We start from the raw sequence: 288358 nt of genomic DNA on the forward strand, positions 1-288358 counted from the left end.
TATATATTTTTGCTCCAAAAGACACATTAGAGCTAATTGTCTGGGTAGGTCTTATTTTCCGGGAAACACAGTCGTTTGCAATTCCCCCCAACCTCCCTTCTTTCAGTCAGAACGTCTGGGTGTTGAAGGCACAGAGTCTCTGCTGGCAGCTTTAAGTGACAGATGTCCTTAAGCTATTTTGGTTCTTAAATATTTGGAACTTCCGGGCCTCTTCTAACAGGATCATTGATTAAAAAGCCAAAAGTTTCGGTTTACTTCTAAGCTAATTATATCCTCCCCCTCACAGCTTAGCCAGCACCCTTGTTTGGGCCTCTCCTTTGCTAATTCTCTCAAAGCCCTGCTTATGTGAGGTTTCTAGTGTTTGCCAACCATTTAATCTTTTTTTCTTCCAACCCCAAGCAAAAAGTAGAGAGAGAACAAGGTGTTCTTTCCCAAAGTCTTTGCGAAACTATTTAAATCCTCTGGCCTTTTCCTCCAAAGGAAACAGTTTCCTTCAGACCACCTGCTCCCCAGCTGCTAGTGTGGTATGTTCTTTCTTAGCAAAACCAGTTCAACCTTCTTTGGAGATTGATGTTTTATAATTTCTTTATGATCTCAACCTGACGATTTAAGGGCAGTCTTGGGTTTGCATACCAAGTGTGCTTTCTCTTTGCAGGGAAGATAAATATCTCCTGAACAAATTTAAATTGTATACAATGTGGCCACACATTTTAAAGCAAATACACCAAGGGTCCACCATTGTTTCACTCTCTTGAACACAGCTTTTGGCTTTCTTTATTGCCTTGTTTCCTATTTCTTCATTTTTTCTCATCCCTTCTCAGGCTTCTGTAAGTTTTGCATGATAGATTTCGTTGTAGAACTTGGAGGTAAGTATCAGAATGGAAATTAGGAACAATTTGTACTGAGAAAGATGAGAAAACTTACCTGAAAGCTATTTATGTACTCCAGTAGTAGGTTTTTTGTTTTGTTAATGCTGGTAGCACCTCTAGATTTTTGGTAGCAACTATTACCTACAAGTATTGTGTGTGGGTGTGTGTGTGTGTGTGTGTGTGTGAGTGTTTTGGAGAATCCTAATTTTGTATTCCTGGGAGCAATCTCTAGGTCAGTGCTTCCTGCCCAGCAGCCAGCACAGTACCCCTACATACAGAGCCCCTTAGAGCACGGGGCTTGTGGCTTCTGCCTGGGGAGTCCTCATCTGTTTTACCACCTACACTCCATTATGCAGAACAAACATGATCGCTTGCTATCTGTACCATAATGTAAAGAGGTTGGGGAGCTCTGCTTTTAGGTACAACAAATGGGAAGATGACCAACATTGGGTTGGAAGTGGGGCCCTCAGCAGCTGAGGGAAGAGAAGAAAGCAGTGAGGAACTGTTAGTTAAAATGCCTGGATCCCTTTGAAACACTCTGTACTCCTCCCCATTCCCACCAGGATGCTGATTGTCCAGTGTATCACCTCCCTGCAAAATAAGTAGTGACTGATGGTCATACTCAAGACTCCATTTACTGGCTTTGATGTTCCTTAGCCAGAATTCACCTGCAAAAGAAAAGGCCCTCCAAATTTGATTTTTCCTCTGTGTTATCATCATACAAACTGTTCCTGACTTACAATACTTGTCTTTCTTTGCTGTCCTTCTGTTTGTTTTAAATTATCCATCTTTGATAGCAAGTCTTTGGGCATACTTGTATTGTTCAACTTAGAAATTAAGTCTTTTGCACTTGATAGAATCAGTCTCATTATGATTGAGACAGATTCTCTAGCAGGTCATCATTCTGATATGTTCTTTATAAAACCAAGAATGTTGCTATTAAACATTACAGATCTATGTTTAGACCACTTCCCAGAAAAAGCCAACAAAACTTGGCGCGTTCTCTCTCTCTCTCTCTCTCTCTCTCTCTCTCTCTCTCTCTCTCTCTCTCTCTCTCTCTCACACACACACACACACACACACACACACACAATCAGGCACTTTTTAGGTTCTCACATATTTCCCCAAAATGATAGTTGCTATTCCTGATTCCTGTGACCTAGGGACCTAGGTCAGTAAAAGCTACTCAAAGGTAAGGGACCATGTCTCCTTTTTTTTTTTTTTTACTTTCCATATTTCCAACATGTTCACCTACCCCCACAACAATATGTACTAGTATTATATTCATCCGGGTCCATAGGTAGGTTTGAATAAATCTAGCTTAGAAAGGTGTGTAAGTGATTCTCTCCGGAGTCTTCCTCTGGACCATCCTAAGACTTGTCTTCTAGCCAATCCATGTGTTTATCATATATATACGTATACATATATATATATATATCCATGTATATGTATATATACATGGATATATATATACATATCCGTATATATATATATATGTATACGTATATATATGTTGAAACAGTTCATTTTTTTCTTGCTGTACATTCAATTTAATCAACAAGTGTGAATAAACAAATGATTTTGAGAATCGTATGAAACATAAATAAGCGGTGGTCCCTCCCATCAAGAAACACAGTCTAGTGGGAGAGAGACACATAAACGTCTAAAAAATGCTACTGTATAGGTACAAAATATGAGAGAAGAATAGAGAACAGCCTATTATCACTTTCTCTCCCATTCTAATAAAATGGCAAATGCTTCCTTTCAGCTTTATTGTTTTTATAATGTGGATGAGGAATCTTTTTCTCTTTCCTTAGGATGGCAGGCTCCTATCTCATTTATATGTTCTTTTCCAAAAAGGGCAAAGTCTCAGGTGGCAATGGGTATGTAAATAACTCAGTAGCATCTTGAATGAACCACATCACGGAGGGATAGTCACGAGGTTAGCTAAGTTCTCACTTTCCACTTTCACTTGACTTTGTCCTTTCAAGAGGTTGCACCTTACAGGTCAAAGTCAGAGGGGCTGCAGGGATCCAGGGCAGCTCTTCCTGTAGGGAGGGCACTGAAGCTTGATAACAAAGGTCTACTCTTCCACTTGAAAAGATGAATCTGAGGAAAGCAGAAAGTACAATGGTTAACCTTTAGTATCTTTTGAAATTTTGCTTTAAAATAATTCATATTTGTTTTAAACACCTAAGAAAAATGTACATCGTTCTGGTGGATTTGCGTATTTTAAATACGTATCATGTACCTACCTACAAACAAAAGATAACACTCTTTCCTGTTAGCAAACACTCCATTATTAGGGGCATGCTTTGTTTAAGAACAGCATAGGACCCATTAGAATTCAGTAAGAAATGCAACTTGACCAGCACCTATGATAAAACACTCTAGGAAGTGAAAAACAAACAAGCAAACAAAAAACTAAAGACTGGCTGGGATTCTGCAGGTACAGACCAGTCTCAGTCAGGCCATTTAGATGGACGTCTGAAATAGCCACGTGGCGTATCTCCCAGACCCTCCTCTAAGGGTCCCCCAATGTTGACAATTTGAGCTGCCCTGACAACATTTCTAAGCACTAAGAAATGGCAGCTGTCTAATCCGTGCAAGTTATTCTGAGGGAAGAATCTCTTCAGAGATTACATCGGCAAGAGAAACGGCCGATAGGGTTTTATATCCAACATAATCACAGAGGTTTTTGTTTGCTCTTTGAGGTTAAAACCAAGGATTTTTTAAAACTCAGGTTGGGATTAGCCTAGAAGTGAGACAGGCACTGCATAAAAATAGTGGATTCAAAACAAGTAAAGCCATGGTCTGGAAAATTTGCTGCTACTTGTTAATAAAGTGGTGAGTTTTACCTTGGAGCAATTTAGTGTCTTTGTAAATCAACTTAGAAAATGTGAGTTTATTAAAACTATTTGTAATGGATAGTGTAGCATGCCTACATTTGAAAATGAGACACTTAATTATAGGTGTCCTGACCTTCAAGTACTACTTTGGTCAAACTGTTGGAGATCACGTTTGAAAGGTATTGAAAAGACCCCAGTACCTACGTATATTTAGTGGCCAACATGAGGAAACCATCTTTTTATTTTTTCACCATTAAATTGAACTATTTATTTAACACCGCACCTTCATCCAGAAAGAACAGCCACGGAGTATGACGTCCTTGTTTTTTGTTTTGTTTTGGTTTGCTTTATGTTGTTGTTTAGTTATTTGTTCTTAAGACAAGAGTATATGTATTTAAGGTACACATAGTGAAACGATTACTACACTGAAGCTAATTAGCATTTCATCTCACATATTACCTTTTCTTGTTTGTTTTTGGTGGTGACAGCACCTGAAATCTACTCTTTTGGCAAATTTTCAGTATTCAATAAAATATTTAGTACATTCATCATGCGATACATTCAACCTCCAGCCTTATTCGTCATATGCCTACGAGGCAGGCATCATTCCACTCAGAAGTCAGCTTTTCTGATACCTGAATCCTTGTGGTTGAAAGCAGTAAATGTCCTAATATTGGCAAGATTGGTTCTTTTGTGAACTATATTCTTGATTGTATGATAAACTAGAGGAAAGTAGGTAACAGTTATGTCTGTAATTCTTTAAGGAACATGATATAGCAGGGAATCACTTATACAACCTCAAAGAAAATTGAGAGAAATCAAATTGTTTAAAAAATTTGAAGGAGTCAAATTTAAATCTGCAATACATTATGAGATTTGTTACAATTTTAAATTCTTGTCTGAAGAATGAACAGATGTGGTAAAACTATTAAATACAGTAGTGTCACGTGGCCTTTCAGCCTGGAGGAGCTCTGTTTTGCCCAAGGAATGATCTACCAGTGAGAGAATCTGTACAAAGTCACAGAAGTAGCTAATCATTCTCTAGTTTAATCCAGAGCAGTTAGTGTTCCTCTAGGCATCTGCTGCCTGTTTTTAGAGACCATGTCAGACATGAAAAGAAGCAGGCTCTTATTTATCATATGCCACATTCAAAGGCATCGCTGCTTGTGAAGACTCTATTACGTTCTGTTTGCCTGTTTCAGAAACAGATCTGCTTACCTGTTCTTAGTATAAAGCAGTGCTTCACGTAGCTTTCAAGATTAGTCCTGCATCACATTATTCTAATGTTTCCCACCTGCAAAGACCAAGCAAAGAAGCCTCAAATTCTGAAATTCACTGGAATATTGATAGATGAAATTATTTTAGCATATGCAAGATCACTGTATTCAAATCTCTGTTTATTATCAAGTTTGCCTCCAAACTCTACAAGCTGTAAGCACTCTTGGGAAAACAGAAATTAATGGGCTTTTGGCATTTCAAGAACTCATTGTTGAGATTGTCAAGGATTCAGTAAGGAACTCTAACAAATAGAACTGTAACAAACAGTATGCAATTAGTGAGAAAGAAATAAGCATTTCTAGTGAAATCTGTGTGCAGTGCAGGAACACTGCACAAAGAGCGTATTTTATTTAGACTATTTATAGTTAGACGTACCCTAAAGACAACTATCCAGTAATGGCTTGTCTCCTACTTTCTAGGTGATGTCTCTAGTTTTTAATTTGTGTGTGTCTGGAGGGTGAGTCAGGTGAAAGGTGTTACTACTACTTGAAAATCAGCTCCCCAGGAAGGGTCAAATCTGGTCGTATAGTGAATTTCCCTCATTTCCTCAGGGCAATTACATTTAAATATGGGCCAAAGGCTGATGTCACAGGAATGATCTCAGAAAATAGCTTTTTGGGAAGCTTAGGGGACAGGACAGGTGCAGTCTCCCTGGAGCCTCTGAAAGTAAAATGTGTAGGTCTGCTTTTTTCAGACTTTTCTCAGACTAGGCTGAAACTTCCAATTCCTTGTTTCAGATTGTCCTGGAATCCTAAAGTCTGGTTTGATCGGTATATTATCAACTCCAGAATAACAGAGGAGTGTACACAGGGAGGACTTGTATCAGGTGACAGGAAATAATCATTTCCTTAATGAAAAACTAAATTCTAGGTTATTTACACTAGCTGCCTTGATGGGGGAGGGCGGTCACAAATTTAACAGTTGTAGTGGTTTTTGTTTTAACATTTGGGAAGATGTTTCAAGCAATAATATGTTAGATGTGCAATACTTTTATCAGGTAGCGTGTGCTGGCCTTGTAAGGGTAAGACAAGACTTGTTACAGCAGGCTGCTTTTATTTATCAAGCTAAGATGGATGTGCCTTTCGAAGGGCACCTTTTGATTATATGTTTAATTTACCATTTGGGCTGAAGAGTTCAAGCTCCCCAGGATTTTAGTTCTCCTTACGCAAACTACAACACACTTACTGCTTTCTCCCTGCATTTCCCACCTCTCAGCCTACAGGACCAGTTACCAGCAGGCCATTTTGTCCATCTTCATAGGTCTGCCACACGAGAAGCATCCTGTTTCTTTAAATCCCAAATGTTCAAATTACCATGTAGGAACCAACTCCCTATCAATTTTCTCCACATTTAATCCTTGGCTTCTTGTCATATTTTCATTTTTCTGCATTGGTTCCCATGGTAACAAGTCTGTTGGCAGAGAAAGTGTGACTCCGCTTTTAGCCTTCTGCACCAATATAAAATCGGTCTCGTGATCCTTCAAGGGTCATGTACAATCTTTATTAAGTACAAGGGCAGGAAGACTACAGTTCGCTAGGCTAATGCCTCTAATCCCTCATCCCACCGCATGCATCTCCCAGCCTATCCCCAAAACCAGGTCCCCTGACCCAAGAGGAAAGCGTTCAAGGACACCACCAAGAATCCCTTCACTGATTGATACAACCATTCAAAGGGCCCTCCTATCCAACTAGATGCAAGCAGTGAACCTTTTGGTCCAGGAGGTTTCCTCTTCTAAATATCAGTGACTTAATGACAGGAATGCAGAATCAATGCAATGCCCCAGCTAACAATGGCTGCCTGAAGCTACTTGCACTCATTTTTCTATAAAATATTCTCAGTATGCGTCTGAGATGTACACAGCCCGGAGAATAAGTGTGTCCTGAATTAAGCCTTAAATCAGTGTCTAATGGTAAGACGGGGCAGGGTAGGGGGGCATTTAAACAGATTATCTCCTAGTAAGTAGTTTAAGTGGCACAGGAGGGCAGGTCCAGGAGTCTTCCCGAAAAACTGAGCTCCTGAAGATGAGGAAGAGGTAACAAAGATGTGAAGAGGGCATTGTAACTGGTGGCTGGATGTGAGCGAGGGCCAATCAGGGTTCAAGCATGGAGAAAGTAAGAAACCTACTGACAGCTGAGGAACTGGAGCTTAGAGAAAGGAGTTTTTAAGAGTTAACTGTCTGCAGAAAGGGAGCCTGCAGATGAGAGAATAGCTTCATGCAGACTTCGGCCCAACTCTACCTACAACACGTTTTTCATAGTACTATTTCCCTTAATAATAGATTCTATATTTTGCTTTGAATTTTAGAGTTCTGCTACGGCTTGGCATTAAACTATATGCCTAACAACCCCAAATCTCCTAGGTCCTCAATATTTAGAAAAAGGTAGGAATTATTCATAAGAAATTAAATAGTCCTCACACTTGAATGTTTTTGTTTTTGGTTTTTTTTTGGCGGGTGGGGAGAAGTTAACGAATTCAGGAGAATGAAAATAGATGTTAGAAATAAAAATGTGGCTGTCTCAGCTATAGTTAAGAAAATTATCAAATGTAAATTATACCTGTTTTCTGTTGGGTCTTATAAAATATGGGATACTTAAGCACGTTGAAGTTTTAGTTAGCTAATTATATTGTACAAAGATATTTTTGGCCCTTTAAAGGTTATTTTCCTACATTAAGAAAAGTTTTCTTATATTAAAAACTTTTTATTGTGACTCAGGTTTTGTCTCTGTAGAGACTCCTACATAGGTGTTTTTCTTTGTGTACTTGTTTTGCACAGGTAGTGAGGTTAAATAATACCCAGGTATGCAGGTCCACTGACCTTTATAGGATTAAGAAAATCATTTGATGGACAGAAGAAATCACATTGTATTTCTTTGTATCTTTCCATTCCTCTTCCCTTTCCCCAGCACTCTACTAAAGAACATCTCATGTATAGTCAGGAAATCTTACGTTGTAATTTTTTTGGAAAGTCCGTAACAATACCAAGATGAAACTCTCAGGCAGATAGAACATAAAAGCAGTTCACATATTTGCTAGAATGGTCATTTATTCAGAATGTAGTGCTGAAATAAATTTTATTTTCAATACTTGTAGTCTTTCCATTCAGAGGACCCTTACTGGTCTTGAATGTGGAAAAGGCATTTGTTCAGGGCAGTAAGGAATGTTGTATGTTAAGTTTTACTCTCAGAAATTTGGTTTTAGCTTTGATGACACCTAGTGTCAGTGGGATGCAATAAATGTTTTAATACTGCTTTATGTGTAGGCATTTCCCTTTAACATCCTTCACTACATTTTCCTCCTTGAAAATGCAAGCCTTATTATTTTCTGTTTGGAATGAAGAGAAAGATAATTGATAGATAAACCGGATATTTTTGTCTCAAGAGCCAAACAAATTTCTCTTTGTACTCAGTATACAGAAGGGATTTAAGGAAGCTTGTGGATGTGGCATTGTCCTCATATGAAGGAGAAATTTTTTCTATTTGAAAATCATAAGTGACTCTACTGAATTCTATCTGTAAATTTCAAAGACATCTCAAATAACCTTGCAAAAGTAAGGTTTGCAAGTACTGTAGTTTCATTTTTTTCCCATTTTATAGTCACCCAAGGACACCCCCAAGGCACCCAGCTGTATATAAGTAAACCATAATGTGAACTATGGTCTCTTTCTAGTCAGAGAAGAAACATTAAGAGCAGCAATTCTAAACAAAGACAGTGATAGGTTTTTAATTGGTTTGTAAAGAATTATGAGTAAAAGAATACTATGGTTTTTGGTATTTTTTTTAAGTATCCATGAAAATTATTTTCATTCCTAAAGTTTTTGATAATTGATGATTTTGGGGGCATAATCCTTTTATTACTATATAAAGAAGTTCTAATTCCACCCATTTACAGTAATATTTTCATATGCTAACCACACACACACACACACACACACATTTTTCATTTGAAATCATATTAATTTGGTTAGCGAAGTATTTCCCTCTTCTGGAAGTTTTAAGAAAAATTCCTACACAGTGATGCAACATTAGGCCACTATTTTAGTAGAGTCTCAAGACTCATTCTTTTCTTGACATCTGACTTCACTACCATATGTGCAGCACACAGTGACATCTTAAGGCCAAGTAATTAGAGCTCCTTTACCAGAGAAAGAACTTGAGTTGGGATGTTTTCAAAGAAATTCCACTATATTATCAAGTAGTTTTCAAGTTTACAATTTGCAATTGGTAGATCTCTATAAGCGCTTCTTTACTTATGACTTCTTTGCAGTCTCCGTGGACACTTTAATGTGCATTAGCAAATGCTAACATTTTACATAGACATATTGTATATTAATGCATGCATTTCACTGCATAGCGTGTTGACACTCCCCTTGTAAAGCTTTTATGGAAGAAACAACAAGCCACAGCAGTATAGCAAAAGAGGCTTAATCTTTATAAATTGGGGCCTTTTCTGTCTCTTTGCTAGCCTAGGTGGCTATATACAAATTCGAATGGGAGGGGGCAAGAAACACCTTTTAACATTTAAGGTTTTCTACATGGGTGAACTCTAGCCAATTGAAAACTAATTGCTTACTTTAATAAAAAATTTTACCATTTTATAAAAAAATTAAATCACATGTTAACTGAAATGGCTGTATTGTAATTAATATTTTGAGATAATTGTGATTTTGAGCTTAAATTATATATAAAAATTGTCATTTTTGTATGTGTTAAAAAACTACTGTATCACAATTAATAGTACTTTTTAGTTGAACTACATATTGATGTAAATAAAAACTGAATGAAGACATATTTACTACTTTATTAACATAGATTGTGAATGTACTTAATGGTTTTTTTGCAGTATGAGACCATTACCACCTTGAAAGCTGCTTCATTTTATGTGCAAATAAGTCCTATGAATCTATATTTTAAATTTACTGAATCAGTGAAATTCCTTACTTTGTCAGTTAATTTGCAAATGCAGGCTATATTCTCCAGTTTTACTTTATGTATGGACACTAATCAGTAAAGGTGTACAATGTGATTAGAATGCATTTCGAAGATGCTTTCTGTACAGATACAAAATACAGGGACTAAAATAATGCTGTGCAGTGTATAGCAGAGCCATTTTTCGGCTTTGGTGTACTCAACTTTTTCAGTATTTAAAAAAGTGTTTTGAATAACATAAAAGTCTCTTTATTGTATAAATAAAATGTCACCTTATTGTAAACTGTCTTTTGTTTAATATCAAAGCAGATTTCTTAGCCACAGGCCTGTAGTATGAAAAGAACATGTTTCTTTTAAACAAAAACACAAACGTAATTCATATTTGAAAAAATGTAACTTTTATTATGAACATGTACATTTATCTTTATAAGCAATGATTTTTTTCATAATATGAGCATGCCTCAATTATCCAAAAACTATCTATCTACCTACCTACCTACCTACCCATTTATTTATCTATATAAATTAATATACATTCTACTGTTTGCCTTCTTAATAGAATCACATGGTTAGTTTTATCATGACTGATTAACCTACTTCTGATATTTTTGGTATAAATAAAAATGTTTATATATGATTTTTATTAAATGAAGTTCATCTATAACATCTTCCCTTTCAGAAAATTACCACATGACTACAAGTTTAGTATTATGAAGATTACAAGCAAATTTCAAAATTAAGGTCCTGGAAAAAAAAAATGGACAAAGTTGGATTAGAATTCACTCACAGAGTAGATTATGTATACAAATACCTGTTTAGTAAATATTTAAACAAAGCACATTTCAAGATTTCTATGCAGTATATGTTATGTGTTATTTTCAGTTGCTGATATCTATAGAATTAATAAACTAAGGTTTTAGGTACGTCTTTAAAAAGAAACAAAAGGTATTTTTAACTGCTCATACTCTGAGGGAAAAATATGCAGGTCTAATCTCTTTAGATTTCTTGAATCCAGAAGTACTAGATTACTGTTTGGAAACTTAATACTAAGACATCATTGAAAAAACTTGTCAAGTTTTAAAATGAAAATTGTGAGAGTAATTGTAATAACATTTTTACTATTTTCTCTACCAATAACTATATCTTGTGTAGCATTTCTGTGACATTAGAAACCCTGACACAACGACTTCATAAAACATGGGAAAAGGCTAGAAACATTTCAACTAGATTAAAAACAATACAGCAAATATTAATGTAAAACTTATACTGATACCAATATACCACAAAAGTCCTATTACGAGTAATGAAAACTCTTATTTTTTTAAATGTCAAAGTACAATACTGAATAAAATTCAATTTTATGTCGAATAAAAAGAGAAATTGGATGGTCATACTCAAGTAATTTGATCAGATTATATGTCACACAAACAGAAATGGGGAAAAAAATCCACTTCTACAAAAATGCTTTGTCTTTATAAAAATATTAAACTACATTAAATAAGAATTCACTTTTGAAGAAAGCGTTTACTATATTATATGGGAATGAAAATGAGTAGGATAAATCTTGTACAAAACATTCAGAACATATGTATGCATACTATACATGGTCATCACCATCACAAATGTACACAACACCTTAGGAAAATGTTAGTTATCAATGTAAGAATTCAAAGACTTATATTACCAAGATTATAAAACAGCTCCAATTTAAGTAGGAATTCGGTCTCTCAAATATTCAAGAATAGCAGCTGTTCCTTTCATTAATATGGCTGCTCGAGGAACACGGAATGGATTTCCATCTAGTAGTAATGTTCTAAACAAAAGAGAGAAATTAAGAATTTTAACATTTTCCATTCAGGAGGCTTCTAATTTCATTTGCAAGTTTCGGTTTTTTTAAAGATTTTACTGGGGAAGGGGAACAGGACTTTATTGGGGAACAGTGTGTACTTCCAGGACTTTTTTCCAAGTCAAGTTGTTGTCCTTTCAATCTTAGTTTTGGAGGGCGCAGCTCAGCTCCAGGTCCAGTTGTCATTGTTAGATGCAGGGGTCGCAACCCACCTTCAGCTCAAGGTGCCGTCCCTTGCGGGAGTCAAGGACTTGAACCAGCAACCTTGTGGTTGAGAGCCCATTGGCCCATGTGGGAATCGAACCGACAGCCTTCAGAGTTAGGAGCACGGAGCTCCAACCGCCTGAGCCACTGGGCCGGCCCTCATTTGCAAGTTTACAAACAAAAATTTGTGTGGTTTTTCCCTAAGCATTTAAAAAGTTGGAATTATAACTACAATAATAACCAAAACAACATGAATTGAATACTTATTATGTGAAAGGTACTGTGCTAAGTAGTTTAAATTCACTGACTCTCTTAGTTATTTTAACAACCCTAGGATGTACACACCATTAATATTCCTATTTTAGAGGTAAAGGAAATGCAAATTTAGGGAAGACAGACTTACCTAAGATCACACACAGCTATTAAAGGGAGGAGCACTGAACTACCATTTAACCCATCCTCTTCTCAATCTTATGATGACCACATACTAAATGGTTGAATTCTATACCTCACAAGTATACAACGAGCATACCAACAAGTACTCGGTCCACAGACTATAATGTAATCAATATATACCCCACCTGGGGAAACAGTAACACGTCTGCCTTCTCACACCCTTGACCAGGTACACATATAAAAATCTATTTACATGTTCTGAAAGAAAGTTCAATTTAAGATTTAAGAGCTTGTTGGTTTATTTCTTTGTATAATTAATGAAATACCTTAAATTATAAGATAGAATTTTATTAATGTTCAAGTGCTTGTGAAAACGAAAGTCAAAGAATTCACACCATATCATACAATAGATCTAAATTTTATATCTTCAAATACTTGTATGTATCTTGGGAATTCTATTAAAGATTGATTTTCGTAATTTATAAAAAAATGAGTTAAGTACAGTCAATCCTCGTTACTCACAGGCTTCATATTTGCTAATTGGCCTACTCATTAAATTTATTTGTAACCCGAAAACCAACAGATATGGCATAGCACTTTCAAAGTCATTTTTGGACGTGCACAGAGCAACGAAAAATTTGAGTTGCTTGATAGGCACACTCGCAGCTGAAGTTGAACAAGGTGACGCTTTGCCTTCTTGTTTCAGCCCTCATACTGTAAACAAGTGGCCTTGTTGTGGTCTGTTCTGTGCAACATTTTTTTTTATTTTTGTACTTGTCGGTGATTTAACTGTTTAAAATAGCCTGCAAGTGTAGTGCTGAAGTGTCGTCTAGTTTTCTTAAACAAGGCTGTCATGTGCCTTACAGAGAAAATACATGTTAGATAAGCTTCATTCAGGCATGAGTTACAGTGCTCTTCGGCCATAGTTCAATGTTAATGAAGCAATACTATTAAATAAGGTATTTCTTAATACAGAAGCACACAAAAAATAAGGTTATGCATTGATTAGTTGATGAAAATGTGACCCAGAGGCTCCAAAGAACCTAACTCGTGTACTTCCCCTAAGAGTAATGGTTCAGTATTCACTAATTTGGTGTTTACAGAGACTTTATAGAATACAACTGCTGCAAATAATGAGAAGCAACTGCATTTGCCTCCTATAATTCACTACAAAGACGTACCAGAGCAGATGCCAATGCTGTCCTAGTAAAATGTGTCAAACCATCACATGCCGTTTTCAGTAATGAAATTACTTCTGACACATTCTGCTTAACTACTTGGCTTTCTGTTGACATCTCAGGCTCCCTTTATAGTCACTTAACAAGCTCTTATTGGGAGCTTACTATATTCCAGGCACTGGGACAACTCTATCTAAAGGAGGACAAAGAGATGGTACGAGTCTAAACAAAGCAGGATGGAAAAGCAGGAGCGACTAACTGTGTCTGGAGAATAGGGAAGGTTTGCAAAGGTGATATTTAAGTTGATTACTGATAAAAGCAGGATAAAGGCATTTGAGGCTGAGGTAACAACATACACAAAGAGTGAGGAAGACCATGCCCCAGAATGAAGCCGACTTGAAATAAATGGTAGTGTTCTGTCATTAGATTTTAAAAACCCTATACGCACAGCTAAGGAGTTTATATTTCCCTGACATTTTTACACAATAAAAATGAGAAAAGGATCACTAGAAACAATCATTTACTATATTTAAATATACTTTTACTTCAATTTTCCTGCAATACCTCAACAGAGATAAACAAAATGACACTTCAATAAATCAATCAAATAAATGGAAAAACTTAGTAAAATGGTGTAGTTACCTTAAGTTCACACAATTACCGAGCTCTGGTGGAATTTGTAGGAGGTCATTATTTTGAAGGTCCAATGTGATCAGATTTTCCATTTTCTTCAATTTTTCAGGGTCCACAGATCCAACCTGATTGTTACTAATCAAAATTGTTTCAAGTGTAGGGATGTGATATAGAACTTCAGGTAGTATTTTGAGCCTATGAATATATGAACAGAATAAGTATATTGGAATCAGAGGAAAAATCATTCCTTCAAATACATGATCTGAAGTTTGATATCATGAGATAAAGTTTTGTGTAGTGTAAGTTATTTTATATAAGTCCTCTATTTTCAAATTTCCCAGAAAATAAAGAAAATGGACTACTTTTGGAAATTTGGAAATATGTTAAGTGGACAGACTTGTGGCGGTTTCTATTTATTGTATAAAGTCAAACAAAAGTTGGAGTCCATTCTCCCATGTTTTCCTTTTCATAGCCAGGAGATAAGGAAATTTCTCAGATTCTCTATAAAATGTTTCCATGTAGATATTCTTCCTTACTTCACTTTTATTTCTTATAAAACAGAATCACTGCCATTAAGTGAAAATTCAAGATTTATATTTTGCTTTTACTGAAGTTTCAAAAATAAGTGCATTTTGGCTCCTGAGAAGATGACTAACGTTGGCTACAAGCTTCCTCATCCAAAGTAACCCTTAAGATGCCACAAGATTGATGAGAAGTCTAATGGCTCTCAGAACAATGAACACAAAGTTGCTGAGGATCTCTTGGGGTACAGAGGCTGGCACGGTTTCAGTGTGAGGCAAACTGCGGGCCTGGACTAGAAAAGACGAAGATGGGCTGAAGGAGAACTTTCTAGCTGTGACCTTTTCACTTCCCACACTGCCCTTCCTTGGCTGCGTCGATACAAAAAAAATGCAAGAGCGAAGGGTCAACTCCAGGGAGCACTGACATTCCAGAGGGACTGGGGAGCCAACAAGCAGGAGTGCAGACGCCGCTCAATGCTCCCTCCTCCTCTGCTTCCCCACCAACCCGAGAACAAGGTAATTAAAAAGCATGCGGCTCATCTGCCAACACGGAAGTTAGGGTTAGCTTTTGCCACCTCCCCACACATTACCTGACAATGCAATTGACAGCTGAATAAACAACTCATGAATTGATAATTCAATTCACAAATAAAAATTAGGAGAGATCTGAGAAGTACATACATATATTTTTAAAGAATGACAACAATAGTATAACCTACAAATGAGAAAGCAAAAATAGTATAACCTACACATGAGAAAGCAAAAATAATGGAGCAGACAGAACAAAAATTTAAATAGGGAGCATTTTCACATCACTGTGCCTTGGCTTCCTCACTTCCCAATGAGGAATAACAGTACAAAATGTATACACTGTTATAAGGATTGAGTGAATATATTTGAAAACCTTAAGGTAGTAGCTGGAATACAGTAAATGTTAGCTATTAATATTTAAACTAAATTGTTACCAAAATCAACTTTCATCATAGAAAACAATATAACGTTGTTAAGAGCCCAACTTTGGAAGTCAAACCACCTGGGCTCCAATCTCAACTCTATAATTAACTATCTCTGTGAACCCTAGGAGAGTTCCTTAACTCCTAATCCTTCATTTTTAACTGGCCATAACAACAGAACCTACTATGTAGGGCTTTTGTGAGGATTAAATGAGAAAGTACGTGTACTTAGTCCAGTACTTTGGGAGCAGATAAAAAGCTCCCAATAAATATTAGCTATCCTTAATTATTGGCAGTATCTTTACAGTGATTGCAGAATAAACTCTGTTTCATTTGGCATAAAAAGCTCTTAAAGGGCTGGCTACTGCTTACATGCTCAATTTCATTTGTTCTTTCTATTCTTCCCACTCCTCACCTCATGGTCTGAGCCATACTGAACTTCTTGAAGGGTCCCAAAGATATGCTCTCACATCCCTGAGCTTAGTACCATACATGCTATCTGCTCTGCCTGAGATGCCCTATCCCTGGGTATCTGGTGAATCTCTATCTACTTTTCAAGTCTCTGTTTCAATGCTACTTCCTCTACTTACACTTTTGGAAAAGGAAACACTTTTGTCTATGCACTAAGCTTCCATTATAGCAATTATAATTATTTGAATATTTGTTTTCCTACTAGGCCACAAGTTGCTTAAAATGGTTAAAAGGAACAAAAAAATCTACTGGACATCAGTTGTGAAAATTCTAAGATAGCAATATCACTTTCAATTCTAAGTAAAACTAAGTGAAAATAAACCTGGATAGTGACATAAAGTAAAAACATAGGGCCCTTTTGTGTTTTTGGCTCTTTTTTGTTGTATTCTCTAGTAAGACTTACAAATTTTCCACAGAATAATTGTTAGTCACAGATTTATCTGTTCTGTCTCTTACCTGTTAAAGGAAAGATTGATTGTTTGTAGTCTTATCAATGATTCCATTTCTTCAGGCAAAGAACTTAAAAAATTGTTTCTAAATTGGAAAAAAAAAGATAATTTACAAAAAAAGTTTGTACAACTTTAATAATGAAATTTTGAAAAATTATTTAAAAATTACGTCGCTCAGTTTGTCAATCTTTGACCTGATCTCCTTAAGGCTGAGTCCTAACAATGCTAAATCAGTCGGCTGCCTCAGGTATTTGATTAGTGTACCAAATCCTAATACCAATATGTCACCAATTCATAATGCAATCAACTCTTTAATAATAGATTTAGCAACACAAAGACTGTAAACTAATCCCTTATCTCCTTCAAACTGAGCTCAGCAATACTTCTCACGGTCAGCACGCTTTAGATCACACCTGTATGTACCACATTATTTCATACCACAGATATTTGATTGGTGTTAATTCATAGGTCTTGCATACAGACATGAAATTCTATTCCAAAAAGAACTGAAATATTATACAGAAAAAATGAAAACAGGAAAGCAACGAGATTCTACATATTTAGAAACTTGGAGCTGTCTACTACGTAAGTATTAAGCAAGTCCATTTCCACTCTAAGTTTAGAATTTCAATTTGCACAATGCATTTTGGGGGGGATCTTATGATGAAACAAGGCAGTAAACAGAATCTCATTTACTACTGGAAGAATCTGGGAACAATGTTAGAAGAAAGGTTAACAAGGTAGAAGAATTCTAGAGGCTGTATAACTAATAATAACAGAAAATATCTATGAGAAAATTACATCCAAGTACATGGCTACCTATTACAACTAAATAATGTTCTCTAACCTATTTCTTTGTGTTCAAAAGTCAAGCCTAATCTGTAAGTGTATATATATAAATACACACACACACGCTGAAGAATGGGACAAAAAGAAAGACAGCAGCAATGGGACATGAATTCATTCTCCCTGCTGTTAATACTGAACTAAAATATGGTTTTACACTGTTTTGCCAGTGTAATTGCCACCTGAAAATAGAAGCAAGTCTACGTTTAGTAGGAGCAGAGTATTAGTAGATTTGCTCTCAACCCGCAAGCAAAATATTTTTATCTCTACAGGAAGAATAAATCCTCAAACAGATATAATTTACCTTATTGTTATTTGACTACTGCTTGAGTAGAACAAGAGGAGCTATACTTTAAATAAACTAAAAACACACTTAGTAACAATACCTGAGCAGTAAAAAGCCCAGTAGTAGAGATATACTTTATAAATAGTTTTAAAGTCCAAATAAATAAATGACTATCTAACCCTGAGACATACATTATTACCCTCAAAGAGCTGTGATACTTCTGATCCTGTCACTTCAACTTAGAATATACTTAAATTTAACTTTACAGAGCCATAAGTAGTTTTTCTTTTTGTTGCCACTCATAGTGTTCTTTTTTTTTTTGTCTTTCTGGCCTTGCATGTTTCATATAATTTTTTGAAACCAAATAGGTTCTTTTTAAGAGAAGCCATGCTAGCTGCTGTGCCAGCATGGGGCTTTGAAAGTTTTATGCTGTTATTTTCAGGAAAGGAACAATGTGAAGCAAACACTTTCCATGTATCATTTCTAATTTTGCATAAGCATGGATCTAAAGAATGTGTTCAGATTTTCTAGTATTTTAAATAGTTCTCTCATTACTTGTACAAATGATAGCTATCTGATTAAAATATTTCCCAAATGCTTGATTTTAGGTTTCTCCTAATATATTAATAAACTAATAACAATTTCCATACTTAGGAAAATATGAGGGAAAGGGTAAAAGTTAGGCAAAACTCAAAGACAAATTATAAAAAAGTGAAGAAATAATTCAATAAATACCTGAGATCTAAAAAAGTCAATTTCTGAAGCATACATAATTCCAAAGATACAAAAGAAAGCTTATTAAAACTGAGATTGACATCAGAAACCATTTCCTTTAGTTCTACAATCCTGAAACAAAAATAATTTCAAAATGTTAGCACTTGAGTTCACTGTCAGAACTTCAAAACTATAAGCAGATCATAGAAGGGAAAATCCTGTAATTATTTCTGCTAATTCAGATTTTTTTGTAACTTCTACTTTTCTCACAAAAATTTCAATCAGTTTGGATGTGTAACTGATAAAAATATATTTTTTAAAAACAGCCTTAACCTTATCTGTCCCAAAAATTCTATTGTCCTTAAATGTATATTGAAATTTAAGAACCTCTTTATTTTATATTTGAACCAGTTACAAAGAAGAAAAATCAAATCTAGGCAATTTTTTATACTATATTCTGTCAATGACTTGAATCCACAAAATAAACTGTTACACATATATTCTGGAACACAGTACTTTTCTTTATAGACTGTATAAAATAATACCATCTGGGTAATTCAAAGTGCTTTTTTTTTAAATATGATATCTCAACATTTTAGAAGTATAGCGTAGTATTTGTTATCTACTAAATTATCATTACATTTAATCATGATGGGAAGAAAACATTAAGTTAATTCCTAGGTTTGGAAAGTGTCACTACTAAGTAACTTAAGTCAAAGACTTACAGAGGAAGAATTAAACATTTCTAAGTAAGCCTAGTCAAGTTGAGTAGTTTTAAAGTATGTTATTAATGTAACTACATAAGAACAAGAAATGTTATATGTGATTTGCCAAAAAATTAATTAAACTATAAGTCATTTTTATCTATATTAGCAAAGAAAAAAACAAAGAATATCAGATGCTGTGCTAAAGAAGATATAGTGAGAGATACATGAGTTTGGATATGTATGTAACTGATAAAACTTTTTTGGCAAATTTTTGGATATATGTATCGAGAGTCATTGTCTTTCATTTCATAATTCTTCTGGAAATCTGGCCTAAAGGAACAATATGTTTTGGTTTTACTTATTGCCATAATCAACTTACAACATATAAATTAGATTTCAAAAGTATTGTTTACAACATAGGGAACTACTTATGACAAATTAACCACGCAAGATACAAATTGTAATATAATTATAAATGGGGAATAGCTTGATATAAAATATACCACGAGTTAATAGAATAAATCAGTGATGGGACTAAAAACAATTTGTCCTTTCATTTAGTCCAAGATTTTATTAATAAAAATTACTTTTACAGTTAGAAAATAATATGGTGAAAACTGATTTGTGAAATAAAAATTTAAGAAAGAGAGAAAGTGGTTCAGAAATTCTCTACAGCAAGGTCTTCTCTGGCCTTCTAAACTGCTAAAAATATGATGAAATAACTGTGGTAATAGAGTAACATATTGTTTTGCATAATAACCAGACCATGGGATAAAATGAGAAAGTAAATAATAAGGTAAAATCTTTTAACTCCTTCCATCTTCGTTCTCAATTAGCTTGCTCGATCCAGGATCCCCAAGGTAAACTTACCCTATCTGATAGCAAATCTAAATGCTCAACTCTTCTTTCAAATATCCTCTAAGACCTTAAATAGGAGAGAATGAGATGGACTAGATCCCCATTTGCAATGGAATTTCTTAGTTATCGTCTTTTATCACCTACATTCCCTAAACTATGCTCTGTAAAATAGAAAGCAAATTATAGTTTGTCTGACTTGGTAAAAATTTTGAACATCTGAAAAATTCTTTTTGTAGTCAGATGAAAGCCATTCTATTTTCCCAAATCATCTTTTTAAGTACTTAAGTGCTTACTACGGGCTAGGCACTCATTGAGTGCTTTATGTGGATTATGCCATTTAATTTAACTCTTATAAATAGGTACCATTATTATCTCTACTTCACAGGTGAGAAAACCAAGAGCAGCTAGTTGCCCAGACCAAAGCCTCCAGCTTGTAGATCTGGGATACAGATACAAGCAATTGACTCTATTGCCCCAAGTTCTTTAACATTGTCCTATTTTTTTGCCCTTACTGTTGTTTTAATTGCAAGGTTATTTGTCAACTTTTTTTGGATATATAGTTTACTGCGAGAGAACAATCGTTTTTAAAAGTTCAACATATACCAATTTTTTCTTATGACCTAAAGATTTTGCTATGATTAACATAAATAAAGATGTATTAAACGGTACAAAATACAATGCAAACAACTTCTAATATGTGGAAGTGAAGAATCCTTTTCTGGAAGGAAAACATTAACAGGACTCAGTCAATTTTGTTCTTACTGTTAGTGGAAAAATTCAGTAGCTTGGCAATTCATTAATATAAAGCCCCAGATAAAAATTCCTATTAATCTACATGGACCAGCTCTGTATGGTCTCTTAACACTTTCCTCTAATATTTAATTACATGGAAAAAAGTAATTCAATACTTTTAATAATTCTAATATCTATTTTCCAAATTTAAAATATAAAAAAGAAACAAAGTTTTAAAAAACTTACATACATTTCATAACAAATATTAAAAGTATCTCAGGGAATACTTCAGTAAATTTTGCTAAAATTCTTAACTGTTATTAATGCAAGAAATTTCACACGTACTTTCAAACTAAAAAACTATGAAAAATAATTACTTTCGAAACTAAGATGCAAACACAACTGAGAATGAGTCACAACTTAATTCAAATGGCATCATGAACAGTTCTTACCTTTTTGGAATTTCACATAGCAGGTTCTTACTAAAGTTAATAGAAGTGATAATGTTGCTTTTGACTGCATCAAACACTTCATCAGGAACCAAAATTGTTTGTTTATCACTAAATGAAAAATGGTTTAAGAAATGCATCATTTTTAGCAGTCCAGATAAATATGATTATTACTTTTCACCTTTACAGAACTTTAAAGATTTATAAGAAAAATTTTGAAGGCAATTGATTATTTAGTTCTGTAAAGAGTGCCACAAAAACCTGCCAACCCACAAAATGTTAACCATCAGGAATTCAGACAACATACTGTGTCACAACACAACACGTTGTGCCATACCTTCTGAGCATTCATATACTCAATGTGAATAAAAAGCAGAGATACATCTTCATAGTCTAAGATGTCTACAAGTCATATAGTAAATGGACAGTAATATAGTAAATGGATTCCTTTACCTCAGTATAGAATGAAATCTGTAATTGGAAAAACCGCTTTTGCTCCTTTTTTTAAAATCTCTAATGGGTTATCTGTCAACTTTCTTTGGGTATACAGTTAACTGCAAGATAAGGATCATTTTTAAAAGTCCAACATTATACTAAATTAGTCTTCTCGTGAGCTAAACCAATTTCTCTCTCCTTTAGCATGTGACAAGGCAGACAGGATAGTGGCTTTAGAATAAACTATCCCTGGAACTACCATTAACGAGCTTTGTAATTTACCATCCCTGAACCTCAGTTCTGTGAAATTAGAATGTAAAGGATTATTCACTGTTATTTATGCCAGATCTTCTGCAAATGTAATAAACTTCCTTTTCAGTAAGATTAAAACTTTCAGGAGGATTTTCAATAAAATACAATCTTGAAAGTGTAGAATTCTGACATTTGTAGATTTAACAATTTGTTGATGTTGTATAATTAGCTGTTATCCTTATGTTCTTCATACAATTTTTAATGCCTAACACATTATCCACTTAAAAGACTTCAATGGAATGCCAAATGACTGACAGTATGTACAAGAAAACAATATTATATGGGAGAACTGTGTTTAAGAAAGGCATTGTAATAGATAGGTAAAAAGATAGCCTAAATTTCATAATTATTATGCCTTCTACTTCTGCTTTAGGACTCCTTGTTCTGCTGTGCAGATGCAACATTTTTATCTCTTCAATCAGATATGCTCAAGTCATGGGGAACTGATTTATTCTAATCAAACTTGGAAGATTCATGCTATTTTAAAAAATTTAGTTGAAGGCATGCCCTGAGATTAGGAATTTATTTGTATTTTCCAATTAAAGTATATGTGGAAAACAAATTACAATAAATTTAGAATCTAAATAACCTAAGATGTATGGTCTTAAGTGCTATCTTTATTATGCTTTTGTGGTATCTGTGCCTTTAAAAAGTGGAAATGGCTTACTAACAATTGTCACCCCAATAAACTTTAAAGGAAAGGAAAAAAAAGCGGAAATGGCTATCGCAAACAAAATTGTATCAATGCAAGTTTATAGACTGTTTGGAGAATGAAAAGCAACAGCATATGTATTTAGCACAGTGCCCAGCACAGAATAGTGACTGAAGAATGGTATCCATTCAGAATGGAGGTAAGGGAAGCCAGAGATAAAAGATATTCTAAACTAAGAAATTCTAAGGCAGGAAATGAGACTGTCTCATCATTCAGTGTGTATGACACCTAGCTTACAGTCTGATACCTAAGTAGGCTTCAAAAATATCTATTGAATAAATGAGGAAGATAAGACAGGCTGTTACCATGCTATGCTATGAGAGAAGAGAGACACAAGCATAAGTATGGAAGAGAACTACCTTGTGTTAGTGTCAAAGAAGGAAGTTGGTCTAGAGTAATAATTTCTACATACATCAGAGTGGCAAATGAGAGGTGAGAATAATACCAAGTTTCCCTGAAAATAAGACCTAGACAGTCAATCAGCTCTAATACGTCTTTTGGAGCAAAAATTAATATAAGACCCGGTCTTATTTTACTTATAATATTTACTTATAATAAAATATATGACCGGGTCTTACATTAATTTTTGCTTCAAAAGACGTATTACAGCTGATTGTCCAGCTAGGTCTTACTTTCGGGGAAACACGGTATGAAAGAAACACAACAAATCTGAAAAGGGACTATCCTGACTGCTGAGAAGGTGGTTCCTACTGACACATTAAGGAAAAGAAGCCAGACACTGATGCTGGCTGCATGGATAATTGGATAAATGTAGTCACCTGTCTGATTTAAGTGTGTATTCTTTTGTATTTTTATTACAATGCCCACATATGTACAATCACTGCAAGAGCTTTGACAGTATTGGTTATTTTTGTCTTTGTTGCCTTAGATAGTACTGAAAGAACACTTGACAACCACTCCCAATCTTTGCACAGGTATCTTCTTTCCCCAATCGAATACACTTCCACAATATATTAACATTTTTAGGCTTTTGTCTCAATTTATATAACAACAATGTTCATATTTAATATATGTGCTACCAGAGCATATTATTATTATTTTTTTAACTTTTATTTATTTTAAGTGTGTTTTTCTAGGATCCATCAGCTCCAAGTCAAGCAGTTCTTTCAATCTAGTTGTGGAGGGAGCAGCTTACAGTGGCCCATGTGGGGACTGAACCGGCAACTTTGTTGTTAAGAGCACCGCACTCTAACCAACTGAGCTAACCGGCCGACCCAGAGCATATTATTATTATGACATATTATTTGACGTGCATTCAGATATATTAATGGATACAACCTCTCAAGCTTTCCCTACTTGAGGTGTTCATTAACTAAATTATACTTATTTACTAATATATACCCCTCCCACCTCCACAATATAAAATCTTCTCTGGGTGCTAGAGGCAGAAAATTTTATTACCAACTGATAAAAGTGAACTGACATCTTGGGATGCTTAACCATGGAGCTGGGCTCCCGTTGACTCTCTAGCCCTAACTTCCTGTTAAACTTTGTGGTAACTTCAGGGGTAGGGATGCTAATAAATAGAATAGCCATCTTGAAACCTGGCCATTATTTTCCTTCTTCACGGGGAACTAGTTGGAGCCCCGGTTGGAGGTGTGCGTTCCCGCACTGCGGTGGTGGTTTTTGTTTCTTTTTCCTTTTTTCCCCCAATAAACCTTTTTTTTTCCTTGTGGATTTATCTGGAGAGTTATTTTTGTCAGTCTATACCAACCAATACTGCCACTCTTTTATTTTTTATAACAACAAAATATTTATTACAAAAATTTTACTATTAATAACCACTGGTCTATCTCTTAAGCATAACAAACACAAATTACCTGAGGAATGGGCATTTAAGTTCATTGTACTTTCAAGCTTTTATCTCATCATTGTTTTTGCAACTGCTATTATTCTAGGTTAAGCACTAATGCATTCTGATGAATTCTTCCTTACCAATTGTCCTTTTTCAGAAGGAATATTTCTGAAATTTTCCTATGTGTTTTGCAATGTCCACATAAACGAATTACATACCTATAGTCTAATATTTTTAATGTGGTGATGGCATGCATGTTGACTCTGGATTCACTTGGTAGTGTCATGGCAGTCTCAATAACAGAGTCTCTTTGGTTAGCTTCATCCTCTGGGAAAAAAAGTTATATAAAACCAGTCAGTATTGATACTACAAAGCCATTTTTAAAATTTTAAAATTACATAAAAACAGTACATATAATTTCCAGAAATTATTGGGGAGAATGCCTTTAGTTATACGCTTCATTTCCAATAACTCAAGTCTGAGTGTGCATTTAATATTTAATACAAAATAAAGTTACTATATATGGCTTCAAAATCTATTAATAAATCCTACCATAAGGAAATTTAGAAGTAGGAAAGAATACTATAATGTCTCAGAAGAAATAACAACAAGCAATCCTTCTTCTTAAGCAAAATATTAGTCCATTAGAAGAAATCTGTTAACAAAACAAAAAGATTATTTCCCACAAAAGTCTACCAGACAAGCATAGACCTATCCTTTCTTTCAGTTTAGGATACAATGAAGCTGATTATCCCCAATCACTTGAAATCTGGTAATTTGCATAATCAAGTAAGCTTTTAATACATTTATTTATGTTAAGACTTTTTTCTGAGCAAGTGCAAGACTTTATTTTCAACAGACATTTCCTAGCATGCCTGTATACTCACACATTCACAATCAACCCTGTCACTAATCTCCAAGGACTGCTTAACACTGCCTTGTATGGTATTAAATAAAAAGCAAACAGAAATCACACACATTTAAAAGAAATGGCTTTGTGATGTTTTGGCAAAAGAGACTTCAGCTATCTAGACAGAAGTAAAATAAAATTATAAATTTTCAGCAATGTGAAAAAGATGAAACAGTTCTAGTATTCAAACACAAGGAGCAGAAGGCACGCCCAAAGAACGTAAAAAAATGAGCAGTATCCCTGATCTTGCTTCAGCCCAGTGGGCATTTAATGAACATTTGTTAAATATTACTAAGTGTATCTCTCTTGCATTGAGCTCATCAGTTGTTCATCAGTCAATAATTTTTAAAACTATTATTTCCCCTGCAAATATCATATATTTTATTTATAGAAGTAGCACAGAATAAATGACAAAATATCAAGTAGAAATAAAATACATCAAGGAAAAATTAATATCAAGTGAATGATTCGATATGTAGAAGTTCCTTAGCAGTTTGGATATGTCAAATTAAAGAATATGTAATATATATTGCCAAATTACATCAGCAGAGACAATATTAAACCAGCAAAAAACCCCAGCATTATTTTTTAAACATACATCTATGCTACCATGATTATATATTGAGAGAGAGTATTTGCAACACTTTCCAAACAGCTGTATCAATCAGCATTAATGAAAATGAAAAAAGGGATACTATTGTCTCTTGGGAGAGGACTAGTGTGAGAGATAGATTTACTTTTCGTTATACCATGTTTCCCTGAAAATAAGACCTAGCCGGACCATCAACTCTAATGCATCTTTTGGAGCAAAAATTAATATAAGACCTGGTATTATATTATATTATATTATATTATATTATATTACATTACATTGTACCATATTATATATTATATAAGACCCGGAATTATATTAAGTATTACATTATGATATATTATATTAAAATAAGACCGGGTCTTATATTAATTTTTGCTCCAAAAGACGCATTAGCGCTGATGGTACGGCTAGGTCTTATTTTCGGGGAAACACGGTATATCCTGTATTTGTTGAAAAAAGATTTTTTTTTTACCATGAGCGTTCACTGAATTTTTCACTTAAAAACCTAAAACGGCAGTATCTTCTAAATGATCTATAGATTCAATGCAATCCCTATCAGAATCCCAGCTGACATCTTTGAAGAAATTAAGCTGATTCTAAACCTCAGGATTGCAAAAAACCCAGAATAGCCAAAACAAGCCTGAGAAAGAAGAATAAAGTAGGAAGACTTACATTTCCTGATTTCAAAACTGTTTCCAAGCCATGGTAATCAAGACAGTGTGGTAATTGCATAGGACAGACATACAGATCGATGGAATAAAACTGAGAGTCCAGAATGAACTTTACGTGTATGATCAACTTATTTTCAACAAGGATGCCAAAAATAGTCTTTTCAACAAATAGAGAAGAGAAACTGGACAGCCGCATACAAAAGAATTAAACTGGACCCTTATCTCACATTATATATAAAAATTAACTCAAAATGGATCAAAGACTTAAATGTAAGAGCAAAAATATAAAACTCTTAGAAGAAAACACAGGGGCAAATCTTCATAAAAGATGATTTTGCAATGAATTTTTAGATATGAAACCAAAAGCATAAGCAAGGAAACAAAAAACAGATAAATGGACTTCATCAAAATTCAGAAAGATTTTTGAGTTTCAAATAACACCATCAAGAAAATTAAAAGATAATCCACAAAGGGCTAGAAAATATTTGCAAATTATATATATATGACAAGAGACATATTTAGAATATGTGAAGAACTACTACAACTCATTAATAAAAAGGTAAATGATTCAATTAAAAACTGGGCAAATGATCTCTGAACAGACATTTTTCCAAAGATGTACAAATGGCCAATAAGCATATGAAAAGATGCTCAACAGCATTACTCATCAGGAAATGCAAATCAAATGTATAGTTAGAGATGTCACTTCACACCCACCAGGATGTCTAAAATCTGAAAGTCAGAAAACAGCAAGTGTTAGTGAGGATGTGAATCAAAACTCTCATACAATGCTGATGAGAATGTACACGGGCGCAGCTGCTTTGTAAAACAGTCTGGCAATTCCTCAAATGACTAAACAAAGTTAGCATATGACCCTGCGATTAATTCCACTCCTAGATACATATGAAAGAGAAATGAAAACTAAAACTTGTAAATAAATGTTTATCAATAACATTCATTATCTGTAATTGCCAAAAGGTATGGAAAATTTTTGAGGTGATAAACATGTTCTAAAATTAACTATGGTGATATTTGCAAATATCTGTTAACATAGCAAAAATCATTTAATTGTATGGTTTAATGGGAGAATTTGAATCTTATGGTATGTGAATTATATCACAATAAAGTTGTTTTTTGTTTAAAAGAGAAAAAAAAGATTGTATTCCCCAGCTTCTCTTACATATGTGGCCATATGACTAAGTTCTGACCAATGGCATATGAGAAAAAGCGATGTATGACACAACAGCTTAGATATATCCTAATATATTTAATCATTTTTGTACCTTAAAATGCAATAAAACACACCTAACAAATTTAAAAGAATAGAAATTATACAATGTCTGCTTTCGGATCACAATGTAATTAAACTAGAAATCAGTAACAGAAAGACAACTGGAAAATCCCCAAATATGTGGAGATTAAACAACACATTTCTAATTAACACATGGCTCAAAGAAGAAATCTAAAGAGAAATCTTAAGTATTTTGAACTAAATGAAAATGAAAACACACAACTTATAAACATTTGTTGGTTGGAGCAAAAGCAGTGTTTAGAGGGACATTTATAGCACTGAAGGCATATAGTAGAAAAGAAGAAAGACTTAAAATCAACAATCTAAGTTTCCAGCTTATGAAATTAGAAAAAGAAGAGCAAATTAAATCCAAGTAAAAAGAAAATAAATTATAAGAATTAGAGCAGAAATTGATGAAAGTGAAAACAAGAACTCAATAGAGAAAATTCAATGAAACCAAAAAGCTAGTTCAACTAATCTTTGACAAATGAGAAAAGCCAATACTATGGAGCAAGAATAGTCTTTTCCACAAATGGTGCTGAAACAAGACCTCTACATGCAAAAAAAGAGCAGCTTTATTCATAATTGCCAAAACTTGGAAGAAACTAAGGTGTCCTTTAGTAGATGGATGGATATATACCATATTCTGCAGTGTATAATGTGTACTTCTTTGCCCAAATTTGTGAGGGGGAAAAAAGGATGCGTATTATACATGGGTAGTACTAATTCCATATCTATATAAATGTTTTTAATTCTTTTATTTAGGCTTATAAGTTAAAAATGTAACTCTAGAAATCAGTAACGATATCTGTATGCAAAATAATCCCCAGGAATTCTTCCAATAATGGGTTTTATTGAACTTATGACAAACTTGCAACTATGAAGAGTTCTTGGCCTTCTATGATGCATAAATATTGTAAATTTGTTACTGGTACATAAAATTTCTTGTATCTTGTATCTGTTCTTGTATTTTGTAATTATTTGTTACATGAAATTTCTTGTACCTTAATATGTTAAAAAATAAATACTAAAATCCCTTTATAATTAAAAAAAAAAAAGTACTAAATATAAACAAATAAAAACTGAATTAAAACGAGTTTTTTTCCCTGAAAGTTTGGGCCCAAAATGTGGGTGTGCATTATACCCGGCAAAATACGGTAAATTGTAGTACATCCATACAATGGAATATTTTTCAGCATTAAGAAGAAATGAGCTGTCAAGCCATTAAAAGACATGCAGAATGCTTAAAGGCACACTACTAAGTGAAAGCAGCCAATGTGAAAAGGTTACAAACTTTATGATTCCAATTACATGACATTCTAGAAAGGGCAAAATTATGGAGACAAGAAAAAGATTAGTAGTTGCCAGGCAAGAAGAAGCAGATCACAGAAGGTTTTTAGGGCAGTGGAAATACTTTATATGATAGCACAATGATGGATATATGTCATTATACAGAGGATGCCAAAAAATGTATACACAGTTTAAGAAAGGAAAAAACTGTATTAAAATTGTAATACTCAATATATGCCGATAACAAGAGATGAATACAAGTCATGTGCATATATTTTTTTGGCACCCCCGGTATACTGGTCCAAACCCACAGAATGTAAAACAACAAGAGTAACTCTAAGGTAACAATGAATTGGGGTGGTTATGATGTTTCAGTGTAGGTTCTTGCTTGGTAAAAACAAATGTTCCTTCAGGTAAGCGATGCTGATAATGGGGAGGCTATGCAGGTGGGGGCGGAGGATGTTTGGGAAACATCACTGCCTTCCTCTCAATTTGTTGTAAACCTAAAACTACACTAAAAAAGTTAAATCTTAGAAAAAAAATTGATGATTCTGATATGACTTCTAACTGATTCACATCAGAAGAAACAAATTTTTCTGGAGCAGAAAGCATAACTAGAGAAGAGAGGAAACTCTGGCAGGAAATAAGAGTCTTAGAAAATTATTTTAATAATTTATTTAAAGGGCAAGGCGGAAAATGGAAAATTGCTGAAATATACAATAACCTAACATAATGACTGGCAATATGGTGCTAGGGTACGTTGTACATAACAGAGTATGTGAGCCAAATTAACAACTGCTGTATTTAGCTATTAATACAAAGTTTTGGAGTGGTTTGATGGTATGTACAGCAATACACTCATACAACTAATTTTTTTCTTAATGCTCTAGTGTCTGCTACAATGATATACATTAAATAAAAATTGGGATATATAACAATTTTAATGAAGCTTTAAAAATTAAATTTATAGTATTTTATTTAGTGCATATTCATGCTAAATGAACATAACTTGAAAAATGTGTTTTGTCTTTTATTTCTGTTAGAACTTAGCAAAACTACGCATGAAGCAGATATTCAAATATCTGTTAATATACTTTCCAGTCAATAGAATACATACATTATACCATAAAAGTCAAGTTTTGCTATTTTCAAAGTTATGTATTTTCTGATTGGTATACTATAACAAAATTAAAGACATTAAGAAAAGAACATTATTGTAAATTTAAGGATGTTTTTATAACTTCTTTTATGACTTTTATACTTATGATCTACATGGATTCAGAATTTGAAGTACGTCTACCAGGAACCATTTCCTCTAACTATTTATATCCAACATACATGTAAATGTATGTACTATTAACACTTCACCACTTTCATATAATCATTCAAAATATGTAAGAAAATATAAAGTACCTTTAATCTTGCTTCGTAGATACTTTAAGACTTCTTGGGTTCCCTTCTGAAAAGGTGAAGAAAAGGACACATATTCACCAAAACATACCTTGCAATTTCATAGATCAACATGCATGTTTGAATTTCAAATTTAACAATAGGAGCTGATTTCTAAATATGCTTACATTTATAATGTCTCTTCGAATGGTTCTCATAGGATTTCCTTCTAATGCCAGGAACTTCAAATGAAGTTTTCCCAATGAATAGGGCAGACTACAAAAGATTATTTCAAAGATAATTTCAAAGATTATTATCAAAGATTGATTTCAGGGAAAACATTAAGGATAAGTATAATTCAACCAAATAATGGATTAAAACTAATAATATACTCATATGACAAACTAGGTATCATATAACAGTGTCAATGAAAACTCAAGTAACGTAAGCCTACAATATTTCCCTTCAAGAGAAATACTCAATATGTAAAACCCAGATTTGTTTCCAAATTGTCATACTGTGATTGCTGAGTATGAATGCGAGCTATAACACATTTACTAAATTTATCTAGTTCTAAAAACTGAATGTTCAAAATATAAATTTGAATCAATCAGTGACTCAAGATAGCCATCCTCACTGATACTAATGTTTTGATTTTATCCTTCAAGCAAGTAAATAAAATTCTTCCTAAATGGAAAAAAAAAAAAAAGACAAAGAAAAAAATTTTAAGCACCCAATTCATATTTTCATTCAATAAGGAAAGTCATTATCTTTGGTACACAAAAAGCAAACCCACTTACATATATAAATATTCAATCTCAAAATTTATTATTCATTTATACTATACTAGGCATTGGTGTAGGGACTTCAAGATCCTTGCCCTTAAGGAGTTCTTAGTTGAACAAAGGAAAAAGACACATACTGTGTTTCCCCAAAAATAAGACCTAGCTGGACCATCAGCTCTAATGCGTCTTTTGGAGCAAAAATTAATATAAAACCTGGTATTACATTATACCCGGTATTATATTATATTATATTGTATTATTATATTATGTAAGACCTGGTATTATATTAAAATAGGCCAGGTTTTATATTATTTTTTTGCTCCAAAAGACACATTAGAGCTGATGGTCCGGCTAGGTCTTATTTTTAGGGATACATCTTACTTATGGTATACATCTAACCAAAATATAATAAATATGAATTATCTTACATTGCTCGTGAGCATATAAAATAGTACAGCCTCTTTGGAAAGTGGAGTTTTTTTAAAGTTAAACATACACTTACCAAACAACTAAGTAATCCCATGTCTATGTATTTACGCAGGAGAAATGAAAACAATGACCACATGGAGATTTTTTCCATGAATGTTCACAATAGCCAGAAAACTGAAAACAATACATCTTTCAACTAACTAGTGAAGAAATGAATTAATTGTGGTATATCTATATAATGGATTAACACTCAGCAATAAAAATGAACTGCTGATACTCATTATCACATGAATGAATCGCAAAGCTTTATGCTACGTGAAAGCAGACAGACAGAAAAACTATGTACTGTGTGAGTCCATGTACATGATATTCTAAAAAAGGCAAAACTGCAATGACAAAGCACATCAGTGATTGCTAGAGGTTGGGGATATGAAAAGGGAATTGACTACATAGGGTATGAGGCCACTTTAGGGCAACAGAAATGTTCTACATGAGTGTGACAATGGTTACACAAACACATACATTTGTTAAAAACCATCAAATTGTATGCTTGAATTGGTCAATTTTACTGTATGTAAAATACACATCAACAAATCAATATAATATAAAATATATATGTAATAAGACTGCTACACAAGTATAGGTGCTATGAAAGTAGAGATGTAGAAGTAAGCAAGAGGGTATAGGGGAGAAGGGAGAGGCATTCCATCAGGCAATGAGGCAGGAAAAGGGCATTCTATGATAAAGGAACAAAATAAAGAAAAAGTCAGGACATTTATCGTTCAGTGTAGTAAGTGAACAGAATACATGTAGGAGTAAAAGATGATAGAATAAAGTCTGACTGTGAAATGCCCTTGAATTTTATGCTAAAAGGACTGGACTTTATTTTGCAAAACTGGTTCCCAATTGGAAAACCAGAGGCATCAAAGTCTCCAAGATTTCTTTACAACAAACAAAAAAACAAAACAATTCTACAATCCTATCAATTAGAGATTCTGATTCATTGGTACCTCAGAATGAGTACAGTACACCCCCCCTTATCCTCTCAGTGGTTCAGGAATCCACTGGGGGTTTTGTAATGTATCCCCCAAAGATAAAGGAGAACTACTATAATTTTTTCCTCAAAGCATCTGAGAGATTCTGACGCATAGCCGTATTTGGGAAACAGTGCTGTAACAATGGAGAACCATCAAAGCTTTTTCGCAGAAGAACGACCTGATAATTTGTATTTGATAAAAAATATTCTGGTAGCAGTTTGAGGAATCAGTATTTTGGTTAGAGGAGATTCTGGAGAGGTACAAAATGGATAGAACTGTCTAATAGTAGGAAGTATGAGGTTAGAGGAAAGGAAAGAAACCAATACTTATTAAGTGCCGTTATGTTCCAGGCCCTGTGACATATATACATTTTATATCCAGAGCTTTGGAGAAATAGGAACATATATATCAGAAATATTTGTACTAATTACTTTATTTAATATTATTCATCATAGTTTCTATTTTAAATATTTGCTTTCTACTGCTTTCATGCAGTAGCTACTAAAATAAAACTGCCATGGGGAAAAAATTGCATGTCAATATTTATAAGAGGCAAGAGATTATTTGTAAGATATTTGTAAGATAATCCAGGTCACTTACTAATTCTATCATAAATAGAAGTGAAGAGTGTCACATCCAAGCATCCAAATTATGGTGAAGACGTACCCTATGCCATATGTACATTGAGAAAACAATTCTGATTTTTAAAAATACTTATTAAAATATACACATAGAAAATCTGCCTTGCCTAGCCTTTTGCCATCTATGAGTAGCAAACCATGTTTCTGACATCGAAATGCAAAACCTCAGACATCTAACTAGTGTATAATCCTAGAGTCTATGTCTTATTTTTTTGTGTCTGTTAAAATTCCATCTCTAAATATTATGTTCTATAACATTTATGATTCTTTGCTCACTACCCTCCTCCTCTCCATCTCTAACACAGGCAATCAATTTCTAAATATTAATTATTCTAACTCATCACAACTCTCATATCTTTCCTCTTCTTTCCATTTCCATCTTCACCACAGTTCAGGTACTTATTACATGAGAAAGCTACAAAGTTGTTGATTGTGAAATGGATATATAGCAAGTGCTCCTTAGTGCTAAATATTATTAATCTAATAGAGTTTATTTAGATTTCCCACCTACAAAACCACTCCAAACCAAAGTCTCCAACCCTTTATCACCAATTTATTTTTTAATGAGATTACGATTAAATTAGTTCTGTTTTTAATCTTTCACTAGCTCCCACCTCTTAACTAATGAAAATTGACTCTTTACAGGTATTTCAAGGACACCTTCCACATGGCCTCAACTTACCTTTCAAACCCTAAATTCTCACAATCCCCCTACTTGCATCCTATTTAGCAGTTCACTTGATTCCTTGCAGTTCTCTGAATATATCCCTACAACTTTCTGAGCTTTCAAAGCTTTGTTTGTATAGTTTTCTCCTGCCAAGTGAATCACTGTGACCATCTTACATGTGTACATGAAAATCGTGGTCAACTTTTAAAGATCAGATGGCGGGACTACAGTGAGGCATGACCCTGAAAGTGAGTGTGTGCTTAAATTTTGTGCTATAGGTAATTAACTTGTCTCAATCTAGTCCCGGTCCTAAAGATCATCTAAAATGGTTTCTTCCACAAAGTCTGCCCTGAATCCTCTCAATAAATTGACTCCTGTATCTCCCTTAAGAACCCCACAGCATTTTATATCTCTCCCATGGCTTTAGATTCATTTAATAAATTCAACAAATATTTACCAGGCACCTTCTGTGTATCCAGGCACTATCTAGGAGTTAGAGATAGAGCAGTGAATGAAACAAATAAAAATGCACCCTTCTGAGAATTTATGTTCTAGTAGGTTAGAGTAACTTGCAAATGCATCTGACTGTAAGAGTATGTCAAGCTTGCTGCCAAGGACAAAATCTAATTACTCTGTGTATGTCTGTACATGATATCTGCTCAATAAATATTTACTGAATTTAATTTAGGAAAAAAGATCTCTACATGCTTTTTACAAATATTTCAACTTGTAAATTATAACCAAATACAGACATGATTCCTTATTCATTTGATCTTTACACTTACCTACTAATATCATTATTGCTTAGGTCAAGCCTTTCCAATGACTGTAGTAGTGTAATTTCATCTGGAACAGATTTTAACTTGTTATCCCGCAGGTCTAGCACAAGGATAGAATTCAGATGCTTAAGATGTTCTGCCCCTAACATTTCAATCTGGTTTTCACCTACATGTAATTCCTACAAAATCAAACATCAATCATGTATATTTCCATATCAATTTTACACTAGGTAACGAAAATGAAATAGAAATTTTAATTTCAAATCACTGAAGAACACATGGACAACATAACATTCTAATTAATAAGGTGCTTAAATTTTCAATTATATTTAAGCTATCCTGCAGTTAAAGAAAAATTGCAATGAGAAAATTTTCAAGAATGTTCTGAGAATTTAAAAATAAAGGTTTAACCTAGCAGAATGTTCAAAGTTTATAAAACCAAAACAGAGAATTGATTTAGTTACATTTATAGAATTAGTAAAAATACAAATCCAAGAACTATACTGATGAAAAATTAAAGTTTTAAAATAAATCAACACAAGTTAAAAAATTATTTATATTGTCAGTTTGTTATTCAACACTTCCACTGGGAATTATTACATATACTTATACACTTATATGATTTCCCATTAACAGAATCTATAGCTACCAGATAATTCATCTTCTAAATGATAACTTCTTCAGTTTTTTTTCAGCACTGTCACCATTCTGCTTAAAAGAAACTCTCTTTAACACTAATGCATAAAAGTATATGCATAAAGTATAAAAGTATATATAAAGGAAAGCAAAGCATGGCGAATTTAAAAGACAATGTTAATGCTAAATACTTAAAACCAAAAGAAAGTAATTAATTTTAAACTAACCTGGTTATGACCAGGTAAACAAGAGAGATAGCAATTTATAGAATTGGATACACATTCTTTTCTGGTATTCTCATATTCCAAGTCTCCTACAGTATGGTCCCAAAGTACCATGCTGGCATCATCATCTACTACTTCTCCAACGATAAAAAACTCACCAAGATAAAATATTTCTATTTTTTAAGTTGATTATTTCTTTTTTTTTTAAATTTGTTACTAACAATACCACTAATGTATTTAGTTACATTAAAATTCTGAATAATAATAATAGAGGAAAAACATAGTACTTGTAACTGTAATATATATTTCCAATATAAAACAAGATTAAAACTTTCATTTTCATAATTAACTTTTGGAAAATATATAGTTATTTAATAATCAACTAAAGAGTACCTTTAATAATTTACAAGAAGGAAATTCTGGTAAAAAACGTAATTTATTCCTCCGCAAATAAAGCAGTTCCAGTGATTCCATGGCAGCCAATTCAGGAGGTATAGTTTCCAACAGATTTGAATTACAATCCAAATGCTTTAATCCTATAATATATATTTTGTGAAAAACAAAAATAATAGAGAAGAAAATATTGGTCTATAATTGTATATACGTTCAAAGAATGTATAATCATGAGAACTTATGAACCTGTGCTATAATAATCAAGAACCTTGAATACCACTGAATTAAATATAAACCAAGGTGGTTTTTTTTACATTTAATTATAATTAAAGAGAAGTGATATTAAATTTAATGTGTAATAATAGTCCAGGTCATCTTTATAACAGATTTAAAAATAAAGTACTTTAATGTTCCGTTAAAGTAGTCTAAAATATATAAATTATACACTATGAGATTATTATTTCCCTCCATAATTATACTGTAATTATACATCTTTAAAGAGAAAAAGCTTAAGGCAGTTAGACACATAAATATGCATGCATACTAGTCGTATGAATGGATGTCAAGCAACTAGGCACATCTGTATATAAAATACGCAAGTTTACTTTCTGTCAAAAAGCCTTGGGATTTTTATGTATTCCCTCCTATTTTTCATCTACCTATACTGCCTCCCTCACTCTATGTTCTATACTTCCTTCCTTCTTCTATATATTTTTTTTAATTACATGCTTTCTCTAACAGCTTAGCTAACACTCTTGACAAGAATGTTCCAACTTGCAGCATCTCTCTTACTTCCTGGACCTTTCTTTCTTAAAAGGCAGAACTGAAAATAAAAATGGAAAAAAGTGAAGGTCTTCCTTCCCTTAAGACTTCAATAAGTAGTTTTCTCCTTAATCCATATTATAGATTGTTCCACTTATCACGGCCACAATTTTCCACAATTCACTCTCAATCCTCTACTTTGAATAGGTTATATGCATTTTATAACTTTTTCTCCTGTACTTTGGGCCCGCTAATTTTAACATAATTCAAGACGGAGAGATGTGCCTTAGACCGTTTTTTTTCAGTGTTTAAAGAAGATAACTGCTTTTCAAAACAAACGTAATAGTATTACTTTCAACTAATAACATAACAATTTATGTATTATTTGGCTAGAGCATTGAGCAACAAAAGTCACAATCTGACGCACCCCAAATCCAGTAAAATCTATAAACAATTTAGAGACTCCAGTTTTCACAATAGTTTGCATCTAAGAGCACTAACTGAGAATACAAGCAGTATGTGGTGGAAAAGCAATGAGGATGGAGTAAGAGAAGTCAAGCCTTGGCTCTACAACTTACAATATAATTTCTAAGCCCAGGTTCATGAATTTTTAAAATGCAAATAATATGCATCTCTCCTAACTTACAAAACTGTTGTGATGCGAAACTTTATACGTAAAACCATTTTGAGAACTTATGAGCCAAATAGAATTTCTGGAGATTAAGAACTCAATAAAAGAAATGAAGAATGAAGTAGCCAGCCAGTAATAGAACTGACCAAACAGAGGAAAGGATCAGTGACATCAAAGATAGAAATCTGGAAATGACACAGACGGAAGAAGAGAAAAACTTAAGAGTTAAAAGAAATAAAAGAACTCTACAAGAACTCTCTGACACCATCAGAAAGAGCAATATAAGAATAGCGGGCGTACCAGAAGGAGAAGAAAGGGAGAAGGGAACAGAGAGTATATTCAAACAAGTAATCGATGAGAACTTCCCAAACGTGTGGAAAGAACTGGATCCTTGAATCCAAGAAGCAAATAGAACACCTAATTACCTCAACCCCAACAGGCCTTCTCCAAGGAACATTGTATTGAAGCGGTCAAAAATTAACGATAAAGAAAGAATCCTCAAGGCAGCCAGGGAAAAGAAGACGGTAACCTACAAAGGAAAGCCCATGAGGTTATCATCAGATTTCTCAGAAGAAACTCTACAAGCCAGGAGGGAGTGGACTCAAATATTCAAACTATTGAAAGAGAGAAATTATGAGCCAAAAATAATACATCCAGCAAAGATATCCTTTAGCTATGAAGGAAGAATAAAGACTTTTCCAGACATACAGAAGCTGAGGGAATTTTCTAACAAATGACCCTGCACTACAAGAAATACTGAAGGAGGCTATTCGATCAGCATAGAGATAATTTGTGATAACAAAAACATAAAAGGGGAAGAGTAAAGGTCTGAACCAGCATAAAGGAATGGAAAAAGTAAGCATGCTGAAGAAAATGGAATACTCTAAATATGAAACTTTCTTTTACATAAACTTAATGGTAACCACTCAAAAAAAATCCAGAACTGAAACATTTAACATAATAAAAGAAGAAACAAAGGGAAAAATCATAGAATACCACCATCATAGAATACAATAACAAAAACGCAAAGAAACAATGAAGACACAGTCCTACCAGAAAACCAAAATTAGAATGATAGGAAATCCTCATGTATCAATAATCACCCTGAATGTAAATGGACTGGAACTCACCAATAAAACGGCACAGAGTAGCAGGCTGGATCAAAACACTAAACCCAACCATATGCTGCCTCGAAGAGACACATCTCAGCTACAAGGACAAATACACGACTCAAAGTGAAAGGGTGGAAATTGACACTCCAAGCAAATGGTATCCAGAGAAAAACAGGTGTATCATACTGATATCAGATTTAACAGACTTCAGGATAAAAAAGGTAACAAGAGACAAAGATGGACATTTCATATTGATAAAGGGGACTATACAACAAGTCATCAATATTTATACCCCCAATCAGGGAGCACTGGAATATACCAAGCAACTACTAACGGAACTAAAGGGAGAAACTGACCAAAACACAATTATAGTAGGGGACCTAAGTACATCATTGACAGCTATGGATAGATCATCCAAACAGAAAATAAATAAAGAAATAGCAGCCCTAAATGACACATTTGATGAAATGGTCATAATTGACATTTATAGAGCACTTCATCCTAGAACATCAGACTACACATTCTTTTCTAGTGTATTTATATACACTAGAAAATGTACAAGGACATTCTCAAGGACAGACCATACATCGGGACATAAAATTAGCCTCAGCAAATTTAAGAAGATGGCAATCATACCAAGCATATTCTCTGATCAAAGACTTTGAAATCGGATATCAACTGCAAAAAGAAAGCAGGAAAAACCACAAATGAGTGGAGATTAAACAACATACTTTTAAAGAATGACTGGGTCAAAGAAGAAATAAGAGGAGCGATCCAAAGATACATAGAAACAAATGACAATGAAAATACATCCTACCAAATTTTTGGGATGCAGCAAAAGCAGTTTTAAGAGGGAAATTTATATCATTACAGGCCTATCTCAAGAAACAAGAAAAATCCCAGATAAATAACCTCACGCTACACCTTAAAGAACTAGAAAAAGAAGAACAAATGAAACCCAAGATCAGCAGAAGGAAATAATAAAAATCAGAGAATTAAATGAAATAGAGAAAAAGACAATAGAAAAAACTGATGTGACAAAGCGCTGGTTCTCTGAAAAGATTAATAAAATTGACAAATCCTTGACTAGAATCACTAAGATATAAAGAGAAAAGACACAAATAAACAAAATCAGAAATGAAAGAGGGGAAGTTACCACAGATGCCACAGAAACACAAAGGATCATCCAACAATACTATGAAGGACTATATGCCACCAAATTCAATAACCTAGAAGAAATGGACAAGTTCTTAGAAACATACAGCCTTCCTAAGCTGAACCATGAAGAACTGGAAAATCTAAACAGACCGATCACCAGTAACGAAATTGAATCAGTCATCCAAAACCTTCCCAAAAGCAAAAGTCCGGGACCAGATGTTTTCACTAGTGAATTCTACCAAACCTTCAAAGAGGATCTAATACCAATCCTGCTCAAAACCTTCCAAAACATTGCAGAAGAGACAGTACTCCCTAACTCATTTTATGAGGCCAACATTACCCTGATACCAAAACCTGGTAAGGACAACACAAAAAAAGAAAATTACAGAATAATATCTCTGATGAATACAGATGCAAAAATCCTAAACAAAATTCTAGCAAATCGAATGCAGCAATGCATTAAAAAGATTATACATCACAACCAAGTGGGGTTCATCCCAGGGGCACAGGGATGGTTCAACACACGCAAATCAATCATGATACAAATACATGATAAACAAAATAAACAAAATAAAGGACAAGAATCATATGATTATATCAATAGACGCAGAAAAGGCGTTTGACAAGATACAACATCCATTTATGATTAAAACACTTAATAAAATAGGTATAGAAGGAAAATACCTTAACCTAATAAAGGCCACATATGACAAACCCTCAGCTAATCTCATAATTAATGGTGAAAAACTGAAACCCTTTGCTCTACGTTCAGGAAGACAACAGGGCTGTCCCCTATCACCTCTGCTTTTCAACATAGTGTTGGAAGTCCTTGCCAGAGCAATCAGGCAAGAGAAATAAAAGGCATCCAAATTGGGAACGAAGAAGTTAGACTGTCACTCTTCGCAGATGACATGATGCTGTATATAGAAAACCCTAAAGACTCCACCAAAAAGCTATTAGAAACAATAAACGGATACAGTAAAGTTGCTGGCTACAAAATCAAAGTACAAAAGTCCATTCCTATGTTGCATTCCTATACATTAACAATGAAATCTCAGAAAAATTAAAAAAAAACAATTCCTTTTGCAGTTGCAACAAAAAGAATAAAATATCTAGGAATAAACTTAACCAATGATGTGAAAGAACTATATACTGAAAACTTTAAGACATTTTTAAAAGAAATTGAAGAATACACAATGAAATGGAAAGACATTCTATGTTCATGGATTGGAAGAATCAACATAGTTAAAATGGTCATATTACCCAAAGCAATATACAGATTTCATGCAAGCCCCATCAAAATCCCAATGGCATTTTTCAAAGAAATAGAACAAAAAATCGTCAGACTTGTATGGAACCACAAAAGACCTGGAATAGCCAAAGCAACACTAAGAAACAAGAACAATGCTGGAGGTATCACACTCCCTGACTTCAGCTTGTACTACAGGGCAATAATAATCAAAACAGTATGGCATCGGCAGAAAAACAGACACACAGACCAATGGAATAGAATTGAAAACCCAAAAATAAACCCACATAAATATGGACAGATAATTTTTGACAAAGAAGCCAGAAACATACAATGGAGAATAGACAGCCTCCTCAATAAATGGTGCTAGGAGAATTGGAAAACCACGTGCAATAGAATGAAACTGGACTGCTATCTGTCACCATGTACCAAAATTAACTCAAAATGGATCAAAGACCTAAGCATAAGACCTGAAACAATAAACTGCATAGAAGAAAGCATAGGTACTAAACTTATAGACCTTGGGTTTAAAGAGGATTTTATGAATTTGACTCCAAAGGCAAGGGAAATAAAAGCTAAAATAAATTAATGGAACTATATCAAACTAAAAAGCTTCTGCACAGCAAAAGAAACCATCGACAAAATAAAGAGGCAACCAATCGAATGGGAGAATATTTTTGCAAACAACACATCCATAAGGGGCTAATATCCAAAATATACAAGGAACTCATACAACTCAACAACAAAAAAAACTAACAATCCAATTAAAAACTGGGCAGAGGACCTGAAAAGACATTTCTCCAAAAAGGACATAAAAATGGCCAATAGACACATGAAAAAATGCTCAACATCACTAATCATCAGAGAAATGCAAATAAAAACCACAATGAGGTATCACCTCACCCCAGTTAGAATGGCTATCATCAACAAGACAAATAGTAACAAGCATTGGAGAGGCTGTGGAGAAAAAGGAACCCTCATACACTCTTGGTGGGAATGAAGATTGGTGCAGCTGTTATGGAAGGCAGTGTGGAGGTTCCTCAAAAAATTGAGAATAGAATTACCATATGACCAAGCAATCCTTCTCCTGGGTATCTATCTAAAAAAATCTGAAAACACTTATCCATATGTGCTCCAATGTTCACTGCAACTTTATTTACGGTGGCCAAGACATGGAAACAACCAAAATGTCCTTCGATAGATGAATGGATAAAGAAGATGTGGTATATATGCACAATGGAATACTATTCGGCCATAAGAACAGATGAAATAGTACCATTTGTGATAACTTGGATGGATCTTGAGATTATAACGCTAAGTGAAATAAGTCAGACAGAACAATTAGAGAACCATATGGTTTCACTGATATGTGGTATATAAAACTGAAAACAACAAAAGAACCAGACAAACATATGAAGAAACAAAACTCATAGATACAAACAATAGTTTAGTGGTTACCAGAAGGTAAGGGGGGAGGGGAGTTGTAGATAAGGGTAAAGGGGATCAAATATACGGTGATGGAAGGAGAACTGACTCTGGGTGGTGAACACACAATGTGATATATAGATGATGTATTGTACATCTGAATTGTACATCTGAAATCTATGTAACTTTACTAACAATTGTCACCCCAAAAAACTTAAATTTAAAAAAAATACTGAAATGTACCTTAATATTTTTATCCCTTAATATTAGTTCTACAGTACTTTACATATGATGGTTCAATGGTAAACTGTAATAGAACCACTGAATTTTAACAATTTTTTAAAAAAAAGATTCACAATTTTGGCAAAACTAGACTCTTGTCATTAATTATGAACCAAGAAGAAGCTACAGCTATGACATAACTATATATCATAGGTGGAATAACCTACAAAAGGGAAATAACCTTAGTGAATATTGAATGAATGAATGAAAATATAGCATAGCTCAAAACCTTAATTTTTCAGGTATTTAACTTTGTAACTATTCATAATCAAATTTTCTTTTCTTCCTTTTGATATGTCAAAGTATCTTTTTGGTGTTGTTTAGGAAGCTGCTAGGCAATAATAGCCTTGAGAAAATCTAACTAGTTGCTATTGCCTGCATTTATCACCATACAATCTATTATTTTATTTCTGAGTAATAACTGTATTAAAATTTATTTTTCTAAATGTCAGTTAGATCAACTTCAAATTCATACTTTTTTTTTTTTAGATAAAGAAGACTTACTTTTCATTCCACTTATTTCTGCCGGCAAACTCTTCAGTTGATTACTGGAAAGATTGAGTCGCACCAGACTGGATAGACAAGAAAAACTAGCAGGAACAGTTGTAAGATGATTATTTGAAAGATCCTTTAAAAATAGAAAGACAGAATGAAAGAATGAACGAATCAATCAGTAAATAAATAAATAATCCTTAAGGGATATTTTAGAATTTTGCAGAAATTGAAACATTAAAAAAACTATTTCAGGGATGACATGTTCTGTAGCTCTCATATAGTAACAACTTCATAAATCATCATTCATTACCTCAATATTCTGTGGGCCTACTATGTGTTAAATAAATAGCTGAGAGGAGTTAGAATGAATTCTGATCTCAGAAATATTTTATTTAAGGGTTTCTACTCATATTAGGTTGCTGCAAATGTAACTGCGCTTTAAAAGGTTAAAAAAAAAAAGTGCAAAAACCACAATTACTTTTGCACCAACCTAACACTAAGTCATACTATATATCTTGCCTCCTGTTTTCAATAAAAAAATCAATATTTTTATCCAATACACATGGAGTACCTATGATAAACTGGGCAAAATGTAATTGAAATGAAAAACATCTTTGCAAAAAGAAAAATTCTTGAAAGAAAAATATACCTGAAAAAAACTGACATTTTAATTTTTGAGGTAAAAGTATTCCTTCAATTCTTCTGCTGACCGAAGCAAGTCTACTTTCCATTCATTGAAACTTGCCTAATTAATCTCTATACCTTGATGTTTCTTTAAGTCATTGTTTCTGTTTATTCTTTAAACAGTTATGAGAGAACTTTTTTTTTGAAACTCCGTGTTATAAATCAGATAAATCTTCTTATGACATTTGAATTCAGTCGAAGTATTCCACACTAGCTATCAGCAAACTGTTAGGTCGAGCCAGTGGCAGCAATGGATAAGTAAAAAAATAACTTAAAGGAACTGTTCTCTGAAGATTTTCAGTTAGTCTAATATTAAACAATTGCATTCTATAACTCTAAAGTAAGAAGACAGAAAAAAGCCAAAATGGTAAATCAGCATTTAAAAAAACACTGTTATATGGTAAATAACATAACATATTATCATAATCTACAACATACAACATAATCTACAACTCCAATACTCTAAACTCTAAGAATTAACAGATTACTAAAAATAAATATTGCATAATATCAAAAGTTACTGACACTAAATGCAATGTAGTATTCTGGACTGGATCCTGGAACAAAAAAAAAGGACATTAGTGGAAAAACTGGGAAAATCTTAATAAAATCTGTTGTTTAGTTACTAATGTTGTACCAATGTTTATTTCTTAGTTTTTACAATGTTCCATGGGTATGTAAAATGTTAACATTAAGGAAAGTTGGGTGAAGGGAATATGGGAAGGGAGCTCTCTGTACCATCTTTATGATATTTCCATAAATCTGAAATTATTCCAAAATAAAAAGTTTAAAATAAAAAAAATTTGACAGAGAAAAGATATTAATTCACAAATTCTTAAGACATCTTAAATAACCCAAATCAATAATTACTAATAAAATTAAACACTTAATTATTATAGTTAATCATTAGATATAAAGCATAAGCATGCTACATATAAATTAATCAATATTTATGCTGTCATTTCTTCAATACTTTTTTAGTATCACTATGCTAAGCAATTTTTATATGACTAAGAAATATTAGCGTAAATTATTACAGATGCTTATACTTTTAATGTTTTAATATACTGTTGCTCACATTATGGTTTACTTGATACTGAGTCCTTAAGAACACAATTCTCAGCTGAAACATCCTTTCATTATGCTACCTGGAACATGGGAACACATACAGGGGAAACAACTGAGAACTGCTGTAGTTTATTAGAAGGTTTCCTTCCTACTCTAAATACTCTTTAAAAAAAAAATCAATTGCCGTTTTATCTTTAAATTTTATAAGAAAATTTGATGGCTCCCTCTGTTGCCATTCATTTTATCTACCTCTGCCTTTTACTTTCCAAACCTTATTTCCAATTATGATCAGATTGAAAGAGAGATACTGAAGGAATGGTTGAAGGGAGTATATATTTTTATTTTAAACACTTGTGCAGATAAGGAAAAGACTAAGCAGGATGTGTTTACAAAAATCAAAATCTAAATAAATAAATAAAAGAAGTAATTTTTCCTTTAATGAAATGTAAACTGTAAGGCTAAAATGACATAAACGAGTTTTTCAAAACATGTAATAGGGAAAAGAATGAGAATATGAGAGAACTATGTAGAGAAGAGATTATGTATTAGAACATCTGATCTAATAAAACTAGTCTTTCAAATAGGATACCTTACAGTGGAATCTTACTCTTTCAGTGGTGAAGTAGGAAGGAAAAAAAAAAGATACACTTTGAAGTCAAATTCACATGTTAAAATCCAGAATTCCTTCCTTACAGTTGAATGACTTTTGATAAGTTACTTCTTTTTTATAAGCCTAGTTTGCTCTCTGTATTAGGGGATAAAACTGTCTAACTTGCCGTATGTAAAGCACAAAGTCAAGTGCCTGTTGTTTTTAATTACTTAATGTGATTAAATAATACTTATATTGCTTTACAGTTATTCTATTTAACATGTGACACAGATGTAACAAAAATTTGCCAGGTAATGTGGCCATTTTTATGAAAAATAGAAAAGGCAGTCCTTAAAGGAATATCTGGGTACTCAGAGGGGATACTCAGAGGAAAGAGAGGAACAGAGGTTGTAAAGGAGGAAATAGAATAGTATAGAAAAGAGAATTGATATATGCTAAAGACATCTGTCCTCTATTTTTCTAAGTAAGCCGTAAAAGCTTCTGAATAACAAGGTCATCCTCATGACCATTTCTCAAACGCTATTCCTAAATTAAAACCTAAGGTCATTTCATAGAAAACATAGGAAAAACAAATTTACAATTAATAATTTAGCAATCTAAATTAAATGTACAGTTTCTGATAATCTTGTCATAGAATCAGCTGTCCATGTTTTAATGATTTCAATCATACAACCAAATTCTCAGCCTGATGAAAAATCCCACCAGCCACAAATTACATAAAAACTGGAAAATCACAACTTACCAAATCTTCTAAATTAAAAAGTTGTTCAAATCCCTTTGGTATGCAAGTTAGTTCATTATGTTGGAGATACAAGCCTTTCAGGTTTCTTAGATTTGTAATTTCTTCAGGGAGTATTTTCAGTTTGTTATGACTATTGATCAATAAAATAAATGCTAAATAATTTGGTGACAACATATTAAATATTTATAAAGGCATTTTTGCTAACAACATGGGCTCATTAAAAATATGAAGTATGGTGACTAATTTTAAATACTTATCAAACTTCATATCTCAAAAGTACACACACATTAAAATAGTAATCTAAAGTAATCAAATTGAGGGTTTCAAAGAAAAACAAGGAAATAAAGTTTTAACCAAACAATTTGTGAACTTCTGATTGCTTCCTTATAATGAACTCTTGATTTTATGTGTAATGTGAAAGGATACAACGGACACTTCATATTTTATATTGTATCTGAGTTTTAGAATTTTGACAAAGATGTGCACACATACACTTCAATGGAGTGACATCATACATGGGGATTGTATTATAAGCTTAGCACTCAAGATAAAAATAGCTATTTCTGTCGGAGGGCCTGGCATGTCCATTTGAAAGTAATACGAAACACCACTCTTCTTTGTACTGAGTCTTAACTTTTTAGCTCAGTCCTTCTATTCAACTCACTGGTTCAAGAGAAGCCCCAAGTCACTGAGGACGATACACTCTGTGATAATTAAGAGTTGACTTAACTTGTTCCCCCATTAATCTCTACGTAACTATTCACTTAGGAATTCCACTCTATTTTCATGCCATATAAAATTACTTAACAAATAACAGGGAAATGGAAAATATAAGGGGTAACAATAAATTATATTAAATTAAATTAAAATAATATTATAAATTAAAATTTTATAATTTACAAAATTTTGTAATTTACAGTTATAAAATTAATTAAATTATATTAAAATAAAACTAGCTGGAACAAAAATGTCAAAAGATGTGTTCTAAAATAAGAACCACTAAAAGTTGTCAAAAATTGTCTCCTATTGTTGATTATGTAATTGAAATCTTTGTACATTTGACAGGGATCTAGTTGGGCAGAGATATCATTCTGCTATCTAGTTCCTCCATCCTAATCTACAGTGTTGGAAGTTAAAGCTAAAGCCACACCCACTCCATACTCTCTCACTACTTCCACTCAACCCTCCCTATTCTTGCCTTTGCAGGCCACATCCATGCCTTCAATTTATAAGGGGAAGAAGTTCTAATGTAGTTCTAAACAATTAGCACCTTTTTATGTATAGATATTTTTGTTGATTTATGGTCATTTTAAGTTTTCCCAAGATGAGAACTGTTATTTCAGGTACTGTGTTCCCTCAAATCACATGAAAGTTAACATACTTTCAGAAAACTGAGACTTCACTATACTATAGGTAAGTCTATAACCATATCTATTTTATAAACCATAGTTTTCAAACTATGTTTCGAATATTTAAACATTTTTGTTTTTTCTCCTAAATGAAATCTTCCCTAATCCATTTTCCATAATCTGTGCATACGTAATATATAAGGCAGTTATTCTGGAAAGTCTGGATATGTAATGATGGGCAAAGAGTTAGCAAGAGCCTTAGCCACCTGGCCTCCCATGTAGCTATCAATGAGTACCAGATTCATACCATAGACCCAACCCCAGATGTCCTCAGAAAATGTTAAAAATCACTAATATCAAAACTATGAAATTTTTCGTCATTAATGAAAGAATTGTTTTAAATTTTTTCCTATTACTTCACACCCAGATATTTTTTAGAATAATAACGTAACTTAAAACTTGATATCAACAAACATGTTTCCTAAAATAACTACTTAAAATTGTTTCATAAAAATAAAACAAAAAGTATTTTTAAAAAGTCAACTGCCTTAAATGTGTAAAACCAGAAAACATGTAGGCAATTCCAAAACAAAAAAATAAACGTAATTTGACAATTGAAACTTACAATTCTTATTCTGCATTAACCACTTTCTGAGATAATACAAAAATATTTTCTAGTTAGAAAAAAAAATTAAAGAATATTAGATTTATACTCTAATACTATCAATATTGAAGTAAGTTTAAATTTTACCTGACATTAAGTTTCTGAAGATTTTCTAATTCTCTTATAGCAGAGGGAAGGGATGTCAGCTGATTGTCATGTATCTAAAAGTTATTAAAAGACACAGTCAATATCTTAGTCTTATAATTAACCATATATAAATCAAAATTCTTCAGCAATAATCCTGTTCTAATTCCACAGAATCGAGTAGGGCTATTGGAAATTTGTTTTGTGTATAGAATAGGAAAAGGAGTTTGAAACTGACCAAACTGCTGTTCAGAAATCATGAATATTAAATATTACAATTAAAAAAAAACCTTTACCCCAATGATTGGAATACCAATCTCAAATGAGAAATGAGTTAGAATTCATTTAATTCTAAGAACAATTTTTAAAAATAGGTAGTAGTATGAGTCCTGGTTTATAGGTGTGGAAACTGAGGCACAAAGAGGTAACTTTCCCAAGGTTACACAGCTATCAAGTGGCAGAGTCAGAATTTGAAGCCTCATTTTCTAACTCTGCACTCCTAACCATTAGCCATGCCTAATAATTTGTTATTCTTCCTTGCATTCTGTCAATTGAACATGGATTTTCTGCTTATCAAAGCTTAAATTTAACTTTAGAGTCTTTTCAACTAATGACCCATATCTATTATAATCAGTCAACTTACGTCAAGAACAGCGAGTGCAGGCAGGAGTCGGAGGTCATCTGTAAGTGACTGAAGTTTATTGTTGGATATGATTAGCTTGGTCAAATCTGTCTGCTCCCACCATCGTTCAGTAGCACTGAATGAAAGATTCTGATTAGCTTCCTCAGGGATATCCATATTTATTCTCCAGACACACTGAGGCACTATCTCCACCACACCCAGACCAACAAAAAAAAAGAAAAGAAAAAAAACAAGTGAGATACTAAGTGACATACTTTTATAACAGCTATCAAATTTATCTACTGAAAAACAATTGCTAAAACATTAAAACAAAACACACAATGTGATATAGATGATGTATTACAGAATTGTACACCTGAAATCTATGTAACTTTACTAACAATTGTCACCCCAATAAACTTTAATTAAAAAAAAAAACCTTCAAATAAGTCAAACAAATACCAATGAATTGCAAGTAGAGTAAAAGTTAATTTTACTCAAAATCAGAATACACTACATATATTTTACATATCAGATCTCACTTTTATCTTCATTCAACTGTATCCACTATATACATACTCTGCACAGCACATTGTGGTACATGTACAAGAAAAATAAAGAATGGACTCTAACAGAATAACAGAAGGCATGGAGATCAACATTTATAAGGTAATGTTATAACTTTCATAACAGAAGTATATATTAAGTCTAAGAAAGCACTGGTAACAATAAGAGACAACATTTACAAATACCAGGCAATTTTCTAACATACTAACCTCATAATTCCATGAGGTAGGTGCTATTACCATTCTCATTTTATAGACAAGAAAAATGGAACACAGAAAGAATTATAATTTACTCAGAATTATACAGCTAGTAAGTAGCAAAGATGGAATGCAAACCCTGGCAAAGGTCTTGCCTCTCAGTGAATATTTGAAAGGCATATATGACTCTGGGAGATGCTCTCGATTTTACCTGACATACTCAACAGAAATGATAACATATGTCTACACAAAGACTGTACTTGAAAGCTCAAGGCAGTTTTATTCATAATAGCATAAAACTAGAAAAACTCAAATGTCTATCAACAGGTGAATGGATAAACACATTGAGGTATATACATACAATGGACGATTATTCGACAACAAAAATGAACTACCGATAAAAATTACATGGATGAACCTCCCCAAAATATTACACTAAGCAAAAGAAGCCTAAAACAAAAAATCCAATGTATAATTCCATTTAAGAGACTAATCTGTAGTGACAAAAAGCAGATTGATCACTACAATGTTGTGTGGAGCAGCGGGTAGACTGACAACACAGGGGCCTAAGGGAACTTCCCAAGTGTTGGAAATGTTCTGTAACTTGATTGTGATAGTGGTTATACAATTGTATATATTTGTCAAAACTCATTGACTGTATACTTAAAATGGGTGCACGTACTGTTTGTAAATTATACCCTGATAAGGTTAATTAAAAATAAAAAAGGCTGCCAATTTTTAAAATACAAATGATGTGAAAGTAATCATATATATGTATATATATCAACAAGTAAATGAATAAACAAATACCATACATATATGTATTTCTCACAAAGTAGATGATACTCTTAAAACAGCACTACCCAATAGAATTTTCTGCAATGATAGAAATATCCTATTGTCTGTACTATTCAATATGGTAGCCACTGGCAGCATATGGTTATTGAACACTGAAAATGTAGCTGAAGTGGCTGAAGGACTTCTTTTTTATTTCATTTAATTTTGGTTAATTAAAACTTAAGTAGCCAGGAGCGGCCGGTTAGCTGAGCTGGTTGGAGCGTGGTGCTCTTAACAACAAGGTTGCCTGTTTGATCCCCACATGGGCCACTGTAAGCTGCGCCCTCCACAACTAGATTGAAACAACTACTTGACTTGGAGCTGATGGTTTCTGGAAAAACACACTTAAAAAATAAATAAAAGTTTAAAAAAAAACTTAAGTAGCCATATGTGTATAGGAGCTTCCACAATGGGCAGCATGGCCCTTAACCGAGAAAAAAGGCAGAAGTGAAAATCTTCAGGGAATCGGGATAGATAAAAATTTTTAGTACAGATAAAGTACAAATCATAAAAGAAAAACTTGATAAACTGGACTTCATCAAAATTTAAAACATAATTTTCTAAAGAAATTAAGAAAATAAGGCAAGCCTCAGACTTGGAGAATATATTAGATAGATTATCAATATAGATATGAGAAGAACTTGTGTCATAACTCAGTAAGACAAATAATCCAATTAAAAAATAGACAGAAAAATCTGAACACTTGCCGAAAGATATACAAATTGCTAATGAACAGTTGAAAAGATGTTCAACATCATTCGTCAGCAGGAAATGTAAAACCATAAGAAGATACTACAACACAAACACAAGAATAGCTAATGCTAAATGGACTAAAATACAAAGTATTGGTAAGGATGCAGAGCAACTGAATCTGTCCTATTACTAGGGGCAAACAATTTGGTGAACTCATAAAATTAACTATACAGTTATCACTACATGTCTTAGCAATTCCCTTCCTCCCAATCTGTATTTTCATTGTGATAGTATCTATGACAGATGGCATTCACTTGTTAGCTAACATATTTCCTTTCCTACTCAAAACATATTAAAATGTAAGTGAATGAATATGACAATATAGGGATATGTTTAAATTCACACTGATTTATTAAACACACTTTGGCATTGGTAATAACTTGACATACATGCATGCATCTCAAGAGATTGAGAACCTAAGGTTTAGAATTATTTTAACAGATCAAGAAATAAAAATGGGATTTACAATTAACTATCGACTTCCTTGTTTTACAATCCAACAAAGTACGCTTCCCCAGATTTCAGTATACTAAAAATTAAACATTCACCTCAAGATTCTGCCATTATATATAGATCAAGGCACTTTCTTCTTGCTTTCATTTCTAAAAATTGCTTAAGAATTAGGTTGTTTTTATGATTAAAAGCACAGTTTCTGTCTGGAATTATTATTACAATCTGGATACTTTAATTCTTATTAGCTGCTTAGAATATCATAGTAAATTCCATTAAGACAACCAGCAGTCAAAATGCAGAGTCAAGCTAAACAGTAAAATAGAACATGATTAATATGGATTTGAGGATGGTTATATAAAACCCTGGTAAATATATTATGCTATACTTTTTATCCTGTCATAACAAACTATACATACTGAACACAGCAAATTCTCATTACCTAAATTAGAAGGCATGATATCTTGAGGCCTAGAAGCCCTAGACCTATTTACTTAATTCCTCAAATGGACACTAACTAAACTACTCTCTTCAATATAAGGATAGCCTTACACCCGTATTTCCCTTTCAAATAATATGCTTTCTAAACAAATTTAATTGGCTTGTTTAATAAGTTATCCACTTACCAATTTTCCTGTCAGTTCAACAGTTTGGTTTCCTTTAGAATTTCCAGCCTTCTTTTGTTCCAAATTCTGGCACCTTTTGCTTTCATTCAGTTTTTGATGGATCACTCCAAAACATTCCTACACTACTGCTCTGCCAGGGTCATGCAACCATAAGCAACAAGCAATAATTCCTTTTCAACTCCATCATTTTACTGGTCCAGTGAAAAAGCTACAATATCTATACTAAACCAAATGATGATATATTCTTATGCTGCTATTCATAAAAAGAGCTGCCGCTTAAAATTTCCAGTTTATTCCAATATTCTTCATTGAACTTGGTTATTAACAGTTATTTTGTTTAGGCATACCTTTCCAAGTTATAGGATTGACACCCAGCATGATGACTTTAAAACTGTCAACAGTATTTGGATGTTAAGTAAATTATAGAAGTCATAAAATTATATGGGATATTATAGTCATTAAAAATAATCAGATTTTTCAAGTGACACTGAAAAATGTACAACAAAATCAGAAAAGCAGGGCTTTGTACAATCCTAAATTTGTTCAAGATAATATACAGAAGGCAACTTATATATACATATTCAGATAGAAAACTACAGGAAAACCTCCAAAATATAGAAAACTACAGAAAAACCTCCAAAATATCAAGTGATTAACCCTAGATGGTCATTTTGACTTTTATGCTTTCTATAAAATCTACTTTTTCTATAGTTGACATAATGCTTTTATAAAAAAGAAAATAATCAATGATATTTGCACAAAAGAATTATGGTGTATAAAAAGAAAGGGTATCTAAAAACCCACAGAAGTACCCAGATTTCAGTTACAAGTGAAAGTTAATCTGTACTGAGTATAGATTAACTCAGTTGTTAATCTATTTGTTGTACTGAGCTAACAACCCTAATGGGTCAATAAAATGTTTCCCTGCGCTTAGAGTCCCTGTTAAGAAGAATTGTTTCAAAGAAACCACCATCTAAGAAAACAGAATTTTAACCGCTTTTTGTTACATACAAAATAAAAGGCTAGATTCTATTTTTCCAATGTAGAAATAATGGACATGACAGTACTTAACAAATACATTTATATGATTGATTAAACCTGAAAGAGGAAATAAAGACTTGGAGTATAAAACATTTATTATTTAACAAATGCAATTCTTAATAAATCTGTATAAGGCTCATGTTAAAATGCTTATGTGACTATGAATTGTTCAAAGTGTCATTTTGCTTCCTTGGTACCTAGGCTGTCTGAAAAAGCTACATACTCCATGATTCCAATTATATGACATTTTGGAAAAGGCAAAACCACAGAAAGAGTAAAAAGACTGGTGGTTCCCACGGCTGGAAGAAACATAGATACCCTGTTTCCCTACAAATAAGACCTAGCAGAATAATCAGCTCTAGTGCGTCTTTTGGCGCAAAAATTAATATAAGACCCGGTATTGTATTATATTGTATTATACCCAGTCTTATTTTATATTATATAAGACTGGGTCTTATATTAATTTTTTGCTCCAAAAGACTCATTAGAGCTGATTATCCGGCTAGGTCTTATTTGCAGGGAAACACGGTAGAAGGTATACAATAAATGCTATTTAAATATGTGGCATGCCCCCACAGCATACAAACTTTAATATTTATTAGCTCATATATTTCATATAAAATATCTCTTATACATGTTGACAGCAATCTGAAAGAATCCATGTTTGATACTATCTTTTGAACATAATTCATAATTTTAGGTAGTATTTGGGAATAATAATACAGGTATGAGGGGACTTTTTTAAAAAGTCAGTATATTTTAAAAAGTACAACAATGTGTAGGAGTCTACAAGGGACAATTTAGTAGAAGTAATAATCATGTTCTGCAATTACTTTGATTACATCAAAAACACTTCTGTAGCTTTTATCTATACTTCATATAACAGATTTTAAGAACCATAATCAATAGGCCACTGGCCTACTTCTATATGTCACTTATTCATTGAACCATCAGTTATTGAGTAGAGACATGTAGCATAAAAAGATAAAGGAAAAGCATGCTCAACAATAAGAAAACAAACAAGCCAGTTAAAAAATGGGCAAAAAATCTGAACAGGCACCTCATCGAAGAACATATACAGATGGTAAATGAGCATATGAAAAGATGATACACGTATGTCATTAAAAAATAGCAAATTAAAACAATGAGACACCACTGCACATCTATTAGAATAGATAAACTCCATAAACCTGATAATACCAAGTGGTGGCAAAGGTGTGGAGCAACAGAACTTTCATTCACTGCTGGTGGGAACGCAAAACGCTACATCCACTTTTGAAAAGTCTGGCAATTTCCTCCAAAGCTAAGTTAAGCATAATCTTATCATGTGATCCAGAAGTGGTGCTCCTAGGTTTATACCCAAATGAGTTGAAAAACTTATGTCCATACAAAAATCTGCACATAAATAGCAGCTTCATTCATAACTGCCAAAAACTGGAAGCAACCGAGGTATCCTTCAAAAGGTGAATGGATAAACAAAATGGTATATACCTACCATGGAAAATTATTCAATGATAAAAAGAAATGAGCTATCAAGCTACTAAAAGAAATGGAGGAAACTAAAATGCACGTTGATTAGTGAAAAAAGCCAGTCTGAAAAAGCTACATACTCTATGATTCCAATTATATGACATTTTGGAAAAGGCAAAACTACAGAAAGAGTAAAAAGACTGGTGGTTCCCACGGCTTTAGGAGAAGCAAAGTTAAGGAATGAATAGGTAGAGCTCGGGAGAGTTCCAGGGCAGGAAACTATCCTATATGATACTGTAATGGTGCATACATGGCATTATGCATTTATCAAAACTCAGAACAACACAACATTAAGAGTGAACAGCAATGTAAACTATGGGGAAAAGAATTTTTGTTATTACATTGCTGTTCAAGTATAGGATTCTGAAAAGAGGTGGGAGGCCTTATGTAGACACTTAGGGGTAAGATTTCAAAAGGCTTTTGTATGTTGTACTAAGAACTTTATACTGAATCTTGAGGGCTACGGCGAGTCATTAAATGTTGTAAGTGACATAATAAGATCTGTGTTTTGGAAAGATAAGTCCTGGTAATGACACTAAGTTAGAAGGTGAGATTTAAAACAAATCCAGGTAACCCCTTAGGAGGCTCTTGCAATTACTGCAAGAGCCAATATTTACTGTGTACTTTTTATGTATCAATCACTTTATGTGTATTATCTCATTTAAACCTTAGATGATCCAATTAATACCATATTGTAAATGAGAAAATAAGGAACAAGATTAAGCACCTCAAAGATATGGAGATATGGAGCATGGCCCCATACAAGAGACTATAAATAGCTTAGAATTATACTGGCTTGGGTGTTTAAGGTTAACTGATAAGAGATGAAATTGAAGCTACAGGTAAATAACACCTTCTATATTATGGTAACAAAAACTCCTTTTTGATATATAAACTACAAATACCATGTGCCTCTCCTATTTATGCCTTCTCTCGTCTTTGAAATATTGTACATTCACTCATTCGACATTATTTATTGATTACCTAGTATGCGTCAGGTATTGTTAGGCTCTGTATGTAATAACAGCCTAAACAGCTGTGATCCATGTCACCATAAGAGTCAAAATTCATTTGCTCCTTAAAACTCCAGTAGACTAAATCATCTGGATCCGATCGATAAGTACATTCCAGCATACCACATTGTTGTTTGGGAATATTCATTCATTTACTTATTCCGTCCACAAATGTTTCATAAGAATCTACTACATACCAAGTACTATTTTGGGTGCTAGGACTACAACAACGAACAAAACAAAGCTCCTTAACCTCATCAAACTAAGACAATAAATAAACAAACACACGTTATAAATTCTCATAGTGATAAATGCTGTTCAAAAATTAGACAGGTAAGAGAAGAGTCTTAGCAATGGTTTTTATATAGACAGTAGTTAGGAAGGGCCGCTCTGAGGTGTGACCTCTGAGCAGTCTTACAGGAAGCCCTAGTCAGTATTCAGGAAAATGTTCCATGCTTTAGGAAAAGAAATATTTAGGTTCCCATTCATTAAAAGCTTTATCAGGTAGAGCAGAGACTTTATGTCATATATCCTTTCATTCATTCAGCAAGTATTTGTTTGGTCTAGTCTGTAACATGACACAATAAAAAAGCAATCATTAGAAGGAAAATAGAAGATTTTAATCCCAGATAGCCTAAAACCTGACTATTAAGTAAAGGAAAACATTACTGGAAGCATGTTATATTCTCTCTCTCCCCACTTCCCACTCCCTCCCTTATACAACAGATAATCAGAAAAGCATCTGGCTACTATTCATTCACGTATGCAGATTTGTGCTTGTTGATCTTTAGTAGGTTTTTCAGGATGGCCCCAAATTCACTCTTTATGGCATCCATCCTAATCCTCTATTTAGGAAATATGCTCATTATTCCGTGTAGTCAGTACTCTGCCCAGTTGCACAAAGGGTCTTGACAAGGAACAGTGGCATTCACTCTAAGTTCCAAAGAAGCAAATGAAATACAGAATTTTAGCGTTGGTGTAAGTGCCCAAAGAGGTTAAATTAAGAGGGGGGAAACGAGGGCCAAAGAAACAAAGTATTTGCTCATCCTTTGTTAGCTAATTTAATCACACATTATGTTACTTATCGTATAGACTGTGGGAATCCGGGAAAACGCCCCGGTTAAATGTTGGCCATATTCTCAGCAGAGTCCGTCCCTTCAATAAAGATTCCTGGAGCGAAAGTAGTAACCAGACCCGGATGACCGAACCCGTGGAAATATGATGAATGCCTGAATTAGATAGAGCACAGGGATCCTGGCTAGGGGGCTGAGGCAAAGATGGCCAAAGCCAGGCCAGAGGAAGGGAGGCTAGCAGGGGCAAGTGCTTTCTGAAAGGACGCACAACAGGGTCGTACCTCTGGACCTTACCTTCACTGAGGTTCCGACCCGACAAGTTTAACTGGCCGCTCTTTCTCGCCGCCTTCAACAGCCCCTGGGGGACTGAGGCACCGCAGTCTCTCCTTTCAGCTTTGAAACCCGCTCGGGGATCCCGCTCAGACACTCCCTTCAGGCGCGACATGTTCAAACCCCCGGGTCCAGAAGTAGAGCTTCGCCGGTGACGCGTAAAGGCGGCGCCGCTCGGCAGCCCCGCCCCTGCCGGGAGCGCGCGCTCTGTGAACCGGGCTCGTGGCCCGGCGCGGGGCCTTCGCTTTGGGCGGCGCGACCCAGATGTCGTCACCGTCCGCGCCTGGGGCTGGAGGACAGAGGAGCCTTTCCCGTTGCCGGTGCCGGCCTTGTGTCTTGGAATTACTCCGCTCGAGTAAGTGCGTGTAACCGACTGAGGAGGGATTTTAGGGTTTATTGTGTGCACTATTCCTGCGACTCTGTGCTTCTCCCCTGTGCTCCCGCCGTGGCCAGGTTGTTGGGAAAGAATAACCTTCTCTTCTCTCCTCGCCTGGCCTGAACGTGGGCCTTGACTAAAACTTGAGACCTGGGCGCGGTCTGCAGCCTCTCTGGACCCCAGCCTGTTTGTTGCTGGTGGTGGTGGCGCCAGTTCTCCGTCTGGCCTAGAAAGTAAAACTAATTTCTGTTTTGGGCCTGTACTCCGCTAGAATTAGTGTCCCTGGCCTGTTGCCATATTGAGTTTATAGCCCAGCATTGGAGGCAGTGTGGTATGGAAGGGTTGGCAACAGAAAAAGGGTGGGGGGAAGCTTAATAATAAGTATTCTCTCTACCGGACGGTTTAGAGAGAAAAGTGGAGGTGCAAGCTTTAGTATAGCGAAAACAGTTTGGACTTTGGAACCCAGAGATGCGAGTTCGAATTTCAGCTGCTTCCGCATCTTACAAGCTACGTAACTTTAGGCAATTGATCCCTTTTAAAGCTCAGTCCTTTTAATTTAGGGATAATTGCCATCTCTCTCTTTTTTTAATAAAGTGAAGCTGAAGTTTTAAGTGTTGAGCTCTTGGTGAGGAAAGGGACTCTAACTCAGAATAAGAAACGAAAATTTTGTTCAATTAAGTCGGTTTTCCTGGAAAGTTAGTTTCTGTCTGAAATGTACAGCTTTATTGATACATTAAACAAATAATTAAGAAATCACCTTTAATACTGTCCTGAGTGCTAGACTTTGCTTTTGCCTTAAATGATTTTGTTTTAAAAAGCATGTACCCGGAAATATCCTCCTAACCACCCCATCAACTTGGCGGGGGATCAGTAGGTTATGTGAAAGATGGGACGACAGATTCTGCGGCGCACACAATTTTGCCTGAGTCCCGATTATTGCTACCTGTAAAATTCGGTTTTTAACCCCCCGCTCACTTTTTTTTCCCTTAGTTGTGTAGAGTCCTTTACTCTAAAAGTGGACAGCAGAAAAGTACCAGTAGTTGCATTGCCGAGCAAGAAAAGAGCGAGTTTTAAAGCAAAGACTATAGCAGTTTTTGCAAGGTCACTCACTAATGAGGTCCCCTCCACCCCTAGTTTGTCTTGACAATAATGATTGGTAGAGCCTTTACTAAGTGCGACTCCGTGCTAATAATACTTCTATTGCAATCTTATTTAGCACAATGTCCAATTTTTCAGGTGAAGAAATTAAGGCTAAAGCCATTAACTTGCCAAGGTCACAATTTCTATAAGTAGTATGGCCAGGAATTTGAACCTCGATGTCTCTCCAAAACCTTTCTTCTCAATCATTATGATTTGTCTAGTGGCTTCTATTTTCATCGTTTTCAACTTGCTTTTATCCTGGAACTGTTATAAGGGACACTTTAATTATGTTTTAGGAGAGATTTATTTATTTATTAGAAACCTTTTTCTCTTTTGTAGCCTACCTTTGGAGGATGAATTGCTCAAGTATAATATTTTAGGATAGCCACCCCTCCCCCTACAATAAATTCTACTTTAGTTCAACCTTGTGTTAAATAACTTACAAGGTGTAATTTTTGCTTCTGCTTGAAGTGAAATATTTGATTTTTGGTGTTTATTATAATATGTTGAAACATTGTTGCATTTGTGTCAGAGAAGCATATCCTGTTTAATGGAAAAATATGTAATTGTGAAAAATCCAAGTGACTATTTGTGGTAAACTACCATAGATGTAAACTGACATGTAAAAATTTTGCTAGTATATATCTATAGTACACTGTATATTTTACCTGTGTAGCAAGTGCAGATTGAGCAAAATAAGGATAAAAATTACTTCTTCATGCAATGGGGAAAATTACATGATTTATCTCAAATTGATGGAAACTGAAAGTTTATCATTTTGAATTGAGCTGCTTTGAGAGAGAGTATAGTTATATTTGTGGGAGTTAGCTTTTTGTATCAATTATATTATTTAAGACAGAATGCATTACAAACAAAAAAACCCAACCCTCTTTCAACATGAGCATTTAAGTGAAAGCATTTGTTTTTTAAAAAATTGGATTATTAAAATAATATGAAATGGGTGTCTCCTTTGCAAGGGCGGGAGACTACTACATAGCTAGCTACCTTTTGCAATGCTATTTGTCTAGATACAATTTATTATATTCATTTTATTAAAGCAATGGAAGGTTTCACTCTTCTAACTTCTTTGGTAAATGAAAAAAGAAAGTGAAGAAACTAAAAATATATTGAGCATAAGGAATTACATTGGCCAAAAAATGCTATTTTGTTTCCTACGGGAAAGTAAGACTATTATCAAAGTAAGATAGAGCAGCTGATCTCCACCACTAAAATTTAATAGGACATTTTCAAACATGGCTATGTTACTCTTACGACCATTGCTACATGTTGGATTTTTTTCGAAGCTGAGAGTTTCAATTGATAAGATGGATATATTGAGGCAAATTGAGAAATTGTAGGAAAATGGCTTTTTTTTAATTGAAACAAAGCGAAACAGGGTGGTTGTAAACCAGTTTTATTTATGTCATTAAATAAAAACACGGTGGTATTGTTTATTGGTTTTTCTAGAATCAGCTAAAATGTTTCCCATTATTCCCAGTAATGTTATTTCTAACTTTTAATGGCAGTTTTCTTGTTTGTTTTTCAAGATTAATGTGTTCTGTGACTTACAGTGTTAATTTTAATGTTAACTGTATAGATTTTATGGATTTGTTTGCTTCAAAGTAGTAAATTAATACAGAGAGAAAATTTGGGCACCAAACTGTAGAATGTACTTCATAGTATCATTGTCTTTCATTGTTTTAAACACATACAAACCAGGAACAAATAAATCTGTTTTAAAATTAGTTTTAATCAAAATCTGCTACTTTAAAATTTGACTTTATGTCACCCCCCGCCAATTTGGTTTTATTGGATTCTGCTTACAACTACATTTGCTCGAGAGACATTAAATGATTATGAGTATATATGGAAAATATTGTTGCATCTGAGCAAAGCTCCTCAACAGTTTAATAAGACAAGTTAAATAAAACTTGTTTATTTTTAGTGTCAACAAGTTGATAAGTGGGGGAATGTGAATAATTGGATAGTTTATTGACAATCACAATCAGATTTTTGTTTAACAATTTGATACTCAAATTTCAAAGTGGAATATTTATACTCATAATTGCAATTAAGATAAATGCTAGTTTAACTTTCAGAATAACTTCAAATGTGGCCACAATTTTTTTATATTAGTTTTTTTTTGATCTTTAAAATATCAGACTTAAATAATTTGAAAGATACCATCAATGGGGTGTTGAAATACTAGTGAACATTTAAATGCGTGGTCTCTACAATGCAAATCTGTGAACCCAGCTTTGCTGTTCATATTTCTAGAGATGCATGTTTTGCACTCATCGCTAAATTAATCAACAGTTAATACAGCTTTGATTGTTTTCCATCTTAGAGATGCTGACCTATTTACTTTTTTTTCTTTTACCTCCTCATTTCCTAGAAAGTTACCTTTCCACTATCTCCTTCGCTCCCTCAAAATAATTATTTGATCAGTGTCTCCTCCACATGCTTTAGACTTCAATGTGAGCTAATTGTGGCTTGAAACTAACTTCAGTTCATAGTTTCAAGTGACTGAGGTGGCAAATGGGGAAAATAAGCATCATGGCCTTGAGCTTTAGCGTGTGTCAGGAATTTACATTGTTTTCCTGTACTTAGTAATATTTTCCTTTTTTTAATCAGTTCTTTGGTCAGTTTATAGTCTGTTGCTCTGAGCCATGTTACCCTACATTAATAACCATGTTTCCCTGAAAATAAGACCTAGCCGGACAATCAGATCTAGTGCGTCCTTTGGAGCAAAAATTAATATAAGACCTGGTTATTAGAGCTGATTGTCCGGCTAGGTCTTATTTTCGGGGAAACACGGTATTAATCAAGCATATGTGCAGTTGTGTCTTTTGAAAATAAGAATAATACTCAATCACTCTAAAAATGTAGAAAAGTAATTGATGCCTTCCTAGAAAAAGTTTTCCATGAAACATTCGTATTTTATCAGAAAAGGAATGTTTTGTTTAGCCATCCAAAGATCTATGCATGTATTGATGAAGTGCTACTTTAGGATCAAAATGAATATGAAAAATTTGAAATCTGTTGGTGTCATGTTTCCGTTGTAGCAGCTCGTTAAAGGAGAAAGGGCATCTAATAATAGTATATTTCACATGTTTACTACATGTTAACAGTGTACGAAGTATTTTCACATTTGACAGTAATGCTCTAAGGTAAGACGAAAGTATCGTTACTGTTCATCCATTGAAAAGATGAGGAAGTTGAACAGACTTCCCTGTAACAGTATATACCATTTGTTGAGTGCGTATGTGCTGGGCACTGTGCCACGTGCCGTAGCCATATTTCTGATCTATAAAACTTTAAATGGTATCATTATCCCCATTTTTCACATAAGAAAATGGGGGCTCCCTTAACTAATTACACTTGTAGTTGAGAACACGCATAGGACAGTAGAATGGGAGACTTCTACTTTGCTACATTCACGTAGTTTGAGTATTTAACATTTTGCATTTATTTATAATAAAATTTTAATGTGCCACAAAAAACCCACATTAAAATGCGGTATTTTAAAGAAGAAATTCCTCTCTATGTATATTAACTTTTCTGATTCACATTTTTCGTATGAACGATGAAGTAGCATTAATCCAAGGTACCAGCATAAAATAGTGATGGTGTAAAATGGAACCCACTGGAGGTAACCATTCATTTGTAGAATAGTTAATGTTTATCTCTTTAAGCATTTGTATTAATATTCTCACATCATCCTCACAACAACCCAGTAAGGTAGGCGTTATTCATTTTTCAGAGAAGAAAATTAAAGCAGAGTATCAAGTCAAAGGTCACAATTATCCCAATTGGGGATAGATTCCCTCAGTTTCTACATTCTTAATCACTGTGCTTTAAGTGTTGTGGAAATTAAAAGGCATTTTAAAAGCATTCAGTTAATGTAGATCTCTTGTTACTGAGTTGAGTACACTTACATTTTTACCATTCTTAAAAGACTTTAGAAATAATTTTCTTTTGTGAAGAGAAGCTCATTTTACAGCATAGAGGAAAAAAGAATCCAAATGGTGCAAATGTCTAATTCCTTGATTAGGAAAAACTATATAACATGAAAGTGCTTGAAACTATTAAAGATATATGTAACTTCTGAATTTTTTTTCACTTTATTTTAAGATGTGAAGCATTCCCTCAAATGGCCTTTTCTCAATTGAGTCTCCAAAAGAATCATTGATAACATAGAGGATAATACATGAGTAGTCAGTACCTGGAGCTTCCCCATCCAAATATTTCTGTTGACCCCATTTAATCAAAAAAGCCAAACAAAGCTGTACAAATATGTTGACTGATTTTCCAAGTATTATAGCTGAGAATACAGTGCATATGGATACAGGCAATAGTATCTTAATGCTCAAACTTCTACTTTTTCCTTCTGAGTCATAAAAATAAAGCTTTGAAAAATGGGCACATACAGATTTTTGCCTGCAGTTTCAAAGTGTTCATAGACCGTGTGCTGTCAATTTTTAAATGTAGATATAGAATTGCTGCTATTAATAGATAATATAAGTTAAACAATGCAAAACACATATTTGGAAATAAATTTAAGGAGGCTTTCCTTCTGTCTTGGTGTGTCCACCTGTCTTTTCATCAGTCCCTTACTCATCCTTTGGTCTCTCCCCTTCCTTTATGTGGAGCAGAAGAAAGGGGAGCATGGGATTTACAATTTTGATTTTTAAAATCGATATCCATATTTGTAGAATTATCTAAGTTATAGAATTAGAATAGAAATACAATTATCTAATTTGTAGAATCAGAAATACACATTAAAATAGATTTGCAGGTAAGTTTTTTTAAACTTACAGATTTGTAAACAGCAGTTTGTTTCCTAGGTTTTTCTTATTGCTTTCTATAACTATAGGGAATAAAACATAGCCGAATACTTTGAGTGTTTATCTTACCAAATTTGCCGGTAAATCTAACAAATGCATTCCTATCTTCATTCACCAAGCCTTTGTGGGACAGATTATGTGAGGCATTTGTTTCTAGCACATAGAAAATACTCAGTAAGTTTTTGTCAGTTTCTCACTTTGTTACAATATAATATTGCTAAGCATTAGAAACACTAAGATTAATACATTGCTCTCCTTGTCCTCAAAAAGTGTGTTTGCTAGAGGAAAGGATCTGCTTAACAACTTATTTGATAAAAAGCCTATTGCTTTTGCAGATTTGCAAAATTCTGACAATTTAGAGGACTCTACTATCTTTTCCATTAATGTATAAAAAGGTGGCTAACAATAACAGAGGTGACTAATGATCCAACTGGAAACCTGGTGTCCAGTGGGTAGAGTTGATAGTACATACCTGTCATTGGAGAACGTCTATCTAAATGTGTGGTTGTTTTTTTTCCTTAGAAATGTCTTTACTACAAGTGGGGTTTTTTTTTTAGTTTTATTGAGATATAATTGACATACAGCATTATATAAGTTTAGGATGTACAGCATAATGATTTGACATATATATGGTGAAATAATTATCACAGTAAGTTTAATTAACATCTATCATTTCATATAGATAGAAAAGAAAAAAACTTTCTCTGTGATGAGAACTCTTAGGATTTACTCTTTTAATAACTTTCATGTATATCATACAGCAGTGTTAAGTATAGTCACGTTGTTCATTACACTTCTAGTACTTGTTTATCTTATAACTGGAAGTTTGTACCTGTTAACTACCTTCTTTGAATTCCTCTTCCTCCTCCTCCCCATTTCCTACCCCCCACTCCCCGACCCACAACACCCCCCCCCGTAATTACCAATCTGATCTCTTTTTCTATGAGTTTGCTTGTTTGTTTTAGATTCCACATATAAGTAAGATCATAGTATTTGTCTTTCTTTGTCTCACGTATTTCACGTTGCATAATGCCCTCAAGTTTCATCCATATTTTTGCAAACAACAGGATTTTCTCATTATTTATGGCTGAATAATATTCCATCATGTATCGCAACTTCTTTATTCATTCCTCCATCAAAGGACACTTAGGTTGTTTTCATGTCTTAGCTACTGTGAATAATGGTGCTGTGCTATGAATGTGGGAGTGCAGATATCTTGTCAACATAGTGTTTTCATTCCTTTGGGTATATTCCCAGAGGTGGGATTGTTGGATCATATAGTAGTTCTGTTTTTAATTTTTTGAAGTCTCCGTGATGTTTTCCATAATGGCTGTACCAAATTTACAATCCTACCAACAGTTCACAAGGTTCCCTTTTCTCCACATTCTCCCCAGCATTTGTTATCTTTGGTCTTTTTAATTCTAGCCATTCTGACAGGGGTGAGGTGATATCTCATTGTGGTTTTGATTTGCATTTCTCTAAAGTAGGGATGCTGGGCTTTTTTAAGTGTAACTTGTTTATTCATGTATCTTTAGACAAATGTCTATTCAGGTCCTTAGCCCATTTTTAATTGAGTTGTATGAGTTCCCTGTATATAGTGGATATTAACCCCTTATCTGATATTTGGTTTGCAAATATCTTTTTCCATTCCATAGAGTCTTCATTTTGTTGATGGTTTCCATTGCTGTACAGAAGCTTTTTAGTTTAATGTAGTTGCCTTGTTTATTGTTTATTTTGTTGTTTATGCTCTTGGTGTCATATCAAAAAAATCACTGCCAAGTTCCATGTCAAGGAGTTTTTTCCTGTTTTCTTGTAGGAGTTTTATGGTTTCAGGTCTTACATTTAAATTCAATTCTTTAATCCATTTTGAGTTAATTTTTGTGAGTGATATAAGGGGTCTAGTTTCATTATTTTATGCATGAGATCTTTTGGAAGCTTGAGAATAGAAAGAACTGAAAGTTGTTTATTATGACTTAGAGGATTGATATTGTTCTTGAGAATTTGCTTAAAGCATTATTTTCTAATATTCTTTGGTAGACTTTCCTGCCATTATCACGCACCAGTTTAAAATTTTCTTAGTACTGTGGTAGTGATGGTTCCTCACCTATCAGAAATCATGCACTCTAATATGCATATATAAGTTAAATATGACTATATAGGCCCAAATTAACATGTTACTTTTTGCTTTGGATTAGAAATAGCATTAATCCTTAGTAAAATTGGTAATATTTATCCTTCAGATATAACTGGAAGCCTTCCCTAACCCATCCCCAGAGATGAGTTGTGACTCTTGTTTGTACATACTTCTTTCCCTTCACTTTCCACATGATACTGACAGGAAGGATCCTGTATAAGTCTCTCTCTGAACTATAGACTAGAAAGCATTCACTCAAAAAGAACAGTCTTCCTACTTTTCTTCAAACTTGTTCTTATCCTCAGTACCTTTCTAATTTGCTATTTCATCTGCTTTCATTGTTCTTCCTCAGAAATTCAAATGGCTGTTCCCCCCTTTTCTTAAAGGCTCAGCTTAGATAACACCTTCTCCCCCATCTTCTATCCTGGTTTATTTTCATCACAGCACATTGCTCCCTTACATCTTTGTGTTTGTTTATTGAAAGTTCGCCATACTAGTTCCGAGATCTGGGATATTGCCTATCTTTGCTGTATTACTAGTGACTAGTAATAGGAAAAGGCTAGACCATAGTAGGCACATAATATTTGAGGGAATTTGCAAGTTTTTTAACAGCTTGTTATGATACTGGGGTTAGTAAATAAGACAGACATGATACCTGTCTCCAGACTGTATTTCTTAGTCTTGCTTAATTGGGAGCCTAAACAAATCTGAAGTGATTTAAAACTAGTATAGATTGGATATATTTGTTATTTTGCTTTGAAATGTTTATTTCAAATGTTTCATTCCTATGGGAAACAGATAATAATGCAAGTAGTTAATAAATTATTCAACTTATTAGACCTAAAAGGATGTTCAGAATTATGATTCAGCTCAGCAGTTCCTGAGATAGATTCTTAGAAGTGAAGGGAAATTTCCTTAAATCACACTTAATAAATGACAGGATAGTATTTTAAGCCAGTCTTCTGGCTCGAAGTCCAGTAATTTTTCTAGCTGCTTGATGATTTGAAACTAAAATATTCAAAAATACTCTTTATTAGAATAAGATTTTTTTTCCATTTTGTTTCTCCATATGGAAGTATCATCTATCTATATGTTCTCTATGTTATTATACATAAACTGGCTTCTAATGATTTAAAGATTTTTTTCTTATCACAGAGCTATCTTTTTCTTTGGCTTGGATGTGTAATTTTAATTGTGGAATATGTCAAACATACAGAAAAGTGTAGAATAATATAAAAGATTTCTGTGCCTCTACCACAGAGAAAAAGATATTAACATTAAAAAAAAAAACAACATGCATGAACCCTGCCCTTGTGTTATTTGTTCTTCTATCATAGAACATTGTAGCATGCTGGCCATATAGTAGGCACTCCTAATAAGTATTGAACTTTACAAATGACAAAGCTAAAACAATTTAGTAACAAGTTTGATGTCCTTTATTCAAGGAAAAACAATCCGTGGAGTGGGGAGTACATTGCCTCACAAGCAGTGAAGCACTCTTCCCAAGGGATTTTGGGCAAGAGTGAGTTTTCTAGGGTATTGAGGAGGCAATGTGGAAATGACGTGATTGGCCAGGAGGTGGGGGGTTTCCTATAAGGCCAGCAGGTCCTCTTTTCTAGGGTAAGGTAAGCTCGCTAAAGCTGAGCTGGAGGATTGTGATTGGTCTACGCCTATGTTAGGTTTCCTTGACAGATGTTTCTCATAAGTGTAGGCTGAATGGTTTAGATTTGTGATGTGGGCGGGGCAACTGGGACAGCCTCCATTTTGTAGGTCCTGATATACAAATTATCTTTATCAAACTATTAAGAATCTGTAATTGGCAGTTACATATGTCTGATTCAAATGAGAAAATAAATGACTTTTTTATATTCACAGATACCCATTTATGAGTGACATAAAATTAGATGTAATTTGTAATTTTGCTGAGGCTTACATTCACCAACGCATCCCTCTTCTGTGTAAGAACTACGTAGCAGAAATGACTTAGCTAGTTAGTATAAACCTAGCCAGTTGGCTCTACATCTAAATCTCAATAACTTTGTGTTATAATCTCTCATAAATTACACTCTTGACAGCATTATTCCATAAAGTTATTTACTAATGAAAATACTCCAAAAGGCCTCAGGTTTAGCCTCCCAATATATTCAGGGTCAAGTAAATTATTGACACTTGTCTTACAACAAATGGCTCTGTTAAGGCATATTTATACCCATGTTCAACACATTTGTTGGGCATTGACAATGTGACAGACATTGTGCTAGGTCCTAAACTGACTCAGAAAACTCATAGCTTTGTGGGGGAGGGATCCATGTCCATATAGCAATTTGTATGTACCCTTTGTAAGAGAAGAGGAAGCCCTAACTGCTTGCAGAAGTTGTGGCAGTGAGGGAAGGAAGGCCTAACAGAGGATGGCAGTTAGGTAAAATGACGGAGGTCGTTAATAAAGGAACAGTGAAATGAAAGATTTTGTCAGCTTTGGGGAACTGCAGGTCAGTGGATAGGTAACACTGGATGAAAGTGGGAGAATAGTTCAGGTGAGGTTAAAAAATTAACCAAGGATCTTTTTATAGTCAAAAGCTTCCTAATTATTTTAAGCAAGAATATGCATATAAAGGAAGTTTTTTGGTACAAATTGCAGATCTTATACTTGGATATATTTAGGTACTATAAAATGTGCTTTTAAAATGTCAACTTGTGAGATACTAATAAAATTAGCTTATAAAGCACTGGTAAGTATAACATTAAAAGTAGATCTTTTTTGAAGGCTTCAGTGACAAAGCAAATTTATAATTTAATGTCACATACAAAGTGTATGTAAAGATTCAGAAACTTGTGGTGGGGAGGAAAATCTTGGTAACTAGGGTGGAAATTTCATTAGTAACTGGACAGATCTCTATATGATAGTTTGTATAAAGAAATAAATAACGGTGGGCATTTTTAATAAGAATAGTTACTGAAGTGGGCATGTTTTTGCAGGGGAGTGAATACTGCTTAAAAAAATTAATGCCTTCCACTTCTCAAACAACGAGGGAGCGAAGCGAGATGACGCCGTTCACCGTAGCGCGGTGCCTCTCGCGCTTCGTTGGCTGTGGGCGAGGCTTGTTGGGCCTGTGCGGGGCGGAGCCAACGGTGACGCGCCCGTGTGCTGCAAAGCATTGTGGGGAGCTGGGGCCTGCGAGGGAGGTGGTTGGAGGCGAAGTGGGGGCGGCCGTTTGTGTTCTCGTGGTCTCGAACTCGCGCGCTCTCTTTCCTGCCCCCCACCCCACCCCCCCGGCGAGCGGCGGGGCGGAGAAACGGCGGCGGCTGCAGCAGCGGTTCTAACTTCGGGCACTCTCTTGTCTCCTCTCCAGCGAACCGGTTCCTCTTTCCCCCTCCCTCTCACTGTTTGTTGTGTGTTTGATGTGTTAAAGCAGGAGCGAGAACGCGAGCTGCGCCATGAGCAACACTACCGTCGTCTCCAGCACTGCGGGCCCGGGCCCCAGCGGCGGGCCGGGTGGTGGAGGTGGCGGCGGCGGAGGCGGTGGCACCGAGGTAATCCAGGTGACTAATGTCTCCCCGAGCGCTAGCTCTGAGCAGATGCGGACCCTCTTCGGTTTCCTAGGCAAGATCGACGAACTGCGCCTCTTCCCGCCGGAGTGAGTATCGTCCACCATCACCGTTTCTGCTTAACTCCTCCCCAGCCTGGGCCTAACCGCTAACCACACACCATTTCCTAGGCCCTGGTCGATGCTTCCCCGGACCAGGTTGCTTTACTTGAGGCTGGCTCTTGCATGTACTTACGAGAGAATCTGCATGTTAGTCCTGCTAATAATGCCGTGGCAGGGCCAGGGTTTGGAGGATTAGGAGACACTGGCCCTTAATCGGGATTTTTTCCCCCCCTTAAATTGTGCCGGCGTGGTCGTTCTTTGGGCACCTAAAGCACGACAACTGCAGTTTACGTATTTTATGTACAGGCTAATCTCTTTTTCTAAAAAAAAATAAAATAAAACAAAAATGTTTCTTTGAGTTCTTTGGAAAGTAACAAAATTATTCATTCCTATGTTAATTTGGCATTGAACGTTGTAGGAAATTGTGCACTTTTGGGTGAGTATTGCTGTTCAGTGATTCTGGCCCAGTGACTATAAGTCAGATTAATATTTTTGACAGACGATGAATTCAGTGAACGTGGGTACTTCATTTTTGTGACAAAAATGGGCTATAGCCGAAACCTAGGATTTTCCTTTGTTTACATAATGTATACATTTAATGATATTTTCCAGTTCTTGAGAAGGAATTTTATAGAATGTGAAATTTTTAATTTAGAGTGTATGGCTTTTTGTTTTTATCCTGTTGTCTCACATTTATTATTTCTGTCCCTAAATTATTAAATTGATGGATTATTAAGGAAAAAAAATCTATGAAATAAGATGTGGTAAATATTAGAACAAACATTTGAAATAAAATAGTCTTGTGCTCTTCGGTAGCAGTGAAAATTCAGATGCTATTGCCAGCAACTCCCGGTACCCACGGAGTTTTATGATGTCACTTTAAATGCTAAACAGGAAATTGGAATCCTCAAGGAATCCACTGTTTTGGTGGAGGTAATAAATCATTAATCTGTGTACATTTGTAAACTAAAATAATCGAACTTGATCATACTGTGGTATTACCATATTTCATCACTTAAAGTATTTTCAGATGGTACTGTTTTCAAATTGTGTTGTCTTTAATTTTTAAAGGAGTGTACATGCGGAGAGAGATTTCCGAGTTACTAATTTGCATGTGTAGAATTCTTGGAATGTGTTTTTATTTTGAATGGACATTTTACTTGCTTTGATAACGAAGAACATACAGCTTTCATAACAGGAACGTACAGAAATAAATGTTTTGCTGCTACTCATTTTTCTCACAACATACCCTTAATTAAGTTGTCAGTAAAATTAAACAGTAAAATGGTAGAAAATGAGTGACACATTTGCTTGTTGTAATCGTTATTCAAAGCATTTGAGATACTGGATTTTTTATGAAATAATGCTTTCCAGTCCCTCAAGTTACTAAGAATTTGGTTATAGCTGCTGACTTTAAAGTACTGTGTTTATTTTGAAGAAGCTCTTTTTATAATTCATTTATAAAAACGAGACAGGTATAGCCAGTTTACTTGTTCCTCTTTTACCTCATACATGGTCAGTATCTTAATAGGAGTCATGATGGAGCTGAGCATGGCTTTTTGCTTTGTAATAAGAGGACTAGTTCCATCCAGGATAACTGATGTGCACTGGGTAACATTATCTGGGGTACTGTGTATTGAGAGGACTGCTTTCCCTGTATTGGAAATACATATTGACACCTTTTTGCTGTTTAACTCCTTCATATGTGTTCCCACATATACGCCATTTTGTTTCTAAAGTTGTACAAAGTTACAATATAGTGAATGTTATAGTACCTTAGTGATCTTCTGTAATTGAATAGTACCTGTGTACAGGTCTACTTTTGTTTATGTGTAATGTTGATTTTGTTGCTAATTTTAAGCCTCAATAGCTAATCTGACCTACACCATTTGTAAATACTTTGTTGACAGTTTCTTTAAGCTTGCTACAGTTTTCAACAGTAGCTTGCCTGTAATAATGTGCTATGAAGTTCTATTAATCCAAAAGGGTTCATCATTTCAAAAATTTGCTTTTACAGAATAAAATCAAATGGCTCAGATTACATAACATTCTGACTATTGTAAGCACGATTGTCACTTGATTTTTTTATGGTATCTGCGGTTTTTGGTTTTTTTTAAACCTCAAAAGGCATTTATACCCACCTGGAACTCTTTTTTTTCCTAGATACAGATGGCTATGACATACTTTCTTTTGTTGCTCAAATGTCAATCAGAGAAGCCTTCCCTGATCACGCTGTGTAAAAATACAGCACCCTTGCTCCATGCTTTCCCTGTTGAACTTAACTGAATTGTTTTTCTCTATGCACCAATCACCAACTGACAGTTAAGTTTAACTTCCATCCTTTTCTAGAATATGAGGTACCTTGGGGTCATTAATGTCACTTAGGGAGCATTTTAAGTGTGCAGATATGACTGAGCCCCCCTGCCTATTTGGGGGAAAAGGGGAATACTGGGATCTGAGATTATGCCAAACATTTCAGTGGCAATCACCTCAAAAAGGTTTATCCCTTTTTTGTTTTTGAGTCCATCTATTTCTTGATTATTTTAAGCCAAAAATTGCTGGCCTATAATTTCACCCACTGATAATACAGTCTTCACAACAAATAATATTCTAACCTTCTCTTCGGTATGACAGTCCTACAGCTATTTGAAAGCATCCATCAGTGTTCTTTTCATTCTCTTTTTAAAGGAAAAGTTACATTGATTCTAGTTGTTCCTAAAATGCATATTGGAAATTCAACATTGTTTGAATGCTTTCCTATTTTATCTTACTCAGTCCTACAAATCCAGCCAAAGAGTGTATTTTACGCAGTTTCACAAATACAGGTTGTTTTGTACACCCAAACTACTACCAGTGTCAGACCTAGTATTTAAACCCTAATGTTGTGAACCCTTTCACCACTTGATCATGATTTTGATTTAGCCTTGCAATTCTAAGTGGAATCACTCTTTCACTTCCTTCAAATGTTTGGTTTTAGGGGATTTTCATAATGAAAAATATAATTGGAGTGTTTATAGGGTAATGATCTCAGTGAAGCACATGTCAAAGTTACGCAGTAACTAAAGGCTACTGTAACATTGCAGGTAAACTTAAATTCATTATTTAAATAATGAATTATTTAAATAAATATTTCAGGGACCAAAAATAGGTACTTTAATCATCATATAAGTAATTTAGTATAGTAGGCAAGGGAGAGAACTTAGTTTACCTTTATTTTTTTTTTTTAATAAATGCAACATTTTACTGTATTAAGAACATAATGAGAGGGAGAGCATGTGAGGTAACACGGTCACGTTTTCAGGTGAATGTTACCTTTGTCACAAACCTGCTATTTTGGGGTCTTAAGAGATGCCTTTGTTTATGAACTCAAAATTCTCTGCTTAGAAATGGTTAGTACAGGTGGGAGTTGAAAGAATGGTATCAGTGGCCTAACCAGAAGCTCTTACGCTTTAGTTGGCCTAAATATCAACTGGGGATCTTGCTAACAATTTGAGCCCTCCTATAAAAGGGAATCTTGGATTCAGTGGGCTTGAGATGGAAAGCAAATCTGAGTTTTCTGTGCATTCCAGAAGATTCTGAAAAACCTTAGAGGACACTTGAAACATTAGAAACAGTACCATCACTCTTAGGTAAAGGGCAAAAGCATCATACAAAGCCCACTTTTTCCTGTCTTATTCCTTAGGTCTTTTCAACTCCCCTGCTTCTTTTATGTTCTCAAAGATAGGGAGTAAAGACTTAACATTTTTAGAAATAATACTTGCACAGAATTCTAGGGTATGAAAATGAAATTCAGACATCAGTCCTCTATCCTATATTAACGTGTCTTTTATTTAAAATTTTTAATTGAAAAATAAAAATGTAAGTCCAAATAGCAATGGTTTTAAAGAAGACCATTTGAAGTGGAGAGAGATGGATTATTTGCCCTTCTGAATTATCTTACATGACTATCTTTTCCATGGTGTTTAAATTATTCATATTTTATCTTTACCTCACCACCACTTGCTGGTTTGATTATAGCCCAAGTAATAATTGCAGCATTCCTGTGACATGAGTGGATAGAAAAACTATTAATCATTTTAAGATTACCAAGTGAATGAAAATACATATTGTGCGCATGTAGGTGGTACTTTCTAATTTTTTTAAAGAACTATTCGTTATGTTTATATCTTTTAAGAACCTAATATTTGATAGTCATTTTTTTCTTTCAGTCAGATAACAATAGACAGTGACAAAGAAATGGCAGAGGTCATTTTTTAAGAAATTGAGTGCCCATTGCTTCCCAAGACAGTATGTTAGGTGTTACGAATATAAAATTATAGCATTTAAAGACTTTTAATTTAGTGGTGAAAATATGGATGTCAGAAACAAAATACAAAGTGCTTTAGCACTGCTAAACTGCTAAAATGACATTCATTCACTATCTGTGTAGCATTGTTAAATTTTGGACCAGTAGTGCTTCACATTAAAAAACACTACTTTAAAAAACACTATCTCCTTTCAGAAACGTTTAGCAGTAAAGCCTCTATAACAAGATGGCTTAAATTCCATTTGGATATATTGTCAACTTTGCACCTAGATTAGAATCTGTGTTTAGTGTGGATGATGCCTTTAGGTAAACTTTTAAGTTCTAACAGGTTTGAGTTCTCAGGTTATGTAGCTTCATGTTAAGTCCTCATAAGTAATACCTTTTTATTTTCATGTTAGTGCACAAGTTAGTAGAAAAAATTTTTTTTCAATAAATACTTCTCTGAAATACCTAGGGTAACCAAATCGGATGTAGATACATTTTCATGAAAATCTGGTTTATTAGAAAAGTTAATAAGCCTGCTCTAATAACATGAAAATATATTAGAGAATCTTCCTTTTCATTATTGGGTCGTAAGCAATATTTAATTGGCTTGTTATAACAGCAATAGTTCTTTATTCTGGGTGCATAAAGAAATTGTCAGAGAATTAAAATAAAGGTGGAAGCCCTTCGTACATCATTAGAGATCTTGATTGTGGAGTAGAGAGCTGGGTACTTTTTCCCCCACAGGTGATTCTGTTGTATAACCAGGAATGTTATGATTACTACAACATTAGGGCATTGATTTTCAAATAAGTTTTGGTTCGGTGTTAGGGAGCAATCCTGCCTTTATTTAATCTTTCCCTTTCACAGGAAGTTTTGTGGCAGAAATTTGAGCCCCCCACCCTTATTAAAAAGAAAGAAACCGTGCTCCTTAACTAATCTGTCTTACATGCTGCCATAGTTTGCACTTTACTTTAGCAGTTGTTTGTGTTTTACCTAAGCAATTTGCTGAAGGAAGTGGCTCTTATTTTGCATAATAGTACTACTAGGGTATGGAGTACTTCCCCTCTGTGTGCTTCCCCTCCCCCTCCAAAGTGCTCTAAGGGAGAGCCTTAATTATTTATCACGTGTAGTCGTTATGCTGTAGGTGGTAGAGGGCAGGGCAGGGCAGGGCAAGAAAACTCATTGTCAAATAGATGTACTTTCCCGCAATATTTTGTTCCTGAATGTTTTTTACTCTGAAAAATTAGCCGTAATGAAAAGTTTTCTAAGCCAAAATGAATTACTTGTTATCTGTATATAAAAATAGCTGGTATTGGTATTATGAAAAAAGAATGTTGATTTGACACTTGCAGTCTGATCAAACTGAGACTTTAGTTTCAAACTGTTTTTAACTTAATAAATTATAAAATTAAACAATGATTGTCTACATGCAATTGACTACCTGAGTTCAGCGGGTAGTACTTCATTTGAAATGTAGTTTTCTTTGAACTAGTTAACTAATATATGTGCAGTTATGTATTTTTATCTGCCTATTTTGCTTTTGGAATTCAAGTATGGATTGGGGAATCATACATTTATGTTTGAGCTGATATTCTTTTTCTCTTATGTTATTTTATTGTTTTTTAGTGACTCGCCTTTGCCAGTCTCATCCCGTGTCTGCTTTGTTAAGTTCCATGACCCGGACTCAGCAGTTGTGGCACAGCATCTGACAAACACTGTATTCGTTGACAGAGCTTTGATAGTCGTACCCTATGCAGAAGGTTTGTGCTTTGTTTAACTACCTGTGTGGGCATCCTATGATGACCATCTACCTCAGTATAGTTTTAGAGTGAGCGTTAGTAGCATGTTAAAAATCTAAGCTATTAACATTTTGAAACCCTTGTTATACTGCGGTCCATATTTTTACTTGCAGGTGTTTTTTTTTAATCCTAAAAATTAGAAATCAGATCTGTTTTTATAAGATACGTAATCTTTTTATTCCTTTAAAACATTTGTAAGTTCATTAAAACCATGTCCTAATTGTAATTCCTTAAGATATGTCTACTTAGTTAATTTATTGTTGAATTTTATGAAAAAGCCCTACTGGTGAAGGGTTCACTCCATGCACATTTACACAGAAACCTTCAAATAAATGCATGATGTTATTTCTGTTTTGCATAAACGACTAGGTGAGTTTTATTTCCTTAGTGCTTCTTCTTATTGATAACTTTAAAAAGAAAAAAATCCCACATTGAATTCCAGTATACCAAGGGTTGCAATGATTTTGGTTTGTATGAAAGTTCAAGATTTCCTATAGTTTAGGTGCCAGATGGGCACTGGGTGTTTTGTTTTTATGCCAGATTTTCTTGTTCGTTCTTGCTATATTTTCTAGAATATCTCTAAATAATAAATTCTTCTCTCTGTTATTTGTGTGTGTGATTTTTGTAGTGGAGAAGGCAAATGCAAAACTCTTCCAGATGACTGAAAAACAGTGGGTCCTCTGCAGCTACAGGGGATTCTAGACATTAACTAAAGGCCAGCAAGCACTCAAGTCCCCCAAGTGTTTTCCTGGTGTAACCATTTGTTAACTACATTTCTCTCTTTTTACATTTTAGGCTGTTTAAGTAATTTGACAAAAAATAATGAGCAGGGTTTTGGATCTAAAAAAGCCACTGTGACAAGACAGCACTATTTGAATTCCATTTTGTAAATTTTCTAAGGCATATTTTATAATTAGTTTGTTCCCAATGTACTTGCTACTTTATTTGCTTTTTTTGGTAATTAAATTTTGATCAAATAAATCACTGAAATATAAAATTTCTGGATTTTCAGTTAATAATTCAACATATATGCTGACCAGGATTTAAATGCTTTCCCGTTACCTAAATGAACTGGTCAGCGAAGCAGAATATTGATATTGTTAACATTAGATGCTATCTTAGCTCTTTGAATACCAATGTGAACATTTACACCATAATCTTGTAAAAGTTGTGAAATGTCTAGTCCTTAAAACTCAGAAAAATTGCGTCTGGTTTTCTAAAGAAATTAAATTGCATTCATAGGTGGGTTAAAGGCATGCTATATAATAGTACATCTGTCTCCATGATATTAAAGTGTGAACCCAATTTTAAGGTTTTAAAAATATATATGCTGGTAAACGTTTGATTTAGTGTGTATTGATTAAGCAATTTCTTTTATATCAGTGTGCCTGTTGTAGGATAAGACTTATCACCAAGAGAAAATTTACAATTCAAATTTAGGATAAGTAAAATACAGATGATAGTGTTTGGAACAAGGGTGAAATCATGTGAGTAATGTGCAAAACATTAGTTAGCCTTTAAATTTAAAGAATTCTTACTGGCTAAATATTATGTCATAGTTCCCAAGCCTTAAACATAATACAGTATATCATATAACTGGCTTTTATAAATATTTTTAGACCATGGTATTTTTCTGGATCTGTTTTGATAGTGAAGTATTTAGGAATACATGTAGAATTGCAGAAATACTTAGTTCCGGAATCTATTTTTTGGTGTATTTAATTACTGGTATGATATGCTGTATTAATGTTATCTCCACTAAATAACTGATGTACTCAATCCCTTTGTCACCATTCACCCTAGTTTTAGCTCTTATACTTGGTGTTGGCTCTTGGTCAGTGTTTTAGAACAATAAACACAGTCTACGGTAAGGAATAGTCTTAATTGGTAAAACTGAGATAGCTGGATTTGGAAGGAACTCTTAATAGTAATGGATTTGGGGGTTATTTAGGTTCCTTGGTTAATGTTTGTTTCTTTTGTCTGTTTCTTTTTCTTTCATTTCTACACATTCATGCAGTATTTCATGGTTCTATCAAAGCAGCAGTAAAAAAAAAACTCTTGACGCATGAAAATTAACTGGTGAGGGGCCTCATTGCTATTTTTAAATTGTAGTTTTATTTTTAAATAGTCTTTTTTTAATCAGAGGATCAGATGCATGACTTTTTTTTAATGGATGCAGATCTTCTATCAGGTGTCTCACAATTAATTCAAGAGGATTTTAGTTTGCCAGAAATGTTGCAAATGCACTAATTTGAGTAAGATGTTGATATTTAATATTATCCTCTTGAGACATAATTTTGCATGCAAGATTATCCCATAATCTTTGTAGGTTTGTTAATATTGATGCATTAATGCCCTATATCTAAATGATCTTCTCCCTTCCCCTCCCTCCATAACTCTTGGTATCTAAATTGATGACAGCTCTGACACAAGCAAGATAACAGTGCTGTGTAGTATACATTTGTTTATATTATCGGCACTTCTCAGTATAGGTGGAAGGAACCATTACCTTTATTTAACAGTGGTTTTTCTTTTTTGTTGTTGTGTTTTACAGTTCTTTTCCCTGGTTCAGCCTGAACTATATACCAGGCCCTGCTGAAAATACCACCCAACAGTTTTCTTCTGCAGCTTATCCAGTTTCTCTTAAGTGCCCTGTACATATTGTATGTTTTATGATGAGATGCAGTTTCTTAATATGTATTACAGAAATACTACTGGTATTTGCAAATATGTAGTTTAATTGTATTATTGAACTCTCATTTTGGGGGCTTGGGCACATTAACAGATTAATCCATCTGTATAGGGCTTTTGCTGTTGGATAGAATTTAAATTGTCTACATAAATATTTGTCTTAGGACCCTTAGATTTTATCTGAATACACAGATTAGGCTTTAAAAACAGACATACATGTCGTTTTTGACTTTAGGAGTTTGGCTAAGTTAGCTTTTGAACTGACACTATATAATATAGCAGCATTTTTTGGTATGGTTAGCATGGCACATGTTGGAACATAAAGCATTTTACTGTACAGGTAAGGAATGTGCCATGCTGTTTTACCTATTCTCTCTCTCTCTCTCTCTCTCACTCCCCCACACACATCCTGTGTGTATTCAGAGACCTTCAGAAACATTCATGTTCATTTTCAAGAGTCAGCAAAAGCCCTACGCTTGAGTCCAACAGAGTATTTCCTTTACATACTTTTCTTCTCTTAATTTTTACAAAATTTGTATGGTAGGTGTAAAAGAAAATCATAGTAACTGTACCATATTATTAACCCCTAAATCAAACTTTTTTTGTCTTGTGTATCTTGATTTTTCTGTGTGCTTTATAGTGAAGCAGCCGACACGAGTCGTTGTTCATAAAACAGCTTTTGAAAGTTGAGAGCACACCCCTGGAGAACCGACTGTGCTTGCTTACGTTTGGTTCATGACTTAAAAATCGAGTACAGGTGATGAAATCTTGGCAGTGTTAACAAAAAAGTAGTGTGTATTGTGCTATTTTTTTTTACTCTAGAAACTTAACCATTTGTAGAGAAAAAGGAAACAAATTTTCACACATTGAAGTTTCATTCTGACATAAAATTAATGATAAATAATCATAGAAATCAAGCTTTATATTTTAGCGAACATAAGTACTTTCAACAAACTCAGGTGGTGTATCAGGGAGACATTTTCTGGGTGTTTTTGTGTGTTTTCTGTTTTGCAAAAGGGTGTGTTCTAATGCAAGGATGTTTCTCTGCAGGAGTTATTCCTGATGAGACTAAGGCTTTGTCTCTGTTGGCACCAGCTAATGCAGTGGCAGGTCTTCTGCCTGGTGGTGGACTCCTGCCTACTCCTAACCCACTTACCCAGGTACTTCTATCGAATTCTTAAAGGTTGGAAAGGAACTCAGAATTGTGGGTAAAGTTAAACACATTTGAGCTTTTTAAGTGTTGTGATTCTAGTTCACAGAACGATGTTTCGTGTACAGTATTGTAAAAGGTATATTGCAATCATAAATACTGAACAGAATCTTTTGGAAGTTTGCATTTTAAGAACATTCTGAAAATCTTAAATATCTGTCACAGTGGTTTCACCACTTGCTGTCAATATAACCCAGTAACTATATTTATTTTTTAAAAAAATTCTATGGAACATAAGACTTCTGTCAAACATGCTGTTGAAAATAGTATGTTCGTTTGGACCAGGAGAGAAAATAAAGGTGAATTTCGGATTTCTTCTTTTTTTTCTTTGCCCAAAAGTCAGTGTCTTTTGATGTTTTGCTCTTATCTTGGGCTTTGAATTAAGTAGGTGGCTTGAAATGATGAATTCTTCATGGAGATATTTGATACGGGAAAGGTGAAATATTTCCAAGTTGGAGAAAATTTTCCTGGGCAATGTTTCTAGCCCTGATAATGCATATCATTTTACTACCAAAAACTTCTTTAAATACCATGTGTTGTAACCACTCAGAACAATTATAACTGGTCAGTGGTTTCACAGATAAAGGGAATGATGAGCCTCAACTACAACTTTATAACATTCTTTCTATTAAGTCATTTTGCCTGTGTAAATAGTTCGATTAGCTGTTAAGTGGACTGTATGGTATCATAGAAAGACGGAGATCAGGAATTCCCAGCTTTTTTATTATGACTCATTTAAACCCCCAATTGTTACTTACAAAATGAGGGTCTGGGTAACTTGTAGATATTGTTGATGTATCAAATTGTGTACTAAATAAGATAGCCATTTTTATAGTAGTAGTAACTCTTCTGCTGCATTAATTGATTTCAAGTCTTTCTTTCTCAAAATGTGTCAGAAATCCACGAAAAAGTTGATTTTTTTTTTTACTCTTCTATGCATTTAATAATAGCAATTAGAGCTGCTTTGCATATAAATGACATTTTTGTGTGTAAAAATTTTGGATATATTCATTTGGATATAAACGAACGTCACAGCAAAGGGGTCATCACAGTATTTTAACTGTACTCAGCCAACAGTTAAATTACAGAAAGCTTGGTACCTTACATTTATTAAAAATTAATTGAAAGTAGGAGAACTTTTAGCACAGTGCTTATAGAGAAAGACTGCCTCCAAACTGTAGGATTTTGCATAGTTTGTGTCTATTAAATTATTGATTAATCAGAATTATATCAGGTGGAGACAGAACCACACAGTAATTTGAACAGGGGAAGTTAATTATAAGGAATTACTAACTAGTAACAGGAGATTAGGGGAACTCTAAGGAATACAGGAATTGCAGATACAGGAAGCAACCATTACTTCTTGGGCTGAGGGCAAAAGGACACAAGAAAGAAACACATTTAGATGAAGAGGCTCCTCTTCCACCTCAAGGCTGATTCAGACCAGGTGGCCATACAGAAGTTTTCTGGGGTGTCACAGAACTTGCTAGGAAATTGCCCAAGAGGATGGCTCTAAAACTTACTGAAAGGTGAAGGCCACTGGGTATCCCACATGGTGCTGCAGTAACAATCAGAAAGGGCACATAGGGACCAGCAAAAGAAACCCCTTTTAGAGTCAGTGTCATTTCAGCTCCTCTTACAGATAAAGCTTAGCATCATGCCAGCTATCAAAGGAGAAATGCTTATAAGGGTGGTACCTTCATTATCACAAAGCAGGACAAAGAACTAGATTTGGATCTGAGAAGCAATAAATATAACTGGTGAGAGAATATATTGAAAATTTTTGTATTTTTTTTCTGAATTCTAATTTTAGGATAAATGTGCTGTAACAAGTGAAAAATGAGACCATTGTATGTAGCAGGAGTAGGCAAAGTACAGCCCTTGGGTCAGACCCCCAGTTTTGTTGATTGGAAAACAACTATGCCCTTTTGTTTAGATATTGGCTATGCCTGTTTTCGAGATGCAGTGGTATAGCTGAGTGGTTGTAACAGAGCCCACATACCCTATAGACTTCAACCAGTTATTTGTACCTTTAGAGAAAAAAAGTTGACACCACCACCACCCATAAGGAACAGAAATGTAATTTTAAATAAATAAAAATTTGGAATTTCACAGATTGGCGCTGTTCCACTGGCTGCTTTGGGAGCTCCTACTCTTGATCCTGCCCTTGCTGCACTTGGGCTTCCTGGAGCAAACTTGAACTCTCAGGTATAACAGAATACCCTTGGACTTTTTAGCTCACTTTTATGATTAAAGAATTTATTTCATTAACTGTTGCTTTGCATTTCAAGAACAGGAGATAACCGATTGCTATGGTGTAGTATTTATCTTAGGTAAACTTGTTAAAAAGAGATTTAAAACGTCAACTCATAATTAGCTCCTTACACATTAAAACATTTCTTTGTTTTTGTATAGTTGAACATAGAGGATAGTTTCATAGAAATTTAACACATCATCAGTGTTTTATGGAGTCAGTAAACAGTCATGAAAGGATGGCAACATGGGTTCATAATTTGTTTTCCTGTCATTTACTCACTTGGAAATTTTTGTTTTATCACACTGTAATTTGGCAAAACTTCCTTTTGCTTTATTATACTGACAAAGCACTTCAGCATTTGTTGTACGTGATTCTTTAAAGCTTTACTTCCCCTCAGAAAGTCTTAAAATAACCAAGACGTAATCATTCCGTAAAATCTAGACTGTTCAGCTTTATAATTTTCCTATTTAATTTTTTAAAACACTTTTGGATATCTAGTTACTATAGCCACTGATGTCACCTGTTTCTTTTTTTTTTAATGTAGCTATTAGAAAACTTAATATGTCATACTTGGCTGGCATTATATTTCTATTGGTCATCATTGTGCCAAGAATATGTCCTTTTTTGTAGGTTTGCCAGATTGTCTTAGGACATTTCAACATCCTGGAAAATAAAATAGCAGTTGTTATTGTTTTATGTATTCTGACTTATGTCTTTTGTTTTCGTAGTCTCTTGCTGCAGATCAGTTGCTGAAGCTTATGAGTACTGTTGATCCCAAGTAAGGATTTTTCCTGGGTTTCCATTGATGATATAGTATGTGAACGTCTGGCGAACACTTACTTTCTAATAGCTAAAAAAAGCTATCTTGAGGCATGTCATACATAATTTGGTTTTCTAGAAACAAGGAGAGAAATCCAGTGGTAAGACCATCTATAGAAGGTTTTGCTTTAGTATAATTTGAGCCTTTCAGAATAATTGTAAATAAATTATACCAGGATGACAGGAATAAAGGTGAACAGTATCTTTTGTTGATTCGTTTTAAAATGTTGTATTGATTACTATAATAAGCGTGTTCCTTCATAGCACTTATTCTTTAGTTAGGAAGGGAGACATCATTTAAATAGAGTAAAGCAATTCCACCAACAGGAAGAAATACAGAGGTGCTGTGGAAATTTATTACAAGGAGGACGGCTTAGTTTGAAGATCAGAAAAGCTAAGTCCTAGTGGATAAGGAGGAGTTAGGGAGACAAAAGTGAGGGAAACACCATCCTAGAGCAGAAGTGTAGCATATGTCACATAATGGCCAACATCTTTTAGGTGCTTTGAAAAGTTCTCTTCATGCTGTAACTATTCCATTTCCTACTTGGTATATATGTAACAAAGGCATGAGGTGTTTTAATTGGTAATTCCTTGGTATCTTAAATTTGAACTGAATGCTTTTTCTCCTTGGTGAAAGTCACTATCGATCAGTAGAAGAGCGTGGGAAAAGGGAGGATAGATTCGTTTAAAAATTATCAGATGAAAGCCATGCATGCACCTATCACTCAGCTCATAAAATATCAATACAGTTGAAATTCCCTGTGTACGCATTTTTTTTTTTTAACATTTCCTACTCTCCCCACAAATAACTACTATCCTAAATTTGATGTCTAATTTTTTTCTCACCTACATAAACCCTTAAGTTGCATCTTCAGCCTTTCAAGTCAGGAATTTCATGAGTGACTTTTGTGAGCCGTTAGCCTCTGCCTCAGTTTTTTCCAATCCACAAACTTAAAATAAGCTATTCCCAACAAAATTAAGATGTTGTAGAATTTTTACCTCATCTGAAGGAAAGTTCTATTCCCATGTAGTAGCATTTCTCAAAATGTGTTTATGGACGTTAATGGACAGTCAGCATAATTAAATAGGGTTTTGTTTTTGTTTTTTTAATAAGTTCAGATATGAGTCTTTAAAATGCAGATGCCGTTGTAAACACTAAAAAGGATACTATATATGGTTTTACCAAAATAATGGAACCCCTCCCCTTTTAAAGGAATATCATACTAAAATGATGTTATATGAAACATTTATGTATGTATTTGAAATGCTGTTGTGCATTTTAAAATGGTTCAGATCAAAATTCTTCGTTCTGTTTCAGGTTGAATCATGTAGCTGCTGGTCTTGTTTCGCCAAGTCTGAAATCAGATACCTCTAGTAAAGAAATAGAGGAAGCCATGAAGAGAGTACGAGAAGCACAGTCCCTAATTTCTGCTGCCATAGAACCAGGTAAAATATGTTTATGCATTTATGTTGCATCTTAAACTGTATGTTTGTTGGCAGAAATGATTATTGCATGAGTTTGGAAATTTGTTGACTGATAACCTGGAATCATTTTTTCCTCCCAATTCTGATAAAAGATTATGTAGTGCAGTGATTTTCAGTGGAGGCATCTCAAGGTTGGGTTGGGAGCTGTCATCAGACATTTGGAAATATCTGGAGACACTTAGTTGTCATGCTGGTACTAACCATTCTAGTAGGCAGAGGGCCATGGAATGTTATCAGACCTTCAGTGTATGGGACAGGCCCCTTCCCAAACACAGAATGATGCATTCCAAAATGTTAGTAATGCCTAGGATTACCTAATGTTTGGTGTGATATTTATGTTTTTAATTTATTGTTTTTGGGTGGTTTTTAATCATTTATGATGGCCTATGTTGGGATAGCCGAATTGATTGTTGGTCCTTTTTTTTTGACCAAGAGAACCTAGTAAAGATGTTTCTATTTATGCCATTTGCCTAAAGAAAAGCAAGTACCTTATTTTTTGTAGGTTGTCTTTTTGAGATGGAATGGATGGTTATCCTATTGTCTGCCTGTATATATTTGGATCTTTGGGCTTGGATTTTTTTTTCCCATTAGATAATGTTTTATTCATTTTGTCACTGTTATTTATTAGTAAATGGGGAGATTTTTAGTAGGTACAGTATTAAGAAAAAAATTGTAAAGTGTAATATTGGATAAACTAATACCAACTGCTTTTATGTGTATTACCTCATTTAATCAACAAAGTATTAATTAGCCCAAAGTCACATAGCAAGCAGTAGGAACTTTTAGGTACACATGTTTTATTCATTTTGTCACTGTTATTTCTTAGTAAATGGGGAGATTTTTAGTAGGTACAGTATTAAGAAAAAAATTGTAAAGTGTAATATTGGATAAACTAAATACCAACTGCTTTTATGTGTATTATCTCATTTAATCAACAAAGTATTAATTAGCCCAAAGTCACATAGCAAGCAGTAGGAACTTTTAGGTACACATGTTTTATTCATTTTGTCACTGTTATTTCTTAGTAAATGGGGAGATTTTTAGTAGGTACAGTATTAAGAAAAAAATTGTAAAGTGTAATATTGGATAAACTAATACTAACTGCTTTTATGTGTATTACCTCATTTAATCAACAAAGTATTAATTAGCCCAAAGTCACATAGCAAGCAGTAGGAACTTTTAGGTACACAGTTGGATCTCTGACCCCAAAGCTAGAATACCATGCTGCAACTGTTTCTATTTTTATTGAAAACTCATAACTGGAATGACTAAAAGTGGTTTATGAATTTTTTTTCTCTGAGATTTTTTTGTTTATTAATGACATTAACAATAAATTGAATCCAATTAATGAAATTATCTAAATGTGAAAGAGAAACTCATTCTCACTTTGATGATTGTCCATAAATGCAGTGTCTTTATTTCTCTTGTTTGGTCCTGAGTTAAAGAGATTTCTTATGTGTTATTTAAAAACTAGGAAATTGGGAACAAACTGTTCTAGGTCTGTCTTCTACACTAACAATTGAAAATTGGTTGAAAACAACAAAAGAACAAAACAAATAAAGAAACAGTAACTCAAAGATAGACAATAGTGGTTACCAGAGGGTGGGGGGGAGGGGTTTAGAAGAGGGTAAATGGAGTCTAATATATGTTGATGAAAGGAGAACTGACTCTGGGTGGTGAGTGCACAATGTGAGATACAGGTGATGTATTACAGAATTGTACACCTGAAATCTAACTTTACTAACAATTGTCACCCCAATAAACTTTAATTAAAAAAAGAAAAAGAAAATTGGTGAAGAGGAAAGACAGAATAAGAGAGCTTACTAAAATCTAGTTCTGTCATAGAAGTATAGTGAGAACAGTGAATGAAGCATGACTTTCTGGATTTCGAGGTCAAATATTGAGCCTGTTTATCAATCACTTTAACATAAATGTACATGAATTTATTTAGCAAAAGAGCATAGAGCTACGTGGTAAAGGAACATTTTGATAGACCAAAAATTTAAGATGTTTATTTTATAAATTAAGTATTTTAAAGTTAAGTGTGCTTGTTGTGGGGATGTTATTAATACATAATCATGAAGAATTTAAAGTTTTAATCTGGGTGGATTGTAGCTATAGTTGGGAAACTAGAACCTAGGAATAGAAAAAGGGATTCCTCATTTAAAAACCTCTAAGGAATAAAGGATGAGAAAGATAACCTTTTTCATGGATTGTTTTATGGATGACACTTCACAGCCTTCCAAGTCTAAAAAACGAAATAGTCAAAGGAACCTTTGTTTGCCTAGCTGAAAATCAGAAGTCTAATTTGGATCTACCAAAAGCCTGGACAATCTGTATCACTTAAGTAAACTTCAGCATTTTGATTGTAAAATGATCAGCTGTAACATTTAAGGATTATTTGTAAAAGCTGAAAATGAAGATAATAAATTCATATTTACTCTTGAATAGGAATAATCTGTTTGATAATTTTTAAATCCAGATTCCTTTCCTTTTAAATCCAGATAAAAAAGAAGAAAAACGAAGGCACTCGAGGTCAAGATCACGCTCTAGGAGGAGGAGGACTCCCTCATCTTCTAGGCATAGGTTAGATTGATTGCTTTTGGTCTTCAGTTGTATGTTAGACACAGATAATTTCTGTATGTCACATCTTTCTTAATTTGCTGCCTGTTCACCTACCTACTAACTCCTGGTTAAAGTGTGTTTTAATAACCTCTGCTGTTAGAGTGTATGTAAATGCTAACACATATATAAATGGAGAAAAGGTATGGACTAAATAGATGGATACTTGAAAACCAAGAAAATCGAGGGAGGAAAGTGTGGGACTTGGGCACCAAATTGAGTTAGTACTATGGAAAAAACACTTGACTAGAAACTTTTGACTTGGATTCCAGTTCTATTTTTTCACTAGACTCCTGATATTTAAGTTGGAAGGTTGCAGCCTGCAAAGTATGCATTTGCAAATGACAACTTGCCATTCTTTTGGAATTGTTGTTTGTATTACTGGATAAACTAATTGGTAGTATCATCCTTTTATCCTGCCTAGAGTAAGACTAAGTAAGTTTATTCTCTTCCACATGACATCCCTATATAAATTTCTAAGGTTCTCTCTAGACGAGTGGTTCTCAAACTTGCTGATAGTATTACGACCTATTTATACTTACAGAAAATATGAGAACCCCAAAAAGTGTTTATGTTTATAGCTGTGAATGTAGACAGTATTAAAAACTGTCATTTGAAATAATGATAGTACATCCATTCATGTTAGCACAGCTTTGAAAAAAACTTTTTAAAAAAGTTAGAAGAGTGACTATTTTACTTTTTCACAGATCTCTGTAATGTTTATAATAGAAGACATGTACAGGGTTCTACATTCAACTTAGTGCAGTATATTTTGGTTATTATGTATAGTAAGCTGCCTTCACACAAATGTAGTTAGAAAAGGGAAAAGTTCTTTTATAGTCTTTTGAAGTTATTGCAAATAATATTCTTAGATATAACACCAAAACTTGACAAGTGATAGTTTCTTAAAAGATAGTTGAAATAGGGGGGAATCTAAAAACCATAAATGAACCTTTCATATATGGTTACATGCTTAAAATCTGTTGATCTTCCTTACATTTTTAATGGATCTTTTTCCTGGGCATGCTTTTGTAAAATTATGCATTGGTGGTTTGCAAAATAATCAATTCATTGCATCATTCAAGTGGTCAGATGTTGACACATTTTGTTACATAATACGGAAAAAATGATATTTGGTGCTACCACCACAAATCTCATCAGAAAACCTTTTTTTAAGTATTTAGGAAGCTTTTAGGCTCACAATGGTGGGTTCAAGTTTTCCAAAATCTTGATTTTTATCTTTGGCAACAAATTGTTTTCCTTGAAATGATAGTCTTCATTCATTTTTCAAGACAGTGGTTCCCAAATACCCAACTTTGAACAACTGTAGTTTGCCATTTATTTAAAGTAAAGGTGATGTTTCATAGAAAAGGCAATTAGTTAAGCTCAAAACTCAATCCCACAAGTGTCTTCCTTGATAACAGTCATTGAAGTTTAATAAGTATCAGAAGTGATTTCTCCATACTTTCCATTTCGTTGCACAGGATATTACTGAAGGGATTAAATTTATTATTACTACTCAGTAATAGTACTGCTTTAATATTCAAGAGACTAGGTTTAATAAAATTAATGTTTTTTTTTACTGCTTCATCAAAGATATCCTTAGTGAAATAACATTTTTGTTTTTTTCTTTTACTGAAAGTGCTCACTACAAATGCCACTGAAGAAAACAGTGATTACTGGGGCAGTTTAGTTGCCCCTACCTTGGTTTGTGCTAAGGAGATGCCAGCACTTTTACACCGCCAGTGCTTTTGCACCGTTAGTTCACATGTCAACACGGTGAAAAAGGCAAATATCTGTTATTATTTTGAAAATAATTTTGACATTATGGATCCCATGACATTGTCATTTCTTAGACTGTGTCTTTGTTCATTTAGCTACTATAATAGAATATCATAGACTGGGTGACTTATAAACAACAGAGATTTATTTGTCACACTTCGGGAGTCTGGAAAGTCCAAGATCAAGGTGCAGGCAGAGTTGGTTACTGGTGAGGACCTACTTCCTTGTTTGTAGTGGGCCATCTTTTCACTGTCCTCACGTGGTGGAATAGGTGAGGGGTCTCTAAGAGCTCTTTCAAAAGGATATTCATTGCTCCTGTCCATGAAAGCAGCACCCTCTTAACCTAATCACCTCCCAAAGGCCCCATCTCAAAATACCATTACATTAAGGATTAGGTTTCACATAACAGTTTTGGGAGGGACACCAACATTCAGTCTATAGCAGAATGTTACATGATTTTTCTGGTATCTCCTTTGTCCTGTTACCTGCCTTCCCCCAGCCTTATTCTTAAAGATGTCTTTCAAAAACCCAAATCGGGATCATGTCACAACTCTGTTAAACCTTGAGAAGCTCCCTATTGCCTTACTTAATAAGGAGGTAAATGAAACCTTATAATGGCATTCAGGGTTTTTTACTCTTCAGCCTAGTTTTTCTTTGCACACTTGGCATTTACCACTGTGAGACAGCTAACCGCAGTACACCTGGCCTGAACACGTCCTGTTCTTTGTGCCTCCATGTTTTCGCTCCTGATGTTCCTTCCTTTCTGCCCTGTGCTCTTCACTTCCACCCCCACCTCAGGAGCTCCTTTCCCTTTGTTCACAACACACTAAAATTTCCCTCTTTGAACTAGTGGTGCTACTTCAGTCCTCTTTTCCAGGACTAGCATCTCCTAGCTTAGTTTAATTCTTATAAAAGGAGAACCATGTCTTTTTCTTTTGTATATACCAAGCTCATCCTGGGGCTCAAATTTTGATTTGAATTACTTGAAGATGACCAGTGGGGGATAACAGTGAGACATTTATTTTCCTGAACAAAGTGATTTTGGACACTTGTTACATCATAACAGAGATTACGGGTTGTAGTATCTGAAGCATCTTGGCATATAAACCTATTACTTTCAAGAAGCTTTTTTTACTTAATTAGATATAATATGCTAATCTCCATTTTTCTGATTTTTAAAAGCTCATATAAACTAGTGTGTTAAAGTGACTCTGCAGTACATTACTCTGGAAAAAATAACTTTCAGGAGCTTACAGTAAATAGATTTATGCGGTACCTCTGTTTACTGATTTTTTAAAAACTATATTATTAATCACATTCTTTAGGAAGAAACCAGTAAGAATGAGCTTGGTGGTTTTTTTTTTCTGTATGTGTATTTTTTCTATATACATTAAAGGTAGGAAAAATGTGTAACTTAGTTTTGTGTAAACTGATTGTTGACTTGCATTTTTCTTAATGCCAAAATCCTCAAAAGATGACTCGTACTTAATTCTAACAGCATTCATTTTTAGTTTTTCAGAATTTTTTTTAACTCTTAGGAAACTGATGGTTCTGATATTTTTATAGGGTCAGTATTTCACTCAAAATATATTACTAGTACCTTTTATTGAAATCTGTCATTGTAATAATTGCTTAAGGATACACTGGTGAATAAAATACACATATTTACCTTATGGAGCTTATAGAATGGTAGATAAGCATTACATGAAAATTACATGAAAATTTCCTAGGATATAGACATGTTATTGAGAGGGAATTGTTTTAATAAACAGTTTTATATGTGGTCAAAAATGAAAAATGATTAAAATAACAATTATATTTGATAAGACACTAGTGATAGGTTTTGAAATAGCCAAGTTTTAGAGAATGGTGGCAACAAGTTATATTAACACATCAGTGAGAAGGAAGGGGGTCAGTATTGAATGTACACGCCCATGTTAAGGCCTCTTGCTGGACTTTATAATTTCATTTGAATTACAACTATTCTACGATGTGCTATTATTTTTCTTTGCTTAAGTAATAGGCTCAAAGAGGTTACATAATGTTCTCAGCTGGCTTATAAATGAGATTTGAACACAAACTTTTCTATTTATAAAATGTCCATCCTCCGGCACCTTGAAAAGTGAAGGCAGAAAGTTTAGACTGTATTTCAGATTTACCATAGAAAGAGGTTCGATGGTCACTAGAAGTTAAATGATCAAGTCTAAGTAAAGGATTACAGTTCATTTTTAATCTTAAAAATAGGAGAAAATAAAGTACAGGAAGGAGGATCAATGACAGCATGAAAAGGTTAATATTTAATATTGTACTTCTTAAATTCTGGAAGAGAAAGAAAGTATAGAATTGGGTGGAGTGGAGGGAAGAGGATACGGAGAGAAACATTTCTGTTACGTGACAGGAAAGAAATCATGTAGAGACAATGAGGGAAAATGAGAGTAAAAGAGGCAGTTTGTACTGAATTGTAAAAATCTGTTTAAGGCCTGCATTGCTCTTAAATTATAAATTGAAGTGGAAGATATTTCAAAGAATAAAAATTACAAATTGTAGAAGGCAACACTAAGTGGAAAGTTTCCATTTATAAAGTGGGAATAATAATGGTACCCACTTTATAGGCTTATGAAGATAAAATGAGTATTTGTAAAGCATACGTAAGTATTTGATAATTGATAGATTTAACCTGGAATAGTAAGAAATCAAATAAATACATGCTAAAATGCTGTGTAATGTGAAGATGACACTAATGAATCAGGTTTTTTGTTTTGCTTTTTCTTTCTCCTCATTCTCGAGCAGTATTTTTCGGTTTGGAGTTTGTTGTTCCAATGGGCATAGAAGGACTAGTTTGACAGGTCGAACAAAAGGTATTACATATTTCTAGGGTATCAAAAATGTTTATTACGGGGACCAAATAAATAATGGCAGCAACTGGCAGTACATTACCCCCACTTGTTGATGGCTTGCCCATATATTTGAGTCTTTCATCTGATGCCAAGTGAAATAGTCACAAACAGAACTAGTCTGTTTACACTTACATATTTATATTGGCTTTCTTTCACATTATTAGGCGATCGAGAAGCAGATCAAGAAGGAGATCACATTCTAAGTCAAGGAGTAGGCGACGATCCAAAAGTCCAAGACGGAGAAGATCTCATTCCAGAGAGAGAGGCAGAAGGTCGAGGAGCACATCCAAAACCAGGTACAGTAGACTTACTAACATTGAGTGGGAAGACAAGTTTTAGAGTTTCCAAGACCCCAAATGCTGTGTTACTTAATGACAGAAGAACTGTGATGGTAAGGCTCAACTCGGGAAGAAACTGAAGTTTCATGAGGCTGACATTTATTTTTCTTTTGCTCCTTTGTAAACTTGAGATTTCTACTTGCAGCTGAGGTCTAGATAAGAAAAATTCTTAGCTGTCCTACTACCTTCTTTTATTTCCTCCTTTCTAGTCAACTACTGCTAAGGATTTAGTGCTACCAGCCATTCCTTATGGTACGACAAAGAGTTTAGGGCAGAAAACCATGCTTTAATTCATCTTTATGTACCTCATTATCAACACCTCATAAATATTAAGATTTGCTATATGCCAGAGACTGAATCATACGTAGTCTCATCCCATGCTTTGGGACCAGTCAAGAGTTAACGTGAGTTATTCAGTAAAAAATATCCCCACCGTAAAATTTTTTTTGACTTAAACATGCATTCAGTAATTTTTTTTTTTGTCATTTAAGACCAAACCTTTTAAATTAGTATGCCTAGTATTTGAGTAACACATACTAAATCAGTTTCTTCACTTGAACCAGCTTTAAAGTGGCAAGAGAACTGTCAGTTGAAAAGTGCCTGTATATTTATTTTCCTGTTTATAGTTGTCCGTTTCATAAAACTTATTTTTTAGCAACTGTCCTTTATCTCTTTCTATAATACTTGCCCTAAGTTTTTTAGAAGCAACTCTTTATACTACTTTATCCATTTATATATTTAATTAGGTAATTAAAGGACAGCAAGGGGCCAAGAAAAATGTATTCTTGGTAACCATATAACTAAGAATATTAGTTCTGGATAGTTTAGCTGAGTGTTCAGCCTATAACAAGGCTTTTAGTCATGTTACAGAGTGGGTGTCTCTTAATCCAGTCAAACAAACAAGCTTGCTTATTGAAGCATCTATTACACAAAGAGGAATTAGGCATTCCTTCCCTCAAGAAATTTACTTTATACTAGGAGAAAGATTAATTACTAAGGAAGGGCCGTTGTTAGTGATATTAGAAGAGGCTCAATTGAGAAGTGATTCTTGAGTGTTAAATTCGGATAGATTTGACTGGACCCAGTGACGGGCATGGTTTCAGGTAGAGAATGTTGCTTACAGAATTAGAATGAATTCTTGAAATAGCAAGTAATTTGGAATAGGAGGACCATGAAATGAGTTCAGAAAAGTGTAAGTAGACAGATCACAAACAGAAGGCCTTATTGTTCATACTTAGGAGTTTGCAGCTTATCCAAGCGGCGAAGGGAATGGATTGAAAAGTAATGAACAGGGAATTAATATTTTCAAGTTTGTACTTTAAAAGGGGAATCAATTTGTGATACCAGTTTCTGATAACAAGATAAATTTGTGGGAAATGTGACTGGCCCCCTTAAGGGACTGTTGTGGTCATCTAGGAATTAGAGGATAAAGGCTTGAATGAAGAGAGGGTAACTGATGGAGCAGGGTGACCAAAGAAGGGAGGGAATGAAATAAAGAATCTAGGGTGGGAGAATTAAAGCAACAGAAGAGATACTTTAATCTCTAAAATTATAGAATAGAGGACTGTATGCGTCTGTGGGGGTAAGAGACCATTCAACAAATAAGTTGATTACCCTTTGCCTAGAGTCTTGGGGAGAATGGTGATCTTAGAAGGAGAAAAAAATGGTGTGGGGAATAAAAGTAAATTTACAGAAATCTGTGAAAAGATTTTGAATTGAGCTATGGTTGTTGTTGTGCCAGTCAGTTACAATGGGATATTTTCTTCAAAAGCACTGAGTAGCCCAGAATATGTAGCAGCAGGGGGAAAAAAAAGTAGAAGGTGGTCCATGATAGAGGTTAATTAACATTAGCATGGGGTGTGTGCTTTGGAAGAATATTGATGATTAGTTTTGGTGGTGTTACGGGTTTGGGCCTGACAGCAGAGGACATGGAGCCATGGTGGATAGGGAAACAAAGAAATCAGCTGATAGAAAAGGAACTCTGTTGGAAAACTAGAGACAATTACTGAAACTATTGGTGTGCCATATATACCCAAAAAACTGGCTGATTGATACCCTTTATTGTTTTTTTTTTGCCACATACACAGAAAATAGGATTTTAATAAAAAAGTTTTTTTACCACAAATAATGCCACTTGAGTCATTATTTCTATAGTTTCTGTTAGGGTAACATTCACATTTTAAGGATGGAATTAGATGTCACTGTGTTTTTGTTTATATTTCTAGTGCTATATAAGTTTGTATTAGCTGAAACTTCTAATGTATTCAAAAATTGTGTTCATTTATTAGAGACAAAAAGAAAGAAGACAAAGAAAAGAAACGTTCCAAAACACCACCAAAAAGTTACAGCACAGCCAGACGGTCCAGAAGTGCAAGCAGGTAAGACATTATGAATTCTTGGCATTTTTTTAAAATTTTGTGTGTAGGGATATCAGTAGGCTATGAACATGAAATGTTTTCTAGTATATAGATGCATACCTCATTGTTGACATTTTTTAAAGGCAGTTTGTGGAGAACAACCTAAAGTTCATCTATTCTTTTAATATTTATGGTATAGAGTGTGTTTGAAATAACGGAATTCAGCAGAGGTCAGTTTTTATGTTTGCTTTATAAAGCGTTTCACATCCTGATTTGAATTATTGCATTAAATTTGTAGTAAGTTACATTTAAAATATCCACGTTAATACTGAAAAGAATTTTCCCCATATCCAGTGGTTCACTGATAAAATAGTGAGAGGCAATGCAAGTTCTATTTTGTGTCGTTCTTAGATTAGTAATTCTGTCTTTAACCTGCCATAGTGAAAATTCAGTATTGCAAACTTTAGTCCACAGAGGTATATTTTTCACACTTAACATTGGAATTTATATGAATTGTGTAAGGACTGGCCATACTTGTTTTCTTCCAATCTTGTTTACACATTTTGCTGAAGTATTTGTTTTCTTAATCTTGATTATTTAAATGCTAGGAGGTTCACACTATATACAAAAATTAAAATAGATAAAAGACCTAAATGTAAAGCCTAAAACTGAAAACCTCTTAGAAGAAACCATAGAAGTAAATCTCCATGACCTTGAATTTGGCAGTGATTTTGTACATACGACAACCAACAGTATAAGTAACAAAAGATAAATACAAATTGGAGGTCATCAAAATTAAAAATTTCAGTGTTTCAAAGAACACTGTTAAGAAAGGAAAGACAACCCAGAGTGCTAGAAAATAGCAAATGATATATCCGAAAAGGGACTTGTATCTAGAACATACAAAGAACTGTTACAACTCAATCATAGAACAACAGAAAACTCAATTAAAAAATAGGCAAAGGATCTAAATTGACATTTCTCCAAAAAAGATACGAAAGTGTCCAATAAGTACATGAAAGATGTGCAACATTATTCATCAGGGAAATGCACATCAAAACCGCTTCACACCCACTAGGCTGGTGAGACAGATGGTAACTAGTGTTGGTGAGGATATGAGGAAACTGGGACTGTATGTTGCTGCTGTGAATGTAAGATGGTGCAGCTGCTTGGAAAACAGTTTTGGCAGTTCCTTACAAAGTAAACAAGAGTTTTTTGACACAGCAGTTTCACTGCTAGGGATATTCCCAAGAGAAACAGAAACGTATGTCCTCATAAAACCTTGTACACACATGTTCATAGCAGTATGATTCATAATAACTAAAAAGTCTACCCAAATGTCCATTAATTAACATGGTAAACAAAATGGTTTCTCCATACAATGAAGTATCCACCAATAAAAAGGAGCAAAATACCAAGACATGTTAACAATATGGGTAAGTCTTGAAAACTTGCCAGATGAAAGCAGTCAGTCACAGAGGACCACAAATTTGATTCCGTTTATATGAGATATCCAGAATGGGTAAATCTATAAAGACAGAAAGTAGATCAGAGGTTGGGGTGTGATAGCCAAAGGGTATGGGGTTTCTTTTAGGGTGAGGAATATTTTCATAAAAGGAAAATACAGTTGTTCCTGGGTAGCCATGGGGGATTGGTTCCAGAACCCTCTGTGGATACAAAAATCCAAGGAAGCTCACATCCCTTATACCGTGTTTCCCCGAAAATAAGATGTAGCTGGACAATCAGCTATAATGTGTCTTTTGGAACAAAAATTAAGACCCGGTCTTAACATTATAGTAAAATAAGACCGGGTCTTATATTAATTTTTGCTTCAAAGACGCATTAGAGCTGATTGTCTGGCTGGGTCTTATTTTCGGGGAAACACGGTATTAATGGCATAGAGTAAAGCATACAATCAGCCCTTTGCATCTGTGGATGTGAAACGTGCAAATACAGAGTGCCAACTGAGACAAAAAAAAATGAAACCAAGTGTAAGTACTCAAGAAATGCCAAATTAGGGCTGAGGGATAAGTGGCAAAAGGGCATAAAAGATGGGACATGCAACGTGTATTTTTCTTACCTTAATAACTGGAGTTTTTTGGGGGTTTTTTTGCCTTTATTTAATGTACTTGCTCATAAGCACCTTATTCTGCTTAATTGTTTCACTATAAGGCATATTCTTTGTTTTTATTGAATACCTGCTATTGTGTTTGCAGTTGTACTATGTAATCTATCAAGGGACACAGAAATATAATATAAAACATCTCTTCCACCTAGGGAATTTGGAGTTTCAGTTACACAAAGCAGTAGCAAAAAAATCTGAGGTGTACAATCCTGACAAACTTAATATTTGATGAAGATTAGTTTGTGTAGTATTTCCAGGACCCCGGTGGTGGTTGTGGAGGTTGGGGGTGTCACACAGGGCTGTAAAGGTGTTTTTTGTGTTTTTTTGTTTTTGTTTTTTTTTTACAAAAAGCTTCATTTAGAAATTAGACAACTGAAAGTATGAAGTGTTATTTTGTTTGTGTCTAAATCATGTAAGCGGTCATCTTGCAAGACCTAATTACTTCTGACGATAGTAACAGAAGCAGGATAGTTAAAAAAAAGAAAAGAAAAAGCTGTAATTTAAAGAGACGGGAAAGGCTGTACATCTTAAACACTTAATTGCACAAAGCAGGGTTGGGGTGACAGTTTGCTGCAGAACAGGGATCACTTTGATCTGTATATCACCCTCAATCCTAGTTCTTTGAATCTTATTTAATGATTTAAAAGTGATGGAGCTCCATCACAGACACATCTGCTATGATGTGTCTGTATTTTAAAGTGTAGTTTGTACATTTGTGGTTCTAGAGAGAGACGACGACGACGGAGCAGGAGTGGCACAAGATCTCCTAAAAAGCCGAGGTCTCCTAAAAGAAAACTGTCTCGCTCCCCATCCCCTAGGAGGTAAGAATGATTTCCATCCTTTCTGTTTTTCAGAAACGACCAGTGTTTGTTTTGAAAACTTCTAGGGAGTTGTCTTCCTTTTCAATAAAATGCTTATGAAATGCTGACACATTTTTCCCTTTATGACTTGAGACTGTGTTATGACAAACACTGTTGAGGTTTGGACAATTTAAACCTTAAAACCAAATTAGTCTTGTGGTTTAAAATTGGGTCTTTGCTGTTCTCTGTGTCATGTGAACTTGAGTCAAGTTCACCATTTAAACAAGTTCAAGCTTACTGCTATATTTACAAGTGAAACTTGAGTGTTTCCCTTTAAAGCATCTTTTTTTCTTTTTGAGAACATTTTACTGTCATCCTAGACACAAAAAGGAGAAGAAGAAAGATAAAGACAAAGAAAGAAGCAGAGATGAAAGAGAACGATCAACAAGCAAGAAGAAGAAAAGTAAGGATAAGGAAAAGGATCGAGAAAGAAAATCAGAGAGTGATAAAGATGTAAAAGTATGTTTACATACTAATTTATTTTGGTACTTTGGGTGGTGCTAGTACTTGTAAGAAGTGATTCTTCTGTGAAGACGTTTACTTTTCTTATTCTCCTTGGCAAAGCAGGTTACACGGGATTACGATGAAGAGGAACAGGGGTATGACAGCGAGAAAGAGAAAAAGGAAGAGAAGAAACCAACAGAACCAGGTTCCCCTAAAACAAAAGAGTGTTCTGTGGAGAAGGGACCCGGTGATTCACTGAGAGAATCCAAAGTGAACGGGGACGATCATCACGAGGAGGACATGGATATGAGTGACTGAGTGTTGCCTCCTGGGGATCCAGCTGTACATGCATCAGTGTCATTCCTTTGTGTGATTTCTTAATGCTGTATTTGTTCATCTCAAACCTAGATGTACACAGCTGAGTTATAAATGGTTATAAAGCTCCTGGTATCGATATTAATTATTTACATCCAAAAGCTTTTAGAAAATGATACATGGGTACCAGTCCTTGACATGGTGAAATCCGATTGAGTAACCAAGCAGTTTTACTATTGTGGTGCTGCTTCATAGCAAACACCAACAGCTGCATGCATCAACAGCCGGCATGGATTGTTTATGTTGTATGACCTTCATTAAGTAAGTTCACTTATAGCATTTCTAGGATTCGATTCATTGCCGTAATAGAGCCATGTAGGGAATGCACTGATTGCATGTTAATTGTGGCAGGAATATCCTAAATGTCATTAAAATCCTCCCAACATGATGGATCTACTTATGGTCTTGTTTGTTGACATGACAAATTAACATTCTTATAGTTACATCTGGAAATAAGCATTTGAAATAGATAATCCTTTAAGCCTTGTGGCTAAATTTTTGTGGCTTTTGTTTAACTTTGAAAGGTTACATATGCACTAACCTTTTTGATGGCTAATTAGGCTTTTAATTACAGAAACAAGATTTCAAATGGAAACTGTCTTTGGCAGTGAGTAAATACCATATTTTGAGGTAGAGTAATATACATTTTTCATATGGTGTTTGGGAATTTTTTTTCCTGAAATAATTTATTCCACACCTAGATCAGTGAAAGCTATCTGCCTATTCTGAGACCATCTGTAAAAGTTTTCTCTTGTCGTGATTTTCAGTTTTCCACTTTTATTAATTTGTTTTAATGTCAGTGTTGGAAAAAGGGGGTAGTGCATTTTAAATTGACCTTCATATGCTTTTAAAATAAGATAAATGTACTTGATAATGTACTTTTTATTTGATCTCAAGTTGTATAAACCAATAAATTTGTGTTACTGTTTCCGCAGTAGTAATCTTATGCACACAGTGATTCCATGTTAAATGCAAAGTAGTTAGGCAACTGTTTTCTTAGTTACAGGAGTTTCAAGCTTCACTTTTGTGCAGTAAGAACAAAAGTAGGCTAGTCTGTGCCATGTTGATGTACAGTTTCTGAAATTGTTTTACAAGACTTTGATAATAAAACCCTTAAACTTATGTTCATGTTCCTGTAAAACTGATTTGTATTTATTTGCAAGCTGTTGAATGTATGACATTACCTCATTCATTATACAAATCAAGTTCTTTCCCCTTTCAATCCACATATTGACATAAAATCCATCATTGGAGTGGTTACTTGCCATGAGAATTGTCAAAGTTGGTTTAGTTTCTATCTAAAACTGTCTTTTCCTTAGTGTAATTTTATTTCTCATAATTGGATGTAGGAATTGGGTTGATTAAGCAATGAACTTGAGGATAAACAAATGATCCCACCTGTGTCTAGTAAATTAATTTTTTTGGTGACATATATTTGCCTTTGCTAGAATAGTAGAGCCACTGTCAATGGTATGTATTTACTGTACAGTACTAAATAGTATATTCATTTATGAAATGAGTAGTTGGAGTGGCTGGGATTAAGGAGAAAATGAGACTTGGAAATACAGCTTTCATCCACGTTTGATGATGGTTTTTTTTTTAACTTTTAAAATTGAAATGCCATATAGACAAAAGCAGCATTGTTTTTACAGTTTGTAGTAAGTAACTTTTTAAAGATTTTATCAAGAATTTTGTCTATAGCTAAAGGAGTTCTAGTAATTGTCCTAATAATCACTGCATTTTTAAAGAGCTGAATGCAAATGACATTTGTTTAAACTTATAAAAACTTCTTTATTAGGTAAAGGTTGAATCATCTGCCATTTTTGTAAGTCAAAACAAGTAAAATATTGGCAGTTTCATTCACCTGGTTAAACCTAATGTTAGTCTCTTTCTTCACTGGTAATCTCTGAGTACAAATATACAAACAGGATTTTAAAAGTTTTGGCTTTAAAATAGTGTCACTGACTTAAGATGCTACAGTGAAGGGAATCCATGTTGGGTTTTTTCCCAATGAACACTTTGCACAAACACAGGGATGCACAGGGGCACAAGCCTTGAACAGAGACGACCAGCTGAAATCAAGTGAACACTGCCTCCACACTAAGTTTTATTCTGTATTTAGTAGTAAATGATTAAAAAAATAAAAGTGGTTTTGTTAGAAAAATGTTTGTCCTATTTATTTGCTTAAGTTCTTTAGGAGTGAATGAGAGGTAGTGGTTATATAAGTCCAGTCATAAGTTTTTGGCTTCATTTACACCAGGGGAGACAGACCTGTGTTCATTTTCCTAAAACGGGAGTGAGAACCTATCTTGCATTGTAGTTGGTAGGAAAAAAACAGGTCTGTGTTGCCTGGGTCAGGACATGGTCAGATCATGGAGCTTTTCAAAACTACAATGATTTAGCAAAAACACTAAGATAAATCGCAGGTAAGACTTTGCAAAGGCTATGTTGCCCTTTTCATTTTTGTGAAGATGGGTTTTGGATAGTTAGCTTCCTGGTAGTGATAACTACCATCTCCCTGAAAATAAGGCTTAGCCGGACAGTCAGCTGTAATGCGTCTCTTGGAGCAAACATGAATAGAAGACCGGGTCTCATACCCAGCCTTATTTTCGAGGAAACATGGTATATGTATGTGGATGGTAGATAAACTTTAGGTCCTTAGGAATAGGAAAACCACTTCTGTTAGAACAGTAAAAACTAATTTAACTTTGGAATTGCGTCTTACAACTGAGTTAAGTTCTTGCTTCTACACAAGTCAGCTTTTCCTCTAGCAAACAATACACTTTCCTCAGTGCTGAAGGTCCCTGCCATTTGAAGATTGACAGACGTCTTTTTAAAGGAATTTAAATGTCTTCCTTTTGTCTCAAAAATAGCTAAAGAGCATACAGAACATGTCCATCCCTAAGGCTTTGTTACCGTGTTTCCCCAAAAATAAGACCTAGCTGGACAATCAGCTCTCATGCATCTTTTGGAGCAAATATTAATATAAGACCCAGTCTATTTGACGATAGTATAAGACCGGGTCTTATATTAATTTTTGCTCCAAAAGATGTATGAGAGCTGATTGTCGGCTAGGTCTTATTTTCAGGGAAAAATTGTAGAAGTACTTGTCTAAATGAGACCAATTCTGGAGTTGTAGATTTTTGAGTCTGTTTCACTTTTGTTGTCATTGTCATTTTTTATGTCAAAGCACAAATCCATTTAGAAATTCTTGAGCAAAATAACTCACATGTGAACCATTCTAATTTCTTACCAGTGGGAATATGCTTCATATATATGAAGTGTATAGTAGATGTTACTAGCAATATAAGACAGTTCCTAGAAAAGATCTGAAATAACATTTTTTAAATGATGTCCTTACAAAAATAATTTGGGAAGTGACATGTTCACATTCTTTTCAAAACAGTACTCTGTAAAGGTTATTTTCCCAGTGCAGTCACTAAAATTAGTATCAAGTCTTAAAAGCTAGTTGGCTAAGGTATGATTTGTGTGTAAGGAATTGAAGGTCTAGCATCACAAATTAAAGAATGGAATGCTCGAAATGATGTTTAATATAAATACTCAGTTACCACAAGATGTATTATGTTGGTGCAAAAGTAATTGCTGTTTTTTGCAATTTTAACAAACTGCCATTTTACACCAACCTAATTTTGTCGCTATACTAAATAGAAAAAAAAACCCTGCCGTTTTTCATTCACTATGAACAAGTTAACAGTTAAAATTTGCTTACTTAAATATCAAATTGGAGGACAAACATGTAGATTAAGAATATTCTTACCAGTCAGCGTTCAATCAAAGGAGCAGAACCACTAGAAAAGATTTGTTACAGGAATTGGACCTTCATTGTGGGAACTGGTTAAATAGTCTCAAAGCTGTTGACTGTCTTTGCATGGTCCTGGAGATTGAAGCCCACAGTCAGTAGGGAAGGGAAGATGGGTCTTGGAGGGGTAAGAGTAAGAGTAAGTTGGAACCAAGCACAAGCTGGAACCCACAAGGATGGGCTGAAACTCAGGTCAGGTCTTGTTGCTTCTGACCTGGGTGGTATGGCTGAAGCCAGAAAGAACCTTTACATTGTGAAGCTAAACACACAGCTGGCCGATAAGTCTGAGAAGGGAAAGGAGGATAAGGGGAAGGGGAAGTAATTGCAGGCCCAGCTGCTGCCCCATCCCAAAGGGACCAGTAGGTAAAACAATGTGTATGAGCTTCAGAATTGCTGATTTACTTCTCCAAAACAAAACCACCCGTTTTCATTTAAAGCATCCAGCCAGTCACTGTCAGCCTTCTTTAGTGAGCAAGAATGCTGTAGAGGTACAGGTAAATTGTGTGTGTGTGTATTATATATACATATATATAATATACATATAAATATATATATATATATATTTATTACACAAAGCTTTTACTTTAGGCCAATTAGTCATTTTCACCTGCTAAAAAAATGATCAAATTCAGGAATGATTGCCAAGTACCTTTCTTTAAAAACCCTTAGGATATTCTGCTTTGTGGGTGCTGTGGCCAAAAGTGGCATTGAAATTCTGTTCCACAGGCGCCATTATGGCTGAAAGTGTCAGGGTAAAACTCAGGGAAGCAATAATGTAGTTAGACTTAGCTAGTTTGATCCACGCTGCTATTCAGCTGTTTTCTGTTTCTCCCCTCACTGATTGAAGAACTCTGATTTAAGAACTCTTTTGTGCTACACATACCTCGATAATCCATTTAATCAGCTGAATCCTAACCTGAAAAGAACAATTTCTTAATTCTCAGGCACCCAGACACTGGAATCCATTTTGCAGTTTTTACAGGTGCCGCATAAAGCCCCAGGCCGCTGTGGCCGAACCCAGAGGTATTATTTTAATAGATCAGATCCCAGGAAGCGACATCATCCCTGGACCTGCCTGACCGACTCTCCCTTTCCTTTGTTCTGGTGTACCTATAAAACCTGACTGGTCTAGGAACGGGGAGATGGCCTTTGGACAAGAGTCTGCCATCCTCCCAGAATGCCGGTATTATTACACCTGCTTTTCTTTCCACCAACTTGGTCTCTCGATTTTTAACTTTTTTAAGCGGCAGGCAGCCAGACCTTAGCACGGTAACAAAAGTACTATTCTAAAATGAGCTGATGGTAATTTTAAACGTTCATCACTCAGTAGTACTGTAAGTAAAAAGGACCACATGATCTAAAAAACACAGTAATACTTGAGATGACATTTTTAGATAGTGACCATAGATACTACTGCCCCAGATTTCTGACATATAATGCTTAGCAAAAGTAGTTTTTGCTAATTCATAGTATGCAAATGACTGTCATGCGGGGTCTCTGGTCCCGCTCCCTGCGTAAGAACACAGGATATGGTGAGGCCAAAATGGAACATCCACGGACCCATAGATGGAGTCTTACCACTATATTCTCGCTGAAGGCTGGGTTGGAGACACAGGAAGCGAGAGCTGCACAATCCGCAACCTGCTATCTGCTTCTCTGCCAACCACCCCCCTAGTTTAGCCATGGCAGTTAGATTACCGGCTAATGGCTAACTGTTTACAGCTGATGGTCAACTAGTCACAGCTGATGGCCATCTACTATCCAAGCCTGCACCTTTCCATGTGAGGTCGGAGTCTGGAAACTGCTCTCTGGGACTCCGTGCCCACAGTGGCCTTTAACCAAGTTTAGTTTTGCTGTCTTGACAAGTGGTTTACTATCTCCTGTCCATTTATTTCTAGAGCAAGTTTCACTGTCAATTGTCTTTGAAACTTTCCATAGTTTGCAAATATAGCAACTTGGGTAAGGATGCATTTTGTTAACTTTTAGAAAACATGGTTAAGACGCCTTTTACTGGAGTTAAGAGCAGAGGCCTGTTGTGTCCCATACTAAGCAGTAAGTCGCACTCCGTTTCACAGGCTAGCGTATTACAGGCCGGACTTCAAATTCACCTAGTTTTTTACCACTTGCTGTTTGCAAATAAAAATAAATGAGCAAAAGGAAGCACCCCTTCATTCAGTCTGAAAATATTTACTCCAGCCCTTTTGTGGCCCTGAAACAGGATCACTATTCATAATTCACCACCCTCTCCAAGGTGTGACTCATAAACTGGACACGGATAACACTATAAAAACCCATTTCTATGAGTTTAGTGTCAGCCTCAGTAACAGTTCTAAACATAAGAAACTAAGTCGTTTTTCAGCTTTTGCCAGTTATAAGCTTCCTTAAATGTATTCATTTCCAGACCCGTGCATGTGCCTACCCTCACAAATATCACTTTACCATCTGCTTTACGCTTCCTTTTCATGACGTCTGACAATTCTCTGTATGTGACCATCTACAAACAAAGCAAATTATGTCTAGGGAACTATCTTCTTTTGATACCACACTGGTGGCAGGAATATTGAGCATTTCTCAAGTCATTTAAGGTGACCATTTACAGTCCCCCAAGTTTTAAACAGTTTCTTCAATCACAAATAGAAGGAATATAGAATTTTATGAACCTACATTACAAAATCTGGATTTTCGTGTGAAATTAAAATATATGGTGTTTTGATATACTTAACTTGAAGCATAACCTTGTGGGGACAGAGTCCCAGAGAGCAGTTTCCAGGCTCTCGGCCTCACGTGGAAAGGTGCTGGCTCGGGTAGTAGATGGCCGTCAGCTGTGGCTAATTGACCATCAGCTGTTACCAGTTAGCCAATTAGCCACAGATATAACTGTCCCGGCTGGTTGGTTGGTGAGTCGGGAGTGGATCTGTTGGTTGGCAGGCAGAGAGGAGGACGGCGGGTCGCAGGTCGTGTGAGTCCAGCCTCCAGTGACACTATAGTGGTGTGACTGCCCTACCTATGGCTCCGTGGGTGTTCCTTTTTGGCCTCACCATATCCTGCGTTCTTATGTGGGGAGCGGGACCAGAGGCCCCGCAGGCCGCCCCGCACGACAAATGGCGCAGCGAGCAGGGTACGGTGCTGGCCAAAACTTACCGAAGGATGGTGGAGCAGTTTGTGCGTGTGCAAGTTCAGCTTCGGGAGGCCCATGGGGAGCGACGCCGGGAGCGGGAGGCACAGTCTACCTGGGAGACTCGAGCCTCCAGCTGGCACATCTCCCTCTTGGCCATGGACGGCGTTGTCTTCCTTTTGTTGATCTGCTTCTGCTGGAGGCTCTGAGGATTATGGACATTATACACAGAGGCCACCACCCACTGAGACACCTGGCACGGCGAGCAGGATTCCGACCAGGTAGGAATGGAGTCTGACTCTGGGCAGGAGGACGCGTGGCCCCCACACAGTGTGTGGTGCCCGGTGGCCACTGTTCTCAGGAGTTGGACCCCCGAGGAGGGGTGGGAGGACGTGGACGGCTCTCCGGCCAGCGTGGAGAGGGCCCTGCGGGCTCTGGCTGAGCGGTTGCCGGACGAGGAGAAGGCCACAGCCGGCCGCGTGGGCTGGATGTTCCCCACGGCCTTGAATCTCAACATGGAAAGTGCGCTTCATGAAATGGCCCAGGTGCCGGACCAGGTGTCCCGGTTGGAGGCGCTGGAAGCTCGGGTCCGCCTGTTAGAAGAGGGGCCCCACAGTGGAGAGTCTGAGGTGGAGGCGGAGGAAGCAAGTGCAGACAATGTAGCTCCCAACCCCCAAGCCTGACCAATCTTGAAGCAAAAGGCAAAACGTGAGCAACTTTGGGCCCCAGGGGCGTTGCTGCAGGCAACCCAGCTGTGACTGAGTTCACAACCTACACCCCTTACACTCCCACTGAGTTGCAGAAGCTGGGGAGGTGGTACCGACAGCAAGACTGGAGACCCTATCTCGGCTTGGCTATTACGTTTATGGGATGAGGGAGCAGACAACATTCTCTGCTCCCCAGGCGAGATGGAAAAGCTAGCCTTTGTGACAGTGCATCCAACCTTGCGACAAAGGTTACAGAACTGCCATAGGTTGGCCCAAAACCAGGGCAACCCGAGTGGCCCGAGTGGCCACAGAAGCCATCACAGGAATGGCACGGGATGGGTCTATCCCGTCCAGGGGTGGGTCCGTACGTGGACCCAGGGACCCGAAACGGTGGCACAGACCACCACCCTCGCCAAGTGGGGTGCTGACTTGGAACAACGTAGAGTCCCAGAGAGCAGTTTCCAGGCTCTCGGCCTCACGTGGAAAGGTGCTAGCTCGGGTAGTAGATGGCCATCAGCTGTGATCAGATGGCCGTCAGCTGTAACCAGTTAGCCATTAGCCACTGATGTAATTGCCACGGCTGCGCTGGTTGGTGAGTCGGGAGTGGGTCGGTCGGTTGGCGGGCAGAGAGGAGGACGGCGGGTTGCAGGTTGTGTGAGTCCAGCCTCCAGTGACACTATAGTGGTGTGACTCCCCTACCTATGGCTCCGTGGGTGTTCCTTTTTGGCCTCACCATATCCTGCGTTCTTATGTGGGGAGAGGGACCAGAAGCCCCGCAGGCCACCCCACACGACAAATGGCGGAGCGAGCAGGGTCCCTAACACGACAAACCTGTAACTTCATTCATTAAGTGGATTAAAAGGCACACTTTGAAAAGTCTAATAATGTGAAAAGTTTATTTGCATTAATAACTCCTTGTTTACACCATCATAAAGAGATACTGACATTTGCTTTTCCTTTGTGATCAAATGAAAGACATTTGGAATGGACAATCTCTACTACTCTTTATGAAAGAAAAAGATAAGAGTTAAACAGAAAATCCAAGTGCAAAAGTTTTCAGTAGTCTTCCTACCTCCAGTGTACCCCAGCAAAATATTCACAGCTTTTATGAAATTGATAAATCCCCAGCTGGAATTTACCATGCTTATTTCCCCCACTAAGCTGCCTGTACCTGTGAAAAACTCTACAGTATAGTCCTGAAAGTATACCATACTCCCAGAGTAAGGGAGCCTAAAAGCAACAGTGATTACTGCCGTTCAGTGTCTCGATATTTCAAGTTTCATGATCTATAAGCATTCCCAAAATAATAGGGATCAACTTATATTCAATAAACCTAGTCTCGTTTACCAACTCTTTCCACAAAATTCAACAGACCCACATCTGGTAGTAATAGGTCTTTGAACTTTTAACTGTGATTATTCTTCTTCGTTATAAAATGTATTTAATAAAATGTCAACATATGCAATGTAGTATGTTATCAGCATGGAAGATGCAGCTTTTAATGGTTATTATAAAAATGTTCTTACGACTGATGCTCTGGATTTGTAAATAATCATCTCTTCAATAAAAGTCTCTAAACTCATTCAAATTATTTAAAATCCTGGAAAAAGTTTAAACTACTGGTCACTCTATAAAACCTGACAGATGCATTCTGACACATTTATCAGGGTACATTTAAAAAACATTTCTTTAGCTAAGGTTTTTAATACAACATAACATTTTATGACTGTGATACATTATTCTTCCTAATTTGTTTTAATTCTTGGACCATCAAACCATCTTGGAATAAATATAAAAAATTTTAAGTGCAAACATGAGTACTGCATGATTTTAACACTTTGGAGATAATTAAAACCAATAAATATATTCTTGTGACTTACAATATAAACAGTAGGAATTGTCAATCTTATGTACGTTTCTGGAATTTAACTGATAACAAATATATTCTTTTAGCATATAAAATGTGTTTACCTTATTTTGAAAGCATTAAATATGTAGGGATGTCCAAAATATGTGGGTTTAAAACTGACACGAATGCATCCATAGTTCACTAAAAGCAAACAAAATAATCAGAATGATGTATACTTTTTAGAAAGCAAGTTTAAAATTTTGGAATTTTTTTTTAAAGTGCTGAGATTAGGAAGAGGAATACCTTTAAGCATGCTAACCATACCTTACCATGAACACACACACAAAAAAAACTTTTAAACTCAAGTTTAGAAAAAAAAAATACAGGTTCTATGAAAAGAAGATTAGTAACAAACATTTTCCGTTGAAGAAAGAATTCAGGTAAAAACAAATAGCACCACAATGAATTGCACTAAGGTGCTAAAGGAGGTACCTTATTCCCTGCAGAGTGAACACTCCTTCTGAATGTATTGCAACATATAAATGCAATTGTTTAATGGTTACCATTTGGTTCATTCATCTACAGAAAACTGCATTCCTTCTAGTTCATTATATTGAACATTCAAATTACTGAACTATACATAATGTTTCATAGTTTACATTTTATGAAAACAAAGCTTGAAGGAATATTTATAAATGTCACCTTGAATATAAGATGACAAGTTTAAAAGGGTTTCATATCTCTTAAGACATTTAACTTATGTTAATGGTCCAGGAGTGTTTTAGATATAGCTATAGATATAGATATATTTATATGCACATATATTTCACAAGAAGTGTAAAAATTTTTAAAAACAAATCACAGCACTCATAGCTGTTTTACATAAGAAGTACTTAGGGTCATTAAGGTGTCATCTATTACACTATAATATGTATATTTTTAAAAAGACTGAAAATGTCACATCAGGAAACTTGCTGAAATTCTTATTCGAGGCCCATTTCACTATTTCGTATTACTGATGTGTCGATTCAGTGTAATTCCCTTTTCTTCACTGAAAGCATCTGTCCCTCCTATTTGGATTCATTCTGCAGTCTCTACATTCTCTTGTTTTGCTTGGTTAGATTACATTGTGTTCCGTGTCAGTTACAGATCAGGAAAACGGCTCGGGTCTTCCTTGTAGTCGTCAGGTATAGTAAAGATGGAGCCATCAAATTCATCATATCGAAACTCCTGAAAAGTCACAGTGGCTGTGATCGTAGGAAACACGGGTATATCTAAGAGAGGACAATCAATGGTAACATTGTAAAATGAAATGTTAATCTATTTATAAACTATAAAATACTATTAGAGATATCCGTACTCCTTAAAATGTGAAAAAACATTATTCAAGCAGCAGACAAACCCTAACACATGTTTATTACCGAGTGTGTGTGTCCTGGGGAAGCATTTGGTTACTTACTACTGGGGTAAGGAACATACCAAGGCATTAAGAATTACATCAAAAACTCAAAGTTCCCATTGCTTCCCAATCTTAGAACTGTAACACCAGATTCTACTAGTCTTTCTTTATTATTCTTGGGGTAAAGGGACAGGTGTACTTTTCATTCTGCCATCTTTTCTTCAGATTTTAGTGCATGTATTATTCTGTCTCTGAGTTTATTTTTATTCTAACATAAATAAAATACATGGATCCTTTTTTGTTTTAAAACACTAAAAACAATGCATCAACAGTCTCATCAGAATTGGATTAACATCATGCCCCCACACCTTAACAATCTTCTATATAAAATACATTTCTTGCTGCAATTATGAGTGAAATCTGACATTAAAAATGGCCAAATACTTTAATCATTCTGCTTGGTTTTATTCCTAATGCAAGCTATTTGAAAGAATATAAATCCTAAAACCTGGGTTCTGACTCCTACAAATGAAATAACTTAAGTGCCTCAGGAATTTTATCTACAAAATAAACTCTAAATCATCCTTAAAACTCTGAATGATTCTATGAAAGCTAACTTGAGTGTCTAGGATAAAGGCATACAGTAAATTAAGTTTATTTGACTGTTAACAAACCTACTATTTTATGGCAGAAAGTAATATTCTTATGATTAAAAAAAAGACAGAAATCAACATAAAGATTTCCAGTTATCTCTGGGGGGAAAAATCATTCATTTATGCCTATTAAGTGCAGAGGACGTTCCTATTCAGTCATCAACAAACTAAGGCCCACTGCCTGGCCTGTGAGCTAAGAAAAGATTTTACATTTTTTAATGGTTAAAAAAAGAATAATCTTTTGTGCCAGTAAAATAACATGAAATTGAAACTTCAGTGTCCGTGAGTAAAGTTTTACTGAAACACAGGATACCATTCATTTACTGATTTTCAATGGAATGAAAATAGGAAGAATAATGTGTAACAGTCATAAGATGGTACATTGTATTAAAACCCTTAGCTAAAGAAATGTTTTTAATTGTATCCTGATAAATGCGTCAGAATGCACCTGTCAGGTTTTTTAGAGTGGCCAGCCTAGTTTAAACATTTTCCAGGATTTTAAATAATTTGAAGGAGTTTAGGGACCTTTAACTAAAGAGATTGTTATTTGCAAATCCAGAGCATCAATAAGTGTTTGTAATAAACACCTTAAAAGCTGCATTTTCCATGCTAACAACATACTACATTGCATATATTGACATTTTATTAAATGCATTTTATAATGACTAACGAGACAAAAATAAAGCATGCTATGGAGATAGGGAATCCCAGTGTTTGAGGGTAAGAGTTCTTGAATACTTGTGGCAAAGGAAAACCTTAATAAAATAACCTTTCAGCAAAGACCTAAGAGAAGAACCATACAGTTGCCTACGGGAAGAAAATTCCAAGTGGAGGGAATAAGTACAGAAGCCCTAAAAAGAAAGTGCCAGGTTTATTCTGGGAACAGCTAAGAGACCAGTGTGGCTGCAGCCAAGTGAGCGAGGGGAAGATCAGCAGGTTGGGTGAGAGGAACAACTGGCAGCCAGATCAAGTGGGGTTTCGGTCTAGGAAAAGTCTTTGGCTGCTACTGTGAATGAAATGGATGGTTGTGAGCAGAGTAGTCATAACATGTTTTGGCTTAAGTTTTAGCAGATGTAATGAGAGTATAATGTAGCATGACATGAGTCAAAGGAGAGAGGTGCTCCAGAAAGGGAGGCCAGAGAGGCAGGAAGAAAATCAAGAGAGAACCCGATCAAAGAAGTCAGAGGAAATTTGAAGAAAGACTATCATTCACTGGGATAAGGACTCCACAAAAATAGTTAAATCTTGGAGCGATTTAAAAGAATAAAAGTGTCCATTAGATACACAAAACAACATGAATATCAATAACAAACGCAGTAAAAGTGGAAAATTTTAAAGTGAATCTACAATGAGCAGCGTGGGTTGGTTCTAATTTGGGGCTATTACAAATAATATTGCTGTGAATGAATATTTGTGTACAGTTTTTGTGTGAACATAATCTTTATTTTTCTGGGATAAATGCCCAGGAATGCAATTGCTTGATCATATGGAACTCGAGTATTTATCTTTTTCTAAAAAACTGCAAAAAATGTTTTCCAGCATGGCTATCTATCATTTTATTTACATTACCACCAGCAAAGTATGACTGATCCAGTCACTTCATATCTGGACAAACATTTGGTGGTGTCTGTTTTATTTTAACCATTCTGTTAGGTGTGTATAGTGATATCTCATTCTGGTTTTAATTTGCATTTCCCTAATGGCTAATGATATTGAACACGTGCTTATTTTCCATTTACACATCCTCTTTGGTGGAATGTCTTTTGTCCTTTTGTAATTGGCTTGTTTGTTACTGATGAGTTTTAAGAGTTCTTGTGTTTTCTTCCACTTAACTGGGTTTCACAGAGAGTTTTTATTTTTGATGAAGTCCATTTCACTGATTTTTTTTCCTTTTATAAATTGTGCTTGTCGTGTAAAGCCTAAGAACTCTTAGCTTAAACCTAGATTCCTAAGAATTTCTTCAATGTTTATTTCCTAAATGTTTTACAGTTTTAAGTTCTACATTTAAATTTAAGTCCACGGTCCATTATCAGTTAATTTTTGTAGAAACTAAAGGACTTAGGTGGGAGGTTCATTGTTTTGCTTTTGGATGTCTAATTGCTCCAGGATCATTTGTTGAAAGGGCTATCTTTCTTCTGTCGAACTGCCTTTAAACCTTTACCAAAAATCAGTTGGGCACATTTATGAAGGTCTATTTCTGGATTCTCTATTTTGTTATGATTTATATGTTGACCACTCGGCATACAGTCTTCATTACCGTAGCTACACAGCGAACACTGAAACAGAGTAAACTGAGTACCCACACTCTATTCTTTTTCAAAGTTGTTTTGGTTATTGCTAGAGGTGAATTATTTCCTCTCCAAAAACTGTATGTTCCAGTCGTAAACCCTAGTACCTCAGAATGTGACCTATTTTGGAGACAGGGTCTTTACAGGAGTAATCAAGTCAAGAATCAAGAGAGTGGTCCCTAGCCCTCTCTTTGTATGGCTAGTGTCCTTACAAAAAGTAAATTTGGAGACACACACACAGGGAGAACATCATGTGAAGATGAAGGCAGCGGTTGGAGTGACTTTCTATAAGCCAAGGAATATCACCAGAAGCCAGGGGAAAGGTGTGGGACAAACAGATTCTCTCACAGCCCTCCGAAGGAACCAACCCTGGCGACACATTCATCTCGGAGTGCTAGCCTCCAGAACTGTGAGACACTAAATTTCTGTTGTCTAAGCTACTCATTTTGTGGTATTCTGTTATGTCAGTCCTAGAAAACTAATATAGATATTCTAGTTTTCTTGCCTTCCTGTGTAAATTTTGAAATAATCTTGTCTATATATATGCATAAAATATTGCTGAGATTGTGATAAGACTGGTGTTAAACCAATATATTAATTTGGGAAAAATTAACATCTTTCCTATGTTGAGTCTTCCAATCCATGAGTATGGTACGTCCCCCCATTTGTTTATATCTTCTTTGATTTCTTTCATCAATGTTGTATAATTTTTAGCAAATATAAGTACCGCACATGGTTTGTCAGAATTACACCTAAGTATTTCCTTTTTTAGCAATTATATATAGTACTTAATTTTCAATTTTGGTGTCTATGTTCAATGCTAATATACAGAAATACAATTCGTTGTTGTTTAACTTGTATCCTGCCATCTTGCTCAACTCATTAATTCTAATTTTTTTGTAGAATCTTTGAGATTTCTACTGATAGAATTGTATCATTTGCAAATGGAGAAGACTTTATTTCTTCCTTTCTTCTCTGAATGCCTTTTTCCCCCCTTTATTCCTCATTAAATTTATTATCCTTTTGATTTCTGCAGGGTCTTTCATTCCTTGTATTGGTAACTTCTGTTTTCTCTCTCAGTCTTGTTACAAATGTGTTGATTGTACTGATCATTTCCTAGAACTAGCTCTTTGCTTCATCGACTTCCTCTATTTCTTTTCTGTTTTCTCTTTCATTGATTTTTACACTTCATTATTTCCTTCCTTCTGCTTGCTTTGGGTTTATTTGCTCTTCTTTTTCTAAGTTAATTGAGGTAGGAGCTTAAATTACTGATGTGTGACTTTTTCTCTTAATGTATACATCTAGTGCTATGAATTTCCCTCTCAGCACCACTTTAGATATATGCCACAAATTTTGATGTGTTATTACTTCATTTTCATTTAGTTTAATATATTCTTTATTGCCAAGACCTTGTTTTTGACCTATAAATTATTTAGAAGAGTGTTCTTTTGTTTCCATGTGTTTGGAGATTCTCCTGTTATTTTTCTATTGTTAATTTCTAGTTTGATTCTATTATGACATATTTTCAACTCTTTTACAATTTTTGAGGTCGCCTTATGGCCCAGGATATGGCCTACCTATGCATATATTCCATGGGCAGTTGAAAAGAATGTGTATTCAGCTAATGTTGGGTAGACTATTCCATAAATGACAAATAGATGCTTTGGTTTATGGTGTTGTAGAGATGTTCTATAACTTTGCTTATTTTCTGTCTCGTTGTTGTTTCAACTGTGAAGAGAAGGGTGCTGAAGTCTCAATTTACATTATAGATCTATTTTTCCTTTCACTGATTTCATTTTTTTGCTTTACCTATCTTGCAGCTCTGTTGTTTGGTGTATATGCATACATTTAGGATTGCTATTCCTCTTTGTGGATTGACCCTTTAATCATTATATCATGTCCCTCTCTGTCTCTGGTAATTTTCTTTGCTCTGAAATCCATTTTACCTAATATTAACATGGCTAGTCCCGTTATCCTTTGATACATATTTTTCCATCCTTTCCCTTTCAACTTGCCTACTATTATATTTGAAGAGACTTTCTTAATGATAGCATACACTTGTCATATTTTGTAAGCCATTTTGCCAATCTCTATCTTTCAAATAGTCTCTTTAGACTACTTACATTTAATGAAATTATATATTAGGTTGGTGCAAAAGTAATTGCGGTTTTTGCAATTATTTTCAACCTTTTAAACCACAATAACTTTTGCATCAACCTAACTGTAAGCCTTAAGTCTGCCATTTTGTAATTTGTTTTCTTCCTTTCCTGTAGGTTACTTGACTATTTCCTTAGAGTTTAATTTTAATTTTCTATAGTGTTTTTAAGCATATCTCCTCTTATAGCTTCTTTAGTGGTGGTTGTAGATATACATTATATATAACCAACTTATAGACTCGTGTCATCATTTTAGCAGTTCAAGTATAATAGAAAAACCTTGCCTCCCTTTATGTCTGTCTATTTACCCCATTTATAATAATAATATTGTAAAGTAAGATGGAGAGATAAAAGTAGACTTTCAAGTAGCTTGGCTATGGAAAGCAAAGATTAAAGGCAAGTGCTAGGTAGGGAGGAATTAAAGGGATTATTTATTTGGCTGGTTGAATTTTAAAAGGAGAAAGACCTGAACAAAGCTAAGAGGAAAAAGTCAGTAGAGAAGAGAGTTGGAAGGTAAAAAAGAAATACGCAGAGACTGATAGAGCAAGCTCTTTAGAGGTGGGAGAGTAGATCCATAGTACAAATAGACAACTATTCAAGCTAAGAAGAGGGCACCACTTCCACTGAGATGGAAAAGACAAGGCTGGGGGCAGAAAGTCTATGTGGGTGAAGGGAGGTCTCATTTCTGATAGTCCTTTTCTGTAACTAAGGAAGCAAAAATCATTTGCTTAGATTGTGGGAGGAAGTAGTGAGAGAGGATGGAGACTGGTAAAAGAGGTGCAAATTTAGCCTTTGAGCAAAGAGAATTAATCAGATAAGATCATTCATAATCATTCTTTAAAGCTCTGGCTGATTTTGAAAAAATATAATTGTCTTAACAACAATTTCCATTTTTATAATTTTCCCCCTCGATTGTACTTTTTAGCCTAAATACAGAAACAGAAATGGTAGGAAATGAAAATGACTGAGGATTGGAGTTTCACAAGGTTAGTTGAAAAGAAGAAAAACGAGAAGAGAGAGAGAGGTAAGCAAATTAGTGATAACTCTAAGTATAAAAGCAAAAGAGTATCAATCCCTTGTTAAGATGTGGTACTATATCAGAGAAATGCCTCCAAAGAAATAGACGTTTTTCCTTTCCATATAATCAAAATACTCCTTTTGCATAAAAATGTATATTGAGTGTGGGGTGTGATTTGAGGTTGGGGCTTAAATAGTTATGAATACAGGGAAAGTTTGCAATTCTCATGTATTCAATTGTTGCCCTCTATTCTCATTTGTCACTGTGCCTCCTAAACACAGTATCTAGAAGAGAGTCCAATGCTTGAACTAGTTGCTGGCTACAGAAAATCACAGTGGAATTTTAAGCTTCTGCAGAAATGTTTATGTAATGATCCTGTATCTATAGCTCAAACAGACAGGTCTCGATTGCTTCAGTTTTCTAACCATTTCTGCCTAAGATCTTATAGTAGTTTCCACAAGGAGACATTGGGTTCCCACTGCTTTTTCAGCACAAAGGGACTCTAGAGTGACATTTTGAAAACATGCTTAAAAATCCATTTTAATCTACCAAATGCTTATTTCCAAGTTTGGACAGTTGAGTTCAGGTTTAATTTTTAGCAACGAAAACATTATTTCTGGGCCTAATTATTATTCTGAGATGTAGTTTCAGTAATATTGAATAAAGATAAAAAGTATGTATGTGAGGAATTATATAAAGATTACATTTACTATATGCTTTTTTTCTCTCCCACTAGAATGTAAACACCAAGAGGGCAGGGACTTTTACTGCCTTTCATCCCTAGAAAAGCATCTGGCACATTGCAAGTGCTGATTAAATATTTGGTGGCTGGATCAATCGGTGGTATTAAAGGCTCTCCTGAAGCTTAAATCAATGCTAAATCTAAGCCTAAACTCCTAAAGAACCTTTTAATAGTCTCTAATTCCCAGTTTTCTGATACAGTTAAGAAGATAAATATATACAAAAATGAGAGTTTACTGTTTTATAAAGATCTTTGCTTAAGATAATATTATGTTTAAATATTTAAGACTGAAAATAGAATGTACGAGTATTACTTTATCTATAAATAGTGACTGTTGACTCCAGAAACATTCCCCACTGTTCAGGAACTCAAATTTGCTTAAAAATTTGGGCTAAAATCCAGTCTTCCTATTTCACTTTAAAAACATTACCACAGTGCATCATGAGTTCACCCACACCCTCTTTTATGAAGTATTTGCTTATCCCGTATATTTAATTTAAATCAAGTAGAATTAGAACTCTCATCAGGCACTTTATCTATCTGACAAAACATGAATAGCAAAGCATGTAATTACAGAAAAACTTCTTTAAATTTTAGCAACTAGGAAATCCATTTTCCTTCAAAGCATATTTCTTATTAAATGTTAGTAAACAGTTCCATATTTCTAATAGACATGGAAATTATCATTTTTCTCTTACCTAATTTTACAGGAAAGCCTGGAGGAAGCTTCATCTGAACAAATTCTCTAAGCTTGTTAAAGTGCTTAAAGGGAGCTATTACTTCCAAAACATTCAATAATCTGAAAAATGGAAAATAAAAATGTTTTCATTTTTCAAATGGATGTCTTTGTGGTCCTTATGCTGTTTCATAACCACAAGCATCAAACTCAGACAGTACTACTGATTTCTAGATATTAAGGATGAGGAAATGTTGCCTCATTCTTCCTCTTGATTTTTTGGTTTTTATTCTTCTTTTTGCTGTGTCAAAGTTTATAACTTTTACATTTTATTGTACAGTCATAATTTCCACATTTACTTGATTTTTAGTTCTATATTTAACTGGATTCAAGGCTGACACCTATCTTCTTCCTGAAGTTTACATACCCCCCCGCCCCCGAGTTCTTTAATTAGCCTCGCTGTTTGGGTGGCTGAATATCGCTGTCAATTTTGTGTGTGTGAAGGGCTCTTATGTGCTTAGTATTCATTGATTTCTTGCAGATTTCATAAATGAGTGTTTCCTTTTTGCATATTTAAAGGGAAATTTGGCTGGCATAAAATTTCAGTTTATACATATTTCCCTCTATACTACAGTTTCGTAATGTCCTCTGGCATTCAGTATTGCATCAGTCATTATACTGTAACTTCTCCTTTCATCTTTTGGTTGGATGGATTTCATTTTCAAGTAGTATGGCCCATGGCTGCTATATTTCTTGAATTTTTCTGTGTCTTTTTCAATTGCCTTAACATGTAAATAGCATCTTAGCTGGATATACTATCAGATCACACTTTCTTTGCCTCAGAAATGTTAAGATGTGAAAAAACATAGGGCAGGCTGTTTTTTACCTTTTCTGCTTGAATGCCTTTAGATTATTAAAAATTGAAGTCAAATAGTTTAATCAAAATAATTATTGTTATCAATCATCCTCTTATCACTTTTTCTTGGAGCCTAATGTTATGCTAAAGATTCAGTTCTTTCTTACAGAGAAATTTTCTTCTATCATATCTGGATTACTATTTTGGTTATATTTTGGAAGCTTTCTATATTAGGGGCACACCAATGGTCCTTATGTTGAACCATCTTTGTCTCCATAAATATTATTTCTCTGATTAGTTTAACCTCTTCTTTCACTTGCATTTACTACCGTGTTTCCCCAAAAATAAGACCTACCCCGAAAATAAGCCCGTTAAGATCTCAGCCAGACAGACGCATTTGTTTAGTACGTTATGATGATATTCTGGAAGATGACATGACTGTTTTTGAATAAATGTAGATTGCTGCACATGAAAAAATAAGACACCCCCTGAAAATAAGCCCTAAGGGAGCAAAAATTAATGTAAGACCCAGTCTTAAATTTTCGGGGAAATGCAGTATGAGCTATCAAAATTTAATTTTTTGCCACATACATTCTGTTCATTGTTATTCCTAACATATTTGCTTTGCAATAGTGCTATTTAGTACTTACTTTATTCCCTAAGCTTTACAATCTCCTTTTCATTTCATTCTATTATCTTATCATCTTCTCTTAGCGTGATCTAGTTTACTCATTACACATTTTTTTGTTTTTCTATAGCATTTACAAGGAATTTTATGTTCTTTGACCTATGTTTTGTTCTAGAATGAATTCCTTGTCTTTTACATGCTATGTTCTTTTACTTTTTTGCATGGGAAATGGTTATAAATGCAACATTTGTAAGTTATACCCATGTTTTCTCACATACTAACATCTCTGAAATTGGGATAACTCCTAAAATTGACAGCATTTTATAACTGACCACATTGTTGTTCTTTATTAGAATATAATACTAGTGACTATGGTGTAAGATATGATGAATTGCGCAGATTTGCATGTATAGTTAACTCCCTACCCAGATCCTCTGGGAACTGTCTATCTCTCTCTCTGATCTATAGCTTGAGGGCTGTATATATAGCACATTCCATCTGCTTTTCTCAAGTTTGGCTATTGGGGAGTATAATACATGTATATACTCTGTAGAAAAATGTAGAGCCTGCTCTTGTCTATGAAAATTTTGTTTTAATGTATTAGGCCAGATTGTTAGGGAAGGGAAAATAGCCTAGGGCTTCAATTCATCCCCCATTTTAGTGGGGAGCCTGAAGTTACAGTTCTGTCAGAATTAGCTCTAGCTACCCACCTCCCATTTCACCCATTTCTCCAAACTGATTTCATTTTTAATTTTACATCTGATGAGTACAGGTTTGAAAGGATATATTCAAGATGTCCACTGCAGTATTGTTTGTAATGGTGACAAACTACAATCAAAACGTTTAGCAGCAGGGGGATGATAAAATAAATTACAGTATATCAATACTACAAAATACCGTGGAAAGAAGATAGACTAAAAAGTAATTATTGTAATAACTGCAAGATGTACTCACTTTTGAAAGAAAAAAATAACAGGTACTAACAGAACAAATGTAGGCTATGCCATTTTAATAAAAATGCAACAACACAGAGAAAAATCTAGATAAAAATACACCAGTTACTCACCTATTAACTGCTAGTAAAGTGAAAGTAAACTGTCATTTTTATTCTATAAACTTCCATGCTATTAGTTTTTATAATACACATGTATTCATGTATTATTTTTATAATTAAAATAACTATTCAAACATTTGTCTGGTGAAAATAATAAAAATGCTAATATTTTGTGAACTAGAAAATTCCTACAAGGGGGCACACACCATCAAAGCAATGGCTATTGGCTTTTGCATTTCAAAGGTCTCAAATGCACCACTCAGATGTTAAGTATTATTACATATAGCCTTTAGGGTTTAATAGCTTCTTTCATAAGCTTGTATAGTTTAGTAACAAACTTACAACTCAATTCTCAAGGGAAATTCCTGGCTCATGGCTATCGTAGCTTTAAATGTTTTCTTACTCTCTTTGCACATCAGTTCTCTACCCAGATGAGGAGCTCTAAAATGGGAGAAAGAAATAATTAGGAAACTTTTTCCAGATGCTATCATCGTCTTAAGAAGAATCTGTCAATCTTCCAATGGCATTTATTAATATTTCACTTTTTCTTACAATGAGTATAGAAATAAATTAAAGTTATGATAAAAGGGAATGAGACATGTATAAGAAGTAAGACAAGGGTAATAAAAAATAAAATAGTAAAGTGTAAAAGTTCAGAAAAATCTATCAAAACTCAACAAATTTCACACTGAATGTAATTTTAATAATCCAACTATTTAGAAACAAAGCAAATCATTAAAAAAAGTTTAAAATATCACTGTGTATCTTTAAAAATCACTTATTCAATTCAATTTCTTTTATTGTCTGCAGTTCTCAGCACTGATTAATAAGTAATAATATGAAGAATAAATTCTATCTTAACTATAGAATATTGTAAGATGGAAACATTTTGGAGAAGTATAATAATAAACCTTTCAATACAAAAAATAATAATCATTACAACTTCTTCCTAAGCACGGAGATAGGTAATATTTTATTCTCCACCAAAAGGAAATAGTATTTTCTTCAAAGGACTGTACTTTCTTTCACATGGTTGGCCAGAAAACACTTTTTATTTATTGATTCATTCAAAATATTTATCATTCATCATTCTTTGACTCAATAAATATTTACTGAATACAAACTATGCACTAGGTACTCACTAAGTTGTAGTAACATAACATTAAGGAAACATCTATGTAAGGATGATAAGAAGTAGTCTGGCAAAGGCTGAAACAAAAGGGTACTCTGACAGGAGTTTGGAAGCCAAAAACTAGATAAACAGTGAATGGCCTTACACACCACAGTAAAGACTCAGGGTAGTAACAGGATATCAAAGTTCATCAAAACATGGAAACACTCAAATAAGCAACTGCACTGGGCAATTCCTCACTTCCTGAGAACAATGCCCTGTAAGTTTTTTGGTGCGTATAAACAGGCAGCAGGGATGTCAAATGAAGGCTCTGTAACTCAAAGAATAAACGTAACTGGGGATACTTCTCCCTCATCATGCCTACTCTGTATTTTTAAAAGGTAAAAGAACCGCTTCAGACAAAGCTACTAATAATTCTCTCTAAAACAATTTTACATATTCATGTTTCTACAAATTGTTCTTTTATAAAAACCAAATAACATATAAACAAAAGAAACCAAAAAAACCCACTTACTTTCCATTTTCAGCAGATATATATTCTTCCCAGGTAATGGTGTTCTGAGGAGGAGGGGTAAGGGACTGTCTTCGAACTGGCTGCCAAAAAATAAAAAAGAAAGAAAGAAAGAGGGAGAGGGAGAGGGGGAAAAACAGAGACGGAGACATAGAGATAAAGAGAGAGAGACAGAGATATAGAGGGAGGGAGGAAAGAAAAATGTCATTTTAAAAAATATAAAATAAAAACATACAATAAAGTATTTAAACTACTAAACTTCTAAATCTCTTTAATATAATGCTTTACGAGGTTACTTCTGATATATATAATTCCATGGTGATTTAAGCTCTATCAATAATATTTATTATCAATTTTTATTCTAAATCTCTAAGACAACAAGTATCAAAGTTATAAAATCCATTCATTCAATGTTTAATCATCTAAAATGTTCCTGTCATCATGGTAGATGGTAAATATGGGAAATACAGACTTCAAGAAGTTACAATTCAGAGTTGGAAAGAAAAAAAAATGTAGACATGAACAGTTCATCAGAAATACAAAATATTATATGATTAAACACCAAGTGAGCTTACAAAAAACTGAGTAGGACTGGAGTTCGGAAAAGAGAGCAATCTTCTTTGCATAATAAATTCAGACTAGGGGATTGGGGCTCAGATTTAAATGAAAATAAAATAAAAAGAGTATTTTAGACAGGGAGAATTAATGGTAGCAAAACACAAGTAAATTGATTTATGTGAACTAGGGAGGGAAGTTCAAAAGGAAGATGAACAACACTGGCAAAAGATCAAGCTTGATTTTAAAACTTACACCTTGTCTTTGTTAAATATGAATTTGGATCACTATAGGATGAACTGGCAATAAGGAAGTAGGGAGTGGTCGTAGAAACTGACACCCACTAAGGAAAAACTAATAAGATACACTGTGGAGCAAAAAGGTAATAATAAATTAAAACTGATGTGAATAACAAGATAAATAGTAACACTGGGAGAGGATCCTATTCACAGAAGTACAGTTTTAGATATAGAGTCTAAGATGTTAGCGGCATATCAGAGTTGTTATAATATCAAGGATTTCTGAAGACACAAAACTCAGTTGGAATCCCAGCTCCACTACCTGGTAGTGTGTGAATTAAGGCAAGTTACTCTCTAACATGTCAATTGAACTTACCTTGTAAAATGGGAATATGAATGCAAACCTCACTGTTAAGAATTCAAGAGATTATGTATGGAAAGAACATACTGCCTGGCACAGAATAAAGGATTCAGGAAATAACAGGAACTATTATTATATACTGGGAAATTCCTAGAGGGCAGTTACAGAAAGAGAAGGAAAGAAATCATAGTTAGAGATAAAGGTTTAGGAATTCTCTGACTAGATGAAAAATAAGTAAGAAAATAGAGGGCTGATGAGTGATAAAACCACATACCCTGGGGGTGTGGGGGGGGACAAAAAGCAGCCAGATGTTTATAAGAAAAAATTACAGCATCAAGGTGTCATGGAGGCCAAAAGGAAAGACTGTTTCAATATCATAATACAAAGATTTTAAGGAGAAAGAAGCTTGAAAAAGGCCCTAGATTTTGTTGGTTAGAAGTCATTGATGACCTTTGGGTAGCAACAGAGGCTGTGAGAAGAAAGGAAACGTACAGTTTTTTAGCATCAGGCGATATGAATGAGGGCATTCTGTCCTGAGAAGCTTAGAGACATACAGAAAGGAGACAATTATAACCCAGGGTAATGGGCGCTATGATATCGAGATCTAGAAGATGACTACAAGCACAGAGAAGGGGTTTCTGACTCAGACTGGGGTAGCCAAAAAGATGTGCCAACAATGGTGGTTCCTGAGCAGAGGAGTCTACAAGAAAGAGAACAAAATAACTAGGGGAAGGAGACTGAGGAAAAGATATGGTGAGGAAAAGCATGCTGTGCTGGGAAACTGCACGTGTACTGTGACTAGTCAGTATGAATCGAATAAAGAGAAAGCAGCACAATGTAAGGGTAAATGGGCAAGACACAGAAGAGAAAAAGGAGTTTGGAAGAGGTTTGAGCAATAGATTACATTTACTCAGAAAGCCATGGACAAATATTTTGAGCAGTATAAGGTAGTTTTTGAACACAAACTTTGGAGCCAGACTGATTAAATGCTGGCTTCGCCAATTACAAGCTGACTTTTGGACAGATTATTCAATTCTTTTGTCTTAGTTTAATCAACTATATAACCTCACAGGTTCTTAAAGAGGATGAAAATGGTTTGTTAAATAGAGAGTGCTTAAAACAGTGCCTGATACATAGTAAGTCTTCCGTACATTTTAGTTCTGGAGCATAGGCATTCCATAGTTCAATCTATTTCAAGGAGATCACTCTGGCAGCAGTGTGTAAATTAGGAAGCTAGCTCAGTAATCCAAATAAGAAATGGTAAGGGCATGCTATTCCAAAACAGAAGTAGAGAAACAGATTCAAGAGATCTTGAGGACTTTGTGATTGATCAGACATAGGCGTAAGGAAAGCTAAGAAGTCTAAGAACAAATTTCAGGCTGCTGGCTTGGATGGTAGTAAATGGTACCACCACTCAAAACAGAGAAGATAGGAAAAAAAGGAAATTGTTTGATCAAATTTAGTAAATTTTGCTACAACATAGGTTGACCTATAGAGTATTATGCTAAGTGGAATAAGGCAGACAAAGACAAATGCCATATGGTTTCATTTACCCTGTTTCCCTGAAAATAAGACCTAGCCAGACCATCACCTCTAATGCGTCTTTTGGAGCAAAAATTATAAGCAATCTCTTATAAGCAACCAATCATCATAACCAATACCAAATTTAATACACAAAGTGGGATACTACACACACTATATGTGGCAATGGTTTATCAGTAGAATGACAAGCAGACTTAAAAGGTAGGTAATGACCCTCATAAGTATTATGGCAAAACATTAGGTAAAACAGTGTCTTGAGATACTGCAAAAGGCAGACATACATGTATCTATTTGTAATTCTAGGGGAAATGACTGGAAAAATGCAAACTGCTGTTCCAATCCAGAACTATAGCAAAGGCTAATCCCACCTTCCCCCAGATGTCTAACTAAGCAGAGACCATGATCAATGTTCAGAACACTGCTTAAAATTTGTCGAATCTTGCTTCAAGTCTATGTAATACTTGCATATACAGATTCAGTTTTTAACCTGTAGAAGCAGAATTTGAGTTTATAGCACTCCATCACTCCATTCAGATTAGGCTACTAAAGAATCTTTTGTTAATCTCCAATATAATGTTTTATTATAATTGTCACTAATTAAAATACATACATTTGAGTAACTAATCTACATTTCACATAACTTGAAAGCTAATATAGGAAATGCTGATTTCCACACTCGATTTGTTTGTATAGCACCAGCTGTGACCTAGCAGCTATTACTTTTCAATACTGGTGTATAATGTTTTCTAAAACTCTATTAAGATTTTAAATACAGTTCACTATTAAAATAGTAATGTCTCAAATTTGATAGATTCCTCCCTTTACTCTTTTGACCACCTATTTTTTAACTATGTTAATTTGTATGTTCCTTTCCTAAAAAGCTTATTACGTAAGTTTTAAAAAACTCTATTCTCAAAATTATCTATGAAATACATACAAATATTTCTTTTCTCCTTTCATGCCCACTGTCAAATATAATTAAATTGGTATCAGTCCCATGCTGCTTTTCATGTGTTGGTAAATTCTGTCTAGGAGAAAAAAAAGATAGCTCTTTGCATCTTTTTTTATAATTAGACTTATCAATTCTGTTTTGCTGTTCCCGCATCCTGCACCTTGCCAGGTTCAACCAAATCAAATTATATGTATAGATGAATATCTGATAGAAACAGTATTTTCTTTAAATTTTTGTATTTATAATTGAGCTCCAAAATGATTCTCAAATGTAGTCCATTAGCTCTTCCCTATCAAAAGCCCAAATAATATTAGGTATATTTTCTTTATACTAAAATAGTTAAAATATAATGTTAAAAGGATTACAGAGCTAAAACAATACAGGAAGAAAAAAGCCATGGCTCTTTGTAATTCTTAATTACTCATGCCAGATTAAAAATAATATAATGAGTTTTTATATTAACATAGTATTAAAAATTCCCTTCTAAGATCAGAAAAAGGGCATAGCACCTGCTCTCAGCACTTTTATTCAACGTTATACTGGTATTTCCCAGTGCAGTAAGGCACAAATTAAACAAAAGAGTAAATAAGAGGCACAGAGATTGGCAAGGAAAAGGTAAAAAACTCTATTACTTGATGACATATCATCTGTATAAAATCCTAAGGAATCTATAAAAAAAAACTATATAACTAATATATTAATTTAGCAATATAGAAAAATCACATGTATTTCTGTTAGCAATGAACAATTGAAAATGAAATTTAAAATAGTTTATGATGGCATTAAAAATACAAAAAATACCTGAGAGAAATTTAATAAAATATCTGTAAGACTTACATACTGAAAACTACAAAACACTTCTGAGAAAAACTATGTAAGATCTAAATAAATGGAGAGATATATACCATGTTCATGAAATAGAGATTCAATTATCTTTAAGTTATCACCCCTCCCCATATTAATCCACAGATGCCACACCATCCCAATGAAAATTCCAGAAGGCAATTCAATGGAGGAAGGATAACCCTTTCAAAAAATGGTGTTGGACTAACTGGACACCCAAGGCAAAAAAATAAACCTTGTCTCAAACAGCACAACTTACACAAAATTAACTGGTTCATAGACTAAAATAAATGTAAACGTATGAGATGACTTTAAAAAAAAAAAAAAAGGAGAAAGTCTCAGGGAACTGGAGCTATGCAAAGAATTCTTGGACTTAGCATAAGCCATAAATAAAAAAATTGATAAACTGGACTTCATTAAAATCAAAAATATTTCCTCTGCCAAAAAAAAAAACACTGTTTAATACGACGAAAAGACAAGCTACGGAGGAGAAAAACATGTGCAAAACATGCAACTGAGGGCCAGCACGGTGGCTCAGGCAGTTGGAGCTCCGTGCTCCTAACTCCGAAGGCTGCCGGTTTGATTCCCACATGGGCCAGTGGGCTCTCAACCACAAGGCTGCCAGGTCAATTTCTTGAGTTCCTCAAGGGATGGTGGGCTACACCCCCTGCAACTAGCAACTGGCAACTGGACCTGGAGCTGAGCTGCGCACAACTAAGACTGAAAGGACAACAACTTGACTTGGAAAAAAGTCCTGGAAGTACACACTGTTCCCCAATAAAGTCCTGTTCTCCTTTCCCAATAAAAATCTTAAAAAAAAAAACCCCCAAATCACAAATCTGACAAAAAAATTAATATCTAGAACATTGAAATAAAGAACTTTGAAAACTCGAAAATAAAATAAAAAATCCAATTAGAAAATGGGCAAAGGACATGAAGAGACATTTCATCTAAGAGGACATACAGATGGCAAACAAGCACATGAAAAGATGAAATTTAACATCATTAGCCATGAGGAAAATGCAATAAAAGCACAATGAGACAGCACTATACACTACCTTTTATGAACTGAATGTTTGTATCTCTTCGAAAATTCGTGTTGAAGCCCTAACCTCCCAACGTGATGATGTTTGGAGGTGGGGCCTTTGGGAGGTAATAACTTATATGAGGTCATAAAGGTGGAGTTGCATGATGGGATTAGTTTATAATGTGAGGAAGAGAGACCAGAACACTCCCACCCTCCCACCACCCCCACAAGGACATGGCGAAAAGGCAGCCATCTTCAAGCCTGTATAAAAGCCCTCATCTGGTAAGCGAATAGGCCAGCAACCGTGACCTTGGATTTCCCAGCCTCCAGAACTGTGAGAAATAAATTCCTAATGTTTAAGCAATCCAGTCTATGGTATTTTGTTATGGCATCCCAAGCTGACTAAGACACTATCAAAATGTGTAAAATAATAATTTGTAACAATACCAAATGCTGGCTAGGATGCAGCAAAACAATCACTCATACACTGCTGGTAGGAACATAAAATGGAAAACATTTTGGCAGTTTCTTACAAAACTGAATATTTAGCTACCACACAACCCAGCAACTGCACTCTTAGTTGTACTCAAGAGTTGGCAGGGTGCAACTGTTTTTCTTTTTTTTTTTTGAGGATATGAACTCTATTAGAGAGGTAGCTCTTAATGGACCAGAGAAAGGAAAGGATCTGGGGATGGACATTCCAGAAACAGATATGGACAGTGCACAGAGGGAGCATGAACTGTCCTCCCCAGTCCCCAGGGCAGTGGGGTACAGAGGGTCCCAGGGCCCAACCCCCAGTATCCCCGCTGCCCATGTACCCTTTGAGCACACACTCAAGCAGCCAGCTTCATGCATTTCCAAAGAGAGCGTTTATCCCAGAGAAATGAAGACCTATGTTCACACAACAATCTATATGTGAATATTTATGGCAACTTTATTCATAATGGCCAAAACCTGGAAACAACCCAAATGTCTTTCAACAAGTGAATGGTTAACAAACTATGGTACATTCACAACATGGAATACTACACAGCAATAAAAGGAACAAAGTATTGATATACACAACAACTTGGATAAATAACCAGGGAATTAACATGAGTGAATAAAAAGCCAATCGCAAAAGGTTATATACAATATCCTTGAAATGACAAAATTAAAGAAATGGAAGAACAGATAGATTAGTGGTTGCCGGGGTGAGAGACAGAGAGGGGGCAAAAGGGCAGTCAATGTGCTTATAAAAGAGAAAGAGGAGGGATCGGTGGTGGTGAAAATGTTCTGTATCTTGACTATCAATGAGAGCATCCTGGTTGTTAGATTATACTACAGTTTTGCAAGATGCTAGTATTAGAGGAAACTGTGAGGCATACAGGGAATCTCTCTGTATTATTTCTTACAACTATGCATTTGAACCTATAATTATCTCAAAATAAAAAGTTGAATAAACAAAAAAATCAAGCTGGCTTTTTGACAGAAATTGAATGAATTACAGATTGAACACCATACTAATCAAAATCCCATCAAGTTTCTTATATTTCATAGAGATTGACAAGTCGAATTAAAAATTTATCAAAAACTATAAAGCTCAACGGGCTATGTGATTCACATTGGCACTGTTTCCTTTGATTTCTGATCAGAAGTCGAAAGCTTAATTATTTAATTCATATTATTTTGTTCTATTAAACTATGGTTTAATTTCAATGTGTGAAATGGTATCGTATTAAATGCCATTTAAAGACCCTTTAACAATTTAAGTCCACTGAGTTATAATCTCTGCCCTAAGAAAATTAGGTTGTGTACTGTTAAGTTTAAATAGAGATAAATCAGACAATCAGAGGCAACTGGCAAATAGTCCATGAAATGCTATTCTATAAAGTTTTGTTTCCATGTTCTCATCCCAAAATAGTTTGCTGCAACAAAGATAGCAACACCCATGTACTCATCCCAAAATGGTTTCCTGCCAAAATTAAACAAAGGCAGTAGCAATAACCACCACCCACAACAAAATCATTTTTTAAAAAGAACTCTAATAAAGTTTAAATCACAATACAAATCCAAAGAAATGGCCTTTGTGTCTGCTCAACAATGGGAGAGGGTTGCAGCTGTGTCAAAGATTGAGTTCAGCATTTCCTCTCTCAATCCATCTCCATTTCTATTTTCTGAGCATATCATGTCGTCAAGGTATCAGTAAATACTAGGAGGCTTCTGAAAATTAAAATCTGCTGAAGCTCTATTCTATCCCAAAGTGAAAACAAAACTGGTAAGTGCAAAGAGGATCTGGCAGGGGACAGAATCACACTAAACCAGTATGATCACAATTTTAACTTAAACTTGAATGGGGATTCTTAAACACTTTGCATTCTGTACTTATGTAACAAAATTATGGCTAATTCATTCAATACATGAACTTTCTAAATATTAAAATATTTTCCTGGCACACAAGGTATTGCCATAAATTCACTGGAATCTGGCATACTATTCTGAAAAGTCTGTCTATCCCTAAAACATAATCTGGCACAGTATCACAGGGGAGAGACTAAACATTCAAGGAATTCAAGCCTCCTCACAGTAGCTTTTAATCTTTTTACAGCTGTGACTCACATTTTATACCACAACCCAGCACTCACACATATGCATAGTTATATAACACATACACCCCAAAACTATTGTTTCATAAAGTAGTAAGAAGCCATACTGTGTGTGATGTACTGTTTTTTCTCTTTTATCTTTATTTAGATTCTAATTTATTTTTTTTCAAAAATGGTGGTCGCAACCCACTAAACTGACTTCATAATCTACTAAGGGGTCCCTCTCCTGCAATTTGAAAAACACAGTTTTAAAATTTAGTAAAATGTTAACATTTGGGGAATCTTGATGAAAGGTATCCAGAAATTCTTTGTGTTACTGTAGTACTTTCTTGTACGTCTAAAATTATCAAAATAAAAAATAAATTAAAAAACCCATCCAATTCATCTTATTAAGGAATAAGCTTGCAGAGGCAGTCTCATAGTATATTTCCTAATTTCCCCCACCCCTTTTCTCTACCATCACATACTTCTTTGCATATAGCATGCTTTCAATAAACACGTGCTGAATAAAAATTTATGGGAAGGAATAGGCTAGAAATTACTTCATAAAGGAAGGGGGCCTTTAACCGGGCCTTCAAAGCAGCAGGTGATTTCAGTTGGTGAAATAGAAAAAAGAATGTATGCCATGGATTAAAAATGAACACTGATTTTCATGCTTACAAAATGATTTAAGCTATTTCTTAGTGAGGTCTCAAAGACCAAGGACACACAAAAAATAGCCAAAGGCCATATCAAAGGAAAACAAAACCTGGTGTACATGTATAAACATACTGGATGCCAGGAATGAAGTCTACCTCCTCTTTCCTTAGAACATTACAAATGAGAAGTGAAAATTATACCTCAAAATTCTGTTCCATTATGTTTCCACCTTTACTCAAACTCTCCATAATGGCTTTATTTCGAAGAATATCTTCTTCACTGAGATGTTCTCTTCTTTTTCTTGATTCTAAAACAAGTCCATTCACCAGATAAAAATCTGCCAAAAAGTTTCCTACTCTTTCCTGAAACAAAATCAAATATTTCAAAATAATAAAAGAAATTATGTTTGCCTTAGAAGAAAGTTTCAAAGTAACATATTAGGTTGGTGAAAAAGTAACTGCGGTTTTTACAATTATTTTGACTTTTGCACCAACCTAATACATACACGTTTTTCCATAAATATGTAACGTTAAGGTGAAAATAAATATTACTTTCGTACTTGAAAGTATCAAATTATCTTATACATTCTATTAAGTTAAACTATATATAAAATTACACGTTTCAAATTTGTAAAGAAAAATTTTAAGTGCACAAGATGTATGGCAGTTAATCTGCAAATGAATTAAATTTAAATAAAAATACCACACAGTATCCTTTAGAATCAACTCCCAAGTAGCACAAAGCTAGCTGAAAACTTTATTTACCTGAGAGTCAAATATCATGATTAATAGGAGGGGTCAGGGATAATGACTGTTCCCATTTTATAGATAGAAAAGAAGTGGAATAAAAAGAAATAGTCTAAGTCACACATGAATCTCTAATGTAACTCAAATCAATCACCTGCTCCAATACTCTATTCTCTAGCTGGATTAAACTTCAAGTTACAGTTGCTTGCTGCTTTCAACAAAGAGAACAACAAAGTAGTCTTGCGCACCAATACAATTAAATGTTTGTATTATAAACTGGGGACAGGGAAACTCAAGAGATATAAAGGACATCAAGAAGAGAGTTGGTATTTCCTTTCAATGAAGTCCTCCTTCAACATCAACCTTCACCTTTTTCAGACCCACAAGTGGTCAGTTACTTCAAAAAACATGACCAATAACTTACTGAAAACAAGTTTCCCATTTCTACCTGCTTGCAAATCATTTGGTCTCCATCTTACTGCTGTTTTCTGGCATTCCAAAACTATGTGTTTAGAATTGTTTCTATGTCCACCTTGCTTCTGGTGGCCTCCTTACCAGCTACCAGAAGGCAAAGCACTCTGCACCTGTTTCTACCTACAAAATGGGAACCATAAGCATTACTGACTTCCCTCCTTACCTGTCAAAGATTTAAGATCACCTAGATGCTGTTCAAGAGCTTTGAGCTGCTTAGAAGTAACACTAGATAAACAGCAGCCTCAATGTTTATCTTCTCTTGAAGTGATCCTTCTAATGCTGTCCTGAAGAACAGACAGAGTATAAATAAATAAGTCTTCAGGCCAACAAATGGATTGCAGTGTAGGATCTCACAGCTAGGAATCCTACAATGCTGTTTGCTATCAAATAGGCTTAGAGAGGAAAGCTGATGAGCCCAGATCTCATGATGAGGATTTTCTGTGGTTGGGAAATATTCTGGTGATAATCACCAGTTTTTGAAATCTTATAATGAAAACACATTTATTGATAGTAAATCATCATGACGATAAAAATTTTAAGTATTTCTCATAATCGAGGCACTCTATTTCTTGTTATCTATAAGAGACACTGCAAAGGAATGTAAAAGAATGGTAGGTAAATGCAACATCCTTTATAATGGCAGAAAACTGGACACAAATGTGTGTCCATTCATCTAAATGCCTAAAAATAAGAGACTGGATAAATATATTACAATATATCCATACTGTGGAATACTATGCAGTTGTTAAAAAGAATGAAGTAGCACTACTAATAAGAAAAAGAACTTCTAAAACATACTAAAGAGTGTTTTAGTACAGTTGCAAAACAATAGATGTAACACTTTATAAACAAATATCAACAACTAAAGCAACATATTACTGTGGATACATATTTATGAAAAGCATTAAAAAAAAAAAGGTCTGGGGGATATACAAAATGGAGAACCTTCTGCAAGGTGCTCTGGGATTATGAATAGTGGTCAAGGGGGATTTTTCAGTTTTATGTGCAAGGTTGTGTGGTGGTTAATTTTACGTCAATTTGGCTCGACTATGGTGCCCAATCATTTAGTCAAACATCAGTCTAGATGTTGCAGTCATTTTTTTTCCAGATAATTAACTGAAATAAATTAACAGTAAAGCAGATTACCCTCCACAATGTGGGTGGGCCTCATCCAATCAATTGCAGGCCTGAAGAGAAAGACTTGTTTCCCAAAGGAAAACCAATTCTGCCTCAAGACGGCAATACAGAAACCCTGCCTGAGTCCAGCCTGCAGATTTCAGACTGGTCAGCTCCTACATTCCTTACATGAATGTTCCTTAAACATCCTACATGAGCCAATTCCTTAAAATAAATCAATCTCTCCCTACCTCTCTCTCCTCTGTATCTATACATCTACCTATATCTATATATACATATACATATAACATAATGGAGGGAGACAAAGAGATTGATTTTTGTATCACAGAGAACCCTGACAAATACAGGCAGTTTTTGTTTTCCAATGAGCATATATTCATTTTTACTGTGTGTAATAAAAGATAATAATTTTTAATATCAGTAAATCCTGGCCCTTACCTGACGTGGTCATTAACTTTAAAATTTTATAAAATGCTTCTTAATATGTCTAATTAAAAAATTTCTGAATATATTTTGAACAGTCTTATATAATTTCTTGCTGACAGATAATATGGGAATTATGGAATAAATTTACAATTCACAAAGGGGAAACCTCCACCAAGATTGAATTGAATGACAGTATTGTAGAAACTTAATAAGCATATTTAATTTTAGTCATATATACGGAATACTGTGAAACAGATCCTGAATAAGTAAACAGTTTAGAAACCTACGAGTAGAAAGGAAAGAGGTCCAGGGAAATAAATTCAAAAGTGTATCCTTCTCTGTGGTCTTCTTAAGGAAAAACTATTAACAATGTAATGGAACCATGTGAAGATACTGTTCCTTGTATAATAGCAAGGCAGCTGACAACAAGAATCTTCCCAATATAGAATTCAAGTGAGCTAAAGTTTCTCTCCTGGCTTCTGTAATAATATTTTCCAAGTCTGTAACCAACCATTATAACTCCCTGTCTGGATTCAAGGAGGAAAGAATAAACTACCTGAAGACAATTCAATAAGCTATTTCCTTCCTGCATTTCCATCACAGTATTTTGGCAACATTAAATACCGAACTATTTTTAAAGTTTAAAAATCTAGATTTGCACATACTGTTTTATCTTCCCGAAAAAGCCATCCTGTTTGGGCACGTGTGAAAGAAATTGATTTGGTTGATAAAGTTGCAGAGTAAATATCACTACTCATTAAAATGTCAACCTCTTCTTCTGTTTCCATTTCTGATTCCTAGGGAGGGAGCAAAAGTTAAATATAAGAATCCAGGTTTTCAAAGGTTATTAGTATGACCTACGAAAATAACAAAATGTTATGAATTTCAAAAAACAAAAAGAACAGATCCTAAAAAATGTGAAGTTTTACTTATTCTAACAATTATAGCATTTTAAACTACATACATCTAAATAAATCAGAATTACGACTAACTGTGAATCTATAAATCCAGAACACATGAAATATAGCACTCTTACACTGTTATAGATATGTAATGGAAACAATACTAGATTACCCATTTCAGAAATATAAAGAGTATGCAGAGCAATTTTTAAAGATTACTTAAAGACTGAAGTTGACAGGTCAGACAAAATGCCCACATAAAGGTCTTGTTTTCTTTAATTATACGTGAATCTTACTTTAGTTCTTTTTAATCCCAAGACCCACCACTATCATTTGAGCCTTTCTTTCCCAATTGTTCTAAGTGGAAAGAAGAGAAGGATAGAAGGAAAGAAAGAGGGAGAGAGGAAGGGAGGGAAGGAGGTAGGAAAGGAGGAAAGAAAGGAGTCCTGAAGGAATTTTCTCATATTTCCTATAGAAAGAAATTCATAAATATCAACCTAAAATTTCAAAACTTAATAAGTAGCCTTGCTTCGGATTTTATTCTCTACATATTCTCCAGTGCCTGCCTATAATAATTGATCAATATTTTTTAAATGAGAAAAAAGAAAGCTTTGTGCTTGCTTCAGAAACAGAAGACTAAGTGAGGAGGTACAGAAGGGCAAGTGAATAGCTATAAGATGAGGTTGTATTGTTTAATAGACCAAGAGAAATTCAGTACCATGACATCTTAAGGGAAAAAAAGGAGGAAAAAAAGGCAGAAACTAGAGAAATGTCTGGGGAATGAGAACTGTCCACAGGGCTTACAAAGGCTAGAGATCTATTTTCCACACATCCTGATTTTTATATTCCCAACAGACCCATTATCTATTCTTCACCACCAAACTTTCACCTAGATAGATATAGTCCATTTCTTAATCTATCAATCGACAGAAAAACAACAGTAATAAATTGGGACTGGGATAGTACCATTTCCTTCACCCTTACAAGTGTGGAATGGAGAATCTTGACATTAATGCTAGGGGAAGATGTATTCCTGGTAACCCAAACTAATTCTGAACAAAAGTTTCTAAGAAAAATTTGGGCTCGCATAGGTTTTACAGAACTGTTAGACAATATGCTTCAATTTCAAATTAATTAATATTTTATGTAGTAGCTTGGGAACAACACCACATATAACACTGTCTATGAAGAAATTGCCGTAAGTTTCAAACACCTCATTTTCAAATAAACTTTTGACTGACCATCTCCTAACTGCATCACTGAAAAAGACTGGTTGTTAAAGTTTCATCCATTCAACAAACATTTATTGGATAGTTATTACTTATGTATGCATATTAGAATACACAAGTATTTCCTGACTTGAGGATTATTACTTAAAACCCAGCTTGTCTGTAATTTTTTAGGCATAAAATACATATACACATATATATCCTAAATACTAGTCCTTGATCTCATTAACATTATAACATCAGCTAATACTCATACTACTAGCCTTAATCTCTGGCTTCTCTTTCAGTCCCATATTTCCAATTTATCTGTTATTGCCTAGTTAGCTATCCCGTTGTCATTTAATATGTAAGACATCAAATTATTTAATAAGTATCTGAGAGTCCAGAATAAAGGTCAGCAAACTATGGCCAGCAGGCCAAATCTAGTCCACCACCTGTTTTCATGAAGTTTTTCAGAAATACAGCTATAATCATTCATGTACATTTTGTCTATGGCTGCATTTATGTTACTAACAACAGAGTTGAGTAGTTGTGATAAGAGACCACATGGCCTGCAAATATACCTAAATATCGAAAATATTTACTATCTCTTCCTTTACAGAAAGACTTCACTGAACTCTGGCCTAGAATGTACTGATGATGTATTAGATACCAGAGAACACAACTGAAAGAACCCCATACCCTTGAGAAGCTTATTAGCTCAACAGAGGAAGAAAACCATATAAACAAATAAAGCAGTAGAAGCTCTGTGGCACTAGGTCTAGTGGAAGCATAAAGAACACAGTGGTCACCTGGCAGGGGAGGAAGTGACACTAAGCAGGTGCCCCACAGGTGTGATGGTGCTAGAAAGTCATTCCAGAAAATAGAAACAATGTGAACAAAGGAATGAAGCACTAAATAGCCTGGCACACCTGAAAACCTGCAAAAAAAAAAAAAAACCCTCAGTATTAGGGTATCTAAGATAGCAAGGTAGGTAAAAGGCTGGTAAAGCGAGCAAAAGCCAAGTGACAGAGGAACCATGTCAAGTTAAGGAATTTGGAACTTTAATAATATCTTTAAAGAAGGCAGGTTTTGTGAATTTGTTTTCAGTGTTCAATCTATCTCCAACACGTGGGATAATTTAGAAGCAGACAAGAAGGGGCCAGGAAGATCATTTATGAGATTTGCAACAGTCCAGTTGAAAGGTAACGAATATCTAAATTATGGCATTAACAGTATGAATAAAAAAGGGATACTTATAAGACATTAGGGAGACAGAAATGACCATATGTTCTCTAACTAGGAAACACCGAGGACAAGAAAAGATGTCAAAAATAACTCCCAGTTTTCTTGCTGAAGAGAGTGATGTCATTCACCAAAATAATGAAAATGGGAGACAGGGCAGGTTTGGAGGGAAAATAATGAGTTGAGTTTTAGACAAGTTATATTTTGAAGTTACTTATTAGCACATTAGGCATTTAAATAGATAGGTCTCCACTCAGAAAATCTATCTAGGATACAAAAATATACTTATGAATCAATAACCTATGGGATATAGTTAGAGCTGTAGGAATAAGAGATTATTTTGCCGTTTGTAGAAATGAGAACCACACCAGGGGCATATGATATTCAAGAGGTGAGTAGAGAAAAAGGAATAGGCAGAGGGAAAAGGGGGTCAAATATATGGTGATGGAAGGAGAACTGACTCTGGGTGGTGAACACAGAATGCAATATATGATGTATTATAGAATTGTACACCTAAAACCTACATAATTTTACTAACCAATGTCACCCAATAAATAAAATTTTTTTAAAAAGAAAAGAAAAAGGAACAGGCAAAGGAGAATAAGGAGGAGAGAGGGGAAAAGAACAAATGACCAAGATCAAATCACAAGGAAATGAAAATTCTAAAAACTGAGTTATCAATAATAGCAAATACTTCAGAGAAGTTTAATAAAAAGAGGGTTGAAACACATGCAGTGATTGTAGCAATGGACTCAAAATAAACATCATCCAAAATCCCAACCCAATAATTTCCTTTTCCAATCCCCATTTCTAACAGTGGTACCACCATCATTCCACTCTTCAAAATAGAATCACTACACACACCCTTAAATCTTTCCAGTTCGTAATTCACTGTACTCAATCTATTAGCAAGCCCTATTATTTCATTCTTGGAAATATAAAAGTCATAACTTCTCTTTCCTAATTATTCATTACACTATCCTAGTCAAGATCCTCATTCCCTCTCAACTGTATAACTAAAAATGTATCACATAATTTCCCTGCCTCCAGTCTCTTCCTTTTCCAATCCGTCTTGCATACTAGCTAGCTATGTGATCTTGGAGATGTAATTTAATATCTATAAACCTCAATTTTCTTATCTGTAAAATGGAGATAAAAAAATTTACTTTGACAGATTATTTTAAGGATTTAATGAGCAGAGCTGTAATCAAATTACAGTTCCAATACGCTGACAATGCTTATTATATGCTAGTAATTGATATACACTATTAATACAATACCACTATCCATAGCACGTAGCAGTGTTTAGCATTTATTAGGTCCTTGATAAATGTTTAAGAAAAGAAGGGAGGGTGGCTCAATCTCTGAGTTTGCCCCACATCCCTCTCAAATGTGTAGTATCATTTCAATAAATCTCTTTCGCAGGAAGGAAGGAAAGTGAAAGAAATACATAAGATTAATTCACTTAAATTACTTTGGGAATATACCAATACCTTGTTTAAGAATCTATGACTTTTTGTTGCCAACTACGGCAGATCCTAAGTTATCTTTCCTGGCTTTTGAGGCCTTTCATAAACCACGTTCCCACACTCAATAAGAAAAATCTTCACTATAGTCAGATCTCTTTTCTGTTCCCCAAAAAGACCATTCTTATTCCCACTTCCCTGCCTTTACCTGTGTGTTCCACAGGGAATACATTTTTTCTTCTCCTCTTCCAATCTAAATCTTCATTGTCAGTTAGGACACTGTTTTTCAATAGTACATATACAAAGTAACTAAGGTTTCATCAACAGATATGGTAGTAGGGAGGTCTAATCTAACAGATGTTGAGGAAAGAACGACAAGATGTGGTAAATGACAATATGGGGAAATGAAGTGGTGAAAAATAAAAACAAAATAAATGCAACAGTGACAAAACAAAATGTTGACTTAAAAAACATCTGTAGGGCTATCAATGATACAGAGGTACTGAAAAGCTTTGTCTTTGGCAAATAGTAGGGAAAGGGGCATTCAGGGCACAAAGGATGAGGATAACAATGAATATGGTTTTCCATGATGGTCATGGAGGCAACACCAACATGGATATATTATGTTACAGAAGGAAGTTAATTGTGTACGCTGAGAAGGAAAAGAGCAAAGAAAGGCAGCCAAAGAGTGAGGAAAAGAGTACAAGCAGAGAGCCGAAAGAGGCATTCTTATTAAGGATATAAGAGATGGTCAGCTTCATTTTAAAAGAAGCCAAGGTAGCAAGATAATAAATGGTGAAAGAAAGGGTCAGCACAGGCTCAACAAATGAGAACCACAAATGGGTACAAGGGAACTTGAAGCTCATTTAACTAGGAGATCATCATTGAATTAAGAACAAACAGACTCAATGGATTGGCCAGGATGGATACCAAACGATAATTACTTTTAAAAAGCTCACACTAAGGAAATGAAATCTTTGGGATTGAACCATCTCAATTATACCTTATGCTTTTTGAAACAATTACACCGAGGGTTGGTTGCATACAAAGACATTTTTGAAAACCATTTAGAGGAATACTTATAAAACAATGTGCTCACCTCGTGGTGTATTCGCTGATAAACCTTTTGTTCATTGTCTAATACTACAAAAGATTCAGAGGGTGCTGCTTTCCCATTGAAAATGAAGCTTAAATCCCCTCGTTGGCACTTCATGTCAGTAAAGTCTATGAGAGTAGTGTCAAGCCTGTGAAAAATGGGTAGATGAGAAATTCTGACAAATAAAATTTCAGTAAAACTCCATAATTATTAAATAAGCTTTGTTCCTTCTAAACTCAAACCAAGGTGCTAATACCATATCTCAAAGTCAAATTTAGAGATAAAAGCTAATTTTAAAATATCTTAACTAAAAAAAACCGAAAGAATATTTAAATGCATTCCACTTTACCTATATTTCATTATTCTGAACATACACTTTATTAATCCAGCAAGAAAAAGATTGCTTCCCCATTGAAGTATTTCCGTAAATGTACTCCTCTCCCTACCATTTCCCTTACTGTAGCTACTCCACGAAAGTTACTTAAACTGGGAAGGGCAGACAAAGTAAGCAAGCCGGCCTAACATTCTGTGATCCCTTTAAGACTATGTTGCTAGCTCAGTGGAGCATGTAAGAGGGATAAAGCAATGGACGTACCACATCCTCAGACTAAAAACTGTATGCAGTCTTGGCCTTTTGATCTACATCTGTGCCTTATGCCTAACCAAAACTGGCTTCATCCTTCCACTTAATAGCCCATTAACTTACTCCAAATTCTTGGCATTTCTGTTTGACTTCCCAGATTCAGATTAGCATTCTTGTTTCCAACATCTCCACAGCCTGAAAATCTTGTGGATGATTCCTGTGTCAAAAGCTCTGAGACTGACAGACGTGTGTTTATTGTGCTCTTCTCTTTGGTTATCAAGACAAGACCTGGCCTGATCTAGCCCAATGAGTTGGTCTCAAATAAATTCCACAGATGACTCACTACATGTTGAAATTAGGGAAAATACTGGAAGGGAAAAATTCTCAAGTCCCCTGAAGTGCACTCCAATCTTGCACAAGGTTTTGTAGATCACATCAGGATCTCTCTGACTGGCTGCTCAAAACACCGTCCTTAATCTAAGAAATGGGCTGACATATCTGTTAAGAGATGCTGATCATATCTAAGGAAACTCCTTTAAGTCTTTGTGAGGGATCCACTGGGCTACTGAGTTTCTAATACAACTATAAGAATTCATTACTTTATAGGTTTTTCAGTTTTCATGCTGCAAAGTGATTGGGCATTCCTGGTTACCCTACACAGAAAAAGCTGAGAAATGGAATATATCTCACATGCTGCATCAAAAGAATAATTAGGATTACATCATCAAAACTAGTAACTTTTAAAAGTGAAAGAGATAATATTAATAACCTTGCCAGGACAACAACAATGAACCAGGAAAGTGTGATTTCCCTATGTATAAGGGGCACTTTTCTGAGCCATACAAAATACACAAATCCCTCAGAATGAAATCAAAAAGAGCTAAAAAAAAAAAAAAAAAAAAAAGGCAAGTCACCAATTCCTGTAGAGGTGAATGAACCCTGCTTGCTGCTTTATACCTGAATTCTAGTTCCGGGTCCACTTTCAGTGGCCTGCTATTATACTACTACTATATTACAGTACTAGTTCTGTACTACTACTACACATGCCCTATTATTGCTTGTGCACGTGGCATAAGAGAAAATAATGCCAGTAAAAGGGGCTCATCCCCTACTTCCATAAGATGTGGGCTACTGATACTGACAAAAAGAAACAGATCACTATATAAGTGGCGTATTTGGACTCTAAGCTTCAGTTACCAAGAAACACTACATCCCATTCGCCCATCCTGGATGAGTGGTGGTGGGCTGCAAGGGGTAGGGGTGGAAATAGTGAGAAAAGAGATGCAGAGAGAGACAGCGACAGACAAAGACAAACTGACATGGTGACATTTAAGTCTAGATCGAGCCACACCCAAAATCAGTCACAGCCAATTTTTATTTCATCTGTATTTGTATAACTTGGCAATTGAAATAAGACTATCTAATACATCTTCTGCAATATTCCTGACATAATAGATGGCCTGGTAAATACCACACATGTCACATAATGATAATTTTTACCATGATGGTATTTTAATGTATTAACTAGTCCTTTGCTTTAAGCCCATGAACCTAAATATTTTTAATTTTTGCCATGTACTGACTGAGCCATCAAGAATAAAAAATCATTTATACAAATGCATAGATTTGAATAGAAAATATTTCTTTGAGATAAAAACTTGGAAAATGCCAAATAACAAACTTGAAAAATGAAATAGAGCCTTCGCTTGAGATAGGAAAAGCCTGAAATGAGGCCAAGTTTGCATTTCAATCAGACAGATCACCTCAAAATTATTAATATTAATAGTGAAAATGTTTGTTAGTATCCCCAACAATAAAGTTGCTTACACTTTCCTCTTTCTACAAAAAATATTAATTTCTCCTTGACACCAGAGATTTTACATGATCAGAAGACTGTCATAAGATACAAGTGAACGTTAAAGATTCCTTTGAACATAGTTTAAAATTCAACTTTAAGTGTTGTTTTAAAAAACAAAATCATCTCATGACATTTAAATTAGAAAGTTTTTATTTAATGATAACAGATTTTTTTTTTAAGTCAATTCTTGCCATCTGTGCAAAAAACCTTTACCAAACATCCTAAAATCCAGCCCTTCCATTAATGTGGTAAACTTCATTTGGTAATGAGCGCTCTCTAACCTATCACATTTCTCCTTCATCCTCAGCTGCTAGTAAGTCCTAGGTTTGAGTGTCTTGCTAAATTATAGTAGCCTCTTCCCCTTAACCTACATCCTCTGACACAATTATTCTCTCATAGGCTCTTATTCTCATGTCACTATTTTAACCATTTTGTGGTTTTATTTATTATCTATATTTATTATGTAATATTCATATCATTTACTTCCAAAAGTCATATATAAATGTGAAACAATTTTTTAAAAGAGAAAGTTGCTCCTTTTTTCCTATTTCTAAAAGTCAAGCAAAATAAAACTAACGTTTTTAAAAGTAACACATGGAAGAAAATACTATTCTCCCAAATTACTTACTACCTTTGGCAAGTGTCTATATTAAAAATTTTTAAATTGAGGATGAATTAGTTTTTTGATGAATCCATAATATAGTGCTAACAATGGGCTGCTGAATTAAATCTACATCATTAACAAGTCCTTTCCTAGTTTCTTTTCTATATTTTTCTGTATTTTCCAAGGTTTCTATGAATTCAATGTGCATGAGCACTTTCATAATTAAAAACATGAGGTTATTTTTAAAAATCAAAAACTGAGCAATATCTGCCTTAATCAAATTCTACCCCTTGAGAATAATTACCCTAGAATTACCTCCAACTTAGGTTATCTGTTCACTAGAATTCAACTATTACATAATGAATTTCACAAAGAGTTGATTTTTTTAAAATTCTGCCTTCTGACATGGTGAGAACTGACAGGAAGTCAGAGGTCCTAGCTCAGCTATTAGTCTGCAATATGCCCTTCTAAAAAATCACTTCACCTCTCTCAACTTTCTCATTTAAATATAAAACGAACGGTTTATATGAGTTAATCTTCAAGTCATTTCCAGCTCTAGAGCCTTAATATCCAAATTAACACTCTGGAGATGTATAAAGAAATAAATATGTAATACTTTATATATATATAATTTATAAATACTCTAACATATATAAAAGTTTGCATATTTTCTAGCATTATATATATAGCTTATATATACTTAATTTAAAAATATACCTATATTAATATAAAGCTAAAGATATAAGGAATGATAAAAGTAAAATTCTGAAATGAGTAAAATAAATAGATTTCCCATCAGATCTAAATATCAATCTTAGTTTTAAAAGGAAACAGAAAAAATTAAAATTAGCCTTAAAGAGCTCCCTAGAATAGATAAATGATTGAAGAGAGAAAGGGATAGATACATGGATGATTAGATAGGAGATGGAGAGGTATAAGGGAGATGGAGGAAAAAGGACAAGTTATTAGATCTTCCTTATGTGTCCCTTATTCCTTAAAAAGCCAGGACCAGGGAGATGACCATCTTAATTCTTCTTAGTATTACATCATGATCTTCACTGTTTGCCTTTTAGATAGTCTGTAGTTGAGTAAGAATAATACCTTTGTTTTAGTCATGATTTTATGCCTTTGGTTCCTTACCTGTAGTATGTCTCAAATGAGATAAAATATTGTGAATATATTAATGCATGTTTAAGTTATAAAATACTACATCCAAATGTAGGCTATCACTACAGGGAAAAAAGCTTCCTCTAAATCTCAATTTTCTGTTACTCAGAAAAAATCAAATCACCTTACCTGATATTGATACCTTGTTTGTATATTTTACATGCATCAGAAGGCAGAATTCGGGAAAGTAAAGGCACTGTGTTTTTAAAAAGAAAAGGTATAAATTAACCACCTAAAGTTATGAGACAGTACAATTTTTTTATTAGAAGAACAATGTAAACATTTTACTAATTCACCAACATTGCAATAATTTCCTTTAAAATAGTATTTTCCAAGTTAAAAATAATATACACAGCAATTTTGAACAATTTCAAATATCCACTGTTTAATTGTATTTGCTGTATAGTTCACCACACTCCCCTAAACCCCCAATCACCCATCCCCAGAAACACATACAAGAACAGCGGAGTTGATATAATGCTACTCTCGGGTACATATTGCAGGGTATTATTATACTCGTAGATGAGAAAACAATGCCCTATGGTAACTAAACCCTCCTGAACAGGTTAACTGTATGAACATGAATCCTATCTGATCCTTTAAAACAATGTGATTAAATAGTAGAAAGTAATGTGTATAACAAAAGACATTTTTAAAGCTAAATAATCTTATTTGAGTTTGAATCCCAAATATGTGACCTTGGTTACTTAAGCTCAGTGTACCTCAGTTTCAAAATCTACAAAATGGAATCATACCTCAGTAGTTGCATCATGAATTTGGTCACCCAACAATGATAACGTGTTTATAACTATAGATACACACATATGTACTAGTTCAGGAGTGATAACATCCATTTCTATTTTTTCATGTAACTGAAATGTCATTTTTAAAATAGTTGAAAACATTATGCTCAGCAAGATAAACTGACTATTTTAGACTTTAAACCACTAACATTACTAAGAGAAGCAGTTAAAGAACCAATATACTCAAGGGACAAGCTTAGCTTAAGATCACCAAGCAAGAATAAGGTGAAAAACACGGTGGAAAAAATGCATTCAGGCTTTAGACCAATCTGATTTGGAGCTCTTTTATTATACAGAGTTACCACAGACTTCCTTTTTTCTCAGTGGTCTAGTACACCGGGACTTCTGAATGACATATAAAGCATAAAGGCAAGGTTGGCCTATGATGGAGCCAAAATTGGCCTGGTGAGCTAGAATTGTAGCAATTTTTGAAAGAACTGATTTTATTTAGGGATTAAAATTTTAGTTTAGAGATTAATATACTAATCAGCCATGCTAAACAGATGTTAAAGTAAATGAAATACTTCCTCATGAACTAATATTGTAAACTGCATATGTGATATGTTATGTAAAAATGACAAATTCCATAATGATATAATAGTATGATTCCATTAAGAAAACACTAATGCACAGGATATAAATATAAATGTGTGTGTGTGTGTGTTCACGCGCACATACACACATATACATCTGCTAAGCATTAGAAAGGGTTTGAAAGTATTAGCCTGAAACATTAACAGTGGTTTCTATATTTGTCAATATATAACTTACTTTAATGACTTCATGATTTATTTTTATAATTATTTTAGAGATAAATAACACTGAACATTCGAATATGTTTATATCATAAAATTAATTTAAATCGAAACCTATATACAGCTTATATTACAAAATATTTTTAAACAAAATTTAGTTGTTTTGGTAGTTACTTAGTTAAAGTAAAGGTCACTGGGATCAAACTTCCCATTTAGAAATGAAGGTTTTCACCCTAAGTGGACTCACATTTAAAATGGGGAAAACAGAAACTTTCTGTTACCAAATTTCTTATGTTAACATTTCCATATAATATTTAATTTTATACTTGCAATTCTTCATGTGTACATATTTTATAGTAAAACATAGCACACTCTTACCCCAGCTTTGAAAATCCCAGTGAAGTTCTAGATAAAAGTCACCTAGCTGAGAAATGAAATGTGAGTAATTACTGAATGCACGTTAGTTAACAGCTCTTATATCAACTTAATATTTTGCTTTTAACAACTTATCATTAAAGGTCTATAGACAAGAAAAGGAAAATTTCAATGTTCGAAGTTGGAGAAAAAAATGTTTATTACTTACAATAAAATATTATAATAGCCCACCTTACTTATTACATTTATGTACAAAGGAAAATATGCACCATTATAGATTTTACAAGAACATTTCAATTACATAAGAACATATCTGAAACTGATAAGCATTTAAATTTGCATAAATACATATTCCATTTCTCAGTATAACTTAAATAACAATAAGTATTATTGTAAAAATAGTTAATATTGTGGAAGTGTTATAAAAATGAGTATAGCCTCATAATGGTCTTAAAAAAAAAATCACCTAATGCAATAGAACTCTTTTATGTAAAGTGGTAAGACAAACGTTTACTATATTTGAAATAATATGTCATCAGAGGAGAACTGTAAAGAAAATTTTTATTTCACAAATTAGAAGTTAAATACCAAAGACTATAACTGCTAAGGAAACTATTATGATCAAATATTCTCAAAAGAAAATCTCTTGAGATCTTAAAAAAAAAAAAAAAAAAAGCATACCTAAGAGAAGACATAGTCATCATCATGATAGGTCTTTTTCCCACAGTCCTTTTAGGCATCAAAAATACAGAGGAAGAGAATATCAGAAAATAAACCTCTTTCTCTTTCTGTGCCAGTATACCCAGCTCTTACCATTATGAGAGACAGTAGAGAAAAGAGAGTTTTGTTATATAAAGAAAATGTAAACTGCTCCTGCTAGGAGCAATGGCTTCAACTCTTAAGCGAATCTTCAAATCCAAAAAACAAAGGAAAATTATTGCCATTAATTATGACCTACATCCGTTTCTCTTAGAGCTCTCATCTAATTTATTGAAAGCAGTATTTCTTTATCTACCTTCAGAGTTCAAAGTAAATGGTGCTTCCCATAAGAATACATTTATATATTATAATCATAGTATTTTGTTGTCACTATTGCTTAATTTAAGTAGGACTTTTACCATTTCTTGACTCTTAATAACCAGTGAGAAATTAGACCATATTAAAAACAATGCTTCAAAGTACACAAAATTACTCTTTAGGTACAACGTCACCAAAGAAATATGGCCTACCTCTTTCAGGGCTTTTAATAATCGAGGTCGTTTTTCTTCAACACTTTCCCTGGATTGCTGCTTAAGCTTCCTTAAAAGAGCTGTAACTAAAGTTTAAATAAAAAAAAATTAAAATAGCTATCACCATGCTAGAAAACACCACTGGCTAGAGAGATACTGTGAACAAGTTAGTAAATAAGTTTAGTACAACCATCATGATCCCAAGGAAAACTGAGATGAGAACCTCATCCAACATTAACTTATACTCACACTAGTTTTCCCAGTTTTTAATTATCAGTATGAATTTACTTGACTGAGTCAAGATTTACCAATCTCAGTCATGTGATGCAATGACCTGTTTTAACATTGGTCTAAAAGATCTCAAAGACAGCAGATCTCAAAAATCCCATTGGATACTACTTTTCTAAAAACATAATTATCTACATTTGTTACTAGGTGTACCTGTTATTTTTTTCACTAGAAGTTGTATTCTCACATACTATTAATATAGGGGAAAACAGTGAATGCCATTCTATCTGTGTAAATAACTTCTAACTCTAATGAAACTTGAAGACCTCCTTAGTGTTTTCTCAAGAGTTAAAAAAGATGGAGCTTTAAACACTATGCTAAGTGCAAAGCCTAGCTTTACTACTTATTAGCTATGTATAAACTTGGACAAGTTACTTAATTTCCCCAAACTTAAATTTCTATTTTTCATTTGTCAAGTAAAAACAAAAAGTCATATATACTGTATAGAGGTAACGTAAAGCCTCAACATAAATTGCTTACTACTGTGCCTACAATTAAGTATACATAATTTTAATCTATTAGAATGCAGGTCAAAAATGGACTGGAAAAATCGATCAGTCTCTAACAGTTACTGAAATAAGGGAAAATATTACGCTTGAATGAAATAAGCCTAGCAAAGGATAAGAAAATGGAACAATGTGCATTGAGAGAGAAAAAATGTACATATCAATACATGCTGACATTTCTCCTGGTCCTGACATACTTTTTCATACACACACACACACACACACACACGTATATGTATATATTCATATACATCATTTTTTTGTTTTACATTATGCATTCTTATAAATTATTTTAAGCCTTATGTGGAATACAGAAGGTATAAAAAAAAAAAGAGACAAAGAAAGATAGAAAGAGAAGGAAAGAAAGGCACATAATAAATATATGTGCCAGACATTGTTCTAGGAGCCAGAGATAAAAGGATGAATAAGATAACCTATTCATGACTTCAGTCCTCACAAAGGATACAGAGTAGGGAGCAGACAGTGAACAATTAATTAGAAGTGTGCTAAGCACTGCAAAGGAAAAGAGTAGACCACTTCAAAATGTATGAGAAGAAGTTACTTTACTCCAAGAGTTAAGGCTTCTCCCAGGAAGAAATATGAAGTTGAAACTCAAATTAAGAACACTGCCAGTTCCTGACAAGACTGCAAACCAACATGGACTGCTTGCTATTTCTTTCCCCCCAAACTAACTTTTAATGTGCTACAAAAATAAGACGCAGGCTGACAGAATTCCTAAAACTACCATAGCATACGTACACCATGACGTAAATCTGTACAAACTATTAAGTAACTCCTGGAAAGGCAGCTAGGCACCAGTGCGGATAAGAAAGTAGAGCTGTCTAGATCAGTGGAAAGCAGGGAACCATGAGTGACCGGTAAGTTGGGAAAAGACCTTTATGTTGTATCCATCTCTCTCCCTATTACTGGCCTGTGCTGATCAAATGTTCACCAGGTAACCACTGTAGAACAGAAAAGCAACATAATCTTGAAATTGTAATAACTTGAAAGCGAAATAATTCTAAATAGTCTCTGACATGTAACTTAGCATTAGCTCACTGTTATGTAGCACAAAAACATTAGCAGAAATCAAATCAAAAAAGACAAACGTCACAAAGTTTCCCCAATTGGGTGTTTTATGCTTCCTTCCTTGTCTTTAAATCAGGAACAAGACAAGGATGCCACTTTCACCACTTTTATGTGACATAGTAATAGTAATGGAAGTCCTAGCCACAGCAGTCAGAAAAGAAAAAGAAATAAAAGGCATTCAAATTGGAACGGAAGAAGTAAAACTGTCATTAATTTGCAGATGACATGATATTATATAGACAGAATCCAAAGATTCTACCGAAAAACTATTAAAACTGATAAATAAATTCAGTAACGTAGCAGGATATAAAATTAATATTCAGAAATCAGTTCCATTTCTATACACCAATAAAGAATTAGCAGAAAGAGAAATTTAAATATCCCATTTACAGCTGTATCAAAAAATAAAAAAAATACCTAGGAATAAATTTAACCAAAGAGGTAAAAGACTTGTACTCAGAAAATTATAATACAATGAAGAAACTGAAGATACAAATAAATGGAAGCATATGCCATGCTCATGGAAAGAATTAACATCGTTAAAATGTCCATACTATCCAAAGAAACGTAATTGTAAATTCAACTCAATCTCTATCAAAATATCTACAGCATTTTTCACAAAACTAGAACAAGTGATCCTAAAATTTATATGGGACCATAAAAGACTCCAAATAGCCATAGCAAATTTGAGAAACGAGAACAAACTTGGAGGTATCAAAATACCTGATATCAAACCATATTACAAGGCTATAGTAATCAAAACAGCGTGGTACTGGCATAAAAACAGACACATAGATCAATGGAACAGAACAGAGAGCCCAGAAATGAACCCACGCCTATATGTTCAAGTAACCTATGCCAAAGGAGGCAAGAATATACAATGAGGTAAAGACAGTCATTTCAATAAATTGTGCTGGGAAAACTGGACAGATACATGCAAAATAAATGTAACTAGACCACCTTCGCACACAATATTCAAGAACAAACTCAAAATGGATTAAAAACTTACATGTAAGACCCCAAACCATAAAACTCCTAGAAGAAAACATAGAAAGTAAACTCTCTGACATTGCTCTAAGCAATACTTTTTCCATAATATATCTCCACAGGAAAAGGAAGGAAAAGAAAAAAATAACAAATGAGACTACATCAAATGAAAAAGTTTTTGTACAGCAAAGGAAACCATCTAAAAAAGGAAAAGACAACCTCCCAAATGGGAGAAGATACTGGCCAATGACACATCTGATAAGGAGTTAATATCCAAAATTTATAAAGAACTCACACAACTCAACACCAAAAAAAACACCTAACAATCCACTCAAAAAATGGGCAGAGGACATGAATAGACATTTCTCCAAAGAGGGCATACAGATGGCCAACAGACATATAAAAAGATGTTTAATGTCATTAATCATCAGAGAAATGCATATTAAAACTACAGTGAGATATCACCTCACACCTGTCAGAATGGCTATCACCAATAAACCAACAAACAACAAGTGTCAGCCATCATGTGAAGAAAAGGGAACCCTCGTGCATTGTTGGGATTGCAAATTGTTGCAGCCACTATGGTAAACAGTATGGAGGTTCCTCAAAAAATTAAAGATACACTATCATATGACCCAGCAATTCCACTTTTTGATATTTATCTGAAGCAATCCAAAACACTAATTCAAAAAGATATATGCACCCCTATGTCCACTGCAGCACTATTTACAATAGCCAAGATACAGAAGCAACCTAAGTGCCCATCAATACATGACTGGATAAACAAATTGTGGTACATACATACAATGGAATATTACTCAGTCATAAAAAAAGAATGAAATCTTACTATTTGTGACAACATGGATGGACCTGGAAGGTATTATGCTAAGTAAAATAAGGTACACAGAGAAAGACAAATATCATAGGATCTCACTTATATGTGGAATCTAAAGAACAAAATAAATGAACAAACAAAAAAAATCGACTCACAGATACAGAGCACAAACTGAGGGTTGCCAAGTGGGAGGTGGTTGGAGGGCTAGGTGAAAAAGATGAAGGGATTAAGTACAAATTGGTAGCTACTAAATAGTCCTGGGGAGATAAAGGAAAGCATAGGGAATATAGTCAATAATATTGTAATAACCATGTAGAGAGACAACTAGACTAATCAGGGGGATCACTTTGTAAATTACATAACTGTCTAACCACTATACTGTCCACCTGAAATTAATATAAAATAATATTAAATGTCAACTGTAATTGAAAAATTTTAAAAAGGGGAATAAGAGGTTCAAATTTTCAGGTATAAAACAAGTAAGTCATTGGGATGTAATGTACAGCATAGGGAATAGTCAGTAATATTGTGATAGTGGGGTACAGCGTCAGATAGTTGCTGGACTCATGGTGATCACTTCTTTAGGTATATATATGTTGAGTAGAGTATACCCCTGAAACTAATATAATCTTATAGGCTAACTATACTTTAATAAATATCTTTTTAAAAAAACACAAAAAAACATTGCCCAAGGTGTTCTCCACAAAGATGTGATATGTGGATTACATGTAAAGCTGAAACATAAGAAATACCCCGTAGGAGCCCCAAACTTAACATCAAAATAAAACTAAATCTTTGTAACACCCTGGGAGTGTTCAATGTTATGCATTTCTATAATAAAACTGCCAAAATGTTTTTTTTAAACTGTTACTTATTTTAAGTGTGTTTTCCAGGACCCATAAACTCCAAGTCAAGTAGTTGTTTCTTGGGCCACAATCTAGTTGTGGCCCATGCGGGGATCGAACCGGCAACCTTGATGTTATGAGCACCCCTTGGTGTTATGAGCACTGCACTCTAACCAACTGAGCTAACCAGCCGCCCCCAAAACTACCAATTTTTTTATAGTTCCTTCTACAAAGCTAAATTTAAGTGATCATTTTCAGCCTCACAGTGTAAAAACATAGTGTTACCAGAAAGATAATATTCTTCATCCAGACTTAAATTTTGTAAAATTTTCAACTACTGAAATGTGCTTAACAAAAATAAGGCCTGTATATAAAACTGAAAAAAAAAAAAAAAAGGTGTAGGAGGAGGGAGAGTGAAATAACTGGGCACTCTACATATTGTGAAAATGTATGTGACCTTTTTTGGAAATTCTTATTTAAAGACGAAAAGAAAAATAGAGACAGACTTGTTCTATGCTTTCAACAAAGCCTATGCCCAGCAATTTAAGCAGACAAATAACTGTTACTAACAAATTGTGATTACTTTCAGTTCCAATTAATCTTTCAAAAAATTAAGTGGCTGCCAGAAAGGACAGTCATGTCTCAATGTTTTTAAAAAGTCCTTCATTCTGAATAAAACAACAACAACAACAACAACAACAAAAAAAAAATCAAAGAATTCCAGTAAGGCAGAATACTGTAAAAGGAGAAAAAATAATAAACAACATACTTTTAAACGTAATTCCTCTATTTTTTTGTGTACTACCCAATGCTCAGGTTCCTAAGTTATGAATAATTAACATATATTTATAAATAACTACAAACTTTTCATAGTATGAAAGTTACACTAAATGAAAAACATTTCAAATACATCACTTTGTATTTTTACACTATATATCAACAATAGTAATTTATATTGCTTACTCATCTGTCTATCTCCATAGCTGATGGCTTCCGCCAGCGGGCTCCATCCCTGAGCATTTTTCACCTTTACTGGAGCATTGTGAGCCAAAAGTAAATGGGCACATTCTGAAACATAAAGTGGTAGTAATATCAAACATCACACAATTTTTAGAATCTCTAAAAATAAAAATCATGTAAAAATTCAAGGAAACAAATTAATATAAATAGATTTATGAAAGAAATACTGTACCACAGAGATTTAAACATTTTTTTAAATTTCTATATATCTAAACCAAGTTATTTCAGATCTTCAGATTCAATAAATATCTATTCTATTACTTGTAAATAAATTGGATCTCTCTGCAAAGAAAGGATTATGTCCCGATAATTGTTTTCAACAATATTTTGAGAATGTTTCCCACACTGAAAGGCAACCCAAGAAACTCAAAAGTAATTTACATCAAAATACCTACTATTTAGTAAATAAAGAGGATTGTATGCCTGTAATGTCAAATGGAAAGCTCATTATTTCAGAAAAAAAATGTTTTCAAAAAGGATCAGTAATATTTCTCTTATTTTAGAAAAACAACCAAATAGGGCAATAATCTGTTTATGATTAGGAGGCCAAATCTGGATAGTCTTTCTAGTAATCAAAAGAAGTCTAAGGTACAAACAGACCACTCTATAGGTTGAAAAACTTGTAAAATTTAAAAATAAAATGTATGTTAACAGGCAAAAAACATTTTAAACTGAGGCTAAAGGAAATTTAAGATAACTATCCAACCTAAATTTCTAAATGAATGACTCATTCAATCAGCCATTCAGCAAATATTTACCAAATGCCTGTTAAATGCTATTTCTAAGTACCCCGTCCTGGATATAAGCAGTGAGAAGATAAGGCCTTGCTATCAGAGATTACATCCTATGTTAGAAGCCAGTAAGTAAACTAATAAAGTGAATTTCACAAAAGTAAATATATATCCCAAAAATAATTCATGAGTTTGCCACTTATTCATCTCTATGGCTTAGCTTCAGATGAACTAGACCAATCAAACTTTTTGCTCTGAAATTCAGGAACCTAAGAAATTAAACTAGTTGGTGGTGAACACTGAAATCAGAAAGTCATGAAGATTTATTAATAGGATTCTAGATTAGTTATTTTGGGTCATGTTCAACTGCAATAAACAGAAAAATAAATCAAGAAAAGGGAGAGTATTATATATATATATATAAAGAACAGTTGACACACCATATTAGAGAAACAGATGATAGATAGATGAATGGATGGAGAAAGGGAGAGAAAGAAGGAAGGATGGAGGAAGGAAGAAAGGAGAAAGGCTAATCCCTCAAATTGTCTTGGTTATGCTTTTCCTGAGATGTAGCTAGTTCCCGTATCTTGAATTTCTATAATATATAGCCTCTTAATCAATCTCTCTTTACTAAGTTACTCAAGTTAGTCTGTTCCTTGCACAAAGGGGGAAAAACCCCAGCATAACTAAACAAATATTTAAACTACCAATCTATATAGAATTAAAATAAAATTAAACTGTCCTGCAAATCACATGCTTCAGTGAAGCATGTGAACTTAAAAACCAAACTAGCAAAAGAACTGTTTCTTTAACAAAGCAAGTTCTACTAGTACCCCTGGGATCAGAATATATTTAGACCAAAGGTTAATACCAACAACTACATTACACTAACAGATGCTCATAATGATACATCTAGATGATCAGAAAAAAAAGTCTTAAAAATTAACTAGACTGTTTAAAAAATTTAGAGTGTATGTTTTTAAAATATTTTTAGTAAATACACCTAAAATTTAAAAATCTAGCAGTCAAAAGGCTGCCAATCAACTATTTGGAATCCTCATTTTTCAGGATTACTGGGAATCCAAATAACTAAGATTTTGTTGCATATAGAAATAGCCTTATAAAGTAGATGTTTTAAATCATCTGTCTATGAGTTGTGGGTTTTTTATTTAGTGTATGAGCTGTCAAAGAGAGCACAGAGTTGTTTTTTTAAAGAATAAGCAAGTAGTATTAAGTTTTTACAATCATCTACTACCATATAAAAGCCTCGACTTATGAGTTTAGATATACAAAACAGTCCATATTAAAGAATTGTACAAAACTTTGAATATTAAAAGTATTACAATAATTAATAAACCTTAATATTGAAAATATGTCTCTGAAATTATAAATACTTGCTTAATGAAATAACCAAGTAAGGAAAAAGAAAAGCAGTTTCAAAAAGCACAAAAATTAATATAGGATTTTCACCAGTTCTTCGGGGAAAAAAAAATGCTATAAAAATATTTATTTTTAATATACTGAATCCTAAATTCAGTTAGCAAATAAAATAATCAGGTTGATTTTTTTTTAAATAGTGAAGAAAGTCATAGAAAAAAATGTAAATGGATTAAATGTTCCAATCAAAAGATATAGGGTGGTGGGAGATGAGGGTAAGGGGGATCAAATATATGGTGATGGAAGGAGAACTGACTCTGGGTGGTGAACACACAATGTAATTTATAGATGATGTGATACAGAATTGTACACCTGAAATCTATGTAATTTTACTAACAATTGTCACCCCAATAAATTAAAAAAAAAAAAAGAATCAGAAAAAAAAGAAAAAAAAAAAGAAAAGAAAGCCTTATTTCTACTAAAAAAAAAAAAAGATATAGGGTGGCTGAATGGATAAGGGGAAAAAAAGAACATACATATGCTACCTACAAGAGACTTCAGATAGAAAAATACACACAGACTGGAAGTAATGGAATGGAAAAATATATTTCATGAAAATGGAAACAAACAAAAAAAAAAGGTTGGAGTAGCAATACTTACACCAGACAAAATAGACTTTAAAACAAAGGCTATAATGAGAGACAAGAAGGACCCAGCAATTCCACTTTTCAGTATTTATCCAAAGAAACCCAAAACACTACTTTGAAGGGACATGTGCATCCATATGTTCACTGCAGCATTATTTACAATGGCCAAGATTTGAGGGAGTCCATCAATAAATCAATGGATAAAGAAGAGGTGGTACATACAATACAATGGGACATTACTCAGCCATAAGAAAATAATGAAATTTTGTCATTTGCAACAACATGGATGGACCTAGAGGGTATTATGTTGAGTAGAGTAATTCAGACAGAGAAAGACAAATGCCATATGATTTCACTACAAAACAGAAACAGACTCATAGATACAGAGAACAGTATGATGATTGGCAGACAGGAGGGGGTTTGGGGGGACTGGTTAAAAAGGGGAAGGGATTAAGAAGTACAAGTGGGTAGTTACAAAATAGTCATGGGGATGTAAAGTAAAGCATAAGAAATATAGTTAACATCGTAGTAATTATGTATGGTGTCAGATGGGTACTAGATTTATCAGGGTGGTCACCTTGCAAGTTATATAAATTTCTAATCACTACGGTGTACACCTGAAACTAATAAAATATTGTATGTCAACTGTAATTGAAAAATAAAAGAAATTACTAAAAATTTTTTAAAAACCACAATGAGAAACCATTTCATAGCCACTATGAAATAAAAACAGTAATAAAAACCATGGATAATAAGCGTTGGTGAGAATGGAGAAATCAGAACCCTTGTGTGTTGCTGGTGAGAAAGTAAACTGGAGCAGCCACTGTGAAAAACAGTTTGGTAGTTCCTCAGAATGTTAAACATGAATTACTATATGACCCAGCAACTCTACTTCTAGGTATATGCTCAAAATAAATAAATATCTATGTCCACACAAAACCTTGTACACAAATGTTCATAGCAGCATTATTCATAATAGCCAAAAGTCGAACAACTCAAATGTCCATCAACTGATGAATGGAGAAACAAAATGTGGTGTATACATACAATGGAATATTATTCAACATAAAAAGGAATGAAGTACTGACATGTGCTACAACATGGATAAACATTGAAAATATTACATCAAGTAAAAGAACCCATAACAAAGGACCACACATAAATGATTTCATTTATGTGAAATATCCAGAATAGGCAACTCTTTCTATAGAAAATCCATTAGCTGTTGCCTAGGGTCAGAGGGGAAGGTGGGGGAACCAGATTCCTTTTTGGAGTGATAAAAGTGTTGTAAAATTGATTGTGGTAATAGTTGCACAACTGTGGATATACCAAAAACCACTGAATTGTACAACTTAAATGAGTAAATTGTATGGTATGTGAATTATAACTCAATAAAATTGTTAAAGAAAAAAATTCAAAAGACAAAATTAATCTTAAAATTTTATAACTGAATATACATGAGTGAAGTTAAACATAAAAAAGAAAATATTTACTAACCTTTATTTCCTAACATCACAGCAAGATGTAAAGGAGTGTTTCCTAAAATAAAAAAAAATAATAAAATTAGTATAAAAACATAGAGAAATGTATTTAAAAGTAGTTTCAGCTCCCTCAGAAATTTCACTGACAGATTTTAAGCAAAACTAATACGACTGTAAAATGATCCTGCTAATATGGCAAATTCAAACTCAGAGGATGCCATGGTTTCTAACACAATGTATCCAATTCCTCTTCCCTCTGTCACCCCACTCCCACCTGCCCCCCAAAAAAGATACCTATTTTTGCTTTTGGGACTTCTCTAGATTCCACAGATTCCTTTGTTGCTAATTTCTCTATCATATCATTATTTGTTCATTCAGCAAATAATTTAAATACCTACTATATACTCATCCTTGAGAATAATATCAATAAGACCCAATCCCATCTTCAAGTTGTCAGAAGTCTTCTGTTAGACAGTGATACGATAATAAATCATTGTTACTATTTAGTAGAATAAAAGGGAGTATAGCATGATAATAGAGCGTAGGGCAGAGTACCTAACTATGCCTGTGCAGAGAAGTGCAACACTGAAGATGGACCACACTGAAATGAGTCTTGAAGAATGGGTTAGAAGTTTGTGGGCAAACAAAGCGACACCGATCAATATTCCACGTTTAAAAAAAAAAAATTCTCCCAAATTACATTCAAATGAAAGAACAGGTTACATTTGGGAAATACATACAAAAAAGTTTTTGACTAGTGGGAGTAAAGAGCTTGTAGGAGAATAGTAAATAATGAAATCAGAAAGATTAGCAAAAGACAAATTAATGAGGACTTCTGGGCTGTGCTATAGTTTGGACTACATCCTATAGGTGATGATATAGAATGACTAATTTAATTTCAACATGGTATCAAAGTCACACTTATAGCCTAAAAAACTCTTGATCATAGAATTAAGAAAACCTATAGTAATACTTGAAAATAAAGTTACTGATGAAAATTTATGTATGCTAATTTTCAAATATTAGCATTTTTACAGAACTCTGTACATGAACAAATTTAGCCAATAAAATGAGCTACACACACTTATCAAGAAGTCCTATAAAGGATAAAACAAGATTTGATTATTTTTCCTAAGAAACTCATATATGATAGACCCCAATCTTATAGCTGGACAAAACCTGGCAAGATGATTAAAACACACACACACACACACACACACACACACACACACACACCCTTTTGCATAATAAAGCCAGATGAATTCAATAAATTTAAATTGTATCTATAAGTAATTTTACAAAAAAAACTGGATTACAGTAAATCTCTTGGTTTTGACTATTAGGAACAAAAAAGGGTAGACTTTGGGATATAATTCACATTATGGTTTTCAGAAATTAAAATCTCAAGTACAAATTTCCATTATTGACTAGGCAATATACTCCCCCGTTTTCACACCTCAGAACTCAACCTAGTTGAAATATGGAAATGACTATAATGCACATTGCTAATAATCATACACTGAAGCAAGACATGATTACTACAAGTTATTGGTATAAGCTATTTTCCAGAAAGACAAACTTCAATACCCATCAAATTTCACATCCTTTAGAGTAAGCTAACTTCTCAAAATGCTGTCATAACATTAGAAAAATGGGTAAGAATAAAACTGACAAGGCCAATGAAAAGTATTTTTTGGTTTTAGAACAGCATTGTTGATGTATAATTCGATATCGGATAGTCTTTTTCACTGCAGATTATTTTTATATATGAAGTTATTAGTAAAACAGATTTCTCTCTTCTTATGTTGAAATCATATATCTATCTCAAAAGACACTATAGAAAAACTCTAAAAACACAGCAAAACGATGTCAGTGAATTTTCTGTTCTCTATCACCCAACCCACCCTCCCCCCCCAAAAAAACCCTACATGGTTAGAGACTCTCATTTGACTCTTTTGTATAAGGAATTCTCAATAAGACATAATTTTTCTACTAACATCATGTTCAGTTCAAACACTAAATGAAAATGCTGAAGAACAATTTTAAACAGTCATCTACTGATACCAGATTAGAAACTATCCGTGGGTCAGCTTAATAAACTATTCAGTGCCTTCAAAGTCTTCAGCATAATACTAGGTAAAAGAAATCACATGTAAGAGCTGGAACAGCCAAAGCAATCTTGAGAAAGAAGAACAAAGCTGGAGGTAGCAGGCTCCATGATTTCAAACCATATTACAAAGCTATAGTAATCAAAACAGCAAAAGTGGTGGTTTGGAGACAGAAAGTAGACTTACTCAAAATAACTTGTCAATTGATGTGTATGGGTAAGAGAAGGGGATGAGACCAAGAATGATCCCAACCACGGAGGCTTAAGCAACTGGATAGTTAATGGCATGATTTACTGAAACACTGGGTAGCCAGTTGGGAAGGGGTGAGGTGGAAAAACGTAACTGCATTTTGGACAAGTGTATTATGAAATATCTCTGAGATGTCCAAGTGGAGAGATTACAAAACCTGGAACTCCAAGAACTCTAGCCTGGAGACATAAATTTAACAATATGTGACAGAGAGAGGGAAAGGGGAGAGGGGAGGGGGTGGGAGGGCGGTGACGGGGGAGGAGGAGAGATTGATTTAAAATCAAACATGTAAGTTCTGAATATCCATTTGTGTCCTAATAGTAGAAAGGGTAGTAATAGTTCTCTTTCTTCACTTTCCTATCTTTCAGGAGAAAAACAAGGAAATATTAACACAAGTTGCTGCCAAGGTAACTGAGTGGGTAAAGACACACCGAGATAGTTACTCTACTTTCTTAAACCACCCCCCCAAGAACATATAGATGAAAGGATACAAGCATCAGTACCTACTGAAGTTACAAATGAAACTTCCCATTACAAATCCAAATTAATACATTTACAAAATATTCATGAACTAGAAATGACTTTGAGTTCAACAATTCAATCCCTCTCATTTTACAGGTAAGAACATAATCAGAAATAAATACTACATGCAAGGACACCAAATAACATTGTGATTTCAATATTTTAAATGCAAAATAATCATCAACAACATCATCTTCACCTTACCAACACTACATTAAATTTACTGACAAAGTGCATCATGAAACTAAGGGATTAAATATCCTAGTCACTTTTATTTACTACTATTCTCTTGTTTTTTTTTAAGTAATCTGCTACTGAAGCTCATTTGTTACACAAAGAAAACAAAAACTTAAAATAACCTTCTCTGCCAACTTTTCACAATGTAGTTTCTAAATCTAAAATTGGATTCCTTGGTTCTGAGTAAACAAAACTTAACTGTTTTGTCAAATGACTAAAAAACATTCCAGTAACAATAAGACCACTATACCATGTTTTCCGGAAAATAAGACCTAGCCGGACAATCAGCTCTAATGCAGCCTGCATTAGAGCTGATTGTCCGGTTAGGTCTTATTTTCGGGGAACACGGTACTAGTAAAGTATGCAAATTATGAGCCAAATGGCTAGCATTTATGGGGAATCTATTCTGTGTGCCAGCACTATGCTCTATACTTACATACTTTCTCTTAATTTGCTCCATAACACTGTGAGACAAATATTACTCCTATTTCACAGGTAAGAAAAATAAAGCTAATAATAGTTCAGTAATTTCCTAAAATTACATATCTAGAAATTATGGGAGTCATGACTCTAAAATCCTTCTTCTTTTTACTATGCCAACAGTTTTCAAAGTTTTTGGTCTCAAGACCCCTTTATACTCTAAAGAATTACTGCAAATCCCAAAAAACTTTTATAAAAATAAATCTATTGATATTTACCACTTTAGAAATTAAAATTAAATGTTTTAATTCTTATTTATTAATTTTAAAATTACAATAAACCCATTATATGTTAAAATAAATTTTTTAATGAAAAAATAATTGCATTTTCCAAAACAAAAATGAGTAACAAATTTGGTGCTATTTTAAGTGCTTTCGTTAAAAATTAAAAAAAATTAATGTCTCGCTTAATAGAAGACAGCTAGATTTTTATAACTGTTTCTGCATTTTAATAGGTCATAAATGTTTTGGTTTGAAGCATACGAAGAAAATCCAGATTCAGAAGACATGCAGTTGAAAAAAGGAGGAGTATTTTAATAGCCTTTGCAAATAACTGGGGCTATTCTTTGATACTACTCCAAAACTTAGTAACTGGTCATTTCTTAAAGGTTAGTTGCAATATGAAATTTATGTGTAAAACCACATCAGTAAACCTTTTGTACTACATTACATTGGTTTCTCTTGCACTTGGAATGTATATCTTTTACTGATATATGATTTTGTAACATCATGCATAGATCATCTGAAAAATATTGGTTGACTGAGTTATGCAGATGTTCCAAATGTCAGTACATTTCACTATCCAAAATCAAAACAATCACATTTGGTATTATCACAAATCTGACCAGAACAGTCTTTAAATACGGGGAAGCCATCAAGCTTCAAGTGACTGAGACAACTTTTGCAAATTATAATTTTCCTTTCAAAGGTTGAATTTTTTCACTAGCAACAAACACTGTCAATTGTTTTCCTTAAATTACAGGCTCAATTCATTCATTTTCCAGAAAATGGCTGGCAAATATCCAAATTGAAATAACCATACTTTGTCTGTAAACTGCTTTTTTTTTTTAAGTAAAAAATAATGTTCCATGACAAAAGCGGCTAGTTTGGCTTACACCTCAACAACTGCACAAATGTTTTCCCTTCAGTATGCAGCATATATCCACATGTCATAAAGAATATCAAAAAGATATGTACTCAAGATTAATACTTAATAAAAATTAATCGTTTCTATAGCTTCATCAAAGACATTAAGTAAAAAGGCTTTTTTCCCCTTTTCTCTCTTTTTAATCGCAAGTACATGGCAGTTATACAATGTTTACTAGCAGTTTGGTGCCGTGATTTGTGCTCAAGTTCCAACAATTTTACCCACCGCTGCCTTTGTACCATCAGCGAAAATATCAGCCCAGTGATAAAGGCAAGCAATGAATCTGTTATTACTAGAAAAATAGTTTTGACTTGATGTGCCCCCTAACTAGGGAGCAAAGCAGGAAATAACGAGAACTAAAAAACCAACGTTGCTCCAGCTTCTATAGACACCTTCAAGTCCCATCCAGGCAAGCAGACCTGTTTTTGTATTTTCTCTCATAAAATGTATTTTCTCTCATAAAATGATACATACTAAAACTCACACATAAGTATAATACATCCAATCCATCTTCAACTCCTAACCAGTTCTACCTTCTCATTATTTCCACAGCTATCCTCAACTTATTAACTAGCACTTTTGCCCACCCAAGTTTCTGCTTCAGGTAGCTGCCAGAGTGAGACTTACAATCAGATCGTATTTCTCCTCTGCTCAAAACCCTCCAATTGCTTCCTCTGTTGCTCAGAGTAAAAGCCAAAATCCGTAACAATGGTCCAAAAGTTCTCCGTGCTTACCCGGATACCTCTCCATTCTAGTATCTCCTACCACTCTCCCCCTGTTCCAGCCACACTGGCTTCCTTCCTGTTCCTTGAACACTGGACCTTTGCACTCGCTATTCTCTGCCTGGACTCTGTTCTGCCAGGTATCTATTTCCTAATTTTCTTTAGGTAAATGCTTAAATTTCTGTTACCACTGATGTCTTCCCTGACCCTGACCTCAATGAAGTCATTACTCCCTCTCCTCCCCGCCCCTCCTCTCTACCCCTGCACCCTCTACCCTCCTCATCCTCTATATTTATCATTAACATATATTTATTGGTTTGTTTATTATTTATCTTCCCCCTTTAAAAGGTAAATTCCATGAGAGCAGGGATTTTTTTGTTCACTGCTCTAACCCCAGCATCTAAAACACTGTTTAGCACACATTGTGAGCTCAGGATATATCTGTTATATAAATAAACGGACAAAGAAAATAAAAATACTATAAAGAATCATTAGAATATTGTTAAAATCTGTTTTTACTCTCCAAAAAACATTCCACCCCAGGACAATGCAGGTCTCCACATGATTCTCTATGAAAGCCAGAAAAAGGATATATTCTCTCGTGTGCATAAGAGGACATGCAAGACTGCACATGTGGTTGTAAAGAATTCAGCACAGTGCTGAGTAAGAGCTATCATGCGTTAACATGCCTGACAGATATCTGCGGCATGCGCTCACTGAAACCTAACCTTGTAGCTCAGACAGGCAATATAAATTCAAGCATCAGATAAGCCCGCAACTGAAGTTCTACCTAAACCTCAAAAACAAGAATGTCTTCTGCTGGAAGACACTTAACACCAGATGTTTATTTTAATGGGTATTATATTATACAAGCCTTCAGAATAAAATATTTTTAAGTGCAATCTCCCATTTGAGACTATAATACTCCAAGAGGTAGTAGATGTTATTATATCTACTTATTTCGGCAGCTAAGTAAATAGTATAATTTCATTAAAAAAAAAACACAAACCAGTTTGTAGAGAAGCATGATCTCAAACTCAGATCTGATTCCAAATATAGAGATGGCCTTCTAGGATTGCAAATAATCAATGGGATTCCAACAAGAGTAGCAGGCTCAAGAATAGATGAAATTCAACTACACCACACAGTTGAACCTAAAAATCCAGATTAACACCATTCATAATCTCAGTTAGAAAATAAAGACCTTTTCCCTTTTTGCTACCCCAGTTTTACACACTTCATCTTTGCTCTAAAACTTATCTTCCATCTCTCCTCCAATGAAATAAATGGCACATGAACAGGAAATATTGTTTGTCTGCCCAGCCCCCATCCAAGTTTTGAGAAACTACACTTATTTTCTAGAACCCAAAACACGCTGACAATTACACTGTACTCTGCCTTAGATTTCTATGACTTTAGAATGACACTAACTCGATGCAAACACAATTCTGCAATGGGCCCTCCAGAATCCTCCTGCCTCACTGCGGGTACCCAGGACACATCACTGTAAATGACTGTTCATTTCTACTTCCTTTTTTGCCAAAGTGGAAGGTCAGAATTCCTATTCCTGTTGTAGCTCAGTGCAGGAAATGGGAGAAGAGGATTTCCTCCTCCCTCTTATGAGGTAGCTCTGCAGATGTGACACATCACAATTTTAAGTGACAGGTCACATTCTGTAGTGCTAAGGAGGATGCCATCAGGAAACCCAGCCACTTATCCCACAGGCAGTCCCATTCTGTGGGCGAAGTACATGCGGTAAGAGGTGAAAGATAGAAAGTCTTATTCATACAGTCATTAAGATCAACTGAATCAACCCAAGAGATGAGCACAGTGACAGGATTCACCACCAAATGACCCTTGTACCCAGTGAATGTGTGTAACACTAACAGATTATAGATTATCCTGGGCCTCCAGAAACCACTTTTTTCCTAAGGGAAATGAGATCTACCTTTCAAAACCAAAGTTCAGAAAAGACTACAAAACACAAGAAAAGATACACAACTACTAGTGTTCCGCTAAAGATGTGCCATCATTTTAACCCTCCTGACTGAAATTGTTCACCTGAGGCTTAATTCAAGATTTTTCTGCCAGGCAAAATTTAGTTTTATAGTCTCCTCTTCTCAAACAGACATTATTCATTATTCTCCTGCATCACTTATCATGAAGACTTTAGTGACAAAAATAAAGCAGAGAATATTAAAAGGAAGTTTAAAGATTTATACACAGTTAAGTCGCAATAAACATACCATATGCACACCAAACACATTACCCTATTGCCTTAATTCTCACACACACATTTTTAATATTTCTAAAATTAAGATGTTTTCAAACATCTTAAATCAGATCCCTGTCTGAAGAAATCTGCCACCTACCACACATAGATGTCACGGGTTAACCATGTCCTACCACTTCAATGAGTTACCTGAACTGGCAGGAATACTCTAAAATGAATTTTAACTCAAATTGGAAATTTCTAAACACTGTGTAAAATACCTTCAATAAGATTACACTACAACTCAGTAAAAATAAAAATTAACTGTGTATAGAGAAGATGGCTTGTCACGTGCCAGGCAATGTAATTAAAGGCAGTAGAAACTGCCAAATCTCTCAAAATAGATCAGAAAATTTTCACAATCTAGAAAAGGTTGGTTCTGACTAATGTCCAAGAGAAGGTACTTAATTTCTAAGGATATTTGACTCATTTAAGAGAAAAAAACAAAATTACAAGTTTAACAAATAGGAAATGCAGTCAAAATCAAAGAAGTTTTCCCATATGCTTCACAAACATTCTCAGTTCTAAAGGTGAAGAAGCAAAAATCAGTAGCATCAATTATTTTGAAAAAGCATGTCACCATGATGCTTTGGCTAAAAGTGATTCAGGAGAAAACAGTCAATGTGAAAAAATGCTTAGATTTAAACTTTAATTCTATACTAAAGAAAAATGTGGTATACAGCTAAAGATATTCCGAAGATACAAAGTTTAGTAAATTTGTGTGCATTTAATGTAATATATCTTTTTTACCCACCCAAAAAAAAGGTTACTAAATGTACGATGAGTCACAATCATTTTTCAAATTTGAAGACAGTATATACACGATGTTATGGCTGTTAGTGTATTTAACTTATATTTTAAGAGATAAGTTTGGATTCAAATACAATATTCCTCAAGATAATTGATGGTTCAGAAAAAGCAATTTCATAGTCAACCAACATTTTACCACAAAAGAAAAAGCTCTGTCCTTGCTCCTATTCAATTTGACAATAACTTGTAAATACACATATACACACACACCAAAAAAAAGTTTTTTCATTCAGAGGACACTGAAACTGAAAGAGCTAATGAACAGTGAACTGAACAGTTATCAAATTAGGATACTCTAAACTTTCCAGCGAGGTAGAATAAAGGATCAAAACTAACAAAATTTAATGAATGTAAAGTCCACTTTTGACGTTAAAAAAAATAAATGCAGGAATGGATAGAATGTTTCCATTCTTGAGAAAACAGTCATTCACTTGAGAAAACACAATATTAAAAAATTAACATAATCTTTCTTGCACATTACTTAATGAGTGCTTTTTAGTAACACTCATTACTGAATGTATACTGCTTAAAGCAATAAATATAATCTTTTTGTCTTTGCTTTGCTATTATAGCTCCAGCAGTAAGGTTAGTCTTCAAAGGGAAGAATTAACAAACTAGAGTTTCATTAAAAGATGATGATTAAGATTTTCATTTACTTATTTAACACACACATAGTATTTACTATGTTTCAGGCATCATTTTAAGGACATTATATATGTATGAAGAATGAATACACAAGTTAGGAATGTTTACCTGAAGATAAGGAGAACATGATAGCTCTTGTCAAATATCTAAAGGCTATCATGTGAACAACATAGCCCATTTATCTGTGTCATTAAATAAAGACAGAACAAACAAGAGTGAGATTTGGACTCTACAGACAATCTCGAGAGCTGTCCAATAGCAAAATCTCTCTATGAGGTTACTATAAGGACTAAATGAGAAAATATGCATCAAAGAACTTTGCTGTAAACTGCCACATACACATTATTAGAACCGACTTCTTTGCAATATAGAGGTTCCTGATCAACAGAAATATTTACAAAGAGGTTGACCACTGTCTTGGGAGTCCTAGCTATTAGTTCATTTCCCAGCTTTGCAATTTATAGTAAGTATGCAACTTTAGAAAAGTTTCCTTCTCAAGGCTTCACTTTTTCCACCTTTAAAATAAAAACTATCTGCTTCACAGGGTTACTGTGAGAATTAAATACGATAATGTATGTAAACACTTAGCACAGTGCTGACACACTCAATAAGCTGTATCTCTGGTGATGATCATCGTTATAAAGCTGTGGAAGGAATCTCTACAGTGAATATGAAACTGTGATCCGATGTGTTATGATTAAATGGCTCTGCTATGCACCTGTGTGAGTGAATGATTCTGCTATGCACTTATCATGTTATAACAATCCAATTACAACACATAGCTTGTTTTTGTTTTGGTGACTTAAAAACTATTTGTCTTGTAATTTGAAAGGAGAAATATTCTAAAAAATCTAAATAAAGTATCCAGGTTACTAAACTATCAAGAGTAAAAGTAACATAAAATAGCAGGGAAATAATGCAGCTACAGGGGGGAAAGGGATTAAAGAAATAGGATATTAAATACATGCTACTCTTCCTGGAAGACTTCACTGCAGGACACGAGGATGTATACGGCATGGAAAAAAGCAATTATACTTTCCACAGGTATGTGAAACACTGGTTACATTCACCAGAAATATCAACAATATAAAGGCAGCTAAGTACAATGCAAACATCTGGTATACAGAGGCAATTTAAAAAGTGAATTTCAGTGGGCTAAGGACAAGAGTTTAAGGGTATACAGGATTCTAACTACTTTGAACAGAATCTGTACTTTAAGAAACCAACTCCAAAATGCTGGACTATAGTATACAGAAGCCCAATAGTCCTGCAATTCAGTACCTTCTGTGATCAACCAAGAAAATCAGTTCTAACATACTATACAATCGTACTTTGTCCGTCATATTCATCTATATCTTCTTTCAAAGGAAATTAACTAAAATGAAATTTACCTGTTTTCAGGGATATTTCTTGTACAGGCAATAGCCATAAAATAAAGCATATATGTACATATATGTATACATATAGTATATAGCTACTACGAAGACCAAATTCAAAAAACTTCCTAATTGACTAGTAACCCGAAGCTACAATACATCTCCCACTAAAAATTCTTTTCCAAAGAGTTAGAATATAATTATCATCAACAAACAGTATTATGCTTGATATAACAATAGTAAAATGATGAAATAAATTAAATGTAGGAATGAAAAACTGGGTGCAGTTTTCAGGAACTTTTAGGGGGATTTGATTTATGATAAATGACAGGTAGTGATATTATTACAATACTGTAAATTCAGAATACAAAGGCAGCTGTTAGCCAATTATATGACCAATAGAAATCTTACTTTTTAATCTCAATTTCTGCCCTAATTTTAGATAAGAAGCCTAGCGTTCCAATGTAATTAAGGGAGCTTATTCCACAGGCAAGTATTTCATTAATGTGTTCAATTATTTTGAGCAGAGTTAAATGTGTTCTTAACTGAATGTATGCAATAGTCATGTTCAGTTTTATTAAAAGCAGGGCTATCAACATTATTTGCTAACTACCCAGTTAAAAATGGCCTGCCTATGAAATGTTGAGGATAATATCAGTGTTTATATTAGTTTTCATTAACAAATTTACTCCTGATTAAAAGTCAACTCAATCACATTATGCTTTTAAAACTAAAGAAACAGAAAAAAATTCAGATGAGTTAAGACAAAAAGTAGAAATAAAGTCCTTGAATAACATGCTACCTATTGTCATATAGGCTATGATGAAGTTACTATGAAAAACCACAGTACTATTTTCAGTCATAGTCTTCACGATGAAACATTACTATTAGCAATTACCTATGTAAAACAAGGAAAAAAAACTCAAAAGGGTACCCCAACAAAATTTTAGCTATTCAAAAGTCACTTTACTTGCTCTAGGTATCAAATGCCAACAAATTTGTACCACGTGGCTTTCAGAAACCAAAGCATTCTAAATGCCATCTTAAATGCAAAATGTAGACATTTTGTATCCTTTGATAAGTTTGAAAGTTTCCTAAAACCAGGGGGAGAGAGAAAAAAAGGCAACCTGATGGCAGGTAACAATCACAACCAGTTGTACTCAAGTTGGGATCTGTACCCCGGTAAGGAAGGAAGGTGGGCAATATACCCGTATGTTCTTATTCAAGCTCCCATGTTGGGAGGTGGGAAGAAAAAGAAAAGAAATACAGTTCCAAAACAAAAGGAAGAAAGCCAGGTTGAACGAGAGGCAACCTAAAATGTCTTATAATCATGAAGGCCCGTCTGAGATAAACAAAACAGCTTTCTCACAAGAAACTTTAAAGTGGGCAAGGAGGAAACATTCCTTTGCACCCACAAGAACCAATCCCCTGACCACTGGCATTCTATTACCGAATCCGTCATGATTTACAGGCATCTGGCCCGGATACTGGCCAAAGGAGAGGAAAGAAGGGTCTGTTGGAGACGAGCCTCGGATTCCCGAGGCCTGGAGAGGAACACCCGTAGGGGAAGGAGAGGTGGGGAGGGGAGAGCACTACTCACCGTGATTATCCTTCTGCCCGATATTGTGCGTGCGGATGAGAGAAGAGAGCCTCCGCACATCCCCCTTGAAGACGCACTCGTGCACCGGGTAGTGTGCGGGGCAACTGCCTCCATCTGCGACGACAGCAGTGGGGTTGGTGCCCGCTAGAAGAGTCTGGGACTGGGAGGTGGTGGTTACGGAGGAATTATGCAGCGGCAGGGCCGGAGCGCCGGGGGGATTGGAGGAGGCCGGAGCGGTCTTCAGCTGCAGCCGGTGGTGATGGTTACTGAAGATCTTATGACAGGCTTTGCCGACCTTGCCGCTGCCGCCGGTGCCAGTCCTGCCACCGGTAAAGGTGCCGCCGAGGGCAGCCGCCGCTTCTTCATCCCCGGGCTCCAGCAGGTCCCCTTCTTCTTTGCTGGGCTTGTGGTCCCTCCGCAATGAGCGGATCTTCTCCCCGGTCATCGCCTCCAGGGGCTGAAAAGGGATCCGGGAGGCTCACCGCCCGCGACGGAACTGGCGCTGCGGCGGCACAAGGCGATTAAAGCGGTGGCCAGGAGACTCCTTCGCAGCATGAACTCCCACAGAGCCCCCGAGCCCGGAACAAACGCATCTCCCGGAGGAAGAAGAGCGGGCTCTTGTCTAGGCACCAAAGGACGTGCGCTCGCTGGGGGGAGCTAGAGCTCAGGTGCTCACGACAGCAGGATCCGTGTCCCCGCCGCCGCTGCCACCGCCGCCGGAGCGGCCGCCACTGCCTTACCCCGAAAAACAGGGCACGGCCATCTTCCCCGGGCTTCTCTCGCGAGAGCTCCCCCGGGAGGGAGAAGGGAGCAAACACCGCGAGAAGTGAGCTGCCCGCTCCCTCCCCCGCACCTTGGATTCCCTGAGAGTAGCTGGGCGCCAGCACCTGCCCGGCAGCGTGATTCCGCCCAAAGGCGGACTCTCTGAATTAGGAGGCCGAGACCCGGCACTCGCCGGGGCTGTGCTTCTCGTGGAGGTTCTGTAACAACCTACGTTTAGATATTCGAGGCGTCTTACAAATGTCTTAAGCCCTCCGACTTCTGGGTCTCCCACAGAGCAGTGCAGAGTGACGCCCTGCACGCCGGATGTGATGTCACTGAGAAGCACCGGCCAGTCATTCAGTAACCATGTACTAAGGATCTACTTGGTGCCATACACTGAGCGAGGACGTTTATCAAACGCCAGCCCTGGCTCAAAGGAGCGCAGTAAAGGAGAAAAGATAGACAAGTGAAGACGATATTTAGCTGCGCGAGGAAGGAAGCGGATGCGGGGAGCTGGGTTGCACAAAAAAGGGAGAGGCAAATTTTGGTGGTGTAGTGTCCGAAAAGTCAGCATAGAAAAGTTTAGGGGCTGACCTTGGAAAATAGGCTATTCAGCAGAAAAGGAGAGGGAAGGTCACACAAATATTTGTTCATCAATTTCGGGCAGGCGTCAGAGTTTTAAGTGTGGGGAGAGGACGCTGAAGAATGGCAAATAATTGTGTAACTGTAATATCACTGGACTAGCTCATAGCCAATCTCGACCGAGCATCAAATTCTAAAAAAACACGTACATCTGACATCCATAAAGTCTTGACAAAATAAAGCTGTGGAGAACTGGAGGGGAGGGAGGTTAGCAAAATGTCCTAAAGATCTTAACCCACGTATTTCAACAAAGTCCCCTTTACTCGGACAGATGCTTCTCTCGATTTCTTGTCTTAAACTTTATTACCACCTTCATCTCCCCGCAAATAAATAAATAACCCAGTCGGAACTGACCGCTCTTCATCCCCACCCCCCTCGCCACTCAGGTTTCACCTCCCCTCTTCTTTCAAATGTATTCAAATCAATCTCTCCCCTTCTTCCTTTTCTTTCTTTTTGGTGGGGGGTGGGGATTTTTCCAATACTGTTCAAGCATTACCCAATCAGCACCTCAAAATATCCTACTCAGAAGGCAAGAGAGAATGAACACATACACACAAGTGCGTTTTGTTCTTTCACAAGGGCCAATATTTGTTAACTCTAAATCAGGCAGTATGCTTGGCACTTTACATGCTGTTTGTTATCTCCTTGTGATAAGTATCATTTTCACCAATCTTCATTTTGATAGGAGAGAGCCTCCTCATGATAGAGATTCTAAGTTCCCTTTTTATTTGGGACTCTGGTCTTTTTGAAAGCTTTCTTTTCTTTCTTTGCCTTTTAATGATTCTGTTTTCTATACATTTACTATGCATACTAATTTAAATGCTTTTATTTACTTCACCCCAGGGCTGGCCCGGTGACTTGGGAGAGGCTTTGCATTTGTATGGGATCCACTCCAGGCTCCAACTTAAATCTACATAACATATGCAACAAGGGGGGGAATGACAATGAGCCAAGTGAGTAGTCCTCCCGCCCGTACTAAGTTTTCTTCCCTGTAGAGATTTTAAGTTCCCTTTTTCTTAAGTTTTCTTTTCCCCTTTCTTATCTCCTACCCCCTGCTTTAAATAATTACCCTAAAACTTGTGGTTTATACTTGTTGATTGTAATCATTGAAGCCTAATGTTCTTTCCAACCCATTCTGGGCCCAGCTCCTAGACAATTGACGCCACCTGAGTAACCAGTTGAATGGCCACAGGCTCCCTGAGAACTGACGGATTTTCCATCATGTAGCCACCCTGCATCAATAGCTTTGGGCTCTGCTTTTAAGAAATTTATTAATTAAAATCTATTTTCACTCATTCAAGGGTCTTGGGGATACAGATGATACCCCAACAAGATTACCAGTCCCAGCCAAAGAAGCCAACAAGGTCTTCCAGGCGGATCTCGAGACCCCTTCCTCTCATCTAAGATCAGATGGGGTGAGACTTCCGTGAATTCCCCAATAGGTAGGGACAGCTCTACACCCCTGCCCAGCAAGAGGCAGATACAGAAGAAAAGACCTCCTGTCCCTCAACTTCCCATGGAGATTTTATGGGGATCATGTCTCTCAAGGGGAAAACAAGGTAGGCAGTTGGAGATAGACATTGGGTTTCTGCATTCCTGCACATCCAACACAACCCATAAAATGTGACCTCCCTTCTCTTCCCCTTTTCATTGTAATTATCTACCCCTGTGAGGAACAAATGGGTACAAAATCCCCAACTGGATTAAACCAGTCACTCACACCTGCGCAATAAAGGCCACAATGACCTTTATTTCACCTGGGCCTCCTCATACCATCATTATAATATCATACATATGCTGGGAAGTTTATTATAATAGACTGAATTCTGGGAAGGAACATGCGCAGTCTAAAAAGATGAGGTAATAGCCTCTTGTCAATCACAGGTGTCAATCAAGTAAGTGGTCCCATGCCAGGAAAGGAACAGCCCATTCTAGAGGAAAAAAAAGGATAAAAACTCTAAGTCATAGCCAGTCACCGCCTTTGAGTCTCTTGAGCTTTGCCTTTGGTCGGTGCTTTGTGGTGTACTTTCTCCAAGTAATGCCACCTTTGGGCCCTTGGGCCTTTGGGCTTTTTGAGCCTTGCTTTTGCTCGGGGGCCCGCTCCAAACCCTTTGGAGTGTACTTTTTCTTCTAATACACTGCTCTTTCACTACTTTACCTTGGTATTTCGTTCAGTTCTTTGTTCGAGAAGCCAAGAACATGGACACCGCACCGAAGAGGGCCCTTCCTCCGGCAGCTGGAGCGGCTAAGATTCCAGTTTTGCTCGAAGGCCCGGGTTCGACATCTGGTCTGGGGATCTAGCCCGGACTCTGCCCAGGTTCGACCCCCAGTGTGAGAGCCAAGCCTGGACATCGCTCCGAGAAGGGCCCACTCTCTGGTAACAATTTGACAGTTGAAAAAACTTGCCCAATGCCTTAAAGCTGGAATGCAGTACAGTCAATTCTGACTGCAGGACTAGAGATAAAGGAAGGCGCCAGATCATGCAGAACTTTGTATGTCATCTTAAATGTTTAGACTTTATCCTAAAAGAAATGGATAGCCTTTTAGGGATGTTTACCGGGAACAGCATGCCTTTTAGAAAAGTCATTCCCTTATACTTTGGAAAAGAATATATTGAGAAAAGATTACAAGGAGACTACTCTAGAGACAAGGAAACTGAGAGATTACTGTAGAAATCAAATAACAATAATAATGTGTTAATATTTTGGTGTAAAAGTCAGGTAAAATATATACATCACATAGGGTGAACAGTGGTTATCTCTAGACAGTGGAATTGCTAAATCACATTGCTTGAATTTCTTTTTACAATGAGAAAATTACTTTTTATTAATGAGAAAAAAATAAGTTAATTTTTTAAAGCATGCATTAATTCAGGTGATAAGAGATAATAATGAGAGCATGAACCAAATTAGTAAGAGTGAGGCTGGAGACGGTTTAAGAGATGTTTAAAAAATGAGTTCAGTTTTGGCATATTGAATTGAAGATTTTTGTTACCCAGGAGTTAGATGGTACATATATGTTTGGGATATTTTGAAATGAACCTTAAGAGACAGAGATCTGGGTTAAGATTCAGGAGTTATCATTTACACAGTAATTGATGCCACAGAAGTCATTGAGTTCCTCAAGGAATTGTGTAGAGTGAGAAATTAGTACCCAGTCTAGAAAAAAACCTTGAAAACACCAATATGTAAAGAACGTGTACAGAAAGCATCCTATTATTATCGAAAACCTATACCAAATAGTCTACTATTCTATCTGTGAAGTATCTTATCACTGGATCCAGAATTTAAAAGTACCTTATTAGTGGCTGACACTCATGGACAGATGTGAAAAGTCCTAAGTGTCTTCCCTCAAAAACTCAAAAACTTTAGACTTCAAAAATAACATTCAGCCCTTACTTTTAAGAGCTCCACAGTAGAATAGGGTGAAATGATATAGAAATATAAGATTAAAATACATTGTGAAAAATGTAAGACTTGAAATTATATGAGATCCTGACATAATGAAGAAGAAATTATTCATTTTATCTGAAGGAAATGAAAGTCAGGTGATCAGGAAATATTTCTGGAATAGGTAATGTCTGGACTGGGTTTTAAAGAACATGTAGGAGTTGGCCAATTAGACAAGGGGAAAAAGATATAATAGGTAATAATAGCCATCATTTATTGAGAGCTTACCATGCGCTAGACATTGTTCTAAGCAAATTTCAATAACTAGTTGATTTAATCCCCACAAAAAATCTATGGGGTACTTACGGTCCCTGTTTTATAGATGAGGCAACTCTGGCACAGGAAGTGATCATCCACCTGATGAACAGAGGTAAAAAGAATAGTATGTATAAATACAGCACGATACCTGAGAATCATTGGAGCATAGCATGTGACAGAAAAAGTGATGGTAAATGTGACTAGAAAGAAATGCCTGAGCTAAATCACAAAGAACACCTGTATAAAACTTGGACTCTATATAGGCAATGGAGAGTTTGCAAAGGATTTCAAACACAATAAAGATAGAATCACTTTTAATCACCATAATATACAATCAACCTATATTCCAAAGATAGGAGATTTTGCCAGTCTTTCCAGCTTCACCTCCTACCACAATGCCAAATTAATTCTTCATTCTAAACCAAAACAATCTGATGTCCTTTACCCTCCCTCATGCATCCATGCCTTTGCACATGCAGTTCAATATGACCCAAACTCATATCTTTATCATTCACCTAGATACCTCCTTCAATCTGTCTAAAATTAGTTCAAATAGTAGCTCTTCTTAGCACAAGATTTTGTTTTTGTTTTTTAACTTGGTATAGAATTCAGGGGTCCAGGAAATTACATCAAGCTAAGGCTCTAAATAAAATTTAGCATGTCCTTCTATTATGAATGTAGGCCACAAACTACAATAGTATTAGCAATACTTGTGCTTTTGCAACCAAAAGAAACCACAGATATTTTTGTATCACATTACAATTGCTATAGATAACTCAAAATATCATGTGCATTCATCACTACCTTAAAATTATGTTAATAATTAAGCCCACCAGTAGATCTTGCTCTTTAATGAGCTAATAAAGCAGCACATATATTACTATATCATAAATTTGTCTTTAAAAATATTTCGATAACTATTTTAATACACTATATTTCCTTTGTAATCCAAACTATTGTATACATTTAAAAACACTGTTCTGTAATTGCGTCCCTAGGCTTTACCATACTGCCAAAGAGGTCCAAACAAAAGTTAGTATCTCCTCAGGAGTCTTTAATGACACCTGCCCTTCCCTCCCCTTCTCTCCTATCCAACACCCCACCATTTTGAATTAGGAGTCCCTCTTTTGCCTTCTTTCTGACTTCCCATTTTAACTTTTGCATGCCTCTGATATTTTTGTCTGCCTCTTTAATTAGTCCTTTCAGCTGAGTACTGGAACTATGTTTTTCACCATTGTATGCACAGTACCTTACAGATGTGAAATAGTGAATGCTTAATATTAATAATAAACAGTTGTAGAATTAAACAATCACTTAGAACATAAAACCCCAAAGTATCTAAACCGTACCAAGACAACTGTAAACTAAGTGACAAGATGCTAAATAAATTTAAATAATCCCAATCTGACTGCACTGAAGTTTACTACTGTCTTGGATTCTTATGTGAGGCCTAAGGGTAGATATATCATTTTTGGATTTTATTTTTACATTTACAAATAACAGTAAATTCAATTGAAAGTGGCTTCAAGGGATTTATTGACTTACATAACTGAAAGGTGAAGAGATATGTCTTCAAGAGTGACCTCCTCCTCCAAAGGAAAAAAAAAAGAGCGACCCCCCTCCCCCCACCAAACCACCTGTTAGTTTCTTGGTGACTCTCTGTGAGCCTCTCCCTGTTTGGAGCATCCTCGGAAGGCCAGCTTCCCTCAAAGAAACAAGATAGCTGCCAGTGGTAATAGGGGCCACATGCTTCCTCCTTCAGATCCAGAAGGATGGCCCACAACTACAGAATCCTTGTGCTTGACATTCATAAAAGGACCCTGTCCAATCCTTGGGTCCAGGAAAATGATTGGCTCATGCCTGGGTTACATGAACAAATCTCTGTATAGGAGAAGATTACCCTGATCGGCTTTGTCCAATCAGCACTCATTTTTGAGCCGGGCAGGGTGGGGCCAAACCCTCCAAACTGAAAAACTATTTCATAATGAGAATGAGGTGAGAAAGATTCTGAGGAGACAAACACTAGAGTGGTCAGGAAAAGTACTGTGCCCATAGATTAAAAGTGAAATTTTACTTGGAAATAAAAAAACTGCCTATTATCACACTGTCTTGGACTAAATATGATGAAGTATGTTGTGATTTTCAATTATATCAATATGTAATGAGTAAATAACTTTACTGCCAAACAATATATTTACTTTTTATTCAAATATTACCAATATAAAATTTAATCCAGTAACTATATGATTCATTTATTTAATTACTAGATAATATTCTGGCTCTACAGACTAGCACTTCTTAATTTACCTCCTGGTATAGCGAAGAACCCAAATAATGATCTATTTGACTTGAATAGCACTAAGACATACCATCTGATAAGTGTCTTTCAACTGTTTCGAATGAAGATTTGTTAAATGCCTTATGTACACTAATACCCAACAATGACTAGAGGATTAAGCCTAGTTCTAAGGATGAATATTCTGAATTTTAGCAGAAATGTATGATCCTGTACTAGCTTAGACAAAGCACATAATCCCCATCTTGGAGTCTTCATTTACTAAGAGCAATAGTATCACTATGAAATATAGAGTGTACTACACAAAATAATGAAATTTCACTGGTTATACTTTATAAATGTGTCAGTGGACCTAAAATTAAGATTGGTAGTTACTAATCCTACTAAATTCTCTTTATATTGTATATTAATATATTTCAAATATAATCATTAGAGCAAGTTTAGTCTACATCTTGTTTTTTCTTTTTCTCTGAAGGTTTGCATTTCATATTTTCACAATAACCTAGAATATGATTTTTCTATACTCTATATTGGTTGAGCAAGGCCTAGGAGAATTTTAGTTGGATAGATGATACAGCTGCTTGGGTAATGAAATTATCATCTTGAACATCCCCTGACAACACTGCTAACAGTGCACTGACAGATGAAAATAGCAAACCATGTAAATCAATACCTTCTCCACACATTTTACAACCATCTTCCTAGGTCTCAGTATTTTTCTTTTTTCTCTAAATCTCCCCACTTCCTCTCTCTGAGGCAATGCTGGGCACTTCCCTTCTACTATTTCTGATTATTAGTGATTTAGTCAGATTTTGATTAAGTAATCAGAAAAACTCAGAGAGGAAGGGGTTGCCAAGGAAACCCAGAGCCAATAGCTGTGGAAGTTCCAGAAGCAAGCAATTCCACAGACACAGATGAATACACAGACTTATGAAGGGGGAGGGGGAGGAAGGAAAGATGCCAGGAGCATAATGAGAGGACAAGTCAATATGAGACGAAAGGAAAAAGATAAAGTGCACCGTTCATAAATGAAATTATTTTTAGATCACCAACCAAGGCCTGGAATAAAAGATGAAACACAGATATGAATGGGTTTTTCAATGAAAGAAAAATTAAGACACAATAGATAGAGATTAAATGGCATAGATGGATAAGGGTCAGTACTTGTGTCCATGGCTTCCTGGTTCTGTATTTTAAATGACTTTATTGCCCAGAATATATCTAACTACATGCTGTATCAATTAGCTTAAACATTCCTCAAGAGACCATCCAAGTGAACATGTCCAATATAGAAATTATCTCCTTCAGCAATCCCAATGGCCAAGCCTGTGTATCACTTTCATTATCTTTAACTCTTCCATTTCCCATGGCCCCACATTCAACCAGTCACCAAATCTCACATATAGCTCTAAAATTGAACCATTCCTCTTGATTTTACAATGGCCATACTTGAGTTCAGGCTACTGTCACTTGAAACTTCCTCCAAAATGTGTCTCTTGCTTCCATTTTTTCACTCATGCACGTATATGCAGAACAACCACATCCACACACCCCTTGGATTGCCAGATTTGTCAAATAAAAGTACAGGATACCCTGTTAAATTTGAATTTTAGATTCAACAATTTTTAATTTAAGAATGTCCCAAATGTTGCATGAGACAATATTGCAAGGATTGCAAATATCCATTCAATATTTGGGACATACTTATACTAAAAAAAAATTGTTTTTTTATCTAAAATTCAAATTTAAGTGGTCAGCTTTACTCACGCTTCAACCATTTGCTTGTGTTATTTAGAGTTACATAGGTAGTTAAAGTTCAAAATCAAAAGTACAGGAATAATAACACCAATTATCAGGATAGCGGTTCTATGTAACATGAAGGGAAAAAAAAATGCCATCAGTTGGGATACATCAATAAGATCAAAGAACGAGACAAAAATCATGACTACAGAAGAAATTCACAACTTTAACAAAGACAATGAAGACACTGAAATTGTTAAAGATTTTGCTTATTTTGGTTCAGTCATCAATTCAAATGGAGACTGCAGCCAGGAAAAGAGAAGGCTGAGACTTGGAGGGGCAGCCATGGAGGAATTAGGAAAGATCATAAAGAGCAAAGATGTGTCTGTCATTAGAGACCAAAGCTAAGATCATCCACACCTTCATTTTTCCAATTATTATGTACAGATGCACAAGTTGGACAGTGAAGAAGGCTGATAGGAAAAAAAAAAAACCCAGATTTATTTGACATGTGGTTTTGGAGGGTGCCAGAATGACAAACAAGTGGGTAGTCCTAGAGCAAATTACACCTGAAACGCTGCTAAAGGCAAAAATGACAGAACTGAAGTTGTCCTACTTCAGGCACATCACAAGAAGGCAGAGTTCTTTGGAGAAGACAATAATGCTGGAAAACAATAGCAGGCAGAAGGAAAAGAGGAAGACCAAATATGAGATGGATTGACACCATAGACATGATTCTACAGGGGCTGGGTGGGGCTGTTGAGGACAGGACTTTGTGGATGTCTCTCATTTGTAGAGTTGCCAGGAGTCAGAGCTGACTCAGCATCATGTAATACACATAGGGATAAACAAGGAAATTCCGTCATATGTGTGTTTGTATTAAGTGCATATTTTTAATTTTTGGATATTTGGATTTCACCCCCACCCTTTTTTAATTAAAGTTTATTGGGGTAACAATGGTTAGTACAGTTACATAGATTTCAGGTGTACAATTCTGTAATACATCATCTATAAATCACATTGTGTGTTCACTACCCAGTCAGTTCTCCTTCCATAACCATATATTTGTGATTTTTCCCTTTTTTAAAGGATATTTTTTTTCTTAAGCTTTGTGATACATACACATATTTTTAAAATAATATTGTGCTTGTTGTGTGTCTCAAATATTTATAATAAATATTTTAAAAATCTTAATAGCCTTCTAGATAAAGTCCAAAGAACCGAACATGGATTACAAACACTTTCATGGTTTCACTGACCCTGTGTACCTCTCTAATCTTGCCTCTTTCAATTTGTACACAACAGTCTGGTTATGCTGAACAGTTTTTCTCAAAAGATCTCCAAGCCTTTATCCATAATCTCTCGATCAAGAACTGAGCTCACCCTCCTTCCTCTTGTCACTAAGTCTCAAATTAGTCCTCAGTATCTTCAAGAAAACTTCTCTGGCACCTTATCTACGTCTGGGTTAGGTACTTCTCTTGTGCACTTACAGAACATTCCGCACTTCCACCATCACTTACCACTTATTTGCACCATAGTATAATTTTTGACTTACTTTTCTGTATCTCTCATTAGAATATAATTTCTAAAAGTTTAGAGATTACGTCATATTCACCCTAATATCTATGGCTGCTCCCAATGCCTGGCACTAGTGGGCCCTCATTAAATATTTGCTGATGGAATTAATAAGTTAATTAATGGTAGGCTAGTTTATTTAACATTCTTGAAGCATGATATAATTTTACTTTTAATATGAACCCTGTTTTATAATCAGTATTTGGATGGAATCATAAATCTTACCACTTCATAGTGTGTAGATTAGACAAAGTTTGGTTTCAGTATCATCTGTCACCTAAACTAGGTCTTGCTTTTGTTGTTTAGGGTTAAGATTGGTACATCGTAAGTGTTCCCCAGCTTGTACAAATCACACTTACGCATATATGTGGTAAGCTTAAGAAAATTTCTTTGCATGTCTGTAAATTTAAACTTTGTGAATAGAGTAGGTATTATTCTATTATATGGTAGGTATTATGCATTGATATATACCATTTGCATTTATGAAATCTAAAAAAAATTTTGTTGTTACCTGTATTTTCTTCTCAGCCAGCTCTTTTCCTTCATTTCCCTTAAAGTCCAGGTGCTGCTAACTAGATTATGTTTAACAGCTCCTAACTCCATCTGCAAAAACAGTGCATTATTACCTTAATAAAATAATACAACTGTCCTTTACTATGGATTTGCCTCCATCAGTTTTCTCTCTGCTATTCAATCTGTTCTCTGGATACTACTATTAATTTTGCCAACATTCTTCCTTCAATCCTGATTTTAAGATGCTTCTTAGAGTCTTTGCTTCTCAGCATTTCCTTCTTATTAATAGATAAAAAATCAGATACTGGGGAAGAGTTGAGGCTGGAGCAATTTGTACAGTGAAAAACATTATGTGAAACATGTATCATGCGGATGCTATCTCTACTCCAGCTGTATCCTCTCTGTTTATTTCCACTTCTCAAATTTTCTAATTCCAGCTCTCAAGTCATTCTTATCTTCACATTCTACTTTTGTAGATTCCAAAATAGTATTATCTGGGTCATTTTGAGGCAATATCTGAGTAGAAAAATAAGTCAATTGATCTTATAATTATTGAGGGCCCCCTATTGCTGAAATGTAAACCACTGTGGTTATTTGACTGCTATGAGCATTTGGCTCAGGGAATGCAAACAGCCATTGTTTGGAGAATGTTGGCTGAGAGTAAAGAACCTTTTATACTAGCACTTACTACAATGGATTCACCATCATCTGTGAGCTGGTCCTCAGTATGACAAGCAAAGAAATCTAATTTCGTCAGCATTCTGAGAGTGAGTCCATTTCCCAGGGATGGACTTGAGATAGCCAAGGATAAAAGACTAACATATCAGAATTCCAATCTAAAATAAATGATCAAGTGGATTAGAAGTAGTCATCAGCACATCTCCCTGTAGACAAACTACATACAAAGCCAACTAAGCAGAAGGCTGCTTGGTGAGACTGGAAGCAGAATAAGAGGAGTCCGTTATTTGATTCTAATGTTTAATGGCATTGTGTTTTGAGAGCCTGACGTGCCCTGTTCCACAGGAGCAAAATTTCTGTCTGTGAGGCAGATGGAGACTCACCAGACCTGCAGAGCGCCAACCCACTCCTCACCAACACACCATGCTTAAATGGCCAGTGCCAACCTATGCCTCTGTGACTTCGTTTTTCTTTGCATTTCTGGATGATTTACACTCTTAATTCCCCAGTCTCATATCCATCTACTTCTCACTGTTTTTCTTTAGATATATTAAAACAATCAAAGTGGTTATTGTCAAGAGTGACCCAGGAAGCCATTATGTTTATTTATGACTTTGCCCATCTCTATTCAAATTCACTTTGTGATCATTTCAAATTTTAACTTTCAAATTACTTATTCCCCTTATTTTTACATTATGGGAAGGATTCTCACTGTAGTATCTATATAATGATAATGCATAAAATAAAATGCAAAATATTTTTAATGTTTCATCTCAAGAAGTAGGAATTGGGAATATTACACATGCATATGATCTACCAATTGAAGTATTTGTTAGACTTTTTAAACTACCTTCTACATGTGCACCCACATACACATGCGTACACATACACACAATTTAGGACAATTATTCTTAGTTCTTGAATAACCATAGATAATAAAAAAAAAAAAAGGAGGAGGAGAAAGTGGTGGGAGAGGAGGAGGGGAAGAAGGAGAATAAAGTCATCCAGATTAATTTTAAATAAAAAATATTACAATACATGTACAGCCTAATTTTGATGAATCAGTCTCTAATTTTTAAATACCATGTAATTTTTAAAACACTATCTTTTCCTTTCATACTGCACTTAGGTATTTCCTATCATTCTGTGTTCCTGAATTTTCAACAAGGCCCAGATATATATTTTGGTTTCTTTCCACACTCTATTGTTCATTGTACGAAGATTATTTCATTCTAAACATAATTTGAGTTTGGTGCTATGGCTATTCATCATATATGTTGTTTTGCTAAATCTATATTTTTAATATCCAATTTATGTTACTTTAGCATCTCCTTATTTTCTGAGATTCTTTTCTCAGAAATTTTAGCAAGCACATATGCTCTGAGTGACCATTTTGAATTAAAACCTTTTGATTAGGTATGTTTCATTTATGTAATTATAATAATCTTATTGTTATAACACATTGACTAAATAAGTAAGGCATTTTGCATGTACAGTGTATCAGTGCGGACAACAAATTTTTAATATTATTATTTGCTATGATGTTTTAACCTTTTAGTCTTCAACATAAGAAAATAGCTGCACATATTTATCTAACAAAACACAATTAAAAATTAATAATAATTGTTTTTTGTGGTTCCTAGTAATAAATCCTGTCTTTTTTTTTTTTTTTAATCATAGTGTAAGTTATATTCTTATGCAATATTCAGGATTGCATTAACACCCAGTAGTTCTTAAACAATATTATCAAATAACCATATAAATTCCAAATGCAGTAAAGGCTAGCAAACTTATTTTTATTTTCTCATTGTCAGAAATTTAAACTTCTTTTTAAAAAAATTTATTTTTTTAAGAAAAGTTTTAAGTTCACCACAAAATTAAGAGGAAGATACAGATTTCTCACATACCTCCTAACCCCACACATGCATAGCCTCTCCCATTATCAACATTACTCACCAGAGTGGTAGATTTGCTACAACTGATGCACTTGTATTGACACATTATACTTAGCCAAAGTCCATAGTTAACCTCAGGGTTCACTCTTGTACATTTTGTGGGTTTGGACAAATGTATGACATTTATTCACCATTATATTTCCATACAGGCTATTTTCACTGCCTGAAAAATCCTCTGTGTTCCACTTCAATTATGATACTCTTTCTAGTCACTCAAATACATACTGTTCATTAAGCACTTAGGGTAACAAACTTTATTTCTTACATACATTATTAACAACACAGCCTTCACTCCAAAGTACAATCAATCATTAGAGTGAAATATATTGCTATTAACTCATGGTAACTTGAATTTATTGTGTCTTATGGCTGTTCAAAGAAAAAGAGACCTATAGGCCTGGACATGGTTAGCCAGTCACAGAATCAACCCATGGATTATATTCTGCGCAAGTCAGAGGAATTATTTCTATTACCATAGAAACTAAAAAATTATAAGACTGACATTCATAACAATAGCCATTCATCAATTGTTTACTACATAAGACATCATTCTAGATACTTTACCTCTAGATGCTTTGTCTTCACGGTGACTCTGACAGTACTTCTCAAATCATCTGTGGTAAAGTATCAGCTTTGTTCTATTTGCAATCTGTTGCAGATGGATACTTTTGTAAAATACAACAAAAACAAATAGCTAGAAAAATGAAAATTTTAAATGTCATACAAAATTATATTAGAGTCAAAAGACATAAAATTACTCTGTCAAATTTTTTAAAAAGTTTCTATTTCTCATTCTTAATTTCTGACCTTTAACAAATATTAGGTTGGTGCAAAACTAATTGCAGTTTAAAAGGTTAAATATTGCAAAAACCGGGGCGGCCGGATGGTTCAGTTGGTTAGAGTGCGAGCTCTGAACCACAGGGCTGCCGGTTCAATTCCCACATGGCCAGTGAGCTGCGCCTTCCACAACTAGATTGAAGACAAACTGCTAGAGTGAAGACAACCAGCTGTGGGAGGGATGGCTGGATGGCTCAGCTGGTTAGAGCACGAGCTCTCAACAACAAGGTTGCCAGAAATGGGATGGTGGGCTGCGCCCCCTGCAATTAAAGATTGAAAACGGCAACTGGACCTGGAACTGAGCTGCGCCCTCCACAACTAGATTGAAGGACAACAACTTGGAGCTGATGGGCCCTGGAGAAAAACACTGTTCCCCAATATTCCCCAATAAATATTTTTTAAAAATTTTTTTCAAAAACCTCAATTACTTTTGCACCAACCTATGAAGGACACTGATAGGCAGACTACACTTAGAGTAGCACTATCCTATGCAAAACAGGAACTATTACTTCTACTGTTCTGTTGAAAAAAACTGAGGCTTGAATAACTAAAGTAACTTACTTGAATTTATTCAGATAATCAGTGGAAAAGCCCAAATTTACCCAGGATTGATTTCAAATTCTGAAGTTTTCATTAGGTATAATACAAGGTTTCATAAATAATTGTAAAAATTGTGCTTTGCAACACGTAGCTATTGGCCACATGTGGCTATTTAAATTAATCTAAATTATATCAAATAAATTTTATTTCTTCAGCTCTTCAATTGCACTAGTGACATTTCAAGTACTAAAAAGTCATGTATGGTTAGTGGCTACTATATTTTGACAGTACAGATAGAGGGAATTTGCATCCTCCCAGAAAGTTCTATCAGACTTGGCCACTCTAGAATATAATTCCACTTAGGGATTATTTATTTGATTTATAGGTTAGAATCTATATGAAACTCAGTTTAATATGCTTTAATTTTTTAATTTGAGAAAGAAAATTCTCAAGAAATAGATATAAGGATGGCATGGTCCTTGGGGAAAGAAAAACTTCAAAATATTTAAAAAACATGTATACATACAATATGAATTGCTTTCTTATATACCAGCAATAAATAAGTAGAATTTAAAATTAAAAACATAATACCATTTATATTAGCATCCCCCAAAATGAAATACTTAGGGATAAATCTAACAAAATATGTGCAAGGTCTATATGAGGAAAATCACAAAACTCTGATGACAGAATCAAAGAATTAAATAGAGATATTTCATCTTGATGAATAGGAAGGCTCAAAATTATTGAGATGTAGGTTCTTCCCAACTTGATCTATAGATTCAATGCAATCCCATCTTAAAATCCCAGCAAGTTATTTTGTGGATATTGACAAACTGATTCTGAGAAGCAAAGGACCCAGAATAGCTAATGCAATATTGAAAGAGAAGAACAAATTTGGAGGAGTGTCACTACCTGACTTCAACATTTATTATAAAGCTACAGTAAGCAAGACAGCATAGTATTGACAAAACAATAGACAAAGAGATCAATAGAACAGAACAAAGAGCCCAGAAATAGACCCATATCAATATAGTCAACTGATCTTTGACAAAAAGGCAAAGGCAGTATCCTTGTCATGTTTTCATATTAAAGTTATGTAAGCATCATAAAATAAACTGGAAAATTTCCATCTTTTGCTATGACTAGAGTAGTTTAAATCCTTGCTAGTCAAAGTGTGGGCTATGGACCACCTCTATTGGTATCACAGGAAGCTTGTTAGAAATGCATAACCTTAGACATAACATAACATCTACTAAATTAGTAACTGCATTTAACAAGATCCCCAGGAGTTTCCTATGTACATTTATGTTCTGGAAGCACTATTAAAAATAATACTGAAATTATCTGAGCTGTTAGGTATGTAATCATTTTTCAATGGTAGAATTTACATCATGTTGCGTCCAGCGCAACACGGGCAGTGAGAGAACGAGAAGGGGCGGCGAAGGGTTAAGAAAGAAACAGAAATCAAGAAAGTTTTGAAACAGGGGCCAAGGGTCTCACAGCCTCAAAGGACTGAGAGCCTGGAATCGGGCCACCTTGTGGCTTTTATTTGTGCACATAAAAGGAAGTAGCATTGTTTTTGTTAGGGTCTGTGAGTCTCATACATCATACCAGAAAACTGGTTCAAACCAATAACCCTTGCCTGTCGAAAGTCCCATGATGTGTAAATAATTATTGTTTGTACCTCCCCAGGGGACAAAACCTTTATGTTGAAAACTTACTGAGATGGAGAACTGATGTTGTCACATCAAGCATCACTTCCCAAGCAGGTTGTGGGAAGGAATACAACCACGGAGGCAGAAGCTCTCCTCAGACGGGGGATTGTGGGGGTCTATGTCCACCTCTATCAACCCCGCAAATTCTCCTGGTGGTCCCCACACAACTGTGCCTGTCTTAGGTTGTTCCTTTCTTGAGGAATCTTACCCGTCCTTGGCTAGCCAGCCATCCTTTGGGGCCAAACAAGGAGATGGCATAAAGGTGAAACAATGTCCCTGAAAGGAATAGTCTCACAGACTCTTCTTTCTTTGTAGGGATAGGTATGAGGGGACAGACAGGCATGCTGCTGTGTGACATCACTTGTCTAATCTCTGTTCTTTGGTCTATTCAAGTTTTCCTTCTTTCTTGAGTCAATTTTGGTAATGCTTATTTTGCTGGAATATTATCCACTTCTGTCTTGTCAATTCTGATGCCAAAGTTACTGTTTGTATCCTCTTGCAATTATTTTAACCTCTTTTACATTTACAGTTATATCTCTACCATTTAAGTTGATGTCTAGCTTCTCTAATATTCTCTTTCACTGACTGTTCATTCTATTTCCTAGACTGATCTTTTGTTTAGCTCCCTGGTCCTAGGTGGATGCTGTAGTATGTCACCTGTATTCCCCTGTAGGATTTAGGCCCTCATTCTCCCTGCGTTGAATGTTGGTGGCTAATGACTCAAAACGGAATCTCTCTCTGGGGACTGTCTTTACCTGAAGAGAGCCAGTTTATTCGAGGACATACCCTCTCCTTGGACATAACCCATATGCACTGACTGATGCATGAGGGCAAGCCCATGCCCCTTGCTTCAAGGCAGAACAACGTTGAAGGGCCATTCCAGGTCCTGAATGCCCCATAGTTACTGCTAAAGCCTATTACAACTATACAGTAGTTTGACTTTTCCTTCTGCCCAATTCTCTTTACTTCACCCATCACAACTCTTGTTTCCAAGAGCACTCCCTAATAAATCTCCTGTACACAGATCTCAGGGTTGCAGAGACTATGTCCAGGGGAAACGGACATACCACAGTCTATTGAATGAGTTACATTTTCCTTTGTCAGCTTTGAGTGTTAAGTCTGGTTGTAGTGGTAGCCTGAGATACAGTGGTGCCTCTGGTGGAGAACAACAGTGTTTTCTTTCCTTGCATGGGCGGGTGGTAATCTGCCAGTGCTGGTGAGGCCCTTTGTCTCTGTGATCCCCGATCTCCCCATACTCTCCCCGCCACAGGACAACAGGGCAGTCAGGAGGACCAGGCGTTCCCACTTGGAGCCATCTTGCTTCTAGCTTCCTGTAGTCCCCATATCACCATTTGGTGCAGAAGAAGCATATGGATAGGAATTAGGAGTGGAGGTCAAGAAATCTCATTCAGGTCACCAGATTTTCAGGATCCTACGATTTCAGGAAAATCCTACAGATTTTCATTTTTAAAATCCTTTCAATACAAGTAATCAACAACTCTTCAGATGTAGAATACTTAATTATGTCCTTTAATTTTTATAAAATTTCCATATAGAAGTTCACTGAAATTTAAAAGAGAAGGGGAAAAGATGCATGGAAAGAGGGAAGGAGAGAGAAGCATTTTGAGTTGATTTTTTAAAGACATGGATATACATATTATTGTAGGGTTTTGGGTTTGTTTGTTGTTGTCGTTATTGTTGTTTTTGGTTAATGTTACAATTGCTGTTCTAGCATGTTGATTCTTACCTTATCTTGACACAGATTTCTAGAACATTTCTCCAAGGAGCTGTGGAGAAATTGGGAATTGAACATGAAACTAATAATAACAACTTATAAACACAGGATCAAGCATAGTGTGCTATACACAGTAGGTACTCAAGAAATATCTTTTTGATTTGATTTTTAAAATCAGAACATGAGATTCCTTGGCAACACTTTGAATGGACTGATTAGCATTATTCTACCTCTTTGTGCACTTTTGGAAAAATTGTGCATGATTAAAATAGATAATATTTATTGCATATTTACTATGTGCCAGGTCTGTTCTAAAAACATTACAGGTGTTGATTCATTTAATATTCACAACAGTCAGATGTAGAAACAGAGTATTCCATGTCACATATGTCAATTCTTAAAAATAGACACATTAGAAGCTCAACTACTATTCTATCCAGTCTTCCTAGAGCAAGACTCCTGCCGTACCAAGTAGCCATATGATGAGTGCAATTATTATGGGCTAGAAAACTTTGCGCACTCCATGAGTATCTCTAAAACTAAGCTGCTCTGACTTCTGTGCTCCTACGATACCTTACACATTCCTCTATTATGACACTTAACCCAACAAAATGAAGAAACTATGTGTGTATGTGTCTCTCCCACTAGTACATGAATACTTCCAAGGCAAGAAGCTGATTCTATTTATCTTCTACTTAGAGTGTCTGAATCATGGCTTACGGTCATGATTCAGCCAAAATAAATTTGGCTGAATTAATATTTGGATAAGCACTAACCTGCTTTTTGTCCAAGCAGGGGGTGGAGTTTTTTCTATATTTATTTTTTCAACAAATATTTATTGCACACCTACTACAAGTATGTACCAGACACTGTTGTAGGTGTTAATATATAGGAGTCAACAAAATAAAAGACTATAGACTTTTATAGTCACTATGGTGAAATTTCACTATGGTGAAATTCGGTGAAATTCGGGCAAAATAAGAGAGGTCAGGGTCTGGGGAGGAAATGATTGAGATCTTAATTAATGTGGTCGGGGTCTCATTGAGAAGGAGGTGCCATTTGAGCAATGACCTAAAGGTGGTGAGGGAATCAGCTATGGATGATTTGATGGAAGGGTGCTCCTGGTAGAGGGAATTAGAGAACAGATGGCGCAAAATCTCTGATGCAATAGCATGCTTGGCTTGTTCAAGGAACAGCAAGAAGACCACTACTAATGGAGGGCAGTAGGGGATAAGAGCAATTTAAGGTCTTATAGGACAATTGAAGGACTTTGGCTTTACGCTGAGTATTAAAAGAGTATCAAGGAGGAGTGACCATGCTTTGACTTACATACTAAAATGATCACTCATGCTGCTGTGTTGAGTGGACTATGAGTGGAGACGACAGGAGGTCAGAACAGTAATCTAGGCAACAGTGGTGGAAGGCAGCAGAACTGTCTTTGATGGTTTAAATGGAAGGAGCATGCACCATATCAGCGGGTCGTCACATAACAAATAAGAATTCTTTTTAAAATGACCCTCTCTGTGTCAAGGTTAGTTGTCTGGTCTTCTGTAAGCTCCTCCAGGTTGGAGACTGAGTGTGTTTTGTTTATTACTCTATCAATGTACCCACCATCTAGCACAGTGCTTGGCACATAACTGGCATTCGATAAACAATGGGCAATAAGGGACGGATGGTCCTATTACCTTCTCTAATGTAGTTATAACTGGGGAAACATGTCGTTCAGGCTATTTGTAGTAAAAGCTATTGTACTAGGAACTCATCAATGCTCAAGTATAATTGGAAAAAATTATCCAATGGTATTTAAGGTTTAATAACGTGTTCTGTTGATGATTAGATACAGTAGTCATGTGGAAGACAGTATTTATTATTCATGCGTGATCATTTAAACATAGAAGATTTAGGAGTAACAACCGATATTATGCTTATCTAGTCTCCTTTTTTTCTTGAACTGCAGCTGAAGGAAGAACAGTTCGATCAGCCATGTTATTTTTCCTACTCCCATTTTTCTTTTCTTCTTACCAACAATCCCTACATTTTCATATTTCTTATAATATGTGCTTTACAATTTGTTTGGGAATAAAGTTCCCTTATAGAGAAGTTAGTTTCACTTAAAACAAATAAACAACACGGTAGTAAAGAATGTGACAATACTGGTTTGCTTCCACTATTTATTTTTCAGTCTTCTTGAGGAGACTGATTAAGTCTTGGTATTCTCTCAATTACTTAGCATTTATTTGGCCATTTCACAAATATTTATTGAGCATTTTCTGTATGGCAGATACAGAGATAGTTGCTGGTGACAAAGATACTGCTCCCTGCCTGCCAGGAACATATACCTTTGCAAAAGACATTTAAACAAGCAATTTCAATTAAAAACAGTAAGAATTGTTATGGAACCCACATCTGTGGGAAGGAAACTAATTCTGTGCATAGTAGCTTCAGATAAATCTCGCCAGAAGAGGAAAAGCTTGAGCTGAAATATAAAGCGAACCCACAGGGTTTAGGTCATCTGGTAAAGAAGTGGGAAGAGAATTCCAGGATAATATGTATAAAGACTCATAATCATAAAAGGATATTGGCATAGTCAAGGAACTGGATGCAGCTTGAGACAGCTGAAGAGGGGGAGGGATGGGCAAGATAACCAAGGGTCTCTAGGCAGGGCTTACCATGATCGGTTTTGCACCTTTATTTTCAAAGTTCTTTCTAGTAGAAGGTCAAGATATGGATGGTCCAGGTGACATGTAATAAAGGACTTGAGCCGACACAGAGAATTATGCTTGCATATAATTGGTATTGAATAGTTGTTTGTTGAATGAATAAATGAATGAACAATAAAATATAGCTCAATGTTGGTAGCTGCCACACAGGTATATACAGCGCTAGGGACAAAGTACAAATGTTAGCAATTTCTTGAGAGGAGGGACTTGAGAGTGCTGACATGACCAAAGTACACTTTAGAAAAATTATTCTGGCTGTCACGTGCAAGGTGAACTGAAAAGGAAACAGACTGGAGCACACAGTAGCACCTGATCAAGGATGCAGCAAGGGACATGAAGAAGAGGGAATACATTTAAAAGGTACATTGATTGTGAAAATATTAAGAAAATTAGGGTTGTTGTTAGAGAGAGATGAAGTCTTGAAGGGATTTTTTTTTTTTTTTTTTTTTTTAAGGAGGGGCTTGGCACAGTTGTATTCTGAAGGGAAGGAGTTGAATGGAGGGACATAATAAAAATGTAGCAGAAGGAGGAGGTAGCGGATGGGGTCTGGAGTTTACAGTCTACATTCATTGACTCTGTGACTGGCGCAAGTTGCATAAATTCTTTGAATTTCAGATTATTCACTTATAAAATTGAGATAATTTCTATCCTCTGCAATTACTCTTCAGATTAGAAAATAATTTTATAGAGCCCTTAGAATAAGTAGGCATCAACAAAAGTTGATATAGTTATTATTATGGTAAGAGTGTGACTTTCAGATAAAAGACAATGAAGAGATGGAGAAAAGTTGGGGGGACAAAAGGGAAAATTAACTGAGTTCTCACCTAAGTTGCCAGTGAAGGTGTCAAGAAGAGAAGGAGGAAAGAGAGTTCTGTTTACCCTCATCTGCCACCCCCCTTTTCCCTTATGGCATCAAATATATGGTGATGGAAGTAAAACTGATTCTGGGTGGTGAACACACAACATAATACGTATATAGGTGATATATTACAGAATTGTACACTTGAAACCTATGTAACTTTACTGATCATTGTAACCCCAATAAACTTAAATTAAAAAAAAAAAAAGAAAGAAAGAAAAGAAAAAAAAGAGAGTCTTGAGATAGGAATTTGAAAGAGAGTGGCGAAAGCTTACAATAGCTACAGTGACAATTCAGTGAAGAAACTGACCAACCACAGGCATCCAAAGGAATTTCTGATTGGTTTGAGGGATCAGGAGAGAATCTCAAAGTACTGCCTTTCTTTCCCGTTTAAAAAAAAAAAAAAAAAAAAAAAGCTTAAAAGTTATAATTATTCTACCATTTTCTTGACCTATCTTCTCCTACACTAGAATTATTTTATATTTTTTCTTAAATATTTTAAAACCTGTCCAGAGAAGCCCTTTTTAAATTGTTGTTAAGAGAAAACTGTTATAGTAGAAATGGGAGATGAGCCATAGGAAGAGAGAATATTAATAAGGGCATGGAGAAGTCTTTCCTTTCAAAATATTTCATACTGGTTTCTAATTCTAAGACTTCTCCGACCCTTTATTATGCTAATAGTAGGCATTATGAGACTAAATATGGCTGATTAAGTATATGGTATTTCCCAAATATTTTTGGCCACACAACAATTTGTTTTCTACAGACATTCCTAAAGGCACAGTTTGGAGAGGCTTCGTCTAGTAAGTACTATGTCCTACATGTCTGGCTTTTTTTTTCTGGACACTACAATCTTCAAGATAATAAGATCATTTTTCCCAAAGTTCTCCATATGTGTCCGTTACCAATCTATTCTCCTTGCTGGTAAGACTAAATTCAAGCAGTCCCTTTGTTCCTCTAGTTATGGTTTTTCACTGGGGTTGGTCGTTCTATGTTTGAAAATATGTGGAGGTGTGCCGCTGGCCACCAGGGAGGATAACTGCTCTGAAGTGAGACAGACAGTCCCAAACATGGAGAATTACTTTGTGTTTCTCTATGATATAAAACTATCAGCAAGAAAGTCAAAAGATTTTTAATTGCTGTATTACCAAATGAACAAGATTTCTGCACACCTTTGTTCAAGTCACCTATCACTCTTATTATCTTATCTCTGTGGTGGTTTATGAGTTGTGCAAAAAGATGTCACCCACTTTCTCAACTGGGCCAAATGACCTATGTATAATATACCTCTGCAAAGATATTAACTATCAAACATATCAAAAAGTAGCATTCTGATCTAAGTGCTACCCACTCAGTCTACTTGCTCCCTACCCTTTCCCTGGCCTGTCATAAGCTTCTATGGACCTATTTTTGAAAACTGTCAAGTATTACTATTTTCCTCACTTTACAGAAGAGGAAATGAGACTTACAGAGGTTCAGTAAATTGAATCCTCAAGGTCACAGAGATAGTAGGTGTAGCTTCAAATTCAACCATTCTGGCTCCAAAACTCAAAAAATGCCCACGTCAGTATTTCATCATATTTTTCAGTCATCTTTGGCTCCTTTTATATCATTGTGGAATGCACCCTAATGATTTCTGGGTTACTTACTCATCCTGAATGTCTGAAACTCTGTTCTATTCTCAGATTACACACTGTATGTGTTAGCATAAGCATGTCACGTATCTTTTTTGCATCTCATCACTAACACAAAGCAAATTGTGCTAGAAACGTACTCCCCAGTGTCTCTCTTGATATTAAATTTAATAATTCCATCAACAGTATTTACACTTTTATTTCCAAAAGATATCACTTTTGTTAAAATTTATTACAGAGACCTTAACCTAGACAGGAACTGAGAGGCCCACGGGAGGAGCTCTTAGACCCTGGTTATCCTGAGAGCCCCACAAGAACTCTACGTTACAACATAGCTCTACGGTTGTAACAGCCCCTCCCCTTCACTGCCTCTCCACCTCTATAAAGTACTGCCTCCATCTTTGTCGGATCAGAACCTCCAGGAGACTTGCCATGACTGCATGTACAGGAGTGCTATTCTTTTTCCCATGTAAATTCTTTTTGGTGAAGGAATACCTAGACAACTTTTGTTTTATGGTCGACACTGTCAATTATGTCATATCAAAACCAGATTCAGTTTCTTTTTGTTATTTGTAAAAATTGTCCTCCTGGGCAAGAAAATTAGGTATCATAAATGGTATCTAGAGGGCTTCGGCCCACTGTAGTGATCTACAAAGCCCACAAAGTAAGGGCTTGTGTTGTAAAGTCTTCTTCTCCTGTGCCCCAAATTCCCATCTCATAATTTCACTGGCAAAACCCTAAGGAAAAGCAAAATTTTTTCCTTTGAGGTAAAACAAAATCATTGCCTACATTTATGCTTAACAGTAACAACACATTACATGAACAACCCTCTCAGGTCCTTACTTTGCTCTTTTTGCTATTCAGTCATAATATTTTCACCCACAGCCTGACTTTAACGAGAGAAGTAGAGGTCTTTGTGCATAGTGTATGTAAGAAGTACAATGCTATTTTCATAGTGTTTATTATTACAATATTATTATTATTCAAAGTATGTGTTATAAAAGTAATAATGTACTTTGTGTTATATGAGGATTAGACAGTAAAGAAATGTAAAAAGTGAGAAGTTTCCCATTACTTCTAATGTTTTACACCCATGCTGAATCCTATTCCCAAGAGGAATTAACAATTTGTCAGTGTTATGATAATCCTGTTTTGTTGTTTATGAGCTAACTTACATGAAAAATTAGCACACACTTCAAACTATATATCATTTCTTATATTTAAAGTATCTTTTATTCATTTAAAATTTTTTTTGAAATAACTTGCTTATTTTACTATAAGACTTGGTCTTACATAATGTAATATAATATAACATAGTATAACATAATACCAGGTCTTATATTGATTTTTGCTCCAAAAGACACATTAGAGCTGATTGTCCGGCTAGGTCTTACTTTCAGGAAAACACGGAAGATTTTTGTTGTTTGTTTTAAAGGAGTGATCCTTGTGAGAGTTGGGCTGTGGGTGCTGGTGAGTGGTAAATAGTGACAGGGGACGGTTTTCTTTTTCCTACAAGAATGTTGCTATCAATTGTGTAGCAATGAAGGCATTTTTTGGCAAATATTTGAAGCTCCAATAAGATTTTCAAAGCCACACTACCTTTTTCATCAGGGAGAGTTTCTCTGGATGTTTCAAACTTAAATAACAATGCTTCAAAAAAAGCTCAAATTTGAGTAGCTCTTAGGAGGCTGCCAGAGTTCTTGGAGATCCTCACTATAGTAGCTTGCTATTAAGAAAAATATGACCCTCACTCCTGTTTCAATCATAGCCCAAGTACTGAGTCATTGCGAAGTTCCGTGTACCTTCAAAGGCAGGCGGCCCTCGGTTAATGAGAATCCAAGCTGCAAATTTCGCAGGTTGGGCAACGGTTTTGGTAAGGAATGTCCACTTTATCGCTAGCATCTGTCAGCACCACCCTCAGGACAAAGGGTAGGAGGGGGAGGGGAGAGGCACAGGCTACAATGAAAGGAGGCTATTTGTGTGGTCTACAAGTTACTTGGTTTCAATACCAAGCCCACCTTTCCGCACCTCTCCCGAGAACCTTTCCGCACCTCTCCCGGCCCGAGGGGCTCCCAGGAACCAGCACGGCAGCTTACCCAGGGCCGGGATTCGGGAATTTCGACTGCAGGAACCAACAACCACCCCACGTGGAAATACGGTCTTCGGCTTTCGGGCACTGTCTGCACCGTGAAAGACAGTCCTGGTGACGCTCCGGGCAACGCCTCCACTGTCAGCCAATGAGGAGCAGAAGCCGCGTCGGGATTTTTCGCTCATTGGGTCATGCTGGCTCCGCCCCGCGGTGAACGCAACTCCCCCCAGTCTGCTAATAGAGTCTCAGCCCGAGTCGCGGACTCCGGCTTTTGTGTGCTTGCTGCTGGCCATCCGGCGTTCCTTTAGCTTCCTTCCGCCTGACTCTTCTGTGTCTCTTTCAAGCCCTCACGCACCGGTTTCCTAGTTTTATCTTTATCGCCCTTTTCCTCTCTTCTTCCTTCGCAGCTCAGCATGCAGAAAAAAGAAGTCTCCCCACACGGTTTCCTGCCCAGCTTCCAACATTTCGCCACGCAGGCCATCCACGTGGGCCAGGAACCAGAGCAATGGACCTCCAGGGCTGTAGTGCCTCCCATCTCACTGTCCACCACATTCAAGCAAGGGGCTCCGGGCCGGCACTCGGTGAGCTGGGTATACCTGGGGCGGTCCAGGGTTGGGCAGGAACAGAGACGGCTTACAAATTAAACAGGCACCCAAGAAATTTATAAGATGGCTTATACATCAGGAAGGCAGCCCAAAAGAATGTTTACTACACCTGTAATCCTCCTTGCAGTAAAGCTTTGAATTGGATGGATCAGTGATCATATTCTGATAAGCAGGACTAGAAGGAACACTTCGTCCAATTTACCATCTAGATTTGCACTGAAATTCATGTGATTTTGGCAAATTTGCAGTTAAAAACTAAGAGTCATAACTTCTTGAATTACTTTTAACAGCCTAAAGGTATAATAAAGCTATAATGGGTCAGCTTAGAAAACTTAGGATTTTATAACTCATCTGGAATCAAGATCATTTCCAATACCTGTATTCAGTTGTAGTTACTGAGTACCTACTATGTGCTAGATAGATACTTACATGTATTATATCATGTGTAGTACATGTATTGTCTCAGATGATCCTGACAACAACCCTAGTATGAATAAGGTTCTCATTTTTCTCATGGAAAAAAAACTGAGAATTAGGGATAAGTAAGTAGCCAAAGGTCACAGGGCTAGTAAGCGGTGGAGCTGGAATTCAGCCCTGCTCTAGACCCCCACTTTTAGGCATTAGGCTACACACTGTGCCGTATTCCAGTAATGCTAGCAATAATCTAACCCATTGCATCATTTAAGCAGTATGGTTTAGTGATTAGTAGCACAGATTATGTAGTCAGAGGGCCTACATTTGAATTCTTACACCACCTCTTCTGAGCTGGGTGACCTTGAGCAAAATTACTTAACCTGTTCAAGCCCAGGTTGATCCTGTGTAAGTGGGGTTAATAATACATCCACCACAGAAGTTGTTGCTGTGTATATTAAGCTGTATTTTACATTATAATTGCTTCCTTCCGTAATTACAATTATAATGGAATTACATTATAATTACATTATAATTGCTCAGTAGTTTGGTATTTCATGGTGTTCACTTCACACTTTTTTCATTCGATCCTCACAACAACCAGGTCAGAGGGCAGGATAGGTATTGTACACTTTTTACAGAAAAGGAACTGACCCAGAGTCATAGATACATGACATGTAAGACTTATGAGAGAGCCCTTTTTGTTAATCATATAGCTTTTTCCCTTTTGGTAGCATACTTAATGGATCTTGGAATACTTAAAAGTTGCTGAGGTTCAGAAAAAAATTAGTTAAATGAACTTTGTATGTCTAAAACCTGCTTATACTTCAAAAATCTTTTTAGTGTGTGTGATGTTATATTAAGCTGAGGAAAATTCTTTTAGACTTGACCTTTGTTCTGTGAGGTAGAGTTCAAAGGGTATTTCTACAACTGGTTTAGGATACTTCTAGCTACTATTGTATTTTGGAATCAATATCTGTATACAGCCTGTCTTCCAAGCATGCAGTTTATTCCTGATGTAGGGTTTTGTGAATGTGTGGCAGCCCAAGCTTCAGTACTTATTACAAAAGTTAACCATTTAGCTATGATGTTAACAGATGTTTTCAGAGAGCAGCAGGGATGGTAAAATCCACAAACTCCTCTTACTTAATACCTTTAAAAAGTCAGAAAACTAAATAGAATTTGAGAAGCATCTAATTATCCAGTTCCATTAGGAAAGCTATTGAATAGGCAAGAGAGTGGAAATTTGCCTCTGAAATACACTTCTTTTCCCCCCATGAAGTTAAATCTCTGAAGTGAATATTTATGGAAACATGGAGTACCTTAGTGTGGCAGTAGCCGCATGAATCCGAGCTCTTTTTCTGTCTAGTGAGTACAATTGCAGGTCACATCAAGGGGGTGAGGGTGGGGGGAGGGGACTAGAATATCTGGAGCCCTGTAAAATGTCTACTAAGTTTCTCAAAAACAAGGAAACGAACAAAACAAAACTTAAAAATATGTATTATTAGCAACTGGCAGCTCCTGAATCAGAAACAAAGGTGTAAAGAGTGGTTGTGTTTTGTTATGTGCTATAAGAAGGCAGGGGGAGAAAATTATAGGATTTTTCGTCAATGTTTAAAACCTGGGTTTGAATTCTGACTCTGACACTCACTGTAATATTTGGCTTCACTTTCCTCTAAGCAGATCATGAGGATTAAATAAAATGACTGGATGAATATAGCTAGTATGGTGCCACACGCATAAAAGGAACATAATGCAAATGTCAGAAAAGTATTATGTGGAACTGCTTTACCAAGAATTACTCTCTGTTTTTTGAGTCACTTTTATAGATCCAAGATCTGATCCTTGAGCATTTGTAGGACCTGTTCATAACTTCCTCTTGGATGCTAAAGAGAACTTGCATCACTTATTCTTTAGGAAATGAAATACAGTTTAGAATTAGGTTTACTCTGTCTGCTGAGGTGATTCCCTTTTCCTGATGTCCCCAGATAAATGGGTAAAAGTCTAACATGATAATGCTAGTAATAAAAACAACCATTTCTCTGGTAGTTAGCATGTGCCAGGCACCATGGAGAAGATTTATTGTACATTATCTCATTTTAATCTCAGTTTTATGAGCTAGATATCTGTATTTTATTCCCATAGGCAGAAATTGAGATTGATCAGGAGATGTTAAGTAACTTAACTGTTGACCTGTAACTCTTAAGTGTCAGATACAGAATTGTAATCCATTTTGGCTGACTTCAGAGCCCTTCCACGCCACTATAGCTACAACACTTCTTCTTCTAATGGCAAGACGTCATATGTAAATAACAAAAAAATTATTATGGTAGGAGGAACCCATAGTTGTGAAATTCTCCATCGCAGGACTCTGGCAATAAATTTAGATCTCTTGGGATGAACTCTGACTTCTTTCCTTCAGGGTTTTGAGTATAGCCGTTCTGGAAACCCCACCAGGAATTGCTTGGAAAAAGCAGTGGCAGCTCTGGATGGGGCTAAATACAGTAAGTGATTTCCATTTCAAAGTTTGTGAAGTCTGGAATCTATTCTTCTACGAGGTCTGACAATTAAGTTCACGAACTCATCTTAGAAAAAGTGCTACACACCTCATTGCTGAATATCACTATGGTCACTTTCAAAGTACTCCCCTTGGGAAGCTATGCACTGATGCCAGCACCTAGTCCACCCTTCAAAGCAATTTTGGAACTCTTTCCTGGAATGGCCATCAGAACTGTCATCTTATTACCCTTGATGTCCTGAATGTCATCAAAATGTCTTCCTTTCAATATTTCCTTTATCTTTGGGTAAAGAAACAAGTCACTGGGGGCCAAATCAGGTGAGTAGGGAGGATGTTCCAATACAGTTATTTGTTTACTGGCTAAAAACTACCTCCCAGACAGTGCCGTGTGAGCTGGTGCATTGTTGTGATGCAAGAGCCATGAATTGTTGACAAAACGTTCAGGTCGTTTTCATCTAACTTTTTCGCACAGACTTTTCAGCACTTCCAAATAGTAAACTTGGTTAACTGTCCAGTTCGTACAAATTCATAATGAATAATCTCTCTGATATCAAAAAAGGTCAGCAACATTGTTCTGACTATTGATTTGGACTGACAGAATTTTTTGGGTCCTGGAGAATTGGCTTACTTCCTTCCATTGTGCACTTTGATGCTTTGTTTCAGGGTCGTAGTGGTACACCCAAGTTTCATCACAAGTGATTACAGGACCCTAAATATTGTCTTGCCTTTCCAAAAGGTCTTGGCAAACTTTGGCTCTCCTTTGCTTTTGTTCATTGATGAGCTCCTTCAGGACCATTTTTGCACACACCTTTCTCATGCCAAGATTTTCAGTTAAGATTTTCCTAACTGTTTCTCTTTCGATGTTTACTTGGTCTGCTATGCTTCTCACAGTCAGCCGACGATTTTGATGCACAATATGACGAATTTTTGCAATGATTTTGTCAGTTGTGCTCATTGCTGGCTGCCTTGACCTCTCTTCATCAGTGATGCATTCTCTCCCCTCAGAAAATCGTTTAATCTATTTGTACACTGCCATTTTCTTCATGGCATTATTCTCATAAACTTGGACTAACATGTCCCTGATTTCACTTCCACTCTTGCCAAGTTTAACAAGAAATTTAAAGTTTGTTCATTGCTCTAACTCAAGCTCAGACATTCTCGCAATGGCACACAAAAACATGCAACAACAATAATGAACGCCACTCAGCAAGACACCGCCACACTTCAACACGAACACAGCTGTGAAACACTGATATACCAAGGTTATGAAATCTTACTGAGCTGTTTGTACAGGGCTGTCAATGTAAGCACACAGTAGCAAGTTTGCAAACTTAATTGTCAACCTCGTATGTATAGAGAAAATCATAGAGGCACAGAATGTAAAATTGGAATGAAATAAGGATTGCTTAGTTCAAAACTCTTATTTCACTAAGACATTAAATTATTTGCCCGAGGTCCCACAGCTGGTAGATTATACATATGTATATAATTATTAGGTAAAAATAAATATGAATAGAGGCAAAACGACAGAAGTTTCCATTTGGTATTTATGTAAATAAATGCACTCTTTATCTGAAGCTGTCAGTCTAAATAGGTAAAAATTAACTAAGTTTTATTACACAACCTAAGGTTCAGTTACCTGATAATTTGTGCCTAAGAGTAACAGCAAGGTATTTTTGCAATAGGCAGGCACTATCGATAATGTGCTCTCAGAGATTAGGAATTAATTTATTGAATCCTGTGGTTTTTTTCCTTTTTTTTTCATTAAGGGAATGGATTGCTGTTAAATCATCTTTGTGCTTTTTTTTTTTGTTTGTTTGTTTGTTAAAGGTTTTATTGGGGAAGGGGAACAGGACTTTATTGGGGAACAGTGTACTTCCAGGACTTTTTTCCAAGTCAAGTTGTTGTCCTTTCAATCTTAGTTGTGGAGGGTGCAGCTCAGCTCCAGGTCCAGTTGCCGTTGCTAGCTAGTAGTTGGAGGGGGCGCAGCCCACCATCCCTTGCGGGAGTCGAACCGGCAACCTTGTGGTTGAGAGAACGCACTCCAACCAACTGAACCATCCAGGAGCTCAGCTGCAGCTCAGCTCAGCTCAAGGTGCTGTGTTCAATCTTAGTTGCAGGGGGCGCTGCCCACCAGCCTTGCGGGACTTGAGGAATTGAACTGGCAACCTTGTTGTTGAGAGTCCACTGGTCCATTTGGGAATCGAACTGGCAGCTTTCGGAGTTAGGAGCAGGGAGCTCTAACCACCTGAGCCACCGGGCCGGCCTCCTTAAACTGTTTTTTGAAGTTTAGCCTTCTGAATGAATTCATTGTTGGACCACAGATTTGCTTTGTAGAGAATTGTAATCCTAATCTAAATTTTTCTGAGAAGATTTTACAATAACTTCATTTTTCAAGTTAATTGGATTATCCCTTCTGCTAGCCATCGGTGATTTTTATCATCAAGGTGATCTATTGATATTTTGTCAGGAGATTTTCTTTTAGAGTATTTAATATGCGCAATGCCAGTTATTTTTTTATTATTCATTTTTATTATGTTTGTTCAACACAAGATCATATTTGTTTAAAAGAGATTCCACATTAAAAAAATAATAATGAAATGTATTAAATTTGTCAGACACATGGCAGGTCTGATTCTGAGTTTTGTTAAATTCTTTGCTCAGTTGCGTATCCATATAGTTCACGAATCATATCTGGGTTCTGTTCCTCAAGTTTGAAATTTCTTTAGAGTTTGCTGTTTTTCAACTGTAATTGAATTGGCAACTGGCCTTTTATCTCAGATTTGTATAAAGAATTATTTCTTTGAACTGATTCAGAGAAAGGTTATAACCAAAGCAGAATTATATATATTTTTTATTTTAAAGATATTTTTGTCTTTGAAATGGAAAGGGGGATTCTGTAATGATGTAATCAAGGAATTTCTGATGACTCAGCAGTGATGACTCCTTTCTGCAGAGAGAGGGACATAAAGTAATGCAAGTAAAACACTGTACCTGTTTTTAACCTACTGGACTAACTCTGGTTTGGTTTTTATTTTAGGTTTGGCCTTTGCTTCAGGTTTAGCTGCCACTATGACTATTACCCATCTCTTAAAAGCGGGAGACCAAATTATTTGTATGGATGATGTGTATGGAGGTAGGTGCCCTCTCACATTCGTGTTGTGTCACCTGATATTTAAAGGTCATAAAATAGGCCCTGAACTATGTTACCAATATTACTGATTCATTATTATTTTTTAATGGTGTAATGGACACCTCTGTGCTGGCTCAGACTTGGTAAAGGAGGAGCGTAAATTCTTAGGTCCATGCTGTGGAACTGCTTATAAAAGAGACTGTTTAGTAAGAATTTTATTTAAGCTGCTGGGATGACAACGTAGGACTTGATCAACTTTCAGACATATTCTACTCTAGGAAAGACAGTGTTTATAGGGAGAGTGTTCTGGTGTAATTTAAAATTTTTACTTGCAATGAAGATGAGTTGTAACCCAAGTCACTCTCAAAGAGCTTAACTCTACTCACCCCTTTACTCTTCCCCCGCCCCCCACACCCACTTTTTGGTTTTAGGGAACCTTTAGAAAATCTGTTGAAAGCTATAGACCCCTTCCCCCATCTTAAGTACACTTAAGATGACACTCAGTGTCTATTATTTTAATTTCAGGGTCAAGGGATCTTACCACCTGAGGCCCGTCCATGGATCCAAATTTAAGAACTACCATTCTAAAGAGTTTAGATGCTAGTTATTTAAAGTGGCAAGAGGGAAGGTAAAGAAAACAGGTTGCCCCTACCTTTAAGCAAGACTGATTTTTGTATTCAAAACAACAAAAATTTTTGTAAATATACATGTGTATTCCAAATAATTAAAATGTGACTTCTAGAATATTATGATCATTTTTATCTATCTCTTACCTAAACAAAAAGTTAAATCTGTACATTATTAGAAGGAAGGGACTCACCTTTAGTAATCATTTTATCCTCAGAAATTTGCAAGGAAATTTGCAAGGTGCTGTGTATTTTATCTTAGGTCCCTATGATTGTTGAATTGAAATGATGAAATCTCAAACCGTTAGTTACTTATATAATGCATTATAAAAATCTCATGGCAAATATAGCATAAAATCTTAAAAATTGCCGTTAATTTTTAACACTTATATTATTTTTCAACCTATATGAACTAGGGTCAGTCTACATAACATCAAAAGTCTGGTATATTTTTGATCTTAGGGTATTTGTCTTTTTATTTTTAGTTGACTATCAATTACAGTAGTAGCAGTTTTCCCTTTAAATTTGCATATATAAAAATCAAATACAGAACAGTGTTATAAAAGAAATTATCCTAAGTTGAATGATTTATATTTTCTCACTGTAAAACTCAAGTAGTTTGATTTACATTATCTCATTTATCTATTAAAGCCTTCAGAACCATAGAACAAAAAGATTGAGAAAGTACAAAGAATTATAACCAGTTCTTTTCTGTTACCAAAGTATAATCAAATTGAAATTTTATTTTGAACATTTCATTGACATTGGTTCATTTATTTTAAATTTCAGTACTAGAAAGAAATTGTTAAAAAGAGATATTGATGTTTCAGGGAGCATACCACTTAATGTTTGAAAAGTAGAGATTGTGTGTTTTGAGAAGTATTTTCTGCTTCATGCCACTTGGTGCGGATATCAAGTGTGTTTTATTTGACTCTTTAACTCTTAGTTTAAAATCCAAGCCTTATATTCTTTACACGATAGCCAAATTATTTAACCAAAGTAGAATTGCTCTTAACTGTATTTTTATTGGTGATTGACACTTCCTTATACAATTGTTTATACCTATGAGGAATGAACATTTCTTAATACAATGTTCTTCCATTTTATCTGATTCTCTTATGCCTCAGGTACAAACAGGTACTTCAGGCAGGTGGCAGCTGAATTTGGATTAAAGATTTCTTTTGTTGATTGTTCCAAAACTAAATTGCTAGACGCAGCCATTACACCAGAAACCAAGGTAACTCAGTTTTTAGTTTTGTCATGTTTTGTTTTCATCATTTCTGTTTACTAGGGGCCATAATTTAAATCGGAATAACATATTTTATTAGAAGTCATTGGAAACCAGGAACCAGAGTAAGATAGGTCTGGTGCCCCCGAGTTATTATAGTATAATGATTAGGTACATGAATTCTGGATTGAGATTCAAAGACTAATTCTGTGTCATAGTTGGTATATGATTATGGGCAAATTATTTAACCAAAGTCTTAATTTCTTCATTTGCAAAATGGGGATAATTGTACCTGCTTTATAGAAAGGTGGTTTTGTGAATTAAATGAAATAAGGCACATGAAATACTTAATGCAGTACCCAGTACATGATAACTGTTTAAAAAGTTTGTTAGCAAAAGCACACAGTTCTTAACTGTATTACCAAGCTAGTATTGGTAACAGAAGTCATCACTGAAATTGGGTTACAGAAAGGAAGCTTTGCCAAGCCCCTAGACCCTAACTATAGTGGCTTTTTAAGGGTCCTAGGAATACTTTAGCAAAATAATAGAAGTAGAGAATTGGCCACAAGGAATCCTGGGAAGTTTGTATGCCACCGGAGTGCCTGAGTGAGTGGCATATGTGATATTCTTTCTTCGGACCTCATTTAAATTCTGCATGGGTGAAAAAAGGACCACTGTCTTTTATAAGTCAACCCTTTTCAATTTTTGCTAATGATTTAGAAGTTTGAACTGTACTCAGGATTATGTTACAGTGATCGCTAAAAAGTGAAAATCTTTTCTCACTCAGCTTTGAGTGACTAAGGTGTGTTTGCAAAGAAACTTGCTTTTTATCTTGCTTGGGAGAAAAGATACTTACTAAAATGGTCTGAGTCTTTCTAAGGCAGGAAAGCAAATTGTGAGTATATTAGTTTTTGTCAACTGAACTTGATGTAGTTGCTCTTTACCGACTGGAATTAATACATTACCTCCCCCCCAATATCTGCCTCATCATTGAATATATTTTTGCATATAAAATCTACTTTGTATTTATTTTTATTTTAATTATTTTTAAAATGAGTGAGAATAATAAATTCTTACTCAGGAATAATTTTTATAGATTCTTTAAATAATGCAATTCTTGTAAAATATGCATTATTTTGACAACATTATCTTTTCTACAGTAAAATTCTAGAGTAGGAGGAGTATTAAACCATATCTCTTGCCCATTTATGTAGGCCATAAAAATAAAAAAAAGGAACTATTAACCCTTTTAAAAAGAAAGTAGTAGGTAATGTCACTAACACAGTGGCACCTTGTTTAACAAATAGAATTCTCTTTTTTGGTCTTTTTAATAACTATCATATATCCACTATGTGCCTGAATTGTGCTAGGTTTAGGAATATACAGATAAATATGATACTGTGTCTTAAGTGAGCTATAGCCAGCTTTTCTGTTGTCTGTGTGTCACTTCTTCACTCTAACACCCATGCTCTTCTTCAAGTCCTGGGTACTTATTTTATAGTTTCTAGTATGTCTGGCATTATTTGACTTAATATTAAGGATATTTCTGGCATTATATAGATAGTTCTCTTTAATGAAAATCCTAGGATGTACCCTTAGACAATCTATATAATCTTTGAGAACAAAATTTCCAGACACTGAAATATATCTTTGGAAAACGTTCTCTTTTTTATGGAAAATAACTGCAATAGTTAACTTTCATATTTTTCTGCTTATATGTATATTATCTCATTTGATCCTTACAACAACTAAGTCTCTCAGGTAAATATTACCAATGCCAGTGTACAGACAAAGAATTTGAGGAATATAGATAGATGGTAAGTTATTAAGTTGGTGCAAAAGTAATTGCGGTTTTTGTAATTATTTTTAACCTTTAAAGCTGCGATTACATTTACACCAACCTAATACTTAGCTATGACCTCGCAGAAATTTATGGAGGCTAGGATTCCGATTCGAACCTTTTAACTTCATCATCAATGCTACTCCAGGGTAGCCTCCCAAATGGTTACAATATATGGGATGTATATTTATGCGGAGTTTTTTTTATAAACTGTTGTTACGTCCTGAATTGTTTTAGCTTGTTTGGATTGAAACTCCCACGAACCCTAACTTGAAGATAGTTGATATTGCAGCCTGTGCAAATACTGTCCATAAACGTGGAGACATTATTCTGGTCGTGGATAATACTTTCATGTCGGCATATTTCCAGGTAAATGAAATAATTTTGGGGGGTCTGATTTGTAGACTATATAGACACCTGTAATTAGGTTCAAAAGACATTAACTAATAGTAGAAAGGATCCGATTATAATTCTTTGTCTAGTCAATAATTATGATTAGATTTTTATGAGTTTGAAAGTGATTTTAATGTAAACAAATCCTTCCTTTCTTTAGGTTAATATCTTGTATGGGACGTTGTATGTTTTAAACATTGTCTTAATTCAAGTTTTTAGGTTTTCTTAGGATGTGTAAACTCTCCGAAGATGTGGCCTTATTTTGTGATTGTATCTGTCAGTGCCATGCACATAGTAGGGACTAGAATGTATATGTGCTGGTTACAAGTTAGTAATATTATTTCTAGTCACACCATATAAATATATATATAATATATATTTATATATATTATAATATAGCATAAATTTATATATAATATATAATATAATTTATATATATAAGTATAATATAATATATATTTATATATATAATATAATATATATATATTTTTTCTAACTTGACGAACCTTCCAAATAAAAGGAAAAGCCTTACTCAATGACATCCCAATGTATGTCACACATATTATTTATTCCTTTATCTTCTTTCTAGTTTCTCTTCCCTCAGCACCCAAAGATTATGCCTAGTCCTCTATATCTTTACCTTATTTGTATTATGAATTTCTATTTCATGTTTCACATTGTAGTTATAAGTATTTATAGTCTCCTTTTAGACTGTCTTTTTTCTTACCGTCTACATACATCTTTCCCCTCACTCAAACATTCCCCCTTCCCGTTTGCCCTTTATTCCTTTCATTTTTTCCTACTACTTTTTTGCAGATTCTTTTGCTTTCTGTTCTGTTTCATTCCTTTTGGTAGATCATCTTGGCATCTCTGTAATTCACTAATTGTCTGACTTGTTCCTGCTTGTTCTCCCTCTCCTTCCACTGAGTAACCTAATGGTTTCCTTTCCTTATTAGGAGTTCCCTTCTCCCTGCTCTTTCCTTCCTGCCGTACCTTGTGGTTATTCTTATTACCATTCTTGTAATTCCCCTTTATTATGTAGAGCTCCTGAAACCCCAGCTTGTTTTCTTCAGCTCTTCAATTAGGCAGATGTTTACAAGCTCAATTATTTATATTTCCATGCTTCTGTTCTGGATCCCTGAAGTTGGGCCAGATGTCTGCCTTCATGTGACTGGCTGACTCCTGAGGCAATTTTTATGGTCATGTTCTTCACCTTCCTTTGTTTAATTCAAAGGCACTACTATGTTTTATTTTCCTTTCCTGAAACACACTTCCTGGCTAAATTGCCTTCAGATAGCTTCGTGGGTCATTTACCTTTCGCTTATAATACACAGTTGTCCCTTGGTATCTAAGGGGTTTGGTTCCAAGACACCTGGTGATACCAAAATCTGCAGATGCTCAAGTCCCTTAAATAAAATGGCATAGTATTTGCAGACAACCTACACACATCCTCCTCTATACTTTAATCATCTCTAGATCATTTATAATACCTAATACAATGTAAATGCTCCTAAATAGTTGTTATACTGTATTGTTTAGGGAATAACGACAAGATAAAAAAGTCTGTACACGTTCAGTACAGATGCAACCATCTTAGGCCTAATTACATAGTATCCATCAACAACAACATAACTTTTAGTTTTCAAATCTTTTCCACCAGCGGTTGGTTGAATCTGTGGGTGCGAAACCATGGATATGGAGGGCTGACTGTTATCTTTAGCTGCTTTTTTGTATCTTCTTGTAACAGAAAACCTGGTAAAGCAGTCTGTTTCTAAATGAAAATCTCCTGACATTGCCTATTTGTCTCAGGTATTTTCACTCTTAGATTCTTTACCCCAGGGGTTCTTTACCCCATATAGCAGTTAATACAGGCCAGTTAATACAGCGTAGGATTCATCTGGCTGAGTCACAGTGAATCCTGTACATTCCCAAAGAGACGGTGTGCATTGTTTTAGCCTGGACCTGCCCAGCTTACTCACCGGGCCGTGCCCTCTTTCTCCTATTACCGTCATTAAAATAGGTCCAGTTTTTCTACCTTTCTGAAGCCCACATCACATCGCTCATGCCAGGGGCAGGACTTGCTTCATTTCATTCTGGATTCATTCCAGTTGAATTATTCAGAATCACCTTCTTCCTAGGCAACCACAAGTATTGATTGGTTCCACAAAGCAAATCTTCTGAGAAGGTCCTCTCATTGTTTTATCCTCATGAAAACTGGATATATTCTTTCTTGCCTGCCTTTTTGTTTTCTGGATCTTGTGTAAGTTTCACAAAAGGCAAGGTGGACAGACAAGCCAGTGTAAAATTTCAGAGGAGAGCTTGTGGATTCAGGTAGTCTGGGTCTGAGTCCTGGCTCTACCGGCTTTTTTTTTTTTTTTTTTTTTATCTGAGACATCTATTTTATTTTTCTAAGTCCCTTTTCCTAACCTGTACAATCAGAATCATAAAGGTACTGGTTTTATTAGGTTAGGTGAAGTATTTTACACAGTGCTTCCCTGGCTTGTGTAAAATATTTAACAGAGTTCTTGGCACATAATGCGATCAACAGTTGTTAGTTATTAGTTTTTCTTTTGACCACAGAGTTTACAGAGTGTTAGTCCTGAAAGAGATCTCAGTCATCATCTAGTTTGACTACCTCACTTTGGAAATGAGCAAACACATATGTAGAGAGTGCTTCGAACAATACCTTACTTAAAATATCCTATTTTTTGAAATACTCTAAATGAAAAAGTCCCATAGTCCCCTACACTTATACCTTCCAAAACCTAAATAACTAGTGAGGTTAAACACACACACTATAAAGAAACTGTAAATGGAAAGATGTCGATAATATATTGTTTAGTGAATAAGTTGATTATATCAAAGACATTTTAAGACTACAGGATTAATTTGCAGGACAATTGGGTAAGGAAAAACAAATTTCTTTATAAGTGATTTACACTTGGGTGAACTACTGTAAATAAAAGAGTATTTAAGAGTCAAGATCATAGCCTACTGCCGAGTGAATAAGCACAGTATATATTGTCAGATTTTAATGATTAAAAATCTAAGCAGATTAAGTTTGTCTTACATGACATCACAGTTGTGTAATGTTTATGTCAACTATTTTATGTGATTACCGAGTCATAAAATGCCAACATCTCTGTTGTAGGTAATTAGGTAATACATTTAGGGGCCAGTTAGCAACTACTCTGAAAAAACAGATTCAGGAGACCTGTTGACCTGAGTTTATCTTGTTATTTCTTTAAAAAAAAAAAAAAAAAAAGAAAAAAGAAATATACCTTTCGATTGAATACTGGGTCCAATACATTGTCTTTTTATTTGATGGGAGGGAGGAAAGGGAAAGGTAACATCAGAGATCCTGGAAAATTTTAAGATGTGCATATTTTTGAAAAGTTAGAATAGGAATGGTATTCACAATAACAAATAGGCAAGTAATGATGCATATTTTCAAATGATTTCTTATTTAAAAGAAAAACCATTTGTTCTTTTCAGCGGCCTTTGGCTTTGGGAGCTGATATTTGTATGTATTCAGGAACAAAATATATGAATGGTAAGACATGCATGCATAGTCTATACTTTGAATGTTCTTTTCCATGGATAGATGAAAATAGCTTCGGGCTTGACATTTTGGTCCCTTTTCTTCTATTCAGGTTTTCTCTGTGACTCAGAAAGTCATAAAATTATACTTTAATTAAATATAGAATTTCATTTATAGCAGATAAAACTATGCTCATGATTTATGAGCAGTGAATAAAAGTTTACTATAATAGGTTATGCTTTTGTCTCGCTTGCAGCTTAAAAAGAAGCATTTACTTTTTATATGATTTTTATTTTATTATTTTAGGTATAGTTTTTGCTACTGTCAAACTGAATAAAGTATATTTAAATTAATTTTATGGGGTTTTTCCTAGAGATTTTTTCAAGTGAAAGTAACATTTTAGAAATTATAAAATAAAGAATAAACATACATTGTTTTTAATGTAAAGGTTTTTGTTTTGTTTTAGGCCACAGTGATGTTGTAATGGGCTTTGTGTCTCTTACTTCTGAGACCCTCCATAGTAGGCTCCGTTTCTTGCAAAATTGTAAGTATTAAAACATCTGGATTATCTTATGCTCTCAGAGTGAGTACATTTAATAGTTATAGTTCCATTAGATCTTGTGAAGTGATAGCATTCTATTAGAAAGAAATGAGAAATAGAGGTAAAAAAATTATGATTTTTAGAGGGAAGTACGAAAATTGGGTTATAAAAATATAGTTATAGCATAACAGGGCTTTACAACATGACAACTGGGATGAGTTTTGTTATTTTGTAAATCCATGTTAATTTTTATAAAATTTGGTAAAGACCAAGTGAATTTTTAGTTTTAAGGCTTAATGGATTTTTTTCCTTTTTAAAAAAGAAAACCAAACATTTGGCTTTCTTATACTATTTATACCCGGAATGGTGGTTAATTTTAAACAGCACTTAAGATATAAACTTAATGATGTCTAAACACCATTTCCTGTTTAGATTGTTTAGTTATCTTATGTATAGATAGGGGTTATTTGAAGAGACTTTGTTTAATCATTCCAAATTTACAGACACATAAGATATTAACATTTAAGAATAAAAATATTCTTAATTATTTAATATTCTAGGAAATAAATATTAAAGTAACAAAAGGGGCACTGAGGAAGGAGCCAAAACTTGTTGCTTGATAAATTTCTTTTATTTATAGACAGCAGGAGTCAGGTTCATATCCTGGAGGTCTGTGAAGTCTTAGGCTGCTTTAGACAAAAGCTAAATAGAATGTTGGTAGAACATTCAGTAATAATAGGAGCTGGACTGATTTTTTTGTCTATATGTTGTAATACTCTTTCAAAGAAATAACAAGGTTAAACTATGGGCACTGTGTCATTTCATTAAGATTTATCCAAAGGACTGTTTATGTTCATATTCGAGAAGTTATTGTGTTTATACAATTTTCAGGATATTTATTTTCCCTCTTCATTTTAAAGCCCATTTCTCTAAGCATATTTTGTGCTTCATTCTCATGCTTCTGATTTGATATATGAATCCCCTCAAAGACACTGATGAAAAAATGGGGTCAGAGAGTTTTCTGAGTTCCTCCCCACCTTCACACTAACCCGGGATATATTCATTTCGCAGCTATTGGAGCAGTTCCGTCTCCTTTTGACTGTTACCTCTTCAATCGAGGTCTGAAGACTCTACAAATCCGAATGCAGAAGCATTTTGAAAATGGAATGGCAGTTGCTCAGTTTCTGGAATCAAATCCTCTGGTAGAAAAGGTTGTTTTTCCTGGTATGTTCATCTGATTTCTAAGTACATGTCCTTGGGATTTTAAGGGTTATTCTAAGCATCCTGTTTATGTAACATTTACTTGTAAGTTAGGTACTTTCGTATATTTTTTTATGTTTGTTCATTTATTATTGAATGCTGCTATGTGGTGCATTAGTCTCTGTGGTAGGTCCTGGGGAGAAGAAGATGGGCGTGGTCTCTGGTCTTGTGTTGCTTATAGTCTAGTGGATGCTTGCATGTTAGGAAATTAGTCTTAAGCACTAGATGTTCCTGTGATGGTCTTTTGCTCCAAGGTTTGTGTATACCTATTCCAAGATTGCAACATTGTACTTTCAAGTTGACTGGCATATAATCTTGCCAGGCCACTGTTCTACATTAGCTCTTTTTTATCTGATTTAGCTTGGGACTTGATACATATCAATTTGAGACTTGATACTTACGCACCAAAATTCCCCCCCCCCCCAAGCTCTCTTACTTCCGTTTTGAATTCCTTCACCTCTTACAACATCTAGGAACACTCGTGTGGAGTTAGCAGACATACATGTTACTCTTTGATATTTTACCAGTCTTTTAAATTGTGGTGATCGTAAGTAAAGAGTTATTTTAAACTCTTTTGAGGTATCTAGCCCTGTGGTCTTGGGTGTACAGGAGAATTAAGCCTAATCCCTGCCGTAGGAACTTCAGTAAACCAAGGCAGAAATACACATGAGATTAAATGCCCTGTATGTACCCTAGGTAAAGAGCTGTATATTTTGGGTAGAGAGAGGGAGAAACGTTTTGGGCTGTGCCCTAAAGAATGGGTCGCATTTGTTAAAAGGATACGGACAAGGCATTTCAGATTCATTTAACAAATATTTATTAATTGCCAACTATGGACTAAGGTTTGTACTAGGAACTGGGATCCAATTATCAACAAAAGAAATGGATTTTCCTCATGGAACTAGTATGGTGAGTAAGACAGCTACAGGTTTTAACCTGGGTAGCAGATGCAAAAGTCCTGAGATGAAAAAACAGTATGGTACTGCTGGTGTAAAGAAAGCTGGTGTGGCTAGAGCATAGAGAGGGTAGAAAAGGTAGACCAAAATGAAGCTGGAGAGATAGAGACAGGGGCCCGAATAAGTAGTCAGATGTGTGACCACGGTGTAAAGCTCATTATTTAGGCTTCTTTGCAGTTTACTTAAACAAAAAGTGATTTTTTTTTTTTTTGAAATTACATGTTTGACTCTAAAATAAGACTTTTATTATGCCTCATGATTATAGGACTGCCCTCTCATCCTCAGCATGAGTTGGCAAAGCGCCAGTGCACTGGGTGCCCGGGGATGGTCACCTTTTACATTAAGGGCACTCTTCAGCATGCTGAGACTTTCCTCAAGAACCTGAAGGTAAACTTTCAAATAAGTTGTGAAATTGTAGAGGGTAAGTCCTTCTTACAGCAGTTCATTCTCTCTCAGTTCCACCCAACTCAGATTAATGTTTTTGTACCTGCAGATCACACCCACAAACCTTTTGATCATGAAATGCATTGGGTTAGAAAATGACTTGGTGCAGTAGCAGATATCTGAATATGTTTATTTACTTATACTTTCCAGATACTGCCATCAATTTGAGAGGGACAGAATGTTCTAGTGCATTGGTTTTCTCATTTATTTAAAAGTAAACCCCTTTTCCAAATGAAATACGAGGTGAAACCTCAAAGTAGTGTGCAGTGAGTACAGTACACAAAGGCTGCTCTGAAATCCAGCCGAGGTGTGGCTTTCCAAACCCTGTGCCTCCCAGGCTGCTTCTGCCTGGGGGAGGGAAGGGAGGCCTTTGTCTAAATTTCACAGTGGCAGGAAGCTCTGGCGCCCTGGGAGAGAGGTCTGTGTAACTCCAATGCTGGGCTTACTCTGAGCTCATGTAGTTGACTCTTAAGTTTTATTTAAAACTTAAATAAATACTATATTAAATTAAATCCTATAGGTCTAAAGCATAGGATGCTGCCAGATCAGTCAAAGCCCTACTGATAACTAAAATGTGTCCACCTCTAAAATCAGAATGAGATTAGTGTATATTTAGTAGAGTTGTGAGAGTAATTTAAAAAAACATTTCTAAATTTTTTGATACTGTAACACTACATACAAAAACTGAGTTCTTTTTTTTTCTTCTATCCCAGGAGGGAGTTAAATGGTTGTATTAATCTAATAACTGATACATCTTAACACATTAGTGTGTAGACATTTAGAGATTTTTATTTAAAGGATAACCACAGAGCTAGATCTCAGATGTAATAGTTCTGAGGTTTTAGAGCTCATGTTAAGTATTACTTAAGTATAGGGCTAAGTTAAGAAGATAGAGGAGGTACACAGAATTTGCCTTTATCAACTTTTAATGTTTTAAAAGTTTATACATAATATGTCTAATTAATGAAATTATTATTATGGATTTTATTCTCATTTTATCTCTGACTTTGTGGCCCAATTTACAGTTTCTTCATAATCACCACCATTTCTTACCCTATGTCCCAGAGCCATTGTTTAAAAACCTTTATTTTTAGATTTTTGTATTTTTGTTTTAGTGGAACATCTAAACTACTCTTTTCTTTGCCATAGTTATTTACTCTGGCTGAGAGCTTGGGAGGATACGAGAGTCTTGCTGAGCTTCCGTGAGTATATGTATATTTTTTCTTAGTATTTTAACTTCGATGTCAGGTTTAATGAACATTTGGAAAAGGGGTATGATAAAATCAGGAATGATTCAAGATATTTAATGATAAGAACAGCATGGCACTATCTAATCAGAGTGAACTCTAATTCAATAGAATGGAAACCCTGGTAAAATCTAATGGGGGCCACTTATCAGTGTCCTCCTAAATTTTGCTTCAACCCCTGTTCTGCCTGAAGGAGATTCCAGCAGTAATTAATTGTCTGGTAGGCTCTCTGGCTTTGGCCCAGCACTGCTTGTTCTATCCCACCCTGTCCTGAAAGAGCAGTGGGACTTTGTACTGAAAGGGCTGATTTCAAGGCTTCCTGAGATAGATAGGAAATGTCTGTGACAAAACACATCCCTGCCTTGATGGTCAGAGGTCAGCCCAACTAGATACCATGAAATATGTTTACTTTCTGTTCAACCCTGAATGGTTCCATTTTGTTTGCAAGGTAAACCCAAAATCTAACTTGTTTTTCCTGGACCTTCACTACCAATTTATCAAAGCACCAGAGGATATTAGATTCTGAAGCAGCCTAAGATTAGGCAGTCCAATGAATTATTTTACATACAAGGAAACAAAGACACAGAAAGTTTTGCTGATTACTCAAATGTTACACCAGAACATGTTAGCAGCTTCACTGTTGAAGCTTTGGGATGAGGGGAGGTCAAAGCAGTCTGGACCTGGATCTGATACCTGTTCCACCCCTTACTTAACCTTGAGCTTCAACATTTTTCATCCATAAGCTTAATAATTAAAATAATGATTATTATGTTTTGATTACCTGTCCCACCAAGCATTCCTGAACTATATCCTGACTTTATGGTATGTTGCTATGACTGTATATTGTAGTTATTGCCAGGATCAATCAACATCATTAGCTAATAATTTTCAACTGAACTAAATAAATGTACATGGTATGGTTCTGTCTTTTCATTTTCATTAACATTTCTGGAATAATTATGTTCTAGAAGCATTGTTTTGAGGGGCATCAGGGATTACCAGAATTTAGGCACATTTGCTGCCCTCTTATAGTAGTTTACAATTTCTGGGGAGAGTCAGGCAATATCACAAAGTTAAAAAAAATCTATATATGATGTCCAAATAATGATTCAAATAATTAAGATAACGCATGAAGGTTTTCATTAGTCTTTCAAGGAAATGCCTGCTAGTGAGTCTGGATGCACAAGAGGGCACACTCAGCATATGAAATTGGTTTATTTTTCATAGTAATGAAATGTGTATTACATTAAGACTCTCTTAAAAACAGACCGCTGATTTGTTTAGGGATTTGGTTTAAAGTTGCTTAGCTCTCAGACGTTCCAGCTAGGGCATAACCCTGATGCCAGTAGACCCGTGAATTGAGGTCAGGGCTTGTCTGTTCCATCACCCTCCCTTCTGTCATTCTCCCAACTCGGCTGTAACTAGTGCAGCATTGAAATAAGGAAGGGAGGAAGCAGAGCCAACTGCACTGGTCTGCATTGGTCTCCCAGCCTGAAAACATGTATTAATTCTGTGACCTTCGAAAAGTTACTTATCCTCTCTCAACTTCAGTGTCCTCAGTTGTAAAATGTGGATAACACTGTGCCCAGCTCTTAGGGTTATTGTGAGAACATGGGGAAAACATTCCTAAGCTAATGCCTTGATTTACATTAAGTGCCCAATAAATTCTATCTACTATTATGAATTATTATTTTTTATTAGGCACCTACTACACTCCAGGTGATTGTATGTTCCTTCCATTAATGACCGTGACAAACTTTTTTTTTTCATATAATTATTACTAAAGTGCTAGAAGCTTTAGTTTTGTCTATAAAATGAACTTTTTTGTGTGTGTTTTTTTTTTGTAATTTTATTGGGGAATATTGGGGAACAGTGTTTCTCCAGCGCCCATCAGCTCCAAGTCATTGTCCTTCAATCTAGTTGTGGAGGGCTCAGTTCAGCTCTAAGTCCAGTTGCCGTTTTTAGTCTTTAGTTGCAGGGGGCACAGCCCACCATCCCATGCGGGAATTGAACTGGCAACCTTGTTGTTCAGAGCTCGCGCTCTGACCAACTGAGCCATCCAGCCACCCCTGTGACAAACTTTTGAGATAGGTGTTATATCCAATTTGTATTCATTAAAAAATGAATTGATACATACAAATGACCTAGTAGAGTACCTGCCTCATGGTAAGCATACAATAAGTGATCGCTGTTATGTCAGATAAGGAAATCGACTGTGAGGCCAGGTAAGTTTTACAAGCCCACACAACCAGCATGTGGAGGGGCTGAGATTCATACCCAAGTCTACTGGTCTCTGAGGCCTTATTTCTCTGCATATACTCTCTTCCAAGGAGTTAAGAGCCTGAAGAGGTGGAACATTTTTAAGGAGGAATGTTTGTGTGTAAAACTTCATTAGAGTGATACAAGAAGATATCTATTTACTCTGACCATGACTGACATTTTTCTTTCCATGGCTCTGAAGTAAGCCGGGAGAAAGCAGCTTGGGCAGTGATTTTGCTGGTAGTTTGCAGGGAAAAGATGAGTGTCGGTGGTAATGTATGTGTAGGGCTCAGTGAGACTATAAGGCTCTCCTCCATGAGGCCTCAGCCTACAGAATTTGTTCCTCCTCTGAAATCTGGCAGTCCTTATTGTCCATACTGGTTTGGCATTTGCTATTGACTATTCTGTTTCTGTGAATTGTCTTAATCTTTAGCTTCTATTTGTTATCTACAGTAAAGAAAATATCTTTCTTTTTGGTTTCTTACTATAGTGCCTGACACATAGTAGGTGCTTTATGTTTATACATGGGTTGTGTGCTGGAATTACTAATGCACAGTGGCTGAACTAGTGATCCTGGGTTGGTTCTTTCGTGGATCTGCCTCAGAAGGTCCAGCTCTGGATTGACTTGTTGGTCCAGAGGGAATGAATTCTGGCTAGTTCTTGGTCCAACAAGCCTCTTGTAAGTCTAGCTGGTTGGTCACAGGGTATGTGAGTTCTGGCCAAGGCCTCATTCAGGCAAGGTATTAAAATCCGCACACTGGAGGCTATGTCTTTCCCTCCTGCTTGATCAGCACCTTCAGTGTCTGGATTGAGTATACCTTACTGATGGTATAAAAATGATAAAAGACCTTGGTTTTCACTTAAAATAATGACTAAAAAGATTAGTTTTCACAACTGATTTTTTTTTTTTGCCTGTGAAAAGTTATAGGTGTATGAGGAATCTGATATTTAGAGTAGAAAAAAATCTGAAGATAACTGCAATTTATGAGACAGAAGTATGCCTCCACTAATAGAATATAATGATCCAAAATTTGCTCACACTTTTTTCCAGGGCAATCATGACCCATGCATCAGTGCCTAAGAGCCAGAGAGATGCCCTTGGGATTAGTGACACACTGATTCGACTCTCTGTGGGCTTAGAGGATAAAGAAGACCTAATAGAAGATATAGATCAAGCTTTGAAGGCAGCAGTAAGTTTTATTATCATAGTGTCTATGGGTGTGTGTGCACGTGTGTGTGCATACTTAGTCTTGGGGCTCTGTTTATAAAGAGTGGCCTCGCTGTGAACCCTTAAAGCTTTTCTCTTCTCTGCCTACAATAGACAAGGTGTATGAATGTACAGGGAACTCAGTGCATATTTAAAAGATGGTAGTATTCAGAAGAGTCCTTGGGGGAGGTGACGTCTTTGCCTGTAGGTTTAATAACCTGTTTTTCTTGTGCACTGTTATTACAGCACCGTCCAAATGCAAATTGAACCTAATATTTCAGCAATGCTGTTAGAAGTTGCTTCGTGAGAGAACAAATCTTTTGAATAACTGAATGGACTATTAATGAACATTTGCAGAATTTTCAAGTGAAAATTCTCATCAGTAATTTTCACAACTGTAACCTTCCAGGAATCCTCCCTGTGGAAAACAGTTTTCTCTTTCCCATTGTCATTGACAGGTGAATTCTGTTAATATCTTCTATGTTAATTTTGGTAGACATTGGCCTCTGAAGGAGGTGAGACTTGTGTTGCTTTTTGGGATTGTGTTCTTTTTTTCATCATGTAAGATTTATATTGATCATGTTTACAATATAATGGTAATTCATTTTTGATGTTTTCTGAAGAATTTAAATTAAATGAATATTTTTAAAGCAAGAGTGATTTTTGTATATTGAATATTTTTTAAGCAAGAGTGATTTTTGTATATTGAAAACAGCGCTCAAAGCAATGGTTTACACTTAATTACCACATGCCCAAAGTCAAATATTTGGAAAGTCTACTGTGAAATTCTATTGATTTAAGGTTGTATTTACTATTTTTTTAAAAAATAATAAATCTAATTATCAAATGCATTCCATTGTGATACTCCTATATTATGTAGAATTAACTTGTATTCCTGAGCCCTTTTAATTCCCAACTCTTAGACTTCTCAGCCACTTATGTTAATTTTTATAAATTCAGTTGTATAACTATCATATCCAAACCTTTGTGTTTGCAGATTAGTTATAAATTCTATTCATCGCAGGTCAAAAGCCACTTTTAGAGACAGGAATAATACTTTTTATATTTTTATCTGAAACAGTAAATTTGTGAGACTAAAGGAAGAAAAGCTTAACACAGAATCTTTTATAGTTTAAGTGCAGAGCAATTTATTGTCAATAAGTCATAAATCAAGTATTTAGATTTTTTAAATTGTTTTTATAGGAAAGGCTTTCAGTCATTTGTTTGCTATCACCATTTGTTTCAGTTAAAATACGTATTTCATTGAACTTGATTCATAACAGTACTGGGTAGAAGGATATTACTTAAGGATACATTCTATGTATTGTCCACATTCTGAATTATCTGTATTGAGTCTGGAAATTCTGTCTATAGGCAGGTCATATCCAACTGTGGTTTGTGGAAGACCTGATTTCTCACCGTTTCAGGACCTGAGGGCTGTGGAAATAAACGAAGACCAGCCAAATGAGAAAAGCAATGACTATTTATTCTGAGCTCGCAAGGGAGTCAGCTATTGTCACTTGTGTTTTGGTAGAGATTCAGAGAGCAGCAAAACATAAGGACTTATAGAAATTTTAATATCTGTTGATATTGATGAGAAACTAAAATTTCCATATGAGAAACTAAAGTTTCCATATTTGAAACTGTCAGACGAATGAACCTTAAATGGACATTCAATCTCTGTTAGAAATGTTCAAAAAACCAAACCAAACAAAAAGCTATGGAAAACCAAAGGGAGACAGAGGAGTGGAAAAGCTTTGTAGTGTTAAGAAGGGAAGGCTTCAGTTGTGCCCTGAGGGAGCTCTGTGGGCTTTGGGGAAGCTGGAGGCGGGGCAGACTGGAAGTGGGGCCTCCTATGTGATTGGTCCAGGCTGCATATTTGGCCTTCTAGGGCTGATCTTTATTCAAAAGCAGGGACAAAAAATAGGGAAGCTGTCAGTTATTAATCAAGTCCTGGCCATTTGGGGTCGATGGTTGCTTCCTGGATTGTCACTAGAGACAGCAATCAGGTTTCCAGCAAGTCTGACTTACAACAGGCCGGCTTGCTGGGTTGTTTGTTATAGACGAAGGAGTTGGTTTTCTAAAAAGGGAGATTGCTGCAGATTGTGGGTTAGGGTTCTATTTTTATATATGGTGTATCCATTGTCCATATTTATATTTAGTCTTTCAGAGTTTCTAGTGAGCAGTAACTAGCTACCATTCTATCAGGGTTTTCTAGAGAAACAACCAATAGAGTGTGTGTATGTGTGTGTAAATACCGTATTTCCCCGAAAATAAGACCTAGCCAGACAATCAGCTCTAATGCGTCTTTTGAAGCAAAAATTAATATAAGACCCGGTATTATATTATATTATATTATATTATATTATATTATATTATATTAATTACAGTAAAGACCAGGTCTTACAGTAAAATAAGACCGGGTCTTAAATTAATTTTTTCTCCAAAAGATGCATTAGAGCTGATTATCCGGCTAGGTCTTATTTTCGGGGAAACATGGTATATACGTATGTGTGTATACATACTCATACATAGACATATACAGAGAGATTTTAAGGGATTGGCTCCTGTGACTGTAGGGGCTAGTAAGTCTGAAATCTGTAGGGCAGGTTGGAAATTTATATCAGAGTTATTGCAGTCTTAAGGCAGAATTGCTTTTCCTTTGGGAAAACTTGGCCTTTGCTCTTCGTCTGATTAGATGGTGCCACCCACGTTATAGACTCTTTTACTCAAGTCTACTGATTTAAAAGTTAATCACATGTAAAAAATGCCTTCACAGCAACACCTAGACTAGACTGGTGTTTGACTAAACACCTGGGATACCATAGCCTGGCCAAGCTGACACATAAAATTAACCATCACGACCATGGTCTAGGCACTGTTCCTTACTGCCTGAGAAGGCCCTATGTTTATTAGGGTTTATGAAGTTTATCCACAGCTTTTGGTTATCTGCAAGCGTGTCTCCATTACATAGTTCACACCAAGATGATGATTCAGTGTTCAGACACTGTACCACTCACCCCTACCCCCATATAGTCCATCTGGCTATGTAGACGGAGAACATAACTGGACAGCCATGTTCTAGTCAGGTTAAATGAGATCAGGCTTCCAGGAGACTATTTTCACTGAGTTGCTTTATAGGGTACATTATTCAAAATTCCATTCTGCTCTTGGGTTTACTACAGTCGCTGCTGAAATCTTAGTGAAATTAATCTCACACCAAAGCCAATGTGTACTATATTAAGAAGACCCAGCATCATGTTTATTTTATTCGGCTAGATGACATTTAACAGAAAACCTTATTATGGAGCCAGTAAAATAGAACAAGCTGGTGACTCAATTTACTTTTGCTGGTGACTCAATTTACTCATGTATTTGTCTCTGAGAGCTTATTCATTACTGAATTCTGACTGCTTCCAAGTTACATAATAAAAGAAATGGAGCTGTGCTCTTCCTTATACATTTTCTTTTAGTTTTTTTTTTTTTTTTTTTTTTTAGTAAATTCTATTATAGGTAGAATAGAGAAGATCATCCATTATTTTGGAGTTTTTGTGCCAAATACTAATAGCTCAGAGATATGAGGGGTATATAAGAAAGTAACAGTGAAATCTGGATTACTTTTTTAAAATTAAGACATCCTTTTTAACAACAGAGTAAACTTAAATGAACTGAATTCCACAGAGAAGCCAGGAAACAGTTGGGGACTACAATTTTATTTTGTACAAACATGGAAATCTACTTTTTATAAAGTGAAAATAATATGATTACTTAATTACTCTGGTTGACCTGAAGGAAATTTGTCAATATTAAGAGAAAAAAGGTGGTAAACATTAAACCAAAAGTCATCATGGGGTAACAAAAGTATTAGTATTCAAAATAAGAAAAGTTGTCTTAGAAATTACACAAAGACAAGTAAGTAATGAAAAAAAAAATTCCATCTCCACTACAAAAGAAACACTGCCTCTGTTTGCTTCATAATGCAACTACAAACTTGGGGGAAAAATAAGTGTAATAAAAAATGTAATTGCTTTCGGGATAGAAATTGAAAATTAGTTAAATGAAAGATTGCTATATATATATATATATATATATATATATATATATATATATATATATATATATATATATATTTAATAACCACACATGATTCAATGTTGACTTAACTGCTCACAAAATCAATTTAAATTTGTTCCATTGAGAACTGACAGATACTGCAGACATTCCTGATCTTTTCAGTAGTGTGCCTCTGACTGAACACATAGCATAGCTCAGGGGGTTAGCGATTTCTGAGTTCAGTATATTTTTATAATACCATCTATCTCAGTTTCTCCTACTAGAAAAATTCCAGGCCCTTCATTTTTTTTTTTTTTTTATTAGCTCGGTTGTTCTCCTATCTCCCTATTGCATTGGAGGGCACAAATGTATTCCATCGTCTACAGAGAAGGAAAGGAAGATTGTGAGTGGTTATGTGACTGCCCCATATCACACGGCTAGGAAAAATAACTGGCAGAACCAGGGCTGGAACTCTGGTCTTCTGATCTCTCATTTCATTGTTCCCATGCACCATTCTTAATCCAGCATACAGAATTTTTAAGCATTTTAGCTAGCCATTTTCCTGAAACTGTAGGAGTTGTTATGTGATCAACTCCATCGTGATGGAATCCCTAGTTTCTAGTTGTAAATAGGCAACTCTGTAAGATGGACATGTATTTTATTTACATAGCTTACTTTATTTTGAAGAAGAGTCCAGAAAACCTAGCCTTGGCCTGCTCCTTAAGGGTTGATCTCTGAAATAAATGCCCTACAGAGTTGGGGACGAGGAGGCTGGCCTCTTATAATTCCGTGTTATTCAATCACTAGTTGTGGACTGGGGGTGGGAAGGAGCAAGAAGGTAGTGGTGGAGGAGTGGAGTTCTGCGTAACCTCCCTGGCGAAGTGACTCCAGCCCGCTGATGGAATTTTCTGGAGAAGGGTGGATGGGTGCCCTGACCTGGTAAAGGTGATCCAATGCTTACTATAGCATACATTGCATAGCATTCACTGCAAGCAATAAGTCATGTCTTGTCCATTTATATCTAACAACCTCCAAGCTAGGCTAAAAAAAGTAAACATTGCTGTAATGTGATTATTAGACTATGATGAAATTGCTCCCTTCCCCCTTTCTTCCCTCCTTCCCTCCCTTCCTTCCTACTTTCCATAACATTTTTTTTTCTTTCTGCAAAAATGATTTTGTTCTGGAGAATTACAGGAATCAGTGAGAAGATTTTTTAAAAATAGACTTCCATTATAGAAAAGTGGAAATCCAAAATTCTGAGTTCAAAACCCAGTTCGGGTGCTTACCAACATGTTTGAACTTATTTAAATGCTGTAAGCTTAATGTCTTTCCTCCTAAGTAAAATGGAGATGATGATAATAATGTTTGCTTCATAGAGTTTTTTACGAGAATTCGTGACATAATACATGTAAAGTACACATGCAGTAGGCACTCAGTTATTTCACCACTATAAAATTTCTGTGTGTATGCCTTTGAGTTCTTTCGCTAAATTATATAGACAGTGTCTTTTATATTGGAATAATGACAAGTAACAACTGTCCATCCAACTTCTGTTGTGGTTTAGGTTTAGAGCATCTTGCTGTTGTTACTAAGTAAAACACTGGTTATCCTGGCTGGAGGGAGGGAGGGGAGGAGGTTTTCATTTTAGCCCAGCCACAAGCTGCTTCAACCAACTGGTTTGAGGGGTTTTTTTCGTTTTTGTTTTTTTAATTGAATATTTGAGAAAGAAATATGAGAGGAGCTGGCTGGCCCATATGTGATGGCTAATACGATGATAACAGTATTTTGAAAATATAAAGCAAGCTTAGAAGTTTAATCATCTCCAAATAGCAATAATGATAATTGTAGCATTATGGAAAGGTTAGAAATTGTTCTTGTTTTAAAAGAGCCAAGAAAGGAAATTCACTGTTATATAAATTTTTCACTTGGATGAATTTTTAGCATGGAACGTTTGAAAAATATTTAATTCCAGGTATCGTCTTGTGTTTTTTTATTTTCAAAAATCAAATAGCTTTTGTACGAGGGAAAATAACCAAAATTGTAAGGAGTGATTTTGTTAAGCAATTTGAGTGGCCACCTTTTGTTTTGACTGCCTGGCATCCATTTAACCTTCTTCATGTAACATATGCCCTGTAGAAAGCTTCCCTGGCCCCATTATTGACTGCTGGTTTTGGTGGCGAGCTCAAGTGCTGACCTCAGATGAACCTAAACCAGTCCACGTGTCTAGCCTTGCTACCCTGATGGCTCCAGGTGGCCACCTGATCTAAGCCAGACCACTTAGAGTGAATCTAGGATCTACTGTGGGAATTACCAGACAAGATGCGGTTTCATTCCCTTTGACTTGAGCCTGAAAGTATGTAAAGTGGAGCTGCTACAGCCATTTCACCACCATGAGGGAAATACCTATCTGAGAATGAAATGCCATGGAGAAGGCGTTTCTGCGAGATGGATAGCAACTGAGCCCTGTTGGTATTTTTGAGATGTTGATCCAGTTATCCCGGAAGCTAGATCTACGCCAGTACATGTCAGTCATATGAGCTAATACATTTCTTCTCCTTTTCCTCTTCCCTTTTCTTTCTTCTCCTCCTGCTTCTGATTCTGCTCCTTCTCCTCCTCCTCATTCTCCTCCGCTTTCTTTCTTTTTTTATAGTTAAACCAGTTTTTCTTTTGTTGTCTTGTTACTGCTTCTTTTATTAATGAAAGTGTCCCATTTGATATTGAAATGATGGAAACATTTAGTTGTAACGGGTGCTGGAATCTTACCTATCTTTATATTTTCATTTTTACAAGGTCCACGTAATATTACCATATTTATAGGTTTGCTGTTATATTAGGGTTCTTGAAAGAAACAAAATGAATAGGAAGTGTGTGTGTGTGTGTGTGTGTGTGTGTGTGTGTGTGTACATATGCACACAAGCCGACCGCAGAGCCAGGGAAAGCTGATGTTGCTGTTCAAGTCCGAAGGCCATCTGCTGAAGAATTCTTTCCTTTTGGAGGAGGTGAGTCTTTTGTTCTCTTCAGGTCTTCAATTGATCGGATGAGGCCCACCCACGTTGTGGAGCACAGTCAGCTTTACTTGTACACTGATGGAAATGTTACTCTCATCCAATGACCCCCTCACAGAAACATCCAGAAAATGTTTGACCAAATATCTGGACACCAAATACACAGATACCGAGTAATGAAAGTAATAATAATAGGCATTTTTATTTCGCTCTTCTTCCTATGTGTTAGGTACCTCACGAAGCATTCTACAAACATCATTTCAATGAATTGTCATACAACTGCTTCTGCTAAGTGCTACTATTATGTTATTTTTATAAATGAGGAAGTAACACTAAAGGAAATTAAACTTTAAAGAGGTTTGTCTAAGGCTATACAGCTAATAGACAGTAGAGCTAGGACATGAACCCAGTTTACGTGGTTCCAAAGCCATGTTCTTAACAAACAAGCTATACGCCACTTCTAGGCTACCAATTTGTTTGCCACACTTTGGCAAACAAATTTTTAGCAGAATACTCTGCTAAAAAAATCCTGGGTGAAAGAATCCTGAATTGGGAATCAGGAGACATTGCTTCTTTTATTTTTTTTTTCATTAAACACTATTGAGCTAAAACTGTTGGAAGTATATTATGCTCAGGAGATACCAAGACCAAATCAACTTCGGTGGGAGTTCAGAGAAATATGCAATGTGCTAAATTCTGCATGGGGTAAGTAGGGTCACCTAACCCAGTCCTGGAGGACCATCCAAGTTGAACATTGAGGGCAGAGTAGGCATGAGCTACATGGACCGAGCTGGAAGAACATGCAACAGAATAGCGAGGACTCAGTTTTCTCACTGGTAAAACGAAGGATAGAACTAAAAAATATCTAAGGTCCGTCCTGTATTAGCTTTTTATTGTTACCATAACAAATTACCGCAAAGTTAGCAGCTGGAACAAAGCAAATTTATTATCATTCAGTTCCAAAGGTTAAAAGTCTGACACAGGCCTCACTGGACTTAAATCAAGGAATTATCCGCCAGGCTGTGTTTTTTTCTGGAAGCTCCAGAGAGAATACTTTTCCTTTCTCCTTTAGGATGTTTGGAAGAATTCAGTTTCTTGCAGTTGTAGGACTGAGACCCTGTTTTCTTGCTGGCTGTCATCTGAGGGCAGTTCCCAGGTTCTTGAGGCCACCGCATTTCTTGGTTTATGGTCATCTTCCTCCATCTTCACAGTCAGCCACAGTGAGTCCCTCTCATGCCTTGAATCTCTCCTCCTTTTTCAATCATCTCTCTCTGACTCAGGCAAGATTCTCTGCTTTTAAGGACTCACATGATAAGATGGAGCTTGGATAATCCAAGGTGATTCCCCTGTCACAAGGCTCTTGACCTTAATCACGTCTGCAAAGTTCCTTTTACCATGTACGGACACATGTTCCTGGGTTCTGAGGATTAGGACAAGAACAACTTTGTGGGGCCATTATTCCGCCTACCACAACCTTCAAATATTAACAATGTTCTTATTTTACGGAAATTAATAATGAATAAAAAATAAGACGGGAAATTTGAAGAGGCAGCACCTTGGTTTCTCATGTGTAGAAATAATTTTTAAAGTAACCAGTCTGAAACAATAAGCTTGATTCTTTAACCTGGATGCCAGAGGCCAGAATTCCTAAATTCAAGGAAGAAACAGGTACATATGGAGCGGGAAAATTAAAACCCTCAGATCTGGACATCCCTCCACTGCCCCACTCACCAATCTGCTGGGAAATGTATTATCAAAAATAAGATGGGGAGAAGAATTGTGCTAAGCACAGTTTTAACGTAATTACAGCCATGCGCTGCTTAATGATGAGGGTACATTCTAAGAAATGCGTCATTAGATGACTTTGTCGTTGTGTGAACATCATAGAGTGCACTTACATAAACCTAGGTGGTGTAGCCTATTACACACCTCGGCTATATGGTATAGCCCAGTGCTCCTAGACCACAAGCCTGTACAGTATAAAATAACATGAGATTAAACCACAAGAGAAAATGATGCAATCAAGAGATGCTGGAAACACGAGATGTATGAGGCAGCTGCCGGTGTAACACAACATACCGTTTTTACAGTAACCTCTTTTTTTAATATAAGTAGAAAGAGTACACTCTAACATAATGTTTAAAAGTGTACTATAGTAACAACATAAATCAGTAACATAGTTATTTATTATCGTTATCCAGTATTATGTACTGTATATAATTGTATGAGCTATACCTTATGCAACTGATAGTGCAGTAGTTTCATTTACACCCGCATCACCACCTGTGAATAATATGTTGTGCTGTGACATCACTAGGTATGAGGAAATTTTTCTGCTCCTTTATAATCTTATGGGACCACTGTCATATATACAGTCTGTCAGTATGTGGCGCATGACTGTATTATGAACTATGGTTATTTAAACTTGTAAGATCACTTATTTTGTAATACCGTGATCTGTGCTTTATATTATGTGTAACATGCTATCTCTAGAATACATCATACATTTCTTCAAATACAGAAGAAGGTTACAAGTATGAGGCTGTATGGCCTGAATTTGAATCCTGGTTTTACTTCTCATGTAACTTTAGGCCAATTACTTAATCTCTTCTCTGTTTCCTCATCTCTAAAATAGATAATAATGGCACCTACTACCCTGGATTATTTTGAACAATAACTGATAGAATACTAGTAAAGTGCTTAGCGCAGTGTCTGACATATACTAAGCACTCCCTAAATAGTGACAGCCATCACTAGAGTTATATGGTTGCTTTAAAAAATTGAAAGAACACGGTTATTATCTACATGGTTTTGAGAAGGGATTTGAAAGTGGTCACATAGCCAATTAAAGTGGCTCTGAGACAAAAGCTCATTTCCTGCCTCCATCCTGATCTGTAGTCTTGTTTCTGAGTCTTCACAGAAGCCCGTGTAAACAGTTAGGTAGGGTGATCTTTTTTCCCCTCCCAGTTTTAGGGAAAAATCTATAGGAGAGAAGGGTATATCTTGTTTCTCCATGCCCCAGATCAGTAAGAACCATATTTGACTATAGTTTTGCTTTGCTATTGCAAAACACACTTCAAAATCCATTTATTTCTCTTCTGATTTTTCATTTTTTCAAACTGGTAATGTTTTCAAAGTTGCTGGAAATTGTGATGATATGTTTTCCTGATTAGTTTTACTCAAACAGACTTATCAATAATCCTTGGTCACTCTTCAAGTACTTCTGGTCTGGTGTCCAGAGTTTCATTAATATGGTGTCAAAAACAGGAAACTACAATTAGCCCATAGGGATTGAGGGGCACTCCCTAACCAAAGCCTCGAATTTCAAACAAAGCAATTCACTGATAAGACATATTTCATTGAAATTCTCAGCAAACATATTCAACAAGATTATATTGTCAGTAAGTTTGTGTCTAGATAAGCTTATCCTTTTCATTTGCCAGGAGAGATTATTTTAGGAATCTCCTTTTTTTTTTCTTTTCTTTTTTCCTTCTCCCTTGTTTTAATCATTCTCCCAGACAATTGATTTTAGGAGATAATATTTGATATATAAAAAGGGGAAAGTCAAATAGCTTATGAAACTGTAATATTCACAAAGTCTACTAAGTTGATGTACACACATAATTAGAGCAAATATTAATGCCCTTTGTACAATATCTGTCAAAAATGTCTAAGATGATGATTTGTAAATGCAAGAAAATATATAAATGTTGTCTTCTCTTTACTTTTCCTTAATTCACACTTTTGCTTCTTCACATCCCAATTTTATCAATGTCTATGGATACCTTTCACAAATGTCTCTTACCATTCAGCAGACTAGCCCAGACTTGTTAACCATGCAGTTGCAGGGTTCTAAGTGGGAGTGGAAAGGAAAGGTGCAATGCCTCTTGAGAGCTTGGCCCACTATTCGCACAGCATCTTTCTATTGCATCCTACTAACCAAAGATTCAAGGAGTGGGGAAATAGATTTCACCTCTTTATGGGAGGAGCTGAAACTCACATTACAAAGAGTATGGCTACAGGGAGTGGATAAATGATTGAGGAGGACCTTTTTGCAATTAATATATCATGATCATAAAGTGTGTTGTCTAGAGTGACCTCTGAGCCATACATATTTTCCTCTGGAACTTATCAAGTGCCATCTCTGGCCATGGTAGAGCTTCCTAAGATACACTGAGGAGGGATAGTGAACATATATTTCTTCCTAACAGAGGCTGGCCTAACAGTAAATACCCAAAATGAGACTAATATATGGTATACATGTAATTTAAGTTCTATTTATTAAAAAATACCTATTTGTATTAGGGAGTCATCAAAAATGACTCTAGTACCAGTTTTCCTACATTCACTCCATCACTCTATGCAGAAAAATAATGTGAAAAAATGACTACTAAGTATGCACCTTCTATAAACTAATGAGTAGCAGATCCATTCTCCATTATTTAAAAATAGATTACTTAAATAAATATTTAAGCTAACAAAATATAGACTACTTGTGACTTCATCACTTCTCTTTTCAAATGATGCTTTGGTTACTACCAGATAGAACTCATGGCTCACAATTTTTATTTGTTTGAATCCTGGAAAACCTTCATCCAATTTATTTCAGAGTTTTTTTGTTGCCACTCTGCTGGCCTTCTCCCACTTCCTGTTCCTTTGACAGTTTTTCACCTGGTATTTTTCAACCCATTCTCTTCTCTGCCTGATAAACTCTGATTTGTTCACCAACATCACCTAAAGTGCTATGATAACTTCTGAGTACATAAACATAGGAGAAAAGCCTGGGGGAGTGAGTGGTGAATTTTATGTGAAATGTAGTGGGTAAAACAAAAGGGATTTATAAAACATAAAATAGTGATTTTTATGAGTTAGTGAATTTTGGCACCTACACTGATTTTTATTGAATGTTTTCTTGTTGAGGATGAGCTTCCTACCCTCAGAGCACAGTTTCTTCTCTTGATCTGACTCTTGGTAAAGAGATTGCCTGGTGTTTATGACATGAAAGTCTACTGTCACTCCAAGGAAAGTCATACTGTGCTTTAATAATATTTCCTTTTGCTGGAGAATCAAAATTGATGTGGAAGAAAATCTATGAGATGGTTTTTAAAAAGGTAATTATTACTGCAGTTGACAAGTGGAGTGATTCATGAAGGAGAGAGATAAATGCTTTTAAGCCATTAACACACACACATACACACACACACACACACACACACACACACATTTCTTGTGCTTTCTTGATACTAAAAGAACTCCCTTAAACATTTCTTAAAAATACAGGAAGGAAAAAACCCACCTAACCTGTCTTGTATATCTCTGTAATCAAGATCATCTTTATTTCCTCCAAATAAATATACTTTGTAATTTTTCTCACCCTTTACTTTTGTATCCTATAGTCTATTTGGCGTGACGTGGGAAGCAAAAAAGACCATTTGTCTTAAGGGTTTCGATCAAAATGGGTTTGAAGTTTAGACTTTTTAATATTATTTCAAAATGAAACAGACACGTACACAAAATTGAATATTTAAAATGTGTCACATTTTTATAACTATATTTTTGCATTTAAAGATTTTTTTAATACACTGAGAGCCTCAAAATTGAAATATCTCTTGACCTCTGAGAAGCACTGCTTTTCTTTGAATCAGAATTTTTGTTTCTTGTTTTTATTACCGTCTGTGAAAATCTAATTCCATCCTTTACAAGCCAGCTCAAATCATTCCCCCATAAAGCCATCTCTGGTCTTTATGCTAGAAATAATTTCTTTAATTAAAAAAATGAATTGTCTTTGAATAAACATCTATGATTACTCAATTTCATGAGAGGCATTTTTTGTTAAATTTTATTCTCTGTCTCTCCATCTTTCTCTCTCTCTCTCGCTCTCTCTTGCTCTGTCTCTCTCCTCTGTCTCATGGCTACATGGCTAGCTGGAACTAAAATTAGGGTGAAATGCTTTACAGGATGTAAAGCTAGTATTTCTGAGCTCAGAGTAGTTTTCAGAGTAGAAGATGGGATTTGTTAAGTGTAAAGCAGTCTTTGCAGAATTGGATTAGGTGTTCTATTATTTTCAAAGATTTCCATTACCATAGTCTCTCTAATATCAGTCTAATTTAGGGTGAAAGCTCAAGAAGTCTCTGCTTAAGTAGAAAACCATTCCTCTGGACATACTCTGGGCTACTTGCATGTGGTTAGTGACATCCTTACTGCACTGGCAGAAAAAAACATTACCCAGAGTTCTCAAAGGTCACTAAACAGATGTCCAGTTAAACACTCCATATTTGGGAGCATCACTATGGGATGTTTCCATTCTGGTTATCTTTCAAGTTTTATTTCTCTACCTCTACTCATCTTTATGGGGTTCTGTCTGCAATAAACAATGATGCTTCTGGGAAATCCTTGCATCACAGAAAGTATTGATCCTGAGTCGGGCTCCTCAAGACAGTAATTTTACCATATAAGCCAACTCTTAGTGTTTAGGTGACATTTCCTCAGGTTCTCCAAGGGCCAAAAAATTCAGCTTGTGTATTGAGTGAAATTTTCACCTGCAAAGAATACAGCAATTTCCCTTGCGACAAGCAAGTCAATTTTCTCCGCAGAACCCTGGAAAAGCTCAGGAATTGGAGGTATCAAATAATCCATAATGTACAAAAAGTGGTATGTAAAAGGCCCCAAATTGAGGGATTATTTAACTGTCTATAAAAGGAGCAGTCAGGTTGACCTGGTCTCTTCCTCCCCACGCTAGCTAATTAAGTTACTACCCCTCTTCACTCTTACAGGAGCCTGGAGAGGAAGTCTCCGAAGAAAGTGAAAGCAAGTTATTTACAAAAACCAGCAGTGGGCTGGATTTAGCCCTGTGGCCATAGTTTGCTGATTCTGAAATTGATAGCTAAGAAGCACTAGATATGTGAGTAAAGCTTTTAGCATGAGATATCAAAACAAGCCAAAAGAAAAAGGAAATCATTGGAGGAAGCAGAGAAAACTTTAAAACAATTAATATCATTATCCTTAGAGAGATAATAACGTTATGCTATTCATTAATCAAAAACAAGCTACAATAAAAAAGGAACAATCTGAATATGAAAGAATGCCAAGAGATTAAAATTCTGGTAGCTGAATAAAAACAAATTCAAAAGAAGAGTCAGCAGATAAAATTTTGATAATAAAGAAGTTAAGAAAAACAAAAATACAAAGAGGTAGATAATAGGAGGGAAAATATAGGAAAATAAGAGAATAAAGATAACCTATTTATAGAGGTTCAACAATCTACTAACATAAATTCCAGAACAAACAGAAAGAAATTATCAGTTAGACATTACAGGAAAATTCCCCAGAATTGAAAACTTGTGGCTCCAGATTGAAAAAGCCCATTAAATTTTCAGCACAAGAAGTAATGACGAATTCTTTCCAAGGCTAATTATCATGGCATTTCAATACCAGAAAACAAAAAAAGAACTCCAAAATTTACTGGAGAGAAAAAAGTTTACTTACAAAGAAAGGATAGCATCAGAAAATAGCACAACATCAGACATCTCAACAGGAATTTGAAAGCTGAAAGACTTATATTTCACATATGACAGATTATCAGTTAAGTTTTATAGTGGAACAAAGCCATTGCCAGATTAATATAAACTCCCAAACCTTCATTTCCTACACATCCTTCCTCAGGAAGATACTGAAAAATAGAGCTTCAACAAAATAAGGGAATAAACTAAGGGTCATAAAAAAGATTTTGGATTTAGGAAACAGCAGATGCAAAACAAGAGAAGTGAAGGGAATTTTCAAGATGCCACCAAAGGAAACTCCCAAGAAAATAGATGGCCTGAGGAATAGTCAGTCCTGAGCAAGAGGTCAGGTCATAGCAGGGGATGCTGTCTTCAGCATAACATACAGAATTGAGAAGTTATCTGGCAGTATTGATTGAATTGAAAATTATATTGCAAGGCATTTTATAGAGTTGTTGGAGTGTGTTGGAAATGAAACAAATAAAAAAAATGAGACTATCATCAATTCTTGGAAACATAAATTTGTAAAGGAAGTAAATATAATCATAATACTTCAGAGGTGACTCAGCAGTGATAAATACTTACATAATTATAATAATGAAACTTCTGAATTTGGGTTTAAATGAGAGAGAGAGAGAGAGAGAGAGAGAGAGAGAGAGAGAGAATATTATAATTATATTGGCAAGAATAGAAAGGACAGAGGGTGAGTGAAATCATTTACCATATTGGAAAGTTAATAAACTTTAAAATATATGTTGGAAGACAGTGATACATACATACTATTTCAAGTTTTGAAAGCAAATATTAAAGAAAATGTTAAAATTGCAAACAACACAAGAAAGGTGAGAACACAGAACTGCTTTGTTGTTGTCATAAGCCTTTTAGCATTGCTTGAACCTAAAAAACATGTAAATGTAGTACTTTGATTAAAACTCAGAATTAATTCAAACAATCTATTAGGTAAAAGTTCTGTGTATCGTTGATTCTTGCTGGTTTCAAATCAGTTTCATCTAAAAGAAATGGTGGTCGAAATTTAGCAATTATTCCTAGAATTAGATTTAAAAGTACATTGGATAATTAAAAATAAAAACTAGAAATCTTGAGAAAATCAATTCACAATGGTTAAGAGCTACCACACATTTTTCATACCTTTTAGCAGGATACAACAAAAGGATCAAAATCCTTATGTAAAAGATTACATATTAGACCTAGATGAGGTCCCAGAAATCCTTTCATATTGTATCATTTATTCTTTGAAAATATTTTACATTGAAGAAATGTCTATTGCCTTGAATAAAATGTTGTGACTTATATTTTGTTTCACACCCAGAAATTGACTATATGAAGAACCAAGTGGTTTTTTTTAACACACTACTACTATTGAGGGACTGAATTAAGGTTGCACAAGTCATTATTTTGTTCATGTTATGAGTTAGTTTATTCTGTCTTATACAGCGTTAGGATTGACTTGTTCGTATAAGAGCTGCCCAACACATTAGGATCCTTTTAGTGAACTGAGAATTAATGCTGTCCTTTAATTGCATGTTGTTCTTCCTTGGGCTCTCCGATCACTGCTGAGCAGCATGCGAACACCAAGGACATACAGCTCTTTGGGAAGCGTTGAATGGAAATATTCTCCTTCCGCCCTCACTGGCTGAATCGTGAGCTGTGTCTCGGGTCCTAGAAATGAAGCGCTGCCCGGGCACGCATGCGCACGACTGGAGCGCTGAAGGGGACTGTGCGACCTGTGAAAACTCTGTGTGCCACTCTGCAAACGAGTTAATTACTCCTGACGGAGCAGGGCTTTCGAGGCGCTGTGTGAAATTAATGAAAAGCACTGCGAAGCATTCACACGGAGGGGCTCTTTCCTTCATTAGGGCCGCTGCTCACAGAGGACATGATCGCATGGGATCACTCACCTTTCCCCGTGAAATCAGGTTGTGGGGGCCTGTGCGGTGCTCAGCGTGCGGCTTCCTCCTAGGCCACCACATTTCACAGAACGTTCAATAAAGTCTGCTTTTAGGAGCACATCACTGCTCTTCTAGGGCTTCACTCGCAAGTAAGACTTGTTAAAATGCCTTATATTTTTATATAAAACTAGAATAGTTTAACCCCTGAGAACACTGGGAGCAAATCGGACTTAGGCTGCTGGCATTAAGCGAGTGACTGCTGAAATGCTGAAAAATGAAGCAGGGACTGAGAGCCAGAGGCTCCCTTAGACGTGGAAAGGGTTCTCAGAGCAAAACTGTCCTATATTTTGGTTTCTGGAGGTCAAAAACATGTTTGTTTTTTCTGGAAGTTAAAAGTTTCTTGGGAAAATACGTAAAATTCCAAATTTTGCATATTTGAGGTCTGAAAGAGATGGTGGACAGTCCTGGTTTATACTTGGGGTACGTTTCATGTGGAAGCAGTTTCTGATCTTCTAATCAAAATAAATTGGTTTAAAAAACTGAGAGTCCTGCTCCAGGAGAGGCAGCCTGAAGATCACCAGCATGGAGTCAGTAGGTTATGTCTGTATGCACATCTTTTCCATTCAAATTTGGGTTCTAGGTTCAGCTTGCCCATCTGCCTTCCACAGCACCTGTAGTGCAACCTACCCTTCGCCTTGGTGCTTTGTTCTGCAATTTATTTGCTGTATTAGGCAATGACCTTAAATTAGAAAACATTTTATTGTTTTCAGATTGTTTCAGATGCATTATTCTTGCCTCTATTATGAGATTGTTTACTTTTTTTTGATGGCAAGGCACACACCTTTATTTTTAATTTTTGTTACTGCTTAGTACATGTGGCACATGATAGGTGTTCAATATACTGGGGGTCTCCATATAATTTATTATCCAAATTGAAACACTTTTGAGAGTAAACTTGGATGCTAGTGGTTGTTATGCCGAGAAAACAGGTGCAAATTAGGACATAAAATCAGTTTGTCAATATATATTTGTAAAGTGTAATTAATTTCTGCAGTGATCTCCTACACATGAGTTAGGTAACATTTCCCGGCCCTGAGAAAGAGGCTTACATAGTAGGTGGGTCTTGGGAGATTGCAAGGCAATGTGGATATCCTCTGACCCATGTGGCAGGTGTCTGGGGCACAGGGGACAGGTTGGACCTTCTCTAATGGGATGTACAGGAAGCTGTCTCTGTTCTGGCCCAGATATAGCAGATCTAGCACGAGGGTCTGACTGTCAAGTCATTAAACAAACACTCCTCCACATGATTCTTAACTTTTACACCTTTTCTTATGCCAGGAAACCTACTGGGGCTGGAACAACTTCTCTCCCTCGAAAGCCTTTTCACTGAGATTGTCCTTTTTTAAAATCCCACTTCGTATGTCTTGTTCCCTCCTTATAAGCCAGTGCATTTTCCCGACTCCTCTGGTTTGTTTACCAACACAACCCTGCGGTGTTTCTCCTTGACCAAACTCTGGAAGATAGACTCGCCAAGAAGTCACTCTAGCCAAGATGTTTCAAACTATATTCCTGTTCCTGAATTTTGGTGATTAAATTACCAGTCTCTGTCTTAATAGGTTTGTCATTTGGGGTGAGAGAAAATAGTTCCTATTTTTTTGGAGTCTGATTATATTCTAAGGACCTTAGTCCTTATCTCTAATTATCACAAAGTAGTACACTCTTCCAAAACTTGTTCTGTGAAATATTACATCTTTGGGTGTGTTATTTAATAGTACTTGAGGAAAACCTTCCCTTCATCAAGTAAATTTGAGAAATGCTATGTTAAATTTAAAGAAGTTTCTTTCCTGCAGCAATTCTCCATATTTATTAGGTTTTTGTAAAAGTAATTGCGGTTTAACAGGTTAAAAATAATTGCAAAAGCCGCAATTACTTTTGCACTAACCTAATGATAAGAATATGTGCTTCTTCAGTCCAAGAGAGGTCTGTAGTTAGCATTTTTTGAACCATGGAACTCATATTCCATCTTCTATCTTGACCCTTGCTCCTGTAACCCAAAACCAAGGAACATCAACCACATCTAAGTTTTCAAAGAATACACTTTGGAAAAATCTATTAGCATTACATGTTGCCTTTCAAGATTGAAATAGACTTCATTACATGAGAATTCTGCAAGGCAGTATATTCCCTGATTGCAACCACGTAGCCTGGAGTCTTGGACTACTTTGGTGTCTTCAACTGGGGATTTAGAAAGATAATAAAATGATGTTTGGGAATAAATAAATCCAGACTTTGTGACAGGAAATGTTTACTTCACATACTTCCACATAACAGACTTTAAAGGATTCCCAGTGGTTTCAGAAATAATCCCCTGTTCCCTTTGCTAACACTCTAGAGACACTCATTATCTTTTGCAGCAGAGAAATGGTTTCCATTCTGGTCCTATCTTTATTCTGTTCTGTGTGCCCCATGGAGGTCTTGTCCCACATAATGTGATCTGTCAGTTTCCTCCTGTAGGGCTTTTATTACAAAGCAAGGCTTTGATTATACACTTACTCAAACTGCAGTCTTTAGGTGTCAAGTCCTCATTAATAGTCTTTTACAGAAGGCTATGCTTTCTTCTAATATGTTCGGCAAACCACTGGCTGCCTTTTTATTTGCATTAATGTATAAAAATTACCTCTGAAGTTAGGATTCTCTACTCCACATGCTATGTTTGTAAGGGATTTATTTTCAATTTGCTTTGGCAAATTCTGCTTGGGGTCTGAATCAAAAATAGGTCCCTGCTGCTCATACGTAAAATCACTAATATCATGGGATTAAAAATTCTTGACAGCAATAGATCCTTAGTGTTTCTTATATCCTTTCAATCTCTAGATTAATTTACCAAACCTGTAAGGAAATCCTCAGATGTGCTATGCTTGTACTAGACACAGAAAGAAAAAATGATAAATAAGACATTTTGGGCCCAATGTTGTGTAGCCATGGGTCTGTATTGTCTCTGTTTCTTAAGACAGGGTTGTTAGGTCATTAAAGAAAAAGAATAATGGACATAGTCAATGAAATTTATAGACCAAATGAGGAAAGATATGATATGGAAACTTTGATCTCAACAATATATATCGTACATAGTTTACATTTTTTATTAGGTGGGCTCTCATATTCAGGCAATTAAATTAATAGAAAATAATATATTAAGAAAAAGGACATTTGTATGACTGGCATTTATTCCCAATGAACATCAATTTAAAGTATAATATTGAGCAGGCTATATTCGCTAGGCTAAAGGATATGTCCTTTTTAATGTTGAGAGATATTGCCTAATTGTTTTCCATGGATGTTTTGCATCAATTTGCACTCCTACGTGCAAGGAATAAAAATGTCTCTTTCCCCAACACCTCCCAACACAGGGAGTTATCAAATTTTTTGATCATCTGATTGATGAAAAACGGTATCTCATTATAGTTTCAATTTACATTTAGTGAACATGTTTTCATACATTTAAAAGTCATTTATATTTCCTTTCTACCAACTTTATGTCTTTCCTATTTTCCTACTGGGTGAGAAATGCCTTGGTAAAGATTTTCTGTCCAACTAATGGCATTATTATTCTGTATTTAGATGCAACAGTAATAATAAATAGAGATTTATAAAGTCTGGTGATTTTCTTTTTAAAAGATGGAAGTGCCAAAAAATGAATTTCAGCATATGGATGATTTACATTTTATTATAAATTTTTAACGCAGGTTAAATGGATTTATTATATTTTACAGTTATTGCTTTTTATTCTATAAAAGGACAGAATTATTCAGTATTGTTTCTGTTGTCAAGTATTTTTATTGGGGTGTAAATATTTTATGACTTTACCTTCCATTATGCTCTAATTGAGGATAAAATAGTTTTGCTCTGCATCCTTCTTTTCATACTTTGTAGCTGACAGGCTCCATTGCCCAAAGCTTATTGGCAACCAAACAAGTATACAAATAATATCTCCAGATCAAAGTAAATTGAAGTGAGCTCCTGAGCCAGTAGGTCGGTGCACCTGCTGCTTGCTCTCCCTGCCAGATCTGGGTAATGGTTCCAGTTACTCTGAAGGAGCAAGAATTCTGTTTGTTGGGTCACTGCATGAAGCTCAGCACATGCCCAAATACCCTGTGCCCTTGGGTCTGGTAACCAAGGGCAATGAGTACATTGGTGGCTATTACACTGAAATGAAATTTCTAGCAGTTAATTGGTTATTAGTTAGGCATTCCTTTAAGGCAGTAAATAATATGTCCTTTTTCTGACAGGAATACACCCTGCTTTGAACAGTAGCTGGCCCTATGTAGAGGGTGTGATCTAATTCATTTCAGTGGGCAAATAAATCTCCATTTATCTCCCTTGCCTTTAGAAACTGGGAAAATGGAGAGAAAAGTTAGATTCAGGCCAAATAACCTATATTTATCGGAGCAAATTTTTTTGAAATGTGGGTGTTTGTAATGAAGGAAAGAGAGCTGAGCAACATTATAGGATGCTTCTCTTAAAAATGATGGAGATAATAGTGAAATATTTGTGTGTGTTGACGTTGTGTAACCCCATCCATTGCCCCCAGACCCTCACAAAAGGCTGTCACACAAATGATTTATCTGTTTGTTTGTTTTTTCCCCCTCTTGTCTCTTTTTCAGAAATCAAGGAAATAAACTTGAGTTTCACAATGATAGAACACTTCAGTCATGAGAGGTGATATTGAAGGACTCTTGGGAACAAAAACTCAGATGCATCAGTGACACGAGAGGATTAGCCATAGGAATGCACAGACATCCTGGAAGGAAGGAGCAGGGATTGGGCTGGGGTTGCATATGCTGACCTGTGGATTACAATTGTAATTGGCTCCTCACGTTTTTTACCCAACCTCTCAACCCCTCTCTCATCTGGTAACCAGCTGGGTGAAAAAGGTGAAGGATTAAGAAGTACAAATCAATAGTTATAAAATAGTCATGGGGATTAAAGCGCAGTATAGGGAATATAGTCAGTAGTATTGCAATTACTATGTGGGTGGGTACTAGACTTATTGGGGGATCACTTCATAAATTATGTAAATGTCTACCCACCATGCTGAATCTAATATTAAATAATATTGAATGTCAACTATAATTGATCAATAAAATAATAATTGGAATAAAAACATTGGAATTGGCTGTGTCAAAAAGGATAAAGCTAATGTATTTAAGTCAGGAATATCAGATGCTTTATTCTGTCCTGAGCAACATTAACGCCCCAGATACCCACGAGGAAGAGCCTCAGAAAAGGGCACGGGTGTTGCTGAGAAGAGGATAGAAAATGCCTGAAGGAGGGTGATTAAAGATAGACCTTTCAAATGCAGTGTTCCCTAGTCCCTTGGCCTCTACTTTATTTCACACTAGGAAGAGACAGATGATTGACTTTGAGGACCTAGACATTCTGCAGAAAATTGCGATTGCCAGTCAGTAGACATATTACTCTCAATGTCTGTTTGCTTTGAAATGAGCTTTAAGTAAAATAAAATCAATATGAATTTCAATCCTCATGCAATTATTTTAATGATTTAAATCGTGTAATTTAGCTTTGTGTATTTGAACTGTCTTTTAGGCTAAAATGGTGATGGTCAATAAAAGTTCTGAATCCATTCATTTGGCAATCTTGTCATTAAAGAAAAATAATTTCACAGCCAAAAAAATGGTAGCCCAAATAGGGTTTGAATAAAATTAGTAGATCATAATAAACAAGTCTCAATTATTGAGTCAAGTGAACATTAAATTTCTGTCCAAATATTGGTTCCCTACCTTGACCATCTCTGGACCCCCATTACACCTGGGTATTAGATCCTGTTGCTCTGAAAGGAAGATCAAGAATTCAAATTCCAGAAAAATTAATGCACATACTCTCAAACATATTTGAAGTGTCAGCTAAGGGTGTTAATTAGGTGGGCACTTATACTAAAATAAAGCCCTCGTAGTGTTACTAACCAATGTTATCCCAACAAATTTAACTTTAAAAAGTACCCTGCGACTCTCTGACTATTAAAGCTTCAAGTAGGGTGCTCTTTTGAGAACAGTCCACATAATTTTGTTTTGAATGTAGACCAAGGATTAGAGACTGCTCCACCTCATGACGTACTGTTCTGTATTATAGCAGCATTCACTCAGGAAGAGTCATATTAGCAGAGGCCACTTAAAGGCTTGGGTCTTTTTTATCTGTATTCACAACACACTTTTAAACATGGAAATGTTTTAAGGCACACTTAATGTGATTAAATTACATTTAACTAATATTTATTGGACTATGCACTTTTATGCCTTGAAATATTATATTGTTTGGAGGGAATTGATTATAGCAAAGATCTTCACCTGATAGTCCTAGAAGCATCAACTACAAAAACATGGTTATACCTTTTTAAGTGAGTATCTCTTTATCACCCATACTAAAATTTTTACAGATAAAATTATATGATACCTGGGGTGTTATTGGACAGAGTTATGCTCAGTTGTGTATGTGTCATGTACAGCAATTTTATACTATAATAGCTATGAAGATATGCCAGTGCGTTGTCACAACTGCTCATTACTTGGATAGGCTTCGTGTGAGATACATGTTAGAAATGTAAGATATTATAATAGGTGCTTGGTTGTTTGTTTGCTACCCATTATTTGCTCTCCCTTGATCTGGTAATAATGTCCTGATTTACTTTGGGAAACATTTTTATAAGTATATTCTTGTGCACATAAAGTGGTTAGATTCTTACACATTTTTAAGATAGAACCAGTACGATTTGCTGGTGAATTAAGTACCAATATAAGGAAAAAAGAATTAAGAAAGACTTTAAAGATGTTGGTTTGATCAACTGAACAAGGCATCTATTGCCATTTAGGATAATACATATTTATTTATTTTTTGCCTTCTTGCACTAGCGGCTTGAGATCAAGGCCTTTCTCTTTATTCCTAGAAACTAGAAAAACATTTGGAGTGTAATATACTTTCAGCAAGTATTTGTTTAATGAATAAAATATGTAACCGTTTCTGTGGCATAGATTTCATAGATGTGGAATTATAGTCAAAGAGAATGTACCAAATTTAATTTTAATATATTTGAACTTACCCTCCAAAACAAATTTGCCAATTACAATTGTACTAACTGTATATTAAAATGCCAAGGTTACAGATGAATGGGCAGTGTCGTAGGCAGTATCATGTAATCCTCCCCCCTACTGCCCCACCACCGGAATGATGTCCATGTGGTCATGATGCCCAGAACTTATGAATATATTACCATAAATATAAGCAAAAAGGATTTTGATGTTGTGATTAAGGTTAGAACCTTGAGATGGGAAGAAACTGTGGTCAGAGTGATCTGACAATTGAAGATGGATTTAAGGTCAGAGAGAGAGGACGTTGCTGGCTTTGAAGACAGAAGAAGTGGACCACGAGCCAAGGACTGCAGGCGGCCGCTAGACACTGGAAAAGGCAAGAAAATAGATTCTCCTCTAACCTCTCCAAAAGGGACGTGGCTGTGTTGAGACCGTGATTTTAGCGCTGTTGAAACCGTGGCAGACTTCTAACCTACAGAACTGTAAAATAATAAATTTGTGTTTAAGCTACTAAATTAGTGATAGCGTGTTTCACCAGCAATAGAAAACTAACACAGGCAAAATTTCAGCAAGTAGATAGATGAGGGTTTGTGAGGACAGTTGCATGTCTGATGAAAAGATAATAGTGAGAAAAATATGGAGGCAGATGGACACAAACAGCAAATAGGAAAGGACCATATGAAGAATATGTGGACTATTAGCCAAATCTGGAAAGGTAGTTTAAGGCCACAAATTGAAAACCTCGAATGCCAGGCTAGGGAGTTATAGTTTGTTCATTTAATAATTTTGACTAATTTCAGACTTTAAAGTTGGAGAGTGATACAACTTAAGGAAAAATATAAGAATATTAATGTGGAAATGGTGTTTAAGAGGATTTGGGTAGTTGAAATGGGTAAGGCTGGACTTTAGGGGATTAGTCAAAGATTCTTACAAGAGTCATAATAATAATATAAATCATAACATAATATTATTGTGATAGTAGCATTTGTTGCCTGTGTACATTGTGTGCTAAGAGCTTTTTATGGATTGTCTTACTGACTTTTTCTTATAGCCTGTGAGATATATGCTATTATTATCATCATTTTGCGGGGAAGATACGGAAACTCAGAAAGGTTAGGCAAATTTTCATGATTATACGGTTGGTAGATGATAGGCCTGGGACCAGAACCCTGGCTCAACCCCTTGTTGTTCAGGATCCAAACAAGAGTTGTGACCCTGGGACAAAATGTGCACTGAGTTGCTTTAATCAAGGTACATCTTTAGTGAGTTAGTAGAATATTTATGCAAATTGTAATGACAAAAGCAGGTACTCAGATTCTTATTTTATTTTCTGAGATTTTTGTTCCTCCGTTTTTAAGTGAAGAGATTAGCTCGTATGACACCATTTAACATTACACACAGGCTTAATTGAAGAGTTTCTCATACAGTATTAACAAATACTTATTGGTCACTAGATATAAGGCAGGCCCACCAATTTCATTCTGTTGAGCTTTAAAATACATTTGCTTTGCTCCTCTCAAGGTGTGTGTGTGTGTGTGCACACGCACGCATATTTTAAGTTAAGAACTGACCATGTTTAGCATGTTTAGTAAGAGGGATTCAGATGTTATTTCAAAAGGTACTTTGAGGTTTAATGCTTATTATGAAAATTCTACCTTTGAAACATATTTTTTCTGCTAAGATAAGCTTATAATCAAATTGCAGGACTCACCTTATTTATAGACATAATAAGTAGTTAGCAATATGGTTTGATTTTTAAAATTAGTTTCAGGTGTACAAAACAACATAATGATTAGACATTTATACCCCTCACAAAGTGATAATCCTCCCAATTCACTACCCCTTGACATCATATATAGCTGTCACAATTCCATTGATTATATTCCCTATGCGGTACTCCACATCCTGTGACTATAATATGGTTTAATTTAAAAAGCCCTGGAAAGGCTGTCTTTCCAAAACACTTTCTTTGTCAAATGCTTCCTGAAAGTAGCAACATTACACCTTCTTTTAAAAAAAAATTGATTAATTTATTTTATTCAATAAATTTGATATGTTACAATTTGTAAATTTAAGGTATGCAGCATGTTACTTTGATATGTGTATATACTGTAATATGATTGCCATATAAGCAATACTTATCACATTCCATCATTATGGTACAGATTATTGACTGTTTTCGTTATACTATGCATTAGATTTCTATGGCTTATTTACTACTCGTTACAAGTTTGTGCCCTGAAACACCATCAATCTTGTCTCCCCACCTCCATCACCTGAGAACCACCATTTAACTCTATTTTTTTCACAGGTTTGACTTGTTTTTTTTTTAGATTCCACATATAAGTGATATCATACAGTACTTGTCTTTCTCTTTCTGGCTTATCTCACTTAACATATACTCTTATGCTCAAGGTCCATTCATGTTGTTGCAAACTGCAGGGTGTCTTCCTCTTTCATGGCTGAATAATATTCCATTGATTACAATCTCTTAACTCCTTGGCCCCCTCCCTCCTTTTTCTCCTACCTCCTCGTCCCTCTCTCGCTCTCTTTTTTACGAATATCTACTGCATGCCTCTCATGGTCCGCACACCATAAGAGTTGGGAAGATTGAGACATTGTCATAAAATAGTCATGGTTCCTTCCACTAAGGAGCCCTGTGTCTAGTTGGCTATAATTATATTAAAACTGTGCTTAGCATAACTTATGTGAAAAGATTATGTTGTTATAGTAAAGGCGTGAATAAATTACTGTGGGAACTCAGAGAAAGTTTTATAGAAAAGATAATATTTGAACTAGATTTGATGAATAACGAGGAGTTAAGGTTTCAGAAGGGATTAAGTATTTTCCTCTCAACATGCAAATACTTCAGAATTTAAAAAGTACAGAAAACTTACTAAACTTATTAAAGTTCAGAAAATGTATTAAGTACAATATTGCCTCGCAGGTACTATTTTAGAAAATGCAGAATTAAGAAAACAAATAAGACTTGATCCCTTCCCTTGAGGAGCATGTATAGGGAAGAAGCAGCTTAGGAAACATGTATTTTTTTTTTATATGTTTATGACCACTGGTCACTTTTTTTTAAAGCTTTTTTTTAATTGGGGAAGGGGAACAGGACTTTATTGGGGAACAGTGTGTACTTTCAGGACTTTTTTTCCAAGTCAAGTTGTTGTCCTTTCAATCTCAGTTGTGGAGGGCGCAGCTCAACTCCAGGTCCAGTTGCTGTTGCTAGTTGCAGGGGGTGCAGCCCACCATCCCTTGCGGGAGTCCAACCGGCAACCTTGTGGTTGAGAGGACTCGCTCCAACCAACTGAGCCATCCGGGAGGCAGCTCAGCTCAAGGTGCCATATTCAATCTTAGTTGCAGGGGGCAGAGCGCACCATCCCTTTTGGGACTGGAGGAGTTGAACTGGCAACCTTGTGGTTGAGAGCCCACTGGCCCATGTGGGAATCAAACTGGCAGCTTTCGGAGTTAGGAGCATGGAGCCACCAGGCCGCCCCAAAACATGTATTTTTAATACATTATGAGAAAAGACACTTTACCTTGATGGGAACAGGACTGGGTCAGGGAGGTTAGTGGTTCAGGGAATTTTACCCAGGGGAGGTAAACTTGTGCTAAGTGTTAAAGAATGAACACAGTTAAGGAGGAAAAAAGTGTTACATGGAACTAAAGCTGATTTTAGCAAAGGGATGACATGCTTCATATCAGTGAGAGGAATAATCACCGCGTTGGTCCTTTCCCCCTACAGAGGGGGGTGGAGGACAGATGATGGCTCACTGAGCACTCACTGGTAAGCAGAGCATATGAATGAGCCTTAGTATATGAAAAGGAAGGCCGCAGTTAGGGTAGGAGCTAGAGAGAGAAACTTGGTGTCACGGAGACAGAGAAATTGCCCACAAGAGCAGTGCAGGGGTAACGGGCAAAGCAATCCAACTGAGCAGCAATACTGAAAATTGCTGCTCAAGTTGATAGAAAAAATCTGAGAGACTATTTTTAAGAACAGGTAAGCCTAGTATTCAGTTTTAAGTTATTCATGTTGCTTTAATATAAACCTTACGCATTTCTGTGAACCTTCAGTCAAGTCTGCTATATAAGAAATGCCTCTTAATAGAAATCAAGGAAGAGTGCATGAATTCCATGTGAGTTAGCGTGGAGCAGAAAGAAAGGAAAAATGGTAGGAAGTGACGTTGAGATTCTCCTAGCACCAAGCAAGAACTGAAGAGTAAAGTGATCATGAGAGAATGAGTCTTGGGAAACTCAGAAAACACTGGGAAAGATGTGGCATGGGGGAAAGGCTGAAGTATCATCAGTGTTAAAATTGGAATTAAGGGTATGAGAGGGAGAGGATGTATACTGTTTTAGTAGTGAATGTCTTAATGTGAATTAGTTTATCTATTGATTTAGTCCATGTCCTGGACAATATCAAGCATCAAAAGCCAGGTATCTAGGAAAGGAAGGATCTCTGGAGAGGGTGGTCAGTATGAGAAGTTTGTAGAATCAATATGGGAATAATAGAGAAACTTCGCTCCCTTCTTTCATAGGTAGCAGGACTCCATGGACCATTGGTCACCCCTTGTGTCAGACTTGCATGGGCCAAGGAATTGAGCCCAGGGACCCAGTTGTGGCCTTTGCAGGAAATTTGCCATTTCTGTTTAGAAGACTTTTTGTTTTATATGCTTATTTGCTTTTAAATATAATAAAACCAATATGAAACACTTTCAGCGACTTCAGTTCTCAATGAACTTCTTCCATGATGCAAACTAGGTAATTCAGCTCTTTGAAACTGAGTTGAAGCTAGTTTTGGGGCCTAATTGGTAGAGGTCAAATAAAATTATCTGGAAATTCGGCTCCCATTTCCTAGGCCATCTTGCGGATAAGGATTCAAGTTCGCTGGCAATCAAGTGAGATTCTGATCGTCATCAATAGACTGCAATTCAACATGGGCATTTTGGCTAAGGAATAGCAGGAGGATTTAGTTTCTATCCAAATAATTGTTTTTCCAGCCATTTTATAATCACTTGATACCCTGGTATTAAATCCTGGAACTCTAAAATCAAGATCAAACATTGAGATCTATCTAGAGTGATAGGTGCACCCAACATGCAGAAACATATTGCGCAAGGAAGCTGGTACTTAAGGACCTTAATTAAATTGGCTGCGATAATGAAGTATGATTGCTGGAGTTTATTGGCTAAACAGCTTTCAGTAGTCCAATCTTGGGAGCTAAATCAGCACATCCTGGTTTAAAGGTAGATCACAGATTGGAGCCTACTTCATGATACTTGTTCACTGAATCATAGCATAAGAGCTCAGGGAGAATGGCCTAGATAGAGAATTGGGTTAAGTGTATATTTATTTCACAGAACGTTTTAAAGGCTAGAATTGAATGTCAATTGAATTCTGTTCTTCATGGAATTAATTTGCCTTAATATACACGTTCTTCTTCTTCCCTTTGATGTGTTCCAGTCCTGTGTTGTTATTACATTACAATGCTTATTTTCCTTATCTGGCTTGCTTATATATTCAAGAGGCAAAGTACTTTACGTTTTAATAAACAATTATATTTTGGTCTCAGTTTGGGGTTCAAATATGCCTTTTTTTGCTCTTCTGTAAATTGAGTATTGCCTTACACAATTTTGCATGTCCTGCTCAGCTCAGAGTTTTGGCAGATAGATATTGCTGTAATATTAGGTTGGTGCAAAAGTAATTGCGGTGTTAAAAAAAAAGTAATTGCAGTATTTGCAATTGTTTTTAACCTTTTAAACTGCAATTACTTTTGTACCACCCTAATATATAGATCCTCAGTTGTTGTGAAAGTTAAGTTTACATATTAATTGAAATGTAACACTCCTAAAGGTTTATGCTACTTTGGTGTATAATGGCACGCTTTATATATTCTTTCATTTATCAGGTATTTCTTGCCAAATCATGCGTGTTAGTTCTAGGCACTTGGAAGGATAACAAAATGCAGTTTCCTATCCTCATTTCTCTATGGTGAATAGGGGAGAAAAGAAAACAAATAAGTGTGCTATAAAGGATGGTAAATGAGTCACAGACATTCATAGGGCAGCAAGTTCTCTCTTGGCTGGGGTCACGGAGGTTGGTAGGCCTATCCCAGAGTTCATGAGCAAGAGCTCCTCACCTCTTGGGTGGGTTCCCACTCACTCCACTTGCCAGAAGCCGTTGCACAGGTCATAACCGTGTACAACCGTACCCTGCATTCTTGGTGTGAGGTGATTCAATATGGCTTTGTGTAAACAGTAGCTTTGAGAAACTGAACAAAAGAACTATGCATTTTTTGGAAATGAAAGAAAAGATTGGAGACATGGTTTAAGGTAAGTTGGGAGGGCTGTGAAGGATAAGTTAAGAAGTTTTATCTTAAATTTATTTTAAAATTACAAAATAATATGTACATATTATAAAGATTTAAACAATACTGAAATATTGACTGTCCCTTTCATTTTCCAAATCTCCCTGCCCACCTTTTCCAGATGTGATCATGCTAATCTGGATGCACACACCCATATTTACAGAACACATATCTATACAAACATATATACTCATAATTCTCTAAAAATTGTTCAATAACATTTAAAAAATTAATTTATCTTTGCCATATTTTCATGTCATTATAGTCATATCGATCTCATTTCTTCTGTTAAAACTTACATAAACAATGTACAAATATATTTGTAGGATTCACAGAATAAAAAATAAACGAGCAAACTGTCAAGGTCCCTTTTGATCCACTCTCATTTTCACAGATGTAACTGCTTTGTTCTGTATCTTTCTAGAGTCTTTTAAAATGAACATACAAACAAGTATACTTTTAACTGTCTGTCTTGGAGAAATTTCCATGGCAAATTGTGTAAGTCTAACTCATTCTTTCTAACCTTTGCATTTTATTCTCCAGAATGGTTTTGATATAGTTTACTTAATGACTCTCTTTTGATGGGCAATTATTACTCTAAAATTGGGTGACTTTCTAGATAAAGCAACTCCTCTCATTATTTTAATCAGAGCCTCCAAATAGATACATTTCTTTTTGGTCCTATTGCATATATAAACCTTGAGGGTAAAGATGAAGAAATCAAATGCTTACTTATAGTAGTAATTTAGTTATCCATAAATATTTAAAGTCATGCATATTTATAAAATAATTACTAACTTAGTAGCTGCTTTCTGTCATTCTTATATTACTGTGCAACAATTTAATTAAAACTCTTCTAATGCAGCCTTGATATTATCTGTCATTAAACCACTTTTTGAATCATCTGACGGTTTTGTAGAGCTCATCATCTTTATTTCTCCATTGTAATTTCATTCTTTTTAAACCTGTTTATATTGTCATTACTTGTATGCTAAGCCAAACCGAAAATACTCATTTGCATAACGTTAGGACAGCTGCTCTTTTCATTGTCCTGTACATACTTACTTAGTGAATTATTTTTTTAAAGTCTTCTTTAAAAGGCTTGCTAACCATGATATTAAACATTTTTAATTGTAACTCATACTGGAGGGAACAATTACTACATCCGTGTTAAATTTTTCCACCTTTCTCTTGGCCTTTGTAACTGATTAGAGTTTGTTTTGGTTAATATACCTTCTTTAAATAGTACTTCGTTGTTCAAAAGAAAGTGATTGAAAGGCACAGAGTAACGTGAGAGAATTTGTGGAGGTCAATTATATTAAAATGACTTCTGTAGAATGCTTTTGGGGGCTGGCAACCTACCTTATAGCTACACATCTGTTTCTAAAATTTTCATACTTTATAATGTTGCAATAAATGTCCCTGTGCCTAGCTCCTAGAGCACAGGTGCAAGTATTTCTTTTTAGACAACATTCCAAACAGTGAGGTTGCTTGGTCAGAGGAAAGGAACATAAAAAAAATTAAAAGATACTGCCAAAAACGCATTCCTGAAAGACATGTCCAATCTATACTGCAATTATACTGCTTAAGAGTGTTCATTTTCTAACTCATTGATATAGAGAACAAACTGATGGCTGCCCAATGGGAGGGGAATTGGGGGGATGGGCAAAAAAGGCGAAAGAGATTAAGTACAAATTGCCAGTTATAAAAATCAGCACAGGGATGTAAAGTATAACATAAGGAATATAGTCAATAAAATTGTAACAACTATGTATGGTGCCAGATGGGTACTAGACTTATCGTGGTGATCAATTCATAAGGTATATAAATGTCTAATTATTATTTTGTACCCCTGAAATGAGTATAATATTGTATGCCAACTATATTTGAAAAATAAAAAAACAGTGTTCATTTTCTCAAAACATTGCCAATACTTGTTATTATTAATATATTGTTATTATTAATCTGTAATACGTTTGCCATTCAGATAGGCAAAATAATATTTCATTTTTGTCTTGATTTGCTTTTCTCTGATTATTGATGAAATTATGCACCTTTAAAACTTTTCATTGGCAAACGTTTTCTGTGTGTGAATTGCCTGAAATTTTTATCTGTACACAAACATACACATATACATGTATGTTTTCTTATAACCCTGTTTGACTTTCTTACTCATTTAAGCAATGCCTTATATAATGTAGCCATTAATACTTTGTCTGTTATATATTTTACAAATATTTTATCCCAGTCTGTCACTTGTGTTTTAATTTAATTTGTGGTATTTTCTGTCACACAAAAGTTTTGAAGTTTTATTAGATCAAATCTGTCTCCTTTTTCTTTATGTTTCCTGAGATTTGTGCTTTATTTAAGAAGATCTTCCCACTTCAATATCAGAAAAATATCCTTTATATGTCTTTAAATATTTCTATCATTTTAACATATTTATAGCTTTAATGCCTCTCATATATGTCGTGAGGTAGAGCTAACACTATGTTTTGCCAAACATTGTTTTTCCAAACTTTCTCTGAAACTATATTTTCCAATTGTGCTAATAATACTTATCGAATAGACCATCTCTCCAGTAATATGAAATGCTACCTTTTTCATAAAATATCACAGATATATAAATAAGTTTCCATGTACACATCCATGTATCATTTCTTGGACTCTATTTTCTACTGTCTACTTGTGTACAAATACAACATTCTTTAATTATTACAGCTATTAAATTACAATTCCAACTCTCTCATCCTGTTCCTCTTTCTGAGAATTTTATTGATTCATATCTTCAGAAGCAAAAGAGTTTAGTGGCTGAAATCAGAAACTCTGGGTCAGATTAGCTGAGATTCTCTCCTAAAACTTTTAGTAAGGAACTTGCCCCTTAATTTTAGGCCAGGAGTCTGATTTCAGACTCTGACATCCAGAATTTTATGAGAATAAATTTGTGTTATATTAAGTAATTAAGTTTGTGACAATTTGTTACAGCAGCAGTAGGAAACTAATACGATCTCCTTTTCTTTTTTTTAGGACATTTATACTTTTGTTTGTAAAATGCCAGTCTCTAGTCAATGTAAAATTTGTTTTTGTGTGATATGAGATAGGAATTTCCCAGAGTCTCCAATACTATTTGTTGAATAAACTGTCCTTTTCTGATTGATATATCAGGCAAACTTTATCACATATTGAATTCTCATACACACATGTTTCTATTTCGGGGCAATTAATTTTGTTTCATTGATCTATTTATCTATTTTTACATTAATGTAATATTCTTTTTCTACTATAAATTTATAGCATAATTTTATGTCCAGAAGAACCACTTCCCTATAAGTTTTTTTTAAAAGGGAAATTTCTTGGCTATCTTGTTTCTGTTTTTTTTCCCCCCCAGAAAAACTTACACAGTTTACATATAAAATAAAGCTTTATTGTGTTTATATAAATGGCATATATATATATATATATATATATATATATATATTTATATATATATATACACAGACACACACACACACATATACCATAAAAAACAAACACTATAAAAACCTACAAAGAAGGAAAAAATACACTGAATATTTTAACGGAGTAGAAATATTCATTAGCATTTTAGGTGAACATAATTTCAGAAATCTGTTTATGCAAATATATGCAAGGATGGGTGGATATATAGATAATAACAAATTCTTATATAGCTTATGATGTGTCAGGAAATGTATTAAATGCATAGCACATGCTAACTCATTTAATTTTCACAATAACCCTAAGAAGTAAGTACTATGTACATTTCCATTTTACAGATATGAAAACTGAGATATGTAGCCGTTAAGTATCTTGCCTAAGGTCATACAACCAGTCAATATGAAGCTAGAATTTTAAACTTGGCAGTCTGACTCTGGAATCTGGAATTCTTAAACACTATGCCATGTGAGAGAGCAATAGACATAATTTTATGAAAATAGGATCTTGAAAGTAAAAGACTAAAGCTTCAAGTTGTATTTGGGTTGGTACCTTCCAGTGGTACTCCTTAATTTCAGGTAGGTTACTGAGAGAACGTGTAGAATATGCAGTTAGATATTTTCTATTTTCAAAGATATTCATAGAATGGGTACGAAATGGTGGATTAATTAACTCAAGACTGAGTTTAGTTATTAACTAAGAGAAATCTATTTTCTATAATAAACATTTATTATGAATCAAATGAAGTTACCTTTAACAAGATACAAGCTTTTTGTTTAATCACAAAATTTAAAATCAAATTGAAATTTCTGGGAAATTGTACAAAAATCTGTCACTAAAACAGTTATATAAGTTTTTCAACTTGTCATTAAATATCAATAAACAAAGGTAAAAACTGTTAACATGGTAACATCCATGAGTGATGGATGTAACTAGACGGTGAGGTTTAAGAATTTTTGAAGAAAATTTATTAGCTGGGTTTCAGGAATGCACACCCCATGGCATGCATTTTGAATAGAAAACCCTGATCTGCTGTTTGTCGTATTCTTTCCTGACAAAACACTGGCTCTTTGTGACTTTTGTTGCCAGGTTATGGCTATCTTTTCTTGGGGTACATTAGTTAGACTTATGACTGAATCCACCTACGCTTTTTTCTTCTCCCCTCTTTTTATTCTGTTCTCCAAAAAGAAAGGTTGTTGTCAGAGTCCTTTTGACTAAAGCTGTTAGAAAGATCTACAGTTCCAAGTTTCAATGAACAATTACTCTCTGGATATTTATTCCAAGGTTATAAATTTTGGCTGTTAGTCATATTACCTTTTCTGACTCATGCTGAGAAGTAGTTATTCCCGTTATTACTATTTTAGGAGTTATGAAAGCTCATAGAATGATTTGCCCAAATCTCAAAGTCATGTCAGCACCAGGACTTGAACCCATGGTTTATGGGCTTTCTGATTTTTACAACAGACACAGCTTTCCCTGTCGTTCAGGAGACTAAGATCCATCCCAGAATGGGGATTATACGATGTGTTGCTTTCCCTCCAAACAACACAATGACGGGAAATGAAATAAAATGGTATTCAAATCTGCCTAGTTAAGCCTCTTAGTGAGGACATGATTGAAACCAAATAAGGGGTTTATTTTATTTTACAGTTTTACTCTTTGTAGGTTCATGCGAGACAAATTGTTGAGAAGAATTTGATGAAGGGAAGTTTCATATAAACCCAAGTAAAGTCCTGCTTCATTCTTTTTTCTCCCCAATTCAGTTCTGGTTCTTGTCTAGTTTTGCTGTCAGGCTGCCTGGAAGACAGCACAAGAGGCAGAAAGCTGGGCTATGTTCCAGTGAGAAGGTCTTTTCTGGGTCACTTTCACACATTTTTATACACTGAAAGCAGGGATTTTTCTGGCCAAGCAAGAAGACTGGTTACTGTGTTGTCTTCCTTTAGTATCTCTTCAGACAGGCTGAGTATTTTTCATCTCACAAGACATAGAGTCATTAATAATATTTTCTCTTTATATTTAGTCATCTGGTCAGTTTTTTTCCCCCCACAGCTTACCATCTGAGATGTTAAAAAATCATTCAATGTAAAACATTGTTTTTTATTGAGATCAGGTTTTAGTACCTCTGCGTAGACTGTCTCTATTAATTTCTCTAAAAATAGCTAAAATCCCCAAATCCAATAAAAGATAACCTGCTACAAAAGAAGCACACTTATGTGTCACTTTGTGAAGCTGCGGTGGGGTGATCCTTTGTATGCCAGTGACTATAATTTGTTTGCCCAGCCTTTCACTGCTGTTGAATTTTTTGAAAACTGTAGTAACTGTATGAGTGTAATGCATTGCTTCATATTATTAAATATATGCCAGTGAAATTTATTTAATTCACTGACATATATGACATTTATGACATATTTCATATGTCAGGGTTTTAAGGAAAAATTCAAAATGACCAAACTTACATATTTTAAGAGACTCCATGACTTGGTAGAGGACGCGAGGCCACCAAATGACGTGTCACTTACTCAAGATCCACGTCTGTTTCTGGCTGTCTCTAACATTCCAATCAGCTTGTCTTTTCTTTCCCAGTGCCACCCTCTATTACCTAGTATTGTTTTATAATATACTTCATGAGTTAACCGGATTGCTGACTGTTTAAGAAAAAATGAACATTAAAAGATCAAATAGTTTTTCTGATCAAATAATTAGAGACCTATATTACTTTTCAAATGAAAATCTAATGAGACACTCCACTGTGTACTACAGAAATAGGATATAGAAATGATTATGACACAGCTCTGCTCTTTAAGGAGGATATAATTCACAAAAGGAAATTCTAAGCCAATGTGGTTAGTACCACGTGACAGGTATGCAGAGCTCTGAGGAAGGGGCTCTAATTCAGCTTATGATAGAGGGAGGTTTCGGTAAAGATTTGTAAGAGGTAATAACAAAGTATGAGCTGATTCTTGAAGGCTGAATAAAATTTAGACATAGGAATAATTTGAAGACAAATCTTTAGGAAAGTTTTGTAATTAACTTTATTTATTTTTTTTTTCCTAAGGAGTGCGCAGCTCCCAATGGCCCATGCAAGGATGGAACGGGCAGGGATCCAACGGGCAAGCTTGGTTTTGTTAGCACCATACTCTAACCGAGCTAACTGGCCACCTACATTTTTTTCAATTGAGAAAATATCCTCTGATAATCAATGAAAAGTTGATTTGCATATTATTTATATTTGTAAGAACAAATTTTCTATAAAAATCCAAAGGATCACCGTTACTTCTCTGTAGGGGACTGGCAAGCTTTATTTATAGGCACCATCTTTAACTTTTGAGCTTCATTTTATTGGACCCCATTGCAAGGGGAAAAATATCCTCAGAAAGAGATAAGGTTAGTAACATTTTACTGAAACACTGGATTAAGATAATTGTGTTGTATTTTGTTGACTTTGGAATTTAGTGTTCAGATTCTCACTGGGCAAAGTAAAAATAGATGCAACATGTGACAGTGGACACATGGCATTATTTAACTCTACTCACACAGCAAAACTAACTGAATGAGTCACCAAAGACTAATTGAGTCACCAAGGTGCCATCATTATCTCATCAGATCTCGAGGAGGTTGCACAAGAGGCTAAAGGAACTTCATTAATGATTTGTCCCACTGGAAAGTCGTCAATAGTGATTATAAGTAGAACAGAAAGTGCCACCTAGTGGTCTCCGAGGGAAATAAACAAAATGCACTTTCTAAAAGGAGCTGGACTTGTTTTTTCCCTGTTGACGCCATACTTGGTTTTTTTGAGTTGCAAGTAATCCAAATAGTGAATACATTGACAAATTGTTTATATTTTTAAGGTGTATTTGTCAGTTTTCTGCAAGTAGCAAGAATAGGGAAACAGTCAGATGACTTAAGGTGATGAGTTTACAGAAAGGATACATGTCTAAGAAAGGAAATACAAGAAACGGAATTAGTAGCCCAAGTAGCCAGATCTCTTAGGGAATCGGAACAATGGCTCCTTGTTAAAAAATTACAGCAGTTCTAGAGATCTAAGAGCCGCTTTGTTCATCCTGGCATCATATCAGAGGCATGGGTTACTGTGCCCCACTCTCAACCATCCAACAGAACACTATCATTTAGATATCTACTCTCTGGGCAAAAGACCTGAGATTTCTTCACTGATGAAATTAAACAGTCCCATAGGAAAGATCTCTCTGTGTAAATGCTCACTCCGCTCCAGCTAACCCAAAGCAATGGATGCCAGTCTTGGCTCTACCTATGTGGTTCTCCAACTTTCCCGTGCATTAGGATCATCTGGAGGGCTTATAACAACACAGATGTCTTGGTCCCATCTTCAGAGTTTCTGTTTCACTAGGGGTGGGATAAAGCCAGAGAATCTGCCTTTTTAACAAGTTCCCAGATCATGCTGAGAACCATAGTTTAAGAAGAACTCTTGTGGAGAGTACCCTCAAGTCAGCTTTTTGGAGCCTCTTTCTTCAATACCAATAGGCAAAGGAGGATCAGTATATGTTCGTGGTGATGCGGTTGTGGTGGTGGTGGTGGTGATGGGGGATCTTCAGCAATGAAAGGGAGAAAAGGACAGACATATGAAAGGAAACAGAAGAGAATTCAAAAGAATTTTGAAAAAAAATATTGCATCCATTCATCCGTACATTCAACAAATATTTCCTGAGTATCAAGTATATGCCAGGAATTGTTCCCGGATGTTCTAGGGATATAGCATTGATATGGTCTTCAGAGGTTTGAGAAAAAATGACTTGCAACTACAGAGTCTATACTCAGTCAAACTGTAATTAAAATGTAGGGGTAGAGCAGATGCATTTTTAGGTTTGCAAAAGTGTATCTTCCCTGCATGACTTTTATTTCTCAACAAAGTTTGATGAGAATACACTCTAGTAAAATGAAGAAGTAAACTGACAGGAGGAAGAATGGGATCCAGAAGCACAGTTGGAGAATATCCTTGGGATGATAGTCAATGAAATAAGTCTCAGAAACATGCAGCAGGAACACAGAAGACTCCGAGAGGAAGGTCTTTGGGAAAATAGAGATTTGGTAGAGGATCGGCTCTACTAAACCTTAAAACAATGATAATTATCAGAAAAAATAAACTTTATGAAGAAAGAAAAAAACAAGCAGAAACTCCAGGAAAGGATATAAAATCACTGTAAAATTCTTGACTTTACAAATTCTTAAAAGTGTAAACAGATGTTAACAAAACTTTATATAATTGTGTTAGGAGAAAGACGGAGAACAGACAGAGGGTGGGAGAAGAGACCTGAATACCCACACATTGTAGTAGTGATTAAGGAAAATGTAAAATAGCTAAATTTAAAAGAATGTTGCCTAAAAATATTTTGAGATTTAATGTGAACTGGCAAAATAAATACTGAAAGGACTTAAATGTTTCCCCTTAGACAGTAAGAGGTGTATGTGTGTGGATAAGATATAATTAATTGCTTTTCCTTATGAGTCTTTTGATCCCATTTTATTTTTAACTACACTCAAATATTACTTTGATAAATTTTTGAAAGTTATCTTAGAAAATAAAAAGCAACTGCAGGTAGAATTAATAAATTTTACCTTAGGGCTTTTCGTGTATTAGGAATATCTGTCTTCAGTCTTATTTTTTATTAATTGAAAGTAAAGAAGGTTTTCTGTTCAGAAAGGAGATTTAACATTTGTAAATGTAGTGTAATTATCTTGTCTTTAATCAGATCAGATATAGAAAAATAAGATTAGGAAGAAAATTTTGGGCCTATTAGATTTCTTGCTATAACATGCCTTACCAGAGTCTGAATTTGATACTGTGGCTTATCTAAGCCTCTGTCTAACTATTTCTTCAACAAATATTTATTATGAATGTCTTGTGTACTGGCATTGTAAAACTATCAAAATTTATTATTATTATTACTATTCAAATGTTATTCTACCTATGTCAGTGTGTTTTCAGTCAGGAAATCAGAGATTTGGGAGAATCCGTGTCCTCTGGGTAGGGTCATTTCAGGATCTTCAAGCAGGAGAAGGGAGCCGTGAGGAAAGCCTGCTTTCACTGGCAAGTCAGTTTGCAGGTTTAATATTCTAAGATTCATCTGAATCAATTCAGATTTTCCACTCCATTTCCGAGAGGCAGTGATTTCAACTTGCATTGTAATGCTGTAACCTGAGAGTGAATGTGGGGCTGAACACCAAAAATCAGTATCCACCAAGGAAAGCATTACAGGCCTTGTGTTAAGAAAATTCTCAAAATGTTTTGGCAGAATTTGCTTGTCCCTGTAGAATTGCTCTTTGAAAAATAATTGGCAGCCAGTTTTCTATCCCCTGTGACTGTAATGACAACCTATTCCTTCTTTGTCCTTCTTTGTCTACATAAGCATGGCCCAAATTAAGCACTTCTTCTGAGTGATTATTCTTTAATTTTTCATTTTTCCTTGTTGTCCTCATTCCGTCTAGAATCTGCTCCTATGATTGCAAATAATAACAACTGGAGATGGCAAATTCAAAAAAATGAAATAAGGATATCAAGCTTGTATTCAGAATACAGGAGACGGCATAACATCGTGGTTCAGCATGTGAATTGTAGACGCATATGAGCCTTGTTTTATTCCTGTAGAGCACTTCAGGTTAGCCATTAATATTTCTATAGGCTTGTGACCAAATAATATTGTATATTTAAAAAGTCACTCAATCTAATTATGGAACATTTCAGAGGAAAACATTTTAAGGACAGTTGTGTACGTAATACCTCTGCTGCAAACAGTGATATTTCATTTTCCAAAAATCTTGGAATATCTAGTAAAGCAATTTATAGGGCACTCTTAAGGCTGTGAACACCTGGATCATATCTTTTTATTGTAAATATCAAATCTGTTATAAAATACACAGTATAATTCCTTTGTGGTATCAGAGTCAATATCTATTTTTTTGCATTGCTTACCAAAAAATACTGAGCTGAGAATTTTTATTTAATTTTCTGGTCAATTCATTTAAATGATGATTTGACTGCCTTCCTCCATTTCATTGGTTGAACTGACAATCTTTTGTTTGTTGATCTGTTTGTTTTTAGCTGCTTTGTTTTTTTATATTTTATCTAGCTATAGCATTATATTACAGGATGTGGTTCTAACCACCCATTCAGTATGCATCTTGCCAGGTTTTAGAGATACTGTGATAAATAAGATAAAGTCCCTGTTACCAAGATGCTCACAGCACTTCCACATAAGAAACATTTTATATGGAGCCGAACACTGGCTTAAGCCCTCTAGTAGAAGAGTTCAGAGTTCTGCCATTTATTAGTACCAAAGCTTGCTAAGCCACTCTTTTTCCCGTTGTATATTAATAATAATAGTAGTAGTACCTACATCATAGGATACTTTCAAGCAGTGTGTTTCCCATCCTTGGCTGATTATAAGAATCACATGAAACACTTTAAAAAATTACATATTTTTGCACACCCCCCCTGAACTCTCTGATTCAGTAGATCAGACATGAGGCCTGGGACTCTATATTTTTAATAAGAATTATAGGTGATTTTTAGAATCGATATTTTGGAAACATTGTTCTAAGGCAGTGGTTCTCAAAGTAATTTATTGAACTGTATTCTGACCAACTGTGCATGCAGCAATTATATTTTTAAAAATCCTCCACTAAAGTTTGAGAGCCACCCAAATTAGCTTGAATGATTAATAATAACATGGAGAAGAATGAGCACATTACCTTCTAAAACTGTAAGTGAGTTGATTTTCTAGTTTTCAGGCATCTGCACAATTTTTTATCAATGTTGCTTTTCATGCAAAATTGGAAAAACTGGCTAAAATTTTTTCACAGTTTAGGTTCTCGATTTCAATAAGAGAATTCCTTATAGACAAGGCTTGTGGTGGATAGCATAGCAGACTTATTGATTCTTTGTTGGTTAATTGAACCTGTATTTGCTTATTTAGCACCAGAGTATGTATGAAAACATTTGAGATAGTTCCTGCCATCAAAACATATACAATCAAGTTGAGAGGTAATAAACATGCATGTGATCTGTGACCTTAAGCAACTTATTTAACTTCTCATAACTCTTACCTCACAACATATTCAAATAATTTTCAAATTCTGTTGATTCTATCTCTGTAACCTTTTTCTTCCGTTTCTCTCCACCAGCATGTCAGATTTTTTTCTAACATCAAACCTTTTTCTCTCAGAGTCATTTTAGACTTTCCCGCTTTAAGGATTTTCCTTTCTTTCATAACTGGTTTGATGTTTATAATAAAAAGATATCATCCAGATGTCTTCACACTGCACTCAGAGGGATCTTTCAAAAAGGTAAATCGTACATCACTTACCTTTTTAAAACCCGTAAGGGCTTTTCATTATGATAAAGTATAAACTGTGTTACTTTTTAAAGTCTGTATAATCTCTTTTTGTTACAATCTCTTGTCAGGCTGAATGAAGGCCTGGCCTTGGGTTTATGGACAAGTTAAATATGGTACCCAAAGGTCAAGGCAATGAAATTTCAAGGCATCTATATCAAGGGAGATCTAATGTGGAGGATGGGATATGACAAAGAAAATTTAGAAACCCAGGAAAACTTGAATAGTCTTGCTAGGCTATATATTCTGTTCTTAGGTGATCAGTACCTTTTTAACATAATTCTTACTTGTGACTGGGGAGAGAGGGCAGGAAACTGGAATAACTTCATCCCTTTCAGTGGAGAAGACTGGGAGGAGATAGTGACAGATGCAAACCAAGGAGGCTGGGATCAGGAAAGATGCTAGGCTCTGGATACCTGGGTTTACATGCAAGGAAACCGAAACCTGAACCAAAAGGAAAATCTGCTTAGTGGATAAGCGATTTGAATGGAGCTCATTCATCTGTACAGAGTGCAGAATTCTTCCAGACCTCAGGGGCTATCGGATTGCAGCATATATTTCTCCTGCTTTGGTCAGGATTAGGGCCAGACATCAGACCTCGTAGGAATGAGATCTTCTCCTAGGAGAACATGGGAAAGCTAGGGAGTGACTTATAAGACAGGATAGAATTACATTCTCACATGGAAGGCATACAGATAACATGTCTTAAGGAATCAGCAAGGGTGGATTACTGAGACCACCTTATAGGGGTGATGGTTTCATTGGGAAAGGTGAACAAGAATGTAGGAGCCTTAAAGAATGGATTATATTTTAGTAATAGAAGAGAATAGTAATATAAAGTAATGTAATATATGACGTATATTACAGCTAAAACGTGAAATGCTTATTATGTGCAAGGTACTAATGAAACATGATCTTCCTTCATCATCACAATGGCATCTATCTTACTAGTGAGGAAACTGGGGGCCAAAGAAGTTAAGTGACTTGTTAAAGGTCTCAGACCTCCTGCCCAGAGAGCTAGGATTCAGACTAACAATACAGCCATCACAGAACTGGCTTTGGTTTATGTAGCAAATTGCTCTTTCATGAACTTAACACAGTCTCCTATGTGGGGAACACAATGAAGGGATAAAAGCAGCAGCAGTTTTCAACCTCTTCCTGTTTGTAAGGAATGACTTTGAGTGGCATGCGAGAGGCCTGGTTGGATGCCCATTTTCTTTTTTTTTTTTTTTTTTAATTTATTTTTAATTTATTGGGGTGACAATTGTTAGTAAAATTACATAGATTTCAGGTGTGCAATTCTGTATCACATCATCCATAAATCACATTGTGTGTTCACCACCCAGAGTCAGCTCCCCTTCCATCACTATACATTTGATCCCCCTCACCCTCATCCCCCACCCCCCAACCCCTTTACCTTCTGGTAACCACCAAATTACGTTCCCCAGATTAATTTTCAAGCCCGTGGCCATCCTATGGTCACCGATTGCCCTCCAATCCCCTCACCCTCCCCCCCACCCCCCACCCCTCCCGCCCATCTAGCAACCCTCAGTTTTTCCTCATTGTCTCCCAAACTGTTTCTGATTAGTTCATTCACTTATTCTTTTCTTTAGAATCCGCAAATAAGTGAGATCATATGGTACTTATCTTTCTCTGTCTGACTTATTTCACTTAACATAATGTTCTCTAGATCCATCCATGTTGTTGCAAATGGTAAGATTTCTTTCTTCTTTATGGCTGCATAATACTCCATTGTATAAATGTACCACAGTTTCTTAATCCAGTCATCTACCGATGGGCATTTTGGTTGTTTCCATGTCTTAGCTATTGTGTATAGTGCTGCAATAAACATAGGAGTGCATAAAGATTTTTGAATTGAGGTTTTGGATTTCTCCGGATAGATACCTAGGAGTGGAATTACTGGATCATAAGGTAGTTCCATTTTCAGATTTTTGAGATACCTCCATACTGTTTTCCATAGCGGCTGCACCAATCTGCAATCCCACCAACAGTGCACAAGCGTTCCCTTTTCTCCACATCCGCGCCAGCACTTGCTGTTTGTTGATTTATTGATGATAGCCATTTTGACTGGGGTGAGGTGGTATCTCATTGTGGTTTTTATTTGCATTTCTCTGATGGTTAGTGAGGTTGAGCATTTCTTCATATGTCTGTTTGCCATCTGTATGTCCTTTTTAGAAAAATGTCTCTTCAAGTCCTCTGCCCATTTTTTAATTGGATCGTTTGTTTTTTTGGAGTTGAGTTGAGTGAGTTTTCCATAAATTTGTGACATTAATCCCTTATCAGATATATCATTGGCAAATATCTTTTCCCATTCAGTAGGATCCCTTCTTGTTTTATTGATGGTTTCCTTTGCTGTGAAAAAACTTTTTAGTTTGATATAATCCCATATGTTTATTTTTTCTCTTAGTTCCCTCGAGCGAGGGTATATATCAGTAAAAATCTTACTCCGGGTAATGTCTGAGAAGTTTCTTCCTATATTTTCTTCTAGGTATTTTATGGTTTCAGATCTTACATTTAAGTCTTTAAGCCATTTTGAATTTATTTTTGTATATGGTGTAAGGAGGTGGTCCAACTTCATTTTTTTGCATGTGTCTGTCCAGGTTTCCCAGCACCATTTATTGAATAGACTGTCATTACTCCATCGTACATTCTTGCTTCCATTGTCGTAGATTAAATGGCCATATAGGCGTGGATTTATTTCTGGACTCTCTATTCTGTTCCATTGATCTATGTGTCTGTTTTTATGCCAGTACCATGCTGTTTTGATTACTGTAGCCTTGTAGTATAATTTGAAGTCAGGTATTGTTATACCTCCCACTTTGTTCTTATTTCTCAAGATTGCCTTTGCTATTCGGGGTCTTTTATGGTCCCATATAAATTTTAGGATTATATGTTCTATTTCTGTGAAAAACGACGTTGGCAGTTTGATAGGAATTGCATTGAATATGTATATTGCCTTAGGCAGTATGGACATTTTAACTATATTAATTCTTCCTATCCATGAACATGATATGTGTTTCCATCTATTTATATCTTCCTTCATTCCTTTCTTCAGTGTCTTATAATTTTCTGAGTATAGATCTTTTACTTCTTTGGTTAAATTTATTCCCAGGTATTTTATAGTCTTTGGAGCGATTGTAAATGGGATTGTTTTTTTAATTTCTCCTGATGTTTTATTATTGGTATATACAAATGCAACTGATTTCTGAATATTAATTTTGTATCCTGCTACTTTACTAAATTCATCTATCAGCTCTAATAGCTTCTTGGTGGAGTCTTTAGGGTTCTCTATATATAGTATCATATCGTCTGCATACAATGATAACTTTACTTCCTCCTTACCAATCTGGATGCCTTTTATTTCTTTTTCTTGTCTGATTGCTGTGGCAAGAACTTCCAGAACTATGTTGAATAGAAGCGGAGATAGCGGGCAACCTCGCCTTGTTCCTGTTCTTAGGGGGAATGGTTTTAGCTTTTCCCCATTGAGTATGATGTTAGCTGTGGGTTTGTCATATATGGCCTTTATTATGTTGAGATAAGATCCCTCTATTCCCACTTTCTTAAGGGTTTTTATCATAAATGGCTGTTGGATTTTATCAAATGCTTTTTCTGCATCTATTGATATGATCATGTGATTTTTATTTTTCATTTTGTTAATGTGGTGTATCACATTAATAGATTTGCGGATGTTGAACCACCCCTGCATACCAGGGATGAATCCCACTTGATCATGGTGAATGATCTTTTTAATGTATTGCTGAATTCTGTTTGCTAATATTTTGTTGAGGATTTTTGCATCTATGTTCATTAAAGATATCGGCCTGTAGTTTTCTTTTTTTGTGGTGTCTTTGTCTGATTTTGGGATCAGGGTGATAGTGGCTTCGTAAAAAGTGTTTGGGAGTCTTCCCTCCTTCTGGATTTTTTGGAAGAGCTTGAGGAGAATTGGTGATAATTCTTTTTTGAACGCTTTGTAAAATTCACCTATAAAGCCATCTGGTCCAGGGCTTTTGTTTGTTGGGAGACTGTTGATTACTGATTCAATTTCCGTGGTGGTAATCAGTCTATTCAGGTTTTCTGTTTCTTCTTGAGTTAGCCTTGGAAGGTTGTACGCCTCTAGAAAATTGTCCATTTCTTCCAAATTGTCAAATTTGTTGGCATATAGTTGCTCATAGTAACTTCTTAAAACTCTTTGTATTTCTGCAGTGTCCGTTGTCACTTCTCCTCTTTCATTTCTGATTTTATTAATTTGGGTCCTCTCTCTCTTTTTTTTAATGAGTCTGGCTAAAGGTTTGTCGATTTTGTTTATCTTCTCTAAGAACCAACTCTTGGATTCATTGATCTTTTGTATTGTTTTTCTGGTTTCTATTTCATTTATTTCTGCTCTGATCTTTATTATCTCCTTCCTTGTGTTCCCTTTGGGCTTATTTTGCTGTTCTTTTTCCAAATCCCTTAAATGTGAAGATAAACTGTTGATTAGTGATGTTTCTTGTTTCTTTAGGTAGGCCTGCAAAGCTATGAATTTCCCTCTTAGGACTGCTTTCGCGGCATCCCATAGATTTTGGGTCGTCGTGTTTTCATTTTCGTTTATCTCGAGATATCTTTTGATTTCTTCCTTGATCTCCTGCTTGACCCATTCATTATTTAGTAATAAGTTATTCAGCCTCCATGAATTGGTGTGCCTTCCAGTTTTTTTCCTGTAGTTCATTTCTAATTTCATAGCATTGTGATCAGAGAAGACAGGATGCCCATTTTCTTCATCATTCCAAGGAATTGAAAGGATGTCCAGAGTGGTTATTAAAGGGCTGTGTATTAATTCATTAGGAAATGGCCTGTGGGGAAATGCTTTCCTGAGTTTTTCAAAGACCAGGAATGAAGAAAAATCTGTTATCCAAAATTAAATACTATTTTCTGCTTTTGCACTTTAACTGCGTTTCTACCAGCAATGTTAGTATAACTAGCCCAGACATTATGAAATAATTAACCTGATTAAAATCCTCAGTATGCTATATAAGTTAATCATAGGAACCATTTTAGTTTAGGGAACAGTGAAGATTTATTTCTAACTCAAGGACAAACATTTCTGTTTTCCCCCAAATCCAGCAATCTTTTCAGTATTCTATAATTGTATTGAATTCTAAAAATCATATGGCAAAAAATGGAATTATTCTAAGGTAGAACAGAATATTTAAGCAAAATCTGAAAATAGTGATAAATATTGAAAAGTTCATTGTAGGTTGAGTTTTCTCTTCTGACCCCCACATCTTCTCCTTCTGAGAACATTATGATTTTTAACATTTGCAGTTAGATGCTTGGAAATACACAGCTAACCTAAGTGCATTAAATCAAGTTCTTAGAGGCTCAGCATTATTGCCAAATCAACCCATTATTTTTATGCTCCCACGGGTTCAGCACACAAAGGTAAATTTTCTGTACAGCTCATTTTCCACAAGAAGACATCTAGTAAGTGGTCTGATTGAAAAATAAAACTTAAGATGATTCATAATACTGAGAATCACAGAGCAATGGATGCTTACTGATTTAGGAAGAGATTTATGATTTTCTTGATTGATTAATCTTTCTGAAAAATGGCAATAGGTTCATAATTTATTTTTGACAAAATCCAATGCACAATCATTGGAAAAATTCAGATCACATGAAAAACGAAAGATAAAAATAATCCAGTTACAGATGCTGCTACTGTTAAGATTTGGGTGAGCGTGTGACTGATATGCCCATTTGTCCTTTGCTCTTCCTCTTTCTTCCTCCCTGGAATGCAGGCCTGAAGTCATGAGGTGCAGCATTCTTCTATAGACTGCAGGGTCATGATGGTGGAGTGGAAAGAGAAACAACCTGGGTCTTGGATGACAGTGCTGAGCCATTGTCAGTCCTGAACTTCCTATCCCCAGAGTTCTTATTGACCAGCCATATAAACCCCCCGATTTATTTAAGCAGTTATTATCTGGGGTTTCTGCTACTTGCTGATGAAGTCATTCCTAAATGATACCAAATGTCATGTTAATATTTTCTGAAAGATTAGTGAATTGCTCACAATTTATGTTGCAATTCATATTCTCCTTCTCTGACTTTAAATACATTTTTATCGTGTACTAATTCCTATAGGCAGACCTTCCTGTTCCAGATCATCCTTTTCTCTTCATCTGTCTGTCTAGTCCTATGACACTACCACACTGTTTTAATTGTTGACGTTGACACTTCTTCCTGCCTCCCTCTCCTGCCCCTTGCTTTGGTTAGTAGTTCTTGGCTTTTTATTTGTTCCATTGCCAAAGCACTGTTTTCACTTTGTGCAGCCTTTCTTTCAGGAATGAAAACGATGCACTTTTTTTTGTAACCACAATTACTACAGTTGTTTGGTTTATATTCTGTGTTAGACCCATCTTGTTTGTCCTCCCTTATGACTTACCCACCTACATGTCATTTTGGATGGTATTTTTTGGGGGAGATGGTGCAGTAGCATTCTTTTTAAAAGTAGATTTTTCGGGAAGGGTATATGGGTGATATGGGGACCAAAACTGATCTGGACTCTTTCTCTTGCTGTGCTTCTTGCTGTGACCTTGGGTAGAAACCTGTCCTGCGCGGTGCCTGACTTTTAGGATGCTGCTCTTAGCACACGTTCCCGAGGGCTGCCCCATTCCTGCGAGTAGGACCTTGGAATACTACATATTTTACTGTAAAATCCAGCACTGAATTTTTATGTTTCTAATAATGGCCTTGTTCTACCAGGAACCAAGACTCAAAACCTTGTCTTCTGTTGTTTATATTTCCCTTTGTTTTATAACTATTAATGTACGTGTTCCTCCTATTTTGTAAGCTCTTTGGGGGGGCCAGGGCTGACATTTATGTCCCTGTAGCATTTTCTGCATAGTCAGTGTTCAACAAATATGTAGTGGATCTTGGTAAATTGCACTGGTTAAATTTAAAGATTCAGATTATTTTAAGGTAGGGCCAATGGTTCAAATCAGATAGAATATTTAAAATTTAGGTATTATATTATGATAATGGGGAAAACACAACTTTTGTTGACATGGAGGTAGATGATAAAGAAAAGTTGGGAGTATCTTTTTTTTGTCATTTATTTAAAAATATTTTTTTGAACGTCTACTGTATATCAGGTCCTTTCCCAAGCATACACACAAAAAGCCCTATTGATGCCCAGCAACATGGTATTAGTAGAATACTAGAAAAAAATTAAAATTTATGATCGGTTACTCAATTAGTAATTCTATAATTAGTTACTTTTAGGTGATTTTCATAAAAGCCAGACTTAATTCCAAAAATTATCAAGAAGTTAACAAAAATACAATAATTTCTTCACTATATATAATGTGACATCAGCAGTGGTGTAACTGAAGATTTTCCCATGTTCCCAGAAATATATCATAATTTATAAGAGGGCTATCAAGATTTAGTTTTGTTTTTGAGAATTAACAGACAAAGGAGCCAGCTGCTGGATTAAAACAAAGAAAAAAAACAAAAAAACAAAAAACAAGGGAATATACATGATGACATTTTAATTTATTATCATCCGTACACTATAAATTGTGGATTCTTTTGTTTTTCTGCTTGATAAACAAAAGCCGATTCTTGGGAGATTGAAGATCTTTTCCAGTGAATGAGAGGAGAAAAATGGTAAATAAAGACTATCTATTTAGAGAATTTCTCTCTGTTATACCATCCTCCAAAAGTATTTTTTTTTTTGGTGGTTTCACTCTGTGATGTTGCCTTTTTAAAAACAAAAAACAAAAAACAAACAAACTGGTATACTCGTGAAGAAAGAAAAAGGTAGACCAAATGGAACTGTTGCAAGATAAGTTTCTTTATTTGGTCACACAATCTCAAAATGGTAAAATGTGTATTTATTGAATATTTATAAAAGCACACAATTTTATTTTTCAGGTTCTTATGCTCAAGAACTTATGAATGAGTTAAATATCAAGTGTGGGGAACACAGATGATCACAATAACAGGATTTATGAGCAGCATAATGGTGAAATTTGTTGCTCACTCTTACTGATTTTGACTTTGCAAACTTCTTCTGAATTCTTGGGTCTTGAATTGCTGTTTCAGCCTTCATCCGAGTCCTCCGAAATGGCTTATCTATTTCAGCATCACTTTTTGACTAATTGATGTACACCTTAATGATCCACTTAAGGGGAAGTTAATTTTATGATCTTCTGTGGCTTGTTATCTCTGATTTAGTAAGTTAGTTTTATGGAATAATAAACTTGATGGGTTTTTTTTTTTGGATCACACAAGTTGGAAATAATAAAAATCTAAGGGGGTACAAAGCAGTGGATATTCCAGATGAATTCTTATTTCTAAGATTCTTCATGTTTCCACCAGGACTTTGCAAATTCAGGACACAAGAGACATTGCTCTGCACTTGAAACCTAGATCCCAAAGGTGAGGTTACATTTTCCACTCCCTAAAGTCAAACCAAACAACAACAAAACAGAAAACCAGTTGGAGAAGCTTCTTTAAACATTTTTCCTTTGAAAATAATGGTATAAGTTCAGTACTTGCTTTCTTTTATTCCTTTTATCTCCCTGAAGGATGTTGCTGAGAAGTTTTGCACAATCAAAAAAGTAAAATAAAACAAGACAAAAGACAAATGATAAACTTTCTGTGGGTTAGAAAAAGGATAAGGAGGTAATGATAGCATTGGACATGTTTGGAAGTCTCTGAGTTTTGGGGAGTCCTGTGTGCTCTCTAAAGGAGGGGGTTAGACTCCCCAGGAAGTATGAGCTTCTGTCCTCCCTCTCATTTCCAATGACTCTGATTCATCTGAGTCTTTGGGAGTGAGGTGAATGGTTAAGTCGGTGGACAAAGAAGAGATAGTTTACATTAGCTTCAAACATTTGGGTGCCACAAACATTATTTGTCTCTAAACCTTGTAACTTCCTCTTCCTTTTAGTCAAGTAATGGTACCAATGTCTGCCTGCTTCTGCTGAAATCTCTTCATGAAAGTGCTTATTTGTTTATGTTAAAAATTTTGTGTTTGCTTAACTTGACACTCCCAACTAAGGTTTCATATATGATATTTTGTAAATAAAATAAAACTGTAGAACTTTCTGACTTAGTTGAATCAAAATGGTTTAGTTATATTTTTAATGCTCATGTCTTTAATAAAAGTTGACAATTTTTCACATTGTTTGAATATCAGATTCCCACTATGAGATGTAGCTATATAAGAGGGAGCTTTAATTTTTATTATACAGTGAGTTTTTTTTGTTTAAGACATACAAATTAAAGCTGATTTTTTCTCACAACTTCTTTTTAAACCGTTTTTTTAACTTCAGAAAAATAAAGCATCTATACTAACTTTACGATATAGCACTCTGCATACAGTATTGAGATGCTGTTATAGATTAAAAATCTAATGTTCTTAATATGAAATTAAAGTTATTTGGTTTCTTGGAGTACTTTTAAGTCACATATCTCATTGCCACTGTTGGTACTAGGAAAGTTCTGGAAGACTACCCACAACATGGCATAAATTGACTATAAACCCAAACAGCATGTGAGAAAGTTGATAAGGTTGGAGGAGAGGATGGAAACAAAGCACAGTAGCTTTTGGCCCTTGTACAAGCATTGTGTCTTCACTGTAACACTGGACCCCATCAATGACAAAAATCCACTAGTTTTCCAACCATGGTGTTATCCGGCTTTTAGATTCAGATCTTCATCTCGAACTTGGTCATGGATTTCCTAGTTCCTCATACCTCATTCCTCACAGTGAGAGTTATTGTTTTAGATACGTTTAGCCTCTTATGAAAGCTGAAATAATGAGCCCTGATACTAGAATCTCTATTGGTTCTAAATAAAAAGGTAGAATGAATTTAATTCCAAGAGCAAAATGCTGCTGTTAGTAATCCTTGGAGGTCTCAGATTAAAAAGGAAAGTTCTTACAAATTCCAATTCATTTAAACTACTTCATAGATTTGTCTCAGTGGTTTGTTTTAAAGTCCTGCAAAAATGTTTAGAAACAAAAACAAAATACAATTACAAGGAGAAGGGAAAGAAGATTTTGAGAGGTTCTCCAAGGAGCAGTGGAGAAATATTTAACTGCTGAATCAATTTTAAAGCACTTTAAAACCTTAGTAATAGGTTGATGATAAGTGCTGAGTCACTCACAGTAAGTTCCTTTTGCAATAACTCTTGTAAAATAAAATGAGAAGACTGTAAAATGCATTTCAAAGCCTGTTATAGAGGATAGAAGTGTTGCCCATTTAGTGATACACAAAGTACAAAAGCCAACTTGAGAAAATAATGTGAATTCAGTCAAAATATCACCTGTGTTTCAGGCAGTGTGGTGTGTGCTTCAAGGGACACAGCTAATGACATGATCTTGTTCTCAAAGACCTCATAGTCTAGTGGTGATGATGGAAGTGGGGGCTGGTGGTGGCAGTGGTGGAAGTGAGTAGACATCTATTTGTCAAGAAAAAACATAAAGTAAGTACACAATAACTAAAACAAATCCAGTATGTGGCAAGCAGTGTTCTTCATTTGTCTTGTTCAATCGTTTATATTAACTGAGTATTTATTATATGGACCATTAGATAGAGGGGTTATTACTTTGGCATTCTTCTCCTTTAGGGTTCTAGAAGCGAGGAAATACATGAGAACACATCCTGGCCTTCGAGTGTAATGAGGTATAGGTGAGGCACTGTAAGGGCCCAGGTTTGAACACGTGTGAAGGGAACGATTATAGTAAGGAAATGAGGCTGAGGTCAAAACAAGGACAGGCTTTTGGACAGACAAAGCACTTATCATGGGTACAAAAGAGAGAATTTGGGAGACTACTAAGCCAGCTCAATGTGGCAGGGATGTGTTTAAAATCTCTCCCTGGCATAAGAGGCAGTGTTATTGGGGGCTCAAAGAGTGAGAGACATCACTATGCTGCCTCGTCACAGGAGTTGTGAGGGTTAAAAGCATCCTGATGGCAGATATTTGATAACATTCCTTCAGATTTCTTACAAGCTGCTAAAAGTGGAACTTAATAAAGAAATTCTCATGTACTGGTGCAGAATTTTCAGGTTTTGGTATCTTTACAGGAATGACTTACAACCATCTTTTACACTCCTTCAAGCTACACTGAAACTTCACCCCGGCAATAAAAAGAAGACTGATGCACTGAAATAACTTCTGATGAAATGTGCTCATTTGGAAGCCAAGGTCGATGAGGAAATTTATACTTGGAAATAAAGAATACAGCATTGAACTCGTCTTTCTTTGGCAAGGAAAGCCGTTTTTTATTGGTTAATATGAAGCACAGCCTCAGTTAGCATAGTCCTTTTTTGTACTTGACCCTAAACCTTCTATCCGCCTAAAATGCTTATGCAGTTCCTGAAGATGGAGCAGCCATTTCACGACCAAAAGGACAAAAGCTACATGCCTTGTCCTTTTGAGCCACATGCTTTGAGTAGAAGAAAGTTAGATGGAACATGAATCCTTTATGTACTTATGGAGTTACCAGAGCAGACTTGAGCTATCTACTTTCATACTTTTATTTACTGAGAAAAATATTTCTTTATTTAGTTAAGCTTCTGTAATCAAGTTTCTGATGTATGCATTCAAATGCAATCCATAACTAATAAAGCAGCTAAAACCTGGAAGTGGGTTGCTACAATAACAGATTTTAAAATGTAGTGGAGATGGAATTTTGAAAAACAGAATCCTCAGAGAAAAAAACCTAAGTCTAGATCTGACCTGTCTGCATACTAGTGGCAAACTCATCCCTGCTTTCCTGGGACCATTCCAGTCTTAAAATGGACAAACCAGACAGTTGGCTATCTTTATCCCGGACAAACCAGAGAGTTGGCTACCTTACTGCAAGCAAAAGTAGAAGTACATATATTTTTAATAAGGGAGACACTCTTTGCCTCAACCTGCAATCTTTATTGAGAGCTTTGACCAAAGAAAAATGCCAGCTGCTTTGGTCTCTGTCACCAAAGCCAACGCAAACAATGTTGTACCCTTAGCAAGAGAACATATGGAAATCCAAGGTCTCTCCTAAATTTAGGTCATTTCAAAGACATCCTAAGAGAATGTCTACACAAGATCTTTGATTGGGATTTGCTCTACAAGAAATTGCAAAGAAGCAGTACTTATTTTGGGGGGCAATTCTATTGCCAAAGATACACAAACTTAGCAAGCAACAGTCTGTGATTACTCAATCCCTAAGGTTATCGGTTACCCTCCAAACGTACACCAAATACAGGTGGGCTATGAAAACCATGCAGCTCCAGGTAAGACATTCTCCATAATGTTTACCTCACTTATGGCCCTAGAGGGTAATAAACAAAGAGAATCTGCATAAGAGCAGAATTAAGATCTGTGGAGGGCAATGGATAGGGAGACGATCTAAAGCTGCACTGCCGAAAAGTGACTGTAGTGATTAGCTACTTGAGGCTGTTGAGTCCTTGAAATGTGGCTATCGAGATGTGGTGTAATATAAAATACATGCTCGATTCCAAAGAATTAGTATGTGAAAAAGAACATAAAATATCTAATTAATACTTTTGCCATATTGATTATAAGTTGAAATAAGCTTTTAGATATACTGGGTTAAAAAATGTATTATTAAAATTAATTTCACCTCAGTTTTCTGAGTTATGTTAGAAAGATGGTGGAAGAGGCAGTTCCATCCTACCTTTATGAGAAGTCCAGAATCCAATTAAGAAGTTGCAGCACCCCAATCAAGCACAGACCTGGAAACAGCTGCATTGAAATAAGTAAGAAGAGCAATTTCACTTTACCTAGGGCATCCCTTCCCCCAAACTGGCACAGCTCAGGGCGAAGAGAGATCAGCTCAGCCAGCCAGTGACTTCTACTGTGGTGTATAAGTGTGTGTGTGTGTGTGTGTGTGTGGAGTGGGTTTGGGGGGGTAGGCAGGGGAGCATGGACCTGGTCTTTCTGCTTTTCACTGTGCCCCAAAGGACTGGTTTCTGTCTTGCCTCACACTGAGTGCTGAATGAATGGACATTGTCTGCATGCCTTGAACAAGTAGGAACAAAGGAAAAGGGGAGGGAAGCTCCCTGAAGTAAGATTGAGAAAAGACACAGAACGGAGGCTTTTCCCCAATAAGGAGGGAGAAGAGCAAAGCATGCCTCTAGGGTCTGGTCTTTCAAGGCACTCCCTGAAAGGCTCCTTCTGTCTTGCCCCACTTAGAGAGCTGAATGAACTTGCATATCTGGACTCTTGGGGCAGCTAAGAACAAAGTAAAAGGGGCAGGTGACTTCCTCCACCTGGCCTGGCTCTGTGAGATTGTAAAAGGCATAGAACTGAGACCTTGTCCCAGGAAGGAGGGAAAGGAGTGGACTCCAGAGGGAGCAAGAGATTACAAGCACCTGGAAAACAAAACAAAAAAGACTGAACGTCTGGAGCAGCTAAGTACAAGGCCCAGAATTTAGCCAGGTTGATCTGTGAAGGTCTCTCCCAGTGAACGCCAGTCCGTAAAATCTGGGAGAGATGGCTGTTAGCTCAAACATCAACGTAAAGCTACAGGAACATGAAGAATCGGGAAAAGATGACACAAGCAAAAGAATAAAATACATTTCTAGTAAATGACCCTAAATAAATGGAGATATATGAATTGCCTGACAGATTATTAAAAATAATTATCTTAAAGAAGCTTAGTCCCTTCAGGCTGCTATAACAAGATACCCCAGACTGGGGTATCTACCTAGTTTACAACAGGTAGATTGACTTGATCTTCATGCATAGTTGTTTGGGGGCAGAAATCCAATTGGAATAAAATTATAAAGAAAGAAAAATACATCTCTGGTTTTAAAAAACTTTTGTTGCTTTGCTCTGTAAAACTGGTTACCAAGATATCATGATGCTAAGGACAAGAAATGTACAATTGGGAAAGAATTGGAGAGATTAGAAAGGAGGGGTATGCATTTACTCAAGGAGAAAGATATCTTGAAGGCTAATAAAAAAAGAAAGATATTACAGGCTATATTTATATACTCTTTGTCAGGGATAGATGAATCTAAATGATTTTGTACTATCAAGATATCTTGTACAAGTTTCTGGAAAGTATTATACTCAGGATCATGCTTTATTTATCACCAGTCACCTTTGTGTTAAACTTTTGAAGTCATGTCTGATTTGAGGGAAATATCATCCATCTGATTTTGGTTCATTTCCACTTTGTTTATCAACTTACTATTTTATTTGCAACATACTCTCTGAAATAGATGGCTTTAGGAACCAGCTAAATTTAGTTTTCCTTTACCCCTCATAATGGAAAATATTGGAAATCAGAGTTCAAACGCCCTAAACAAAAAGTTGTAATTGGTATCTACAGGTATCTCTTCAACTTAGCTACTATATAAATTTGATCACCACAGTCAGCAACTTAAACTGGGATCATTCTTCTGGTAAATTCTCCTTCGAGGAAGATTGCAAGATAATTTTTAGCAGAGTCAAAGAACTTAATTTTTATATCTGGAAGCTTTTTAAGAGTTGCTTCAATTCAACAACTGGTTTATTCAGTACCAACAAGGGGCGGGGCTCTTTTGGGAATAAGAAAATTATATGATTACACCATATACAAAAATAAATTCAAAATGGCTTAAAGACTTAAATGTAAGGTCTGAAACCATAAAATACCTAGAAGAAAATATAGGAAGAAACTTCTCAGACATTACCCGGAGTAAGATTTTTACTGATATACACCCTCGCGCGAGGGAACTAAGAGAAAGAATAAACATGTGGGATTATATCAAACTAAAAAGTTTTTTCACAGCAAAGGAAACCATCAATAAAACAAGAAGGGATCCTACTGAATGGGAAAAGATATATCAGTGATATATCTGATAAGGGATTAATATCACAAATCTATGGAAAACTTACTCAACCCAACTCCAAAAAAACAAACGATCCAATTAAAAAATGGGCAGAGGACTTGAAGAGACATTTTTCTGAAAAGGACATACAGATGGCAAACAGACATATGAAGAAATGCTCAACCTCACTAACCATCAGAGAAATGCAAATAAAAACCACAATGAGATACCACCTCACCCCAGTCAGAATGGCTATCATCAATAAATCAACAAACAACAAGTGCTGGCGCGGATGTGGAGAAAAGGGAACGCTTGTGCACTGTTGGTGGGATTGCAGACTGGTGCAGCCGCTATGGAAAACAGTATGGAGGTATCTCAAAATTCTGAAAATGGAACTACCTTATGATCCAGTAATTCCACTCCTAGGTATCTATCCGGAGAAATCCAGAACTTCAATTCAAAAATCTCTATGCACTCCTATGTTTATTGCAGCACTATACACAATAGCTAAGACATGGAAACAACCAAAATGCCCATCGGTAGATGACTGGATTAAGAAACTGTGGTACATTTATACAATGGAGTATTATGCAGCCATAAGGAAGAAAGAAATCTTACCATTTGCAACAACATGGATGGATCTAGAGAACATTATGTTAAGTGAAATAAGTCAGACAGAGAAAGATAAGTTCCATATGATCTCACTTATTTGCGGATTCTAAAGAAAAGAATAAGTGAATGAACTAATCAGAAACTGTTTGGGAGACAATGAGGAAAAACTGAGGGTTGCTAGATGGGCGGGGGGAGTGGGGGGTGGGGGGGAGGGTGAGGGGATTGGAGGGCAGTCGGTGACCACAGGATGGCCACGGGGTTTGAAAATTAATCTGGGGAACGTAATTTGGTGGTTACCAGAGCGTAAGGGGGTTGGGGGGTGGGGGATGAGGGTGAGGGGGATCAAATGTACGGTGATGGAAGGGGAGCTGACTCTGGGTGGTGAACACACAGTGTGATTTATGGATGATGTGATTCAGAATTGCATAACTGAAATCTATGTAATTCTACTAACAATTGTCACCCCAATAAATTAAAAAAAAAAAAAAAATTATATGAGTCACATTCACAATCCTCAAATGATATCAAGGTTTATTGAATAGGTCAGACATAGTGACAGATTGGAGGATCAAAAAGGTTTTACTGGCCTGGCAATGAGAACTATAGAACTATAGTTTTTTGGGTTTATCATTGCGAAGAAATCAATTAGAGCTGGAGGCCCTGTTGTGTGTGTGTGTGTGTGTGTGTGTGTGTGTGATTTATTAGGCTTTAAGAGACATTAAAATTTATATCTGCAAGAAAAGAAGGCCAGAGTTTGGGCGTTGTTGCAAGTGTAGGGAGCATTTAATAGAGTGACAACATCAGTATGAAGCAGGAATATCATAGATATTTGGTCAAGAGGTTCACGTCTGAGGCATGTCTGTGGAAGATTTGTGTTGGGGAAGTACAATTTTATTCTCTGTATTTTTGTCTCTTATACATAACCTTTGCCTGAGATTGATGACTGCTTTCTATCAAGTGCGCTTGTTAAACCATATAACTTTTCTCTCGTTTGCTCTTGTCACACTGAGTTCCTTTATAGACATAGCTAAAAAAAGTAACCTCTTTAAAATGTCTTGGCTTAGTAGATACTTTAAAAATCATTTAACCTTTGGAATTGCTGCTTAATTGTTATAAAAACTGATTAAATTTCCTGGAAGAAAAAGCTTTACAGAAGATTGCAAATTTATCTAGTTTGCCAATTTCATTTAACATTCCTGCTTTCAAAATATATTGAGATAAAAACGGACCCTTAAGGTACAATTTTTAAACAATGCAAAAAGATTCAGAAAATACACATGATCTTAAAGTTCTTCAGGCTCTGAATAACACAATATAGACATTAATTTTACGTGTGAAATTGAGGCTCATGTAAATACATTTTATTTTATCTTCTTACTTATACAGAGGAAATACAAGTTGAAATTCCCTCTGTCTGCAAAGTAGTAATAGTTAGAGGAGGGTAGTTTGAGGTGGGAATAGTTTCCATTATTTGTATGACTCCAAATGGTTTAGCTAGAGGTAGTTTTTAAAATATCTTTGCTGCAGAAATTATGTCAGGTGGACTACATCATGGTTTCAATCTCACTGCAGTTCTGGGAACCCATAAATAATGAGAGCAGGACAATTCAGGAGACTCTGGCCAAGAATACAAAAGACATGGATTTTCCTTTTTGTTTTCCCCTCATAAGTGATGAATCACAGTAAATGTATTCTTAAAATCGATTGTTTAAGGAATGCAGGTCTAATGAGTATAGATTTCAGGTCACAGACAATGTACAAAAACAAACCAAAAGGCACTCCTTATTTTTCCATAACAGTTTTTAGTTTGAACCCCTATTCTGTCTGCTGGTGAAGACCAACTCTGTTGATTCAGTCATTTCAGGGGTACCTGCCCTCCTACACATTTCTCCCGTATTGGAACTTCTTCTAAGTTCCATAAGGCTTATGGGGACTCTAGGAGAATTTCTTCTCATCCTCGGTTATTTTCATTTATCCACTATCACATTAGGTAAGATGTACATTATTTTTCCCATTTCCAATAATTAGTCCATGTGTGTAACCACTGTATTTACTGTCTCAATCACATGAGTTTTGCACCCCACTTGGTATACAAAAAAACTTGGTCTCTGCGTCTTGGCACCAAGGATAAAGGGGGGATCGCTTCATTTAGACAAGCCTCATAGGCATTTTACCTACTGTTCTCCTACTATACTGAAGAAGCGGACACAGCTGTCAAGTTCCTCTCTGTTTTACATAAAAACAGAGAACACAGATCCTCTCTCCTTTCAGATTCCAGGGTGTCTTTGCCTCTCGGTCCCAGCCTCTAAGGGCTCTTTCTTAGAGAACCAACAGCATATAGACTTCTTGCTTTCACTGTCTGTTCTCTTCTTCTTCCCACTGTCCCACATCCCCATTGCTAAAGGGAGACTTTCTCTAGTGTGGCGGTGATGTGAGTGACTTTTTCTTTCTTCTTTCCAATGTATTATTTAAAGCATGCATTTTAATAAAGGGCTTAGATGTGGGGACCTCAGAAACTGAAGCCCTTGAAAATTAATTGGGTTTTGAAACTCAAAAGTCATGTCTCTGCCTTTCTGTTGATTCATCACTCTCCCTAAGACTGCATCATTATACTCATTTGTCTTAGCAAGGAAGAATCATAGGGCAATAGAGTTAATATATCAAAATATTACAGCCACATTTGTGTTATTAGCAATATTTATGAAAATATTTCTTTATATTCTTGAACATCTCATTTTCAAGAACTGTGGAGTCTTACTTAGAACTAACAAGTGAACCTGCTGCAGTCTCGTGAATGATAGTAGAAGACATGAGACTCTTGGGTCAGAGACAAAGGTTAACTTATTATTCACAGAAATAGCAGTAGCCAGGGTACCGATCAACATTCCTGAAGCCCCAATTCCCACCAATGATCCTAAGATTTACAGATGACACACATATATATAGTGGGTTATGTTATAGAGGAAGACCATTCAGCTTAGGGAATCTGAATTACCCCCAAATTTAGTCACTGAAAACAACAAAATTTATTATTTCACAGTGTCTGTGGGTCAGCATTCTGGGCACAGGTTAGCTCAGGGACTCTCACAACATTGCAATAAAGGTGTCAGCTGAATTTGCAGTCTTTTCTCAAGTTTAACTGGGGAAGGACCTGCTTCTAACCTCACACGAACGGTTATTGCTAAGGTAAAGCTTTTCACAGGCTGTTGGATGGAGGCTCTCTCTACCTGGAAGCTTGGCTCATCAGAGAGAGCCAGCAGAGAGAACCAAAGAGCACCAGTAAGAGTGGCAGAAAGACAGAAGACTCAGTCCTTCATATCCTAATCTTGGAAGTAACATCCCATCATTTTTACTATATTCTATTCATTAGAAGTAAGTCCCTAAATTCTAGCTCACATCCATGGGGAGAGGATTACACAAGGGAGTGAACCCCAGGAGGCAGGAGATCACTGGGAACCATTTTAGAAGTAGACTACCACAGATACATTTATGGATTTACTTATAAAGATATGGCAATAAAGAAAAGTTTGCAAAGCATCTTAATGTACTGAAAGAACCTTTGACATCAGACTGGAGATGTGGGCTCTCATTTGAACTCTGCTATTAATTGAGCAGTCTACCTAAATTCCATGGGTCTCACTTTATCTCTAAAAGGAGTATATTGATAAAGATGTTTTCAAAGATCTTTTCTTACTCTAAGAAATTACTAAAAATCAATGTTTCAAATGTTCCTAGGACATAAAGTAGTAGAATGATAAAATGAAGAATAATATCTTTGTACAGGCATACATATTTGGCACTAATTTTTATGATGTTTTAAATTTGATTAATTAAAATTTTCAAGATTTAGCTTTTATTATTGAATGTTATTTAGATTGCTCTGTGAGGTCTTTGGGGGAAATGCTGAAAAAGTGAGAAATTTCACTCTTGACCAGAACTTTAAACTGAAACTAGATGCATTATGATTTTTGAAAGTTATTAAATGAGGCCCTCACACTTTCTGATTGGTCTCCTGGCATTATCTATTCAATAGCATCTTTATTAGGGGGTTTTATGAAATATTCTCTTGAGGAGAGCTTGAAGGCCTGTTAATGGCTGTACCATTCTTTAGGGTGAAAAAGTTTCCTTCATTTGAGAAGGGGGAAAGGTGTATCAAGTCAAAGAAATTAAGCTGAAAGTATGGAACATATCAGTAGATGTTTTTCTCTTCCAGAAAATAACCAAAAGGAAAATTATTGTAAGATTTCTATTTTCAGGTGTGCAGGGGCCTGTAATAGTTAAGATTGTTTTTCTACTATAGGTGACACAATATTTCAATGACAGAAATGCAATGAATTCAGGTCATTAGGACTTTTAAAATTTTTTTACAATAAAGTTAATAAATAACCATTATAAAACACTTAAAAATACATTCAAATATAGGGAATAACTATTACTTACTATTACATATTACCAAAATAATCATTGATAGTATTTTAATATGTTTGGAATAATTCGTAATATTTTAGACCCTAAGCTTACAAAAATGAACAAAACATGGTCCCTGCTTTCAAGATGTTTGTAGTCTACTGGAGAAAATAGATATATAAATACATGATTAAAAATCAGTATGGTAAATTTATTAAAGAAGATATGTATCACATGTTACAGAAGCATGAAGGATGAACACCTAGGTCAGTGTGGTTGTGGTGGAGTTGGGTGTCAGAGAATATTTCTTAGAAACGATGCAAGAGTGAACTTTAAATGATGAATCTTAAAGTGACTAGTTTTGAATTAGGAGAATGAGGACAGGGAAATGGGGGGTGTCGGCTAACATGGATACCAAGATTCTTTCCTTTTTCCTTTTTCGTGTGTTCTTTCTTCTTCTTCTTCTTGGCATGGGTCTTACCCCCACATCCAAGACTCTGTCAGGTGGGGGTCGTGCCGCCAAGGCACTGGGTGGCCGCACCTCCATGCACCTCCCCTGCACGGCTCTGGAATGTTGCTCTCTGGCCTGTTGAAACTATGACAGTGTCCCCCCCACTTCCTTGGAAAAGGAGGAGGCTGCCCTAATGTTCTCAGAATCAGCTTCAGGGCCATTCTTCCCTATAGTTTTGAAGAATACCACGCAATAGCAGCTGAGTAGCTCTGTGATTTGGTGCCGTAGATCTAAGATGTCTGACAGCCTTCCCTTTTTCATCCTGTCTCTATCTTCTTCAGTTCAAACTGGCAGTTTTTGCTGGGGTGCCTGATTAAGGCAGTGGCTGACACCCACACTTATCTCTTTATCAAGTGACTGCTTGGCCGTGACCTTAGTGTTCTCTTCTGAACACATTTTCTCAGGTTTCACAATATGGACAGGCTGAGAATTTTCCAAATCTTTAGGTTCTGGTTGCTTTTTTGCTTAATAATTTCTTCTTCAATTCATTTCTCTCTTCTCACATTTTACTATATAAGCAGTCAGGAGGAACCAAGCCACTCCTTCGATACTTTGCTTAGGAATCTCCTCAGCTAAATATCCAATTTCATCACTTGCAAGTCCTACCTTCCACAAAGCACTAGACCACAAACACAGTTCAGCCCAATTCTTTGCCACTTTACAACAAGGATTTCTCTAGTTTCTCCAGTTTCCAATGACATGTTCCTCATTTCCAGAACTCACCACAATGGCCTTTAATTTTTCTACAGCTCTCTTCTTTTCTTTTTTGAGTCTTCATCAGAATCACCATTAATAGTTCCTTTATAGCAGTATTGGCTTTTTCTAGCATGCACCTCAAAATTTTTCTTGCCTCTACTCGTCACCCAGTTCTAAAGCTACTTCCACACTTTAGGTATTTGTTATAGCAGCACCCCCACTCTTGGTACCAATTTTCTGTATTAGTCAACTTGGGATACAATAACAAAACCATAGACTTAAACAACGAGATGTATTTCTCACAATTATGAAGGTTAGGAGGTCCAAGATCAGTCACTGGCAGATTCTGTCCTTGGCGAGAGCCTGTTTCCTGGCTGCAGGTGGACAACTTCTTGCTGTGTTCTTACATGCAGAGAGATTGACAGCTCTGGTGTCTTTTCCTCTCCTTATTAGAACACGAATCCCCTCGTGGAGGACTCACCCCCATGGCTTCATCTCCACATAATTACCTCTCACGGCTCCAACTCCAAAGACCGTAACGCTGGGGTTAGTTTCAACATAAAAATTTTGGAGAAATGCCAACATTCAGTCCATAACAGATGGCTTTTAGGGGAGATAATTTTAGAGGTCATGAGATGAGAAGGACTCAGATATTATCTTCTAAATACCATTCTCCACAGAAAGGAAACAGGTTCTTGGAGGAAATGGCTGATTCCAGGTGTGGGACAGTAAAAGGACAAAATGACTGGAAAGTGACAAAGGAAAGGAAAAAGGACAAAGTGACTGGAGTATCTGTGCCAGAAAGGAAGGAAATGTCTAAAGAATGAAGTGGACATGTTAAATGGACAATTAAGTGCAACATCGATTCAGAAAACTAGACCTGCTTACTATGAGGGACCTTACTGTGTTTCTCTGAAAATAAGACCTAGCCAGACCATTAGCTCTAATGTGTCTTTTGGAGCAAAAATTAATACAAGACCTGGTATTATATTATTATATTATATTATATTATATTATATTATATTATATTATATTATATTATATTATATTATACTGGGTCTTATAGTAAAATATAAGGTAGGCAATGGGCTAGAGGGTTCATATAGTACCACTTGTATTCTATGCACATAGTGGATTCTCAGTGAAAAAGGAATGAATAAATGAAACTCCTACAAATAGACTGGAGTGTGTGTGTGTGTGTGTGTGTGTGTGTGTGTGTGTGTGTGTGTGTATTTTCAACAGCTTCTTAACTGGTCTTTTCGTTTCTGCCTTTCGCTTCTACAACCAATTCTAAATAAGCAGCCAGAGTGATCCTGTTTAAAAGAAGTCAGATCATGTCCCTCTTTGGTTTAAACCCTTTATGGCTGTCCATCTCACTCAGAGTGAAAGTCAGACTCCTAAAGCTATAAGGTATTGCAGTCTGGCTTTTGTTGCCTCTCTGATTTTATCTCATTTGACCCTCACCCGAGTCACTCTTCTCAAGCCAAAGTGGCTTCCTTTCTGTTTTTCATAGAAGCCTGGCATCTCCTTTGCCCAGAACATACATGGCATACAAATAGGACCTCAGGAATTATTGGTTTGATGAATGACAAAAAAGAGGTATGTGTGTGGTGTGTGATAAGAGTTCTAGATGTGTTAGTAAGACTTTTAAATATTCATGAGCAAAGCCTCTGTCTGAGACTTTTGTTTTCTGTGTCTTCTTCAAAGCCTAAGCCAGAGCAGAGTACCTGAAGAAAGGAATGGAACTGAGGTGAGTCAGTGGTTTAAATTGGACCAAGTAAATAACGGGACATTTCTTAATTCCATGTTTTAACTCAGAAATCTGGGAAACATTTGTCCAAATGACTCAGAAATTACAAAAAACGGTCTTTGTATCCCTTTTTTCTTTTCCCCAAGCACTCAGCAGTTTTCATGGATCTTGTTCTCTTGCACTGAATGTGGTTGCTCATATATTAATCTCTAGGCATTTTACGGAGTAAAAATTTTAGAAAATATTGTCCTATTCTTTAACTTAATTTTTTATGCCATGGACTTTAGCTTATAGTACGTTGGGAATTTACAAAAAATTCTTCACAACATATTCCCTGTATGTAAATATAATATAGTGATAAGAAACTGAAAAGATACATGATTTATATATGCATATGTTCAACAAATGTTTCATTATGACTATATTCATTTGAAAAATAGTTATGGAGAATTTATGATGTGCTGGGCACAATTCTAAGGGCTCAAATTCAGCAGTGAACAAAACAAAGCTCCTATAGTAAATGATTCATAATAAATTATGTAGAATTTGGAGTTTTACAGCTATAAGGGGATATAGAAAATATAGTGAAATACACTAATTTTACAACCAAACAGACTTCTACCAGAGAGCATAGGTGATTTCCCACAAGGTCGCACAATTAATGTCAGAATATAAACTAGAAGTTGTTTTGATGATTTCTACTACATCAGCTGACAATCAGTTCTTGCAATAGGAGAAGAATACTAAACTTCTTTGTACAAGTATTCTGAGATCTTCTGCCTTTCCTAGGACATAACAAAAGGGCTCAATTTCAGACATTTATGTTTAGGACAGCTGTGCAATTTATTGTTATTTTTATTATGATTTTTATCCATCTGTCCTACAATCTGCTCACCCAGCCGAGACCAATTATCATGACAAAAACACTTTTGTTGATGATATATGTGATGCCAAGAGTGAATTCTGAGTCATATTAGTTGTGTACAATTTGATTAACATGGAGCATCATTTATTCTAGGATTTAGTTGGCTGTCCCTTGTAATTTGGTTATTTCTTTCGAGCCGGCAATTTATGTCACCATTAAAATGGCCAGATTGTGAGATAGGCCTTCGGCCTTCAGAATGAGGTAATTCAAGGTTAAGGTGGTTAAGGGGTAGCCTTTAATTCAGGTGACCTGGACTACCCTCCTGGAAAATGAATGAAAAAGAGAACTCTGGGGGAGTTAATTTTTTGATAATCTAACACATTAGTAATCATCTTGGGTCCATGCTTTCAGCCCTGCCAGAAACTCTGAGAAATGGATTTGGCAGAAGGAAGAAACTGACTGAGTGATGTACTGCTTCAACATTACATTGTAGGAAGCAAGTGAAACCTAAGAGAGCTAATATTTCACCACTTAATATAATTTCATTGGTAAATATGAGGTGCCAGAACATTGATGTTTACGTCCCTAGAAGGTAGTGGATGATTTAATTTTATAACCTACTTAAGTTCACCTTTAAGTATATTTTATTAGGAAAAAGTTGAGACATGCATTAACCTTTATTAATATATAACAAAACAAGTAATGCTTCCTTTCTCAAACCCCGCTACAGCAACATTAGTAAGTATTACACAAAACGACCTGTGTGTGTGAGTATATTGTCACTCAGAATGAATTGAAGACATCAAAATAATCTTTTGCAAAAGATTAATTGGTGTTCCAGACTAAATCAAATGAGAGATGCCTTGGTCAAGCATCAGCGTAGAATTTTTCTTATTGCCTTTGATCACTCTTTTTGTACCTGAAGACAGTACATTAGTGACACTACAGCTTAGAGGAAGAATGGATCTCACCACCGCAAGCTGTCTTTCAGTGAGACCTTAGAGCATCTCTTTTGACCGTGCTCCACCCTGGACTTCATTAGCTTTCTCTCTGGGAACTGACCCAGAAATCTTCTTTTGTCACTTTCTCACACAAAGAAACGAAAGGAGCTTACAAATGAGAAGGTAGCTATTTAACCCTTGACCTTTAATGATGCATAAAAGCATATTAGAGTGATTTGATGATTTTTTAAAAGTGTATTTTTCTTTTCTTACATAACTTAGTTTAGGAAAATAATAGCGACCGCAAAATAAGAATGTACTAGCATACAAGCCTTTGGAAGACAGTTTTTCCTTGACAACCTTTCCCTCTACAGTGAAATTTCAGAGAGACTTTCAGGATAGTGTTGGAGAGACAACAAGACATTTATTTCCTTGTTGTAGAAATTAAGAAGCAAAAGTTATCATTAATGAGATGATGCCAGAGAATGCCAGAGACATTCCTAGAATGGGAAAATCAGACTTTCTAAATGGCCTGATGTGTATTCACAAGTTTTCTTTTATGTAAACGTATCTAGCAGTTTTTATTTGTCATCTGGCCATTTCTTTTTAATATATGTACTTGGAGTGGGGAAGGCTGGCTGTGGGATTATAGATAGTAATTAGTCCTATACAGACCCTAGCAGAGAAGTAGGCATTCGGGTTTTGACAGTCATTAAAATTTTATCTCTTTGATTGTGCATACTTGAGCACAATTATTTAATCTCTCTAAGCCTCAATTTTTCAGTTGTCTAATGAAATGATAATAACTACTTTTCAGGATTGTTTTGAGAATAAGTACCATACTGGGTTGTGTGGGTACAGGGATGAGTAAAACAGGATCCCTTCCATCAAGGGGCTTATACTCTCAAGGACAAGATAAACACAGCTCATGGTAAGTGATAAAGCACACACACACACACACACACACACACACACACACACACACACACGATAGTAGAGAAGGTCAGGGGAGTTCAGTGTTCAGTAAAGACTTCTTACTGTGTTTTTATAAAGTGCTTAACATAATTCTTAGCAATAGCAAATCATAGATTTATTAGACTAGTCCTGGGGGAAACCAAGTTTTATAATCATATTCCAATTAGTTTCAGTGAACAAACATTTGTTTTTCCCTCCTCTATATGCCAAGCATTCTGTATTCAGCCTCAGGATACAACAGCAGACAATACAGGAAAAGAGAGCCCTTGGACCAGATGGCAACAACAGTAAAGATTGAAGGAAGGTTGTTATGAGAGCTGTCCTGATTTTGACAATTCCTGAGTGGCTCACTCTCTTCCTCATTCCAAGAGGAGCCCAGTGGAAATGTCTGTTATCAAGTTCATAGTTGAAGTAATGGTACATGCTCAGACTAAGGCTGGATTTGACAGCCTTGTAATAAAATGATTATTGAAATTCCAAGATACTTTGATATCTAACTAAATTTTAGGAAATTTATTTCCCAGCTTGTGTAATTGATGTACCAGGACTTAGAATTTCCAAGTAATCATTTTCTGGCAAGTTGACACTATTGTGATAGTCTTATTTTTGGATCACTATGGAAATTTGAAATACAGAATGATATTCATGCATTTAATTAATATTTAACAAGACTATATCATTCACATATAAAACTACAAACTTCTAAACACCAAATTCTTGATCTTGTGAGTCTGACTCCAAAGCTGAATCTGTAGTGACATATTTCCTATTTAGATTATTTTGACCCCACAGGTTGCCTTCCTGAGTTTCTCATAGAAATCTTCCAGGGGCATTCACATTCACTTATATCTACTTGCTTTTCATAGTAGGTTGCCAGTAATTGGGATTGTTTTAGAGCTAAGGCCCTGACTTCGGCCAAACAAAAAGCAATAGTGTCAACCATGAAACAGATATGAAGAAAATACTGCTTTCATTTTATTAAGTAAGAAAAAAACCATTGCATTTGCTTAGTTCTAAGCATGAATATTTGAAAGTAATAGTAAGAACTTCCTTAGACTTGACCCATATAATATGCATATAACTTTCATCTTGCTCTGTGCTTTAGAACTTACATTCATCCTCCAAAACTCCAAGTAGCAATTCATTCCCCATTAAAAAAGAATCAGAGCTTCTGATCCTCAAGAAATAATTTTTTTTTTTTTTACCATGCTATCCATGCTATTCCATCACAACATGAAATATTTGGTTACAGTTAATTTATCATGTATATCATAAACAGATGTAAATTTTTAGGTTAATTTTTTATATTCACTATTTTTTAATTAAAAGTTAATACTAAACATGTTGAGTGTCCCTCCTATTCCAGATTCATTCATCTTTTCCTTTTTGTCCTACTCTTCTCACCTCTACCATCTAACCTGCTGCTCCCAGAAGAAACTCATCTAACAGGTTTTTTTGTTTTGCTTTTTTTTGGTGGCTCTTTCTAGAATGTCTGGTCTGGGCTAATGGAGAGAACACGTGTAGGCACTCCAGCTGAGCTGTAGCTACAAGTCACCCCAGCCCGTGTGGTAGACATGTGAGTGAAGCTGCTTCTGCTTCCAGCCCCCAACAGCCAACTCACCCCCAGTCATACTCGTCTTTCTAGAAACAACAAGAAACCGTATTCCTGACCCACAAATTTCGTGAACATAATGAAATGCTTATCTTACACAGCTAAGTATTGGAGTGGTTTGTTATGCTGCAGTAGGCATTGGATAGTATATTTTAATATCTGATAAGGCTAGAACTTACTCATTATTCTTTTTCAGAAATTTTCTGATTAGTCTTGCTACATTTTCACATACATTTTAGAAACATTGTAGTCCCCCTAAAGCACCTTGTCTGCCACCATTACCACTAAATATATGTGTATAAATATGACATAAATATAATTTTCTTAGATTGGCTTAAAAATTATAAAATCTTATAATTCTAAAATTTTATTAAATTTATTGGGTTGACATTGGTTAATAAGATTATATAACTTTCAAGTGTACAAATTCTATGATATATCATCTATGTATTGCATTGTGTGCTCACCACCCAGAGTCAAGTCTCTTTCCGTCACCCTATAATTGACCCCCTTTTCTCTTTTCCACCTCTCTGCACCCTTGTTCCCCTCTGGTAACCATGAGACTGTTGTCTCTGTCTATAAGGTTTTTTGTTTGTTTTTTCTTAATTTGTTGCTTTCTCTTTTATATCCCACATATGAGTGAAATCACACAGTTCTTGTTTTTTCCTGTCTCACTTATTTCGCTTAGCATGATATTCTCAAGATCCATCCATACCGTCACAAATGGCAGTATTTCATCCGTTCTGATTGCTGAGTAGGATTCCATTGAGATCTTTTTGAATCTAGCTAAAGTGAACTGCCTCATCAACAGTCACCCTCTTTCACATTACCCAACATTTTTCTTCATAGCATATCTAAAATAAATAAATAGATTGAGTGCTAGCAATCTTTTCCCTTAGAACATTGCCTGATACCAGAAGGTACTCAATGGATATCCGTTTACTGAGAGATTATCTTATTAGTACCTATCTATGAGGTAGATACTTTCACTTTTTTTTTTAACAGTTGAGGAAACAGGCACAAAATATTTATTTGCTCAAAGTCACATGGTAGGTAAAATGTTAGAGTTGGGATTTGATCCTTGTTACATGAAGATGCAAAAAAATAGTGTGAAAAGGCCCAAAAGATTAGGAATAATAACTAATGCTTTTTGGCTGCATTGTAGATGGTGAACAGGAAATAATGTTTAAGATGTAAGTTGCTTCATATACTAAACCATCTTAAACACCAAGTTCAAAAGTTTGGACTTGATTTAGAAAGCAGAAGAGAGAGATTTTTAGAGCATACTCTGCTGTATTGCTTTGCTTTTTCGCACACTGATCTCATTGCCCAGTTCCCATCTCTCCACATCTTCATCTCCTTTAGTGAGTATTAAAACCAACATTTATATCCCTGTGGTAAACCGTATTGGGACTGGACTGGACATATTTCCATATTTTATATATATATGTGTGTAATTATACTACATTTATATGTAGTATAATTGACTTACAATATTATATTAGTTTCAGATGTACAACATAGTGATTTGATATTTATATACATTATGAAGTGATTACCATGATAAATCTAGTTAACTTCTGTCACCACACAAAGTTACTACAGCATTATTGACTATATTCTCTATGCTGTTTGTTACTTGTCCCTATATTAAATACTATTTAGAACAACCAAAAATAACTTAGATGCTTGCTCCAGGTAATACATGCCCTTGGAAGATAAGACTATGTACTAGTTAAAATAATTTACCTACCAAAACGAACAGCTTCGTCATCTAGATTGGCTTCAAAACCAACCCACAATTATTTCATGAACTCTGCCCATTTCCATCCAGTTCTCATCTAGTCCCCTGCATTCCTACATCCACCTTAAAGGCACTGAGCACAAGTCTCAAAATCCATCATCTTCCCCTGCCTTCACTGTTCTGAGCTACTACTAAATCTTTGCCAAGGTAATGTTATTGCTTGCTGCAGTAAGTCTAATAAGTTTACATTTGTTTAATCTTCAGATTTTCCTGATGGACTTTTGGGAGCTGACAGTTGACAATTCATGTTCACTTTTTAAAATGTGTTTAATCTGTACAAAGTTTCAGGTGTATAAAGCAACATAATAGTTAGACATCTACACCCGTCACAAAGTGATAAACTCCCTCCCACAAGCTACTACCCCTGTGACATCTTATATAATTGTTACAATGTCATTGACTGTCATCTTTACGCTATACTCTGCCTCCTATGACTACGTATCTATACATATTTAGTTATAGTTGACATACAGTATCATTCCACGTCAGCTTCAGGTGTACAGCACATTGGTCAGGCATCTACACAGTCTATGAAGTGATCCCCGTGATAAGTCCAGGCCCTATCTGACACCTTACATAATCTTTACAACATTGTTGATTATATTCTCCAAACTGTATTTCATATCCCCATGACTATATTGTGTCTACTAATTTGCACTTTCTAATCCCTTCATGTCCAATTTTTATAATACTCAGCTGAAGCATCATTTCCCTTGGTAAGCCTGAGATATCCCCTTAAGTTCTTCTTTGCCCAGGTACAGTGAATGCTCCCCTCCTATGCCCCCACACGTCCTTGTACATACTTCCCATACTCTATCAGAGTGTGATCCTGCTGTTATACTGTTGTCTTCTCTCTTAGACGGGGGACCCTAAGGGTAGTCGCCATGACTTTCATGATTGTATATTGTTAGCATTCCCTTGAACCCTGAATGGTGCTCAATGATGTTGAATTGTTGACTGCTGTACTGAATGAATGAATGAATGAATGAATGAATGAATGAACAAACACAGGCAGACAGACTAATAATAAGGAGATCGGATAGAAGGTTATTGCAATAGCTAATCAATGAGGTAATGGGGGCTAATGAGTAGAAATGCGTAGCTTCCTCCAAGATCAAACCAGGAGAGTCCACGCACCATGGGGATATTTCCAAGATTCAATTGAAGAGAAACACTAGTTTTATATTTCTATCAGTGGTTTTCAACATCGAAAGTGGCTATAAATTGAAATAAGCTAAGTTGTTTTAAAAAATGCCTCAGGGCGGTCGGATGGTTCCGTTGGTTAGAGTGTGAGCTCTGAACAAGGTTGCCAGTTCAATTCTCGCATGGGATGGTGCGCTGTGGCCCCACCCCTCGCACCCCGCAACTAGATTGAAAACGGCCACTGAACTTGGAGCTGAGCTGTGCCCTCCACAATTAGATTGAAAACAACGACTTGACTTGGCGCTGATGGATCCTGGAAAAACACACTGTTCCCCAACATTCCCCAACACAAATTAAAAAAAAGAATGCCTCTTTCCTGAGCATTACCTTCACTCTATCCTTTTTAGTTAATTTCCAGGACATTAGAATATTTTAAATATGCTCCTGAAAACTCTAAGGATCAGACAAGGTTGGGAATAATTGGTCTAAATGCTCACTGTTGCTATTTCTTCTGTTGCTATTTCTTGGACATCCTCTAAGCCCTGGATTCTCCAGGAGGTGCAATTAGTAAGAGGACATATGAGATCCTCCTGCTAAGGGAAATTCGCAGAATTTTGTACAAAAGATATGAGATGATGGTGGGTCAGGTAGTTTAGAAAGTATATTCAATATGCTCAACATTTTTTTTTTTTAATTTGGAAAAAGAAAAAAAAATCTATTGTTTGTGTAATTCAATTTATGAAAACTCAATGCAGGTAAGAAAACAAAATACTGCAATTCTCAGTAGAGGCATGCTCCTTCAGGAGTTTCTCAGAATTGT

The 288358-nt window shown here is 35.4% G+C and overlaps 4 protein-coding genes and 1 long non-coding RNA gene across 24 annotated transcripts; 3 read left to right on the forward strand and 2 right to left on the reverse strand.

The window, feature by feature from the left end:
• Window positions 1–10342: 10342 nt before the first annotated feature.
• LRRC40 (leucine rich repeat containing 40) lies at window positions 10343–57709 on the reverse strand. Of its 2 annotated transcripts, none has more exons than XM_033115102.1 (15): window positions 57495–57625; window positions 49135–49320; window positions 48495–48568; window positions 46395–46524; window positions 43300–43423; window positions 36177–36319; window positions 34930–35102; window positions 30774–30861; window positions 30610–30655; window positions 24658–24766; window positions 21168–21275; window positions 18440–18550; window positions 16580–16657; window positions 14188–14373; window positions 10343–11734 (listed from the first exon to the last, which is right to left on the reverse strand). In XM_033115102.1, exons 2-15 carry the CDS (start codon window positions 49288–49290, stop codon window positions 11629–11631), a joined length of 1632 nt encoding a protein of 543 aa, XP_032970993.1. In that variant the 5' UTR covers window positions 49291–49320; window positions 57495–57625; the 3' UTR covers window positions 10343–11628. The 2 variants fall into 2 exon arrangements, with proteins under 2 accessions (XP_032970993.1, XP_032970992.1); XM_033115101.1 differs by having other exon boundaries at window positions 10344–11734; window positions 49135–49316; window positions 57495–57709.
• Window positions 57710–57764: 55 nt separating this feature from the next.
• On the forward strand, window positions 57765–100190 carry SRSF11 (serine and arginine rich splicing factor 11). Of its 16 annotated transcripts, none has more exons than XM_033115116.1 (14): window positions 69216–69662; window positions 75592–75725; window positions 78319–78427; window positions 79096–79212; window positions 79506–79615; window positions 81781–81873; window positions 82651–82700; window positions 84060–84187; window positions 86731–86812; window positions 91692–91823; window positions 94154–94243; window positions 97073–97168; window positions 97528–97666; window positions 97772–100190. In XM_033115116.1, exons 7-14 carry the CDS (start codon window positions 82681–82683, stop codon window positions 97967–97969), a joined length of 885 nt encoding a protein of 294 aa, XP_032971007.1. In that variant the 5' UTR covers window positions 69216–69662; window positions 75592–75725; window positions 78319–78427; window positions 79096–79212; window positions 79506–79615; window positions 81781–81873; window positions 82651–82680; the 3' UTR covers window positions 97970–100190. The 16 variants fall into 16 exon arrangements, with proteins under 16 accessions (XP_032971001.1, XP_032970994.1, XP_032971000.1 ...); XM_033115118.1 differs by having other exon boundaries at window positions 97775–99148; XM_033115110.1 differs by lacking the exons at window positions 78319–78427; window positions 79096–79212 and adding an exon at window positions 57765–57885 and having other exon boundaries at window positions 69441–69662.
• A 6368-nt stretch (window positions 100191–106558) lies between these two features.
• On the reverse strand, window positions 106559–168468 carry ANKRD13C (ankyrin repeat domain 13C). 2 transcript variants are annotated; one of them, XM_033115142.1, is made up of 13 exons: window positions 167421–168465; window positions 155270–155311; window positions 150961–151065; window positions 145448–145533; window positions 144222–144267; window positions 142415–142481; window positions 138077–138221; window positions 132822–132953; window positions 129574–129735; window positions 120634–120713; window positions 119330–119428; window positions 116472–116572; window positions 106559–108791 (listed from the first exon to the last, which is right to left on the reverse strand). In XM_033115142.1, exons 1-13 carry the CDS (start codon window positions 167863–167865, stop codon window positions 108661–108663), a joined length of 1641 nt encoding a protein of 546 aa, XP_032971033.1. In that variant the 5' UTR covers window positions 167866–168465; the 3' UTR covers window positions 106559–108660. The 2 variants fall into 2 exon arrangements, 1 of the variants encoding a protein (XP_032971033.1); XR_004423907.1 differs by lacking the exon at window positions 106559–108791 and having other exon boundaries at window positions 120634–120709; window positions 167421–168468.
• A 20618-nt stretch (window positions 168469–189086) lies between these two features.
• On the forward strand, window positions 189087–216449 carry CTH (cystathionine gamma-lyase). Of its 3 annotated transcripts, XM_033115314.1 has the most exons (13): window positions 189087–189198; window positions 193828–194001; window positions 196859–196940; window positions 199995–200090; window positions 201841–201950; window positions 204019–204150; window positions 207670–207727; window positions 208182–208259; window positions 209328–209480; window positions 210738–210859; window positions 212066–212118; window positions 215474–215612; window positions 215876–216449. In XM_033115314.1, exons 2-13 carry the CDS (start codon window positions 193834–193836, stop codon window positions 215894–215896), a joined length of 1212 nt encoding a protein of 403 aa, XP_032971205.1. In that variant the 5' UTR covers window positions 189087–189198; window positions 193828–193833; the 3' UTR covers window positions 215897–216449. The 3 variants fall into 3 exon arrangements, with proteins under 3 accessions (XP_032971205.1, XP_032971207.1, XP_032971206.1); XM_033115316.1 differs by lacking the exon at window positions 196859–196940; XM_033115315.1 differs by lacking the exons at window positions 189087–189198; window positions 196859–196940 and adding an exon at window positions 193597–193630.
• A 6185-nt stretch (window positions 216450–222634) lies between these two features.
• LOC117027310 (uncharacterized) lies at window positions 222635–232241 on the forward strand. The gene is made up of 2 exons (XR_004423891.1): window positions 222635–223907; window positions 231769–232241. It is a non-coding gene; the product is annotated as an uncharacterized LOC117027310 (long non-coding RNA).
• Window positions 232242–288358: the final 56117 nt, after the last annotated feature.

Source organism: Rhinolophus ferrumequinum, chromosome 9, assembly GCF_004115265.2.
Source record: "Rhinolophus ferrumequinum isolate MPI-CBG mRhiFer1 chromosome 9, mRhiFer1_v1.p, whole genome shotgun sequence".
In the NCBI taxonomy this organism is placed as follows: domain Eukaryota; kingdom Metazoa; phylum Chordata; class Mammalia; order Chiroptera; family Rhinolophidae; genus Rhinolophus; species Rhinolophus ferrumequinum.

Excerpts from the sequence above, each read along its gene's own strand:
- LRRC40 (XM_033115101.1), bottom strand. The coding sequence starts at position 57,645 with ATGTCGCGCCTGAAGGGAGTGTCTGAGCGGGATCCCCGAGCGGGTTTC. Across the intron at positions 43,424-46,394 it reads TTTTTAATTTAGAAGATTTG|GATCTTTCAAATAATCATCT; the intron begins GTAAGTTGTGAT and ends CTATTTTTAAAG. Across the intron at positions 30,862-34,929 it reads AGCAATAATGATATTAGTAG|TCTGCCCTATTCATTGGGAA; the intron begins GTAAGTGTAAAG and ends AATCTTTTGTAG.
- SRSF11 (XM_033115103.1), top strand. The coding sequence starts at position 69,463 with ATGAGCAACACTACCGTCGTCTCCAGCACTGCGGGCCCGGGCCCCAGC. Across the intron at positions 82,701-84,059 it reads ATGAGTACTGTTGATCCCAA|GTTGAATCATGTAGCTGCTG; the intron begins GTAAGGATTTTT and ends GTTCTGTTTCAG. Across the intron at positions 97,667-97,771 it reads AGAGTGATAAAGATGTAAAA|CAGGTTACACGGGATTACGA; the intron begins GTATGTTTACAT and ends TCCTTGGCAAAG.
- ANKRD13C (XM_033115142.1), bottom strand. The coding sequence starts at position 167,865 with ATGACCGGGGAGAAGATCCGCTCATTGCGGAGGGACCACAAGCCCAGC. Across the intron at positions 138,222-142,414 it reads AAACAAGGTATCAATATCAG|GCTTGACACTACTCTCATAG; the intron begins GTAAGGTGATTT and ends CATTTTTCACAG. Across the intron at positions 129,736-132,821 it reads TTTTTCGGGAAGATAAAACA|GAAAGAGTAGGAAACTTTTT; the intron begins GTATGTGCAAAT and ends ATTTTGTTTCAG.
- CTH (XM_033115314.1), top strand. The coding sequence starts at position 193,834 with ATGCAGAAAAAAGAAGTCTCCCCACACGGTTTCCTGCCCAGCTTCCAA. Across the intron at positions 201,951-204,018 it reads CCATTACACCAGAAACCAAG|CTTGTTTGGATTGAAACTCC; the intron begins GTAACTCAGTTT and ends GAATTGTTTTAG. Across the intron at positions 215,613-215,875 it reads ATCAAGCTTTGAAGGCAGCA|CACCGTCCAAATGCAAATTG; the intron begins GTAAGTTTTATT and ends CTGTTATTACAG.